Source organism: Mytilus californianus, unplaced genomic scaffold (genome assembly GCF_021869535.1).
Source record: "Mytilus californianus isolate M0D057914Y unplaced genomic scaffold, xbMytCali1.0.p SCAF_4, whole genome shotgun sequence".
Taxonomy (NCBI): Eukaryota; Metazoa; Mollusca; class Bivalvia; order Mytilida; family Mytilidae; genus Mytilus; species Mytilus californianus.
Genome location: NW_026262690.1, coordinates 5,340,212 through 5,563,548, shown reverse-complemented (window position 1 = coordinate 5,563,548; position 223,337 = coordinate 5,340,212). Strand labels below are relative to the sequence as shown.

The following is a 223,337-nucleotide window of genomic DNA, read 5'->3' as shown; positions in this document are numbered from 1 at the left end:
AAAAAAATCACATCAAAGTCCAGGTAAGTTTTTCAATTTTCTGAAACATGAAATTCATATAACTTTTATATATCTAGGTCCAGCCATGCCTTTAAACTTTTCTAGATGCACCTGTTTGTCTGTACTCGGGAGTAGATTTTGTGATGTAAACATGGGCCATATTTGTCAATTCCTTTTGATGAACATTAATTGTCGAAATGTGCATCTGGTGCAATAAAATTGGTACCGTTAATATTGATATTATGCATAGATGCCAAGTGAATGAGTCATACTTCGTGAGTTTTCATTGTATTTTTGTTGGTACAGTAAATCTTGTTTACTGCTGTATGTTTTTTGAATATCTGGAGTGATTCATTTCCTGGTGTAATGGGTTCTGTATTAGATCGCTTCTACTGATACTTTCCTACTATGCATATTCAAAAGGCTTTGTCCTATCACAAAACCAATTGGGCATAATGTTTTCCCAAGTTGCAGTTTGAACTCATCTCATCAAACTGAACAACTAGTGAAAACTATTTGCCCATGGCAAGTGCAGTGTCTATCTTTGTGGGTGTTTAAATAATGTCCTACACAGGAACTCAAGACGGACCCCAGGTGCAGTGTGAAAACTTTTTCTTCCTCAGTCCAAATCTAAGTAATTTACGTAAGTGGAAGGGAAAAAAAATTCTATAACAATGAATTAACCATTTGACCAAATATGTTATTTAAGAAAGTACTGCATGTGAACCTGAATGATAATCATTATAATGGTGTGGTTCCAAATTTCTGATAATTGCTTGTTTAATGGTTTTTGAAGAGAGCCTTTGTGTAGCACTATACAGACATTTCTGCATCCGGTGCAGAAAAAATGCATTGTTAATGTTATTAAAGACTAAAGATCATCTTTGTCAACTTATGGATCATTATGAAAAAAAGGAGATGTTGTATGATTGCCAATCAGACAACTGTTCATCAGAGACCAAATGACAGACTATTAGATGTTCACAACTAAATGTCGCTGTACATTGCAATTTTCATATTTTATAGAAATCTATATCATTGGTATACACATTGGCATATTGATACCAATTATACTTTCTAATGTTATATGTTATCAAAAGGGAAAGTAAGTAAGACATTTCCAAATAAGTGAAATATACCACTGAAAGTTATGAAGGCAGATGAAAAAGAAAGCTTATCTTGTTTTTTTTTTTTTATTTTTAGTATTTCCACTTTTTTTAAATTCAGGAGAATTAAGTTATAAAATTTCCAAGTAAATTAAAAGGGTTCCAAGGCTTTAACATTGAATAATTTCGAAGAACATCGGAATTTGAAAACATTTTAACCTCATGAGAACAATTTAGGATCTGGAAAACTTAAAAACGGAATTTTGAAAACATTTAAGCCCCATGAAAACAATTTCAGGATATGGAAAACTCAAAACGTGGAACAGGGTACTTTAAGCACTTCCGTGGTATATTTATTGGTCTATGATCAACAGAAACATTAGAAACATTTTAGTACCAAAAAAAAGCAAATCAACAAAACAAACATTGTTTTCGCATTTGATATTTTTTGTTTTGTTTTGAACACTTAATCAATCATTGAACTATACAGTTAATGTTACTGTTTCTGTAATGCTACTAAAAGGTGACAAATCTCTGTGTTTATATTTATTTCTAATATCAATCACATTTGATTTTTATCAACGATTAGAAATTACGATGAGAGATCATAAGTTATTCTGTTCTTCGTTCCAAATTGTCCCTGTCAATTTTGTTACCATGATGTAAAAAATATTTCGAAAGTTAAATTTTCGGCCTTTAGATAAAATATAATCATTAAATTCAATGGGAACCAACAGTGCTCCTCCTCTAGCTGATGTGTTCCTATATGCGTATGAGGCTGTCTTCGTGGCACAGATGGACTACTTCAAACTATGACAATCTTGATTTTGTCAACTTTCCATTTATCAACTTCCCATTTTTTAGCATTAACATACCTTCTGCCCATCTTATGGCGTGAGCATTGATAGAACACGGTCGTACATGTTCACACTACACGGACTTCATTAACAGGGGTGTTCTCCTTACACAAAAACTGTTATAACAGAGAAATTGAAAAGAAAGACTGAAATCGACAGTACATATGTTTTACGGTTTCTATCATGAATTAGTTGATCGATACGAAGTTTATTGGTCTCAACAGACAAGCGACATTTTTCCCGCGGTCTTCTATCTTTAGTTATCACAACTTTTTTTTGGTTTGTAAAATTACCGATTGTGCCCTTCCCCATTATGACACTTGTAACAAGTGTGGATACGCAAGCATAGCAGGAGACGCTTACCCTGTTAACACACCTGGTCTTGATTCTTTTAGAGTTCATGTGATTTCTTCAGTTTTTGTTTTTTACCTTGATTTGTAACTTTTTAATTGATTTATCATATTTTACCTTAGTAAACTGCTGTTGTCTCGAGTTCAAACAGAAGAATGATAAGCTAGCATTATCCCCAAACTTCACGTTCCCCTTTGTATAAGATATCGTCTCACTGAATATTTCAATTTGAAAATGGAAAAAAAAAACACGTCATGTTTATTTGTTTTGACCTGCCAGTGTCAGCGCTTATATTATCCCCCTCCCCATACAAAAAAAAAAAAAACTAAAAAAAACCAAAAAAATCATTAACTTATATTCATATATGATTCATATATGATTAAAATGATATTAAAAGATTGTTATTATTATTGATGCAACATAGTTATTCTATTCGTACATGTACTCATAAAGTTGGTGTGTCTGAAGTGCTTTTCTGGATCATCTTCACCAGGAACGCTCAAGCACACAAATCTGAAAGCCAAAGGTGTATCAATACTTGAATAATTTATGATCGTTTTGACTAAAATGCACCTTAATAGGTAAGAGGCAACAGTACTATACCGATGTTTAAAACTCGTAAACCCAGTTGTAGAATACAAACAAGATTAAAAAAATTGAGGGAATCTAACGAACTCCAAACGGACCGAGATAGGAGGGGTATGTTCAGCATCTCCTGCCATGCATGCAGGGCCCGTAATGCGAATCTAGATTCAGTCAAATAGTCACAAATGGAAATAGAACACACAAACGGCAACTTAGGGAATCGCATAAACTCCATAAGGATTGAGACGAGGTGCATCGTGAGGGTACGCGTCTCTTGCTATATGCATGCAACACCCGTCATGAGAATTCACACTCAGGAATTGGACACAATCGGTACAATTACAGATCAGATGACTATACTGGTATCTAGAGAAAAAAGATCATGAAAACATGTCTCAGTGAGTTAAGACACCGGAAGGGTTTATTATATTGGTCAACAAATTCGTTGTAAAACTTATGTAGTGTCGATTTCAGTCTTTCGTCCTCATAAATCTGTTGGAACACTTTTTATGTAAGGTGTATATCCGTGTAAGGAAGTCCAAACACAAGTCCGCCAGTAGGGTTGCACAACCTTTAGAATATCGAATGTTTATTAAAATATCAATCCACCAACCTCAATAAATACAGTTGAAATCAGTTCTTACCACTCTTTAGAAAACTGCCAGAATGATCTTTCATACCCGCGGGTATCACCAGCCCAGTAGATGGCACTTCTGTGTTGACATGAAATATCATTGATATGTTCATTTTCTGTAAATTTACTTTACAAAACACTAAGGGCATAGATTGTTTAAACCATATTTGGCACAATTTTTAGGGATTTGCGGTTTTAATGCTCTTCAACTTCGCATTTGATTTGACCTCTCAACTGTCTGATTTGAGCGCTACAGATGAGTTTTATAGAACTGTTCTATACATCTATAGGACATTTCTAGGGTAAAACTGTCTAAATCTGTTTTAAAGTAATACTGTCTGAAACTATTCCATGGTAGAACTGTCATGGTCAGTTGAAGATTAGTACTGTCAAAATTTATTTGAGGGTGGATCAGATCTAACTGGCATAAATAAGAGCAGCTTTTTGGTCGTGATTAAGGTTAAGGCGACAGTAATTTACCTATGTTCAAATCTCGCAAATCTATAAGGAAAAGACAAATCAAGGTAACAAACGACAACTTAGGGAATTGCATAAACTCCAAAAGGACCGTGGCTGGGTGCATCGTGAGGGTACGCTTCCCCTGCTATATGCATGCAACACCCGTCATGAGAATTCACACTTAATCAAAATGTCGCAATCGGGAATTAGACGCAATCGGTACAAATACAGATCAGACAACTATACTGGTATCAAGAGAAAAAAGATCATGAAAACATCTCTAAATGAGTTAAGACACCGGTACATTATACCAGTCAATAAATTCCTGATGGTGACCGTGAAACTTATCTAGTGCGATTTCAGTCTTTCTTCCTCTAAACTCAGTTGAAGCAGTTTTTATATAAAAGAGGGACGGTCAAACTCATAGATCGAAAACAAACTGACAACGCCATGGCCAAAAATAAAAAGATAAACAGACAAATAATAGTACAGATGACACAACATAGAAAACTAAAGACTAAGCAACACGAACCCCTCCAAAAACTGGGGGTGATCTCAAGTGCTCCGGAAGGGTAAGCAGATCCTGCTTCACATGTGGCACCCGTCGTGTCGCCCGTCGGTAGGTCACATTCGTGAAAAGGGAAGGGTATTGTAGTTACGACATAAGGAACATATCCTATATCATCTGTGAAACGGTTATTCCAACTCGTGATGGCGTCCGTAAAATTTACGAAGGGATGATTTCAATTTCACCATTTGGAACATATAAGGTGCACATCCGTGTTAATGAAGTCCGTGTAGTGAGAAAATGCACGAACGTAATGTTCTAAGTGAAATATGTTTTGCAGGCTTTGCTTCCTCTGTTTCATCAACATAGAATATTCAAATTTATTTTAAACATGTAAGATTTGTTTCTTTTGACACATGCACATTGAAAATATTATGTTCAGTGAACTAACTATCTTACCTTAGGGACGCATCTTCAAAATTAACAATTATTTTGTGTCCCTTATCAAGATTCTAATTGCAACTTAAATATAAAATAACTTTTTCTAAATTGTTGTAATGAACATAAATTCATGGATTACTAGATCTGAAGTAAACGTACTGTTTTTAAATGAAGAGAAAACTTTCAAAAGTAATTGGGCTATACCTGAGTCATAAATAAAGCTTGATCAGGTTGTGCATCCGACCATGCTGACTTTGATTCTGGTTTATCATCTGGCTCCTTCTGTTGTGGCATTGCTCCTGCTGAGTATGGTCGTTTATAATCAGAAGAAGATGGAATAGTTTACCCCTTGAGAATAAAATTGTCTTTTGTAGTCAGATTCACCAGGAATATTTTGAGGGGTTACAGAATGAGCTCTCCTGTAGTTAGAAGATTCAGGAATTCCTGCAAATTCTTCAGATACTCTTCTCTTGTTCACTTTCTCCTGGTATTGAGTGAGGTGTTTCTGAGTGAGCTCGTCTATATGCAGCAGAATCAGGAATTCCTCCAGATTCCACTGAAAACTGTCTTTTGTAAGCAGCTGCATTAGGCAAGTCTTCAGACTTTTCTGATTGTTCTGAGAACTGTCTTTTATACACAGGTGAACTAGGAACTTCCTCAGATTTTTCTGAAAATGCACGCTGATAGACAGGAGTAGATGGAATATTATTTTCTTCTGTCATGCAATGTTGTCATTTTAGTGTTATATTTAACATTGCCATAAAAGCGCGAGGTTTGGCTAGCCACAAAACCAGGTTCAACCCACCATTTTTTCTTAAAATGTCCTGTACTAAGCCAGGAAAATGGCAGTTGTTATCCGATAGTTCGTTTCTGTGTGTGTTGCACTGTCTTTTGTTTTTTGTTACACTTCAGTGTTTATGTCGTTTCGTTGTTTTCCTCTTGTAGTTGATGTGTTTCCCTCGGTTTTAGTTTGTAACCCGGATTTGTTTTCTCTCAATCGATTTATGACTTTCGGACAGCGGTATACTACTGTTGCCTTTATTGGAATGATGATCATTTTTATTTTTAGCAGACGGTATTGGTGGAAGGGCTTTCATATGTGATGGTTTTTTGGAACTGATGGAGGTCTAGGTGGAGCTTCAAGCATGAGTTTCTCTTCTACTGAAATTTAAGGAATCTTTGGAACTCTACTTGAAACCTGTAAATTACAATATTAAGTTGAATTATTTCAGAAAAATATTTGAACTGACACACCAATATGTGTTGACATGAGAAAAAGATCAAAAAGTCAATTTAAAACTGATTAGGCCTTTTTTTTTTTAAGATTTAATAGTACAACATAGTGGAAATCTTTTAATTTTCTGTAAGGAATTATAAATTTCTCATTAGTGAAACCATGCATATAACGATTTTCAAGTGATGAGAAGTTTTAGTTTGACCTAAGATATTTTCCTTGCATGTAATGTTTTGAGACATGATAATATATCCCATTTTTTATTCTCTCAACACAGGTTATAAGAACTTCCAAACAGAAAGGATATAACAACCCAATATAAACGGGGCTTTTTAAAATCAGAAAGCCAGATATTTTCCAATCTATTTCTAATTTTTTTTCATGTGTATCTAAAGGCAGTCAAGTCAATCAAGTTACAAACAAGATATCAAGAGCAAAATTTCTTTTTTAACAAGTACATGTGTAGTACCCTCTATGAAGTGTGGAAGGTCAGCAGACAAAAGTTTGTGCTATTATCATAATTATTGCAATAAAAACACTGATCAGAAAGTTTTCTTTTCTTTAAACAAGAGTACACATGCTGAAATGTTTTGCCTGCCCTACTGATCATGATTGAATAATATGTCAAAAATCTTTGATATACAGGTTTAACTACAGGTATCGTATAAACTTAACATTATAAATGATTCATAAAAATGAGGTGAAGTTCAGATGAACAACAAGTACATCTTACAATCATTCCCGTCACCAAATATACTCTACCTTTTATTTATAGTACGATAACTATCTGAGAAACAACCTAATAACGAAAAATGATTGTGGACCAAAGACCAAAGAGGTTTAAGGTCAGATAGACCCTGCCAGACAGACAAGTACACATAACAATCATTCCATATACCAAATATAGTTGACCTATTGCTTACAGTAAAAAACAGACCTTACCCCTTCTGAAATAAAAGGCATTATACAAATAGTTCAGGCAGTTGTTGCAGTCACAGCAAGATTAAAATGCTAATGTCTGGCACATGTGACATTCCTCGCAGGCAAGACAAAAAAAACCCCTAGTTTTTAATATCAGATGTTAAACTTTACAGACTCTCAGAACAAAGAGGGGGTACATCAAGTCTATGTTTAAATACTTTCTTCAATTGTTTAGTTGTAAGACAATTCAACATGTGATATAATTTCAGAAAGCAGTTGGTACTAGTTAATCTGTACAGATCAGATTAACATGTATATCTAAGTTGTCTTGTAACTGCTTTGATGGTAATGTATTGAATAAGGGCTTGTTCTTTCAGTAATTACCCATAATGTCATTCTTATGATTGGAAGGTGTGTCTGTGCTAGGGAAATTTTACTAGGAAGTAAAACTAATTATCTAAATCCCACTTTCCTTTCTTATTCATATGAATTATTGTGCAAGATCTGTTTCAATTATATTGTACTCTACATTTATAATGAACAAATCCAAAAAATTAGACTGTATAAGTAACCCCGGCATATACTTCTGTTGTGAAATGGAACTTCAAATAAAGACATTCAGAAGTGTGTGCTTTCAGAATGTACATATAGGATGGACCAGAATATGAAAAACAGTAATGTTATGTATAAAAGCACAATAAAATAATTTCCACTGTCAACTAGACAGGTGCTTTTGTAACTATAGATAGTTATAGGAAGATGTGGTATGAGTGCCAATGAGACAACTCTCCATCCAAGTCAACATTTATAAAAGTAAACCATTATAGGTCAAAGTACGGTCTTCAACACGATGCCTTGGCTCACACCGAACAGCAAGCTATAAAGGGCCCCAAAAAATACTAGTGTAAAACCATTCAAACGGGAAAACCAACGGTCTAATTTATATAAAAAAAACGAGAAACGAGAAACACTTATGAACCACATCAACAAACGACAACTACTGAACATCAGATTCCTGACTTAGGACAGGTGCAAACAATTGCAGCGGTTTTAAACGTTTTATTGGTACCAAACCTTCACCATTATGCGAAACAATAGTGTAACATCACAACATAGAAAGACACACTATAAAATTTCAATTCAAATGGCTTAACTCAATCAAAAGACATATTAAAACCAGTGAATATACACTGAACAAATAAATTTGATCTATGATACAATGTAAATACAAAATAAATAAACTAAGGGAAGAATAATTAAAGTAACATGTTATACCGCTGTGAAATGTTAAACAATTCAAGAAAAAAAATATGCTTGAACAAAAATATCAGCCATTTGCAATTACATTAAACACAGGTAAATGAATATATTCTCTTGTTTTATCTAATTTCCTACTTTTCTTGCCTTTCTGGCAGGAACTTCAATAGTTGCTTTTCCTGTTTCGGTCTCCTTTTTCCTGCCAAGATATATTCCCAGTCTATCTTGTAAGAATCTCTTCAGTAATGGTGGATCACCACTTTTCTCTGTTGTCAGAGAATTATTTGCTATAAGCAGTTCTGACAACATTGGCAAAGCTGCTATAAATAATAATGCCTCCTCCTCTGCAATTTAAAATATACAGACTATGTTTCTTCTAATATGTAGAGGTAATAATCAACATTTATTACATGGAAAAAGATCAAGCTAAACAGACAATTTCCTTCCAGAAATTAAATCTGGCAAATTTTGAGATTTGGTATCGCTTTGAAAAGACAAAATAAACCAACTCACAGATGTCTGTTTTGATTTCCTAATATCAAAATTTTAAACTACTTTTTTGGATATGTGTATAATTCTAAATAAATAATAGATTACCAAATTATAAGACAAATTAAGATATCTTAGTTCTGGAAAAAGAGGTAGTGGTGGTCCTTTAGGCTCCTGTCCAAATTTATCCACGATTGGATTTTTGGATCCATCAGCTGAAAATTCAGTCTCAGTTCTGTGGACACTATATCCACTGTATCTATATCCAAGTCTGCTAAAGATTTGGAGAAGTCTGCAAACTCTTCATTTAAATCTTATTTCTGGCTCCTCTGAAAAAAGTTAAAATAAAATTACTATCGATATTTAATCATGCCATAGTTAAAAAGTGATGAATTTGTGATTTAAAAATGTATAGAACATATGTAAAAAGCAGCTAAAACATTTTTTTCACTATAAATTGCTATTTCTCAAAAATTTTTCCACATAATTTTGTTAAACAATTATATGTTATTGCTGTAAACATTTCCAATTTAATATGAAAATATATAAGTGGGTTAACAGATTTGTGTTTGATGTCTTAATCCTTTAAAAGAGGGACGAAAGATACCAGAGGGACATTCAAACTCATATATCGAAAATAAACTGACAATACCATGGCTAATAAAGAAAAAAGACAAACAGACAAACAATAGTACACAAATACAACATAGAAAACTAAACACTAAGTAACACGAACCCCACCAAAAACTCGGGGTGATCTCAGGTGCTCCGGAAGGGTAAGCAGATCATGCTCCACAAGTGGCACCCGTTGTGTTGCTCATTTTAGTACAAACCCGGTAAATAGTCTGATTCGTTAGGTCACATTCGTGAAAAGGGAACGGGATTGTAGTTACGACATTAGGAACATATCCGCTATCATCTGTGAAACGGTTATTTCATAACGGCCAACCAACTCGTGATGGCGTCCGTAAAATTAACGAAGGGATGATTTCAACTTCACCATTTGGAACTCGTGGTTTAAAAGCTTCCTTGTGAGCAGCAACCCTCATCAAGGGAAACATGATAGGAAATACAAACCCGGGAATATCGTATCAATTTGGAGATATATACTCCGTATGCAGGCGCTGCGGGAATGTTGCTACATAGAAATAGTGGTGATTCACGCCACCTCTAGAATAGGCAGTTTCACAAAAACTTTCAAGCCCGGCTTTAATTGCTAATAAAATTGATGTTAATAATTTAGAAAGAGGTTTCGTGGAGCACTTGGAAGACCCAGCAATATACCGTTGTTTGTAAGGACACTTATGTAGTTTAGGTATCCAATACAGTGATGGAAGATCCAGTTCTGCATCTTTGGTTGAAATTCCAAAGGAACAGAGAACAGACCTATGATTATCAAGGATTTCTTCTTTAGTAAGTGTCGTAGGGGTATATGTTGGATTTCCAAGTGAATTGTCAATAACTTATTCATTTATCAAGCAGTTTATGTAATGTGATTTACACACAAAAACGATGTTGTTTGGGGCTTTATCTGCGGGGACAACAGCATATTTGTCATGGAGGTAGGACAAGTGTTTTGCAACATTTTGGTCTTTAAAGATTGACGTAACATGGGTATTGATAGACCCATTCAGTTTCTTAATTCTGATTTGTGTCAACGACCTCACAGCCTAAATCCATTCGGAAAGAGTATATACGCCTCTTTCTCGCGTTTAACCCATTGCCTGGCATAATCCTCGACTGAATCCATCAGTATTTTGAAGTTGTGTTTCCAATTGATGGCTTTAGGCTCACGATATTTCGGACCTTTGGATAACACTTTTCGCAGGGAAGTGTTATTGACAATGTTGAGGTCAGCGGTAATAACGTGGCCAGCCGGATTATATATGAATAAACAGGTGCAATCAGTCGTCAATATTGAGATCCTGCAACACTGGTTTGTAATTGAACATTTTAGTTGCAATTGGTTTGGTATAGGTATTAGAAATGATTGGTACAGACTGATCTTTAAAATAGGGAGGTATTTTCGATTGAATTAATTTATGATGAAGGATATTGCCCAAGTTGACGGCATCGAGACCTTTGTTGGCAAAAGAAAGTTTAAGAAAGGATCTTTTCCTTTTTTATCTTTTCCAATGCGAACTGGTTTGAAAAGTCTGTGACTTGGAATATCCGAAATGATAGCTGTAAGTTTGTATTGGTCTGAATGAGGTTTTGTAACAGTGGTTTCCAACCATAAATTGAACCGATAATGAAGTTTTGAAAGGGGTAATGAATACAGCTTCGTGCGAATGTGACGAATACCTAACGGCTTTTGTATAAATGGCAGCAAGTCATTAATAGAGACACCATGGAGAGTTGACGATGTATAATGACGATGACCATGACTGCGTCTGCGTCGAGGAGTTGAGTTGAAAATATTCATCACATTCACCGAGCTGCAGGAAGGACTAGATAGAATATCTATACCATAAAATTTTGTCATTGTACCCATATGGTGTCGCAGTTCCCAATTGTCGAATCCAGTAGTCTTCTTTTTGTCTACGGAGAGGCGTTGCAGGATGAAGATTGTTAGTTCTGTGGTATATTTTTTCGATAATGCGAACTTGAATGATCAGGCTGGATAAAATGCTGGTAAAGAATGTCGCTTGCATTGTGGTTGATGTCTGATCTATGGCCGCACATACGTTTGTTTAGCCTTCCTTTCGTTTCACGGAAGTAATCCAATCCGCAAAGGTTACACTCTAATCCGTAGACAACATTTATGATTTACAATTCAGATCATCGTAACTTCTGGTATTAAAAATAAGACTTTTTAAGTTTGAGGGATGTATGAAAAACATGAGAATTCTGATTTTGCAAGGTGAGGATGTTAAGAAGTTTTGCTTAAATTGTACTTTTAACACTTTTTAAAACTATATATATCTAGATTATTTGAATTCTTCTGAAAAAATAATAATTATGTAGCCCCATATCATTTAAAAACAAAAATTGTGGATGGAAATTCAAGAACCCACAATTTAAAGTGACAAACTTGAATTTATTCACTGCTTCTAATATACAGTCTATACATTTTTAGTATAAAAATAAGGAGATGTGGTATCATTGCCAATGATACAACTATCCATCCAAGTTCAAATGAAGTGGGTGTAAGCAATTATAGACAACCGTACAGCCTTCAACAATGAGAAAAACCCATACCGTAGGTTTAGCTGACTTCAAAGAATTGTACTCTATTACAGATAAGATTAAAACAAAAATGTCTTTAAATAACTAAGATATGTTTTATGTTTTATGTGATGTATGGTTGCTGTCTGTTTAACATAAACCCAATAAAGCAACATCTCCTTTATTTGTAAATAACCACTCCAAAGATTGATAATATTGTCCGATAAATATTTTTCTGCCAACCTGATCAAGAATTTAACAGCAACAATAAAAGTGGCATTTAAACCTAAATAGTTTTATCACTTAATACATAAACAGAAATATAAAAGAGTAATAACATAGATATAAAGCTTAGTAACATCAAACACTATTACATGTACTGTGAGCGTTACCTTTTTTAACTTCTTTCTCTTCAATGTCAACCTTAACCTCTGTATCTGGGTTGTCATTGGAATTTGAGACGACCTCTGAATTAGCAGGAACAGGAATTGAAGCCTCCGTATTCACTGGTACCCCAGGTTCTGATAAAACAGTAGGTAAAGTTTCTGATGTATGGTCAGACTTCCTACGATTGTGTCGATTTGACCTGTATCGTCTTCGCTCACAACCATACTTCCCTCTACTGATTTCAGTTGTGGAACATAAAATATTTCATTTTTCTCTAAATTAAGATGTCTAATCCTAAAAATACATAAAAATATATATTGTTGTTGTTACATTGCCCAAGTATACAAATGACCAGAATTCAGTTAAAAGCTGCTTAATTGTTAAGCATTTTCAAGTTTAAGATCAACAATAAACTTCACTCTCAGAATGTTACTTAGTTCCAACCTTTCACACTATATACATTTAAAAATCTATAACTTGAACCCATGAAATAAGTTTGGTAATAAATATGCTCTTGAAAAGGTAATGGTATCAAGTAAGTATATTAATGGTGCAATTACTATTTCTTCTCGTGGAGTATCTGTGTTTCTTTCACAGTGAAATGTCATGTTCCCTAATACTGTAAACCGGGAAATTTTCGCGCCGTCTTTTTTTCGCGATTTATTAACACAATCTAAATTCACGTTATCCCGGTGGTTTATATAGATATTTTCATTAATGATTTAGAAAGTGAGCAGCTTTATATATTTTGTAAATCAGGTGATAAAATCAATCATAAGTCTTTTTTGTCGGTTCATAAATGACAAAGTAGATTAAAAGTTAGGTCATGTTTGATTGTAAAATCACATACACAATAACCAGAAAAGAAGACCTACTTAAGAGTGAATTAAATGCTGCGAGGATTAATACTAATGAATCGATCTTTTGATCTGATTTATCTGTGTAGCAGATGCAATGAGGTAATAATTTTAAAATTGGTTGACAGTTGTCATTAACATTTTTGTAACGAGTGTTGTTTACATAACAATATCCGTAATGTCCGATTGCTTGAGATGTCTTCCATGTTAATAAGATAAACTTCAATTGCATTAAAGTTATGATTTCTAACATATCTTTTCATTTAGAAATACAGTTATGATTTGAGGTATAGATCTGTCGTCTGTTAAATCGATTGGTCCCCTTGGTCCCCTACATATTCTATTCACATAAGCATATTGTATCTTTTCATCTTATCATTCTTATGAATACATAGTTTACTTGAAATTTTCGCGGTCGTTTTATTTTTTGCGTTTCAATTCTTACCGCAAAAATAGCAAAAATAAAACTGCCGAGAAAAATTTCCCTGTTTATAGTATACAATATATACACTATACATAAACAGAATGATAATGAAACCTACAATTGAATTTATAACATAACTATTGAGATTCAAAACATGAAAAAAGAAGAAAAAAAAGAGAGAACTAAACAGCTCTGAATTTCAGAAATAGTGAATCAGCTTACCTTCTTAGACCAGCTAAAGCAGCAAATAAGGCAACATAACACAACTTGTTATCATCCAGCATCAGTATCTCTAAGTTACGGAAGCGTGGAATCTTTCTTTTACTGTAAAATGAGAAAATTGTTGTTTTTTTTTTTTTAGAATCGAGTGTTTATGGCAGATCTTTGTCTCTGCTTAATTCATTAACAGCTTTTTAGACTTGGGGCAACATATTGATGTTGATCTCTAGATGTTTTTACTCGTTTTTGTCTTTCTGTTCCAGTCTCATGACATATACACAACATCTCTTTTTATATATTGACTCATTTGTATTTAAAGTTAATGGTACACTACATCTTTGTGCTTGGTAAATAATTAAAAAGAATGTGGGTGTCCTTGTGTTTTTATGTTGTTTCAAACGTTTCTTCCTTTTGGTGTTTGAGGGGACCGCCAATTTTGTACTTCTTTTTTGGTGGCAAGTAAATTTGTCACATGTGAGCATTGATCACTCCTTTTCTTATTGTTTCCAATTATTTTCCCTTAATTAATATTTTCTAGCATGAAATCATGAAGCCGTTCAATTTCAAAAAGTTTCTTGTTAATGAAAATACACGACAAATTATTTAAAGATATCCTTTTATCGTCCATATCTGTGAAGTGATAAGCAGGTGACTTTGTGCGCATTTTCATGTTTAGAATTGTAATGATGGTAATAATAAACAGTGCCCTAAGTAAATTATTGACAAGTACAACCAACAGATCATTGAATTAATTTGATCTCATACAATCCATCACATAATAACAGAAGTACTTGTAATCTGTAACTAGAGTGGTTAAAGTTTTTGAAATTTTAATAACTTTCTTAAACTATCCTGGATTTCTACCAAACTTGGACAGAAGCTTGTTTATGATCATAAGATAATATTCAAAAGTAAATTTTGTAAAAAAAAAATTCCATTTTTTCCATATTTTACTTATAATTGGACTTAGTTTTTCCGCCAGGAAACATTACATTCACTCTGTGGTTAAAGTTTTTGAAATTTTAATAACTTTCTTAAACTATCCTGGATTTCTACCAAACTTGGACAGAAGCTTGTTTATGATCATAAGATAATATTCAAAAGTAAATTTTGTAAAAAAAAAATCCATTTTTTCCATATTTTACTTATAATTGGACTTAGTTTTTCCGCCAGGAAACATTACATTCACTCTGTGGTTAAAGTTTTTGAAATTTTAATAACTTTCTTAAACTATCCTGGATTTCTACCAAACTTGGAAAGAAGCTTGTTTATGATCATAAGATAGTATCCAGAAGTAAATTTTGGAAAAAAAAATTCCATTTTTTCCGTATTTTACTTATAAATGGACTTAGTTTTTCTGCCAGTTAAAATAACATTCACTCTGTGGTTAAAATTTTTAAAATTTTAACAACTTTCTTAAACTATCCTGGATTTTTACCAAACTTGGACAGAAGCTTGTTTATGATGAAAAGGTAGTATCTAGAAGGAAATTTTGGGAAAAAAAAATTCCAAATTTTCCGTATTTTACTTATAAATGGACTTAGTTTTTCTTCCAGTTAACATTACATACAGTCTGCAGTTCAAGTTTTTAAAACATTTATAAGATTCATAAACTATCCTGGATTTTTACCAAACTTGGACAGATGCTACTTACAATCAAAAGATAGTATAGAGAGGAATATTTTTATTAATTTTTTTCCTCATTTTTGTTGAGACTGCTATTAACAGCAAAAGTAGGCGAGACACTGGGTTCCGCGGAACCCTTACGAATTTTTTATTAGTTTTCTTAAAACTGATATTATGTGTACATTGGGTATGTCCATCTTAACTATGGTAATCCCCTGGATATAATTTTATATTCTTGGGTCCATTTAGTTGACACTGAATAGAGTTTTACCTCTAAGGTAGGGTAATCCCCTGAAGATAATCTTATAATCCTGAGGCCATTCAGTGGAATGTTCAGTTCTCTGATTATTGGAAAACCTCTAAAAGCCTCTGAAAGTATACAGTCTCATCTGAGTACAAATAACAGAATGACGATACTGACAAATCATCATTAAAATTTAACAACTCTTAGAATCATTGAGTTCCTGTGTAAGTTTACAAAAGAAACCTTTAATGATTTGTGTAATTGTAAAAACATAATATTTGAATAATCTTGAAAGAGAAAATAAACATAAGTCATCTACTTTTATCAACATGAAGATTTTTTTTAAATTTCATAAAGATAACTGACATGAAACTTGAGTTATCAAGAGGCATGCCCCTGATTGTCAAATGTTTATTGTTGATTAAAGCTCCTTAATTCTAACACAAGAAATCTGATTGTTGTCAAAATTAGAAGAAGCTTTTTCTAATTATGGACACAAATATTGTGTAAAAAGTTTGTTCCAAATGGTGGAACTTTCAACAATTGAAGTCCTATTACTATAAAAATCAGTTCCTAAAAATCATCATATTATCAAGAAGTATGCAATGGAATCCAAATTCCTGTAATAATTTTGTCAACATTGAGATATTGAAGGATGTGCTAGGACATACAGACAAATGAACTATAGTATATCATTTAAAAAATTAAGGACCAATAATGACGAAAGTAATTTACATCTAAATTGTTACAGTCCTAAAAGTAAATAAATACAAAAAGGGAGATAATTTTCAGAAGCATTCACATATGCAACATTATCAAAAAGTAAAAATCTTAATTCTTCTTTAAATTCTGACAATTCTTTTCTAGCTATGTTGACTGAATATAAATCTGTAAGGTCTTCTACACAGCAGTGTCTCATCTATAAGAAATAAAATTATTTATTAGCATATAAACATATAAAGCAGGTACTAACTGATTTTTAATATCAAAATATCTTTTTATAATTTGGCTGTTTGTCTCTTGTGGTTCAAACAATGGTATTATATGAAAAAAGAGAATATACATTTATAATTAACTCATCATAGATACCAGAATGAAATTTTGCATTTGCGCCAGACGCGCGTTTCGTCTACAAAAAAACTCATCAGTGACGCTCGAATCAAAAAAAGGAAAAAAGGCCAAATAAAGTATGACGTTAAAATATACTGGAACACCTCCATCAACAAGAACATGAGTTTTTAAAATATTAATCTTATAGTATATAAAAAAACATCAATTTTTTAAGTGTCAGAAATTTTACCTTACAAGTTACAACATCATAAACATGTTTTACCCAACCACATTATTTATGTGCCTGGAGCCTGCACGTCAGTGGTTGGCGTTGGTTTCAAACTCCGTACAGTGATCGTTTCCGTTCCGGAACTTTTTTCCTTTACTCCATCAATCACTGCCACCGGCTTTCGAAATTCGTTCCAAAATTTGGAACGAATATCTACGCAAATATATTTTCTCAGAACCATTAGTTACCGGCTTGAAAAACGTCAATTTTATAATGTCTTTCTAAAATTTAAACAACTTTTCCTAGATATAAAAAATGAGAATTAAATTTACGCACAACGACAGGACTTTTTTTATGCATGTATCCTTATCTACGTTATCCTCCCCAACCCTTTCGAAAGTAAATATGGAGGGAAAAGTGAATGATTGTGAATCAGATATAGATTTAATGTATGTTAGGCGTAAGTCCAAAGGAAAAACAAGCCCAAACGCTGCAACATTTACTTGACCAGGAACAAATGATTTAAATTTGATTTTGCGGTTGTCAACGGAGAAAGCTTAGAGTTAGAGTGACATAAACTTCAACGTGTTGAAGGCGGTCATTACAAAGTAGAAGTACCAATTAAGTTCTGCAAGCCTTTCCTTTTCTCACACAACATTATGAACATAAATGGAAATCTTTAACCCATTCATAGGCGGATCCAGCCCCCGGGCAAATTTTGGTTTATGTAGGGAATCGCTGAAGCATGCCTGGAGCAGCCCTCCTCCCCCTTTTTTTCGGTCAGTCAGTGCCCCCCTTTATAAAAAGTTCTGGATCCGCCACTGCCATTGTTACATTACTCCAGTAAATTGACCCTATATAATTTTTTGACATTCCAAAAAAAGCAGCCCAGACCTGTGTTTACCTTGATCAGAATGAGAAAACAAGGGATCATATTTCTCTTGAGGGATTGTCTTTCAGACAAATGGGTTATTTTCCTGTGCATGCGGTAGAAAAGAAAAAAAAACTTAGCATTTTAACTTAAAAGGGGGTTAGGGAATTCCTTACATTTTTCTGTGGGAAAAGTTTTTGCAAATAATATAAATATGTTCCCTTTTCACTCTTTTGTACTTTCACTATGATAAGACATTTCAGTATGAAATCTCAGTATGAATTAAGAGGTTGTCAGTTAGATTGCAACCCTACAATTTTACATATATAAACTTAGACTCTTAGTATGCATCATGAACATATAATAGTGTATCACTATTATATGTTCATGATGCATATAATAGTGTATCACTATTATATGCATCATGAACATATAATAGTGATACACTTAGAGACCAATATGCAGTCTTTTAACTTCACACATTTGTGACTAATTACCAAATGGCAATGTTAACCTTCTCTTCAATATGTTAATACATGGTGAGATTCAGCATATCAAAGAACCAGAAGAATTTAATTTTTGATGAAAACCAACTAAGTTTAGTTTTGTTTTCATCACCTAATTCCTAAATACAAATGTACTAGTAGATAAGACAATAACCCCCAAAATCTATCTCAACCTTCATTTTGTGGTATGGAACCTTGTGGTATTATTTCATACAGATCCTTCACTTATACTTTAGTTATTGTCTGGAAACTAAATGTTTTCTGATGATGACATTTGTCGATGATCACCATACCATTATACAGCCACAAAATTTTTTAGCAGTTGTATAAAAAAATGATATATGCAGTTTAAATTTATGTTACTTCTGAGAAGGAAAACAAACCTGCCCCCCCCCCCCCCTTTTAATCGATGAATGGTAGGTGTAATAGTGACAGTCCCAATAATTATGAAACCTATTCTCGTTCAAGAATTTTACCTAGACACCTATGAAATAATAAGGGGCCCCGCTGAATGGGGGTCGCCATATAGTAGTCTGTCCATCCGTCTGTAACAAATTGTGTCCGCTCTATATCTAGAGAACCCTTATAATTTCATACTTTATACATGACATGTGTATTAACCAACACCAGAGGGTGTGTCATAATGTTTGTATAACTTCCTAGGTCAAAGGTCAAGGTCAAAAACTTTGGTCTTAAATGACAACCCCATGTCCTATGGTAAAGATCGTGTCCACTCTATATCTTGAGAACCGTTATGATTTCAAAGTTTATACTTGACATGTATATTAGCCAACACAAAAGGGTGTGTCGTAATGAATGTACAACTTCCTAGGTCAAAGGTCAAGGTCAAAAACTTTGGTTTCAGTTGAAAACTCTATGTCCTATATTAAAGATACAAATTTTTTACCACACGTTATTTACAGCGGGGCCCACAGAGCTGGCTCCCATCTCAATGATATCTAGTTCTTTCAAGTTCTGAACCTTGCTGCATTAGTTTTTATTATTCTATTTTTATTTCTGGTCATCAAAAAAATTATCTTGACCCCTTCTCTCTTACATGTACTCTTTACTTTAACTGCACATTAACCAATATCAATTATTTAATATACACGATTGGGGACTGGGTTTTAAGCTAACAGATACCTTGGTAGCTGTTACATCCAAATTATGTCCTGATACTCTTGGCATTAACAATAATTGTTATTGTAGTTGTGTGCATTAAACCAGTGATGAATATATGTACTGTAAATCAATTGCTACTATTTCAAGTTGAAAAGGACTGTGGTCCAATGTCCTGTTTGTCACTGCTAAATTATTGTCCCACTAGCAACTAAATCATCTCATAATTTTTATTCAGTAGGCAAACAAAAACTGGAAGCTACATGGAGCCTGAATTTCACATCTGGTAAAATATGCCATATTGATTTTAACATCAAATTTAGGACATAAAATAATTGTCATTGTAGTAATAAAGGTAATCTTATGCATAAAATCTACCATTTAATCAAAAGCGAACATGATGTACCCATTTTCATGATTTTGAGATCCAGTTAATCCTGTTTGCACAATAATAATTCATTTGCAAGATAACTTTTATTACTGTTTTCTTTTTGTTGATAGCAGATCTTTATTTTTTGAGCTAATTTTAATATATTCACACTTTTCGAAGAATGGACAATTGAAAGTTAAAACTTGTCTGTTTTGGAAAACTGTATGTAACTTAAGTCTTGATTCTTGTGTTGTTGGAATGCTGTCCAATGGACCTTTACCCAACATCTCCTTGTATTCATATGCTTAAATCTTGCTTGGCAAAAACTGAGAAAAAAATATTCTTTATTTCTTTTTTAATTATTAACAACAATATGTTCATGATAAAATTATATATGAAGACATACAATTTTTTCAAAACAATTAATAAAATGGAAATTAATATTAAAAAATGCACACAAAGTTTCATGTGCAACTGGTATGCACTCCAATTCACTCATTGAAACATGAATGATCCTTGTTTGAGATTGCATTAGTCACTGTCTTGTCTGAAAGTTTTTTGAAAGTGTGAGTCTATTCCATTTGTGTATTTAATCTACAGGCTTTCAATGCTTCTCATGTAACTTGATAATCTTCCAAAGATCAGGTTGACATCATTGTGATCTGAAAATATAATAACACATTTTTTTTTACTTTGTAACTTCTGGTTTTGATGTATGTATGGGATGTTATATGGTATGCCATTGTTTTCCCATCCATCCATTCAAATGTCAACATTTTGTTCAATATCTCAAAGGAGAAGTGGTTAAAAGGTTATCATTTGGCCCAAATATTACTTCAAATTAAAAAGTTACCCTAAATATTTTAAAATTTGTCCAAACTAGACTAAGGTACAAGGTATTCAGAAAATATTGACTTTTTTTAGCTCACCTGGCCCAAAGGGCCAAGTGAGCTTTTCTCATCATTTGGCGTCCATCGTCGTTAACTTTTACAAAAATGTGTTCAATGACCCCGCCTGCCAACCAACATGGCCGACATGGCTAAAAATAGAACATAGGGGTAAAATGCAGTTTTTGTCTTATATCTCTGAAACTAAAGCATTTAGAGCAAATCTAACAAGGGTAAAAATATTCATCAGGTTAAGATCTATCTGCCCTAAAATATTTAGTCGAATCAGACAACCGGTTGTTGGGTTGCTGCCCCTGAATTGGTAATTTAAAGGAAATTTTGCAGTTTTTGGTTATTATCTTGAATATTATTATAGATAGATATAAAACTGTAAACAGCAATTATGTTCAGCAAAGTAAGATCTACAAATAAGTCAACATGACCAAAATTTTCAAATTGACCCCTTAAGGAGTTATTGCCCTTTATAGTCAATTTTTAACAATTTTTTAGTGTAGAGTAGTATGCGGATCGGAGCTGGAACTGCCGGGGAGTTTGCGTTGGTTTGTGTCTGAAATATTTGTTTTTCGTGAATTGTTTTGTAAAAAATTAGACCGTTAGTTTCCTCGTTTGAATTGTTTCACATTTTTTATGTCGGCCGACTATACAATATGGATTTTCTCATTGTTGGAGTCCAAACGGTTGCCTATAATTGCTAACATCCACTTCATTTGAACTCTAGTGGAAAGTTGTCTCATGGGCAATCATACCACTTCTCTTTTTTTTTATGTATCAGTTGTGTTTGTTATGCATTTTCCTAACTATTCAGGCTTTAATGGTAATACAATGAGTATCCTAAAAATTTAATAAGTAAACATAAAATACTTTTTAACAATTGTCAGCTTCATCACACAATCAACTATAAAAAGAATATCAACAATTTCATATTAAATTAATCATAATAATCAGAGTTTTAAACAAATACTCTTGAACAGGTTACAAAAACAATAAGAATCTTTTTTGATTATGAATATATTGTGATAATAAAATGTGAAATGTATACCAAGAAGAAACCATCCAATGCGGGTGCCTCCTGCTGTTCTTCTTCATCTTCATCCAAGTTTGGAATTTCAGCAGGATTAAAGGATGTGCCTTCACGGTCTGATCGTTTTCTTTCTTCTTTTATCTGTGCATATGTTTTTGGCTTTGTACATAGCACAGCCTTAAATCTTCTTCTTTGCTTTGCTCTGCTTTTTGTTCAAACAGCCATGCACCACTGACTGTAAAGTAATATTATAGCATATAATGGTGTTCACGAAATATTGGGCCCTTTACATGAGGTGGTTTTATTCAGAGGGAGATCTAGAATGAACAATTAAATCAAGCCTCATTGATATGACTACTGGTAATTAGAATCATTAGAATTTGTTTCATTCCATTCAATGAAGCTTTAACAATGACAAGATTTATAGGCATGCAGTCATTCCCAATGGACCAAATGACCAGTAAATTTTTTATTTTGTCCAAATCATATGTGTGAATGTCCTTTAAAAAAGAGTCTGGTCCAGTTAAAAGAAGTCAGATATATTAAAAGCAACATAATACATTTTTGTTGATATTGTTTAACCCTTGTAAGTAAGAAAGGACATCAGTATTATTGTACAAATTGATGAAATTTCTTGAAATATGACATTCACTATAGTTTGCAACAGACTTCCATAGAAAGAAGTATTTTTTGAAATATTAAAACTTCTTATTTTAACTTTCCTTTTGTCTTGCTGTTAAATTCAGCAACATTGATGTCCCTAAATTAATTAACATATGATATTGGCCAGTGTTTAAAATTTTCTGGAAACTGATTGGCTGCATTGCAACTATTTTGGTCTAAAAAACAAACGGTTTTCAAGGATTCTCTGTTCCCAAAATATCACATCAGCAGATGATAATGTTGTCCTGTAGTCTTTTATTTTTTATTTTATAAAAATATGATACCACTAGACTCAAACAGTTGATATTTTTTCAAAGAATTTTTTTATTTTTATTAATTGACGTGTTATGATCTTTCGTATAATTTAATAAATACTTTCAGTTCGGAATCATTACTTGGATGTTAAGTTCCAAGGAAATCAACATTTAGTGAAGAAATATTGAAAAATGTAGCTCTTTGATGAAAACAGTAGTACTACAGAACATAAAAGTCTGATCCTAAACATGCTTTGTATAAAAAGTAAAACCCATAAGATGTAAGAGGTATGCCCGAAAATTAATTGCATTATTTAAAATTAGATATTATAATTTCTACTCTTTCACCATGAAGAGATGTCTAATGTTTACTTTGCATATTGCCAGATTAATGTTCATATTTTTCATAGGATAAAAATTGTGACATTTTGTATTGTTGTGCATGTGCAATTTTGTGATATACAGGCTGTGATAGATGATACAAATTAATTTAAAGTGTATTCTGTATGTATGAAAAGTTGTTCAAGGTGCACAGATGTGAGTGCTTTTTGTTATTTAATAAATGTTTACAAACCTATAGCAGTTTTCTCATGAAAATTATTTAAAGCATAATAGCTGAAGAAGTAAGATTTCACAATAATTCTTTTTCCAGTATGTTTGTTTTCATCCCCTCGTTACATCTTATCCTTCCCATTAACACAAATGACACCTGCACCATGAAATAGTCTGATTGCTTCTATTTCAATTATTGGTTGCACACACGAGAAAACAAGAAAAAACAGTGAGTTTTCCACTTTCAATAGTCTTTGATTCATGTCAAGTATTACAACTTTCTTTGCTGTCAAGAAGTTATTAAATCAAGTCTACATATTAACTTGATTTGTTTCATTGGACAGTAAAAAAAATAAAATAGTAAATATCCCAAGGTTGATGAATTAAATGAACTTAGTGTCTCACAAGTGTTTGAAGTCGTGTTTATGTAAATTTTTCGATTCTTGAATGAATTGGAGTGATCACTGTTTTTTCTTGAGAGTAATATGACAAATAATCCATGCCAAAAACTCAGAGGCTTCTAATTTTGTATGCCAGACACATTATTTTGTCTCCAAAAGTTTCAGCAGTAAAATGTAATGAGCTGTATTGCATGCTATGGATAATAGATTGACAATAGGTGATTTAAATTGTGTAACTGAATGGACTATATCAAGCGATACTCAGGTGTTTATCTATTTTGCCTTCTTCTGCAGACTATAAAAAATTTCAATTTTCTGAAACATGAAATTCACATAACTTTTATATATCTAGGTCCAGCCATGCCTTAAAACTTTTCTAGATGCACCTGTTTGTCTGTACTCATGAGTAGATTTTGTGATGTAAACATGAACCATATTTGTCAATTCCTTTTGATGAACATTAATTGTCGAAATGTGCATCTGTTGCAATAAAATTGGCACCGTTAATGTTTTATATTATGCATAGATGCCAAGTGAATGATTCAAATTTCGTGAGTTTTCATTGTATTTTTGTTGGTACAGTAAATCTTGTTTACCTCTATATGTTTTTTGAATATCTGGAGTGATTCATTTTCTGGTGTAATGGGTTCTGTATTAGATGGCTTTTACTGATACTTTAATGAATATTCAAAAGGCTTTGTCCTTTCACAAAACCAATTGGGCACAATGTTTTTCCCAAGTTGCAGTTTAAACTCATCTCATCAAACTGATCAACTGGTGCAAAATATTTGCCCATGGCAAGTGCAGTGTCTATCTTTGTGGGTGTTTAAATAATGTCCTATACAGGAACTTAAGACGGACGTCAGGTGCAGTGTGAAAACATTCTCTTCCTCAGTCCAAATCGAAGTAATTAACGTAAGTGGAAGGGAAAATAAATTCTATAACAATGAATTAATCATTTGACCAAATATGTTATTTAAGAAAGTACTGCATGTGAACCTGAAGGATAATCATTGTGTTGCTTGTCAAATGGTTTTTGAAGAGAGCCTTTGTAAAGCACTATAGAGAAATTTATTGTTGAAATGTGCATATGGTGCAGAAATAAGGCATTGTTAATGTTATTAAAGACTAACGATCTGCTTTGTCGACTTATGGATCATTATGAAAAAGAGGAGATGTCGTACGATTGCCAATCAGACAATAATTCATCAGAGACCAATTGACATGCTATTAGATGTTCACAACTAAAGGTCGGCGTACATTGCAATTTTCATATTCTAAAAAAATATATATCATTGGTATACACATTGGCAAATTGATACCATTTGTACTTTCTAATGTTGTATGTTATCAAAAGGGAAAGTGAGTAAACCATTAATTCCAAATAAGTGAAATATACCACTGAAAGTTATGAAGGCAGATGAAAAAGAGAGCTGATTTTGTTTTGTTTTTTATTTCAGTATTGTCAATTTTTAAATATGGAGAATTCAGTTATAAAATTTCCAAGTAAATAAAAAGGGTTCCATTACCTTAACATTGTATTTTGCGAAGAACATCGGAATTTTGAAAACATTTTTTCCTCATGAGAACAATTTAAGATCTGAAAAACTTAAAAACGAAATTTTGAAAACATTTGAGCCCCATGAGAACAATTCAGGATATGGAAAACTCAAAACGTGGAACAGGGTAATTTAAGGACTTCCATGGTCTAGTTACTAGTATTGCTCCGTGATCAACAGAAACATTAGGCTTATCTGAAAGTGCCCCAAGAAAGCATATCAACAAACCAAACATTGTTTTTGAATTTCATGATAAGATCAGCCCTTGATACTTTTGTTTGTTTTGTTATCTGACTGTATCTATGAACACTTAATCAATAATTGAACTATACAGTTAATGTTACTGTTTCTGGTTATGCTACTAGAAGGTGACAAATTTCTGTGTTTATATTTATTTCTAATATCAATCAAATTTGATTTTTATCAACGATTAGAATTTACGATGGGAGGTCATAACTTATTCTGTTCTTCGTTCCAAATTGTTCTTGTCAATTTTGTTACCATGATGTAAAAAATATTTCGTAAGTAAAATTACCGTCCTTTAAAAAAATAGAATAATTAAATTCAAAGGGAACCAACAGTGCTCCTCCTCTAGCTGGTGTGTTCCTATATTTGTATGAGGCTGTCTTCGTGGCACAGATGGACTACTTCATACTATGACAGTCCTCATTTTGTCAACTTTCCATTTATCAACTTCCCATTTCTTAGTATTAACATACCTTCTGTCCCATCTTATGGCGCGAGCATTGATAGAACACGGTCTTACATGTTCACACTACACGTACTTCATTAGCAGGGGTGTTCTCCTTACACAAAAACTGTTCCAACAGAGAAATTAAAAAGAACGACTGCAATCGACACTACATATGTGTTACGGTCTCCTTCACGAGTTGGTTGACCGATACGATGTTTCTTGATCTCAATTGACAAGCGATATTTTTCCCACCATCTTCTATCTTTAGTTACCACAACTTTTGTTTGATTTGTAAAATTACCGATTGTGCCTTTCCCCATTGTGACATTTGTAATAAGTGTGGAATCGCAAGCATAGCAGGAGACGCTTACCATGTTAACACACCTGGTCTTGATTCTTTTCGAGTTCATGTGATTTCTTCAGTTTTTGTTTTTTACCTTGATTTGTAACTTTTTAATTGATTTATGATATTTAGCATTAGTTAACTACTGTTGTCTCGAGTTCAAACAGAAGAATGATAAGCTAGCATTATCCCTTAACTTCACATTCCCCTTTGTATAAGATGTCGTCTCACTGAATATTTCAAAATGGAAAAAAACGCTTCATAAAGTTGGTGTGTCTGAAGTGCTTTTCTGGATCATCTTCACCAGGAACGCACAAGCACACAAATCTGAAAGCCAAAGGTGTATCAATACTTGAATATTTTAGGATCGTTATGACTAAAATGCACCTTAATAGGTAAGAGGCAACAGTACTATACCGATGTTTAAAACTCGTAAACCCAGTTGTAGAATACAAACAAGATTAAAAAAAATGAGGGAATTTAACGAACTCCAAACGGACCGAGATAGGAGGGGTATGTTAAGCATCTCCTGCCATGCATGCATCGACCGTAATGCGAATCTAGAATCAGTCAAATAGTCACAAATGGAAATAGAACACACAAACGGCAACTTAGGGAATCGCATAAACTCTATAAGGATTGAGACAATGTGCTCCGTGAGGATACGCGTCATGCATATATGCATGCAACACCCATCATGAGAATTCACACTTAGGAATTGGACACAATCTGTACAATTACAGATCAGATGACTATACTGGTATCTAGAGAAAAAAGATCATGAAAACATGTCTCAATGAGTTAAGACACAGGACAGGTATATTATATCGGTCAACAAATTCGTGATGATGACCGTAAAACTTATGTAGTGTCGATTTCAGTCTTTCTTCCTCATAACTCTGTTGGAGCAGTTTTCATGTAAGGTGCACATCCGTGTTAATAAAGTCCGTGTAGTGTGAACATGCACGAGCGTAATGTTTTAAATGAAATATGTTAGTATCATAAGGTATGTAAATGCTGAGAAATAGGAAGTTGACAATTGGAAAGTTGAATAAAAATCAGGTTTGTCATAGATACTAGTTTGAAGTCGTCTCTCTGAGCCACGAAAACTGCGTCACAGGACAAAGGAACAAATCGGCTAGAAGAGGATAGAAGAGGAACACAATTGGTTTCCATTGAATTTTATGATTCTAAATATTTTTGAAAAAAATGAAGGGAAATTTAAATTGAAAAATATTTAAGTCAATCCCTGTTAATGAAGTTTGAATAGTGTGAAAATGCACGAGCGTTACGTACTCACTGCATGGATATGTAAAACGCTATACGATGGAGCAGAGGGTATGTTACTGCTGAGAAATGGAAAGTTAACAATTGGAAAGTTGAAATCATCACTTTTGTTATAGATCATACTTTGAAGTAATCCATCTGAGTGTGTCAATATGGAAGAAAAGATCAAGATAATTAGACCTTCTACTTTCGGTAGTATCCTTAATCTCGAGTTCACTAGGATATATGAGATGTAAGCACTCATTGAAATGTGGAAAATGGAGTGACAGCACATCATCGATATATCTGAAAGTGAAATTAAAGAACTTTGCACGATGCTTTTTCTTTTGTCTTTGAGAGGGCTCTGTATACATTCTGCTTCATATGAGTACAATAACAAGTCGGTCAGTAGCAGTGCACTATAAGTACACATTGGAATACCGACTATCTGCTGAATACCGGTATTAATCCACCAAACTCAACAAGAAAGTTTCTTGAACCCATCCATGCAGTCATAGGGGTACGCAGCCTTTCGCAGAATCAAGCTGATGTCCGCGACCCGCGTTGGCGTGTCCAGGGGGTATATGATAACCCTCATCCATGACCTTGTTGGTGAAGGTGTTATCACATCCCATGATCTCTTTGACTTTCCGAGAACTTCCCTCGAGTATCTGTGGGAGTCTCTCTTGTGACACGTTATCTTTGTAGATCATGATCCCGTCGAACACCAGTGATCCAACTTCAATGTTCTGGCCAGTCAACGACGTCATTGCCAAATTTACACCTTTTTTGTTGGCGTCTTTGTTAGATTTGAATTTGTATGTTTGTTTGGAATTTTTAGTCAGTTTTGTAGTATGTCTGTGATGTATGTTTACACAATTTTGGCTGCTGGATCCCAATTATTGTCACATATACCTATACGTCTGTTTGGGTTGTCACACAATTGTTGTCAATATAACGGAACTATACACAACTGTTATACAAAAGGGAAGTTTAGCTAGCTATAAAACCAGGTTAAACCCACCATTTTCCTCGGAAAATGCCTGTACCAAGTCAGGAATATGGCAGGTATTTTTCACTTGTTCCGTTGATTGATAGCGTTTGATTTTGTCAGTTATTATGGACTTCCCTTTTTTAATTTGCCTTGAAGTTTTTGAGGTATTTTTGTTTTAATATTTTTGTAATCGTTACTTTTCTTCTCCTTTGACTTCTTTGCCAGATTGAGCAAGTTTGGTCTCAATTATATCGCGGAAGTCATGATGTGACGCATCCCAATTCAATACTCCTTAATCATTCAGGGTTCTCGGGTGATCGCTTTCCCGTTAAAAATGACCAGGAAGGGTTTCTTGGCATCGTCTCTGCTCATCTCGCAGCGCGTCAGAAGATCCACAAGGTTCTCATTTCTGTGTTCGATGTACCTGTCTAGTCCTCTGCTCTCTATTCCATTCTCAAGACAATACAAGGGCAGCAATCACGGGTGCGTGTTCTTTATATCGATGTCGTACATACTGTACTGGCACAATGTGTGTCTAGTGCGCCAGCTCATGTTTCTCCGCGGTCCAGTATCTTCCAAAACCGTTTCTCTGGTAGTATATCATCTTTCTCTCTCCTCACCCGTTCAGCCGCGAAAGGTAGTCATTTATGAGTGTCAGTTACGCGTTCTTGGAATATACGTGATCGATCATAGCTTCTAATGAAGATGTGGCTGTCATACCCGGCCAGCTTGTGGAAGAACACAGGGATAAACTTCTGCACTTTAAAGTTCATGTTGCTCTCGTTGTGGGCCGCACCCTTGTACTTCCCTGTGAAGTGACAGCGATTCCTAACCTTGTTTTTCTTACCTCTCCGTATTAACGCTAGCAATGGTTTTCCGTCTGATGGATCTCTTGTCCTCTGCTGTCATTACCATTGACTTGTTAAAGTCATTTTCGGTGAAGTGGGACATGAAGTCCTTCTCCAACTTTTCAACAAAGATCTGCGCCACATCCCCTTCCCTCAGCATGTTGTTGAGCACCGTCACATTGGTGAAGACATTGTCGTCAAACCACTTGATGTAACAACTAAACCCCGACGGTGTGTGATTCTGAAAGGCTGTGGTGTGTGGTTTGGAGGCCTCACCGTTTCAAATTTTCCAAGATCTCGCGCTCTTTGTCGACTCTTTGTGGGAAGTCTTTCAGTTTTCCTTCTACCACCTTTAAATGAAGGCAACAGTAGTATACCGCTGTTCAAAAGTCATAAATCGATCAAGAGAAAACAAATCCGGGTTACAAACTAAAACCGAGGGAAACACATCAACTATAAGAGGAAAACAACGGAACAACAGAAACACTGAACTGCAACAAAAACAAACGCCAACATACATAAAAACGGACTATTTGATAACAACTGCCATATTCCTGACTTGGTACAGGACATTTTAAGACAAAATGGTGGGTTGAACCTGGTTTTATGGATAGCCAAACATCTCGCTTATATGGCAATGCTAAAAAATACCGCTAAATTGACAACACTACGTGACAGGAATACAGTACAAACAAACGCAAGAACACTCAGCACAGGGAAATACATAAATGAATAAAATAACAGTACATTACAACATGTAAACCGCAGAATAACAACGGACATCTCCCATGAATTAACGACAGCACAGGACGCCACAAAAAGTGGCGTATTTTTGTGACGTATATATTATCACAGGTAATCTTGAAATTCATACAATTATATGGAATGAGATCCAAAAATTCACAATTATTTTCACAATACTAGTCCAAATAATTATCATGATTATCAACGGTTTTGAAAGGCTATTTTAAATGAATGCTGTGACGACGTCATAATTATTTGGACTAACACAATACTTTATCCATGGAAAATGGAAATTAACTCGACTATACTGACAAATAAGACATATATAAAATGTACCGAAAATACAGAATTCAAACCACAAACGATCAGACATAACACAATATCTAAGCGTACTTACAATAAAAACAACAAACTAAATACATAGATGTTGGATGTATAAATACCGAGACACGTCGTATAGCAGTGCGAATTCACACTCGGCAAAACAGTCATATTTGGGAATAGGTCACGTTCGGTGCTTAGCAGACAGACGACGTAGATGGTAAACCACAATCTAAGACGTGGTAAAAATGTCGTTAGTTAGTTTAGACACAGACACATCGTATAGATCAACCAAATCGTGAAGGTGTCCATAAAATTTACGCGGAGTGTCATTTTTAATCTTTCCTCCTCATAACTCTGTTGGAGCAGTTTCTGCGTAAGGAGCACATTCCTGTATATGGAGTCCGTATAGTGTGATCATGCATGAGCATAACGCATCAGTTGAGATATGTTAACACCATACGATGGAGCAGAGGGTATGTTACTGCTGAGAAATGGGAAATTGATAATTGGGAAGTTGAAACCATCCCGTTTGTCATAGATTTTAGTGTGAAGTCGTCCATCAGTGTCAATATTGAGGAAAAGATCAAGGTATGAAGCAGTCCTTCTAGTATCAGTAGTATCCTTAATTTCAAGTTCACTGGGATATATGAGAGGCATGTACTGACTGAAATATGGGTTATTCAGTGATAGGACATCATCAATATATCTAAATTAAAATTAAAGAATTTAGCAAGGTACTTTTTCTTTTTGTCTTTTAGAAGGTTCTGAATGAATTCTGCTTCATACGAGTACAAAAACAAATCGGCCAGAAGGGGTGCACAATTAGTACCCATTGGAATACCGACTGTCTGTTGGAATATCAATCCTCCAAACTTAACAAATATATTGTCGATTAAAAAGTCCAGCATTTTGATAATATCATCTTCAGTGTATTTTCTGATAGAATCAGTGTGGTTCTTCACAAAATAAGAATTATCATAACCCAAAACAAGAATTTTGTATCTACGATTAACACCTCATCTGCAAAAGCCTCCTCTGGTTTTGGTTTTACTTTCTCAGTGAAGAAGAACGTGTAGACCACGAACGAGAATCTCATCGACATCGGGATGTTTTCGAAGCTCTGATAGGTTCCTTCGCCAGGCATCTCGACCTTGTCGGTTTTGTAGTTGACGCAATTCTCCTTGTGGTTTTCAAGACCTTCTTTGCTGTGGAAGTGATTCAAATACCTGAAGCACAAATGGATCTCATCGTCGTGGTTAAATGTCTGGCTCGAGACTAATTGCGACATGTTTTTGATCCAGCTGTAGTGCTTTCTTTTCCCGCATTCAAACAACAAATTATGTCTCTTTCCCTTTCCTCTGCAAAGTCTGAAATGCGTAGCGGGTTCTATTCCAAACACATTGACCGCCTGCCTTGAGTTGGATCTTTCGAACTTACCGATGTCTTTAAAACTCACTGGGAATGTCATTCCCTCCAGGTTTCAGTTTGTCTTTCCATTGGTAATACTTTTTGCCCTATCCATGTGCTTTTGGTCTACCTGCTCGTGATGCACGGCCGAAAGTGTGGTCCACTCAAAACACTTGACATCGGCGTTCTTCACGTTAATCACTGCTTTCTTTTCTTTGGTCCACTTCAGTAGGGATATGTATTGCGACCAAGCCAGCGGCTTGTGTTTGTTTAAAATATTACCTCCCCTGTTAACACTGGACCAATTATCTAGTTCAGTTTCAACAAGGATGATATTAATTATAAATGTACAAGAAAACATTCTGGTAAATAGTAACAATAAAAATGAATTAAAATAAAAACAAAATTTCCATATAATGTTATCATTTCCCTCCTCAGATAGCAAACGACGAATACAGCAGGCTATAGGGGCTTTGTGTAAAATTTGTTTAAAATGTTGCTATTCGAATAATTTCTGGAGTACCAATTTCAAATGATTTTTCTACTGGCTGTATACATACCTCTCTGGAACATGCCAAATATCCATATATGTATTCAGCTATTTCAGAGAAGTTCAGGGAAAAATTCCAAAGGAATCGATTGATATGCAGCAAAGATTAACACTTTTGAAATTATAGATTACTACGCAAATTCAAACGGACCTAATCCTGATGTAAACATTGAATATGAATATATAGAGAAGGCCGCAAATACATGTATATAAATCGAGATGACTTTTGCTTAAAATTGTACAGATAAGCTACGTTGTAAAAATATCTATCTTAAATTTTTCAACCTGCGCAGACACAACTTTTAAATTGTTATATTCATGAAAAGACAAAATTGGCGTCCATCTATTAAAGTTGTATAGGATTTTACGGATTTTCGCGTATGTCTCATCAAGGGGATATAGGTAGCGCCTTTCATGAATTTATAAGTCAACTGCGATTGTCGGTTCCCTTTAAGGAAACTTGTCTCCCCCCAAATTTGTGTATTGATATTGCTTTAATGGTACCGATACATTACTTTTGTTGTTATGTAGTTATTGTGTAAAGTATGGATAATTATGCTTTCAGTTGTTGCTGAATTTACCTTTATTTTGCATGCTCATGTGTGAAAATCCCAGTTCAAACATGGTTAACTGTTAAACTTTTATTATTCTTGCCTTTGTTTTTTATATTCGGAACACCTCTCTTTTGTTCATTTCAATTGAAGTACACAAACGTTTTACCAAACACCCCGAACATAATTTTGGTAATCACCAGTTCCGGTTTTGGTAATTTAGGTATTTTCCTAAATGGTAAATGGTAAACCAAAATGGTAAATGGTAAACCAATTCGGTAATTGGTTTACCTAAGTATAAATACAGCGGAACATTCACTAAGTCTTCAGCTCATATTTTACCCTGGGCAAGTAACTTTCGCTAATTCCAAGCGTTATAATAAAATTAAGTACCAGTTACCAGACCAAGTCGGTAGAACCAGTTACCAAGCAGACGACAGATAACCATGTCTGAGGAGAATAGGTCCGTACATATTTTGGTTTGTTAATTCCTTTACGAGTTACACACGGAAATAACTTATTAAGTTAAACTTTATCTTTTTGGCATTGAATTTGATTTACCATTTGCCGATTACCCAACTATAATTAGTAAACTTTCTGGGTATATTTTTCCGCTATCCATTTTCTTTATTTCACGATAGAAGGTTAATAATATATTTATCTATAAGATTATGATATAGTTAATTTATTTAATATTTATCCGTATTGTTGATAATTAATGCATCTTAAAGTTAATATAAGTTGATTTTTATTTAACGAGTCTGTTATTCCTACAAACACAAATACGGAGAGTTACATACAAAACACACAAACACTTCCACAGGCCAAAAACATATTTCCAACACCCCTTTTTTTTTTATCCAAGTCTTCACCTTACCAGAGTAACCAACCTAACCAGGGTGTGGAAAGAAACCAGAGTACCACGAAACCAGGGTACCACGCTACCAAAGAAGGGTCTCCCGTCATAACTTTTATTTCATATATATAATTATGCATTCTTACAAGAACATACTTATAGCAACACACTAAGGGATAAACATTTATAGTTTAACACTAAGGCCCGACCGCTCGGTTTTCGTTACAGTGGTGGCAGCGGAGGCACGTACCTACATTTTTATATTCTTTAAATAAGTGTAATTATATTTAAGATAAGACATAAATAAATATAAATAAAATGGATAGCACGGAAAATCAATTTGAAACACCTAGGTTAACTGCCCAGGGTAGACCAGTGCTCCCCCGATCTCGGTCCTGTGAAATTTTCCATGATCTGACGCCGACCGGAGAGATAGGCATAAGAGTGAACCAAGATCAATGGCCCTCACAAGAGAATACGAATAGATACGAAAAGGATGGTATACATCATGCTGACAATAGGCCATTGTCAGGGGATCTATCACCATCAAGGAAAGTGGCCATTGACCAAGCGAAAAACCCGGAAGTTTCAAATAGGGCAACGGTTGTGCATTTGAAAAAAAATGCAGCGCGTACGGTAAAACAGAATTTTGGTGAAGAGTCAAGGACTCTTTTGGACCATGCTGCCAGAGGGTCTAGGTATGGGTTTTGGAGTCAGAAAGCAGGGGGTACTGCTGAGGGAGACTCCGGGAATACAAGACGAGTCGCGACGTCTTGTGAATCCGATGCCCGACGGGGTAGATGGGATTCGGGAGATTTACCTAGGACTTTGGACCGGGGCGTACCCCATAATCAGGGGGCAACGTACCAAGCATTACCTTTGACGTCCCGCGGACGATTCAGAGTGGGGGTTAACGGGACCGACCACGAACACCGAACTGATGAAATGACCAGTAATATAAATTATGCTGGCGTTAGCAATGAACCAAATTATGAGCGTGATTATGATATAAACTTACAAAATACAAAATACTACAAAAAGAAACCAGCACTTTATGATGGGGAGGGTAATTGGGAAGACTATTTAGTTCAGTTTGAATTAATTGCAGCAATTAACAAATGGTCTGACATAGAGAAAGCTTTAGAACTAGCTACTAGCTTAAGAGGTACCGCCCATAGTATTTTAACTGATTTAAGACCAGAGATGCGGACCAATTTTATCCAACTGACAGCCGCCTTAGCTTCTCGTTTTCAACCAGAAAACCAAGCAGAAATGTACAGGGCGCAAATGAAAAGTAAAATACGCGGACGCACGGAACAAATACCTGTGTTAGGCCAAGACATAAAACGTCTAGTAAGATTGGCGTATCCATCAGCTCCAATGGAGGTTAAGGAACATTTAGCACGAGATTGTTTTATTGATTCCTTAAATGATGCTGACATGGAATGGGCTATCTTCCAGGCCAAAGCAAAAAATATTGATAACGCCATTCAAGTAGCTCTTGAATATGAAGCATTCCAAAATGGCAGACGTAAACACGGCACTAAGCCAGTACGTGCTGTAAATGATAATTTTGATTTAAATAGGGAAATTTATTTGTCTGAACAAGTTGATGACATTTCAGGTCGTCTTGCAAAAATAGAAAATGATGAAAAAAATAAAACTTTTTCTTGTTACCATTGTGGGGTTTCCGGTCATTTTAAAAGGGAATGTCCCCTATTGAATAACCGATCCCAACGGTTTGAAGGTAACAGACCTAACTCATTTCCAAGAAAAGTGGCAGACCAAATGACTGGTCGGGGAAACAATTAGTGGCTGAAACTGAGGACCAAGTTTTAGCTGAGCCTAAATATAATTTTGAAGAGTCCAAAAATTTTGAGAAATTGAGTCAGATAAAATCAACCAGTTCTGATAGCTTATATGTAATTGCCAGTGTTTTTGACATGAAATTAAATTGTTTGATTGATACCGGGTCCACTGTAAGTGTCCTTAACTCATCCATGTATAATACCATGTCCAAGAGTGTAAAGCCAGAGCTATCCAATGCATGTACTGGTTTACGCATGGCTAATGGAAGTGTAGTTATGCCGATGGGGACTGCTGTATTTCCAGTACAGCTGAATAAAAAAAAATTGTTTATCACCGTCTCATTGTTGCAGACATAGATATACCAATGATAATTGGATTTGCTTTTTATATAAAAATAGTTGTATATTAGATACGGGTAGGAGAACCGTAGAAATTGACGGACAATTTATTACCTGTCAAAGAGAACATTGTTTAAATTCTATTTTTAAAATTTCGTCTGTTGAAGATGTAGAAATTCCACCCACTTGTGAAATGATTGTCCAGGGAACAATATTACAGGGTACACCACATAAAGTAACTGGGTTAATTGAACCAGCAGGCCCTTTTCTCACCGAAAATGGCTGTCTTATTGCCAAGGCAGTGGTAAATCCTAGTCAGCAGTACTTACCTGTCCGCATTATCAATCTTAGTGAACAACCAGTTCAGTTATATAGGGAAGCAATTATTGGTCAATGTGAATTAATCAACAGTGATACAATAGAAATAAATGTACTGTCTAAACAATTAAATGCTAGGGATACACTGTATCAAATAAGCAACCAAGAAGATGTTCTTCCTGAATATTTACAAAACTTATATGAGAGGTCCATTTCACACTTAGAAAAAGAACAACAAGTCAAGGTTTTTAAACTTTTATCAAAATACAAAACTGCCTTTTCCAGGTGTAAATCAGATTTAGGTAGAACTGATATTGTTAAACACAAGATTGATACTGGGGATACACCACCTTTTAAGATGCAACCCAGGCGTCTACCTATGACCAAACGAGAAGTTGCATCCAAAGAAATAAAACGCTTACTTGATGACGGGATCATTGAACCATCTAATGGACCATATGCCTCACCTATTGTGTTGGTCACCAAGCCTGACCAGTCCACGAGACTGTGCATTGATTACAGAAAAATTAATCAAGTAACAAAACGGGATTGTTACCCACTACCGTTAATAAATGACTCCCTTGACGCCCTGGGGCTCCTCTTGGTTCAGTAGTATGGACCTAAGCTCTGGATATTATCAGGTCGAGATGGACCCCATTGACAAGGAAAAACTGCCTTTACCAGCCACGAAGGATTATACCAGTTTAAAGTTATGAGTTTTGGCTAATGTAATGCCGTTGCAACTTTCGAAAGGTTAATGGAAACTGTTTTAAGAGGTTTACATTGGAAAACCTGTATCTTGTATATTGATGATATAATCGTGTTTGCTAAAGATTTTGATTCCCATATCCAAAGACTGGATACAGTCTTGAAAAGAATATTCAATGCTGGTCTCAAAATATCACCAAACAAATGTAACCTTTTTCAGAAAAAGGTTAAGTTCTTAGGACACATAGTTTCTGAGGAGGGAGTTTCTACCGACCCACGGAAAATTGAATGTGTTAAAAATTGGCCAGACCTTTGAATAAATTAACTGAAAAAAACGCCAAATTCCTTTGGACAGAGGACTGTGAAACCTCTTTTCAAACGTTAAAAGAAAAGTTAACACAAACTCCCATATTAGTTTACCCCTGTATGAACAGACCTTTTATCTTGGACACCGATGCCAGTGGATATGGTATAGGAGACGTTCTTTCCCAAGTATATGATGGCATTGAAAAACCTGTTGCATATTATAGTCGTTCTCTCAATAAACAAGAACGTAACTATTGTGTTACTAGACGAGAACTGCTTGCAGTTGTAGAAAGTGTCAAACACTTCCATCATTATTTGTATGGTACTTGTTTCAAAGTCCGTACAGACCATGGAGCCCTTAATTGGCTCTGTAAATTTAAAAATCCAGAGGGTCAAATGGCTAGGTGGATAGAAGTGCTTGAAACTTATAACTACAAAATTGAACATCGCCCAGGGAAACAGCATGGAAACGCTGACGGACTTTCACGCCAATGTTTCCCATGCAATCATTGTTTTCGCCAAGAAACCAAAGATACGGAATATCAAGAACAATACATCAGAGCTATCCAGTGTAATGAAGTACCAAGTACCAGTTTCCAGGAACCAGTAGATTACTGGTTGTCTCCCAGATCTGAAAAAGAAATCAGAGAGGCACAATTAGCAGACAAAGATTTAAATATTATAATGAAATGGTTGGAAACAAATTCTGGCCAACCTGAGTGGTCCGAAGTTTTAGTTCATAACACAAGTGTAAAAATTTTAAGGACAAAATGGAAACAGTTATTAATAAACAACGCTGTTCTTTACATAAATTACCTTGATGCAGATTGAAATAAGATAATAAAACGGTTACTTATACCTAAAATATGGAAAGATGAAGTGCTCCAAATGTTGCACAATGATCCAGGATCTGGTCACCTCGGAGTCAGTAGGACTCTGGCTCGCACCAAAAGCAGAGTGTATTGGCCTGATATTTCTAGAGATGTTAATCTGTGGTGTCAAAATTGTTTGGTTTGCCAATCCCGCAAACGACCTGTAGGAACGCTAGAGGTGGCCTTGGTCAATATGCTGTTGGTGCACCTATGGAACGCATAGGTATGGACCTACTTAGTCCCTTATCCCAGTCTCGACAAGGAAATAAATTTATACTTATAGTGTCGGATTATTTTACGCGCTGGATAGAAGCGTACCCCATACCTGATATCCAGGCCCATACCATATGTAGAGTATTCATTGCTGAATTTATTTCTTGGTACGGAATTCCAAGACAAATTCACACTGACCGTGGTGCTCAGTTCACCTCACAACTGTTTAAAGAAATCTGTGATGCTTTTCGCATTGACAAGACTTTCACTACTGCTTTACACCCCCAAAGTGATGGTCTTGTTGAGCGATTTAATCGTACTGTAGAAGATATGCTAAGTAAAGTTGTTTCTCGTGACCAGAAAAACTGGGACGAAGTATTGCCAATGGTGATGCTAGCATACCGCACGTCTGAACATGACAGTACTGGTCAAACTCCGAGCATGATGATGTTCGGTCGTGAAGCAGAATTACCAATTGATCTACTTTTAGGTCTACCACCCCATGTGACACCAAGCACACATTCAGATTATGTAGCCAACCTGATAAACAGACTCGATCGAATCCATACGGTAGCCTCCAAGAAAATGGAGGGTGCCCGTGACCGACAGAAAAGGAACTATAACATTAAAATAAATAAAACACAATATTCGGTGGGTGCACTGGTTTGGTTACACGATACCACACGGAAAAAGGGACTGTGTCAAAAATTACAAAACCCATGGGTTGGGCCCTACCAAATAGTAGAAATCATTTCGGACCTCGTATATGTAATAAAGCAATCACCACAATCCAAACCTAAAGTTATTCACCATGACAGACTCAAACCATATATTTGTTAATGAAGGTTGAATGATATTATATTTTATCCCAAATTTATTATTGCTTTTCGCTTTTCAGTGAGAAAAAGAAAACCTATGACTGCCCATAGTGTGACCAAAGCTACGACCTTATCAGTCAGCTGAAAAGACACCATTCTGATCGCCATGGGCCCAGATTGAAATGTAATACTGATGGGTGTATTTTCACATGTCCAGAAAGTAGAAGGTACATGCTGAGAAATCACATGTCAGAACAGCATGCCCAATACATCACAGCACCCATGGTAAATTCAGAAAAATATCCGTTGTCACCATTGAGATCACCAACTCCGATTTCCTTATATGAACCAACTGATATAAATGGTAATGAGTTTGATTTCCTTTATAATGCTTGCCAGGAAAGTGGTCTTAACCTAGATTTCCCACCTCCCCGTAAGGTTTTAATACAGGAACAGCCGAATGAAAAGGGAGATACTAATAATAACACCATTCTTACACCTGTCAGTCTCAAACCAAGAGATTTGACCTCCGAATATTTGATGTGTCCGATATCACCGGAAATACCAACTTATTTTACCTGTTCATCATCAACCCGACCTAAGAATTCCGAGTCCAATCCACCAACCACCACATCGGCTCTACCAGTTACCGCACCTATTTCTCCAACACCTACCTTTTCAGCCAGTTTTCAGTTACCAGATGGAAGTAAATATACCTGTACTACTTCCTTGGTACCTGATCCCAGCAACCCGAAAGAAACGGAAAAAAAGGACGCCGAAACACAGTGTGAGATTATGGATTTGGCAAATTACCAGAAGTATCTAAAATTTGTAGAAATTATGAACTTGTTTAAAAATTAATTTGGTGCCTTTGTCATTAATGGGGGTTGGATTTAGATTATAGTGTTATTGTGTATATATTTAATGGATGTAGGGGGTGGACTTTAACTTTATATTGATATTGTGTTCATTTCATGATTGTTTAACCTGTTTAAATATGTAACTTGTTTTTAGGAACATTCGTCTGGCGAAGAAGATATGTTGGTGTTAAATAAACATTCGTTAAAATACACGGAAAACAATGTATTAAAGAACATTCGTCTTGCGAAGAGGATATGTTGGTGTTATATAAACATTCGTTAAAATACACAGAATTAGTTGCGATTAAGGAACATTCGTCTTGCAAAGAAGATATATTGGTGCTCTATGAACTTTTAGCGGTAATAAAAGATCTGAAAAGACTGGGATATCAGGCTTCGCTTGAAGCCCCGTAAATTATGAACAATGAACATTTCAAAGACTGTAATATATATAGATATTGTTATATATTGTTGTATATGTATGTTACAAAAATATTTCATATTATTGATGTTGAACCTTTTTAATATTCAATGAATACTTATGTAAACTATGTTTGAGGACAAACATTATTTTTCAAAGGTGGGGAAAGTGTAACAAAATTGGCGTCCATCTATTAAAGTTGTATAGGATTTTACGGATTTTTCGCGTATGTCTCATCAAGGGGATATAGGTAGCGCCTTTCATGAATTTATAAGTCAACTGCGATTGTCGGTTCCCTTTAAGGAAACTTGTCTCCCCCCCAAATTGGTGTATTGATATTGCTTTAATGGTACCGATACATTACTTTTGTTGTTATGTAGTTATTGTGTAAAGTATGGATAATTATGCTTTCAGTTGTTGCTGAATTTACCTTTATTTTGCATGCTCATGTGTGAAAATCCCAGTTCAAACATGGTTAACTGTTAAACTTTTATTATTCTTGCCTTTGTTTTTTATATTCGGAACACCTCTCTTTTGTTCATTTCAATTGAAGTACACAAACGTTTTACCAAACACCCCGAACATAATTTTGGTAATCACCAGTTCCGGTTTTGGTAATTTAGGTATTTTCCTAAATGGTAAATGGTAAACCAAAATGGTAAATGGTAAACCAATTCGGTAATTGGTTTACCTAAGTATAAATACAGCGGAACATTCACTAAGTCTTCAGCTCATATTTTACCCTGGGCAAGATACTTTCGCTAATTCCAAGCGTTATAATAAAATTAAGTACCAGTTACCAGACCAAGTCGGTAGAACCAGTTACCAAGCAGACGACAGATAACCATGTCTGAGGAGAATAGGTCCGTACATATTTTGGTTTGTTAATTCCTTTACGAGTTACACACGGAAATAACTTATTAAGTTAAACTTTATCTTTTGGCATTGAATTTAATTTACCATTTGCCGATTACCCAACTATAATTAGTAAACTTTCTGGGTATATTTTTCCGCTATCCATTTTCTTTATTTCACGATAGAAGGTTAATAATATATTTATCTATAAGATTATGATATAGTTAAGTTATTTAATATTTATCCGTATTGTTGATAATTAATTCATCTTAAAGTTAATATAAGTTGATTTTTATTTAACGAGTCTGTTATTCCTACAAACACAAATACGGAGAGTTACATACAAAACACACAAACACTTCCACAGGCCAAAAACATATTTCCAACACCCCTTTTTTTTTTATCCAAGTCTTCACCTTACCAGAGTAACCAACCTAACCAGGGTGTGGAAAGAAACCAGAGTACCACGAAACCAGGGTACCACGCTACCAAAGAAGGGTCTCCCGTCATAACTTTTATTTCATATATATAATTATGCATTCTTACAAGAACATACTTATAGCAACACACTAAGGGATAAACATTTATAGTTTAACACTAAGGCCCGACCGCTCGGTTTTTGTTACAATATATCTGGTACCCATACCGGAGTTTAAACTAGAATGGGTACTTTAATGGCCTCGGTTAGTCGAAGTGGCTCTCGACTTTGACCAGGAGATCAATCTTCAGATATCTCTTCGGTTTGTCTGTTCCCGCCGAGTTGCCTGGTGGTTCTCTCCGAGTCATGACTTCGGCTTCCTCCACCATAATAACAGACTTCCCGGTGTCCAAGCACTCCCGTGGTGTTAGGTTGGGAATTTGTCCTTGGTGGTGGGTTGTACATCTACATTAATCCTGTTAGAGAGTGTTCATGGATACCACTGTACCCTCACAGCTTTCGAGGGGAGCTCCGAATAACGGAGGTATCAACCCGAACATATAATAATTCTATATTGAAAATTGACATGACAAGAGCAGACCGGTGTACTCGAAAGTTTAGATGTGAAAAATAGATATATTTTGAGAAGTTGTAACATGGTAAGGTCTATGTGGAACACTTCGAAAATTGGTGAACTAAAAGATTTTTAGATTTTGTAAACACATGATTTTTTTCCATTTTTTTATCAATATGCAGCAAAGATTATGATTTCTTAAATTTCAGTTTCACAAGCTTCTAGAACAGTTATCTCCATAAGTAGTGAACATAAAACATTGTGTTTTTTTTATGTATATTACTAATAACACAGTTTAACAAATATTTTTTTTATATGTACGATTGTTGTTTAGAAATATCTTTTGATCCGTATCGTCACCGCTAAGCGTCACCGGCATTGTTTAAGTATTGATTTTCTTAATAAGAGTGACTTTTCTATTGCTCTCGCATCATCGGTTTTGACACTATTGAGTTGTATCTTCACGATATCATTCAAGTCCAACCGCTCTTCTCTGCTGTTTATTGGGGTTTCCTCTCTCCAATCATCTGATCCATCTCTTCGAGGATTTTAATTAGCTCGGTGGCCTCAGTGATGATATGATTCCCTGAATGGAAGTGCCCTTTGTTTTCATCGCTCGTCTCGCCAACCCACTTGATCTTTACAAAGTTGCAGTGCAACACTGCATTTAACTTTGATCCCTTCAATCCCACATCTTCATTGATCTTCTTCCTCGGCTGCCTTGCTGTCTCAAGGAAGGTTTGAACATTCATAACGGGTGTTATCTTCCAGGTGGTAAAGATCCCCCTCAAGACTTTCACCGGCGGGTGTACCTAAGTCATGTCTCCGGCAGCCCCCTGTCTTTCCTGATCTTCTCAATCACTTTTTCAAATAGAAGTTAATTGTGCAACCTGCTGACTCTTTTCAGCCCATGTAGTTTCGCCTGGGCCATGATCTCCTTCCTTGTCTGTGATTTTTCAACGCACGCAAACCTGCAATCAGTTTTTTTGTTTCGATCAACTCCACATCTGTGTTTTTCTTCATCCGGGAGTAGCCATTGAGGCTGTGCTCTCAGGACTTTAATAATTTCAACAACCATTCTCATTTTAGTTATTTAGATCATCTCCTTATTATACACATCAAAACTTTAATTAATTAAGACACTGTTCATTTGCATCTGACAGTTTCAACGATCATGCTTGTTTTAGCTATTGAGATCATCCCTGTTAATATTCCCACCTCTAATACAAAATCTTGTGGTGGTCATAAGATGCACAGTGGCGGGTAAGTGTAGGAAGCCTCTACCGATTCTGATGAATTCTGATCCTGTTTTGGGTCGGAAGTCTTCATAGTCGTAAAACTTATATAGTTCTTTCATTGAATACTGCGTTCCATAGCTGGCAACCTTAAACTGCAAGTGTGGATTATGTTCTCCATTCGCCCGATCTCTTTACTCAGCCGTCAACACGTCCAAACCTTTATTGTCTTTCCTCCTCTTTCTAAAAAACAAACGTTTGCTCTCCCCAAACTTTCCCTAGTTCACCTGCATCTCCTCGACCTCGTATATACTTCCAACCAGCAGCTCTTTCCAGTTCAATGCAGGGGTCTTTTCTTCTTCTCTACATCTCCTGCTGTGTTTTCTTCTTCTCTCCATCTCACGCTTTTCTTCTCCTGTAAGTCCTTCCATGTACATTATGTACTTATGTGTTTCGTTCTCTTTATAGTATTCTAACCCTAACTCTAACCCTTACCCTAACTGTAACCCCAAATTCTCCGTTTTCTAAATATCACCCCCCCCCCCCCCCCCCCCCGGCTAAAATCTCTCTGTTTTCCTCGAATTCCCCCGAATTCTAAAGTTGGCCAGAACTGTCATTTCTACTTTACTTCCGTTTACTTGCATGAACGTCATCCCGCTGTCTCTAAAACGTTTAATGCTACAAACGTTTATGTCTCTGAAGGCTATTATCAAAATATTTGTAACTTAACTTGGTCGAAATTCAATTTATGTTAAGAATACAATAGAAGGATATGATATTAACTGTTTATACATTCTAATATTTACAAATATTGACTTTATCTAAATTTAATATACGATATTCCTACAATTCACCCGATGCAACTGGGGTTATCTTTTTCAATCGATATTAGGTTTAGTGGGATTATGCTGCACATTTTTACATGAAACAAAAAGTTATAATACCGTAATAAAGTTGGTATTATATAAGACATTTAAGCATCTTTAATTACACTAAAAGGGCTATGATTGTTGACCCCTGAGCCAGAACCAGTGTTTTATATCTCACGGTATATAAACTTTCATTAAATTCTAAAAACTTTAGTCGTTCAGTCAGGCATAGATGCCAAGATCTATATACAGTATACAAATGTTTTCAAACGAGATAAGTAACTTGCTAAGTTAATGTATAAGTGCCATTGGAGCGTATTCTAGTTACGGCCGCTGACGTGTAAAGTTTAGGAAAATTGTGTTTCGTTTGATATATAGTTGTGAAAATATGACAATATAAAATGGCAGAGGATAACTTTTTGACCGTTGGAGACAAAATATTTTTATATACTGAACATTGCTCCGGTTTTGTTCATGCATTTCAATCAAGGTAAGCGTGTAACATCTCAAATTATTGCATCTAAGGCTGGTAAACATTATCTCATCTGCAAACACTGATTATTGGGACTCCTTTCAATGTTATGCATGTTCTCCGCGAGGACGCTAAATTTTTTATTACTTCACAAAAAAACGTTCCGGTAAAAAGAAATAGTAAGAAAAAAATAAAATAAAACCAAAATTACCATATATAATGTTATCATTTTCCTCTTAAAACAGTAATTGTTTAGGACAGCAGGCAATGGGAGTTTTTTGTAAAATTGATTTGAAATATTGCTACGGGAATAAACTCCTCGCTCGTTTACCTCAATTTGTTTTTCAAATTTTTTTTTTAGAGACGACCTGTTCTTAAAATTCTTTGAAAAAAGCAAGGATTTGTATAGCATACAAATCCTTGAAAAAAGCTTAACTCTTTTTAATGGATAGTCATTCTTGTAACGATATCTTCCTTTAGATTTTTAAACAGAGCAGACATAACCTTTTAATCGTTATATTCACACAAACACAAAATTTTATATTTCAGTTCCCGTGATAATTACGTGCTCGTAAACTTTTTTGGTAGAAAAGAGGTAGATTTCAAACAATTGTACCATGTTCAGGGCTTTGTAGAACACTCTGATAATTGGTGTATGGAAAGAACTTTAGTGTTCGTGTCTACATGAATATTTCCAAATATTTTGAATCAATATGCAGCAGAGGTTAACATCTTTTAAAATGTCAGTGGAACACGCTTGTTATGTAATTATCTCAATAAATAATTAAAAAAAAAAGACAATATGCTTTTCTATTTATATTTCAAATAACATAGTTTTAAAGATACTACTTTAAAAATGTACGAGTGTGGTTTCGAAATAACTTAATAAGTTTGGTTACCTACGCAAAGTTACAAACTATTGATTTTGTTACCTTTATCAAATAAAAAAGAGTTACACGTTCCCGCTTCATCAGTTTACATACTAGTACTGAACAGCAGAGATAAATCTAAGGTTTAATCATGTCAGTCCAACTGTACATTTCACATTTCTTATAAGAGAACACTCCTTCGAAAGCTGATATCGCCTTGTGTAGTGCCAACAAATAACTATTTTGCTTTCCCTATTGTCAATTTTCCTTTTTTGGACGGTGATGTTCCTTTGGTACCGTCTTACGGTGTTTATATATCCCAACTCGTTCGCTATGCCCATGGCTGTAGTGACGTTTTGGATTTCAATGAGCGTAATCTATGTATTACTGGTAAATTATTAAGTCAGGGATTTCGTTACCACAAATTACTTAAGACCTTTACTAAATTCTTCCATAGATACAAAGATTTGGTTTGCAACTTTGGCTGTACCTGTAGAAAACTAATTTCAACGAACTAGCACATCCTAAATTCTAATGTTATGTTGTTTACCGAACCCGGAAATTTAGATACGATCCCGGTAAACTTATCAATCCTTTAAATAAACTTAAAAAAGGTTACCAATTCAACACTGTAATTAGATCTTTGAATATTGTTTTTATTGGTATCAATATTGATTTTGTTATCAGTAAATTAAAACAAAACCATACTAAATATTAGTTTTATACACATATGAACTTTCACGGTACTACAATATGTCGATACCTATATTTTGGCATTGCACAAGGTCATGTTTTCTGTGTTAATGACGTCTTTACACTAAATCCATTCCAATTTTTAAATGTGTACTGATTGGTATTTTGTCTTAGATACATGATTGTTTTTGATAAGTTGTTATTGAATTTGCACTAGCTGTCAGTAACTGCAGGTACTCTCAGATCTGTACTTTGTGTCTTTTTTATGTTAGGGATGTATAAATACCCTGCCACGTCCGGTCTGTGCTTTTGTTTGATAGTTTTCTGCTTGGTATCAATCTGATGAGTTTAGCCTTTTTCGACTGATTTTAATAGTTTGTTCATATGTTGTGCTGTAACACCACTGTCCCAGGTTAGGGGAGGGATGAGCGCTCACAAACATATATAACCCCGACACATTCTGTATGTGCCTGTTCTTAGTCAGGAGCCTGTAGTTCAGTGGTTGTCGTTGGTTCATGTCTGTTTTTCGTAAATTGTTTTGTTAAAAGTTAGGCCGTTTGTTTTCTCAATTGAATAGTTTCATATGTTTCATGCCGGGACCTTTTATAGCCGACTATACGGTATGGGTTTTTTTCTTATTGTTGAAGGCCGTATGGCTGCCTATAATTGCTTACATTCACTTCATTTGAACTTTGGTGGATATTTGTCTCATTGGCAATCATACCACATCTCCTTTTTTTATACACATATATAGATGCGTTATCAATGACTTGGGTGTTTTTTTGCTAATAAGCTAATAAGCTCCACACATATATTTTTTATGTCAAAAGGTCAGATGTCAAAATGACCATCAACTTTGGTCAAACGTTTTCTGTATTCCTGTCCCAATCCAGGAGTCTGTAATGCAGTGGTTGCCGTTGGTTGCTGTCTGCCATTTTTGCTTTACGTTTATTATATATAGCATCAATCATGCCATTGGTTTTCTCTTGTGAATCATTCACTGGACCTTTAATTGCTTATTTCGGTTTTGCTCATTGTTGAAGGCCGTACGGTGACCTATAGTGATTTTACATTCTCCTCAGTAGGACTCTGGTGGATATTTGTCTCATTGGCAATCATACCAAATCTCTTTATTTCTAAATTCAAACAATAAAACTGGAAACTGCTAAAATTCAGAAACCGTTAAAGTTGCAGAATAAGTACTGCCTGTCCACTTTAAGCCTACTAGATTAACTTTTTCGTCGTTTTCACGACTATAAGTAATGTACGATTAAAGTTTAAGTTACGTGAAAAAGGCGGATTGACCTTTTTCCACATGTGTTTTTCTTATAAATAGATTTGATCAGCTTGAAAAAAATAAGTATCCACGTGGAAGAGTTATAGTGATCCACAACGAATTTGTTTTATGGCAAAATGCCAGACAATGTGGAACACGTTTGTGACTGTGTCAAACAAGGCAGCAATATTTAGCGGATATATATAGTTTATTTGTTTTTCTCCCAGTATATGGAAACGGATAGTATAGTGCACATTTCTAGTAGACATACAAATCTTGTTACCGACGTTGATAATTTAATACAAAAAGACAGGAAATACGAAATACAACTTGATTACAATGGTGAAAAAAATACTAGCATATCCTCTAACCCGCGGAGTCCCTGTGGTCCCAAGTTGATTTTTTTGTAAAGGTTTTTCTTGACTTTTAATAGATTATAAACCGTTGAAACGACCTTAAAATAAAAAAGATATATTCATATCTCAAGAGATACAATAAATTCAATATCTGTGAAACAGATTAAATGTGAAGGATTTACGAATAAAGTGGCGAATTTTTTTTTTCTCTTTCAACTCATTTTTTTTTAAAACCTGTCCTCAAAATTTTTATTTCAAATGAAATGATACAAAATGTATATATGGGGTATTTGAATTCTTTATTTTCCAGTTGAAATCAATTCAATATGTCTCGATATGTTTAAAAAAGAATTGATGAACAGGTTTTCAAGAGATGGCACTCAAGTACACAAAAGCTCACATTTTTATACGAATGTCACAAGGCTAGAATCTTGTATGTGATTGCCGTTTTCTAACTGTTTTGTCAATTTAGTAATTTCGCGTTCATTTTTCTTTGTTTAAATTTGACCTTACAACATGTTGAGGTGATTTAGACATTTACCCTTCATATGAGTGTCAGGTCACTGCAACTTACCGTAAAGATATTAGACAAAGATGTCTAGGCTAGTTTAACCAGAGAAGCTTATAACCTCTCTAGTTTAATCTTGTTGTTGAGTTGTTGCCTCATCATGTGATGTACACCCACAGCCTCTTGCAATGTTAACTTACATATGGATAGAGATGACCACGTATATGTTTAAGAACTTACCTTACTTAATACTGGAAAGGTTATAAAGGCAAATTATTTCAAATATGTTTATTTACCAGTTAACGCCTTTTGCGTATTATAGTGACTAAAATTATAAAACAAGCATCAGTGACTTGTGAATAAGTCTATAAAATAAGATACTTTTTGATTGGATTGTTCTATTGCAAATTTAACGTCAATAATTGTGATGGTTTGGTGCTGAAAAGACATTTATTTATTTACTTTAAATCAATTTACGATCTTTATTCTATAAATCTTATTGTGGAAGTACAAGTGTGGACACAGATGAATGTGGATAGTATGTTTGGATGTTTGACAGTGTTTTATATGACAAAAGGAGTTCTATGTTTTTCCTACATGTTGTTATTAACTGTTTGGCACGATGACAACCAACCTGAGCATGAGGAGTGTTGTTTATTTAATATTTAGATTTTATGTTCAATACGGGCATGGAAGAGACACTGCATTAATTACCAAATGATTATGATAGAATATTTTCCACATCTTTGATTTTGGATACATTTTGTAGCTAGGAGAGCAACACATAATAGGTTCTTTTTTTCATGTGATTTTTTTTTAAATGGGAGATGATATCCGAGAACATGATATCAGGAGGCTGTAATTCAGTGGTTGTCGTTTGTCTATGTGTTACATAATATTTGTTTTTCGTTTATTTTGTGTACATAAATAACATAAATGACTATGTGTTATGGGCTTTGCTCATTGTTGAAGGCTGTACGGTGACCTGTAGTTGTTAATTTCTGTGTCATTTTGGTCTGTTGTGGAGAATTGTCTCATTGGCAATCATACCACATCTTTTTTATATGTATTTGCTCAATATTTGTATGGTTCTATTTATATTACTTTGTGGTGGATTTTAAGTATCATTAGTAAAATATTTTGTTAAAATGTCGAAATTGTTTCTCAGATTAGAAGACATTTATTGGTTTTTAGTAATGACAATGCCTGACATGATGCTTGGGGCTAGAATAGCTAGAAAGTAAACTTCTGTGTTGTTTTTTTATCAATTCTTTGATAACATCTCCTCCAAAGCTGGCAGAAGCAAAAAAAAGTTTTGACCAATATGAAAATGATATCAACAAAAAAACCTTTGTGAGCATGCTTCAAAGACTCATAACTGCTCCAAAAGTAATCTGATAGAATTTCAAGCATGTCAAGTGGGTATTATGAAAATCTACTTAATATGTCTAAATATCAAAAAAGTTATAGTATTCAATATGAAAAAGGTATTGCAAAATTATTCTCTTTTCAATTTTTTTTGTTATATGGATACAAATATAAATGATACCAATACAGTATTTGTTGTGGTATGAAAGTGTAGTAATTAACATTTACTGTAACAATGTTAATTCACACAAATTAAGAAATAAACAAATGAATGAAAAATGTTGAACATGTACAATGAAATATAGTTTTAGAAATCAATTAGGCCAGATAGGCCTTATAAATTTTGCCCTTTTTTTTCAACATACTGAATGACCATTTACACTCAGGACCGAGTCATCAGTAGGCAGTACAGATGTATTAAAACAACCTAGCATCATATTGCTAGTAGCGAGTGTAGCATTGTCGGGTAAATTTGTTCTTTTTTTTAAATTTGGTTAATGGACAAAAAATGTTTGGTTCAAATCATAATAAAATGCTTTTATCTCCTTATTACTTACATTGTACATAGAATGGATACTACCCTGACAAATCCTTGTACATGAGAGTTGTCTGTCAAATCTTTATTTCACAAAGAATGAATTGCATAACAATGAACTGAGCTCAAAGCAAAGCACTTTAATAATACACTTAGACAAAGAGCTCAATCCAGTGATATACTTTGTACTACAGGTCCTTCATGAACATCCTATCCACCAAAACCATATCTCACAAACATGCCATACTACATTTACATGGTTGGATCAGAGGTCCTGAAAAAGACATGAATTTTATTATCGTATATTAATTATATATACACAGGTTAAAAGTTATATACTCCAATGGCAGTCTTTCCTGCTAAAATGTCATGTGTAGAATGTGATATACCATTTTTGGGTCTATATGGGTACTGTTCTTTATATTTATTAGGTCATTTTGACACAGCAAAATATATAGAAAATGTTAACTTTGATCTGGAAATTGAGTTCTTTTTCGCAAAATAAACCCACTAAAACTAAACTTCGAATGCAAAAGACCCCTAAATGGCTAACAGATATTGCTATAAAGAATAGTCCATGATGATTCTTGTTATTAAAGAGTTCATGAAATGTACACCGATTCTGTCAGTTGAATGGACTAGAATGAGATAAGTTATATAAACATAAAGGTTTTTTCAACAGTTGTGGTGTAAATTAAATCAGTTTTATTTTATGGTTGACATATTTAAGTATATATGTAGATCATTGGCTTTTCAACACATTTTTACAATATCGATTATCTATTTATTGTTATGTTGTTGGTATTTTTCACCTTCCTAAAACAGTTTTAACGCAACATGAACACAAGCTTGATAGGGTGTCCTCACATATTTTGACGTTGCTGAAAAATTTTGGTTGACATATGTATCCTCTTCTCATCATTTTTCGTGCTATTAAGAATGCATACTGTCGTCACGATTTCCATTGAAAAGGCATGCATAGTACAAATTCATATGACGTACAAAAACATATGATCTGACCATATACATGTACATGTATGTATAGGTTATCAGCTTTTCTACACATATTAGCCAGTAAGCCGCAATGAACCTATTATGGCAAGTGAGCGCAGGTAATGAGTTAAAATGAATCAAATTGTGTCCTCAGTGGGGGATATTTTAAGGGATCTATATGAAGAAAACCTGATCATCTGTTTATCGTTCTTTTACTGGCTTTTTCACCTCCCTAACTTGGCCTGAGACAGTTTTTACAGACGAAAGGAAGCTTGATAACTACTCCTCACACACATGTATAGATTATCGGCTTTTCTACAGGAGTCATGAATATCGTAAAATGTTAGCCAGTGAGCAGGCCCGCAATGAACCTTTTTAGCGAGTGAGCCCAGCTAATGAGCTAAAATGAATCAAATTGTGTACTCAGTCACAGTTGGTGATATTTTAAGGTATCTACACAAAGAAAACCTGCTTATATAAATCTCAGTGGCGGATCCACAACTTTTCATAAAAGGGGGGTGGCCGCTGACTGACCTAAGGGTTGCCCACTCCCGTCATGCTTCCCCAGTGGCGGATCCGGGGAGGGTTCCGAGGGTTGGAACCCCCCTTTTTTTGGACGATCAATGCATTTGAATGGGGACACATAGTTGGAACACAACCCCCACACCCATTGTCCTGAGTTGGGAACCCCCCTTTTATTAAATGGCTGGATCCGCCCCTGCTTCCCTATAAAATCAACCAAATTTTCCCCACCCCCTGGATCCGTCTATGTAACTGTTTATCGTTCTGCGTAATACTGGCTTTTTCACCTCCCTTACTTGGCCCTAGACAGTTGCTTATCTCAATATCTGTTTATCGTTCTGTCACTGGCTTTTTTTAGACCAGAGACTCCATGTGTACAAACCTGACGTCAAACTCGTGTACTTACTTATAGTTACTTATAGTTGATTTCCAGTACAGGACCCCTCAAGGTTCCTCTTCACCAGACTCATAATTTAATGTTTTTCTATTACTGTTTTGTCCGTGACTTCCGGATATTTCTGCTCTGTAGTCATTATAGTATATCTATAGATTAGTGCTATATAGGATTCTTACATATTTTCATATATTTACATTTTTCCGGGTGAAATTTGAGTAGCCATTTGTCACTCCAGGATTCCATCTTGTTAAGGTCTTCTTGTAGAATTTGTCTGTCTTTCTGGGTTTTTATTATTCTAAAGATCTTGATATCATCCGCAAATAGGTATGCATCAGAATCCACTTGGTCTGGAAGATCATTTATATATAGAACAAATAGTAATGGTCCTAGTACTGATCCTTGGGGTATCCCAGATGTAACGTTAGCCCAGTCTGATTCTTCACCATTCACTATGACCTTTTGTTTCCTATCTTTTAAGAAGCTTGTTATCCACCCTACTATATCTTTACTGACAACTAGATTTTTGATTTTGGCTATTAATCTTTTATGAGGTACCTTATCAGAGGCCTTCATAAAATCAGTATATATGCAGTCTATGTCTAAACCTTGATCTAATGCCTCTGTCCACTTATCAATCACTTCTAATAATTGAAGACCAGTTGACCTCCCTGCAATAAATCCGTATTGCTTTTTAGAGAATAAGTTGTTCTTTTTCATATGCTCTATAATAAATTCACGCAATATCTTCTCCATTATTTTGCATACTACAGATGTCAAACTGACTGATCTATAATTTTTGGCTAGTGACTTATTACCCTTTTTAAATATAGCACTTATCATAGCATTTTTCCAATCGTTAGGTACTGTCTTACTTTCAAGTGATTGATTATATATTATACATAAAGGATTTGCCAATGATTCAGCGATCTCTTTTAGCAGCCTAGGGTGTAGTTTGTCCATACCTGGAGATTTATCTATTTTCAATGCATTTAAGTGTTTCAGCACTACTTCTTCCTTTATTTTCTGATTTGACATTACATTAGTTACTAATACCGGCGTTGGTGATGGCACTACTCCGTCAGGTTCCTTGGTGAATACGCTGGAAAAGTATTCTACTAGTAATTTGGCCTTCTTGCTATTATCCTCCGTTTTATCTGATTTTGTGTCTTCTGGATCCAGGTGTAAATCCCCAATTCCTTCTTTGGTTTTAGTTTTTGACTTGATATAACTCCAGATAGCTTTTGGGTTTTCTTTAGCTTTTTCAGACAGATTTTTCTCATATTCCCTCTTCAACTTATTTACTCTACTTTTTACTTGATTCCTTATCTTATTGTATTCTTTCCTCACATCTGGGTCGTTATTATGCGTTATCTTTTTTGAGAGGATGTTTTTCCTTTTAATTTTATCTATGGTGTTTTTATCCATTGGAAAATTGTTTTTCCCTCTACCGATTTGTTTCCTTTCTTTTGTTGGTATATATTTTTTGTCCATATCTTGAATTATACTTAAAACTGATCTCCAATTTTCGTTTACATCATTTTCTTTCTGTAGTAATTCTGACCATTTAATGTTATCTAGTTCTTCTTTTATTTTTATGTAGTTTCCTCTATTAAATAATTTAATTATTTTTGGTTTACTTTTAATATTTGTATAGCAACTAAAGTCAAATTTCATAGTGCAGTGATCGCTTTTTCCCAGTGGACTTTGGTATTCTAAATTTGAGATCATAATTTCCTCATTTGTTAAAATCAGGTCTAGGGTATGGGTGTATTTGTACCCCTCCATCGTGTTGGTCTTGTAACATGTTGAAATAAGAAGTTTTCTTGTAGATTCTCTAAAAATTTGTATTCATTACTTTCTGTACTTTCACCTGGTGAATTCCAACTGTCCCAGTTTATTTCAGGAAAATTATAATCTCCCATTAATAGGATATGTGAGTAGCCTTTACTACAAGCTTCAGTGGTAAGCGTATTTAATTGTTTAGTGTGTTCCTGTGATCTGTTTGATGGTGTTCTGTATATTAGGCCTAATAATAGCTGGTCTGACTGGTTTAAATTAATCTTAATAAATAAGTTTTCTTGGAATTCTGTATTCATTTGGACCTGTGATGCGTCCAGTTGTTTATCTATGTACAATAAAAGACCTCTGCCTGTGTCAACGTCTAGGTTTTTACCAAACATGTTGTAATCGGATACATCGGCTAAAGAATATTCTGAAATTCCTGGTTTGTACCGATTATTTTTAGGTTTAACCTCTGTAATACCAATTATTTTTGGTTTATCGTCTCTTGTTCTTACTGTTAATTCAGGCAGCTTGTTGAATAACTGATCTGCATTTGTGTATATACAGCTTAATTTGGGTAAAACTGTAAAATTATCTGTTTTTACATTTTTAAAAACCTTTTTACCATTAAAATTATTTACATTCTCTTTTCCTCTTTTATCTTTTAGGAGTCTAGCTTCCTTAATTTCACAACCTTCCTTGCCCAAGGTGGGCCCCTTACTTTGAAATGGTAGTCCCCCGAAATCTCTTCTTCGGTTTGTCTTCTCGCTTGATCCCACAATCTTTTCTCTTGCTCTCTTTCTGCTTGGGTTAGGTCGTTACTGACTCCCACTTTTTCGTATTTTGGGTTTGTTTTTATATAATGGATGTTTCTAAATAGGGTGATCTTAGGTTCTGCACTAGGTAATTTTACTAGGATTGGTCTATTTAGCTTTTCTTTGTTAAATTTCCCAAGTCTTTTAACCATTTTCAAATTTTCCTTATCCAGTTTTATTTTGCAGTCTGTAAAGACCTCGTTTAGTTTTTCTTTGTCAGTATTATCTCTTACTTCTTTGCTCTCGTCATCTATTTCTATGTACTATAAAAGAAGAGACAAATGATTTCACATTAAATCCTGTAACATTACATCTAAAGATAATTATAATCCAAAGTAAATTATATTACGATGTCAATGGACTAAATTCCCGCGCAAATGTCATCACTGGGATAGACCAAAACGAATTTTAGGTTTATGTATCATTCACATTCCGATCAATTTACTCAGTTACATAAAATATATTTGTTACGCAGATAGCCCTCAATACTATACACCAACTCGACACTGAAGCTAAAAAACCCTAAAACATAATGTATATGGAATCGTCCAAACGGATTACCTAATATTGATATAGGTGAAATATGTAGATTCAGAATTGTGTACACAGAAATAAGATCAGAAAACAATAACACAACTGTATAAAATCATTGTTTATTACATTTGCTTGCATAAGAACCATGAAGTTAAAATTTATAACGATTACGTTTATCCTGTCAACCCCTTTTCTTCATTGCATCAAGGCTTCCGTTGCTTTACATCGAGCAGCAATTCAACCAATCGGGGAATGTTAAGTTGGGACATACCTCTATTTTTGGAAGCGTGATCTTTACATCGAGGCTTGCGTTGCTTTACACCGAGGCCACAGTAGTTCGACCAATCGGGGAATGTTTATTTGGGGCATGTGACCTATTGAACTGCAGGTTTTATAATATTTTAATCGAAATTGTAGAAAAATGAAATGTTGTTAGTACATACAAAACAGAAAATGATGAATACTTTTAGTAAAAGATAATTTGGATCCGGGTTCTGTGTATTCACATCATTTGTACAACTCTCCTTACTGATGCCATTTTTTGGAATTTCTGTGACCTAAATGGTTCGTGAAAATTAAATATAGTATATTAATAAGTCTTTGTTCATCATTTGAAATTTGAATTGTCTCTCTTTTGGCGAATAGTTCTTGGTACTAAATCTCATTTTTTAATTCTTTTCTACAAAAATAAATAATTTCAAACTGGTAGAATTGTGGCCGAATGTGGCCAGTTTAGGTTTTGCCTTTTATGATTTTAGGAGTTTTTGTTTGTGTATGATTCATTTGAGGATTTACCCCTGGTACTACTTTTTTGTCTGAAACATTCCCACTGTCAACGTATATTTGTTCCGCCTAACAGATGTTCCACTAGAAACTTTGTTATAAACAATGCCGTAATATCTGTTCCTGTTGGAACAAATATTCTATATCATTTATTCCGTTAGGAACATATACTGTAATATTTATTCCGCTGGAAATAAAATTCCAGAATACTTTTTCCATTTGGAACTTATATTATGAAGGAACTTCTATTTCGTGACACCACTGACATTGTTCGAATTAAGTGCAAATTGTATTAAACATGTCGAATAATCATAATACAAAACGGTATTTCAATAAATCAATGACAAATAATACTAGTAGTATACAGTCTTCTTTTTTTAATTCTTTGTGCATTTCATCCACCTTCTGACCTTTGATAAATAACGGTTTTGTGTAATTTCCCGTCCTTTTTCATTTGTAGTATCAGAGACATATTTTATTATATGTCTCTGGTAGTATTGACATCGGTATATTTTCGAGCCTTCAAATCATTAGCGAAATAGATTCTAGACTGAATACCAACGCGTTGACTACTGAAAAATTGTCACTTTCGATAAGTAAAATTTTCGAATTTAATAATGCTCGGTAAACATTGCATTTTAAAGTTTGAAAATCTAACTATCTCTAGTGGATAAATATCGTAATCAACGGACGGTGTAGAACGACTATGACCATTCACGAGAAGACAAGTTGATGGAAAAGTAATTGTATATAATACAAATCCTTGTTTCATCCACTTGATCATCCTCTTGTGCCATGCCTCTATATTCTATATCAATTTTTATTTCAGAGGCATATATATAAAACAATGTATTGTATTACATGTCTTGTCTTCTCGTGAATGGTCATAGTCATTACAAACTCGCCACAATTCACTGGTTTATATAGATTTAAAGTTTCTAAATATATACATGACATAACACTTTAATTCTTTATTAAAATACAACTAATTGCATAAGGAATAAAACTAAATTTCATATTTAAATCCCACAGATAATAATTTCAGCCATAAGCATAAGTGTCGGAACATGTTACCTGGCGACAGGTAAACAAATTAACGTACCCGAATTGTAAGACGAGTCCTTTGTTACCAAATCAAGCATGATTTAAAGATAATACGGTTCACCCGATAGATATACCCGACAAATCGATCTATTTCGGTTATTTCCGTGAGAACAAAATTAGAACGTTGAACACATTTATCGGTTCTTTCCAAAAGGAATATAGTACTTAATGTGAAATACAAAATATATTGTTACAGGAATTTACATAACATTGTGATGATATGATGGTTTCATAATTAGGAGATATTTATAAGTGTAATAATGTCAGAGGACACATTATGTGTTGGCGATTCTGTTTGTCTTTATGCCACAGAGAGCTATGGATTTGTTATGTCCACACAATCAAGGTGGGTGTTTTAAAAGGTTGAAATCGATTTTGAAGTAAATCTTAGCATGATTGTCTTGATTTTGAAAATGAAAGTTTCTTATTGCCTATATAATAACCTAAAGAAGTAAGTGCCTCATTTACTTATGGATATATACGGCTGAAGAAACGAAGAATAGTATAAAGAACGAGTGATTAAATAAAGAAAAGAAAGCATTAAATAAATCCCTTCATGATGTTATTTTGAGCGTCTAAACTTATGCATAAACAACTAAACATTTGAGCTGGTATAGGGATTGTTGTCATCTTTCTAGTTTCATCGTCAGTTTTCATCATGTAAAGCATCTTCATTTTATTGGGTATAATCGTCTAACATACTCCACGAGATTTTCCGAAATACTTTAATTTCAAATAATGAATGGTAGTACATATCAGTTGAACATCTGCTTTTTGGAATAGCCCCAAACCGAAAAGTTGTGAATTCACTGAGGCTGTGTTTGGATATACGCCAGAGGTGGCCTATGGTTATCCATAGGTACCTTTGGTTTGATATTCTATATATCAAAATATCAAACCATGGGTACCCAAAGATACCTATGGGTAACCATAGGCTGCCTTAGGCGTATATCCAAACACAGCCTGAATCGCCTTTCTGGAGTAACCACCAAGTCCGTATGTATATCTATTAACCACTAGGAATGATTTGATTTGATTTGATTTTTGGTGTTTTAACGCCACTTTTAAGCAACGCTTTTGGGCTATTCCGTGGCGGCCAGTTTTTATTGGTGGAGGAAGCCGGAGTGCCCGGGGAAAACCACCGACCTTCGATAGGAAAACTGACAATCCTAGGCTGTGTTTGGATATACGCCAGAGGTGGCCTATGGTTATCCATAGGTACCTTTGGTTTGATATTCTATATATCAAAATATCAAACCATGGGTACCCAAAGATACCTATAGGTAACCATAGGCTGCCTTAGGCGTATATCCAAACACAGCCCTAGTCAAGTAAGATTGGAGTCGAGTGCACCCGCACGAGAGCGGGGTTCGAACTCACAACCTCAGTGTTGACTGGCTAGTGATTACAGTAGTAACTACTTAGACCACTCGGCCACCGAGGCCCCACACTAGGAATGAAGGCAATAGCATAAACAAATATAATAAGGTTACCTATTTTCAAAAGAATACATTTATTGGTCATTTTACTTATAAACAAAAAATCAGTTTACATTCAGGTATCAAATTCGTAGCAAACTCTCTTAAGTGGGGAACTGACAATTTCTATTTCTATATGAAAACACCTTATGATATAAAGGTATGTGATTTGTTGTAAAAGAAGTAAAAGTAGTCAAAAGATTATAAGATAGAACACACAGTTCTTGCTTAAAACATACCTATAGCTCAGCCCTTCACGTAATTAGACCAAGTTAAAGTAGGATTTATTAACATGGTAAAATATATATACCCACATACATTAAAACAACCGATGGAATAAATGCACACTAGCGATCACAATTTCCATTGCTTTTATTGGATCTGATACCAATTGTGATAAGTGTTGTCGCAGTTTATGCTACAGTTTCATTTATTAGTGTTTATTTGGCAAATAACACGGTTGACCTTCGTTTTAAAACAGTTTAATGAAGATTTAAATGCAGTAGAGTTCTAAAAATGGTACTAGTAGGCCTTTATTTGGCAAGTGGCTGGAAGAGCAGAGGGATCAAACAAAAGAGAACATCAATACCAATTATATCTACTGGTTGCTTTGATAAAGTTATTTTAAACCATAGCAGAAAATTTAAGTCGTTGGTCTTATCTCCGTGTAAATCCCACTGGCGAACATCATGTTCAAATATACTCTTACTTACTATAGTATCGAAATCATATATTATTGGATTTTGACTTAACAGATTCTATAAAGTACTATTTTTGCAATGTAATGACTATTGATCTTACGAGTCGACACACATGCAGTTTACCTTTGACTATATATACTATACACTATGTATTAACTCAAAGGTAAATAAGTCGGTCATGTTCACGTAAATCGATGATTTGCTTTGTATATTGAATTTCGAATATGGATTTCCAACATTTTCTCTTTTACAGCTTCTCATGACACTTTTTTTGTGAAAATAAACCTGAGACACAAATATGCGCAAAATATATAGGATAAGGAGAAAATTAATGACTTGGACGATTCTAAGGGAATATTGCGTGTACTGCCCTTTTTGGCCATTAAACAATACTGTTTGGTTATAAACCGTCATTAAAGCAGTAGTTTTTATACCACTTCATCCAGAAACAGTTTGTTAATTTTTAAACTTCATGAAAGACAACAAAACTATAAAATCTTAAAAAATGAAATTAGAATTCGAAGAAACCTTCAAAATCTTGATTTTCAATCTTCTATTAGTTTTGCAATTTAGAACCACAACTACAACCTGGTAGGTGGCAAAATATAGAAAGGGACAACTGACTATAATATATACGCCTAAAAAGTGTACACAACAACACCAATATTGAAAAAAGGAAACAATGAATATAAGTATCTATAAATATTTCGGATAACAGATATCCTTCATCAGTATTATCATGATCATGTAAAATAGATCACACCAATCTATTCTGATTTAACTAAAACAATCTTTAACGATATACAAATTTAAACCCGAACCAAGCTTGTATTATTCTACTATTTCAAAGTTGACGCAGGTTAAGTATTTACAACAGAGACTGCATAGATATGCATCCAAAAAGAATAGTTATGTGCGATATGAGCTGGTACAATTCTAAAATCTCACAGGGGACGAAAGTTAAGTAATTACAGCAGAGACTGCGTAGATATACATCCCCAATAAATAGCACTGTTCGATTCGAACTGGTATAGTTCTACAATTTCAAAGTTGATGAAGGTTAAGTAATTACAACAGAGGTTGCGTATTCATACATGCAAAATGAATAGCACTGTTCGATTTGAACTGGTATAATTCTTAAATTTCAAAGTCGACGAAGCTCAAGTAACTACAACAGAGGCTGCGTATTTATACATCCCAAATGATTAGGACTCTGCGATTTGAACTGATATAATTCTAGAATTTCAGAGTTGACGAAGGTCAAGTCGGAATTACAACAGAGACTGCGTAGTTATACAACCCAAATGAATAGCACTGTGCGATTAGAACTTCACCTTTTTATTGATCATATTTGTGACCAACGTTTTTAATTTCTTGTCCAAAATCTTTCCCGAGTGATTTTCTCCTCCCTAGACAAAGCAGTGTTGTGGTCTATGATGGTAAAAGTCATTCGATTGACATATGCCTTAGTTGTGGCTAGAGGATCTCAAATGTCGGCTGAGAGAAAGGTCTGGATTGCATTCATAGTCACTATACGATGGACGTTCATACGTTTGTGAAATGACTGTTCTGACTCACCAACATACTGTTTACCATGCATATACAGTGTAGAAGAATATTACAATAATAATAACTAAAAACGTGTCTAGATAAATAGATTTCCAAGATTGAAGGACCTTCAGGAGCCTAAATTTTTGAAAAGTAAAAGTATATATGTATCTGTAATGCTTAATGCATCCGCCCTGGAAATATATGTGTTAGCGGAAATAAGTGAAATTAGGCATTAAGCTTAAATCCTAGGCAATAAGCTGACGCCAAGGCAGCAGGTCTATTGCCTAAATAATGTTAGGTAAATAATGTTCTAGTATTTGCTTGCAAGTCCGACATCGTTTGTTTCCACAACCATGCAAGAACCCACAGATCAAGAGCCTGATTTAGGGGGATTTTGGACCTAAGAAACGCCAGGATAGTTTAGAATGTTTTTCGATTTTTTCCAATTTTCGCGGATAAAGTGTGATAACTTGTCAAATTTCAGCACGAACGGAACTCTTTTGTTGACACTTTTCTATAGATATAATTTATAAAAGACAAGATCACTACATATTAAGATTTCCAAGAACAAAAGAATATTCATTTCATACTTATTTTACCAACAGACACAACCCAGTTAAATTTCTAAAACTGATGTCATGTGATGGTAAATAAGTTCCGTAAAAAAAACTTTGAATTGAACATTCTCGAGATTGAATGCCATATATAACTTAAGCTGATTTAATATAACATATTACCCAACATCAAAATGTCCCATATTTAGTAAAGGGAGTTCAAATATCAAATATTCCTTAAGGGCCTAAACAAGCCCAATATCAAAGTACGACATCTGTACATCATTTTTGGTGTCATGATACCTGCATGTATATTTTACATTTTAGGACAATAACCTAACTTTGATATGAGTGAAAGGTGCTGCCGTGAGACTAGCCACGTCTGATTGTTCTGGACTCCAGGGGGCTTATTCACAAAGCATCCGTTAACTTACAGACCCGTTAATATCTCCGTTAAATTTCCGTTAATTTTAATTCGTATTCACGAAGCCCCCTGTATTCAACGCACCTTTTTAGGTATGTTCCGTTAAAACCGAAAAATAACGGGTACGTTAACGTACCCGGTAAATGGTCACTTGACAGTATTTGCTATACAAATAACTAAAGTGATTCGAAATCAGCAATTTTTATAATATTCGGTACAAAAAACATTTGTATCAAAATTTTGGTATACAGTTATGACAGTCCTACATCCTGTCGATACTGCACTGATATTTTGGCCTTGCACAAGATAATGCTTTGCTGAGACTGTCTATGACGTTTTTTTTACCAAATCCGTTGGATGTGTCCTGATTGATACTTTAATCTGGGAGAACATGATTTATTTATTAGTTGTGATTGTCTTTGAACTAGATTTTAGTAACTGAAAGTACTCTTTGGTCGTTACTTTATGTCTACTGTCTGTACATGTTAGTTGGACAAGTCTGGTGAATCCAGTAATTTCAAACTGTACTTTTTCACAGTTTGATCATATGTTGTGCTATTACACCTCTGTCCCAGGTTAGTGGAGGATTGAAATCTCACAAACATTTTACCCCGCCACATTCTTTATGTGTCTGTCCAAGCCTTTGACATGTAATTCAGTGGTTGTTGTTGCAGGCTGTCTTTCATTCTTGTTTTTCTTTTAGTGTTTTATCATAAATCATACCGTTGATTTTCTCGTTTTGATTGCTTCACATTTTGTCATGCCTTACAAGCTGAGTATACGGTATGTGCTTTGCTCATTGTCGAGGGTCCGCGTATGGTGATCTATTGTTGCTTACATCCACGTCATTTTGCACTCTGGTGGATAGTTGTCTCGTTGGCAGTCATACCAAGTATCCATATGTTTATGTACATTCTCATTAATAATCTGAGAGTGGCCGGATTATCTTATATATGAATCTACCAGATACATGTACAATCTGAGTAATAGCCAAACATATACAGTTTCAAGTACATGACGTAATTTGTATCAACAATCCTTTCTTCCTCCTAATTTTCTGAATAGCTATACGAAATGTAAGTTCTATCCATACGTTTAAAAAGTCTTGGCAACAGATGCTTCGACAGAATCATAATGTACAATTTATTTACTTTCCAAGTTTTAGATGATTTTTTTATAGGGAGCTTTTGACTAAGATATATATCATAAGTATTGTTTGTTGTGAGAGATGTTGAATATTTCATTTTATTCAGTATATATTTTGTAAAAAAATTGATAATCTTAATTTGCATAACATTCGACAAATTTTCCAGTTTCCTGTTTTCGGAGATTTCATGATAAAATATCTTAGTTTTTGACCCAAAATGATAATTTCTTGTAGTAAAATTTTGTCAGTTTCCGTAAACATTCGTGTATGTGAAGTTTAAAATAGAGTTACACTTGACAAATTTTCCGGTTTCCTATTTTTGATAAATTTATGATAAAATCTTAGTTTTTACCTCAAAATACTAATTTCTGGTCATGAAATTTTGTCAATTTCTTTACACAATCATGTTTGTGATGTTTCGAATAGAGTTTTAATTGTAATAAAAGTTGTTGCTTCATCAAAAACATAGATAACAAAATTTCCCAGTTCTCATCGTCTTTTTATTAAAAAAAACTGACGATTTTAATCCAAACTCATCTATTTCCACCACCATTATCTTGGTAGACTTATATCAAATATGATTACATCCTTGACACAAAAACACTTTGTTGTAGTTGACCTTAGATGAGTTTGGTTACTTTTTTTATCCTTTAGTAATGTCATATAGCTCTTTAACTGTTTAGGTTCTTATACATCCTTGGCTTTCAAATATTCGGCTTTGAGCGTTTCTGATGCAGATATATCCAGAAAAGCGCTTCAGACGCATGGAATTTATAAAGTGTTTTTTTTTCTTTTTTTTTGTTGCAATTTTGCTAATGCTTTAAATATAAGCCTTTTCAGCATAAATTGACTGGACTAAAAGCCACCAGCAATCGATTAAAAATGTTATTCCAAGGCATCGACGACTTTACCCAGGGAGATCAAAAATGAATATAAAGAAGTCAGATTTTACTATCGGTATGCCTAACAATAAATGCACCATACATATATGCCGCCAATGATAGTTTTTGTCATATGTTATTCATCAATCTTTACATTTTCATATGCCTATAGCTGTAGATACAAAGTCTTCTTTAATCGAACCTTCAGTTCAAAGGTATTCTAATCTTCTGTCAATATGATTTTAAGTCGTAATTGATTGTTCAAATGGGGTATTTAAAAAAACTCTTTTCACATATGCAAGTACTGGCGGCTTGTTCGGTGAACCATTGAGTCGTAATATTAATGTCTGTACTACTAAAAGTGTGAATTGGTGTTCGAATCTGAGAGTTACCATTTAATTTTTTAGCTCCAAGGCTTGACTTGGGTATAGAAATATGGTCACCTGGACTTCTCCCGCCCCCACTGCCCCTGTGATCTCGTCGCAATATGCTCGCCTCCAGTGCGAGAGGTCGTCGGGTCAATCCAAAGACTTAGAAATCAGTGATAATTTATATATAGCAAGCAGCATTTAGGAGTAAGAGCAAAGACTGGTCGGCTAGACGTCAGAATAATATGTCTTGGTAGCGTGACATGTTTTATCGCTGACCGTTTTAATGCATTGTGAACAAACACTAGGGCATGTTGAGGAAAAGGGAGGTTTAATATTCATATCTCAGTAACACGATCTCGTCCTGATTTGCATTTAATTTGCCACTGGACGTTAAACGCCTATCTCATCATCATCATCATCATCATCTCTCGTTCCAAGTAAGACATATTCTTAAAAAAGGGGTAGGGTCAGTGCGGGATGATTACATACACAGCCACTCGCGTTCGCCATTTTGGTCCGAGCTTAACTTTGATTCCTCGTGTTGTGAGAAATCCTTGCTATATATGTAGGACTCGGAGGTGCGATGATGACGCTGAAAGGCGATGGTCACGCTGAAGTGCGATGGTCTACGCTGAAGTGCGATGGTCTACGCTGAAGTGCGATGGTCCGTTTGCTGGTGTGCGATGGTCTATTTGACGCATGTAAAATCTACAGATGTGCAATTATTATGACAAGTACATGTAGATTTCTTTAATAGTTAGCAAATGAATTTGCATTCATTATTGTATATGTCTGTCCTTAATTACAGTTGCATACTAAATGAGAGATCGTCCTCTTTGATTTTCTACATGTTGACACAATTCTGCATTAACTTTTTATCTTTACTTTGTTCCTCTCATGAGTTCCAGGGGCGTAGCTAGGTATCCAATAAACTGTAGGGACAAATTGAGGCGGGGGTCTAGGGGCCGCTAAAGGCCCCCAGCAGGTCCAGGGCAGAGCCCTGGAAGGGGGGTTCAGGGGGGGGGGCGAAGCCCCCCGAAGGAAAACGGTTTTCAGCATTTATAAAAGCAAATTTTGTGTAGGGAGACGGATTTATATAAGTTATTCTTGTTTCCGAATCCCAGTATTTATATTGTATAATTGTATTTTGTGCACTTTTGAAAATAAAATATTGTTTAAACTAAATTTTGTGTACAAAAAACATAATATTTACTGGTGATTTTATCATGATGATATACATGAAGAAAAGTTCGAAGAATTATAAATAATTTTACAATAACATCTGACTGCTGAATTAACTCAGTACAGTCGGAATTCTATTTTTGTCCCCCGTTTACAATATGAATTGCCCAGCGTAGATCGGCATAGCCCTTTAATTAAGCAGTACATCCTGTTTATTATTTTCAAATCTATTCCTTTCTGACAGAGGATAATTGATATATACGTCAATTAATAGTACATATTTACAATCCTTCATTAAAAAATAGGTACGTAATTAAACACTAAGAATACCGTATAATAGAGATTTCCAATAAAATGACTTTACTCGACATAACCGACCTAACTCAACGTATTTCGTCCTATTGCATTGAAGCATGACGGAGGGGAGCATACACTGCATGCATGTTTTGCTCTTTGAACACGCATGTTTTGCTGATATAGACTTAATGTAAAAATCAACACCAACTACTTTTTAAAATTTTTTAAATATTTTGTTATCAAATTTTGAATGATTTTATTGACAAAATATTTTAATGGAATAAGTATGCTAGCAACTTGTAATCAAATACACCCATCATTTCTTGTCATTTCACTTGACCCATATTTCAGTTCTTCTCAAAATATGAATTTTAAAAACTACCAAGTAAAAATCTAGCATGAAAATATTAAAATAATGAAATCCGAAGCGAGAAGGTTATCTCTTTTTTTATTTTTATAAGTTTTAACGTTAAAAAATAGATTCCAACACACCCGAATGTAAAAGGTGTACGCGACTAACTTTAAAAAAAATATTTTTCTATAATTTAATTCAAGATAATTTGACGTGGGCAGAAATTCATATCATTGATACATTTATCGAATAGTACTTTTTCGTCTTTAACTATAATAATGATTGGGACGAGGTTTTTGTCCATGTATACCTAAACGTGCATTCGCGGATACAGGGGTAGAGGGCGTACTCCCCCCTTTCGATCGCCAAATAATTTTGAAAATCTCGCGTTTTCCACGTTATCTATACAATTTTTTAGTGTAAAATCGTCCAAATTTTTTCGCATTGCTCAGCTCGGCAGTATAAATTCAATTATCGGGAACTACGCACTCTTTCAAATATCTTGGATCCGGCCATAATCACAAATTGTATAGCACCCAAAAAAAAAATTAAATGATTGTCGTTTGACTTTGATAAATACGTTTTAAAACAACAATGTTTGAACATTAGACATCTCGCATGAGATTTAAAAGTTTAGACTACATACTGAATTGGATTTTTCCTGGATTTAGAGCTCACTTAACACGGAAATGTGATACTGACGTGTGATCTAATGGACACATATTCTTGTTTCTTTTGATATAAATATTTATTTATTTAGTTATATATAATTCCACTAACAAATCATCATGTATCTTTTGCCGATAAATTATCGTTACAATTTATAGAAACTACATATAATCTGCTATACAGTTATGAACACTAATGGTCCAACAGACACTCTGTGCTTTTGACATGACAAAAGGTCTTGCTTTTCTAGACTGTTTATGTACTTTTTATACTTAATTTGTGAAGTGTACAAAAAAGAAGATGTAGTATGATTGCCAATGAGACAACTCTTCACAAGAGACCAAATGACACAGAAATTAACAACTTTAGGCCACCGTACGTCCTTCGACAATGAGCAAAGCCCATACCGCATAGTCAGCTATACATGTAAGAGGCCACAAAATGACAAATGTAAAACAACTAAAACGATAAAACTAACGGCCTAATCAATGTACAAAAAAATGAACGAAAGCACAGCAACAAACGATAACCTCTGAATTACAGGCTCCTGACTTGGGACAGGCACATCCATACATAATGTGGCGGGGTTAAACATGTTAGCGGGCCCACTGACCTGGGACAGTGGTGTAACAGTACGAAATAATTGATTAATATTCTAGACTGGATAATTATTCTGTATTTATTAGTTGTAGTTGTTTTAAAGATAGTGTTCAGTAGATGTGAATACTCTAAGATTGGTACATGGAGTTTATTTGGAAATACTAGTAATTGCTGTTTTTGTGCTTCGTTTTAGTCGAACGAGTCAATCCCTTTCTTACTGTTTTAATTGTGAGTAGACATGATCATTTGATAAACATACTTCTATGATCTCTATTGGCTTTAACATGGACATTTATAAAAACTATGTAGCAAAGAGATGCATGCGTAAAATAAGTTCTCGACATAAATTGGCTTAAATATCAGATAAGAATTTAGCCTCAAACTAAAATACTTACAACGAAGAAGCCTCAAGCTATAATACTTATAAAGATGATGATACTGATGTATGTCTTATATCCGCGACAAATATTACATATATTAAGGATGATGAAATGATAGTGATAAATGAATATACATTTTTGTACATGACCAACACTTAGAGTCGCATTTTTATATGCTAGGTAACAAAATAGCGTACCCGAAACAAAGACACACTTGTCTTTCTTCGATTAAACCAACACCTGCTCTTACTCGTGAATGCATCATGCTTGGTGGAGAAGCCGAAAAATCCAGTCTTAAAATCATTCGATCAGGGGGTCCAACAAAATAATTAAACCCGTAATCGAGGCTAGCCAGCTACCAGTCAACCCCATATTTAATAAAAACCTGGTTATATATTTAATGCTTTATGTGCATATATTATTATTCTAGCAACACTTGTTTTGTTTTGATAACACTTTTTGTTACTACATAATTTATTTGATTTTTCTCCTTGTTTCTTTGTATCAAAAAGTTTTTATTGTAAAATGGTGTTTCACAGCTTCCATTATCCTTGTGACTTGCTATTGTAGTAATATCCAGTAGGCTTGCAATTATTATTCTAAATAGTATAAAATATTTTTAAGTAAAGATCACCCCGTTTTGATGCAGACTTCCTTACCACTAGCATCTAAGATACATACACTGACAAAATATTATACCCGCACTCATATTACCATGATCACCCTGTCTGTCCGTCCGCCAGTCTGTCCGTTCAACAAATATTTTCAATTTTCTGTTCAAAAGCATTAGTATGCTTAGCATGCATTCTTTTTTCGATTTATTTCTTACACTTCGACATGTATATACCTGGATCCGTGTGGAGCGTCAAACTATCAAACAGAGTCCAAATGGCGTGAATAACGACTACAGTGGCTCGTGCTGTCGTCAACAATAAGCAAATACTCATACCGTATTATCAGATACTAGTATATATAAGGCATTGACTTTAAAAAATGTAAACAGTTCAAACGAAAATAAATATTTTTACAAGAGTAAAAATAACCCCAAAATTACAGAAAGTAATCAACGACATCCACTGAATTGAAGGCTCCCGACTTGGGGAAAGCCAATATAGAATTTGGCTTGATAAAAGGGGTTTATCAGCGCTCAACACTCTGGTGTAACAGCACAACTTAAGAAAAAAAACCTGTAAAATGTAGTTGGAAATAGCTCAACTAATCAAATTTGAATTAAGTCCAAAACAATTACATTTTTATGATGAAAGACACAGAGTAGCGATCTTAAAGTACCCCCCAGGTACTGAAAGCTGATTCTTGCATGTTAAATTACCTGAGAATATTCAACGTATTTAGTTAAAAAAAAAATTTTAAATAAGGAGATGTGGTATGATTGCCATTAAGAAATGAAGTGGATCTAAGCAATGATAGGCAACCGTACGGCCTTCACCAATAAGAAAAATCCATACCGTATCGCCGACTATAAAAGGGGCCAACTTGAAAAATATGAAACAATTCAATTGAGAAAACTACCGGCCTGATTTAAAACAAAACAATTTACACAAAAAAAATATAACAGATATGAACCAAGGACAACAAGTGAACCACAGGCTCCTGACACTGGACAGGCACATAAAGAATGTGGCCGGGTTAAACATGTTTGTGAGTGCTCAACCCCCTCCCCATAAGCCTGGGACAGTGGTGCAACAGCACGACATAAGAACAACCTGGAAAAACCTTTCTTCAGAGATAATACTTATTTAAAGTAATTATGAATATAAAATGTGTTTTCAGCAGTGTATCACCTTCATTGGTGATCCTATGCATGGATATGTCGTAGATTTTAATTTTTATATATAAATATATACCTCTAAGGCGAGACAAAAATTGAAACTCAAAATTTTTGCTTTACTCAATCAATAGAATCCAAGCCTAATCTGATTAGTAAGAGTTGTCTTAACGGTTACTGTAACAATGAAGTAATTATCTACATAGGCGACAATGGTAGCCTTTTTGGGTGCTGCGTTTTCACTATAAAAGATCCATTGAAAAAAATGTCGAATTCTGAATTATCAACACATTTGGGTGTAAATAAAACTGCAAAACACATATGGTGCCGCAGCTTTTTTGATAGAAAAATGGCATTTTTTAAGGGTACTCAACGGTTCCGGAATTTTCGAAATAGTATAAATGATGAACACCCTTGCTTAATTTGGCACAGAAAATATTGCTCGTCACAGAGAGTTTCCTCCAAATTTCTCGCTATTTCTACACTAATGACCAACACTCATTTCTCACTATTTCAATTTTGATTTATAATTACCAGGGCAGCAGAAAATAAATTTACTTCTACCTATTATCTTGGGTGTGAAATCTAGGTGGCGCCAGTCATCTTTAATTACTTCCTTTTAACCTAACTCAAAAATTGGCATTTTCATCCTATTTTAATCAGAGATACTTGGAGACAGGATATTTTTTAGCCAATTATTATTTACTATTAATTGATACTTTACTATCCAGAGGTCAATGTTTATATATTATTGGCAATATCCATCCACTTTTAAACTTATACAGTTGTGATCAGTTCACAATGTGAAAGAACTTAATAATTCAGGTAAATTTTTGTTTAATATCGAAAAAATTCGTAATATGTAGTTGTATATCTATCATATAAATTTATTGTCATTCTCCGCCATACGTGTATTGTGTATAATTATTGTTATTTATATTACACCTTCCATTTAAAAATTATTGTAAAAATGTATATTCTATAAGCTGTATTGTTTCTGAATAAAGTATTATTATTTATATGCAGATTAGTCATCAATTGCTAATCAAGTACACCTTCCAAATTACAATCTATATAACGAATTGGTGTACACATGTATTTTCATATATCATTATTAATTACAAAATTCTTTTTTTTTTAATGTAAGTTGACTTTCATTTGAAAGAAAAGTGTATGTCAACTATTAAAATTTAAAGAACTACAAAACTTGTATTAATTATTTTTTTTAAATATACACATCCCTTTGTCGTAAGTTTTCCCTGGGGAAAAAAATCAAAGATTGTAAATAAACAAGATTAACTACAGAAGAAGAGAACGTTTGAAATGATGCTTAATAAAGTATGATGCAATCCCAGTTATCAACTTTAACAGAGACAAATTCTGACTAACACTTTGTTCGATATTTCTGAAGTTGCTAGAAAAATCAGTCTAATAATAAATACCCACGGAAATTAAATATTATAAAACATTAAGAGAAGAAAGGAAAAAGGGACAACAATCTGACAAGATCTGACAAAGGCAAATAAAAGCATGTCAAGTATTAAATAATAAAAGGTTCATTTGCAAAGTATATCGAAAATCAAAGTCATGGTCAAAACCATGAAAGACAACTCAAATCAATCGTATGATAGGTAAAGATACGTGTATATACGTGGTCTTATGACAGTGAAATTTTGGCGGGAATCTCAATAATCACGTGATATATAAAAATCATGATTTCTTTCGTTTTTCATCATCTTAGAAATACTTGATATTGATAAAATTTATCATGAATGGGTTTAATAGTTTAGGAATACTTAGTTAAAACTTGAGTGACCCATTTAACAAAACTAATAGGTTAGCAATAACCGGTCCCGTTACGTGCGTACGTCGAGTTAGGTACGTATGTCATTTTATTGGAAATCTCTATTAATACTACTCTTTGGTATTTGTTAAAAAATTATGTGTAGGCACGTGCCTAAAGTGCCTAACGGCAGCTACGCCCCTGAGTTACTCGTTTACTGTAATATAATAATACAGAGAGTCTGTCTGCGGACCCGTATGTATTTACAGAATGTCACGCTCTATCGTACGTAAAGAGGAACCTTTTGTAGATTTCGAGAAAAAAAAAATCGCTACAAAAGGTTAACTTTCCCCTATCCACCAATCCTCCCCGTTTCTCGTAGTATTTAAGTTTATAAGCCCATTTTCAACTTAAAAACCTGGAAAACTGCTCTTAACATACAAATTGACTTCTACATCGACATGAAAAGTATTGCAAATATAGTTTGTGTTGACCATCGCACTTAGCGTTACCACCATCGCACTTCGGCGTAGCTATCAACAAGATAGCGTCACAATGCCACCATCGCACTTCAGCGTGATCAAAAACGCACTTCAGCGTCAACCCATCGTACCTCAGCGTGACCATCGCGGTTCGGAGTACCTTCGCGGTTCAGAGTCCTACATATATATCCCTGTATATTAAAATATAGTAAACCGAAATTTTTTACCCTTCCTCGCACTATCTTATAAACCCCTTTTTCCAGTAGCAATAAATCTCACGCCTTTCATCCGATATTCCCTGTTTGCAGAACCATTCTAATGGGTTTCGTGTTAAATTTTACATGACTATTACATGGACCATTTACCGCTTGAAGTTGAACCAAACAACAATCGATCAATTATTTTATAATTTGAAATCGTTCTTTTTTTTTAAATTTGCTTTTTGTCTGACCATCGATGAAAGTCCACAGTAGTGGGAGCTGAAGTTGGCATTAACAACTACAGATTCTATTATACTTATTTCCCATTTGAAACGTTTGTGATGACTATTTCAGGGGCGGATCAAGGCATTTTTTAAAAGGGGGGTTTCAACCCAGCCGGGATAAAAGGGGGAGGGGTTTCCAACCATATGCCCCCATTCAAAAGCATTGATCGTCAAAAAAGGGGGTTTCCAACCCCCGGACCCCCCCCCCCCCCCCCCCCACCTGGATCCGCCACTGTTTTTGTCACCTGACTTATACCCTCAATTTTAATGCCTCAGCACTGAGTTAATACTATCAATTTGCAGAATGAGGCACGGTCTGTACCCAGATTAAAGGACATGGGTTGATTCAGCAACACATAAAAAAAATATTACTAGTATACAAAAACAAGCCTGTATGTTGTTTTTGCTACTTCTCTAGTCCAAATAATTATGACGTCTTGCAAGGCTATTTTAATTTTTTTCAGGAAGGCGTCACAGAAAAAAATTAAAATAGCCTTGCAAGACGTCATAATTATTTGGACTACTACTTCTCCGATAAGTACGCAACATTTCGGAACTGAGAGACATGTATGGCATATGACCTTGGTCTTATTTGTATGCACAAGTGGTTAATTGTAATGCAGTCACTGTTAAAAAGAGTATATAAACCTTAAACTGGGACCAGAATTATGTCTTAGTCACTGCTCTAAAGCTTTTTAAAACAAAATACATGAAAATAATCGCAAATGACCGAGGGATCGGTGCACTTTTATGGCGCGGAAATGTAGTGGTCGGACGGACTTTATTTCAGTGTGTTACTTTCAAGATTTCCGGTTGCATATTGTTTCTGTTACTGAACAAATTTCCACAGAACTGATCAAGATACAAATAGAGAGCGTTAGGTAGCAATATACAGTTAGAAAACAATATTAAAATTTACTCTCATAAATTTTACCATGCCCCTTTCCTTGATTTCTTGCATATTAAGCTTACTGTTTGTGTCATGTATGTGCATATGTAAGTAATCAGTGTCTTCCATAGATTTGATATTCAGTAGTTAAAATGGTAAAATATAATTTCATTTTGGTGTATCCATGGCAACAATCTGCATTTTTTTGCTATAAAATATTGCAAAAAGGGGGTAAAGATGTCACATATTTCCCAAAAAGTAGAATTTCAATCCCTTGGAGCATGTGGAGTGATACCTTTTCTGAAACTGTTTACATATATCTATCAAGAAATCAAATAAAAATCATATGTCTTCTGTCTCATTTTTTTGTAAAATTGCGTCGATTCTGAAGACCATCTTTTTTGAAGTTTTAATCTGACATGAAAGTTTGTTTTGTACTTGTACATATCATGTAGCTAGGTCATGTAGGTGTTAAATGAATAATTCCATGTTATAATATATTGTGTTTGTAATTGTGACATGTACTCGTAATGTTCTTTTTCATTGAAGGTTTACTATCAAGCACCTTACCCTTTTTAAAACATCACTAGAACACTTCGAAGTTGACTTTTAAAGTAAAGAAGAGATTTTTTTTACCCTTCTCATGTTTATACATTTCAATACTGGAAAAAGAAGCTTCCAACAACTACGTGGAATAAAACATTTGCAAAGAGTTTGTAATGTATACATATGCTGCTTTTTGTGATAAATTTATATAGACTGTCTCACAGCATTGTTTTTGTGTTTATTCCATTTGATTGTGAGCTTGTGAAGAATTTTTGATATATCTGTTTCAGCTCTGTGCACAATGAAGTTGCTGTTGGATGTAGACAAGACAGAGTCAAACCAGATATTAAAGACCAGCACAGTAAGTTATTCTATATTACTATAGTACACACACTTAAGTAAAACATTGTGTGTTATATGTTTTACAGCATACATGTTCTTTCTCAAGATAAAGCTATTTTGATCAGAAAGAACATGAAAAACAATTGCAGGTTATTTAATGGTAAAGATTGCACCTGGAAAGCAAGTATTTCTTCAATACATGTATCAGGATAGCATGTTATGAAATAAGAAATTGTAATAAATAGTAACAAATCTGCAGATCTAATGACATGAATGGAAGCTGAAATAATTTTTGTCCAGTTGAATTGGTCCTTTTGGTAGTGTGAATATTTGCCAAAAATATTGAAACTAAACTTTTTTTTGGAACCCATGTCAACATTTTTGTAATATTTTGTAACCCGTTTGGCATTTTTATCAGGTAAAACATTTGTCTAGAAACCCTATAGGAGTAATACTACCATTGTTTTTCCCCTATTTGTCTTTGTTAAAATGACATTTAAAAAAAATGTGCACAATTTATCTTTATTTCAAATAAAGAAATACTTGGGCATGAGTAAAGTTTTATCCTGTCCAGTACTACAGTGAACATTTCACATAACATTTCATTGCATATAACAGTATCAGATAATCACCATCAACAGAAATAAACCAATCAAATTTTGACCCTTTTTTTCCTTTTTACAAGCTTTAGTAATCATGTCACCTCAAGTTTCCAGAATATTTTATGGAAACACCAAATAAAAAAAAAAAAGAATGGTGCTTCGAAATACCCAAGATATATGTTTATGATTCAGAATTTTTTTTCTGCAATGAAATGCAGGGTTAACTTCCTGCAACTGTCAAATTCAAGGGAACATTTTTTGTCCACCCTTTTTCATATGAAACCAGATATGACTTACTTTGATTTAGGGGTATTACACCTAAAGAAGACTTTTTTGTTGAATAAACTGAATGTGATTATTTTTCTGGGAAATGCTGGTTATTTCAAGCATTACTGTCAAGTTTTGTCATAATCAGTTCAATAGGTTGAGAGAAATCTAGTATAATGTAAGATGACATCTACAGCGATTTGAGCAAAATTTCTTAAAAAAATCCAACTCATGCCGCATCATGATAGAATATAGTGTGGACCAATAAATTCACCAATAAATGATCAAATATTCATCTCATCTGCATAAAACAGTTGAATATGATACAAAACATGACTCCAAGATTATAAACACCACTAATGTACCTCTTTCTCTTCAGTATAAGGTCCCTTTTGGTCCATTTATACCTCTCATTCCCTCTAAATTTTAACTTGAAGGCTACTTAAAGTTTTGGGGTAACTATCACACATTTATGTAAGAAGGAAATGTGATATTAATTTAGTAATTGAAGTGTTCAAGTTGAATGAACTATCCATATAAAAGTTTACTGACTCCATGGAGGTTTCAAGAAGTCCTTACGTAAAACTATGTTTATGCCGGGTTCCAGAGAGGGACATATAATATGGTTCCCTTTTAGTAAATTATTTGTTGTTACGGCTTCAAAAACATTTCATTTACTTATTACTTTATATTTCTGAAAGAATTGCTTAGGAAAAAGCTTTATGTTATAGCCCAGTATAGGGAATAAAGAGAAAAAGTCAGAAAAAGCTCCTCAAAACACTTGATTGTGGCTTGCTCTGCCTACTAATATTCATGGTATAGTCCTATTTCAAGGTAATTTTCCCTCAAATATGTTTTTGAGACTCAATCCACTCAGAATATTTCATGTTTGCAATATTTCAGTGAAATAGCATGAAATAATAAAAAATAAGAGTACACACAAGGTCAAAGGTGCATGTGCAGCTTCCCTATTAGGAGTAATACCACTATTGTTACAAATAAAGAAATACTTGGCTTGAGTAAAGTTTTATCCTGTCCAGTTGCATGGAATGTGTTGGTCAATAGATTTTTCAGATAGCAATATGAATATAAGGAGATGTGGAATGATTGCCAATGAAACAACTATCCACCAAAGTTCAAATGAAGTGGATGTAATCAATTATAGGCAACCTCACAGCCTTCAACAATGAGAAAAACGTAAACTGTATAGTCAGCTATAAAAGGCCTGGACATGAAAAATATGAAACAATTCAATTGAGAAAAATAACTGCCTAATTTATAGCAAAATAATTTATGAAAAACAAAATATGGCAGACAATAACCAATGACAACCACTTTCAGAACTACAGAATGCTGACTTTTTCTCAGCCTAAAGGTTAGGACCCCCCTCCTTCAAACATGTGGATCAGTGCTGTCTTTCATGCTCAGCCTAAAGGTTAGGACCCCCTCCTTCAAACATTTGGATCAGTGCTGTCTTCCATGATGTGCCTTAAGGTTAGGACCTCCCTCCTTCAAACATTTGGATCAGTGCTGTCTTCCGTGATGTGCCTAAAGGTTAGGACCTCCCTCCTTCAAACATTTGGATCAGTGCTGTCTTCCATGATGTGCCTAAAGGTTAGGACCTCCCTCCTTCAAACATTTGGATCAGTGCTGTCTTCCATGATGTGCCTAAAGGTTAGGACCTCCCTCCTTCAAACATTTGGATCAGTGCTGTCTTCCATGATGTGCCTAAAGGTTAGGACCTCCCTCCTTCAAACATTTGGATCAGTGCTGTCTTCCATGATGTGCCTAAAGGTTAGGACCCCCCTCCTTCAAATATTTGGATCAGTGCTGTCTTCCATGATGTGCCTAAAGGTTAGGACCTCCCTCCTTCAAACATTTGGATCAGTGCTGTCTTCCATGATGTGCCTAAAGGTTAGGACCTCCCTCCTTCAAACATTTGGATCAGTGCTGTCTTCCATGATGTGCCTAAAGGTTAGGACCTCCCTCCTTCAAACATTTGGATCAGTGCTGTCTTCCATGATGTGCCTAAAGGTTAGGACCCCCCTCCTTCAAACATTTGGATCAGTGCTGTCTTCCATGATGTGCCTAAAGGTTAGGACCTCCCTCCTTCAAACATTTGGATCAGTGCTGTCTTCCATGATGTGCCTAAAGGTTAGGACCTCCCTCCTTCAAACATTTGGATCAGTGCTGTCTTCCATGATGTGCCTAAAGGTTAGGACCTCCCTCCTTCAAACATTTGGATCAGTGCTGTCTTCCATGATGTGCCTAAAGGTTAGGACCTCCCTCCTTCAAATATTTGGTCAGTGCTGTCTTCCATGATGTGCCTAAAGGTTAGGACCTCCCTCCTTCAAACATTTGGATCAGTGCTGTCTTCCATGATGTGCCTAAAGGTTAGGACCTCCCTCCTTCAAACATTTGGATCAGTGCTGTCTTCCATGATGTGCCTAAAGGTTAGGACCCCCCTCCTTCAAACCTTTGGATCAGTGCTGTCTTCCATGATGTGCCTAAAGGTTAGGACCTCCCTCCTTCAAACCTTTGGATCAGTGCTGTCTTCCATGATGTGCCTAAAGGTTAGGACCCCCCTCCTTCAAATATTTGGATCAGTGCTGTCTTCCATGATGTGCCTAAAGGTTAGGACCTCCCTCCTTCAAACATTTGGATCAGTGCTGTCTTCCATGATGTGCCTAAAGGTTAGGACCTCCCTCCTTCAAACATTTGGATCAGTGCTGTCTTCCATGATGTGCCTAAAGGTTAGGACCTCCCTCCTTCAAACATTTGGATCAGTGCTGTCTTCCATGATGTGCCTAAAGGTTAGGACCCCCCTCCTTCAAACATTTGGATCAGTGCTGTCTTCCATGATGTGCCTAAAGGTTAGGACCTCCCTCCTTCAAACATTTGGATCAGTGCTGTCTTCCATGATGTGCCTAAAGGTTAGGACCTCCCTCCTTCAAACATTTGGATCAGTGCTGTCTTCCATGATGTGCCTAAAGGTTAGGACCTCCCTCCTTCAAACATTTGGATCAGTGCTGTCTTCCATGATGTGCCTAAAGGTTAGGACCTCCCTCCTTCAAACATTTGGATCAGTGCTGTCTTCCATGATGTGCCTAAAGGTTAGGACCTCCCTCCTTCAAATATTTGGATCAGTGCTGTCTTCCATGATGTGCCTAAAGGTTAGGACCTCCCTCCTTCAAACATTTGGATCAGTGCTGTCTTCCATGATGTGCCTAAAGGTTAGGACCTCCCTCCTTCAAACATTTGGATCAGTGCTGTCTTCCATGATGTGCCTAAAGGTTAGGACCCCCCTCCTTCAAACCTTTGGATCAGTGCTGTCTTCCATGATGTGCCTAAAGGTTAGGACCTCCCTCCTTCAAACATTTGGATCAGTGCTGTCTTCCATGATGTGCCTAAAGGTTAGGACCTCCCTCCTTCAAACATTTGGATCAGTGCTGTCTTCCATGATGTGCCTAAAGGTTAGGACCTCCCTCCTTCAAACCTTTGGATCAGTGCTGTCTTCCATGATGTGCCTAAAGGTTAGGACCTCCCTCCTTCAAACCTTTGGATCAGTGCTGTCTTCCATGATGTGCCTAAAGGTTAGGACCTCCCTCCTTCAAACCTTTGGATCAGTGCTGTCTTCCATGATGTGCCATTTCAATTCTTGTTCAGCATTATTTGTTTTCCATTATCATATTGCATTGTTGATTCTTGTTGAATAATTGTATTGTTATATTCTTTTCAATAACTGATCTGTTGTTGATAAATAGAAAAGTTTCCATTATGGTTTGTTAACATGATTAACCAAAAAGATTTTAAATTTCCGTACTTGAAAAAACATTGACTTAATATTTTAATAGTAGCGGTTTAAAAGGGCATTTACTCTACACTGGAATAAAAACAGGTCATTGTTTACAATGGCAACCAGAAAATGAAGGACAAATATCATTGGTAAACACACATAAACAGGTGAAATTCAAAGTATACCATCAAATTGAAAATGTTTATTTGTAGGACTTTATAGGGCTTGAAGGAAAATTAAAGAAAAGGAATAGTGGTTCCTTGATTAGTATTCTGTTGTGTCCTTTTTTTTTCATTTTTTTTTTCATTAAATAAATTTAGAAGAGTATCCTTTGCAACCTTTGTATTGTATTTTTGTACAATTTAAAGAATAGAAAAAATCAATTAAGCAGGAATATAAAATGTTGCCAGGAAAACTATGAAAATCAATGTCCCATAAATATTAGTCAAAATGTGTAATTTTAAGGTTTGTATTAAGCATTTTTGCATTGGTATTGACCAGTTTTAAAAGAAAAGTTTTAACAGGAACTGAAAAATAAATATGCATGATTAAAGTCAAATTCTGGGTAAAAATGTATTGCATATTGACAAAAATGCATCTATGTCAGAGTCCCCTTGCATGTGCAGGTCCCCTATCATGGTTCATTGACTTTGAAATCTTTAAATTGTTTACAAGGTAAAGTTTGTGTTTAGGTTAGTGTTAAGATACTTATGATAAGTCAATGGTATTTGGTATTCAGTTTTATAAGCATTGACATTTCTAATTTCCATGGAGGTTATTTGAGTCATGGTTCATTGACTTTGAATGTTTTGCATAGTTTACATGTTTAAATATTGCCATTTGGATTCAATATTTGCATTATATTATCAAAATTCTAAAAAGGTGACACATATCTCTGTGTCAACAGTTTATTTAGCTTCATTGAATTACTTTTATTCTGAAAATAAAGGAGATGTTAGGATAACATCCATGAGACAGGAACCCAACAACACTAATAGACAAAAGACATCTTGAAGCAAACATACTGCCTTCAACAATAGACAGGGTTATATTCAATGTCAAGCTATTTAATCACCCATGGGCCAAAATAAAAGTGTTGTTTGTTTCCCCTCGCCCGACCAACTCAGAGAAAGTCCCGCCGACCCAAAAGTTTTTATTCTGTTTTTTTTTGAGACATTTTTTTTATTTGTATTATACTTGTAGTATTAGGCTTTGTATGTGGTCATGGAAATTTACAATATACATTGAATACTGCTGGAGAAAAAAAAAACTTTTGACCTACCTACCTACCTTCCTGTGAAATCCAGGGTTGGGAGAGGGGAAACAGACATATATTTAAATCACCCTCAGTTTTAATATTAGTCAATACATTAAACAGAGACTATCGGCCATAAACACCAAATTCGTTAAATAACAATATATTAGATATGTCATAAAACAACCACAGACAAGGTTCCTTACATTTAAAATTTGACTTGATGGAATGTATTAAGTTTTACATGGGTAAATGGTGTGTGAATTCATCTTGGGGAGTACACTTGTTGATAACTCTGACCAAAACATTTATACCGCATTGACTTAATTTATGCTTTACATTTTAGTTTGGCACTGATAAATGCTTAACTTGCAATCCGACCGGTTCCATTTAAGCTTTGAGTTCATCTTCTTGTAAGATACTGTAATAAATCAGGATATTTTGGCAGTTTTTACAAGAAAGTAGAAGTAAATTTTGGTGTGTCAAATTTTGGCGCTGTGTGTCAATATAGTGTTATGGTTTAGCATATTCTGAATTAATTCATTGTTCAATTAGCTGTCTATTACAAGCTATTTAGTTATGATAATGATAATGATAATTAATAATAATAACACATATTTGTTATGACAAACAGTCTTATGATTAGAAAAAAGAAAAGAATTAATAAATTATATTAAATCAGATCATATTTGGTTGCAATAATTAAATGAGAGTAGATTATTTGAAGTTTACCTTTTATTAATTGAAGTGTTGCTATAGTGATATTGATCTGAGAATCAAGGAGGAGTCATTAACTAGAGCTATTTCTGACTTTGATAATGTGATCTATTATTTAATTAATGCAATTATTATATTTTCTCATCAAATTAAATGTTATAAAATATTACACATTTGTTGATAGGTTATGAGGGGAATAGCATCTTTATTGTCCCTGAGATGCCAACTATTGCTTGTGGCCAAGCCGAAGCGACAACAAACTTGTTATATCCCTCATAACCAGTCATTAAGTGTTGTATTACATTGAACAAGACAACTTTACAAGAAATCTACATACACCATTTAGCAAATGATAATAGAAAACGTTTTATTTATCTTTATGGAATGTTTTAGTTTGGTGGATTTAATTTTGGCAATTTCATCTTAGGCACCAAATAAACCAAAATAGGACTACAGTTTAAATATCCCAATATACATGATATATGGTACATCAAATAAACCAAAATAGGACTACAGTTTGAATATCCCAATATATGGTACATCAAATATTGGTTGCCAAATAGTTTTCATGGAATGCTTAGTTTGTCTAAGCAAACATACATATGACTATCTTAATGAGTGTGGATAAATTTCCTTCCTAAATTTTTTTTTCTTCTATTTCAGTTATATCATTCACACTACGTGTAGCAAATCGATACAAATTAAATAAGAAGTTCAATAAACAGCAGACAAAGTTGGAAGCAGAACCGGAAAATATTTTATTACGTACCCAAGTGGCACATGCTAAGGTAAAGTCAGCTTATTTAGAACCACAATTTTTGGTATCCAAGAAGTAATGTTGGAACCAAAATGAATGTACTTATTTCATGACAAAATATGTTTGGATTTTGAAATTTTTATTCAGGCATTTTTTTTATCAGAAGTCATATTTAAAATATACCCAGTATTGTAAAAAAATCTGTACATAGTCTTTTGACCAAGCAATATAATAGACTATTTTGACCAAGCAATATAATAGACTATTTTGACCAAGCAATATAATAGACTATTTTGACCAAGCAATATAATAGACTATTTTCATATTACCGACTTTTGACTCAGGAGTTTTAAATTTTTGACAGGTAACCTACACTGTGGTAGGACATTCTGGTACTTGGTCAAGGAAGAGCAACTAAAAGAATTGAAATCAAGCTTACAATTGGTGCAATTGTGGATTAAAATTACTGTTTTATGTTTTCTATGCACAACAAAATCATCGGAAAACAGTTAATTTTTTCCCCAAATTGTACCAATTGTAAGCTGTATTTTACTTCTTTTAGTAGCTCTTACTTGACTGAGTACCAGAATGTCCTACCAATGAGAATGGGTTGATAAATCCATTGACAGGTGTTAAATGAAAGCTTTGGCAGCTCAGTTGCACATTTAAAATGCCTAACAACAATTTTTCCAATAGGTCTATAGGTGGTCTGTTTGAAGAAAAGATGTCTTCTTTAGTTGTTGGACTGTCCATGCATATATTCTACTCTATTTACATTTATTGAAGCTTAAAAAGTCAGTCATACAATTGTTAGGTTGGCTACCATTTATAACTTTTTAATCAAACTCTTTCCCATAGAAATTCCAAGAAAGAAGCCTTACTATTTTCCAATCAGTTGATTTCTCTGTTGTTTTTTGTTTGACTAACAGTTTTTGTTCCACCTTTGAGAGTTCCTGATATCCATATGTCATTTCTAATTCATCCAACAATTATACAAGATGGTCAGATGTTATTTTAAATACTTTATATGTGATAAACAAAGCTAATAATGTTTAAATATCAAATCTTAAATACTTGAAAAGTAGCATAAAGAGGAAATTTCTATTTCTTAGGTTTTAGAAATTTTCTAGTTGAATTTTGATGACATTGTGTAATAAGTTTTAAACTTTTCAAACAATCAACATTTATTAGTGGGGATCTTTGATATCCAGTTGAATGCATTGTTAAATTATTAAAATAATAAAATATTTTATATTCTTTGCCTTTCCTTGCATTTATTTTTTTGATCAAACATGTTAGCTAAGCCTCCTGAGTTTAAACTTATTTACAAACCTAAATTAGTATGATAATTAATGTCATGATTGTATCACTACTATTTATGATGGGATCTAGCCTTGTTTACTATAGTTATAGTCCACCTATTGGCTTTGTTTTCTATATTTTATGGTATCCTTTACCAGTATAACAGCATAACCAAAAAGAGTATGAATAAATGTTCGATCCCCTCAAAATACCCAGATTGCAAACTAGGGAACCTTATACAAATATTTATATGTTTTCTTTTCAGTAAAAACCATTCAGTCATCTCTATATATAACAAGGTTGTTTAAATGGTTTTTACAAAGTTTACTATATTAAATTCAAATCCATAATAATTATGAGGTCTTCTTTAGTAGATCAAATTTACTTTTAACATTGATGAAGGGGTAATAATCATTATAACATGATTAAAGCATGTATGATGAATCAAAGGGATCATATAAATTTTTTGTCTATGATTATGTAATAATTTTCTCTCAAGTTGAATTCACACAACAATCGAACAATATTGCTTTCATATTAATGGGTTTTTTATGATATTCTCTTTATACTTTTATTCCTTGTAAATTCCATGTAAATTTCTTATACTGGTTTATTTAATGTTTTAAAGTTCACCTTGATAAAGAAATATCAGTTTTTAATATATTGTATGCTTCGATAACAAATCTTTTTTTTTGCTTGTGACCAACTGCACAATGATTACATGAAGCTTCATTGTTTTTTCTCATTTGACTTCTAATATGAAATTGGTGTAATAAACATGATGAACAACATTTTATCAAAAGAGATTTAGTCAAATTTTGAAAAAGAATGATGTATACAGTTCTTGTTAATATATTTCCTATATATGAGCCTGTTCATGTTCATCTTCTCAGAAAACACTGTATGTAATTAAATTTTTTTTAATAATATGGAAATTTTTGTTTTTTTCATTTAAAATCTATAATTCTGACAAATGACTTCATAACTAATAAGACATAGACAATCACAAGATATTAGTTAATCACAGGGCTTGATCAAGATATTAGTTCCCAGCAAAGAAATGGACAGTGAAGTCTGATGCACTGTATTATAATTTTGAAACAACAACTTTAACTTAGAATATCTCATGAACAAACAAACACTTAGTAATTAGAAAATAATGAGGAGCATACAGCTCAAACTTAGAGACACATTTTTATCATCCACTCAGAAATTTGGAAAGAAGGATATTGGTTAGTTGTACATGAGACCCAAGGATACCAGTAAATAACTAATATTTCAAAGAAACAGTGCTCATATTTAAGCTTATCAATTTTTAAATAAGATAATAAAATAATTGAAAATTTTTGTGCTGAAATTTAATAAATGAAGATAGGTCAGTGTCAGACATACTTAAATTGTTAGATTAAACTTCATCAGAAACATCCACAGTCAAATTTTTGAAAAAAGATGTATAGATGTATAGATATATGAGAGAGCAATAAATTCAAACTAAGTCATCAAACAGAAACCAAAATTGTCCCAAGTAAACTTTGCCCGAGAAACAAGAACACCTTTTATTGTAAAGAAAGTGATAGACTATTTTCATGTTACTGACTTTTGACTTCGGTATTTATATTTTATCGACAGGTTACCTACCCTGTGGTAGGACATAAGGGTTCTCACTAAGGCAAGTCCATGAGTCCTGGACTCATGAAAATCTGTCTGGACTCATTATTTTCAAAACTGGAGAGTCCAAAGATGCATCAAGATTGAAACATTTGGATAAACTGAACACACATATCATCATTTTTGTCGAGCCTTCGACTTTAGTCGAAAAAGCGAGACATAGCGATCCTACATTCCGTCGGCGGCGGCGGTGTCAACAAATATTCACTCTGTGGTTAAAGTTTTTGAAATTTTAATAACTTTCTTAAACTATCCTGGATTTCAACCAAACTTGGACAGAAGCTTGTTTATGATCATAAGATAGTATCCAGAAGTAAATTTTGTAAAAATAAAATTCCATTTTTTCCGTATTTTACTTATAAATGGACTTAGTTTTTCTGCCGGGAAATATTACATTCACTCTGTGGTTAAAGTTTTTAGAATTTTAATAACTTTCTTAAACTATCCTGGGTTTGTACCAAACTTGGACAGAAGCTTGTTTATGATCATAAGATAGTGTCCAGAAGTAAATTTTGTAAAAAAATAAATCCATTTTTTCCTTATTTTACTTTTAAATGGACTTAGATTTTCTGCCAGGAAACAACACATTCACTCTGTGGTTAAAGTTTTTAAAATTTTAATAACTTTCTTATACTATTTTGGATTTGTACCAAACTTGGACAGAAGCTTGTTTATGATCAAATGCTAGTACATGTATCTAGAAGGAAATTTTGTTTTCTTCCAGTTAACATTACATTCAGTCTGCAGTTAAAGTTTTTAAACATTTATTAGATTCATAAACTATCCTGGATTTTTACCAAACTTGGACAGAAGCTTCTTTTAATCAAAAGATAGTATCAAGAGGAATATTTTTATTGATATACTTCCCTCATTTTTGTTGAGCCTGTGATTAACAGAAAAAGTAGGCAAGACACTGGGTTCCGCGGAACCCTTACGAATTTTATAGCAAACCTATAAATAGTAATCTTAATTTAATGTCATTTCATTGCTCTATTAGGTCATAAAGACTAAAATGATAAATTATATTGCAATAAAATATCTTTTTCTTACTGTTGGACTCACCAGTGCCAAAAATGATGAGTCCCTGGACTCGCCTTCAAAAATCCTTAGTGAGAACCCTGGGACATCCTGGTACTCGGTCAAGTAAGAGCAATGTAAAGAAATAAAATCAAGCTTTCAATCTGTACAATTTTGGGGGAAAATAAACTGTTTTATGTTTTCTATACACGTCAAAACCATCGGAAAATAGTAAACATTCCACCCAAATTGCACCGATTATATATTTGATATTACTTCTTTTGGTTGCTCTTAGCTGACCGAGTACCAGGATGTCCTACCACAAAGAAGGTAACCTGTAGAAAAATTATATTATCCGGAGTCAAGACTCGGTAATATGAAAATAGTCTATTAACTATTGACAAACAATTTGTAAAAAGTGTTTAAAAAATCATTTGGAGTACTAAAGCACTAACTGATATAATACGTCCTGATTTTTCACTTTGAAAGTATTACTTATAGAATTATTACTTAAGAGGATTATTTATAAATGACTTCTGTCCAGGAATTTTTTCAGTGGTTTTCTTATGGTTACAGTTGTTTGCTTAGTGTCCAGTGGCAACTATTTCATTGTTCTTCTTATGCAATAAGTTACTACTGTTTTTTGTTTCCTTTTGAGAATTTGGTGTTGATGGCTAAACTTTGATAGCTTCTTTTTATGGTATAGACACCTATCTATTGTTGAAGACTGCTACTGTTGAGGAATTAGTTTGACGGTGTGGAAAGTACAAATAATGAAGCAATTCCAGTCTGGTTCAAAACATTATACCAATACTTATGTAAGCAGAGCAACTATTTTGCTTGGTAAATTACAAGAGCACAGTAATACTTAGGTGATATGTTTTGAGGCCAAATTTCTTATCCTTCCAAATTTCAAAAAGTATTTCACTCTATTCTTTCCTTTTCCTTGTTTGGACACTACCAACTGCTCTATTGTTCTCTTCAATTTTCATGATATATTCAATACTGATATAAGGAAATTAATAATTGATTAATAAACTATTTATTTTTGTTGGAACTTTTAGATCTATAGTTCAATAGTTAAATTACTCATTCAATATTTAAATCATCAGTATACAACCATTGTAATAAAAGTACACAATAAACGGTCAACCAAATAGAATGATGCTTAATTTGTCATGGCTTTAATTTATTACAAAACAAACTTGATTCTCTCAGTTTTTATAAGCTAGATAAACTATTGTTTCATAGTTTTTAATCAAAACTGTGTCTATTGCAACAGACTGTTTCAACATGTAATAGTAACCATGTAGTAAATATGTCTATGTCATTTAAGAAAAATATCAAATGAAAATGGAAAGTGATAGTAGAAATTGTGATGGTCATATATGATCTCAAAAGATTGATAAAGATTTTAATAAAAACTAGTAAACTTTATATGGAGATGTATTTTATATTATTTGCATTAATTTTCAATAAATTGTTCATTTGTATTGTTTAACCTTGAATGGCAATAAGTTATTTCAACAAATACAGAAAAAACCTTTTTGAATTATTAAGTTTGATTATTTAGGGGAGATAATTCAGATACTTTAATCTTAAGTATTTCACAACAGCTTTCTTCTATATTTTATATCTTTGTCATTTACCTTGTTTTCTTAATTATTACATTGTAAAAGAAGATATAAGGTTTACATCAAGAAAACCGCAACCCATCAACACAAAAAAACTGTTGCTTTTTCAGTACACCTAACAAACAGCAACCCAACTAGATAAAACTGTGCTTTTTCTTTTCTACCTTTCAAACAGCAACCCAACAAACAAAAACTGCTTTTCCCTTTATACCTTTCAAAGAGTAGCCCAACACAAAAGCTGTGCTTTTCCCTATATACATTTCAAAAAGCAACTCCACAACACAAAAGCTGTGCTTTTTCGTTCCCTACCGACGAAGTCGAGGGGACTTTAGGTTTGCACACAGTCCATCTGTCTGCCTGTCTGTCCATGCGTCAGTCCGGCAAATCAGTTTTCCACACTTTTTTTCTTCATGCTTGAAGATATTAATTTGATATTTGGTGTATTGTTTTATCATGACAAGTTACAGATCAACATCTAATTTTGTTCCGGTCTGACGATTTTGTGCAGAGTTATGGTCCTTGAACTTAGAAAATTCACTCAAATAATCAGTTTTCCGCACTTTTTTTTGTCATGCTTCAAGATATTGATTTGATAATTGGTATATTGTTTTATCATGACAACAGATCAAGCCCGAATTTTGGTCTGGTCTAATGATTTTGTGCAGAGTTATAGTCCTTGAACTTAGAAAATTCACTCAAATAATCCCTATATACCTTACAAACAGCTGAAAAACAACACAAAAATATGCATTTCTCTACATACCTTTCAAACAGCAACCCAACAACACAAAAGCTGTGCTTTTCCCTATATACTTTTCAAACAATAATGTTCCAAGAATTTTACACAACCTGTAACATTGTCTTAACAATTCTTATTTGAATTTGAGAAAAGCTGGATAAAATCTTCATATTAGGGAAGTTTTTTAATGCCCCAGTTGCAGAAGCGGGGGCATTTAATGTTACCCTTGTCTGTCTGTACATATGTCAGTACGTACGTTTGTGTGTACGTCCCAAAATTAGTTTCCTTTCTCTAAATTTAGTTTGCCTCAACTAAATGTTATGAAACGTATACACAATGCTTATTATCACAAAAAACGGATCACTTTTGAATTTGGGTGGCGTCATTTTTACCGTTCTAGAGTTATACCCCTTTAAAAATGGAAAAATTGCTGAATTTTTCGTTTCCGTTCTCTAACTGTATACAATGCTTATTACCATAAAACACAGATCAAGTTCGAATTTGGGTGGCATCACTTTTACAGTTCTCTAGTTCTTTCCCTTTATAACGTTATATACAAGCGGAGGCATCAAATGTGTCCCATGGACACATTCACCATTTATTTATCATTATTTTCTGTTACAGTTCCTATTGAACTAATGGCTAGTACTAGACATGTCAGCTATAAAAGTGAATCTTTACTTTCCATTTATTAAGAATAAATTACCTCCATTAAATGGGAAGGGCCATATTGATTTCTACGGTGCTTCTTTCTACACTTTATATTCGGAAAGTTCAATTAGTGAAATAGTTTTATAAGAAGACTTTCAGAATAAAAACACAAAGAGCAATTGACCTAGGTTAATATTACATAAAGAATTGAAGGCATTTAAAAGTATAATACAAGACATGCTACACAGCTACAGGATACAATCATTTACTGCATATATGCCGTTTTTCCTTTAGTTAGTTGTTCAAGCAGGCAAGACAAATCTCTATCTTGACAAGTCAAATTGAATTCAGTATCTTGTATTTCCTATTCTCTAAATATGAATGATACCAGTTATGACCAGTTGGATAAGTTGATTGAATTTGTCTGTGTAATTTCCCACCTTAACCATTCCATACATTGCACTTCACAGAGTTTTAGTACAAAAATGAGGATTTCAAATTTTTGTCATATTTATTGCTTCGTTATTCACATTATAAAAAAATCACATTAATTTCAGATGTTTCTATGGTATTGGTCCATTTGATCTATATTCCAATTATTTTATATTTAGTGAATACTATTTAAAAATTTCAAGGTTGTTTACAAGATTTAAATGCAATTCATAATGCATAGATTATTAGATTAGTAATATCAGTAATATATAATTAGGTTAAGTTACCATTGTTAGGTTTAAACAGTTAGGATAAAAAAATATATCTACATACCAAAGTTGGTTTTTTAATGTTTTAAAGTTATTTTGTGTAAACAGTGTTTGGTATTGCCATAAGTTTCCGATAACTTATCACATTTTCTTTTTCTACTAGAAGACTGCTGAATCATTTGAATCAAAAATTCAGAAAGTACTGTTTGGAAAGTACTTTTATGAAAAAAAAGTCAGCTTTCACCAACCATAGAAACATTGACTTCAATTTCAATTTGACACAGTATTGAATACCCATGTGATATTTTAGTTATCTCTCTTGCCAGAAAAAAAAAAAACACCAAAAATTTGGCAACCATACAATTATTCAAAAAACTAAAAATACATTAGGAAAAATATTTTTGAAAACTATGAAGTCTTTAACTACAAGGATGTTGTATAAATTTGTCACCAACCAGGGGGATTTAACCTAAAAGTTGATGTATTACAAAATCAGAATATTTTTGTATAAAGATAATTGATTAGTATGTGCAAAATATGATCAGGAAGATTTTTCAGATATTATGAATATTCACAGAGATTTTACAGTAAAAAAATAGCATAAATTTAAATTTTCTACCAAAATGACAAACATTGCACATTTTGATGTATATTTGTTAGTGGGACATACTGAGCAAGTATCACTAAAATATTTCATGATTCATGAAAAGTGCTGTTCATATAGACCAGCACTTATTTCATTGGTACTTGAATGTGCTCTATATTTGCTATTTGTCTAAGTCGCTGTCGTCATCGACATCAGAGTTTCAAAATTATATCAAATGGTCCTGCTGATTAGCTTCTATAATCACAATACCTAGAACAAAGGCTTATCGCAGCAGCACATTTAGGTAGGAACCAGATGTGGCACACAATATAACCACATTTGAAAGACATATGGTAATGCTTTCGTTTACTGAAGTTCTATGTGTCTGATTTTTAGGCCAACATTAATAAGTTGACACCTTGCTAGGGGATGGAATCATCTAACTGGCACTATTTCGTCTAGAAATTTCATGGTGCAGCATGTTAGACATTCAAAGTTTGACATCAATTGATGAACTCCTGTCTGTTTATACCTATGACCATACTAATGATAACCATCATTTGATTATTTCATATAGATTATTTCACAAGTGTTATAATGCATTGTGTTAAATTTGTCAGATTTAAAAAGAATAAATCATCATATGGTTGATTACATGTGGCCAACTGCTTTAGTTGACAAAAGAGTCGTCCTATTAGATTATCCTTATCTTATTAAATGCTTAAAATTACTGTTTTACACGAAGTTCACTTTTGTCTCCTACCAATATTGTGGCTTATATTGTGCGATCTTCATAATGCAGTTTATGTATTACAAAATATTTAGTTCATATTTGATAAATCGGATTAAAGGTCTTATAGGGTTAGGATTAATCAGATTAATAATATTTTACAATTTAGTCTATAACTTGAAGAGGTCACCGCGGCTATTTTGTTGTAGGTGTATATGTAATACTTCTTCAGTTCATTTAAGAGCATATCGTGACAAAAGTTAAAGTCAATTGAACAAAACTTGGCTATAACTTGATATCTTGTAAAGTTCATTTAATATACTGTCTGTAAATAGACAATTTAGACTACCACTACATCCTAAAGAAGAATAAACTTGGCTGTAAGTTAAACCCTTGACAGATCATTTAATATACTGTCTGTAAATAGACAATTTAGACTACCACTACATCCAAAAGAAGAATAAACTTGGCTGTAAGTTAAACCCTTGACAGATCATTTAATATACTGTCTGTAAATAGACAATTTAGACTACCACTACATCCAAAAGAAGAATAAACTTGGCTGTAAGTTAAACCCTTGACAGATCATTTAATATACTGTCTGTAAATAGACAATTTAGACTACCACTACATCCAAAAGAAGAATAAACTTGGCTGTAAGCTAAACCCTTGACAGATCATTTAATATACTGTCTGTTGATATACAATTTAGACTACCACTACATCCAAAAGAAGAATAAACTTGGCTGTAAGTTAAACCCTTGACAGATCATTTAATATACTGTCTGTTGATATACAATTTAGACTACCACTACATCCAAAAGAAGAATAAACTTGGCTGTAAGCTAAACCCTTGACAGATCATTTAATATACTGTCTGTTGATATACAATTTAGACTACCACTACATCCAAAAGAAGAATAAACTTGGCTGTAAGCTAAACCCTTGACAGATCATTTAATATACTGTCTGTTGATATACAATTTAGACTACCACTACATCCAAAAGAAGAATAAACTTGGCTGTAAGCTAAACCCTTGACAGATCATTTAATATACTGTCTGTTGATATACAATTTAGACTACCACTACATCCAAAAGAAGAATAAACTTGACTGTAAGTTAAACCCTTGACAGATCATTTAATATACTGTCTGTTGATATACAATTTAGACTACCACTACATCCAAAAGAAGAATAAACTTGACTGTAAGTTAAACCCTTGACAGATCATTTAATATACTGTCTGTTGATATACAATTTAGACTACCACTACATCCAAAAGAAGAATAAACTTGGCTGTAAGTTAAACCCTTGACAGATCATTTAATTTACTGTCTGTTGATATACAATTTAGACTACCACTACATCTAAAAGAAGAATAAACTTGGCTGTAAGTTAAACCCTTGACAGATCATTTAATATACTGTCTGTTGATATACAATTTAGACTACCACTACATCCAAAAGAAGAATAAACTTGGCTGTAAGTTAAACCCTTGACAGATCATTTAATATATTGTCTGTTGATATACAATTTAGACTACCACTACATCCAAAAGAAGAATAAACTTGGCTGTAAGTTAAACCCTTGACAGATCATTTAATTTACTGTCTGTTGATATACAATTTAGACTACCACTACATCCAAAAGAAGAATAAACTTGGCTGTAAGTTAAACCCTTGACCGATCATTTAATATACTGTCTGTTGATATACAATTTAGACTACCACTACATCCAAAAGAAGAATAAACTTGGCTGTAAGTTAAACCCTTAGCAGATCATTTCATATATTGTCTGTAAATAGACAATTTAGACTACCACTACATCCAAAAGAAGAATAAACTTGGCTGTAAGTTAAACCCTTGACAGATCATTTAATATACTGTCTGTTGATATACAATTTAGACTACAACTACATCCAAAAGAAGAATAAACTTGGCTGTAAGTTAAACCCTTGACAGATCATTTAATATACTGTCTGTTGATATACAATTTAGACTACAACTACATCCAAAAGAAGAATAAACTTGGCTGTAAGTTAAACCCTTAGCAGATCATTTCATATATTGTCTGTAAATAGACAATGTAGACTACAACTACATCCAAAAGAAGTGTTGATATACAATTTAGACTACCACTACACCCAAAGAAGAATAAAATTGCCTGTAACTTAAACCCTTGACAGATCATTCCATATTCTGTCCGAAAGTGGACAATATAAACTACCACTGCATTCAAAGTAACTCAAAACTATGCTACTAATGGATATCTTGTAAACCCTGAATAATTTAGGTCTTTCCACTTTTCCCTGGAAAGACCTATTGGTTTTGTTCTGATTATTTTTTTTTTTTCTTCTGCCAAATTTTTTTCTCGCGCTGTATTTTTGTTTCAAAAGATGTCGCTTAGTTTTTTTATACAACCGCAAAATAATTTTTGTGGTCGTATATTGGTATGACGTTGGCGTCGTCGTCGTCGTCGTCGTCCGAAGACGCATTAGTTTTCGCACTCTAACTTTAGTTTAAGTGAATGGATCTCTATGAAATTTTACCATAAGGTTCAATACCACAAAAGGAAGGTGGGGATTGATTTTGGGGGTTATGGTACCAACAGTTAAGGAATTAGGGGCCAAAAAGGGGCCAAAAATAAGCATTTTCTAGTTTCCAGACAATAACTGTGGAATGGTGTATGGATCTCTCTGAAATTATACTACAAGTTTCCATACCACAAAGGGATGGTTAGGATTTGCTTTGGGGGGTTATTGCTCAAACCGTTTAAGAATTAGGGGCAAAAAAGGGGGAAAAACAAGGTTGTCCTCATTAATGGACAAATACTTTAGTACAAAACATAATTTAAAGCAGTGTAAGGGAGATAAATCAAATACATCATTGAAATTATCTCCCTTACACTGCTTTTAAATTATGTATAAAGTAATGGTTAATGAACAATTAAGATAATTTAAAACAGTGTAAGGGAGGTAATCCAAATACAACGTTTTGGTTACTTCCCTTACACTGCTTTTAAATTATGTTTTAAGAAATGCATATTTATAAAGGAAGACCAGTATGGCGCATTAGATTTGTAAAATCTTTGACCACATTTATTTATTTGTTATGCCGAATCTAACCGTGTATTTAGATTTTTAATTTTGGGTCCAGTTTTCAAATTGGTCTACATTAAGGTCCAAAGGGTCCAAAATTAAACTTTGTTTGATTTTAACAAAAATTAAATATATGGGGTTCTTTGATATGCTGAATCTAAACATGTGTTTAGATTTTTGATTATGGGCCCAGTTTTCAAGTTGGTCCAAGTTGGGGTCCAAAATTAAACTTTGTTTGATTTCAACAAAAATTAAATATATGAGGTTCTTTGATATGCTGAATCTAAACATGTATTTAGATTTTAGATTTTTGGCCCAGTTTTCAAGTTGGTCCAAATTGGGGTTCAAAATTAAACTTTGTTTGATTTCAACAAAAATTGAATATATGGGGTTCTTTGATATGCTGAATCTTACCATGTATTTAGATTTTTTATTTGTGGGCCCGCTATCAAATTGGTTCATATTAAGGTCAAAAGGGTCCAAAATTAAACTTTGTTTGATTTCATCAAAAATTGAATTATTGGGGTTCTTTGATATGCCAAATCTAACCGTGTTTTTAGATTTTTAATTTTGGGTCCCGTTTTTTAAATTGGTTTACATTAAGGTCCAAAGGGTCCAAAATTAAACTTAGTTTGATTTTAACAAAAATTGAATTCTTGGGGTTCTTTGATATGCTGAATCTAAACATGTGTTTAGATTTTTGATTATGGGACCAGTTTTCAAGTTTGTCCAAGTTGGGATCCAAAATTAAACTTTGTTTGATTTCAACAAAAATTGAATATATGGGGTTCTTTGATATGCTGAATCTAACCATGTATTTTGATTTTGGACATTGGACCATAATAGGTAAATTAAAAAAATTGAAGTTCTTAGACCACTTTCTCTCTGTGTCAGAAACCTATGCTGTGTCAAATATTTAATCACAATCCAAATTCAGAGCTGTATCAAGCTTGAATGTTGTGTCCATACTTGCCCCAACTGTTCAGGGTTCGACCTCTGCGGTCGTATCAAGCTGCGCCCAGCGAAGCATTTTATTGTATATAATATCATACAGTCTATACGCTTTTGAAACTGACCCTGTTTAACCGAACAATTTTCTGTGTAAGAGTTATCTCCCTGTCAAGCACTTCTCTTTCAAATCTCACCACTTCTCCCTCTCAATTTCAAAAAGAGAAGTCACTTCTCCTTATGATTCTGAAGTAGTGTGAGCCCTGATCTCCCAGAACACATTTTTTCTTGTTATGAGATCTCCTTCACAACTGTAAAAGAAAGCGACAAAGTTATTTTTCCAAAATGCTCATTATATCCTCAGGAGGTTACGTTTTATTTTGACCGAGGCTATCCGGAGACTCCATATGAGAGTTATTCCCCCTTATGCTTTTGATATAAGTGATATGCATTTCTAACTGGTAAACTATAAGTGATAGAGACCTAAGGTCTTTTGATTTGAGGTCCTTGGTCCAAAAGAAAGAAAATTAGGTCAAGGTCAGAGGTCAAGGTCATATTCTAAATTTAGATTTTGGCTTAATTTCACTTCTTTTCAAAAACCGTATAATATATCGACAACATATTTTTACAAAATTGTTAGTTGCGACATGTCGTAACACATACATTTTGGTTGAAAAGGTACGCTAACATTAAATTAGAGTTTTCTCCCCTCTTAGATTTAAAATTACGTGTATGGTGATATAACTTATTTACCATATATAATAAAGACCTAGTGTCTTTTGATTTTAGGTCCTTGATTTATGACCTTCAAATTGAGCTCAAGGTCATTGGTAAGTTTGACAATCTAGATTTTGACCTTTGCTTTTACTTCTTATGTATACATGATAAAGCCATGGGACTTTATGCATTAGGTTGCAAGCCATATGACCTTGGAAAAGCCAACCGGAAGTGACCTTGTGTAAACCGGAAGTAGCTATTTTTTGTACCTGTGTAATGTACAAGTATATAGAACCATATATTTTTGGAATCAGTGTTAGGTAAACTATCAAATAATACCGGAAGTGACATTTTTCAAACCAGAAGTAACAAATTATCTTCCTTATTTAAGAAAAAAATGTCTAGAAACCATATATTTTTTTAAACCAGCGTACAATAAGCTATCATTTGACGCTGGAAATAACATTTTAAACCGAAATTTAATATTTTTGTATCAAAATAGATCTTTTCGGGTGGAAAGACTTTCAATTGTTCTCTGTTCTCTGAACAATTGGTTTTCAATTTATTTTGTAATCTTTCAGAGATTTCCACTACACCTAAAGTAGAACAAAACTTGGCTTTAAATTGATGCAAACTAGAAAAAAACTTTTTATGTACTGTCTGACAATGGACCAGATATATAGACTACCATAACATTCTGCAAGATACAACATTGTAGTAAACAAATGTTTTCAGCCACAGGTCTTCTACAGTTTCTCTGTTATCTTTCTGCCCTACATGTAAGATATTAGTTACTTTTCATAAAAAGTTAGTTTAATCATTCTACAAATACAAGTTTCCAGAAGTAAAAATTGATTTTTGAAATGACTTTCTTTGTCTTTCTGCGATGCATCCATTTGAAAACATTGTCTATAGAAATCAGTTTAAAAATTACATTTTGAATAATTTATCTTTTTCAAATTTAAAATGGTTTTATATCGATCTTTGGAATTGACATTTAAATTTTTTTATACAGCCATGTAAATAGTTACATAGCATCAAGTCACCATAACAACATGAAAATAACTTTTGGAAATAATGTACACTTTACTTAATAGACTGACAACTTCTTTCATGAATGTTAGTTTAGATATTCAGAGAAACATCACATCCCATTGAACAGAAAATGAAATATAACCAGTTGTATAGGCTTATGATAATAAACTGAAATGAATATTACAGATAACACAAGCTTTTTGAGACAAGGAAATGAAAATTAAAAAAAATGACAAAAGAAGCAAAAGCCAGTTTTGTATAACTGACTCAGCAATAATAATAACAGATCTTCAACAATTAACAAAAATAGAAATATTAATTAAGTAATCCAATTGTAACTTAAAATTGTTTGAGTTTATCCAGATAAACTGTAATCATTTATTAAGAAGCTTAATTTTATCTGCATAGAATTGATCCTCTTCCCAACCAAACAGAGGATTTTATCTACTCAATATTCACTTAAGAATTCAAAGAAAATTTAAATCACAGATTTCCCAACTTATAGACAAAATCAATGAATTTTATTTCATTTTGATGATTATATAAAGTTTGATATATTGACACAATAAGTATATTCATGTTAATATTTGTACAATTGTATTTACATGAATGTGAAGTACTAGGGCACCTGTTGTTAATGAAAAAGTTATGGCTGAAAGATTGTTATTTGATCTGTGGCTTCACCTTTTTGTCAAGAAGAAAAAATAGGTTTAAGTACAGAAATTCAATAACTACATTTTTTGTCAAGAAGAAAAAATAGGTTTAAGTACAGAAGTTCAATGATTATTTTAATTTGATTCTTCATCGACAAAGGAGGTTTTAAAATATTGATAAAATACTTAAAACTCTGCTTTTAGTCGTAACTTTTGTGAAGGTGATCGCTTGGTGATATTTTTATGTTAAATAATGGAGTAAGGTGTTGGATTTTGTAACTGCTAGTTTCAACATTACATCACTCAATTAAAATTCATTTTTTCTAAGCTTTGAGTTCTGATAAAATAAATTGAAACAGTTTCTTCTGTTATTAGGAATAATTGTTACAAAATAGCAAGCATGAGCTAGACAGGTGTTCTGAGAAGGAACATACCTGACAGTGTAACCATACCTACCTGTCTGACAGGTCTCACTACAACTAAGGTTTTTAGAACTTTTTTACAAAACAATTTATGCTCATCATATGAATAAAGAGAGATGTTGGGTAAATGGCAATAAGACAGCAACTAAACACAAAAAAGAACAAAAAACATATGGTCTTCCTGTGCCTCTTCAATACGTCAAGCCTTAAATCCTTCCCTGATTAAAAAATTTGTGAATAAATTTTACAGAGACTATCAAAGAGTGGCCATCAAAATGAGGGAGAAATTTAAAGATTTTACAGGAAAAGACAACCTCTGACAAGATTTCAGACGAGACAGAAATGTGAACATATGACATGCACACCATATTCAATGCTAATTACATCTTTTTTCAATAAATATTTCATATGTAACATTTAAATCTAATTGATAGCCTACCTAGTTTCCATCTTGTCCTTCTGTATTTATACTTTAATGTAACGTTATGGTTTATTGGTCAATAGTTTCTTCATTTATTTTCACAGCTTGCTGCAGACTCTGAAAATGATGACAATAACCTGGAACAAAAAAGACAGCAAGGCAAAAAAGTGGTTTATGGACAAGTTATACAGGTACGGTAAAATCACATAACATTGGATCATTGTATCTGCTTTGTTCAAGGCTAGGATGTGTCAGTACTTGTGTTAATGTAAATGTACTGAGACCCATCCCTTATTCACATTTAATGAAACGGAAACAGGATATTGATAACTTTTTCATCTGTTAAATACTTAAGATTGTGCAAAGCATATTTTTAACCATTAAAAGATGTTGATTACATAATTTATTGTCCTCAAAACACTACAAAATTAGTAACAGTCATCTTTAGCACACCTTGGCATCTGTAGTCTCATGTCCATCATTGTCCGTCATTCATCCTTTTACTTTTACAAAAATCTTCTTCCCTTTCATATTTGGTAGAATTTTTAGTCGTCATATTTTCTTGACCATGTTATATCGTCAGTTTAATTTGACAATTTTTATGTGAAATATGGGACCATTTTTAGCTCACCTGGCCCGAAGGGCCAAGTGAGCTTTTCTCATCACTTGGCGTCCGTCGTCCGTTGTCCGGCGTCGTCCGTCGTCGTCCGGCGTCGTCCGTCGTCGTCCGTCGTCGGCGTTAACTTTTTACATTTTGAACTTCTTCTAGAGAACCACTGAATGGAATGAAACCAAACATGGCATGAATGTTCCTTATGAGGTGCTGACCAAGTGTTGTTACTTTGTAGCCGATCCATCATCCAAGATGGCCGCCAGTGGGGGACTTAGTTTAACATAGGACCCTATGGGAAATGCATACAAATGACTTCTTTTAGAGAACCACTGAATGGAATGAAACCAAACATGGCATGAATGTTCCTTATGAGGTGCTCACCAAGTGTTGTTACTTTGTAGCCGATCCATCATCCAAGATGGCTGCCAGCGGGGGACTTAGTTTAACATAGGACCCTATGGGAAATGCATACAAATGACTTCTTTTAGAGAACCACTGAATGGAATAAAACCAAACATGGCATGAATGTTCCTTATGAGGTGCTGACCATGTGTTGTTACTTTGTAGCCGATCCATCATCCAAGATGGCCGCCATCGGGGAACTTAGTTTAACATAGGACCCTATGGGAAATACATACAAATGTCTTCTTTTAGAGAACCACTGAATGGAATGAAACCAAACATGGCATGAATGTTCCTTATGAGGTGCTGACCAAGTGTTGTTACTTTGTAGCTGATCCATCATCCAAGATGGCCGCCAGCGGGGGACTTAGTTTAACATAGGACCCTATGGGAAATACATAAAAATGTCTTCTTTTAGAGAACCACTGACTGGAATGGAACCAAACATGGCATGAATGTTCCTTCTGAGATGCTGACCAAGTGTTGTTACTTTGCAGTCGGTCCATCATCCAAGATGGCCGCCAGCAGGGGACTCAGTTTAACATAGGACCCTATGGGAAATACATACAAATGTCTTCTTTTAGAGAACCACTGAATGGAATGAAACCAAACATGGCATGAATGTCCCTTATGAGGTTCTGACCAAGTGTTGTTACTTTGTAGCCGATCCATCATCCAAGATGGCCGCCAGCGGGGGACTTAGTTTAACATAGGACCCTATGGGAAATACATACAAATGTCTTCTTTTAGAGAACCACTGAATGGAAAGAAACCAAACATGGCATGAATGTTCCTTATGAGGTGCTGACCAAGTGTTGTTACTTTGCAGTCGGTCCATCATCAAAGATGGCTGACAGCAGGGGACTTAGTTTAACAAAGGACCTATGGGAAATACATACAAATGTCTTCTTTTAGAGAACCACTGAATGGAATGAAACCAAACATGGCATGAATGCTCCTTATGAGGTACTGACCAAGTGTTGTTACTTTGCAGTCAGTCCATCATCCAAGATGGCCGACAGCAGGGGACTTAGTTTAACAAAGGACCTATGGGAAATACATACAAATGTCATCTTTTAGAGAACCACTGAATGGAATGAAACCAAACATGGCATGAATCTTCCTTATGAGATGCTGACCAAGTGTTGTTACTTTGTAGCCGATCCATCATCCAAGATGGCTGACAGCGGGGGACTTAGTTTAACATAGGACCCTATGGGAAATACATACAATTGTCTTCTTTTAGAGAACCACTGAATGGAATTGAACCAAACATTGCATGAATGTTCCTTATGAGTTGCTGACCAAGTGTTGTTACTTTGCAGTCGATCCATCATCCAAGATGGCCGCTAGGGGGGGGGGGCTTAGTTTAACATAGGACCCTATGGGAAATACATACAAATGTCTTCTTTTAGAGTACCACTGAATGGAATGAAACCAAACATGGCATGAATGTTCCTTATGAAGTGCTGACCAAGTGTTGTTACTTTGTTGTCGATTTACTGTTCAAGATGGCCACCAGGATATTTTATTAAATAACGGGACCAATATTAATCAAAATTTGGCCTCAATCATTATTTGGGTATCTGTTATGATTTTTATCTATCTTTACATGATTTCTAAAACCAAAGTAGAGTCAGGTGAGCGACACAGGCTCTTGAGAGCCTCTAGTTTAAGTAATGACACCTTGTGAATGCAACTCCTCTGAGCCTGTTTTACAGAAAGCTCTCATAATTGTTTGGTTTATTGTCATTCATGTGCATTTGCCCATATTTTCTGTAATTTTGTTTCGACAATTTTTACAGGACTTTGGGACACTGATGTTGAGAAAGCAACTTGTCTGTGACCATTTTACAGAAAGCTTTCATACTTGGTTGGATTTTTTGCCATCATGTGTAGCTGACTATATTATACTGTTATTTTGATCAAACCATTTTTACAGAATTTATGGGACTTCGACCATTTTTTTAGTATCTTAAAAACACCTTGTGAATGCAATTTCTCAGAGACAGTTTTACAGAAAACTCTAATACTTGGTAGGATTGTTTGCCTTCATGTGTAGTTGACCATATTGTACCACCATTTGGGAGTAATGGGACTTTGACCATTTGCTGAAGTATTGTTGACCATATCATGCTGTCATTTTGATTCTACCATTTTTACAGGAGTTATGGAACTTTGACTCTTTTTTTTAGTATTGTGACAAAACCCTGTGATTGCAACTTCTCTGTGACCTTTAAACAGAAAGCTATCATGCTTTAACCATATTTTACTGTCATTTTGTTCCAACTATTTTATTGGGAGTTGTAGGACTTTTCCCATATTTTGACTATCATACCACAATGACACTTTGTGACTGCAATTTAATTTCTCATTTTGGCATAGCAATCTATTTGATTGTTATATTTAAAACCATAATTGATAAATAGAAACTTGGTCTGGCAAAAATAATCAGAAAGAGCATATATACTGTATCCTCCAGTTTCCATTCAAGACAAATAGTCAGTTTTATGCAAAAATGCCAGCTGAGCAATACAGGCTCTCTAGTTTTTAGATGTTTTCTCTTACAAATATGCTTATTGTAAATATCTGTTTTTTTCACACAAATTTGTATATTTAGTTTTGGTGGAACAAATTCCTTTAGTCACACTTTTTCTAAATGAATATATAATTTTCTGTCTTGCAGAACTCAAATCCATGCGATATCTTACTCAAACCTGTGTGAACTTTTAATTACTGAATCTGTTTTTTACAGATAGTTGTGAAATTGTATAAAATCAGATAAGATGTATACTAAAAGTTTACAAAAGCATTAGAAATAATTTATGGAGATTAAGAAAATCCGATAACTGTTTAAATGTAGAGGTAAACAAGTTATGTATATGTAAATATGTTTTACATATATTTGATGGCAGCTTAAAAAAATACTATGCTTAGTATTTAAATGAATAACTGCCAACATATAACCTTTTTCTTATCATATACTATCCAACCTTAAATGCAAAATCAATTAATTCAACTTGTAGAAGGGTCATTATACATCAAGATATTTAATAGACAATTAAGTTCAACAAAAAGAATCGTGACTCTATGGAATAAAGGATTTAAATGTTTGTTTTGGTGATATCTGGTTACCTGATAATCAGCTGACTATCAAAGTACTTGTATGAAATGAGCAATTTTTTATTCAGGTCAATTGTTTATTCTAAAATATTTTTTTTTTGTTTCCACTCTTTTCTGTTAGTTTCTCAGTTTTGTTCATGGGTATTAGTAATCGTCAAATAAAACAGTAAAAAAACATTTCATTGAAGAGTAAAAATTTCTCATTCCTCTCACTTAATCATGACAGCACATCTTTGAATTATAACCAAACCCAATATTTACAACTGTTCATGTTAAAAAATGTTACATATTGAAATCAATGTTGCTTAGTTGAAATAGCTTGCTTGAATAGATTGACAAGTTTCATCTGAAAAAAGTAGGATTTCGGTTGATTCAGATCTTTTTAAAATTAAAATAGATTTGACCATTTTTTGCAAGAAAATAAGTTTCTGCTTTGGTGTTAAGTTCCTTTTGCCCTGGGACTCCGATGATGTGATGCATTACTTTAAAAAGAAAAGATAAAAGGTGAACCATATGGAATATTTTATGACAATTTTACGCATAAAGATTAAATATAATATTATTCAAAATTTTGAAAGATAAAAAAGCACAAGTATTAACAAAAGATAATTTCAAAACACATGTATATGTTAAGCCTGTCTGAAATCTGAACAGTATGACAAAAACAGTGAGAAAGGAAGAGTTCTTTTTTGCGAAATCTTCAGCAAGGAATGAAATATGAATATGTAAAATTGAGAATGGAAATGGGGAATGTGTCAAAGAGACAACGACCCGACCATAGAGCAGACAACAGCCGAAGGCCATATGTATATATGTATATATGCAATAATATAAAACAATGCTTTATTTTTATATGAAAATTGGTTTTAATATTATACATCAACATTCTTATAAATATTCAAAAGATTGATAACTGCATTGCTTTTTATGTGTTGATTGTAAAGATTTGTATGATATATTTTACAGTTACAACACACATTTACACAGAAATATATCCATGTTAGCACCACAAAAACATCATCAACAGAGAGTAACAACATGGCTGTAAGTATTTGATTAACAAAAGTTAGTTGAAGTCCTTTAGAATAATGCTCTTTATCTGAACATCGATGAAATTCAAATGGGTGACCTTAGTCTAAACATTAGCTTTACAGAAAGACAAAACCACATCAAACCAATTGGTCTTGTAAACTGTGTTACTTATAATTTAAAAACTATTTCCATTAAACAAAAAATCTCTCAAATCTCTGTTGTTAAACCAACTGTTAACTCCAACTTTCAACATATTACTGTTGGTGTTCTTTATTGTTAACTAAAGTTCATAACACTTTGTTGAATGTTGAATATGAATAAATTATATAGCCTCACAGGATCAGTTTGATGAAAGGAATATGACATTTTGTCTGTTTGTTCCTACTTCCTGGTCAACTTTTAAAAGAGTTTTTACATTCCAACATAACGGATGCATCATGGGTAGTAATAAAGGTCTGGAAAAAATTGTTCATTTATAAACAACTGACCCTTGTAAAGTTAAAATAAGTTCCAAAGTTCCAATATCATGATACCTGTAAACTTATACCATAATGTGATCAAATAACAGTTTTAATATTCATAAAAATGATAATGACTGTTTAAATAATTAAGATTGTTTAGGCATTGGTAATATTTTAGAGCACATTATATATCAATAACTACCATATGATAATATTAGAATATGGATCCTGATTTTTTATTGATATTTGTATTTTGATACGGTGAGCATCAATATTAATGCTTTTCTGTGTCAAAGAATGTACTATCAGCTTTGTTTATATTGAATATGAATCAATGATTTAAATCATTAAACTGTCATCCGATATCAAAGTAACTGACAAATATATTGAGTTCATAGTTGTTGATTTTTAAAAAGGTTAAGAGGTTGTTTTGGTATTTGATAATCTCACCTTTAATTTTTACTTCATAAATTTTAACATAGAAACTTATTTGGTTTTAAAGTTTCATTATTTTTGAATAATATTTATGCCCCTATCACTCAGTCTTCTGTCTGTCTGTTTATTACCTAAAAATTAAATTGAAGTCAATAATGTATAGGTAATTACAGATCAAGTTTTGGCTTTCTTTATGGACGTTTGAATTAAAAACAAATATCATAGTTGTCTCATTGGCACTCATACCACATCTTCATATATCTAAATAATCAAAACTGTACTTCTCTGTTGATTAAAAAAAATAAAATTAAGTTGAATCTTGATATGTAGATTTATAATTGTGAGCTACAGATCAAGTTGATGTTTCCTTCCATAACATGAAAAAAAACCTATGCATTAATTGTATATGTACCTCAATTAGGGGGGGGGGGGGGGGGGGCGGCTGTAGACCATAAAATACTGGTCAAATATAGAATCCTGGGATACTTGCACAGTGACCTCAAACATGTGACTGCCTGTAAAATGCTTGTAACTGAAATGTTATGGTGGACAGAGTGATAATGAAAATAATACAGTGTAAATTTAATGCACTAAATAATTAGTGTCAATCTACCCCAGCAGTGATCATGATGGCCTTACGCAATCCTCATAAAAAATTAAGTAGACATTATAGACTCATTGTAAAACTAAATCAAGTTTAAGTTGGTAAAGGAATGAAATAACTAGTTTGTATGGACAATGAATTCAAATATTCCATATAAACCTGAATGTCATGAATAAATAAACTGTAGTCAATAGACTCAATAAATATATACATACATATTGTTTAAATAAGAAGTTTTAGCTAACCTGAAGTTTGAAATTGAAATAATATAATTTTAACATCTACAAAATGTTTTTCTTTAGCTTTCACACGACTTTCATCTATATGATATATATATTTGACTGGCTGTACAGTAACCTATAGTTGCTTTCATCCATTTCATTTGGTTTCTGGTGGATAGTTGTTGACAATCATACCACATCTACTTATTTTTATTGTAAATAATACTAATTATTTATTTCAAACAACATGTACATCACTAAGGAAAATGTGATTCCATACCACTGGAAAATTTGATTCCCATACCACTTAAAAATGTGATTCTCACACCACTGGCACTCATACCACATCTTCATATATCTAAATAATCAAAACTGTACTTCTCTGTTGTTTAAAAAAAATAAAATTAAGTTGAATCTTGATATGTAGATTTATAATTGTGAGCTACAGATCAAGTTGATGTTTCCTTCCATAACATGAAAAAAAACCTATGCATTAATTATATATGTACCTCAATTAGGGGGGGGCGGCTGTAGACCATAAAATACTGGTCAAATATAGAATCCTGGGATACTTGCACAGTGACCTCAAACATGTGACTGCCTGTAAAATGCTTGTAACTGAAATGTTATGGTGGACAGAGTGATAATGAAAATAATACAGTGTAAATTTAATGCATTTGAGGCGCTTTTCTGGAATTACCTTCATCAGGAACACTCATAGCCAAAAAGTTTAAACTCAAGTAGGTATAAGAACCAAAAAAGTTTTACTTGCAATCACATATGTTACAATTAACAGCTTTGGCCGACTTTTGAAAAGACAGATGCATATTTTGGCAAGTTATAAAATTAGACCACCTAAATATTGTATGCCAAAACTTCACAGTTTGGCTTAAAAACCAAATGATAAAATCAGATAAGTTATATGATAGATTTAGATATGTTTTATTCTAAAAGGATTTAGATAAGAGAAATGCCATTAGCTATATATGGATGAGTTTAGATAATAGTGCTGTTTGAGGTATTTAAATAATCAGTTAGGATTGTTGCCATGAAGGTCCTCATAATCAAGAGATAGAAGTAAAAGGTGACAAAATTAAATAATTAGTGTCAATCTACCCCAGCAGTGATCGGCTTTGTAGATCAACAGATGATGGCCTTACGCAATCCTCATAAAAAATTAAGTAGACATTATCGACTCATTGTAAAACTAAATCAAGTTTAAGTTGGTAAAGGAATGAAATAACTAGTTTGTATGGACAATGAATTCAAATATTCCATATAAACCTGAATGTCATGAATAAATAAACTGTAGTCAATAGACTCAATAAATATATACATACATATTGTTTAAATAAGAAGTTTTAGCTAACCTGAAGTTTGAAATTGAAATAATATAATTTTAACATCTACAAAATGTTTTTCTTTAGCTTTCACACGACTTTCATCTATATGATATATATATTTGACTGGCTGTACAGTAACCTATAGTTGCTTTCATCCATTTCATTTGGTTTCTGGTGGATAGTTGTTGACAATCATACCACATCTACTTATTTTTATTGTAAATAATACTAATTATTTATTTCAAACAACATGTACATCACTAAGGAAAATGTGATTCCATACCACTGGAAAATTTGATTCCCATACCACTTAAAAATGTGATTCTCACACCACTGGAAAATGGGATTCCCATACCACTCAAAAATGTGATTCCCATGACACTAGAAAATGGGATTCCCATACAACTGGAAATGTGATTCCCATATCACTGGAAAATTATTTAGAACTCATGATAAATAAAAGATGTGGCTATATGTTAATGAGGCAGCAACCCAAGGACACATAAAGATAGTAATAGGTTTATCTATGGCCTTGAACAATATATAAGTGTCTGTACAATGTGTCAATCTTTAGATATCTAGCATCCAGACAGGTTAACAGTGACAACACAAAGTCTGCAATCAATACCAAGGCTGGCCTTTTTTGAGTGATGTTGATGGAGTCATCAATAATTGTTGAAGTTTGCAATAAGGTCAGTTTAAGGGGAATTTGTAATGATAGGTCAATGACATTTGGTAGGAATTTGTATCAGCATTGGCACATCTCATTCAATGATATTTGGTAGGAAGTTGTATCAGCATTGGCACATCTCATTCAATGACATTTGGTAGGAAGTTGTATCAGCATTGGCACATCTCATTCAATGACATTTGGTAGGAAGTTATATCAGCATTGGCACATCTCATTCAATGACATTTGGTAGGAAGTTGTATCAGCAATGGCACATCTCATTCAATGACATTTGGTAGGAAGTTGTATCAGCATTGGCAAATCTCATTCAATGACATTTGGTAGGAAGTTGTATCAGCATTGTCAAATCTCATTCAATGACATTTGGTAGGAAGTTGTATCAGCAATGGCACATCTCATTCAATGACATTTGGTAGGAAGTTGTATCAGCATTGGCACATCTCTTTCAATGACATTTGGTAGGAAGTTGTATCAGCATTGGCACATCTCATTCAATGACATTTGGTAGGAAGTTATATCAGCATTGGCAAATCTCATTCAATGACATTTGGTAGGAAGTTGTAACAGCATTGTCAAATCTCATTCAATGACATTTGGTAGGAAGTTGTATCAGCATTGGCAAATCTCATTCAATGACATTTGGTAGGAAGTTGTATCAGCATTGTCAAATCTCATTCAATGACATTTGGTAGGAAGTTGTATCAGCAATGGCACATCTCATTCAATGACATTTGGTAGGAAGTTGTATCAGCATTGGCAAATCTCATTCAATGACATTTGGTAGGAAGTTGTATCAGCATTGGCACATCTCATTCAATGACATTTGGTAGGAAGTTGTATCAGCATTGGCACATCTCATTTTCATTGTGATTATTTTGCTCCTTCCCCTCAGTCATTTCCAAAGTTTTCACACTGGCAGGACATATCTCTGTGTCAACAGTTAATTATTTAATTTACAATATTTTCAGAATTTATAAATATTACAGAATGTCCTGAATTACCCCCTACCTGTGCCAGAATAGGGTTATTAAACTGTTGCTTAGTAAAGGGATACAACATATAGACTTCAAATTGGAAAATATTAGATTTATGAAGTAGATTCTTAGTTAGATCTTAACTATGCCCTATTCTTCTTAATTATTCTAAAACTTCAAAAATTGTGTGAAAAATAATGAAATGTTTTAGGATCTACATAATTTTGATAATCATCACCACTTCATTGTTAAAATTAGCTTGTAACAAGCAGACTAATAGAATATGACAGATGAAATATTTTGAACAATGAATCTATTCACTTAGATATTGATTTGTAAGACTGGTAACAGGAAAAGAAATATAGATTATCATACATCTCATGTTTTATTCTAATAGGTTTACATCTGTATTTATATGTTACATCTGACAGCAGTCATTACAAAAAGTGTTGTATATAGTACATAATAATATAAACTGAGTTCATGGCATGTTAGCATGCTATGTATAGTGTCTTGACTTTAAAGATTGACTGTGTTGAAGACCTTCTATAGAATGACAGGATGAAGAACAGCAATAAAAACACTTTCCCATGACTTTCTTCAATATGTACTTTTATCCTTTTGAAAAAATTCTTTTGATCTGATACCACCTGAAAAAAGATTTTTTTTATGTAATGTAAGATATTTATGTCTGATGAAAAAAAAACTACTGGTAAATTGTATTGAACAGGTATTCGCAGGAATAAGTTATTTTCTGCTAAATATTTTTATTTGGTGACCTAATCTCCTACTGTTCATATTTTTTACTACTAAAATATTGGTTAACAAGATTCGTTGGACATTTGAAAACAATAATAAGGTTTGTAAGGTTGACTTAAAAAAAACTCAAAAATAAGACTAACTATAAGAGATGTAAAATATTGATTAATGCTTATACAGAATTTTATTTGTTGTCTCTTTTTTGTTTCACCTGCCATAAAAGTTGGTTATGAAGGTGAGACATAGCCATAGCCATCCTATATTCCATTGTCTGCTTTGTCATCATCAAAGCTCTCTGTGATTAAAGAATTTTAGACATCAATAACTTTGTCAAATCTTCAAGGAATTTTATGAAACTTGGGACAGAAGCTTTTTTTTAGATCAAGAGATAGCATCTGGAGCAACTTTACAGTTCCATGGATTTTTCAGATGTAATTTGATATATTAGATAACAGAAGTGGTTTGACTTCAATTAAACACTAACCATTCAAAACAAAAAGGGATCTAAAGGTGGCAATGTTTTTTTTACTAGAAAGAACTATTTTCTATTTATTAGGTTGTGGCAATGGAATGAAGTGCAAAACATTTTCATTTTAATAGGTTGAGTAGATAGAAAGTAATGCCAAATATTTTCTTTTAATTAGGTTGAGTTGTTGGAAAGTAATGCCAAACATTGCCAGTTTAAAATCATGCCCAGGTACAAGGTCAAAGCTGAAGGAGATGTGGTAGGTATTGTTAACTAATTTGTGATCTGATGTGTTCTGAATACTATAGTCAAATGTATATGCAGAAGTGTTCTGCTTGTTTTGAAAGATTAAAAAGATTGAAGGAATACCATTCAGGTACATGTATACTCAAAATACAAAAATAATCATTAAAAAAAAAAAAAAAAAAGTACCACTAAAGGAAATGTTAACATAAATGATACAGTAATACGGTTAGGGTAACATAAATGATACAGCAATACAGTTAGGGTAACATAAATGATACAGCAATACAGTTAGGGTAACATAAATGATACAGCAATACAGTTTGGGTAACATAAATGATACAGCAATACGGATAGGGTGACATAAATGATAAGCAATACGGTTAGGGTGACATAAATGATACAGCAATAAGGTTAGGGTTACATAAATGATACAGCAATACGGTTAGGGTAACATAAATGATACAGCAATACGGTTAGGGTTACATAAATGATACAGCAATACGACAACACCTGTTCAACAAAAATGGACATTTTGAGCATTCAATATGGTATTTAACAAGGTATAAGTGCCTACAGACAAGGACTGCTGAAATTTTAATGACTCCTTGAAATAGTGGCATTACCAACAGCAGAATTCTTGATGCTATATTTGCAGTGAGAACATTTTTCTTATAGATTGTTTGACAGAAAAAAATTAAAAAAGATGAACCCCTAATTGTTCCTTTCTACTGAAAAATGTAGATTTGGTATTGAATTAAATTTCAAACTATGAAAAGAAATACAAATCAATTTTTACTGAAATAATTAGCAAAAGAAACATTTTTTTTTTAATTAACTGAAATGTATATGTATCTAATGACAATGCATATAGATATAAGGAATTTGTAGGTACAAGTGGATGATCAGATTGTGTTGGAAAGTATGAAATCTCCCGGGTCATTCCTCCATGTCAGTAAAGCATTCCTAGGACCTATGTCTGTGTACTCAAAAAGGTAAGTAAGGAAATGTAAAAGAACTTATAAAATTAAAGAAAACAGTTTTGATAAATGAAACTTAAACTCCCAACTAGATTGAAGAAGCTTTTAATTAATATGGTAAAATTAAATAAGAGAATTTTTAGTTATGTGTAAAAATTATTTCATGATGCATTGGTTTAGGGTATTACAAAATATTTGAAGATAATATTGTGTGAAATTTGAAGTCATTTTGTGACAAAGTTGTAAATCTAAAATAATATGATAGAGTTATAATTATATATTGACTGTTTTATGAATCACTAGATAGTGAATAAAATATTTCCTAGGAAGATATAAAATTCCTTGTACATTGAATTTGTAAAACTATCTTTTGCTTATGTAACTTTTTTAATGAAATAAGTCTGATGGATTTGGCTGAGAAAAATAAAACTTTATGTTTCAGTTTTGAGTTGAATTTATCAGTACAGCAGACAGGATTTACAGTATATAGGAAGTACAAACCCCATATAGAAGACGACAATAAAGTCAGGGTAAGTAAACAAAAATAAAACTCACTGTTTCCATTTTATTCATAATTTTTGGCTAGGTAATGAGTGTTTTCATAAATCATGTCTTACACCTTGACATTAAAATGTTATGATAGTATTTAATTCATTTCTTGTAGTTATATAAAATTGTGTTTGACTGTTGACAAATTTTAAGTATGAAGCACTTTCCTACTTCATGCAAAATATGCTTATTTTCATCTCTTTTTACATACCAATAAATCTAAAGACACATTTATTTCTTAATTGAGTTCAGAATGTCAAACAAATTCTTTTATATGCAAAGTTCTTATTCCTTTATTGTATAATTTGGAAGAAATTTGACAATTTTATATTTCGTATTTTAAAGGTGGGTGATATCATAAGATTTTACCATAAAGAAATGGAGGCCTACCTCGTGGCTGAAGGACTGTTCGATGATGAACTCTTGGAGGATGGTTAGATTTATTTTTTTTAAGTACAAAGAGATGCAAAATATTTAACTATGTATACACAACACATATTTAAGAAATACTTTTTTTTTCTTAAATATACTAAATCTAAGCATTTTATCCACAATAAAATGTAAAATAACAATACATATCTTACTATAATGGATGACTAACAATATAATACATTATTGGCTTTCTTGGTGCTACTCATTCATTTAAAAAGAAAATTTAACTTTATAAATATTTAAAACTATCAAACTCTGTGATATCTTGTACCAAAAAGTCATACATAAATTACCTTACAATACTGGGGAGATCCCTGCTGAGCTAACTTTATACTGTATGAAATGTTCACCTGGTATGTTCCTGGCAGGTGTAAAGCTTTATAGACTGAAGAGAATAAATGACCTGGGGAGATCCCTGCTGAGCTAACTTTATACTGTATGAATTGTTCACCTGGTATGTTCCTGGCAGGTGTAAAGCTTTATAGACTGAAGAGAATAAATGACCTGGGGAGATCCCTGCAGCTAACTTTATACTGTATGAATTGTTCACCTGGTATGTTCCTGGCAAGTGTAAAGCTTTATAGACTGAAGAGAATAAATGACCTGGGGAGATCCCTGCAGCTAACTTTATACTGTATGAATTGTTCACCTGGTATGTTCCTGGCAGGTGTAAAGCTTTATAGACTGAAGAGAATAAATGACCTGGGGAGATCCCTGCAGCTAACTTTATACTGTATGAATTGTTCACCTGGTATGTTCCTGGCAAGTGTAAAGCTTTATAGACTAAAGAGAATAAATGACCTGGGGAGATACCAGCGGAATAAGAATTATACATTAAAATACATAATTTTTCCTGGGGAGATCCCAGCGGAATAAGAATAATACATTAAAATACATAATTGTTCCTGGGGAGATCTTGGCAGAAATTAACCTATCTGATGTATTATTGAATTGGGGGAGTATGATTCCCCTCGAATTATAAAGGCCAAATTGAATGAGTTCTTAAAACTGAATGAGTGAAAGCCCCCAAGAAATAATATAAATGCTATCCAATACAAAAATTGAAAAAAAAAATGTATTGGTTACATGCAAAATATAATAGAATTTAAAAACACATTTTCTTCTGTGCTTTACAAATAACCCTTTTATCAGTTCTAATATATCTAACATAACAGTAAGAGAACCATCGACTAAGTATTTGTATGATCTGATCTTCAACTCCAGCAGCTGCAGCTGAAGTAGTGGCACCAATTCTGAACAAGTGACCACAGAACTTACTTTCACTATAAACTAGACGGATTAAAAGCAGTCTTAAGTAGTTAATGAAAGTTTCCCTAGATAATGGCCTTGTGTCAAAATCACTGTCAACAGATAAAGGAAAACTTTGTAAGGCTCATTATTTCTAAGCAATACTTCAAGTACTTATTCATAGTACCAACTGGGTCGAATATATCATTCTCATTTATGGTTATATCTACTCCTACTCGAGAAGGGTCAGTCTTAGATGTTTTTAGTTTTAGCACAAATTGATCATGTGTTAAACTAATCTCAATAGCATCAATTAATAAGCAGTTCAGATAATCATCCTTACTTCTGCAAGTGAACTCTCCGCATCGAAGAAAGCTGAAGAAAGCTGTCAAAAATGCACATTGCTGCAATAGATCAATGAAAGGTGAAAAACGCCTCTTGATAACAAATTGCATAATCATTTTAAAACATCTGAAGTAATGTGCAATCTGTTCCTAGAATCATTGAGTTGAGATTTCTTAATATCCCACATGATATAAGGAAGTCGTTATGTCCCTGCTGTAGGGTAATTACGACCTGCATGCAAGTAATGGTAGCATATACCATCTATTACATTTTCATCGTATCATGCTGCAACTTTTTACTATTCTTACAGAGTGGTGCAATGTAAATCAAATGGTTGTCTGTGATGGTAGGTAAACAATTCAGGGAGCACTGTATACTGCTCATATTCATGAATGTTACAAAAATTTGTAAGGCTTATAAGTTTGTTTCCTTCTTCGACTCTATGATAAGTCCCATAAATTACGTGCTTGTTGTTCTAGAACATCGTTATTTGGGATGGCAAAAGGCAAGGCACTGGCTTTTCTTCTGCTTTTGGTGCTAGTATTCTGAATTTCTGCATCTGGTAACGAACAAGAGAGTCCGCAATGTTATTATTAATACCAGGAATATGTTGAGCATGAATAATAAAATGGTGTGTAGCAGCATGAAAAGTCAACTTTCTCATAAGCTTCATGATACTCTTAACTTTAGATCTGCCTTTGGAAATAATATCAACTGTAGTCATATTGTCACAATGGAACAAAATACGCTTTCTGTTCCAGTTATGACCACCACAATACACAAGCCATGACTATGGGGTAAAGTTCAAAAAACGCCATTGATGTTTTTTCATCCATAACTTCTATGGGAAAATCCCCCTGAAACCACTGATTTTTGTAAAAACCTGCAAATGAAGTTAATGTAGCATCAGTATATAGTTCCATATCAGCGGCTTCCAATATATTGTCATTAATGAAAAAAGATACACCATTCCAGTTTTTCAAAAATGTCAACCACATGTCCAAATCTAATCTACAGTCAAGATTTAATTGTATGCGATGGTGAAATTTCTTTACCTTGGTTTATAAAGCTATAAGGTGTGACACAAAGGATCTTCCATGCAGAATAACTTGAGAAGCGAAATTCACATGCCTTAAAATACTTAGGATTTCTGTTTTTATACGACCGCAAAAAAATTTTGCGGTCGTATATTGGTATGACGTTGGCGTCGTCGTCGTCTGAAGACACATTAGTTTTCGCACTCTAACTTTAGTTTAAGTGAATGGATCTCTATGAAATTTTACCACAAGGTTCAATACCACAAAAGGAAGGTTGGGATTGATTTTGGGGGTTATGGTACCAACATTAAAGGAATTAGGGGCCAAAAAGGGGCCAAAAATAAGCATTTTTGTAACTTCCAGACATAACTTGTGTGTTAGTGTATGGATCTCTCTGACATTGTACCACAAGGTTCCATATCACAAAAGGAATGCTGGGATTGATTTTGGGGGTAATTGCCTCAAAATTTTAGGAATTAGGGGCCGAAAAAGGGGCAAAAAACAAGCATTTTTCTAGTTTTATGACAATAACTTGCGTGTAAGTGTATGGATCTTTCTGAAATTGTACTAGAAGGTTCCATATCACAAAGGGAAAGCTGGAATTGAGTTTGGGGGTAATTGCCGAAACGTTTAGGAATTGGGGGCCAAAAAGGGGCCAAAAAACTCATTTTTCTAGTTTCCAGACAATAACTTGTGTTCAAGTGTATGGATCTCTCTGAAATTGTACTGCAAGGTACCATACCACAAAGGGAAGGCTGGGATTGATGATGGGGGTAATTGCCTCAATATTTTAGGAATTAGGGGCCAAAAAGGGGCAAAAACAAGCATTTTTCTAGTTTCAGGACAATAACTTGTGTGTAAGTGTATGGATCTTTCTGAAATTGTACTACAAGGTTCCATATCACAAAGGGAAAGCTGGGTTTGAGTTTGGGGTAATTGCCCTAAACATTTAGGAATTTGGGGCCAAAAAGGGGCCAAAAAACAAGCATTTTTCTAGTTTCCAGACAATAACTTGTGTTCAAGTGTATGGATCTCTCTGAAATTGTGCTGCAAGGTACCATACCACAAAGGGAAGGCTGGGATTGAGTTTGGGGGTAATGAATCATAAGGGGGTTCAGAAAATTTGGGGGGGGGGGGGGGATTTTTTTTTTTTCCTTTTTTTTCTTTTTTTTCCTTTTTTTTTCTTTTAAAATTTTCCATTTTAAGTTGGTTATTTCTGATTTATATTTAAAAGCAAATAATAATGATATGGTAGGAGATACACACCAAACAGGATGTGTAAATTATTATATAATAAGTATTGTGCAAAAGCAAGAAATTTTCAATTGCACAGTATTGCACAATAGCAAGAAATCTTCAATTGCACAGTATTGCGCAATAGCAAGAAATCTTCAATTGCACAGTATTGCGCAATAGCAAGAAATATCTAACAGCACAATATTGCACAATAGCAAGAAATTGTTAATTGTACAGTATTGCGCAATAGCAAGAAATATTTAATTGCACAGTATTGTGCAAAAGAAGATACTTCGTATAAATTGCTTATTTCTTGACCAATTTCAATGGGGTTTTATTCTTGAATTCTTGGGGTTCTTTAATATGCTGAATCTAACCGTGTATTTAGTTTTTGGATTTTGGGCCCCATTTTTAAATTGGTCCACATTGAGGTCCAAAGGGTCCAAAATTAAACTTTGTTTGATTTCATCAAAAATTGAATTATTGGGGTTCTTTGATATGCCGAATCTAACCGTGTATTTAGATTCTTAATTTTTGGTTCCGTTTTCAAATTGGTCTACATTAAGGTCCAAAGGGTCCAAAATTAAACTTAGTTTGATTTTAACAAGAATTGAATTCTTAGGGTTCTTTGATATGCTGAATCTAAACATGTATTTAGATTTTTGATTTTTGGGCCCCGTTATCAACTTTGTCCACATTGAGGTCAAAAGGGTCCAAAATTAAACTTTGTTTGATTTCATCAAAAATTGAATATTGGGGTTCTTTGATATGCTGAATCTAACCATGTATTTAGATTTTGGATATTGGACCATAATAGGTGAATGTCCAATTTAGAATTTTTAAGTTCTTAGACCACATTCATCCTGTGTCAGAAACCTATGCTGTGTCAAATATTTAATCACAATCCAAATGCAAAGCTGTATCAAGCTTGAATGTTGTGTCCATACTTGCCCCAACTGTTCAGTGTTCGACCTCTGCGGTCGTATCAAGCTGCGCCCTGCGGAGCATTTTATTGTACAATGTTTGTGGTTGCGAAACATCCCAAATTTTTCACAAATCCTGTTAACTTTTAAAAGGTAGTCAGGCTTCCATCAGTTCTGAGTCTAAAAATATACCTAGATATTCAATAACTTTACAAGGCCCTCTGTCTTCTTAGCTGATAGAGGTACTCCTAATGAATCAAATATAGACAACAAAGTTTCCTTGGTTTGAAATGCATCAACGCCATTTGGCTCTATTACTAAGAAATCATCTAATAAATGATGAATGTTCCTTATATTGTATTTGTCCTCCCAGAGAAGCTGGAATTGTCTGTTATGTCGGTTGTTGTAGACACTTGTCCCCTAGTGTGACAAGGTGTCAAGAGCAGAACTGGTCTTCATGTTTTATATACAGTATATTGAACCTGGGTTAGTTTGGTTATTTCGTGGCTTCACTGACATTAAGTAAAAAGGTATCCAGATAACATTACTTTTACTTGAATGTTAGATCAGTCTGTTCACAATACTATGACAATGTTCACAGGTGCTTGGTCTAAGATAAGCAAAAATGTTACAAAATAACGAATTGTTTCGCACAGACCAATCAACCATGATTTTGTTGTAAAATAAAAGAGCCGCAGCTTGTAAAGAAAACTGCCTGTGGTACTCATAAAATCCCCTGCCTGCTTACCTGGTGGTCATATCCACTATATCCCTTTCATAAAGGTCAAGCTCATTTCTCCTCTGGGGATATGCTGAACACATTACATTTTTTTGTAAATGCCAAAAGCTTGAACAAATTCTCCTGTTGTCAAGGATCTATTCAATCTGGGATCAGGTTTATTGGGATACGGTATGTGTTCAATATTGTCACTGCACAGACCAGTGTAATAGGGTATTAACAGGGATGCAAGATTAACGTCCCTATCTGCTGTTATATTTTGTTTAAGCTATGGCGAAATTGTTTCCACCAAAGGCAGGGATTCTGCAGAATAACCGTAACATGTTCATATGTAGACTCTTGTGTCACGATCATTGACCTCCTAAGCCTGCACTTCACTGACTGCAGCAGTCGTAGGAACATGCCTCCTATTTAAAGATGATGCTTGAAAGCATTGGAGAGCTGACTCAATCGAAAAGTTGCTTGTAGAACTAGGAGTTGTGATTAATACTGATGTAGCAGGGGTTGTGTTTGGAATTATTTGACTGCCGTTGACAAAAGTTGTTAAAACTGCTAAAATAGCCGTTCTATCCTCATTGTTTACATTTTGAGGTGCATTGTGGGATCGGGCACTTGTATCTGAAGGCGTGTCTTGTGATGTAACAGTACCGTATTCATCATTCTGTCATGGCAGACGCTTACGTCATCGACACTTGAAAGTCTTATTAAACGAACTAAAGCCATCCTCCGAGCGTTAGTTGGAACTTGAATATTCCTACTTCTCAGCTCTGCATATAGCCTTATGAAAGTCCAGTTTTCCAAAAATTCTGGATCATATGGAGCAGGTCTCTGATTCCATGGGCGTTTAGGACCCATTGTAAACACTCGAATATTAGATGATCAATACTTCCCAATCAAATAAACAATATGTCCAATCACTGTTTCAAGAAAAAGTTTCTATCCATGTTCAAAATTGTCAAAGTAACGATATTATATAGATATTTAGAATAAAGTTCGATTACAGTAAATAATAGCTCATTATAAATGCTTCTGATATGTCAGTTTTTCACTATCAATTTCATCAGCAATACTATTACCCCCCTCTAGGGGAGTATTTCTAAAACAATTTTTTGGCATGATGCAGGTTATGTTCTTCTTGTATAATCTATGATGGCATGATACTAAAGTATAGTGTGGCGTCTTATTGCTGAACTAGTATGCATTATTGTTTAGGGGCCAGCTGAAGCCTGCCTCTGGGTGCAGGATTGTCTTGCTGCGTTGAAGACCCATTGGTGGCTTTGGCCTGTTTTCTGCTCTTTTGTGGGGTTGGTGTCTCTTTGACAAATATCCTGTTTCCATTCCCAATTCTATAATACTATAACTTCAGAATTTCGGTGTGCATTATCAACAAACATAGATATGAGATTACTTATTGCAATCAGAATTGCATACATAAAAACTTAAAAAAGTGATAAGAATTTACATTTGAAATTCTGATTAATAAGATACTATGCCTGGCAAATTTTTGCAATAATAAAAACATCATAAAAATTATATAGTGTGTTTCACATTAATTCAATACTGTGGATTCATTTATTTCCGTGGGTATCAATTTTCGTGGATTGCTGAAAACTTGCATATTCGTGGATATTTGATTTCGTGGTTTTGCCAATCTCTGTATACAGAGCCTATTGAAAATATGTAATTCGTTGAACATTTGAATTCGTGGTTCACCTGTACCCACGAAACCCACGAAAATTGGTATCCAACGAATAATAATGAATCCACAGTAATAGCAATATGATAAAAAGAATTACACTTAGATTAGGTAAACTTTTGGAAAAATACAAAGGAATTTGTATGTTTTTACTTTGTTATGGTTTATTACAGCAATGTTGACATTTTCACAATATAAAGCAATAATTTGAATTAACAGTACATCTCAGAATGAGACCAATGGATCAGAATAATCCAAAGACGTTATTCCCAAGTACATCAGCCGTAACTTACTGGCAGATAGAGCTTCAGACTGGTCCTATCGATGGTGGAGTGCTCAAGTGGGAACAGCAATGCAGAATTATTCATATGTGTTCACGGAAGTATCTGACAGTAGACAAAGCATTACAGAAGGTGACCTTAACAGGTGACCATATGGACCCAAATACAGTATTCAGGATTCATCCAGTTATCAGGGTAATAAATACATTTGTTTTATTTAGATGCAGAAAATTGTTCTTTGAACTTTTTAAGCTGTCATATTTTATGTGCAGAGAGAGCTTATCAAGTTTTAAGTATTTGTATCATATAAAACTATATCTGATAAATCTAGTAATTTACCGTTGCTTAATTCAGTAATCAATACTAACTTCAATTCTTCATAACAGTCATGCAAATTTCAACACAGCTGGTCATCATGTTATAATTTTGTAGTCAATTTAAAAGAGATTTTATATAATTTCAGGAATATGATGAAGTACCTTTGGATAGTTATTGTAGAATTGAACATGTAGTATCAAAGAGATGGCTGCATGCTTTAACAGGTAATACAGAGAAGAGTTAATAAAAATATTATTATGAGTAATGTATAAACCTGTATAAATACATCTCTCACAAGTTGTTCTATTTGTTATTAAACATGTGAAAGCTGAACAAAAGGATAGTTTCAGATTAACTTCTGGACAGATTTGTTGAAATTGACAGATATGCGTGTACTTGTATGTCTTGTCCTTGGTTCAACTTTTGTAGTTTCATCTTGCAGCATTGAAGATGTTGGATCACTGGTAGTACTTAGGATTTTTTTATCTAAGAAAACTAACTCATTTAATTTTTACAAAATCTTATTGGAATAGATAATTCATATTTAAATTATTTATAATGATGATACCCAAGTTTATATATATATATGAATTGAACAATAGAAGTGTGCATATCTAGAGGTCATTAAAGAGTATGAAAAAAAAATTTCTAGCTGTCACTACATGTGTCATGCCCTATATACTAAACATGTGTAAAGACTATTAAACATGTATCAAGCCCTAAAGACTACATGTGTCAAGTCTTGTAGAAAAAAAAATGTGTTAAGCCTTGTAGACTAAATGTGTAAAGCCATATGAACTAAACATGTATAAAGCCCTCTAGACTAAACTTGTGTTAAGCCCTATGAACTAAAAATGTGTCAAACCTTGTAAACTAAACATGAATCAAGCCATATTGATTGAACATGTGTCAAGTCTGGTAGAATTAACATGTGTCAAGTCTTTAGACAAAACATGTGTCAAGCCCTGTATATTCAACATGTGTCAAGCCTGAGTACTTAGCATATGTCAAGCCATATACACTAAACATGTGTCAAGCCCTCTATACTAAATATGTGTCCAGCCCTATAAACCAAATAATGTGTCAAGCCCTGTAGACTAAGAGTGTGTCAAGTCCTATAGACTAAACATGTGTAAAACAATATATATTTAACACAACTAATAAGTGTAAGATACTGATTTAAGATTTTTACAGTTGAATCAAAACTCAAATTCTAGAGCACAGTGTTTTAAGAGAGAATTCAAAGGCAAAGAATCAGGTGTAGAGATACCAAGAAAAATGTAGACAATCAGCAAACACAAAACTAATGCTTTGGGTCATTCCTTCTTCAATTAAAACTGGTAGTGATATCAGATACTCTGGAAGGGTAAATATATCCTGCCTCAAACCAGGGAGGACAGGTGATCTGACATTAAAACACAAGACATATATCTTGCCTCCACCAGAGAAGACAGGTGATCCGACATTAAAACACAAGACATATATTCGATCTGACATTTGAGCACAAGACTGAAATGGACAAAAACGCTTTACAGACAACAGCAACCCTTAACAAAGATCCTGACTTGAGACAGCCGCATATAGGGCTAGGTTAAAATCAATTCTCACCTGATATCTTGATAACTAGGGGAAAATATGGATGAAGATATAAAAGATAAAGAAATGATTAAGATAAGTTTTTGGTTTTGTTTTTACAGTTGATTATGTTAGAAGATTTGCACAGCAAGAAGAGGATAGCTCTATGGGATCATTAAAATGGAGTACTGCTACTTTGAAACAAGTGAGTTCATCTGTCTGTTGTTTAAAGACACATTAATCCCAAGTAACTTATATTTTAGATAGGCTAGTGATAATTGAATTGTATAATTTGACCAAATGTGTGTTAAAGTTATAATTAAAAATTTATCTTTCATTTCTGTCAATGCTAACTTTTTTTGGTGGATGAAGAAGACTTGGCTCTTTTTAAAGAGAAAGTCTAAAGCAGCTATTTTTACCATGTTTTTTAGAGGGTTTAGAAGATAAGAGCTACATCAGCTTATTGAAAAGCAACTGTTTTTAATCTAGTTGTAAGGCTCAGTTGTCATAGATTTTATAGATATTATTACATTTGTCAGTCAGATTGGAGTTTATTATAGTATATTACAAACCTACAGATATACAGTTTATATGATCATTCTATTTCTATATACTTTCTATGTATGGAGCAATAATTCAGGTCATTCTAATACTATATACTTTCTATGTATGGAGCAATAATTCAGGTCATTCTAATACTATATACTTTCTATGTATGGAGCAATAATTCAGGTCATTCTAATATTATATACTTTCTATGTATGGAGCAATAATTCAGAATATTCTTTTGTGCTTTTTTACAAACATATAGTCAAATGTTTAACTATAGGCACATTTACCTCTTTTACTTAACTTGTTTATCATATCATGAATTAACCAGCACATCCTACTTTCCTTAGAATTCTAAATCTTAGAAGTTGATCATTGAATTAAAAGTATGCAGGACATATTACAAGTTTACAAAAAAAAATTGTATTCAAAAGAGTTTACATTAACTTAAATATCTTTTGTAAAAATTTTATGTTTGGAGATATTTTATAGTTTTTAGTAATGCTACTGTAAAAGAAAACCATATAGTCCTACACATGGCCTGCCATGGCATTGTTTTATATCCTAGATATTAGATAAATGCTGTATAAATGTAAATTTCTGTAGGGGTTACAACAGGTATGTATGTGAGTAGGGAACCTTAAATATTACTGTTACCACTATTATATAAAATTAATAGAACATTGAATAAACAGTCCTTTTGTACTCTGTATTTTGGACAAGTTTGTCAAAAGCTACTTGTGTTTGACTAAATCTGCAATAATAGGTTACTAACAGTAACATTTTTCTTAAAACCAATATTTATTTAATTTCTTTTGTGATCCTAATGTTCATTGTATAAATGAAATCTAATTTAAACCACACACTAACATTTACCATAAATTCTCACTGTTCGAGTCATCCCTTTCTGCAATCCATATTGTTATCCAAAACCTGTTGTATGGACAGTTGTTCAGTAAAAATTTTATTGGGAGAGGGGCAGGTTCAGAGGATAAAATAAAAAAACACAATGTGTAAATAGAGGATACAAAAAAACAATTTGTTAAAAGAGAAAACAAAAAACACAATGTGTTAATAGGAAAGCAAAAAAAAAAAAAATGCAAAAAGAAAGAATACAAAAAACACAATGTGTAAAAAGAAAGAATACAATAAACACAATGTGTAAATAAAGTATCAGTTGTTCATACACCATGATGAACTCTGTTTATGTCATATTTGAGAATCCCCATAAAAATTATAAAGGAGTAAATGACATTAAATTTGAAAGTTTATTCAGTTTTTGGAAAATGAAGTAATACATAAGATTAAGCATAAAAGATACTCTCTAGATATGATATGAACAGGAAGTGATGTCATCAGATATTGTAATATGATCTTGTTTCCTACCAGCATGCTAAAACCTACAGTGGATTTGTAAGTCTATGTGTCTCTAAATTTATCTGTTAAATGCAGGAAGTATTCTTTTTTTCTCTGTATGCATGATATCTCTGTTTTATTTTTACTATATTTGCAAGATTGTTTTTTTCTGTACAATAAAATATTTTATTTGCCTTTTTTCATCATTATGATAGATATGCATTATACAAAACAATTTATTCAACTTTATTTCAGATCTAAATTCTTATATGTCTTTGTAGATAGAGAGTAAAACTATCATTTTGTTGGCTTTTACAATTATTTAGTTGGTTTGAATAAAAAAATATTTTTTGCAGCTTGTTTTATTTACGTTTTTAATTCATTACACTTTAAAGCAACTCAATTTTAAGCTCACCTGGCCTGAAAGGCCAAGTGAGCTATTCTCATCACTTGTCTATCAACTTTTACAAAAATCTTCTCCTCTGAAACTGCTTGGCCAAATTTAACCAAACTTGGCCAAAATCATATGTGTCCGATGATCCCGGCCACCAACCAACATGGTGGACATGGCTAAGAATAGAACATAGGGGTGAAATGCCAGTTTTGCTATTATCTTGGAAACAATTATAAAGAGATAGAAACTTTAAGTAGCAAATATGATCAGCAAGACAAGATTTACAAATCAGTGAATATATTTGGAATCTTTATAGGAGTTATTGCCCTTAAAAGATAATTATTTTTTTTACCATTTTTTCCATTTTTGCTTATTATCTAGAAAACTTTAATAGATAGATAGAAACTGCAAAAATGATCAGCAAGACAAGATCTACTGTAAGTCAAAATAGTGGAAATTGTTGATTGACTCCTTAAATGAGTAATTGCCCCAAATTAGGATTATTACCATTTTTTTGTGTATTTGCTCAGCAGACTGAAAACCATAATAGATAAAGAGACACTAAAAAAAGGAAAATGATCAGCAGAACAAGATATAAAAATTTGTCAAAAAAGATGAAATCGTCAGTCGACTCCCTATAGTAGTTATTGCCCCTAAACAACAATTTATACCGTTTTTTTGCCTTTTTGACAAGAAATTCAGTATTTAAAGAAAAATTATAATGAGCAAAATTGATCAGCAAGACAAGATAAACAAAAAAGATATCTTAATCATGAATTATATTCTAGTCTTCAATGTTGAAAAGACACATATGTCAAAGTGAGCAACACAGGCTCTTAAGAGCCTCTAATTTATTAAGACTTTAAAAGAAATCATAAATTTAATAATTTTGGTGAAAAGATATCAAATAATTACAGCATTTAAGTGAAAAAAATCATAATTCATATTTCTTATATTTCACATAAAAAATTCTGTCAGGTTAGACTCTAACTGCATTACAAAGTACAACATAATCCATTGATGTGTTAACCAATTTACTTTATCTATATACAGTTTTATTCATTTAAATTCTTGTTGAAAGTAAACTTCCAAGGTAGAACTTCAGGTAAATCTCTGGTTTAATTACCTGAATCCAGCTGTTTAACATTAGCAATTTCAATTTTAACTGCTAGCCTCATAAAAAAACAACTTGCAGTCTTAATACAACTGAAATTGGTTAACACATGTATAGTTTATGTTATAATTTGATACAAGTTTTTAAAGAAGGATTTTCAATTATTCTGAAATAAAGGAATCAGAGTAAAGCACATGTAAAACTCAACTTAAACTAGAATATGATATAGCAATAATAATATACAACAATATCTCTTAAGTTGTTTACAATACATTGAAGGATTAACAATAGTAAACAAAGTAATGTATAAAAACACTGCAGTCTAAACATATATATAATACCATATTCAGAATGTTTATTTTTCAATAATTTCTGTTTCCAGATAAGTACAATAGAAGAAAAACAGTATGATGATGCTTTTACAATCCAAGGAGTGTCCTCAGATCTAGTAGAAATATTTGACTACATGGCAGGCATGGTACCATTTATACAAAAGCTAATAAGAGATGTGAGTAGCTAGGAAATAACCATATTTTATCAAGCAATTTTCAATTGTTCAAAAGTTTTCTAACAAGAACTCAATTCTATTTTGATTTTTTCTGAAGCTTTTAAAAAACTTAGCTGTTGTTTAAAAGAGAATTGCTCAGGTAAATCTAAGGTATAGTAAACTGTTTCCCCTGAGAAGTATTGATTCAATACATAGCAATTGTATTAATTGCGCTATCTTAAATTCAAATCAGATCAGTGGCAAATATGAGTTGACAGTGATTATGTTTTATGTTGTCAGAACATAAAAGTCTAACCTTCTTACAAAGTTTTTTATCAACATCCTCACTTCTTTTCTTTTTCTTACCAATTGACATTGATGAAATTGGTTGGTGTTTGTCATCTTTGTTTACAGGGGGCCTTTGTGCCAAAGTGGTCAAAGTAGTTCCTCTACAGTGAACACTAGCTGGTCAACACTTATGTTTGGGATATTTTTTGTGAAACTCAATGGTCTTCTTTTGATTTTTTTTCATATTTAAATCTTTATCATTTCTATGTACTCACATCCGATTATTATTTTTTCTTTTCAGAAAAAAGATGGTGTCCAGCTAAATGCTAAAATGACCCATGATGCTGTTGTGGTAAGTGACAGTAATAAAACTGTCAAAAAGCAATGCAGGAATATTTTATAAAAATTTATGATCAGGATATTTTTTACTTTAATTAGACAAAGTATACATAGTTTTACAGTATTTTGGATTTTAATGAAATTTTGTATGCACAAGAAATTATGCTGCATCTGAATATACAAACATGCCGTACGGTTGCCTATAATTGCTTACATCCACTTTATTTGAACTTTGGTGGATAGTTGTCTCATTGGCAATCATACCACATCTCCTTATTTTTACAAAGACTAACACAACTTTTCCTGAAATTTTCATGTTATGAGATTTTTTAAACAAAAATTATGAATGAAATGGAATGTTTTGCTCATTTTGCATTAGAATTGAAACAAAGGCCAATTGTATAATACAGAACAGTTATCTCCTAATTGTGTTAATCTTTGTCATATGTTTTTGAATTTTCAACATCAGAACAAGCAGAAGATTGAGTTTCATTTGCTTAAAAAAGCTGCTATACTTTAGAATAACACAACAATGAATACTTCAACAAGAATCAAATAAGTGATTTGGCTTTGGGTGATTACTTTTTGTATAACTGTGTTCAATTCAAACAAAAATAGAATGTATATATATGATATAATGTATTTAAAATCTAACACTTTTTTGTTAAGAAAGCAAAAACCATTGTCCTGTTAATAGGTTAACTATATTTGGTCTGTAGAATCATTGTTATGTGTATATGTCTGTCTGATGGGGACCTGAAGGCCTTAACCTCATTTTCGTGATACATTCCGTCATAATAATTTAAGGAGATGAGACATTTCAGTGTGGTCACACTTGATGTTTTTTCTAGAAGTATAGGATCTAATTAATCTCATTAAATCATGAGGGAGATTTCAATTTGATATAAAAAAAAACAAAAAGATTTTTCAGATTTATTACAAAATAAGTAAATGAATTATTTTTCAGGCATTGTCAGAACTGAAAGACTTTATGATTGTTGATAGTTTACCCAACAAAAACCGACAGAAACTAATGAGAAATCTCAGGGTAAGTACTGACTTTACGACTGTTGATAGTTGAACCAACAAAAACTGATTCCATAATAGAACTTTGATTATTTGTGAAAATATATCCCTGCCAAAAAAAGAGGCGAAACAACACATGGATGTGAAGACAAAAATAAACTCAATTTGCGACAATAAAACCTAAGCTTTACATAGGCCAAGCTTCAAATACAATACAGTTATCTCTAAATTTGTTTTTGTATTGACAGATAGTGGAGTTACTAGTCTACCTGTTACAGATCCCATTCAGAGGAACACCTGATCAACAGTAAGTTTTTATAAACATTTGCAATTCTTGGTTTATTTTTTTCTTTTGTTTAATCTGAAGAAATTCTCTCAATTAGACGAGTTTTCCCGATACCTTAAGTAATAGTTCTGCTATATTTTTAAGCTTCTCAGAATTATTTGAACCTGACAAGGGTCACCATGTCTTGACGTTATTTTCATGGTTTGTTTTTCTAGGTTGAATTTTCATAAACTCAAACGTACACTGTCCTCATGTTCAAGGTTATTGAACATGGTTTGAAAATAGGAAATACTTTTGAGAGTTGTCTGGAATATATATGTCCAATAAAAATCATTTATATCAATAATAGTAGGGGGCATTTATATGTTTGTTCCTTGTGTTTCTGTCCTGTATGAAAGTTTTGGGTTATCGTAGTTTACCATGAAGTTGCGGTCTAATTAACTTGAAAATTAGTACACATGTACATTATTGTATAAAACATATGCCAAGTTAGGATTTTGACCTACATTTCTTGGTTCACTGAACATTGAAATATTACAGTGCAAGTAGGGCATGCATGGGGTTCAATGGACACATTTTCTTGTTTTTTTTATGTTGATACATTAGACAGAAAGGTGATTGGAAGTTGAAAAATTCCTTGAAAGTTATTGTACTTTGCTTATTTGTCAATTCAAAATATTTGCTATTAAGATATTTACAATATTTTTTTTAATGTGGTTCTTTTTGTCAAACAGAAAACTAAAAGAATGAAATAAATAGGCTTAACATCAAGATCTAACTGATTTTTCTTAAAGTTTTTTTTATACACATACCTCATTGGGAGAAGCTGTTGATTTTATAGACTATTTCCCGTTATAACACATCTTTAATCATTACACAAATGTATACTGTATTTTGACTATATCTGTAGTTGCATTTGAAGGACTATATATCAAGTATTTTTGGATAATAAATAAGGATATTTCTGTATGTATGATAAATGTTGTTCTATTTTATCGTTTTAGTCATTTAACAAGGATATTTGTGGAAGCATACGATGTATTGTATACATATTTGAAGGGAGACAGTAGAAAGAATGAACTGTATATTGCCAAGTACATTGACTTCTTCTTATCTCAGTTTGAGTACAAAGAGGTAAGCTTTGTTTGTGATATCTTGTACATGCTGTTCAGACACCCATTCTTGTAAAAATCCCTTGTTTAATTTTCAAAAGTTTAAAAATTAAATGTGTTATACTGATTTCCTTGTTCCCATGTTTCTTGAATAACCATCATCAGATATGCTTGATATCAAAAGTTTTTATAGCAACAAATAAATGTTTGAGAACATTAAATCAAAAAGGATCTAAACAGAACAGCAGAACCTCTGTAATGTCAGCTCTGCCTGAGGTGAGGTGCAATCTTTTACTTTTAGTACAAGTTATCATGGATATCTGAGTTAATTGTCATGTTATTATTCCATTCTAAAGAAATCTAAAACATGCAAGAGTTTGTCTCTAGTGCTGTGTGGAGGCAGTAGAACGTTTCCCCGTGCTTGAGGTGTATGCTCTTATAATATTTACAGTTACGGTGTGCTTGTTCATTTGAGAACTTCTCATATTAATACACCGTAAAAATTTCATGTTTGGTTAAATTTCTTCAAAATACTGGTCTGTTTTCTATGTATTGTGTGCAATTTTGTCCCATGTACATTTACTCCATATCCTTTCATTTTTATTTACAACTTTGTATCATGCTGTTCAATAAAAAGACATGTATGAAATATTAATCAACAGCAATCCGACAATGAGCATCAACCTAAAATAAACATCTGTAGGTCACAATAATCTTGCTCTCACTGTAATAATTTCTAGATGACTCAAAGAAGAACTAGAGGAATGTTTAGTAACAACACAACAAGACTTTATAAGAAATGTTGAGGCTGCAAATAATTTGCAGACAAAGACCTTATGTTATATTGAATAATTAATTTTTTGTAGGGAATGATTGGATTAAACTCAGCACACATGGTGATGGAGTTAATTAAAGACAACAGAAAAATTGTTGACAGAATCACAACAGAACATATTGACAAGTTTGTGGAATTGTTACGGAGAGACAAGGTATTTAAGATAGTTTAGGAAGAATTGCAATGCAACCTATATAAAGAAGATTTTATATATGTCATGTAAATAATGATTTGATTGAAAATTAACTGATATTTATTTCAAGTATTTGTGAATTTCCTCAATTTTTTTATTTTTTTTTTCACCATATGAATGATTTTATAACAATTGAATGATAATTAAACGTAACTTTTAAAATATTACCCCAGACCTACGTTTTCACATATTTCATATTGAGAGAACTGTCAATTACTGATATAACCCAGCTGTCTTGTTAAATATCATCTTTGTACCAAAGGATTGCAATCTTTTTTTCTTCGTAAACCTGAAGGATGATAGCTTTTTTCACCTTCTCTTTTTGACAATCATTGAAATTAAAATTTTCATGAGTTGTTTGATTTCTTTTTCAGAATTACAGATATTTAGATTTACTGAAGGTTTTATGTGTTTGTGATGGTGTTTCTATAGCAGACAATCAAAAATACATCACAGAAGTTTGGCTGATGAAAGGCAACAGGGTAAGAAGGAAGAAAAATGTTTTTTTGTTAACTCTGTTGTGTTAGTTAAAAATGTAAACATTCCATTACTTTAAAAGTCTGGAACTTATGTAACTTTTTTGTGGATGTTTGAATTCTGAGTTTGTAACAATGGACCCAATAATTTAAACTTTATATTTGTTTAGTTTTTTAATTAATGATCTGCAAAATTTACCAAAATTGGTACTTACCTGTAGGATATTCCATGAAAAATAATATTGATTTCAAATTGTTTTTGTTTGTAGAACTGTGTGTTTTACACAGATTTAGGACAGAAAATTGGTAAAGAGAAAGGAGTAGTCTATGTGTCTACTACTACTGGACGTACCTGGATGGAGCTTTCTAAATTTGCACAGGTATGTTGTTCATTAATTTGGCTCAACTTGATGAAAGAATGATATGAATTATTGCCATCAATTACAATAATGATCATTCCTTTCATTTTAGATATTTTACATTTTCATACTCTATAAATAGGCATATCTTAACCCAACTTAATAATATTATATTGCAGATTTGTATGAAGATTTCAGCTTTGCACACACACAAAAGTTACTAAAATCAACTACTTTTTTTCAAATTTTGACTAATTTCTGTTATTGTTACATAGATAATCTTCAACATCAAAGAATGAAGCATTATTAGTAGGGGATCAAACCAAAAAAACAAGATATAGTAAAAAAAATAGCAGTACGGGAACATTTGTTGACATAACAAGAACTTGCTATGAAAAATTCTCATTGCAATAAAGAAAACGTTAGAATAATTCAGATTGTATGTTAATATACATGTGTTTTATATGTTAATATCTATATGTAAGTATGTTGTTGTTGTCGCTTGTCATTTTAAAGACCTGATAATTAAGTGGTATTGAGAAATATACTTTATATAATAGACATAATACATGAATGGAGGTTATGCTGTATTTAATGTACAAATGTACAATGATCAACAATTCAACTGAATGAGGAAATTTTCTTTTAATGTGTATTTTCAGTGTTTTGCTGCCAAGATAAAAGCAAAATTAAACACATGAAAAATCATATATGTGGTAGTCGTTTATACTTTCCACAATTTGTTCAAACTCATATCAGTATTATTTTCTTGTATAATGTTTTGTTTGTTTTTAAAGTTTTTTTGGAAAGAAATATTTACATTTTGTGACTTTTTTTTCAGAAGTCAAGTAGCGATGATGAGTTGTATCTATTTTTAGAACACCAGTTGGAGCTGTTTGGATATCTTTGTAATGTATGTATTGCTATGAGAATTCTGTTGGTCCATGCTTCAATGAAAAATATTATGTAAAAACTTGAAATGCATGTATTCAGGCGTATGATATTTACTGACAAACACATACTAAAGCTAAGTATTAGTTTGAACTTGAAAAGTTAATGAAAAAAGATAGGACAAAATCACTTGATCTACACTGAAAGTATTGAAAAGTAAATATCAATGCCTTTATTGCTTTTGTCTTGCCTCGGCCAAGTCAGGAAGGCGATGACTATGTGCGGGTGTCATCAATAGACCTTATCATTATTTTTGAATCTGAGACACTGGACCTGAAATTTTGTAACTTCATACAATAATCACTTTTGCAATTCTAGGTAAGGCATTTTCTCTTATGACGTTAAATTTCACAGGAACGTCTGTCAGGGCCAGTAATTGCACATAAATAGTGATAAGATATATTGTTAGTTTACATGTTGAAGTTTGTGATTAGGTCAGTTTTAAAGGGAACAAGTAAATCAATATGTTATTTGGCATGCAGTTGTATTAGCATTTGCACATCTCATATCCATTATAATTATCTGCCCCCCCCTGTTTCCTTCCATCAGTCATGGTGACTTTTTTTGACTCATTGAAATTTTGCATAGATCACATGCTAAAGCTTGTATTTTGGTCAGGTTAATGGGAATCATTTATGATGTCAATGGTATTTGGTATGCATTTGTATAAGCATAGGCATTTCTCATTTTCATGGAGACTAAATTGTCCCTGCAGGGCATGCACCTTCAGTCATGATTTAATTTTGAATGTTATGCATAATTTACATTTTTTCAAGTATTCCCATTTTATTTCAACCTTTGCATTATACTATCAAAATTACATACAGGTGAGACATATCTCTGTGTCAACAGTTTTATTTTAAACACACACTTTGAAAATAAAAGCAATACTAGTATATAGTAATGTTCTCTAATTATGTAAAACTCAGGTCTAACTTGGAGGCATTACTAAAGATAACAGCTACATCTCAAGCCTAAATGTGTTAAGCAAACATCAATCAATCAAGTCTAAACATTGTATGAACTCAAGTGATAAATGAAATAATGCCAATTAATAAGTCAATTCATCCTTAGTGCACATTGTTATCAGGTATTTGTTTCTAACTTTAGGGCCAGAATGACTTTTCCGTCAAAGTTATAACACAGGAGCTGAATTATTTGACATGGGATGAAGCTTTTACATGTCTGAGTGATGAACGTCTTCCTGATGAACTGAGGGCACAGTATTGTGATCTTATTATCAGTAAGTCCTTTATAGCTTCTAACTCTAACAGGTCCCAACCTATATAGAGGACACATAACCTATCACTAACTAACAATGAACCCTGACCTAGACAAAATTCTAACCATAAATGGACCATAACCCATAAGTACAGGGACTCCAAAAGTAAAGGTAGGCCCAAATTTAAAGTAAATGCTATGGTGATTTAATGATGTAAATATATAATGTATTGATAGATAATTAAAAAAATATTAGATATCAAGTGGGCCATCAGTATACAAACCCAAAAGAAAAAGATCTTGAAAAACAGAACGGAAAAATATAGATTCAGGATTATAATCACAATACCTATTAAACACTGGTAGTTAATCAAAAATTAACCTTTAAAGATAATAATGCAAAAAATAAATAGTTTTCAAGATAGATAAATAAAAAATGTACCATAAAATTGTTTTTACTTTCAGCCATGTTTGTTAATGTTGGTGACAATCATTCTGTGATAGACAGGGTAAAATTGACGTACAATTACGATGAAATTGATGACATAGAGGTGAGTTATTACTTTTTGTAGGATATATCATTGCTGATTCTTGTATGGCTTCTCATTTCACTAAAAAATTGTGATTTGTATTTCTAGGTTATTGTTTGCTTAATGATTGCAAAGATTAACTTGAGTTTTGTGGGCATTTAAAACTTATTCAATCCCACCATATTTAATTTTAAGTCTGTACCAAGTCCGGATATATTGACTATGTGTTGATCTTTGTTGTTAGTTTTTCTCTGAGTGACTGTTTTTTAATGGAGGAGTTGGGTGTTGGAGGTTGATATGGTATTTGTATTTTCTAGTAATTTTATGCTATATTGCATTCACCTTGTCCATATGTCTGTCCATCCAACAAATATTTCCGTCACTTTTTTCTAAGGAATTACTTAACAGAATGACTTTATATTTGGTCAGCAGCTTGTCAGTGACGAGTTGTAATAGATGAGCACTTTTCGGATCTGTTGGACACCCTCTTCCTGTTTGCAAATACTTTGAATTTCAGTATGTTATATGAACTTTAATTTTGTGTCACTCTTTTCTAAAGTACTACTGAACATAAAGACTTCATACTTGGTCAGCAGCTTGACAGTGAATCAGAAATTCCCTTACACCTATTTCTCATTTGCTGATACTATGAATTTTGTGATATGTTGAATTCTTGTTGGTGATAACTGTTGTCCCTTTTATTTATTGTTTTTGGCTTATCATTCCTGACAATGATGTTGATTGTTATTCTGGTTTCTTGTTTAGATTTTCATTCTGGTAATTGATGATGTTTGGCAATATTTTGTTCTCGGTTTGGGCTTCACATTCCAGTTTATGATGCTTATTTGTAAATTGCAGTATAAAACTATGATATGTGTATTGGAATTTTATTTGTCTTCACATTGTATTACTTTTTGGGCTTCACATTCCAGTATACAATGATGATGTGTATAAGGATTTTATTTGTCTTCACATTTTACTACTTGTTTGGCTTCACATTGCAGTAAACAATGATGATGTGTATTGGGATTTCATTTGTCTTCACATTGTACTACTTGTTTGGCTTCACATTGCAGTTAACAATGATGATGTGTATTGGAATTTAATTTGTCTTCACATTGTACTACTTCTTTGTCTTCACATTCTAGTTATTGATGCTCTTTCATATCCCATGATTCTAATTTGTGTCTTTAAAAAGTGATGAATGGTATGATGCTTTATAGGTCAAATTTAATTAATATGCGTTTTCATTAGTGTAATCCGGAAATGGAGTAAGATAGAACAGGAAGTAATATTATTATCGAGGATTAAAACAATATTATAAAAATGAGTATCCTGAATTTCAGGGTAAACAGAAAGAAGTCAAGTCTGATTTCACGTTGCCGTTAGTGAAAGTTGTGTTTGATGAATATCCAGAGAAAAATCCTGAAGCTTTTGAACGAATGATAAATGGAAACTACTCGCCTGATACTTTTATACAAGGCAGTTCTGCATCTTGTAGAGGTTCTAGACTTTCAAATACTGAAATGTCTAGGTGTCATTCACGTACTAGAAAGGTGATATGTTATCCATTGTCATGATTGGCACATAGTTTGGAAATAATGCACCACTACTCCACAATTTACAGTGCATTATTTTGTTTAATATCCTTTGACAGTTGCATGTTTTTTTACAGTTTCATAACCCACTGTTCTAGATTCTGGAATCATTGAAGCCAGTTTTAGATTGTATTTATGAAAAGACATTTATATAATGATGAAAATTGGGTTTAATCTGTCTGTTTTAACATGAATGCTTAATGTTATTATTGAATGACCTACATTTTGGTTTGTAACCTTTCAGAACTATATTAACTTTAATGATAATTGAACAGGTTGACATAATTTGGACACTTTAGTGCTGAAAGGTCAGTGATGGTGTCATAAACATGTGAAAATTGACATATTTGACTAAAAACGGCCATTTAACACAGTTTTTGGACAGAATGAGTATGAGATCTCGGCTTTACCCAAAAATGATATTTTATACACATTAACATCTTTGTTTAAAATGCCTTGTAGCAAAATATCTTTTTGAGTAAAGCCTTTTCTCATATCTAAATATCAATGACAAGATCTCTTACTGAGTTTTGCACTAAATGCATTCAGTTTGAAGCTCTAATACAAATATAGAAGACAAAGTTCAAATCTATTGAAACAGATGTCTGACAGTTATACTAACGTCTTACAAACATCTGAAGGATGTTGTTTGGCAGTTTTATAATACTTTTTAATATTCGAATTGAAGGAGCGATAAAGTGGCCTATCATATACATACTCCCTTTGGGGCCTTAAGTGAGACACCTCTTAAATATCAGAAAAGGGGGGGGGGGAGTAATTATCCCCAATGAAATATTTTTTTGTATTGTATGTATGAATCAAATTGCATGTGTGTTTAACAATATAAAGTAATATTTTTAAAATTGTCTTCCTATAATAACAGATTCCCATAAATTGTCTTTTCCTTTAAGTTCCAAAAACTTAAAGAACATTTTTGTACTTCTAAAACTCAAACAAAAATTGTTTGAAGTCATGATTAAGGAAAGTAATGTTAAATTTCTGGTTAAGGAGTTTTCTCACTGATCTGTAGCCTTGCTATATAAGTCATGTTCTGGGTCTTTCATTCTATTTGAAAATAAGACGATGTGGTATGATTGCCAATGAGAAAACTCTCCATCAGAGACCAAAAGATGTAGAAGTTCATAATTTCTATTTTGGAAATGTTAGATATCTGTATAAATATTGAAAGAGGAATAATTGTTGACAGATTTATTAATTTGTATATGTGATGTAACTGATTAGTATTGTAATAAACACAGCTGAATTAACAGATGTTTTATCAGATGCAGTTTTCGACTCGATGGGTTGAAATTCTCTCGAAAAAGGTCAAAAAAGTTTTTAAACAGAAAGTAATTTGCGTCATGAAATATTTTTTTCAAAAAGGCCATTTTTGCAGTCTCGATAAAACCAGCAAGATCATGACATTATCTTTAAACAGGACAGACACATTTTTAAATGGGTCATTCTATGGTAACATGAGGTGAACATTTTGTGACTAATTCTTATAATATTTATTATGTTGATTTGTTTGTTACTAATTCCTTTAATATGTTTTATGTTGATTTTATTAACAGTTTAAGCCAAGAAAACAGGTAAGACGGCTGTTGTAATATAGACCTATCATGTATAAAAATGGAGATCTTTAATTAAAACAAAGATGACTAATGTACATTTGCACTTGCATGAAATCTGTCTTTTAACCTCTTGACAATAAATTACTCTAATAACCCTTCAAAATAATTACATGTATTAATTTTCTTGACAATTTTTATGAATGTATTTCCATTAAATAAAGAGTTTCTAAAATGGCAATGTACTATTCTTATTTTTAGAACTGTCCAGCCGTTGATTATCCTTATTTTAATGACAATATACTATTCATATTATTAGAATTGTCCAGCTGTTTAATTATCCTTATTTGTTTCCCAATTCTGTACATTCTTTGTATCTCACTGTTAACGAATGTTCTGAAAAACTGTTTATATTGCTGTAGTGTCTATATATTATCGTGTGAGGAGTCTGATTTAAAGAGCTTTGTTACACAGTTGCATTGTTTTATTTTATTTATATGAAAGCATTTCAGTTGATAGAATTATGAATTTTTTTTTTACTTTTATTCAGTAAACATACCTGAATATTTTATTTACAACAATAATGTGTTTCAGAGACATTTTTCTGTCAGTGGTTCATCTAATTTGTAGAAAAATTTGGTTTTGATATTAAATTTCAAGAAAACTTAAAACCTCATAGTAGCAGAAATATATGTTTCAATAATTAAACAATGCAATTTAAATAGTTATAATTTTTCACATGAATGTTTTTGTAAACTATTGAGTGTTGTTATTCAGGCACCACAACTCCAACGTCAAAAAACCACTTTGGATGGAAAGGTAGACGGTTCAGCTTAAAGGCTTAATTACTTCCCAAGACTAACAAAATACCTAGATACTAAATTCTATTTAGCTTAATTTTCAGGTTATGATTAGATACTGGTTGAACTATCTGCATGAATATTTTTCTTTTCAATTAGCAATGTCATTGCTTCTATATAATTTTTACGGATTTCTATATACACTTAAGTTTTACTAACAAGAATTATAGACATACCATGACAGATTCTGCAACTAAAACTTCCACTTGCTTATAAACATTAAAAGTAAATGAAGTTATCAACATTTAACTAAACATTAAGACATAATCTTTATCAACCCAAGGAGGGCTACTGTTCCTTACTACTGTGAAAACTTTTCTGTATAACTGAAGATTAAATGAAAGAGGTAGGGGCAGTAAGGACTGTGTTTGGCTCCCAATATTTAGTCAAATATTTCAAAATGAAAAGGTTTTTTTTGCAAACTTTTGTAATGAATTGTTGACATTAACACCTCAAAAAAGGCCAAAAATAGAGAAATTTGAGAAATTTTCTGGATTTTAAATAAATTTTAGCATAGAAAGCATTAAACGGAGGGTTTCAACAAACTTAATATTCAAGTTAGATATGTTATTTATTATAAAAAACAAAATTTTACAAGAGCTTTTTCCAACACATACACTTGTTTCTGGACATAAAGCCCAATCAAAATATGCCTGTTTTCATTGAATTTGATGAAAAATTTAATTTTATGCTCATTGTGACGTCTAACATAAAAAACTGTGATACGTAAATTTTTACAAATAGACATATTTTCTATCTAGTCTATGTTTTAACTATGATCATAGTGTAAATAGCCATTAAGGGGAATCGATACAGTTTCAAGGGAGATAATTGTTAAGGTGATATTGAACATTCAACATGTTTTGTTAAAAAGAAACTTTAGTTGTTCTTAAACAAATATTTTTAACTTGCCTAAATTGTCTGTTTTATTATTAGCTTTGAATTTATACTTTTGCAGGAAGACTTTGTTAAACTTATTAAAAAGCTGAAAAATGTGTTTCCCCAAAATATGCGGCCACAATTTGGGAAACACACTTTTCAGAAAAATCACAAAGAAACCCAACTCAAATCAGAAGAAAAAGAAAAAATTGCAAATTAAGAAACTTATAAAATTTAACTTATTTTGGTGTGCCATACAAAATTTGACTCAAGTTTTGAAAGGAAACAATACTTTTGACAAGTAATTTAATTTTTGCTAATGCACATTTATCATAGCTTTGAAATAAAAAACAATCTGGCAATTTTATTGCTAAAAATACAAGTTTAAGATAATCTTAAAAGTGTAAGAAAACTTCAACAAATTCCTCTAATTTTGAACCTCATTTTTCTCAACAAGCACAGTAACATATGTTTTATTTGGTGATTTTTCAAATGACTTATCTCAATCTACAACATATCTCAAAATCACAAAAATGACTCTAAATTGAAATTGTTTCGACTCCTCTTCAATACTACTTTGAATTTAAGTTAGAAATAGGGGCCATGATATGGCCTTATCGAACCTATTCATTTATTTTTTACTTCTGTTGTTAAAGTTCACTAAGAAATAGTCTGTCTTCCTTGGGTAAAAGTTTTTGAAAATAATACTTTCTAATTTTTATTTATTCCTTTGTCAAATCAAGACTTGGAAAATATATACTAGTATTGTGTGTGCAATGTATGAAATTAAATGAAAACAAACATATGTATTACTCATGCATATGTATGAAAAGTTATAGAATGCAAGTATATTACTCAGGTCAAATTATGTATTACAATTGACAAAATGCATATGCATAAAGTATGATACCACAAGTTTGTTAAAAATTATAAGACAGACAGATAATACATAGACCTAAAGAAAAAGTACACGACGACAAACAGTGGTACAATCAGCACTATAATATTATAAAGTTTAACTCACAAGAGAAAAATATTTAATGTTGCATATTAAACACATTTTTGATTTTTTATGTTTGTGTAAGATTGACAAATGCTGCAGTATTTCTATATTTATTTGCAACTATTTTTATATAAAATTATTTCCTTTAAAAAAGTATACCTTTAAATCTAAGTATATTTTTAATTTAGATTTTTCTTTCTATTCAACATTTTGTTATGAACATGGATTGCTTCATTGCCATAATATATAATTCTTTATAACTTTATTATTACCATGACTTTACAGGATCTGGCTGATCTGAGCAACTCCATTACATCTAAATATTTCCCAACATTGAGTGAATGGATTGCAAAATTCCTTGGACAAAACAGTGATATGACAGCTTCAGAGATTGGTAACAACAAACTTGTCAAACAGGTAAGCATTGCTAAAACTTTGAAGAGTAGAAACATTGACAGCTTCAGGGATCGGTAACAACAAACTTGTCAAACAGGTAAGCATTGCTAAAACTTTGAAGAGTAGAAACATTGACAGCTTCGGGGATCGGTAACAACAAACTTGTCAAACAGGTAAGCATTGCTAAAACTTTGAAGAGTAGAAACATTGACAGCTTCAGGGATCGGTAACAACAAACTTGTCAAACAGGTAGGCATTACCAAAACTTTGACCAGAAGAAGCATTGGACATAGTACAAATAAGACACATTAATTTGTCTGCCTTTTTTTTGTTGGAGATATATCTAAATGGGATAATCCTCATATAAACTCAAAGTTATACAAATATTATATGTAAATCATTTCAAGAAGACAAATAAAAGTTTTTTTGGAAAAAAAATTGGTATAAACATATGACATTAAACAAAGGACATCTATTCATTTGTTTTGTTTACAGGTATTGAGACTGGTACACTTTTTAGTGGCTTTTGGATTTTACCAGTCTACAGAAGATATAATGACCTTGTTAGAGCCAATGATGGGTTTGATTGATGGCAGAAATGACAAACCATATCCAGTAATACCTCCAGGTAAAAACTTTATGTAGGGTAACTACAAACCTCTCAGTAAAACCTCCAGGTTAAAACTTAAAGTGAGGAACTGACGATATGGTAGCTACAAACCTGTCTTAACCAACCCAGGAGTAAACAGGAACTAAACTCTGAACTATATCCAAATTAAAAACTTGTTTAATCAGAACAAACCACATAACCCCAAAATGGCAGCTTAGTTTAGACAGGTTTTATTCTTTGACTGAAATTTAACCTTAAAGAAATTTCCTTCCAAATACATATGAAGTTATACTGTATTTTACAGTCAAAGAAAATCCAAGGAGGATAAATGAAAGTTATGGAATTTTCTTTTTTTATTTAGGCAAAGAAGGAGATGAGGTGTTGAAAAACTTCAGACAGCATGAGAGATACCATCCAAGTCAAGAAACACAGGCTGTTGTAGATGCCAAATGCCAGTAAGTAGAAGATAATGGACCATCATCCAAACATCTGTGATGTGATGGATGAAGGTCATTATATGAGGAAGCCAAGGGCTTCCGAGGGTTAATAGTGAACCTTTTATTATGTGCCAGCCACACGCCTATTTTACAGTTGAGTGATTTTTTGTATGTCCAGGTAGTATATAAGGCCAGGTGACCTGAGTAGTATCCTCTTTCATTTTGAGGCAAACAGTAAAATCTCCAGTGTAAATGGGTAGTAACACGACCAGTATTTGCATTTATATCAAACCTTATCGGGAATGGGTATTCACTAGGGAGGGTACTATTAACCCTCGGAAGCCCTTGGCTTCCTCATATAATGACCTTCATCCATCACATCACAGATGTTTGGATGATGGTCCATTATATATCATAACCCGGGCTTGACTCGGGTTAATAGTGAACTCTTTACAGCCAAAAATGCAAATACCAACAAGAACAACAAGAACATCAATCACCATAACCAAACAATTGGTCTCTCATACTTTAACAAGAATCTATGTATGAGCCTAAATAATATCAAAGTATTTAACTGCAGATAAAAAGAAAACTCATCTGTCTCCATACATGTATATCACTTGTACGAAAGAGAATACACAATCACCAATATGTCTATCTACTATCTTTTTATTCCATGTGTTAGATGTTTCTGTTTTCATACCAAAATCATAAACAGTCTCTATTATCTATTAATACCAAATATAAAACATCCTCTAGTAGAAAACCTAACTACCACTCTACATAATATGTACATGTAGTAGATCATAAATTATCACATTTTGTCTCAATTACATTACTCCAAAACTACCCAGAATTGCAATGACTATCATGAAATAATAGAATATTTCTTTGTTTTGTGGAATAAAGACATAAGCTTCATAATAACTTTTATTATGTTCAAAAACAAAAATCTGTTACAATCTTCAGAAAACAATTAATACTCTAAAGTTCACTTTTAAATGTCTCTCACATGTAACAAATATAACAAAATAACACTGTTGTTTTCTCATTGTTCTTAAATTATCACATTTTCTCTATGCTTCATCTCAAACGTTCTTGAAATTTAATGCTATTGACTAAAACTGTTCGATTCAACTCCAAATGTCAGCAAACTCCTGTTGCAAAAAACCAAATGGAATGTCCAAAAACCATTCATCTTGCAGAAATGCTAGATACATCATAACATGTACGTAGAAAAACCATAGCTGATCCTCCTGGTCCACCATACAGTTCCTGTAAACCACTAGCTATAAATAAGAATTAAATACTGTTTCAGTATATGATGGCAATGGAGTTTCAATATCTTTAAAATAAAACTTATGAAAAGTGTAAGCTGACCTCCAGTTAGCAGTTTTTAATATATCATTCAGTGAAATTCCAGCTTGTTTAGCAGCTGAAGTTGAAGCACTACGATATGAGTGTGCTTTAAATTTGTTTATATCAATCCCTGCATTACCTAACACTATTTTCAACCAACGAGCAATAGTTGAAGTTGTAACATGTTTGAATGTTGTAAAAGAAATGAATAAATTTTTACTTTTTGAACATCCTTTGTCCGTAAAATATAATGTTTAATACATCTAACAGGACAAATTTCCTGTTTTTGATATTTATGTATGATAACATCCAAATTAGATTTGTTTGGTTTAGTTGTTTTTTGTAAAACTGGTATCTTAAAAATTAAAGAATTGTCTGTTACAGATACAAATCTCAGATCTAAATTAACAAGTGTTTGTGATCTTTGAGCTGATGACAATGCAAATAAAGCAATGCATTTCAGAGTTAACATTTTTAGAGATAAATTCTCATTTGGATATAATTGTGATAAGTACTTCAAAACTGTACCAACATTCCATGTAAATGTATATCTAGGTAAAGACGGCCTTAAATTAAAAATGCCTTTCATAAATCTAGTTATGTGTTTATCTTTTGCCAATTCAGCCATACCCATTAATGTCAGAGTCTGACAAATAGCTGATTTATGAGAATTAATACAGCTGTAAGATTTTTTGTTTTCATACAAAAAAGATAGATAATTCAAAATTTGTATCACAGATGGAGAAGTGGAATTAATTTGTTCTTTACTACACCACAACATCCACTTCCTCCAAGCATATTCATACTGTTTATTGGTTGATTCTCTCCATGATTCGGAGAGAATTCTAACAGCTCTTTTTGAAAAGCCTTTATCAATGAGATATCGCCGGATACAATACAAGCGATAAGGAATAATCTTCGTTTGTTCATTGAATGTCTTTGACCATTGTGAGCCAAAGTTAATAGATCTGACCAATTTGGTAATTTTAGTGGAGTAGAAATTAATAATTCTAATAATTTTGGAAACCATGTTTGTGTGGTCCAAACAGGAGCTATAATTAATGCCTTCCTTACCTTGTCCTCTTCTATTTTCTGTAGGACTCTTGGCAACTGACTGAAAGGAGCAAAAATATATGGTAATAAATTACTCCAAGAGAGAGAAAATGCATCTGAAGCATAAGCTTCTGGATCAGGAAACCAACTAACATACTTTGGCAGTTGTTTGTTTAAACGAGACGCAAACAAATCAATCTCTGGGTTAAATAAACTTAAAGTCACTTTTTCAAAAACTGAACTGTTTAGTTTCCACTCTGAAGAATCATTAAATTGTCTAGATAAATTATCAGGTTGTATATTTTGTTTTCCTGGGATATGTACCGCAGATATAAATACTTTTCTTTCAGTACTCCAAAACCAAATTTCTTTTGCCAGTTTTAAAAGCGATAATATTGATCCCCTTTGATTATTGATGTATGCAACCGCTACTGCGCTGTCTGTTCTAACACAAATATGACAATCTTTAACAGATCTACAAAGAGCCTGCAATGCCAAAATTATTGCTTTTAATTCTAACACATTAATGTGATTCTGACATTCATCTATATTCCATCTACCTTGGGTACAATCTTTCTCAAATACTGCACCCCAACCTATCAACGACGCATCAGTTTGTAAATAATCTTTTGGAGGCTCTTGTCGAATTGGACAACCATTTTCTTTTTTAATATTTTGAATCCACCATAAAATCTCATTTTTACTCTCCACCGACAAAGACATATGAGCATTAAAATTTTTAAAAGATTTTTGTAAAGCTTTTGTTTTGTCAATGTCCAAATATCTATGCTGTAAATGTGCAAGTGTAATTGCATGATAAGATGAAGAATATAACCCAATTAATTGGGCAACCGTACGAATTTGTGTAATCTTCCGTTCAAACACTTTGTATGAAATTTCTATAATTTTTTGTATTTTATCTTCTGGTAAAAATACCTTGAACAAAACTGAATCAATAATGAATCCCAGAAAACATTGTTCTTTGTGAAGGTATAAAATTTGATTTCTCTATATTTATTGAAAAACCTAGTGATTCTATTAAATCATTTACAAAATGTGTGTTTCTTTTTGCTTGTTCGAAACAAAGTGCTTGTAATAGGGAATCATCAATATAAAAGAAAGAACTAATTCCTAACTGTCTCACATGTGAAAATACCACTTTCATGATTTTTGTAAACATTCTCGGAGCTGAAGCTATTCCGAATGGGAGACATTCAAAATTATATAATTTGTTATTCCACATAAATTTCAAATACTTTTTACTGTATTCGTGTATTGCTACGGACCAATATGCCTCGGACAAATCCAGGCTTGTAAAAAATGCATTTCTAGAGATGCTTTTCAAAATAACTTCCAGAGTTTCTTGTTTAAAATGATAATACTGAATATAACTGTTTAATTTTTTCAGGTTAATAACTGGTCTAAATGTTCCATTTTTCTTTTTTACAAGAAAGAGATTTGAAATAAATTCACCTTTCTCATGGTGTTAAATTTTAATTGCTCCCTTTTTTAACATATCAGATACCTCTGTATCAACTAATCTTTCCTCATTTTTATTAAATTTTATAGGTCTTGGAATTATTTTCTGAACTGGTATTTCATCAAATTCTATTTTGTAACCAGTAATTGTTTCTAATACCCAACTATCTGATGTTAATTTTTTCCAATTTCTAATATGATATTTTAATTTACCAATGTTTAAGCCAACTTTTTCAACATGTTTACATGTAATACCAACCTTCAATTTTTTCTTCTGTATTGAGAATTCATCATGGGTTGCCTGTATGACCCTCTTGGGTAGCGGCTCTGCCCTCTGAAATTGCCTCTTGGGTTTGACATACCAAACCGGTACCCTCGCCGATAGGATCGGCCTCTGTAGTTTTTTGAACTGAAAGTTTTGTTAATCTTTTGTGCATCATTAATCTCCCGAAGTCTTTTACTAATATCATCTCCAAAGAGTTTTTTCACCCACGACCTCATTTCTGTTACACAGTTGATGGAATTTACGTTCAAAATGAGGCTTCAAATTCATTCTCCTTTTAATAGATAACTCAAAATGCAAATTACACTGTATAGAAATAGCTCTTGAAATTAACTCTCTCATTGTCTTAATACAAGGATTTTTCCCTCGTAATAATTCTGCCACCTTAATCAAAGGGACCATGCCTGCCCCTGTTAGCTTTTGAATATTTTGAGAAATCAAATCCTCAGTCTTAGCTCTACGGGCTAAAAATTGCCAAATTTCTGGGTTGACAGGTGGTGGTACTAAAGCTTTACAATTGCTAGGTATCTTGCTATCCTTAGTCAAAGATGTAACATCCGACTTTTTCTTACAAATTTTTTCTATGACTGATGCTATGGAAGGGCTGACCTCAGAATCAAACCGTTCATCGTCCTCAAAAATTTTTGGCATTTCATAATCAAACTCCTCGTCTTCACTTTCAACGACAAGTTGTGTGGGATCAACATTACTCTCATGTTCAGACAAATCATCAGTTTCAAACAAATTGAAAACATTTTGGTCATTTTCGACCTCATTAATGTCATTATCTTCAAGTTCCTGTATAAAACTATGGGGTCACTACTTGGACCTGCAGTACCACTACTATTGACATTTATTGCAGACACAATATTACTAGATAAGTCAGCAAATAATTGTTTCAGTAACTCATTTTGCTCGGCTTGAGCTTGTTTACTTTTAGAAGTTTTTCTGGGAGCCTTTGGCTTACTACAGCTAGCGGACGGTTCGTCCTGCGTAATTTGAATACTTCTTTTCAAAGGTGCTTTGCCTTTCTTATTTTTGCCTGGACCTTTTCCAGGTCCTTTTTCTGTAGGCACAACCACTGTTTTCTTATTAGTGTTTACGTTTGTACTCACAGTTTGTGAAATAGAATCTATATCCGGTTTAAGATAAACCCTGAATGCACTCCGGTGTATTTGAAGCGTGATTCACACTTATATTTTCAGAAAACCCGGAGAAACTTGCGTCAAACTCATCCTCGGAAGCAAAAAGCTTCATAATCTCCTCATAGTTTCTTTCATCTTCAGATTCTGAAGAAGATGGTCTATGAGACCTTGCCATTTGAAAATCTATAGTATAGACACGTGTATCGATCAAACAGGGTCTGCTTGATACGTACTTAAATGCGTGCGGCCTTGAAATAAAAGAGGATACTACTCAGGTCACCTGGCCTTATATACTACCTGGACATACAAAAAATCACTCAACTGTAAAATAGGCGTGTGGCTGGCACATAATAAAAGGTTCACTATTAACCCGAGTCAAGCCCGGGTTATGATATATAATGGTTTTGTGTGTGATCTAGTTTTTTGAATTTTTGCTGGTCAGTAATTCTAAAATTCTAAAATTTTCTTCAACAACAAAGGTTATTGCATTTTCATGAATTATACTGCAGTGTTTGTTACATGTTTTTGAAAACTAATTTTTACATATTTAAAAATTATATTTTCAGGGCTCTTGAAGTATTGGACCTTTTCTTCAATTTCATCTTCAATGTCAGATTAGAGGTCAGTTTCTATAGTTTCTTGTGCCATAAAACACATACAATTACATTAGCAAATAAACTTAAGTGTTAAAAATTCAAGAAGCAGTCGTGTTTAAACCAACAAAAAAAAACTTGTATATAATCTCCCAATTGTGAAATATTCTGGTGTTATTTAGATTACAATTTAATTATTCATTGTGTTTATCTGTTTATTAGTTATGTTATTAATGGGGCATTAACTACGAGATATAAAAATAAATTAATATATGATTTGTTTTGTTCAATCATTAATAAAAGTGAAATAGTGAAATAATAATTCGCTTTTAGCAGCCAGTTTGGTTCAATTTTGTCAAAATAAGCTAAGAAACATTGCTGATGAATTATTCACTTGCAAGTGAATAATTCGACCTCATTGAATCCGTATTCATGTGACCTTCAATTTAACCCCTAAGCTAGAGATGGGTTATGCATGAATAAGGCGTGTTCAGTTATTAAAAGAAAAAGAATTGTCTACATTGAAAGTGAAACAAGGGTAAACCATTTGATTCAATCGACAAAACTCATTCTTATACAGGTCAAAATAATGATTAACATATATTTTTAACCTATAATATGAAATCAAACAGACCTAGAAAAATCCAATTGCAAGAGTTCGCTATCTATTTATCTCTATATTTATGTTTATATCGGGTTATATGACCGTTGGCAGTCTTCGGTGGTCACCTTGATGGTTAATTAGATGGCGTCTAGACTAAATGATGAAATGCTGATACATATTATCGAGCCCATGCATTGTAAATTGTTTATTTTAGACTTTTTATAATTTGGATATACGTTTTAGTATGTTATAAATCAAATATGACAATTTGAGTCAAATCGGTGAACATGAATTTGACAGCTAATGCCCCTTTAAGAATATATCATAGAAAGGAGAAATTGAGAAATCTCAAATTTAATTTACCGTTTTAGTTACCAGATCAACATAAACTTTCTATATTCATTTTCTTGAAATCTTTGTGGCATATAACTTTACCATTATGTATTTTTTACAGAAATTCATGAATTGCTTCAAGTTGACACATACAGCAGCCAACAGGCCAAATCTTCCTCATCCAGAGTTAGCACCAATGCTTTATGAAACTTATGATCTGTCAAACCAGCATGGGTAAGGAAGAAACCTTTGAGGGTTTAGTTAAAAAAAGACAATTTTAGAATTCTAGGATACCCTTAAATTTGTAAACTATATTAACAGTAGTTATGATTGGTTGACGATATTATTAACTGTAGTTATAATTTATTTACAATGTCATTAATATTAGTTATGATTTATTGACAATGTCATTAATATTAGTTATGATTTATTGACAATGTCCTTAATATAAGTTTTGATTTATTGACAATATCATTAATATTAGTTATGATTTTGTTGACAATGTCATTAATATTAGTTATGATTTGTTGACAATGTCATTAACAGTTGTTTTGATTGGTTGACAATGCCATAAGCAGCTGTTATGATTGGTTGACAATGTCATTAATAGTTGTTATGATTGGTTGAGCTAGTTATTATAGTAGTTACTAATTATTGATAAAATCATTAAAAGTTGTTTCAATTGGTTAGCAATATCATTAAATGTTGGTTTGGTTAGTTGGTTGACAATATCATGAAAAGTAGAAAGTTACATGACCTTGCTTGATATTTTTATTTTGTTCAAATTACATAGAGTTCTTTGTATTTTTAAATTGATAATTGTCTAATGATTTTACTAAAGATTTGGACAAAATAAATCATGCTTCACATAATGCTTTTAACTAACATATTCAGGCTTTTACTAATTATAGACCTGTGTATGATGTGATTGAAAGGTATACAATTTTAACAATATTTCTGCACCTTACAAATGCTTTTTGTTCTTTCTAGATTTGTAATCCATTAATGAACACTGTACAATGTTTAAGTGATCTTGGTCCATTGTGATCATCTTATATCAGTATATCATTAGTACATCAATGGACTCTTATGGTAGAGTTCTTCTATAAATAACTGCTCTTTTTCAAGTTATGTAAAAAAAAATTTATTCTAAAATTAACCTGTATGCTAGGTTTATGCTAGATGTGTTAGATGTTTTGTTACAATAATAGTTCAGGATTTTAAAAAAAAAGTTGTGCCAGCCAGAGATTTTTTCCAATCTCATTTTTAGCATCTTCTGTATCTTAAGCTGTAGACATTCAAGCCAAATGAGGTAAATTCCAGGGGATCAGACCAAGTGCATGGACTTTGGTCAGGAGATGCCAGATATTGACTTTCCTAAAATTAAAACTAGATTATAATTTAGGATAAACATGTATATTTATTTATTTGATTTTTTATGTCCAAAGCTTTTGCATATGTTAGGAATATGATTCTCTTGATTTTTAGCTGGAAACTTTTAAATCAGATTTCATAAGAATCCACTTAAAAATAAAAGTTAAATCAGTGTCTTGTAACTGTTAACCTGTACATTTTCAGAACAGGTATACCTCATCTTTCTGCAATCCAATTATTCAATGTTAGCAACAGATATCTAATTTGGGGCTTTTATTACCTTCATGTCTTTTCATATCACTTATATAACCAGAAAATTTCTGTCTGTGCTAGTGAAATAGTCCAAAGATTATGAAAACTTTTAAACTTTGTCTCTAAAGCGATAAAACAGCTTAATTCTGGATGGACAATTTTAAAAACTACCTTACAATTTTGGAAAATTTAATAATTGTGGAAACTCTTTAATGGCTTTTTATAGCTAACAAGAATAATCCATTTGCACAGCATATCACCATATGGAGAAATACAGAAAAAAAGGAAATAGGGTAAATGATAGCCAGACTGGCAGACAGTAAATAAAAAAATGAAGTGTGTCAGGGGTATAGAGATACTTCTCCGATCTAGAAGTAAGACTTATCCTGGATGGCAACTTTGGCTATGCGGAATGTGGGGAAATTAAATCAACTATTCCATACTTAACCCTTATTCAAGATAACCTATTTTATGTAGGCCAGTCCATATTTCTGGCGTTTCATCATCTACCCACTTTACAGAACTTACTTATTTGATCTTATAGTTTGTTCTTGTCCTGAATATGCATAAGATTTTTGCTACTGATATTATTTATATATATATATATTTGTCTCAGTGATTGCTGTTAGTCAAACAAGCATCACTAACTGATTACTTTGAATAAATTTAGAATGAATTTGGAAATTAAAAAGAGGTAAGAGACAGCACCAGAAACCCTAAACAACATTTCATCAATAAGTTTTAAATGTTAGATTGTATGAGAACAGAGTACCATTTCAATGATTTTGAACTTTTTTGTCTCTTAGAAGTGCACACTTTTTTTCATGTTTATATGTATTGTCACAAATTTGTTTTTATTTTGATGATTTTTAAAGTGATGATCATACTTTAGTTATAATTATACTAAAAATGCTGGTCGGAAAATGTAATGGATTAGTCTTACAGAATATAAAAGAATTTTGTAATTTTAATGTTTTTGCACACATTTTATCCTCATTTGATTTGCCATCAGAAAGTGATACACTAATGAATGATACTGTTCTTTTGAATGGAAGAGAAAAAAAATATAGTTTATTCAATGTCTTTGCTTGAGTTGTGAAGAAATTGCACATTTTGCTTCTTTATCACCATGTATTGAATCAATGAATTAATAGTGATACCTGTAAATTACATCAAAGAATTGATTGTAAGTTTTCTTTAGATCCCCACTGGTGGGGGATTATATTGCAATCCCCTTGTCTGTTCCACCATTCCTCCATCAGTCCCTGTATGATTGTAAGTTTTCTTTAGATCCCCACTGGTGGGGGATTATATTGCAATCCCTTAGTCTGTTCATCAGTCCCTGTGTGATTGTAAGTTTCCTTTAGATCCCCACTGGTGGGGGATTATATTGCAATCCCTTTGTCCGTTCCAACATTCCTCCATCAGTCCCTGTGTGGTTGTAAGTTTTCTTTAGATCCCCACTAGTGGGGGATTATATTGCAATCCCTTTGTCTGTTCCACCATTCCTCCATCAGTCCCTGTGTTCAACAGATATTTCTCTCACTTTTCTCAGGTTCCACTTAACAGAATGTCCTTATTTTAATTCAACAGCAAGTCTGTAATGAGTTGAACTTTATTGGATCCGTCAGACACATACTTCCAGTGTTCTGATACTTTGATTTTTTTAATATGTTAAATAAACTTATTATTTTCATCACACTTTTCTCCAGTACATGGGAACAGAAGTTATTTCATATGTGGTCTACAGCTTTACAGTGATGAGCTGTAAGGTGTAGAAACTTTATGAATCTGTCAGAATACTTCTTCCTGTTGTCTGATACTTTGAATTACGAGTTTGGGTATGCTTAGCCTGCCAATACGTGCAATTTCTTGTTTATTCATGTTACTCTTGTATACTAACATTGTTGTCCTGCTGCAGTCTGTATAACAAACATGCATTTCTTGCCATGTGGTCATTTTAGATGGAAGATACAAATAGCAATCTGGTTAAAGTTTAATCTGTCTGTAAACACAAGACTGCACAACCTGTAGTAAAGTCATACTAATTGCCTTCTTTGGATTCTTAGTTAAAGACCTTCTTGTTATATTTTCATTCAAAAGAGTACGAATCCTAGGTTTTACATGAAGTTATATATATTTCATTTTCCCTACCATCACTCATTTTCCTATCATCACTTGTTTTCTTTAACTCAGGCTTCCGTACAATACTCTTACAGTTTTAAGGAATTTATTCCTCCTCCGAAACATCAATATTAAAAAAAAATTTACCAGCGTATTGATTTGTGATAATTTGTTTAACGATCAAGATTATTATTTCAGTGATAAGATTCATTTGACATCTTACTGATGCAGGATATTAGTTATCCGAAATATTTAACATTTGTTCATGATTTTATTTTTTGTGGTGATGTTGTACCCTTTTAGACTTGTTATATATTATATTTTGTAGTGTACTGTATCATAATTATATGATCCATTGCCCTGTAAGATTTATTGTTGGCTATTATTCAGACATTTTATATATATATAAAGCAGTTGTGAAGTAAAGGACAATGAAACAGCAACCCAACAACACAAAACCAAAAGACTTTACCTATACTCTGAGAAACAGTTTTAAACATGTGGTAGATTTATCAATCTTTTTATTCCACTACATCACTGCTTCATTACTAGTTACATTATAGTATTTCACTGAAGATGGTAAAATATTTTCATCTCATTCATCTTTGAAATGATTACAACAATAAAAACATTGATTGTAGGCAAAATAAATATCCATTAATCCTTTTTTTTTATTCACCTTCTTTTTAAACTGCAAATGTTGATGATCATATTATGGTCTAGTGTGTCATGGTTGTCATAACTGTCTATAGACAAAAAATATTGCAGTTACTTTGGAAATAGTTTACCAATCCATATGAAATTTCAATTACTTGGCACAAACACAGACTGATATAGATTGGGGATTGTAACCTGTTTTTGATTTGGGTCAAAGGATCTGTGCTTAGCATGACCTTTTCATATTAAATGTAATATTTCATCACCAACATAATATTAATGCTTGAATTTTTTAACAATATATGTATAAAATTAAACTGTCTATATTTTTCAGAGTGTCCAAAGCTGCAGTAAAGAGAACAAAAGATATATTTTATCAGACAGATTACATCAAAACTTATGATCTGGTGTCAATATTGAGGGTAAATAAATACAATAAAACACTATGTCTATATTGAAATGAACGTTTTTTTTCTTACTGTACCAAGAGTATATCTTGCTTACATCTTTTGGCCATTTTATAGGATTAACCCATGATAACAGTTTTGAAACGTTAAATTTTCAAAAAAGTGTTGTTTTATATTTTTTTGTCATGCAAGCTATATGTTGAATTGATTTCATTTGCTATATATGTTTTAATGTTAATGTTGTAAAAGCTTTAAAAACCATATTAAATTTAAGAAATTTATGGTAAAGAAATTGATATGATTAATAGTTTTTCTAATACTTCTAAAACATTGAGGATATATATAGAGTATTGTTTGTTTTGCAGGATTTGTCATTTTACCAGTATGATGAGATGGTCAGAATGTCTATGGCATTATTAAACAGATATTATTCATCCTATAACCAGTTGTTTACTAGAGCAGTACAAGCACAGGTATGTGTATGTAATTATTACATGTGAAGCAGGATATCTGTATGTAATTATTACATGTGAAGCAGGATATGTGTTTGTTATTATAACGTGAAACAGGATATGTGTATTTAATTATAACATGTGAAACAGGGTATGTGTATGTAGTTATGATATGTGAAGCAGAATATGTGTATGTTATTATAACGTGAAACAGGATATGTGTGTATTTAATTATAACATGTGAAACAGGGTATGTGTATGTAGTTATGACATGTGAAGTGGGATATGTGTATGTTATTATAACATGTGAAACAGGATAGCTGAATGTTTTTACATGTAAAGCAGCAGGATATATGTATGTAATAATGACATGTGAAGCAACAGGATATATGTATGTAATAATGACATGTGAAGCAGCAGGATATATGTATGTAATAATGACATGTGAAGCAACAGGATATATGTATTTAATAATGATATGTGAAGCAGCAGGATATACATATGTAATAATGACATATGAAGCAGCAAGATATATGTATTTTAATATGACATGTGAATTAGCAGGATATATGTATGTAATAATGACATGTGAAGCAGCAGGATATATGTATGTAATAATGACATGTGAAGCAGCAGGATATATGTATGTAATAATGACATGTGAAGCAGCAGGATATATGTATTTAATAATGACATGTGAAGCAGCAGGATATACATATGTAATAATGACATATGAAGCAGCAAGATATATGTATTTTAATATGACATGTAAATTAGCAGGATATATGTATGTAATAATGACATGTGAAGCAGCAGGATATATGTATGTAATAATGACATGTGAAGCAGCAGGATATATGTATTTAATAATGACATATGAAGCAGCAAGATATGTGTATGCAATAATGACATGTGAAGCAGCAGGATATATGTATGCAATAATGACATGTGAAGCAGCAGGATATATGTATGTAATAATGTTATGTGAAGCAGTAGGATATATGTATGTAATAATGATGTGAAACACAAAAAAAAAGTAAATTCTGACCTTTATTGACAGGTGCCCCTTTTGCATTTGATATATTTACACATCTTTTATACATAGGTGAAGCATGTCAATTCCACTCTATATCACAAAATGTTGACATAGTTTGTCCTGTCATTGATCTGTTTATATATTAATATTTACATTTCAGGTCTTAATCACTGACAAATCAATAGAAGTGTTTGAAACTCTAGAGAAGATATTACCAAAACTAAGAAGATTTGCCACTGCTAAACTAAATGAGACACAAACAAAAGAGTTGTGTGATATACTCGCTAAATTGATTGAGTAAGCAATGTAGTTTTAAAGATTTTTTTCTCATTTGCATACCCACTATATATTGTGTCAAATCCACAAAAAATCACTTCATATTATGTTTTAACCAAGTGGAAAGAAAAAATTGTATTGCTAAAGATAAAAAAAACAGGAAACTATAGAATAATCCAGTAAATTATGATGAAATTGAACAATTTTGTAGTAAATTTATGGTAATCTATACCTAACTTGTTATGCCTACTGCAAATAACTGAAAAAAATGTCATTTAACAGTTGTATAATGATTATTTAGTACATAAGCCTGTTCAGATAAATGACCAATAATCCTTAGGTTGGAGTAAATAAGATTTCCTTTAATATGATTGGTTGCAAGTGCTTCCAGTAGTGCTTTTGTTTTTGGCATGTTCTTTTTATTTTATAGAAACTTCTAACCAATATTTACCATCAATGTTTGTAGAAAACAGCAAATAGTTAACAGAATTTCAAAGATTAAATGAGATTTTTCATGTCAATAAACTCCCTACAAATGTGTTGAATCCTATAATATTACAGGATGTGTCATTTGGAAGGTGAGATTGAAGAACAACATGGTATGAACCAGAGTATCTTGTACAACCATGGTATATTGGAGGATTGCTTTACTATTTTGTCACAGGAGATAGATGTTAAACTTCTGGTAGGTACTCATATCCAATATGTTGACAATAACTATGGTGTACAGGGTCTTGCTGTTAATTATCATCATGAGCATTGGGTGTTTGGAGAGGTTTCATAATTATCTCAAATATGTTTTATTTTTCACTGGGTGAATCTTTAAGATTATAGTATATAAAGTTATTTGGCCAAACATCAATTGGTTACCATCATCCATCACATGTCCATAGTTTTTCCACATTTTTGTTCTTTTGTGAATTTGCACAAAATGGAACTGAACTGGGCCATGTTATCATTGAGGGTTTTACTTAAATATTATTATTTATTGCTGTGCTTACCATCAACATGGTCAAAATAACTAAAGATGAATAAAGTTGCAAAATCAACAATATAATGGGAAAATTGTGTATAAGAACATTTGCTTCCTAACTTAAAATGATACACGAATGACAATATTTGTGAAGTATCTAATTCACCATAAAGCATGTCTGCTACTATTACTATGGATTCATTATTTTTCGTTGGATACCAAAATACAAGTGAACCACAAATTCAAATATTCAATAAGTTACCAATTTTCTATAGATTTTGTATGCAGAGATTGGCAAAACCACGAAATCAAATATCCACGAAATGCAAGTTTTCCTAAATCCACAAAAATTGATACCCACGAAAAAAAATGAATCCACAGTACTAGAAATAAAAGACTTGGATGAAAAATAAAAACTAGGAAATTCTGCAAAGGGGCATGTGCTATGAAGCTGTGAAGAATTGCTTCATATTGTATTCCTCTTTAATAATTGAGGTTTTCAATCCAAAATACTGTCAATTATTTCTATTACCAAAACTAAAACTATAACTTTGAAGAAAAAAATTGTGAAAATATAAGAACTAGATGCTACCAAGCTTTGAAGAAATTATTTATTTTACTGGGAAGGAAATAAAACTTTTCCCCAGAATCAATACCTGTTTATTTGGGTGTTAAAACTTTTTTACAACATGAACTGTCCCATTGAATAAATACAATAATGTAATTCAGAGAACAATAGCTATTGTATTTATTCAGAGAACAATAGCTATTGTATTTATTCAGAGAACAATAGCTATTGTATTTATTCAGAGAACAATAGCTATTGTATTTATTCAGAGAACAATAGGTATTGTATTTATTCAATGGAACAATTCAAGCTTCAAAAATGAAAGTATTCAAATAAACATGTACTGATTCTGGGGAAAGGTTTTATTGTCTCGCCTGCAAAGAAAGTTGCAGAATGCGAGACATAGGGATAACAATCTGGCGGCAGCATACCTTGTATGAAGATACCTAATGTTATGAAGTTTCCGCTTGTCATATGTTCATTGTCCTTGACCTCATTACAGTTTTTTGTTAAGTGAAATACTCACTTATTTTGAGTAATAGGATAACTATATTTGGTAAATAGGTTCCTTGCAACGTCTACATATCCGTCAGGTAGGGTTCACCTGACTTCGTCCTCATTTTATTGATCTGTGATCAGTGGTAAAGTCTGTATTTCAGATACTATAAGCAATAGGTCAACTATATTTGGTGTATGGAATGATTGTAAGGTGTACATGTCCCACTGGCAGGTTTCATCTGACCTTGACCTCAATTTCATGGTTCATTGGAAAATGTTTAGTTTTTGTGGTTTGGTCTATTTCTCGGATACTATAAGCAATAGGTCAATTATATTTGGTGTATGGAATTACTGTAAGGTGTACATGTCTGGATGGCAGGTTTCATATGACAGTGACCTCTTTGTCATGATTCATTGATCGATGACAAATTTTCATGGTTTTGTCAGTTTCTCAGATACTATAAGCAATAGGTTAATTATATTTGGTGTAGAGCATTATTGTAAGGTGAAAATGTCTGTCTGTATTGTGTATTGAAATTGAAAATCACATAATTTCTTTGTCTCTCTTGGCAACCCTCTATTTATATTACACCTCCTCTAAACAAAAATCCAGGATCAACTAAACAGATTATTCATGAAAAGATGGACCTATTTCTTTTGTAAAAGGTATATGAATTACATGGTCAACATCAATTCTTCCTGTGAAGATGCATACTGTTGTAAAATTATAACAATAATAATAAAAATTACGATTAATTAAACATCTGTCTGTTTGTGACAACTCTGTCATTAAAATTTAAAGTTGGCATTTAAGCTTGATATTTTTTCCCACTACTATATTCCAATTTAGGAAATTGTTTTTATTAAGCAAAACACCTATTTTGTTATCTACAATAAACAAAAATGCATTATTCCATGTTCATATCTGTGACTTTTAATTTGTATCACTGCTGTTAGTATTCCCAAGTAAGTATAATTGAAAGATTTGAGCACTGTGTGATAATTGTTTATATACAGCAGTAACTTGTATCAATTGTTTCATCGTCAGAATAAACAAAGTGTTTTTTACTGTATTATGCACGTCTTTTATAGATAGCACCTCTGTTGTGAAAGTATGTGATTGATCACTTCTTAATTTATTTCAACAATGTCAGTAATATTTGAGAACATTTTGTTAACACATTTTGATGATTTACACACAACAAGACTTTTTTTTTATTTTATTCTGCGATCGACCATTTAACTATACTTATATATTCTCCTGGTATCCTGCTTCTGTGAACAGTTACATTCAAATCACTTTTTATGTCACAGTTTACTTTTGGGTTCTCTTCGCGGTCTTGTTTAAAATAATGTGGATTTCATAAAAAATGAAATTCAATGTTTGGGAAGTAAAAAACTATACGTTTTAGCATAATTTTCAAACTGCAGGATAAAACATGTTCATACATTGTAGCTTATTATTTGGAGAAGACAGGCAACACACAACTTCAAGTTGCAGAGACAAATAGGAATCACTTTTATTTTCTTATGTCATTGTCATCCATGTCGTACCTTTCACAAATTGTCAATCCTTTACTCATTGAAAATGGCTAGACAGAGTTCAACTAAAGCACAGTTTCTTCTAAATGACATGAAGTTGTGCACCTGCTATTATAATTTTTTATCCGAGTGATTTTTGCCCATAAAAAACAAGGACTTACTACTTATATCAGTTTTGTAATCTGCAACTCCCTGAAAACTGCTTGACATCTGCAACTCCTTGAAAAATGCTTGACAGAATTCCACCAAACTTACACTGATTTTTCTAAAGGACACTAACTTTTGGCCTGCTATTTCAGTTTTTAATAAAAATGATATTTTTTTACTTTTCATGGTTCACTTAAAGTTTTATCCTGATACTGTAATATATAAGATCATAGAATCAATAATGGATGTGCGCCTTAGTTCAAAGGTCTTCGTTCAGGTAATAGAAGATTGATTTGGTTTTTGAATGCCACAAGCATGGTGTATTTCAAGTAAAATTGTGCCCAAAAGGTCATATGAGCTATTGCAATCACATAGCGTGTGTTATTCAGTCAAAACATTTTCAGATTTTTCTTGTCTGAAATGACCTTTACAAACAAGAACCATAACTTTAGTTGAATGGTTTTTGCATTGAATGTATTCAAAAACATATCCAGCAGGTTGTTAATTATTGGAGATAGCTGGTACAGCCTTGGATTAGCTGAGACAAATATTCCTTTGCCAACTATGGCATAATTATGGTGGAATGTTCTTCACAAATCATTTACAAAATTATATCTCACAGCCCACATGGCATCAAAGATGACTTCTGTAGCTTATAATCAAAATCTTAAATGATATCACCAATAATGTCTCCCAGAGCAGCTGATGGCTGAAACAACTTCATCTTTGAAACAACTTCATCTTTTTCAAAAATTGAAAGACAGAGCTGAATACATTTTGGTATATATAGATGTACAATTCAGGCAACTTATTAAAAAAAAAAGATTTAGAGAAAGTGACACAAGTATCGAAGTAAATCTCTGATGTTTCCACAAGTACTTCAATCATGATTCCTGGTGTTTCCACAAGTACTTCAATCATGATTCCTGATGTTTCCTCAAGTTCTTCAATCATTTTTCCTGATGTTTCCACAAGTACTTCAATCATGATTCCTGATGTTTCCACAAGTACTTCAATCATGATTCCTGATGTTTCCACAAGTACTTCAAGTACTTCAATCATGATTCCTGATAGAATGTTTCAATTAGACTATTAATAAAATAACTAATCTTAAAATTCACATTTAGAAAAATATTGAACAAGTGACTGAACAACACATTCACGAATACTTGTAGGGTATGAGTTAATTATCAGTGTTGTTTGGTAATGAGTTTGATATTTTTCAATATTTAATTATTTATTCTTTTTATTACATTTCTTATGGAAATAAAGTAGAAAATACAAGGAACTATAACTATTTCTATGCATTTCCAATTCGTTTTGATGCAACGTCATCCACAAAGTCTTGACAACAACCATTGTTGTATGACGTCAGAGGAGTGAAATTTTTGTATTTATTTCACATGTGAAATTATTAGTTTTAATCTTACTGAGAAATCACCGTATTTCATCACAACCAATGTAAAAATGGTTTATATTTATTTTTCAGGACCAGTATACAGGACAAAGAAGGGTCTATCAATTGACCTTCACCTTATTAAAGATGATGGCTAGACAGAACAAAACAGTTCAAGGTCGTTTGTTTGACCGTTTAGACATGTTATTGTCTAAAGAAGGGGCTGGGACAGAGTTAGCTGAGTGTTTGACAGAGGTAATTATTGAAAATATTCTTGTAAAAAGATTCACCTTTTTATATTTTAAAATGAGATTGCTACTCATAAGAGTGAGCCAAAAATATTCTTCTGGAGAATAATTTTATATGAACGTATAGTATGTGTTCTAATTGCCTTTAAGACTACAATCTGCCAACATCAAAAGCTGAAAAAATGAATTTGATAGGTGTTCTAAAGTCAATAGTGCAGGAAAGTTCTTATAGATGTAGTAAGGACATAGTTATCTATCATAAAAACTTAATAGTAGAAACTTTATTCAATTCTTCCAAACTGCTTTGCATGAACAGGGATTTATCCTTTGTTCTTCCATATTTTTTGTCAATTTTTTCAAGTGCCTGTCAACACTTAAGGTTGTGAGTTCAAACCCAGTATGTGGTAGGTGAGTTCTACTCCAATCTTAATTGACTAAGATTGCCAGTTTTCCTGTCAAAGGTTGGTGGCTCTCTCCGGCTTCCACCACCGATCATATAATATATACTTCTGTAAATGAAACTGTTGATGATTTCCCTCATGTAAGTTGATAATTCAGTTCCATTAATTATGGGTTTATTTTTTTAGGTTTTTACTGGAAATTCAAATACATGTATGAAAGTGACTGGTAACCAGATTCAGAAAATTATGGAACTTGTTTCTAAAAATCGTGAATCAGTGCCACAGTTCTTGGACTTATTGAATGCCATAGTGAAAGTGGAAGAGTTAGATTTACCACTGAAAAGAAATCAAGGATTCGTGATGAACTATTTTATGCAGTATCGAGCTGAGGTAGCTTTTGTTATTGACCAAGATGAAGCAGCAAGGTATGTAGACAAATTATATAATTGAATTGCCTGCATCAATTATTTGATTGGTGAAGTTTTCTGTCAATACCAGTAGGTCTTTACATTTCATTAATAAAAGGATTCATTTGGTTTCATACATGAAAAATTTTATATCCTGGAAGAGTTTTGTATGTGCTCGGATCTTATGTAGTTGGAAAATTATGATTTGGAAAAATGATTAGATGAGGATCTCGTGAGATAATTTTTTTTTAATGACTAATAGATAAGTTGGTAAAAGGAACTTCTGATATAACATTGAGATGTGGAGGTTATAAACATCTTAAAAAGCAAATATTTAAATTTTTCTTAAAACCATTGTTAAAGGTCTTTTGAAGAGATGTAAGTATTTAATCTTAATCGCCCACATATTTCGGACATGTCACTCTTTAGTAAGGGTTCATTGGTACATGTAATTGTTTCCAATTGTTATAGAATAATTGGAAGACTGAATTGTGATGCTTAGGTTATTTTTGTTCCTTCCAATACATTAATTCAATTGATAGTAATGGATATAGTTTAAACATACTTTATTTGCTAAATCTAAGCAAAATGGATGAGACACAAGTAAGTCATACTTATGAAGTCTTCTCCATATTACAATATAAGTATATATACAATAGTAATATTATGAGCATGCATGTAAAACGAACAAATTCATTAGATATTATACAAACTATTAAAAAAAAAGAAAAAAAAAGAGAAGTAAATCCTATTTTTCTGTGACGATGACTTAGGTTTTGATGACGATGACCATTGGTGCCAGTATCAATAACACTTTATGAAGGTACTAGAAATCTGTTTGACCTTTTAACAATCTTAATTGAAATACAGTATGTCTTAAGAGTTTTGGTCTACATGTCGGGAATCCTCTTTCTTCCAGGTTACTTTGTGTTATATGGAATTTTTGTACCCGCAACCTTACTACGTGGAATTATTTATTTATTTTAGAAGAGACAAATCAATTCAATCAACTTTATGTCTCTTATTTTACAAGAAAGACTCTTACTGATACTACTGATATCCTGGTCCCTGTGTCAACAACTTGTATTTCATTTCTATTTTTATGCCCATCCCATGTCTGGTTTAAGTTTTGGTTTAAGGTAGGTTTAAGTTTTGGTTGATGGTAGTTTGTTGTCACATCAACTTGAAACTTAGTACACATGTTCATTATGAAGGTAGCTGTTTAATATTTATATATATATGTAAAATTAGGGTTTTGACACAGATTTCATGATTCACTGAACATGGAAATGTGATAATGTGAGTGGGGCATGGTGTCCTATGATCACATAGTCTTGTTAAATGTGAAAATTTGTAACATAAACAATACAATACAAATTGGGAGGCAATTGGTAACTTTTTATGCTTCTATATTATACTATTCAAATTCATTATTAATTAGTTTCATTATTTCGTAGGTTTCAGATTCTAACAGATCCAAATCACAAGCATTTACAGTATCTGATAGCTATGGTTGATATGCTTGCCACCTGTGCTGAAGTAAGTCATTATAACACAAGCATTTATAGTATCTGATATCTATGGTTGATATGCTTGCTACTTGTGCTGAAGTAAGTCATTATAACACAAGCATTTATAGTATCTGATAGCTATGGTTGATATGCTTGCTACTTGTGCTGAAGTAAGTCATTATAACACAAGCATTTACAGTATCTGATAGCTATGGTTGATATGCTTGCCACCTGTGCTGAAGTAAGTCATTATAACACAAACATTTACAGTATCTGATAGCAATGGTTGATATGCTTGCCACCTGTGCTGAAGTAAGTAATTATAACACAAGCATTTACAGTATCTGATAGCTATGGTTGATATGCTTGCCACCTGTGCTGAAGTAAGTCATTATAACACAAACATTTACAGTATCTGATAGCTATGGTTGATATGCTTGCCACCTGTGCTGAAGTAAGTAATATTAACACAAACATTTACAGTATCTGATAGCTATGGTTGATATGCTTGCTACTTGTGCTGAAGTAAGTCATTATAACACAAACATTTATAGTATCTGATAGCTATGGTTGATATGCTTGCCACCTGTGCTGAAGTAAGTAATATTAACACAAGCATTTACAGTATCTGATAGCTATGGTTGATATGCTTGCCACCTGTGCTGAAGTAAGTCATTATAACACAAACATTTACAGTATCTGATAGCAATGGTTGATATGCTTGCCACCTGTGCTGAAGTAAGTCATTATAACACAAGCATTTACAGTATCTGATAGCTATGGTTGATATGCTTGCCACCTGTGCTGAAGTAAGTAATATTAACACAAACATTTACAGTATCTGATAGCTATGGTTGATATGCTTGCCACCTGTGCTGAAGTAAGTCATTATAACACAAACATTTACAGTATCTGATAGCTATGGTTGATATGCTTGCCACCTGTGCTGAAGTAAGTAATTATAACACAAACATTTACAGTATCTGATAGCTATGGTTGATATGCTTGCCACCTGTGCTGAAGTAAGTAATTATAACATAAGCATTTACAGTATCTGATAGCAATGGTTGATATGCTAGCTACTTGTGCAAAACTAAGTAATTATAACTCTCCTTTAAACAAAAACAAATAATATTTTGGTTAAAAATGTTTCTTTATTATGAAAGTTATTGTTCTTTTTCTGTTTAGATGCAGTTTGCTCTTCATATCAGTAATTTCAAATAACTGCCATTTTATATTGTAACTATTTTTATGTTGTTTTTAATTACAGGGTGAAAACAGGTTTATAGAATCAATTTGTCAAACAATTTTCAAAATACCAGAACTTCTGAAAATTTTAAGTTCTCCATCTATAAATAACAACTTGAAGAAGCCGTTCCTGAGATTTTTCCTTTGGGTGTACCTGAATACAGCTGGTGGCATGATAGAAAGTGGTGCTGGTGATCTTCCACATGAAAAGTAAGCTGTCTTCTGTTGTGAACACATTATTATAGGAAATAAAGTTTATAATGGTTTAAATTCACAAGGATTAAATTAATTTATGTTTTTTTTATTTATTTAAAACCAGAATTTATCAGCTGCAAGTTATCAGTTTGAAAACAATTATCTATAGATAAATACAAAATGTATCAGTTTTGGAGGCAATACCTTCTGAATAGTATTTTACATATGGATTCAGTTACCAGTTCATTACAGTCAACAAAAAAACTTTATAGGAAGAAATGATATATGTAATACTTCCATCATAAAGGTAACATTTATTTGCTTACATTCAATCTTTTCTAACACGTAAGTAAAAAAAGTACTGAAGTTGAGAGTTGATGCTGTTAATTATGGATTAGACGGTCGCAAATGCAGTTTTAGTGGCAATGTGTAGTGGAGCCAAAAAAAATGGATATTTGCGACTGTCAAATCCCACTTGACGGCGACAACTCTTCAACTTCAGTACTGTTATTCCTCTTCTATTGCATTACAAAAAGAAATAATATGTTAGAGCTTGCAAAAAATGTATAAATTTGAAATAAAATATGATTCCACAAAAATTCACGAATGATTTTGGCTTATAATCGTCATGGCTAAACGTGACGTCATGCAACTGAAAACTCTCAAACAGAAGGTTATTACATTACTTCTACGATTCAAATTGATAAAATCAAATCAAAAGAGGTGTTTTTGAGGTAGATGTTATTTTATTTTCAATTATATTGTAGTAATTTAACATTTGTCGATCTAAGCAAATTAATATGGGGGCTCACTCTTTAGTAACGACATATCAACTGAGCATTTGTAACTAAATTTTAGCCAATGAACAAAATTGTTACAAAAAAATTGCATTAGAATTATTTGTTAACATTCTATCCTGAAAAAAACACTTATTTGTTTACAGATCTATGTGGGCATACATAAATGGAATGAATCCTTTGCTTAAAGAGATTGCTGATTTTGCTAGGAAGGATCCAAAGACTATAAAAACATTCTTGAAAAGGCCACCTGCAAAGGGGTATGTATAATTATTATGGATCCAAGGGGACATAATTTATCAAGTTGCACATTGATTTCAAGAAGGAAGTCTTAGAAATTACATCTTTGAGCAAAAGAACTTACTTGAAATTAGCTGAAAGAAATTGTCATGGTAATTTTTTATAATAAATGTTAAAAAACCAAGAATTTTATAGATTAATAGATAATAATTCAAATTTCAGTATTGTATAGAAGATGACTTTAAAGTCTAAGACTTCTTTTTTACTTCTTTAACCTCTTTTCCATTGGCATTTTTTACAATGTAATAGATAGTCATAGCTGTATATTTCCCAAATTAGTTTCTTATTTTTCATTTTTCAATTTTGATACTTATTGTTAACTTTAAACAAAGATATAATCTTTGTAATAATAATATATGAAATAACTTCGTTTTATGTGAATATATTATAAATCTACATAAAATTAATGTTCTCTTTTAAAAAAAATTATCAAATTAATATTCGTCTGGTTCAATTCAATTTGGAAAAATAATTTCTTTTGTTATATGGTCAAGACGTAGTAACTTTGTTATGTCCTTTAGATTATAATATGGTCTTGTTTTAGAAAAAATGTAAATTAAATCAGCAATTTAAGTAAGAAAAACAATTTTTTAAAGAAAGAAAAAAGTTGTCAGTAGTTATCAATGTTTACGAATTAAATAAAGACTGATTTTACAAGAAGGTTTCAAAATGTGTTAACACTTTGTAGAACTGAAAGTTTATTTTTAATGCAAGCTAAAATCTTCTACATAGGGTTTAAAAAAAATAATATTGATAAACTGACGACCTTGAATACTGCATGTTTGAAATGTGTAGTGTATTAATAGCTGCTTTTCCCAATTAGATGTTCAATGCCTGCTTACCCATCTGTATAATGATTGACTTTTATTTTACAGAGATCTCAGGTTTGTAGATTGCTTTGCTATATACTTGCATGTAGTTGTTCTGTACACACACATGTGTGTAATATGTTTCCTAATTGGTAATTCACTGTTTGCCGAATCTGTAAAAACAGCTGGGAAATTTCTCAACTTATGAATAACTATTGATATATGAAATGAATAGAATATGATATTTACTAGTAATACTAGTAAATGCCTTGGTCAGATAATATGTTGACATAGTGTACCCTATTAAATCATTGGGTCGGATAATATGATGACATAGTTTACCCTCTTAAATGCTTGAGTCAGATAATATTATGGCATAGTTTCAATCAGAAATACCTGGGTCAGATGATATGTAACATAGTTTACCATCAAATATACAATCAACAGCTACAAGCCACTTTTTAACTTCTATTTATTTGGAAATAAAACTCTCTATGTGCTGTAATTATTTTATCTTGTAAAAACTATGCTATAACTAATCAAGTTCTTACTAAACAGACAGATAGGAATAATTGAAATAAGAACCATTAAAAATTAAATATGAATATGATTGCTTTTAGCCTTATGTTTCATGGTGATGGTGTCACAGTGGTTTGAATTTATTGTAAACTCACGTTATTTCACCAAATTTTCTTGGTATGTTTTCATGTCTTATTCATTTTTTGTGGGTCTATGGAAGGTCCTTGATTTGTAGAAGTCATATAAAGTTGATTTAAACGTCATAGCTGATTGGGGTTTTTATTAGAGAAAAATCAGGGATTTAGTATGCTTTGAAATTTATTTTATTTTGTTTACAATTACAGTGATAGGGAAAAAGTATATGAATGGTAAAAGATAAATACAGATACAAGAATTTGCTTGCTTACACTAACAAAACTCGATATTCACTGAGACATATTGAATGGAAATATTAAAGAATATCTACCTACTTGAGTGCATGAAAATTTAATAGGATAACAGTTTTCAGTAATGTCCAATATAATTGCTTATGCTTTAGGCTGATACAATACAATCTAGCATAATGCCATTAAAACACTTAAGTACCTGGCCCTTGGAGTTTTTGTCACATAGGCTACTGTAGGTAAATAAAAGGACAGGTTTCTAAAGTTTGAACTTTTGGTATATAAAATATGTAAGATGAAGGAAACAACGACACGTTTATTGTAGAAAAACTCTTTTCACAAAATTATCGGGAAATTCAGTATTAAAATACCACTTTAATTTGCTGAAACTTGCATTCTACCCAAGATATAAATGTAATAGATACTGAGACTAAGAGAAATGGATAATTTTAAATGGATAAAATAGATTTTTTGGTGCGACAAATTTATATAATGTATATTATAGGAAGTTTGTTAAGTCTTTGAAATATATTTTACACAACGACCTTGAATCACCCTTTATTTTTCCCAAATATACCTTGCATGATTATTCTTTGTTTGGGTGTATGTAAATCCTGGATGCTTTATTACTTGGAGACATCTTGTTTAAACTGTTTGGTAATCCCAATCAATTCACCATTATTGAAAATTCCCTGGTTGTTGTGGAACCTAATATCTGATTTTTACTTAGTCTGAAAAAGATATTATACAACAGTGCTGTTAAACTCTAGACTGTAGAAATTAATTGGTTATAGACTAGTATGTTATTTATATATATATGCAAACATGACAAGCTTTTGTATAGAATCTAATCTGTCTTATAGAAAATTTTCGTGATAGTTTATTAAAGGTTACACAATTATTGAAAAGATTAAATTATGCAATATATCTGCAGTCATGTGTTTTTGACTTAGAGAGAAACCTCATGGAATAAGATAGCTCTTATTAAGATAATATAATTTTTTTATTAACGATAGGATTTAAGTATTTTTATTAAAGATAGGATTCTAATATTTTTATTTAAATTTAACTAAAACATAAGAGATTCAAAAGTAAAATTTAACTTTATTGAAATATTTCGTAAAAATATTGCAGAGATCTTTACATTGATTTATATGATTTCCCTTACATTTGTACCAGAAAAATTCTTCTGTGTAGCCTCATTCAAACATTTTAAGGTCAAACTTGATCCAAACATCCTTGAACTTACAAGGTCATTGTGCCAGTTTGACATTTTTCAAGCATCAGTGTGTATTCTTATGTATATTAATCAACCCTACCTTCATAAATATATTTAATTTATCACATTTATCTCAGCCGGGATATGAAAATGATCTTCAAGATTTTATATATTCTGTTTCACTTAGATAAGTAAAACTCGTATCAGGACTTGATATTTTCCAACCTATAACTATAATTTGAAGTTGATTACTGCCCCAAATTAATAACTTATATTCTTTTGTAGTGACACAGGAACAAGTGCCAATGAAGCTATCAATGGATCCATTCATTACCTTTTTGACAGCGTCATGCCTTTCTTACAGGTAAAACATAAAAACATGCAATATTTAAATTATATGTGGCAGGGTTTAACTGGGTTTTTTTTGGATCCATTCTCTCCATCTGTTATTTTTAATCATAAGAATATTAAAAGAGCACATAAAAGAACATACAAAAACTGTCAGTACTGCAAAAACACTTCATTCAACTGAAGCTTTAGCATTCAAGCATCTTAGTTACAAGCAAAGTATGAGACCATGCCCCTCTGTTCCATCTCAGACTCATTTTGTCTTGCCTCGATGAAGTCCCTTAAGCGAGACTTGCTGTTTCAGATGGTGGGGGTGGTGTCAACAATGTTTACTATTAGGTCAGTGTAAAGAGAACCACTAGTGGTAGGTCAAGGATATTAGGTTTGCAGTTGTCTTAGCATTGGCACACCTCATTTCCATGGAGATTATTTGGCACCAACCCCTCAGTCATTGTCTATTGACATTGAAACTTTGAAAGAAGTTTGGGATTAGGTGAATTAAAGATGAACCACGAATGGTTGGCCAATGATATTTGGTATGCGTTTGTATTAGCATTTGCAAGTCTCTTTTCCATAGGGATTTTAATTGCCCTGCCCTCAGTCATAGTTTATTGACTTTGAAACTTTTGAATAGTAAAACATGTTTAAGTTTGTGCTTAGGTAAGTTTATGGGGATACACTTATGATAAGTCAATGATATTTGGTATGCAGTTGTATTGAGCATGGGCAGTTCTCATTTCCATGGAGATTAGTTTCCCCTGCACATTCAGTCATGGTTCTTTAACTTTGATTATATGCACAGTTTACAAGTTAAAGTAATGCCATTTTATTTTCAACATTTACGTTATACTATCAAAATTACATATATACAAGACATATTTCTGTGTCAACAGTTAATTAGAAAGAATGTGAGGCATCATTCATACTGTCATATTTATCCATAATATTTATTTAGTACAATATTTTGTTCTCTCATTGACATTTTGGAGTTTTCCATTGAGGCTTAATTTTTTTTTCTTTTTATATTTGTTTCATAGATATTTTGTCGAAACTACTATCAGCCAGACCCTTCAGTATTCCCAGATGAACCACAGCATCTTGATGACCTTACTAGGAATTTCAAGGTAATTTGTTCATAAACAAGGAATAATCAAATCAATGAAAAGTTGGTCATTAATTCTTATTTTTGGATATGATAATTGAAATAAAAATATGAAATAATTCTCAAAGATTTAACAGTATTAGTAAAATAGGAAAAGACCATGCTGTAAATGTTAATTCATAAGAATATAATTTTTACTTGAAGGACTTCAGTCTTTGCTATTGTAGATTTTTATTGAATTGTGTTTCATCAAACAAAGTAATTTGGTATCAGGTCATCAAAGGATCAAAAATCAATTTAATGTGTGGTCTGTACTTTAGATATAATGCACCTTATAATTTAAGTAGCATTTAGGTTATCTTTTTTACAGGATTTTATGGAAGAAATAGCCCCATTGGTCAGTATAGAGAGACAGATGAAATCCATTGTAGCCTGTACCATGAGTCTGTTGTCAGCTTCTACATTACCAGTTGATGTGAGTTTACTTATTTTTATAGCTTTCACTTAAGACAAAGATTAACATTTGAAACAATTTGTAAGAAAAAATTAAAAAAATATTTTGTCTTAACTAGGTGAAAATTCATACTAAGAAATTCTTTAAAACCTACAAGTGTGGACTCAGATCAGTGTGGATAGTGATTGTTTTATTATTGTTTGTATTTTGACAGTGTTTTTCTGATCTATTTCTATGTTTCCCTCATAGAGCCCTATATCAAACTGTGTTCCACAGTGACAGCCATCTTGGATTTTTAGATAAGTAGCAAAAGCTCAAAATTAGCAAAGTGCAGGGTTACACTATAAACTTTTTGAACATATGATAGATTACTTGTTCTAAAGAGACAACCACTTGCCCAAATGTTGTACTTGTTAAAACCCACAACGAATTTTTACATAATTCAACCCATATGTTGATAATTGAGGATGTTAAAAAGGTTCTCTGATATTTTCAGCTTGTTATCAGATACTATGGCATACACTCAAGAGTAATACTTCCTACAATGAGGATTTCTTAACATTGGACAAACTTTATTACGACTGAACTATTACTCCATTTAAAACAACATCTACATTCTTTTTGACTATTTTATTGACAGGAAATGAGAGAATTTGAAGATAAATATGCTAAAGGTGTCCAAGGACAGGATGTGAAAAGTGATGCTAGAAGGGTAGGTAACTGGATAATGTATAATTTTCTAAAATCAGAGACCATTTATATTTACTTTGATATGGGTTGTCAACATTTATTCATATGCTAGACTGATTGATGAAAGAAGAAATCAGAATGATAAGTTATATATGTTAATTGATATGATTTGTCAGAATTAAAATAATATCTCAAATAAAGTGAAGCAAGCAACAATCAATCAACGGCTTCAATATATTGTGCATTCAGTACCTAATGGTATTGTGCATTAAGTACCTAATGGTATTGTGCATTAAGTACCTAATGGTATTGTGCATTAAGTACCTAATGGTATTGTGCATTGCTTGTTTCAATTTTAAATCTTAATGATTTTGGGGTTTCTCATTTTTAAATTTCTATGTCAAATCTATGTAAATTTGTTAGGAGCCGGTGTATGAATTTGTGAGCTTTATGCACATTTTTCATCATTTTATTTTTACAATAAATAGTTGTATGATGTTAAATTGATATTTCATGCTCAAGGCCAAACATGCAGCAAGTTTGAAGAACTTGATATACCTTCCTGTGCATATCTCTCTTTACATAAACCTTATATTATGTGCCATGTTTATTAGTTTGGTTTGTTATATTTTTAGTCTTATGAAGAATATTATCAATATGAAGAGGAAATAAACAGACAGTTGAATGTTTTTGCAGTCAATATGAAAACAGCATATGGAGGATTGAATACAGTACATGCTCAGATTGGGTATAATTCAGATGCAGGTTAGTCTGTAGAATGAATGTCATATAAAAAAGGCTGATTTTAAAAAATGCAATAAGATTATACTCATAAAAGAAAGTTTTAATGAGAACAATGGATCTTTTTCGTCTGTTGTTAAAGAAATTGTGCATAAAAAAATTCTGGATTTCCAAATGGGAGCTTCTCTAGGTAAGAGACAGGTAAATTTGAGAATTTTACATTGTCATTACCCAATCAGATTAATTGATACACAATAATTACATAAGAATATTAAGATGAACCATTCAGATTCCCCTGTCATCCATCTCCTTAAATTGTAAGCATTTTTGTTTTTTATTGCTTTAAGATTTATTGTAACATTACAGATTATTCTGAGCTGGGTGGTGATGAAGAATTACCATTAGGACAGGAGTTCCAAGATCACATCACATTTTTTATTGACACTGGACATAAAGATGCAAGAATGAGATATGCTCAAGCAGAAAAATTAGTCAAACAACTATCGTAAGTAGTTCTTTACTGATATGGTTGATAGTAAAATAATCTGGCTGTAGAGAGAATAGCATCATTGATTGAATCTATATTGGTTTTATCAGTAGATCAATGCTCATGAAGCATCATGTCAATAAATATAAGGATTTTCAGAAATAACTCTGATTTTTACAGGGAAAAAATCTAATTGATAAATTTATATAGTCAAGTTTGAACATTTTATAAATATCATATCATACCCTGGATTCATTTTTATTTGTGGGATAGCAATATTGGTGGGTCACAGCAAACCATGAATTCAAGAATTCAAGAACCATGAACATATAACAGTTTCCTGCTTGATGATTTACTGTGCTTTTACAAGAGTGTTTGTTGTTAAGTGCCTTAGACAAGTTTTGAGAAAACCATTGTTGAACAATATGAAAACCTTTTGAACGTAGTATTTAATTTTGTATTGAGAAAGGTGTATTATAATAGATCTGTTTTTGTTGTGGAATTCTAGTTCATTTTTTCATGTATGACAAGCATGACAACATAACACACTTTTTCGCAAATGGAACAAAAATGTAAATATTTACATTTATACATATCTTTCAACTTTCATTCAGGCATTTTGATAAACATTACATCACTGAAGTCACGCTGATGTTTACCAACAACAAAATACAATGTGTCACATGATTTCAAAATGACAGAAAATTGATAATGACTTTACAAAATGTAAGCTTGAAATTACAAATCCCGTATTTTGATTGGTTGATCTCTGAGTCTGAATACGATAATCGTGTTCGAAAATTTTATGACCTCAAGAACAAATAAATATTAGTAGCAGCAGTACTCACAAAAATTGAGAACAAGAAATTAAAAATCGTAGATTTTATGTGCAATGAAGACACAATAGATCTATATTTTATGAACATAGTTAAGTAGGTTTCTTTGAAATCTGAGTACTTTGTATTGTTTCAGTGTAAGACTAGATTCATTTTCTATCAAAATTTGTGTTTTCTTACAAAATTTTGTTTTGGCATAAAAAATAATTTGATCACTGACTGGTATCTTGAGATATATTGCTCTTAGAATTACAGATTTATTCTTGTTGATAGATTTAACATTTGTCAAGAGAGTCTTACTGTTTTCATTTTTTTGTATTAGTTTTCACAATATTGATAGGTGAGGTTCATAGTGTAAAATGTGTGATAACACTTAAAAGATTAAACAGACTATTCAAGTTTAAGAAAATGCAGTGAAAAAATACTGTTACACTTTTATTTGAGTGTATCTTTTCTTTGATCTTTGCTCTAAAGCATTCATTGCCACCCCATATTTTTCTTAAACTTGAATTGTGTATAAGATGTGTATTAGATGTGTATAAGATGTGTATTAGCTGTAACTTTCTAAGGTTGTAGGAATGATTACCTTCAACATCTCAAATATATTGTAGTGCTGGAAAAAAGAGAAGCGGGCATCGAAAGTAAATTTACCCAGTAGTTTAATTTGACTTTTTTTTTTAATTAATAACAGTAGCGACAGAGTTTAATTGTCTTGCAATAGAATATAAGATTAACACCAAATTCTTATTGATAAATTCTTTTTTATAAAATGCCTAGAACTTCCATTTTCAATTTCCACAGCATGTATTAGATTTTATGTTTAGCTAGATGTGGCACAGTTTGTTCATGTAAGATTTATTCTGTCTGCCATTTATTGTTGTTTTGTAGCACTTTTGTATCTTAAACTTTTCCAGTTTATGACAGGTTTTTCTCTTATTCAGGATTAAAGAAAAACCGGTCTTTTATTTCATATGTGTGACCTGTTTCCATGGACCTTCCATACAATTTTTAAAACTTTAAAGTCTAGTATTTGATTTTGGGGGTTTTCTGAAGCAAAACATATATATTTCCATACTTGAAAAATGGAGATTTAGGAGGGTGGGGGAGATGGTGCAAGGTATGATTTTGTAACCTCTGCTCACAGTTTTTGTTTCGCCTGTGACGAAAGTCACCGTATGCGAGACATTGGGATTACTATCAGGCAGCTGCAGCGTAAACTATTTGTATAAAGCTTTATATTTCAGAAGATAGAAGACCTGGATCCTTCATACCTTGTATGCAGATACCTTATGTTACGAAGTTTCCGTCTGTCATATGTCCACTGTCCTTGATCTCATTTTCATGGTTCAGCGACTGTTTGAAAAAAAATTATAATTCTTTTCGTCATGTGAATTTCTCACTTATTATGAGTACAAATGTGATAGGATTACTATATTTTGTATATGGGTTCTTTGCAATGTCTTCATGTTTGTCAGACAGGGTTCTCTTGACCTTGACCTCATTTCATGGATCAGTGATCAAGGTTAATATTACGTGATAAGGTCTGTTTTTCAGATACTATAAGTAGTAGGTCGACTATATGTGGTGTATGGAATTATTGTAAGGGGTACATGTCAGTCTGGCAGGTATGATCTGACCTTGACCTCATTTTCATGGTTCATTGGTCAATGTTAAGTTTTTGTGATTTGGTCTGTTTTTCAATTACCATAATCAAAAGGTCAACTATATTTTGTGTATGAAATAATTGTAAAGTGTACATTGACCTCATTGTCATGGATCTTTAAAGGTATTAATTTATGTGATACTTGTTGTCAAATCTTTATCTTTAAGACTTTCTAGTTATATATGTAATTGTTAAATGTATGTTGTATTTAAGTGATGAATTGATTAAGTGCGGTTTTTATATTTTCCATTATTTCTTCATTTTCAGCTATTCCGTAAGGTAAAAAATTGCAATTTCCCCCAGTTTTATAAATGTTGTGATTTTTCGTGATCACATTTATATAGAATTGATCATTTCACAGAACTTTGAAGGCTACATAAATTTTTATTGTCTACAAATATTTTTTGTTTAAAATGGGCATGCTTTTTACTTTTGAAGAATTTTCTTATTATTGTGTATAATTATCCTTATCATAGAAGTGAGTATTCTGCATGTTTTAATGTTATAATGAATATAATTTTAAAATTACAGTTTTATTGATGTATTCTGATACTATTTAATTAACATCATTTGCAAGTAACTTATAAAAAAAATGAATTAGTTGTCAGTATTTGACCAAAGATTTAAATAGGAAGAAATTTGAAACTGGAGGACATATTTACATCCAATAATATACATGATATAGCAAGATATAGGGAAATCCAACCCTCTTTACTATAAAGATCCTTGTTTGACATGTGTTTAATTTCTTGTAACATCAATATCATATCAGTAAAAATGTACAACTAAATGATTAAGTACTTATAAATTCTATGAACTTGAAGTTTGAAACGTGTTATTTATTTTTTAATTTATTTTGCATGGGTCGGATTATTCATTTTACATATGTCATCAAAAGTAATAAATAAATGAATGCATGAGAGGATTCTTATTAAACACTGCATGCTTTGACCTACTTATACATGAACACATTGTGGTACAGGAACACATTGATATGAAACAACAGAATGTGATTGGTTAATCAGGACACGTGTGATGCTATATACTCTACCATGGAACTTATGAGTATATTGACTATTTATTCAGGAACATACACAGAACAGACGACTTCTGGATGTGATGTGCTTAATAATTACATATTTATCCCAATATTTTCCCATTTTTATTTAGATCAGGAAGATGTGTTTTTATGATTCTGCATACTTCACTGAGCTTTGAGTTTGCTACACTTAAATAGCAGAGTATTTGGATACATGCAGATGTGTATTATATGATTTACTAACTTAGTAAACACTGTTGTTTTGATAAGATAAACTAATACTATCTATATTCTGATCTAATGTTTGTAAATCACCTTAAATTTCAAGTAAACAGGAGATAGAATGTTTTACTACATTCTTCTTGGGTTTGTTTTGATGATACATGTAAAATACATGAACTAAAGAAGCACAATACATAGATACATATATACACTTCATGTTTACATTTTTCTTCTCTCTGATAGAATTTCTGCTAAGAGGACACATCTGAATGAGAAGGAGAAACTGGAGCAGATAGATTTGGATGTTAAATGTCTTCAGTTACTGAGAGGTCTAATATATAATGAGATTGTCAAGTTACCTGATGATTGGGAATCTGAGGCTGCTAGTCACAGGGTGTAAGTACAGTTTCTGAGAGGTTTAATATATAATGAGATTGTCAAGTTACCTGAAGATTGGGAATCTGAGGCTGCTAGTCACAGGGTGTAAATACAGTTACTGAGAGGTCTAATATATAATTAGATTGTCAAGTTACCTGAGGATTGGGAATCTGAGGCTGCTAGTCACAGGGTGTAAGTACAGTTACTGAGAGGTCTAATATATAATTAGATTGTCAAGTTACCTGAGGATTGGGAATCTGAGGCTGCTAGTCACAGGGTGTAAGTACAGTTACTGAGAGGTCTAATATATAATTAGATTGTCAAGTTACCTGAGGATTGGGAATCTGAGACTGCTAGTCACAGGGTGTAAGTACAGTTACTGAGAGGTTTAATATATAATGAAATTGTCAAGTTACCAGAGGATTGGGAATCTGAGACTGCTAATCACAGGGTGTAAGAACTGAGCACATCTCGATAATAGGACTCAAAGGTTGTAAGATCTTTGAAATATTTATCTTTATATGTTATACTTCCTATTAGTCACAGGGTTTAAGAACTGAGGTAAACTTGCCTGCTCAGTGCTGTCTGAGTGAAAATTAGTAAAGATGTAAATTGAAAAAGTTAATTGGAAAACAAAATTTGGTTTACAAAGAAATTTTAGTTTTGTTAGACTTGTAATTTTTTTGTGATTGCATATAAAGTTTAAAAAGCCCTCAAACTGTTTTAAGACAAGTAACAGCTGTAGGAATATAAAGACATTTTTTTGTCTTGTAACTCGGACACACAAAACGATTGTAGAGTATGCATTATAGATATATATTATATAATCATCTTTTTATATATTTTTTACTTACAGACAACTTCATGCAGTCAGTGATGTCCAGGATGCATTGAATTCTTATGAAGTAGTGACCAGTGTCCTAGACCATCTGTCCAGACCTCAGGACAATGTGGTCAGGGAGGTTCTTGCATTCATGGCTACACTTCTCTTTAATGGAAATGAGTGTGTTCAGGTACTTACCTTAGTGTTAGAAATATCTTATATTATACTGGTTGGACTTTAGACATAAATTAAAAACAATGCTAAAGCCTTTTTATGTAAAGAACCCATGCTCTATAAGCAATCTGTATTGTAAAGGTTAAAAATTAGTTTGTATCCAATTCAACATATTTCCCCATAAACAAAAGTTTTTAGACACATGGCAATTATGAGCTTGACATATTGTCTAGAGACTTAATGATTGATGAAGACCATCAGTTTTGTCTTTTGTTGAAGACTGTAATTTTTTAAACTGAACTCTTTGTGTTCAGAGGTGTTCTTACTGGCGGAGGCTTATACACAGTAGAAGTGAATATAAAATGGCGTCGTTTTAAATCAGAACTGGACAGAAACACGTCTGATTTCAAATATTTTAACGGATTTCAAGATAAACGCTGTTTTCTATCGTCTTTCAGTTAATTACGATTTTGTTATGAAACTACGGTAAACGTTGCAAATTGTGATCGTATGATAAATTGATTAAAATTGAAATGCTGACTGACCGATTCTGTTAACAAATTAATTAATTTTGAGGATTGTTATGACCCATCAGATAAGCAGATTACATGTAACAACAAATTTTGACACCTGTTGTGACTGTGATTAGTGTAGGGTCATAAACTTGTCATAAATTTGTCGCCAGGTAAAATTATAGGTTTATAGAAATTGATCAGAAAAACTTCAAAATCGGTAACCAATATTTTTTTCGGGTATATTTTGTGAAAATCAGGATTTTGACTTGTTTTACGATCCCGATATCAGGATTCCGGTTGAGGCATGAAAATCGGGATGATACCGCCAAAATCGGGATATTTGGCTGGTCTGAACCTCTAGAATAGTATTTCTTCTTATTTTCTGGTTCTTCAAGTTCTTCTGGTTTTTGTTTTCATACACCCTTGTCTAGGCAGTTTTTTTGTTAGACATTGACATATATTTGACATAAAGGTGTATAAACATAAGATGGTGTGTCATGTATCATCATAACCTTCATGTGACCTTAAGGTCAAAGTAATTAATTTGTAGACATTTTTTTGTTCAGGTAATAAGTTTTAGTTGAGTTGCTACAAAGTCAAATGAATTTATAGATTGTTTTTGTCTTTGTTTTACTGCTGTGGCATATTTGTATAAACCACATCTTATTTCATTCCCAAACATTTCTGTGGAATACTGATTCCTTTTGTAAATGGTTGTTCTCTAAATACCAGTACCGGTACCATTTTATATATAGAGGATTTTTTTTCAAGTTGACCACTTTGAATTTATTTCTTAATATGATTTTATTGTAATTTTAGGACAATCTTATTACTTATTTTACTGGTACAAGAGAGGAAACATTCTTCTTTTCCATCAAAAGCAGAATGCAGTTGTCAGCCATAGCAACCAGAGAAAAGTAAGTTATTTTCAAGGGTAACTATTTATTCCTGTTCAGTAAACCCTTTGCCCATAATTTTAGGTGGCAGAGGGGTCTAAGTAGTTCATCTTCAGCAGTCACTAACCTGTCAACACTGAGGTTGTGAGTTCCAACAGCTTGTGACTGGTATTTTTCGACACCCATCTTAATAAAATGATAGAATTTGTTAAAATTTAATGAGAGAACTGCTTTTCATAAATACTTTAGAAATATCAAAAACAAAAAGGTCACATGACGGTCCTTTTTTTCTGGAAAAATAAAAAAAAAACACAAATTGTCCTATCAAATTCAATATATTTATCTGCCCTTGATTTTAAAAGAATTTTTTCTGAAAACTTTAAATACACTTAAAGACACTAAATTTTTTGATAGTTTAATCTTTAAATTTCAGGTTTTAGACATTTCTGTTGTATATTTAAGGATACTTGGTAACATATTTCTAACCAAAAAAGTATTTTCGCAACATGCCAAGAAGGGATGCTCAGAAAAAGACACATGATCTACCTTAACTACGTTTTTCTGCCAAAAGTCTTGGCTCTGGCTTTCTCAATAAAAAAAAAAAAATAACTACAACAAGATTGCCAAGAGTGCTGAAAGTGGATTAAACAACATCAATCAATCAAACATATAATTTTAGATTTCAGTATTTTATATAGTTAATGGTGATAATTTTACATTGGAGAGATGATGTCCTTTAAAGAAAAGAAGTAATCTTGTTTTATAGCTAAATAATTACAATCTAAATACTGGTATGTTTCAGACGTCTGCTTCATGCAATGCACCAAGCTAAGATGGAGGAAGCTATGCAACAAGCCAAAGCATTACAGAAAGCCATGCAGACAGGACAGATGGCTACAATCGTAAGTAGCAAACAAAACATAAATAAACTTTTATAAACCCTTTATACTAATAGACTATGTCAGTTGCATTTGAACATGTATTTATCAATTGTTAATCTTGATTTAACCCTTCCGTTAATGGAAACATTATGTTTGAGTAGTATTTCTTCAAGTTTTTTTTGGTTCTTGTTACACTTTCTCCTCGGGGACAGGTTTTTTTGTTGGACATTGACATGAAATTGTATTAGCAAAAGATGGTATATGTCATGTATCATCGTGGCCTTCATGTGATCTTAAGGTCAAAGTAATTAATTTTTAGAAATTATTTTGTCCAGGTTATATAAGTTTGAGCTGAGTTACTACAAAGTGGAACTCATTTATCCTTCTATATATTTAGTTTTAGATATTTGACACATGAGTCCATCACCTTAAGACAATTTGTTGTGTACCATTAAAGAGGACTTTTCCATTTGACATTGTGGTTATGGTCAGAGAAGTGAATGTTTTGGAACATTCTCAATTCCACCTATAACTGTTTGCCATGGCAAGACCTTTTTTGTGCATTTAATACTTTTGACCCTTTCGGGTCATGCCCACTACCTCAGGTAATAAAATGTTAAATGTCTAAATAATGGTTCAGATCTCCAATCCTGCACAATTTATATTCTTAATTGTTTGAACAAGATCTTTTCATTGTACTATAGGTTTTATTCCTCAAAGTTGTGCTGGGTCTCTTATGTGTCACAAAATATTGAATTTATAGAAAATTGTTCAGATCCTATCTCCTAAACAATACATACCTGCCAACCCTCCCGTTTTGAGTGGGAGACTCCCGCTCAAATGGAGAAATTCTGGAAATCTCCTGCTTGCCAGTCCGCTCCCGCGCGGGAGTATAAAATCTCCCGCTTTCGGATATTTTAACCCTGACAACATTAATTACGTTTTTGTGTCACTGATGAGGGTAGTTGTTACCTGTAAATCACAGACCTTGAGATATTAAATGGCTTCACTTAACAGCTTGGGTGTCAAACATAATACTAATTAACGATCATTAACGACTTTTACCCCAAGCTTTGTCAAGTTTGTGTATTTTGAAAACACTTCCAAAGAAATTTCGGGTTACTTCCCCTGTTTAATCATGTTTTAATTTACCATCCTTAAAATAATGTGAATTGATAAAAGAATATAAATTAAATACAAATTGAACAAAGAATCATAAAAGGATTGTAATTAAATGATTTTGAATGTCTTAGGATATATAAAAAAATTATATTTTGAAAATCATTTAAAAGATCTATACTTCTATTAAATGTTTCATTTGGAATTTATAAGAAATGTATTGAACCACATTTGAATGCTGGCCTAAAGAAACACATATATCAGCTGTTGAAAGATATAATAAAGATAAAAAAAAAAAAAGCTGTTGAAAGATAATTCACTTCAGCTGAAAATTACAAACCTCTAGTTGTGGTTTGACAACTCTGTCACATGTATGCTCAGAGGTGTTGAAAAAGGCAAAAAAAGACCAACAACACACCTTGTATAGGATATAGCCATGATTGAAGAAATAAAGGATATTTGGTGTTTTGTAGATGAATAAATAAACAGGTCATATATTTCACTTGAAAATTTCATTCACGCAAAATCCCCCCCTCAGGGGGAGATCTCCCTCTTTGAAGGTTTCAGAGGTTGGCAGGTATGACAATATTAAATCGGATTGCATTGGTTAGATTTACCAAGTGCGTTATATTGTATATTGTCCCTGTGGGAGTCATGCTATGACCCTTTCATATTACGAATTTTTTAAATTAATCAAAAATATATTCTTGTTTGCCTTGACAATGCCTTTACAGTAGTAGAATATGCTTGTTCTGTTTTTTTTTACAAGAGTATATTCTATGAACAAAAGGAAGACATATGTTATAGTTGATTTGAACAGTTACAGATATCAATTATTTTATGCTTACTTGAGCTTTTGCCATCACGGGGTTTGTCATCCTTCGTCTGTTGTTAGTCTTCGTCATAACTTTTAAAAAAATCATCTTCTCCTACAGGGCCAAAAAGAACATGAGGGTAAATTGCAAATATTGTCTGTTATCTTGTAAACTGTTAAAGATGGGGGAAAATTGACAAGGTAACAAATGTTCAAAATGTCTAGATCCACTTTCTGTCCATTTCACAAGATCTGTCAGAGGACTCCTTATTTACCCTTAAATGACAGGTGAGCAATACAGGCTCATTGGAGCCTCTGGTTTGATTTTGAAATCCATATTGGGGGAGATGGAATTGAATATTTTTTCCAAAAAAAATTACCTCATTAGGGGAAAGTACACTATTTGCTTGGTAATGAGAAGCTCATTCACACGATCTGAATACACCATCTTTAAATGTTAAATGTAATATGGTAAGTTTTTATATTTACCTGAACACATCTTCTGATTGAAAGATTTGTACGTTATTTGAATCTCTAAGTAATACAGTTCTGGAATGTTTAAAGATCTTGGAAGTTTGAAAAATATCATTTAATGTCAATTTGCTAACTCCTGTTTCATGATTCAAAACAACAAAATATGCCAGTCTAACTTAAATGGCGAAAAAAAAAAACAACATCTTTATTTTTCATTATTTTTTTAAATATTTTTTCAGAGTAGAGGAGTGAGTACTAGCATGATTCATTTAAGAGTTTATATATAGTATCAGAAGCTAAAGGAATGTTGTAGTACTCTGTTATCACCAAAACTGTTGTGGCAATACTATATGTCTAATTGTTACCCCAGTTTTTGTCTCACCTGCGACATAGGGATTGCTATTCTGGCGACGATGACGATGGCGTCAACAAAGTTTTCTGCTTTTGATAGGAACTATTTGTGATAGATCAATGATCTTTTGTATGAAGTTGCATTACTATCAGTACATATCAGTTTGACGACTGTTTTGAGACCCTGTCCCCTAGGTCATGGTCCAGTGACTTTCAATTAATTACCAATTTTCAATGTCAAGTTTTCTGCTTAAGTTAGTTTGATAGGAACTACTTACAATTGTGCAATAGACAATGATTTTTTCTTTAAAGTTACATTACTGTCAGTACATCTCACTTTGTCCACCATTTTGAGGCCCTGCCTACTATTTCATGGTCAAGCAACTTTGAAATGATTAGCAATGTTGCTGTCCATCAGATTGTCTTTTTGTGAATTTATGCTGACAGGCAAGACATATCTCTGTGTCAACAGTTTATTGTATTCTTGTTAATATTGAGCTGATAAATATTTTCTTGTTATTGCTATCAATTATAGTTAGGCTACTTTTTACCAATACAATTAAAAAAGTCTAAGGGTAATAAATCTACCAATTATGTATCATAGATACAATGCATAAGCATTGATTCTTGAAAAGAAACCATGGGCCCGTTGGGCGAATGGTTTGTTTTTCATTAATCAACACTTATCCATGGTATCTCTAACTTAAAGTGTTGATGTCTTTTCAAAATTAAAGCCTTTTCTTAATTAGAAGGTATTGTAAGTGATTTTGAATAACCATGTTATCATGTTCAACGATGCATTAATAGATCTAAGTTCACAATTAATTAGTTAGAGAAATACAAATATAACATAACACGTCTGTCTTTTAATTATCAGGCATCTGAATATCATCCATAGTTTACAAAATAAGACATATTCAAACTTATTTCTAAGTATATATAATAAGTATGTTACCAAAATTTCTAGCAAGAAGCCTCATTCTAGGCACATCAGGATGTACTCGCATATGGATTTGCAAATAAACATTTTTAAAAATATGTAGTAAAACAGATGAAATCATACTATATTTATAAAACAAAAATGGAAAAATTGAATGTAATCATTCTCTTTTCAAATATCTGAAATAGCAAATAATAATCCAAAAATAAACACGAAAACCTGCTATTATTACATTAAAATAAGAAAAATGAAAAAACATAACAGATTTAAAGGAGGGGTTCGATTCCCAGTGAAGGCATATAAAAATAACAAAAATATAAAGGTAAATTTTAAAATTAATTAGGGCCCCGCCGAATGGCAGCACCCTATAGTGATCAGTCTGTCCGTCCATCTGTCTGTCCGTCCGTCCGTAACAAATTGTGTCCGCTCTATATCTAGAGAACCGTTATGATTTCAAAGTTTATACTTGACATGTATATTAACCAACACCAGAGGGTGTGTCATAATGTATGTACAACTTCCTAGGTCAAAGGTCAAGCTCAAAAACTTTGGTTTTAGTTGACAACCCCATGTCCTATGGTAAAGATCGTGTCCGCTCTATATCTTGAGAACCATTATGATTTCAAAGTTTATACTTGACATGTGTATAAACCAACACCAGAGGGTGTGTCATAATTTATGTACAACTTCCTAGGTGAAAGGTCTAGGTCAAAAACTTTGGTTTCAGTTGACAACCCCTTGTCCAATGATAAAGATACAAATTTTTTACCACACATTATTCACAGTGGGGCCCACAGAGATGGCTCCCATCTCAATGATATCTAGTTCCATTAGTGAACAGAAAACAGTAAATAAGTCAATTCAAACTTAATGAAATTAGGCACACAAAGGAAACAATTGAATATAATTTGGTGAGTCCATATAAGCGACAGATTTAGGAAGCGTTGATTCTAGAAAAAGATGTCACGGCAATTGTTTAATGTCAGTCATAAAACAATTGTAAGAATTGGCTGTCAGATGTTCATACCAATATTTTTTTTTAGAATTCTTCCATTCTCATTGTATATATTTTTGTTTATCTTTAAGAGGGATGGAGCCATGTAGACTTTAATTGTATAGCAATGTGCATTTCTTCCTTTATTTTCCAGAATGTGATTTGAATTTTAATAAATAAATTATGAGATATAAACAATTTTTTTCAACTCAAAAACATTGGCCTAAACAAAAATTTTAAATTCTTTAAGTCTGTAAAGAGAAATTTTTATCATTTCCAAGTAAGAATCTGGAAGTTCTTGTCTTTGCAACTTTTTTTTACAAAAGTTTGTTTATAAATGATGCAAACTAATTGCTCAGTACATTACTGTAATGAAATGAAAAGCAAGTGTTACCAAACAAAATGTAATCTTACAAAATGTCTTAAACACAATCAGTTGATTCAAGCTGGTTTTGACAATCTATGTATGATTTATATGTTTCAATTGACATCTTGCAATAAAGTGGCCAAGATTAGACAAGTTTGAATTTTTTTTTTTAGAATTTTAGATTTTTTTTTTAATTAAAAGGACTAAATTATGGTTGTTTTCATCCTTAAAATTGTGATGAATAAAATATTTATTTTGTGATACAAACTATATAATAACCGGTGTGTTACATTTGCGCAAATTCATCCTATTTTCGCACGAAAAAAATCCATGTTCGTCATTTTTAAAGTCGTGCAAATGTAGGTCAAACATAATGACTAGTGAAGTTTACAAAATTGTTCATCTGGTCTTGTTTTAGGTTTCATGATTCTTGCCATTTGTATAACCTGTATGTTTTCATTTTATGCCAGCCTGAATGGGTAAGATTGGGCAAAAATGTTCAGTGTTGTCATTTAAAATAACTTTTTTTAAAATATGTTTAAGCTTTTGCATTTTATTTTTTTTAGATGAATATATTTTTGTTTATGCATTTTTGTCTAGGTTGCATCTGCTTGTTATTCTGTCACAATCTACTTTTTAATAAAATGCAAACCTTAAATGACACATCATTTAAGACACATTTCTTGTCTTGTAATAACCAGGAATTATTTGAACCTGGAATAATTCTGGAAAATTGATAACAAATATTTGATGAAAACTAACCCAACTGAATAGGGGTAGCCATGCATGCATGGCTAAGGGGGATTAGTTAGTTCATACTGAAATATCAATGAAAGTAACTTGAACATAAGCCTTGCACTTATCAATTTTCAAGAATTCAAAACTATTCCGGATTCAAATAATTCCTTGAATAATGTTTATGTAGCAAGAAATTCATCCAAAGTTGTTCTTCATTTCACCTAATTTTTAGCTCACCGTTCCTTCGGAACGGTGAGCTTTTGCCATCACTTGGCGTCCGTCGTCGTCTGTCGTCGTCCGTCTGGTGTAAACTATTTCAAACATCTTCTCCTCTAAAACTGCTGAACCAATTCCAACCAAACTTAAGCTGAATGATGCTTAGGGTATCTAGAATAAAGTTTTTGTTTTATTTACTGTTTCGTCTAATAACATGGCCGCCATGGCTAAAAATAGAACATAGGGGTAAAATGCAGTTTTTGGCTTATATCTCAAAAACCAAAGCATTTAGAGCAAATCTGACATGGGGTAAAAGTGTTCATTAGGTGAAGTTCTATCAATTGAATCTGATAACCCATTGTTTGATTGCTGCCACTAAATTGGTAATTTTAAGGAAATTTTGCAGTTTTTGGCTATTATCTTGAATATTATTAATGATAAAGATAAACTTAAGGAGTTATTGCCCTTTAAGGACAATTTTACACAATTTGTTTATCATGTTTTATAACTTTAAAAAATCTTCTTCTCTGAAACTACTGAACCAATTCCAACCAAACTTAAGCTGAATGATTCTAAGGGTATCTAAAATAAAGTTTGTGTTTTATTGTCTGTTTCGTAAAAAAACATGGCCGCCATGGCTAAAAATAGAAAGTAGGGGTAAAATGCAATTTTTGATTTATATCTCAATAATCAAAGCATTTAGAGCTATTCTGATGAGGGTTAAAAATGTTTATTAGGCCAAGCTCTGTTAGCCCTGAAATTTTCAGATGAATCTAAACCCATTGTTGGATTGCTGCCTCTTAATTGGTAATTTTAAGGAAATTTTGCAGATTTTGGTTATTATCTTGAATATTATTAATGATAAAGATAAACTGTAAACAGCAAAAATGTTCAGCAAAGTAAGATCTACATATAAGTTTGATGACCAAAATTGTCAATTGTCCCCTTAAGGAGTTATTGCCCTTTAAAATCAATTTTTCACAATTTGTTCATTTAGTTTGCTTACTTTAAAAAATCTTCTCCATTGAAACTGCAGAATCAATTTCAGCCAAACTTGGGCTGAATGAGTTTCAGAGTATCTAGTATAAATTTTGTATTTTATTTTCTTGTACGTCAAGAAAAATAGCCACGATGGCTAAAATGAAACATAGGAGTAAAATGCATTTCTTTGATTTTGAAGAAAATATGACAGATACAAAGAACATTTCAATGGAAGATTTAAGCCATTCATTAATATATATTGAAAAGCAAAAATAATCATCGATGAAAGATTTAAGCAAAGAATTACAGGTGAGCGATTCAGGCTCTTGAGAGCCTCTTGTTTTTAATTTAGTGGTCTAATTTGAAAATTTTGTTGATCATGGTAATTTGTAGATGCATGTGGTTTTCATTTCTTTTCTTTGTTTTTTTGAAATGGGTGGGATAAGTAATTCTTAATCATATCCTTGTAGCCCATTAGAAATGCACATGGTTCTGTTAATTTTCAGGTTTTATTCATACTGTTATTTCTACATTTTGTTAGAATATATGATCAGTTTTTTAGCTTTTTTTGTTTTAAATCTTTTTTACTTCAAAGATTAAATAAAATAAGCCTAATTTTGTTTTGATTTATAAAAGTCAGATAGGAAGAATAATACTTGAAACTAGAAGTTACAACTTTTTAAAAGCACATATCTTAGTAAGAAGATTGTTGATTATATAACATACATGAAACTTGAAAGATCATTTATTTATTTCATTTTTTTATTTGCATCTTTTTTACATAGCATATTTGAAAGTATGTTATACATTTAATTCAAATAGAAAATTTCTAATATCTTAATCGGTTAAAACAACATGACAATATTTCTTTGCAGGAAATTATGAAGGCTAACAAAATTGGTTCTATGTTATCAATGGCAAAGAAATCCATGGCTAATCTTAGAACATCAGGTTTCTTGGTAGGTATTACAGTCTTTCTTTTTTACCTACTTTTATTTGAATTTTTTATATTAAAGGAATATAACTATGAAACACTTTCAGTAAATTTTTGGATTTTGTATGTTACTTGATTAAAATTTGATCAAAGATTATTATAACCTAAATGGCCTGCTTCATATGTTATGGTTTTGGATTGGTATTAGAAACCTTTGTATTATAAAGTTTGAATAGTTTCACATGTATTGGTTCTTTGAAATGTATAGAAAGAAAGGAAGGTTCTTTACTCACTTAATATGGAAGATAATATGGTTAGTCTGTTAAATTATTGATTTATTGATTGATTGATTGGTTGGTGTTCAACGCCACTTTCAGGACTATAGGCTATTTCCTGGTGGTAAGTTTTTGTTTGTGGAGGAAGGATATCCCGAGGAAAACTGAACAACCTTCAGTAGGAAAAATGACAATCCTCGTCAATTAAGATTGAAGTCGATTTAAATAATAAAAATATGTGTTGTAAATGTTCAAATGCTCCTGTTCCTTAATGATTTATGCTATGCATTTTTCAATTTTATCAAATGTTTCTAAAATAATGTTTGTAGAGACCAGCTTCAAGGTTAGGAATAGGTGGATCAAAAAACAGTATGGGAAAGAAACAGAATTTCGGAAGCAGTCGTCTTTTGAAACCTTCAAAACCTGCACTGAATGGACAAGCAGGGAAAAAACTTGGTAGTACAGTCAATCAAGTAGCTCCTGCTACAGATATACCAGATGTCCAAATAGAGGTAACAAACTTGGTAGTATATCGAATTAAAAAAGGGAAGATATTAATGGGGACATACAAATAAACATTTAACATTTTCATATAAAAGCAATAAAGATGGCACCGTATATTGAATTAGGTACTCATAAACTTTGAGGTAGATATATAGAAATAAAGATGCAGAGACAATTTAACTGAGTTATTATATATAATTACATGTATGTATACTTATTTTTGTTGTGTAGAACATAGATTAATGGTTGACTGTAATAAGTTTGGATTAAATACATACAATACTTATTTTTGTTGTGTAGAACATAGATGAGGAAGAATTACAGGAGCTGATGCAGCATGCTATGGAGATGTCGTCAGAGTTTGATTTTAGAGATGATGGGTATATAGAATTAGTTCTGAGAATTTTGGGTTTGATGTGTGATAATCAGCATAGTGATTTACAGGTAATTATTTTGACAATACTATGTAAACCTAAAGAATACAGATTATGGGTTAGATTAATCATTTTTTTCTTATTGTAAAGGTTAGTGTGAAATTTATGGGATGACTCAATGGATTTCAAGACATCAGATATAAATTAATGGCAGCCTCCTGTATTTTTTTTCACTTTGAAATCTCCCCCTTAAGAATAGTCTCCTGAGATATAGAATACCAATGCTATCTAAAAAATTTGAAGAACTTGGAATTATATGTCAAGTTAGACTCAAGCATGACCAATACAAATAGCATTGCAGACATTTATGTGGAGTATTGTGTTCCTTAACATGGTACAATTATCCTTAATATTACCACAGAAACGTACATGGAGTATAAAATTATGTTCCTTATTATAACCATATTTTCCAATATAACATTGACAAAAACTAGAGAAACAAAATTTAATGTCTTATATCTTTGATATTATTGTTTTTGTCTCGCCTGCGACGAATATGCGAGACCAAGGTATTACTATCCAGTGGCGGCTGCGGCGTAATTTATTTGTATAAAGCTTTATATTTCAGAAGGTAGAAGACCTGGATGCTTCATATCTTGTATGAAGATACCTTATGTTACGAAGTTTCCGTCAATTCCGTCCATTGTCCTTGACCTCATTTTCATGGTTCAGCGACTGCTTGAAAAAAAATTTGAGTTTTTTTGTCATGTGAATTTCTCACTTATTATAAGCAATAGGATAACAATATGTTTACATGTCCGTCAGACAGGGTTCACATGACCTTGACCTCATTTCATGGATCAGTGATCAAGGTTAAAGTTAAGAGATTAGGTCCGTTTCTCAAATACTATAAGCAGTAGGTCAACTATATTTGGTGTATGGAATGATTGTAATGGGTACATGTCAGTCTGGCAGGTTTCAATCGACCTTGACCTCATTTTCATGGTTCATTGGTCAATGTTAAGTGTTTGTGATGGTGTATAAAAAATTGTAACGTGTATATAGATATAGGAAGATGTGGTATGAGTGCCAATGAGACAACTCTCCATCCAAGTTACAATTTATAAAAGTAAACCATTATAGGTCAAGGTACGGCCTTCAACACTGAGCATTGGCTCACACCGAACAGCAAGCTATATGTCTGTCTGACACAATTTATCTGACATTGACCTCATTGTCGTAGGTTTTTAAAAATGTTATGTTTCTGGAATGCTTTTAGTAAAACCTTTATCTTTAAGACTTTCAACATAAAATCAATGGTCAGTAAAGCAGGGGAGACATTTCAGCGTGTGCACTCTTGTGTTTAAATGGTTATGGAATATTATATTTGCAAAGACTGTTCTATTCTAAAAACTTTGCATTGCTTCTTGCAGAACTATTTAAGAGAACAACCAGACAATATAAAGTCAGTAAACCTTGTGGCAGAGACAACAAAGTTTCTACAGATTGTGTACTCTAACATCAATGACAAATCACTCCCTCTGGTGGTCCAGTTGTTTGATACTTTAGTGGAATTTACTTCAGTAAGTAAAAACTTAAATCAGCATATAATATTTCATTGTTATATTATTTTCATGTTCTGGTTTTCAGATTTCAATCCAAACAGTGCTTTTTCCATATTATTTGGGGAGGGGGTGCAATTTTTTTTCTTCATTTTTCTCAAGCTGTTTGCACACAGAATTTCAGAAATTTACTTTCGCAAAATGATTTTAATGAACTGTTTTAGTAAGAATAACTCTACTACAAAAATAAATGCTTACATGATGTATTTGTTACCCAGGGGTCCTGAGATAGTATTTTTATCAAACTGTGTGTAAATTATCTATCTGAATAAAACCACCTTCCTGATATCTAAAAATACTTGTTACTTTTTATGCCACTGCCATAGCAGAGGGGCATTAAGTTTTACTCTTTTCCGTCTGTATGTCCCGAAATTGGTTTCCGTTCTCTCACTTTAGTTTGCCTCAACCAAATGTTATGAAACTTATAAACAATGCTTATTACCACAAAACACAGATCATGTTTGAATTTTGGTGGCATCACTTTTACCATTCTAGAGTTATGTCCCTTTACAAATGGAAAAATTGTTGAATATTTCGTTTCTGTTCTCTAACTTAAGTTTGCCCCTACCAAATGTTATGAAACTTATACACAATGCTTATTACTACAAAACACATTTCAAGTTTGAATTTTGGTGGCGTCACTTTTACCATTCTAGAATTATGCCGCTTTACAAATGGAACAATTGCTGAATTTTTTGTTTCCGTTCTCTAACTTTACTTTGCCTCAACTAAACATTATGGATCTTATACACAATGTTTATTACCACAATACACAGATCAAGTTTGAATTAAGGTAGCATCATTTTTACCGTTCTTCAGTTATGTCCCTCTTTAATGTTGTATGCAAGCGGGGGCATCATCTCTGTCCCATGGACACATTCCCCATTTATTATTAATTGTGGGTTGTATGTTTTAGTGTTGATTAAATTTAAAGAATAATATGTACACCATAACAAAATATGTTTTATGAAAGCATGTTATTGTTAGAATATGTCTCATAAATCTTTAAAGAGGTCCTGTAGCCGCCATAGCCCTTGTATCTATATTGAGAAAAAAGAATTTCCAGTAATTTTTTGTTTTATTTTTCAGGGGAATCAACAGAATCAGGCTGTGATATTTGACCATAAGATTTGTGATTATATCAACCACATTCTTCGTGTTGGACAGTTCAAAGGTTGTGGAAAGAAAGAGGTAATAGTTAATCATAGCCACATATAAAAAGATTAAGATATGTATATATATAATGGTGATTTATATGAAAATTAGGAAGACATAAAGATGACACACAGTACATTTGCCCAGATATAAATGTCACTTAGTTTCACCTTGACAAATGTCAGGTGTAAATAATGAAAAGTATCCACATTAGAATTTTTTGAATATGAATCAATGCCAACCTATTTAGTATCAAATTTCTGCTGTCAGATCAAAGTTCTGAAATTTTTTTAGGCAAATTTCTTCTTTGCATGAATGGTCTGCCCTTTAACAGTTTTTTTCTAATCAAGAAAAGGGAAGCTAAAGATAAATCTTAAATTTTAAGGCTGCAAAAACCTTTAATGACCTTAGAAATAGATGTAAATAATTATAATATGCTATTCTTATGGAAGTTTGATGCAGCCAATGAGGTGTTTTATCATTGTCACCTTTGTATTTTCAAACATAATAAAAGCGAAATCACGAATACGTGAGAGCAAAAATACCAAATCAAGAAATGAATTTGATTTCTCATGTTCACCTTAAAGATTTCACGCTTTCTTTTTCACTTTTGTGATTTTGCTTTTTGCCCTTTGTATTGTTGACAATGTGAAATTGGCAGCATCTGGCTTTCATACATTTTGGTTGTTTTTTTTACCTTGTGTTATTGTGATTTGGATTTCTATTGTTTAATTTCAACTGAATATCCACCTGTTTTATTCTTCCAGATATATGTTTTAAAGAAATCAATAGCTACTCTGGTGAGATCTTTGACAGAGGAGAATCCTAAAGACTCAGATGAAGAGAATTCTCCTGCCCAAGGTGTACAAATTGCTACTTTGTCTAAGGTAAATCTTTGAATTAAATGTTTTCTCAATATTATTTAAACTGAAAATGACTGATTAAAATGTTGCTGTAACAAAAAAGTACTGTAAGTTCCTAAAGTTTTGTGATGTCTTTATCATGGGTGAATAATGCTAAATGGATGGTATTTCAAGCATTAAAACTTGAGTTTTGTGTTGGTTACCTCTCTAAATTTCTATTAATTGGTCTTGCATTTTTGTTATTTCTATGGTAGCAATAAATTCTGATTTTACGGTTATTTTAAATAAAAGAAAAAGTACTCCTCCGATGCTTGTCTTATGGTTCACTTGGAATGGTTCTAAAGTGTTGTTTTTTTTCATTTTCTCTTACTTTTTGGCGTTCTAATTTCTTACGAAGCATTTCATGAATGAGAATGTTCAAAAAAATATAAATGTTTAGAGTTTTATGCGATGTCCTTCCTATATCAAATAATGTTTAATATAAAGCAACATCATCTTTCCATTATGGTATAAACAGCTCAAAACAAACATGTTTTTATTGTAAACAAATCATTGTTTGAGAATGATGTATTATTAGGAAGGAGGTGATGAATTTCTCTGGAGAAAGATACGAGAGACTACATCTTGGGTAAAAAATATTTACCAAAGTGCACAAATGATTGTTGATTTACACTGTGGTTAGGCTAAAGTTGTTTATTTTTGTTGATTTACACCGTAGCTAGGCTAGGGTTGTTTACTTTTGTTGATTTACACCGTGGCTAGGCTAGGGTTGTTTATTTTTGTTGATTTACACTGTGGCTAGGCTAGGGTTGGTGTATTTTTGTTGATTTACACTGTGGCTAGGCTAGGGTTAATCATTTTGTTCCTGAAAATGGGTCAAATTTGTTTGTCAGAGTGATGTTTAAGAGCACATGATGATTGGTTTACAATATTATTAGGTGAATGTGAATGACATTGATTATTCTTGGAGGAAATTGAGAGAAACAACAGCTATGGTAAAATATGAGTGTCAGGATAAAATCATTCAGCACATGATTGTACACTCTTACACTGGATTTGTGCACATTCTCTAAGCTAACTATTTAACAATCTTTATTTTAGGCCAAAGTTTAAAATATTTTAGAATGGCCATAAGATTTTTGTATTTTATTGGCCTATATAAAAATCAACCATTGTAAAATGTAGGAAATTTCAATGGTTTCCAAATTTGTACAAATAGCCTTATATTAAATATATATGTTTTTTTTTGTTGGGGGAATCATATTTGTTCGTAGGGATTATTCAATGAGAAAACATTTGTGCTGTCCTTCATTGGATAATGTAAAATTTAGACATAATATATCAAAATTTACATGTATAATTTTCTAGTTTCTGAAACGAGGATCAGCGGTTTGTTAACTCTTTTAGTATCGTTGTTGTAAAACTTAATGTATTGTATTTTCCAAAATCTATTTTATGTGTATTAAATTCCACTTCAATGTCACATAGTTGTTGCATGTTTTATTTAATTTTTTTCTTCTAAAAACACAGCATTGATCTGTTGCAAAAAAATTGTTATTCATGTTTGGTTTTTTTAAGTATTGTTTCTGTTACTGTTTTTTAAAGTAGAATGTTTGAGTTATGTTGATGTGTATTGTAAGTTTTGTCAATTGTTGTATAGCATGGTCAAATAAAAGTTAGGTCCAAAAAGGTAAGTTAACTCCCCTTCTACTACTTCCTGTTAACATTAACATCTCTGAAGAGTATTTGCAGCTTTTTTCAGAATAAATTTATTTATTTGAGATGTTACTACATTTAATGTGATGAGACTTGAATTTTTTTTTCAAACTTTCTGTTTAAACAAATTAAATGTCCATATATGTGTTGGTGACTTACATTTTTCACTACATTTCATATAAAAAAAGTCCTTTCTTGTGGGGTTTTCATTACAATTTAAAAACAATTGATGATTACTTACTGTTCTTGTTATATCTCTCTCAGAAATTCTATAGAGAGTGACTCCTTCAACTGTGGTCATTTCTTTAAGCAATATAGTCCACTATAAGATTAATCGATGGCTTTTGAAATTAGATACATGTAGTAATTAAGAAATGATATCTGTATTAACATACATGGCAAGCTGCAAGCACTCTTTCAGAATACCAGGAATGTTCAATTATATCACTCACGTTATCTATTGCACTGCTTATCTTTACTTTTGCTTGATAGTTTTGTAAAGGGAACAAAAGCTTTATCCTTTTGACTGAGATTTATCAATCCCATACATGTTCATATTACATTTTGTGAACCGTTTGAGTATAATTCTGGAAGGCACCAGAGGGGTGAAGGCAAGAATAAAGAATTGCTATGTATCTAATACAGAATTTTATATAAAAATAAGATGATGTGGTATGATTTCCAATGATTAATAACTGTATATTAAATTATTTATCATTTGAGCTAGCTTAGGGGATTAGCAAGTTATTTATCATGTGAGCTAGCCATGGGGATTAGCAAGATATTTATCACGTGAGCTAGCTTACGGGCATCTTTGCTAGCCAAGGGTTACGATCCAACCCACTCCTCTTCACCCTTGACAGATTAAGTAAGAATTTGGGATCCAGGAGGTAATGTTTTCCATTGGTCATAGTTGTAACTAGCTACATCCAATCAAAAATGCCTTTAAGATGATCATGTGTAAATGTAGAAAATGTATTAAAAAAAAACAATTGCCACGTGCAACACGTCTTTACCCCAAAATATAGGATGACATTGAGTGACACTTTTGAAGTTCTGAATCAACAATCTTACACCTCCGAAATAAAGAGTGCAAGTGCTGTCATTGGTCAATTATGATGTAGTCAGAGTGGGTGTGACTTCTATATGTTTCTAGATGGCACTATGCTGTATACACAAATACTGCCTTAATCTGCTATGGGTGAAGAGGAGCAGGTTGGATTGTAACCCTTGGTTAGTGAATATGTCTTAGGGGATAAGCAAGTTATTTATCATGTGAGCTAGCTTAGGGGGTTAGCAAATTTTTTTTATCATGCGAGCTAGCTTAGGGGGTTAGTTTTAAAATTGATCTACTACATTATTTATTCTTGACGATTTTGAATGAACAGTTCAATTTGGGATCTCTTAGTCCTAAAAATAACTAACAAAAAATTGTATAAAATACATATGTCATTACTAATATGTTGCATGTAGAATGGTAGATAATTTGAAATATATTGGCTTTTTTACAAGAAATAAGTATATTCATCTTTTAGCTCCGTGTTAGAAACTACTACTTTCCAATGGCTTGTAATTCTCTGGGCTGTATCAAATACCCTAACTGCAGAACTTGTTATATCTCGCTTTACAATGTTTCTCCTATAGTAAGACAGCTGCTAGGTGAACTTATATATAACAATTTATCTAACATTGATCTAGATTCCAATAATGTTATGCTTTAAGATATTCATCACTTATCAACACCTTATTATATTTTGTCCTAACTACAAACACTTTTCAAAGTTCTCATTATTTTTATGAAAGTTATATTATAACTTACTTTTAAAATAATTTGGATTGCTATGAATTTCTAATGTGACATATTCTCTAACATAGTATTATATGTTACAAACATATTATTTTAAACTTAAAAAATCAATCATTGATTAATAATATTATGTTTTAATTATTTAGTTCCTTTCGTCATTAGATCAAAATGTTTACGTTTTCAAAACCTATTGATACAAACTTTAGTAATGCACAACCTTTTTATGAATGAATAGTTTCCTGTTTTTATAAGACCACTGTAACTCATCAATGCTCTTCCTATGATAGAGAGCTCCATTATAAAAAAAACAGTAAGCAAAACTCCAAAAATCTGCCTGTGATAATGAAAGCTGGCCTATACTTGGATGGAGAGTTGTCTCATTGGCACTCATACCACATCTTCCTATATATACTCTCTTAGGATAATTTGTAAAACATTTGTACAAGTTTTTAAGGAAAGTAATTTATCCTTGTTTAAATGGATAGCAATATCTAAAAAAAAAATCCATGAAACACACTTTTCCATCCATAGCAGTTTCTGAGCATGTTTTTATTTTCACCTGAAATATCTATATATTAGCCAAAAAAATGGTTGAAATGGCATCAGTGTTTTGTTAGACAATTATATATTTATCACAACAACTGAAAAACTAAAAAATGTCTTTGTTTTCGTTATTTCTTTGTTGATTTTATATTTTGAATATACCATATTGTTATACTTTGATATGTATCACCTATTCAGTAATATGTGTTTTGTATTTAGGAAGTAATGGAATACCTAGATACTCCACTTTTTATCAACACCATGACAGAAGCCTACCAAGATATACAGGTATTTTTTTTATTCAAATGAACAAATCATACTATATATATAGCTAGGACTTATAGTTAGAAATGTTAATTTTTATTTGATTATGTTTTGATATTGTCAAGTTATTTCGTCAATAGGATGAATTGTAAATTTTTTACTAGTAAACTATGAAAAGGTATATTTCATGAACCAATATGTAAAAATCTTTAAACAATTCTCTCTTTATAAAGCTATGTGTTTTATATATACATGTACTATTAAATACAGTAATAAGGCATTATGTTGCTAATCAAACAAAATGGCTGCCATAACTATAAATAAGCACCAACTTTAGATTTCCCTCTGCAGTTATGCAGTTGTTTAAGAGGACCCAATGTAGGGTGGTGAGGAATTAGTTCCCGAGTTGTCCATCAGAAGTATGTTTGATGACCCTAACTAGACTAGAGGCCCTATTTAGAAAAAAACTTTTCTGAAAGCAGTTTCCAAAAGTCAGATTAAATAATTGAGTTTGTCGCATTCAGTAAGTTGTAGTAGGAGTGTTTTTAAAGAGATTTAAAAAAGTTCTAACTAAACATATACATGAGTCAGTATTGGATGACTGGTGTTTAACGCCACTTTCAGCACTATTGTGCTATTTTGTGGCAGTCAGTTTTTATTGGTAGAGGAGTGCCAAGAGAGAACAACCGACCTTCACAATTCCGTAGTTATGAACATAGATGAAAAGTGAGTGAGACAGACTTTTGGCTGTCTTGAATTATGTCCCTTATTATCAGTGCAAGGATATTTGTTAAAAAATTGTAATCCAAAATACAGTAGTTTGATTCATTTTCAGCAGACATAAATCATCTAGCATCCAAGCAAATTACGTCATCTTCAAAATAAACTTGAAAATAGAATCATCTAAAAATCAAGGAACTAGTGTATGTGAAACGGACAGGGTTTATTTTATATCTCAACTGATCAAGCAAAATTAGACAATAAATACATAAGTAATAATGTCAGTATATTCCATATAATATATTAAATAGCATATAGAATTGAAAATGAAAGGGGTGAGTTTATTGATACTTTAATTGTTGTTCTTTTAATTTAATTTACCTCACCGTTTTAATTAAAATATGTTGAAGCAGAGAAATATATACTTGTTTACAGGCTGAATCCAAGTTTAGAGTCAGAAAAAAATCTTAAGGCATAGATAGATACAGTGATAAAAGATACTAAAGTGAATGAAATTGAATAATTCCGAAATTAAAAGACTGTTTTTATACATGTGATAATTGCAATTTGGTTCGGATCTTATTTGAAAATTGTTTTTTCATTCTAACAATTTACATTTCAATAAAAGATAAGTGGTGGTTGTATTGATAATTTGTTATTTCAATGGCATTTGATGACTGAGTTCTGTATACAGAAACCGGATATGGCTCTGTTGAGAAAAGAGATTCTTTGCTTCAGCATATATTGTATAATGCACCAAGTTTGTATTTTGCGACACTCCATTTATGCATCTGGTAAATGCATTATGAAACATCAAAATGAAATTTCAGCTTTAGTAAGGAAAAGTTGAAGCTTTTACTTTTATTATTTAAAACTAATTTTAGATCGGCGTAATTAACCTGGTTGTTTAATTTAGAAGCAATGAACTTGACTTTTTCTGAATTTATAAAACTAAGGATAGTTTAACCATGAAAAATGTATTAGATTCATTTCTTGATAAATTATGAATCAGCAATGCTTTTTATGAAATGTTACTGATAATTCTGAAAAAAATGTACAGTTGGAAATCTAGTGTCAAAATATTACCTCCCCTGTAAACACTGAAAAATTGATCTTTTTAATGTTTGTTCCTTTTTGACAAGGACATTATTAATTATAAATTTACAAAACAAGTTCTGGTAAATAGTAACAATAAAAAAATGAATTGAAATAAAATTAAAATTTCTGTATAATGTTATCATTTTTCTCTAAAAATAACAAAAGACAAGTACAGTAGGCTATAGAAGCTTTGTGTTAAATTGGTTTAAAAGGTTGCTATGCGAATAAATTTCTTGAGTACCCACTTGAATTTATTTTTCTACTGGCTGTATTCCTCTCTGAAATATGCCAATCAATTATTCTGTATATGTATGCAACTAGATCAGAGAAGTTCAGGGAAAAAATTCACAAGGAATCGATTTATATGCAGCAAAGATTAACTCTTTTGAAATTACGTTACTGAGCAAATTCAAACATACCTTATCCTTATGTAAACATTAAATGTGAATAAATCGAGAAGACCGCAAATATATGTACAGAATTGAGCAGACCTTTGCTTAAAATTGTATAAAAAAATAGTTAAAATCTTTTAATGTGGAACACTCCGAAAATTAGTAACCTGAAAGATCTTTAGAATTTGTATGTACATGATTTTTTTTATCAATATGCAGCAGTCTTACAAGCTTCTAATGCCATTACCGGTACATCGATAAATAATGAAATAAAACATCATGTATTTGCATGTATATTTTCTAATAACACAGTTTAACAAATAATTTCTTTATCATAGTTTAACAAATAATTTCTTTATCATAAGAAGAGTGAATTTACTATTATTCTCATGTTATCGGTTTTGCCACTGAACTAGTACAAATAAATAAATATTCAAGGTTTGAAATTCAAATGAATACTTTGTTATTTTAAGGTTATTTTTTACTGATTTTTCACTTATTGTCACCTACTGTTTACCATCATCATTAAATGTTATCTGACAGAATATTGTAAAAGTGGCCATATTTGAACTGAACTGATTTTTACTTCTTTGGCTTTACCTATAAAAGCATAAAAACACAATACCCTTGTATAAATTGCTCTCAGTGTTTTGCTCATATAGGAAATTATCTGACAATTAAACATTCATTTACATATATATATTAGCCTTTATCTACTGTGAGTATATGTTTTCTCCTAAAAAAACATACTATAAATGACTGTAAAAATTTACACACCCCAGTACAGCTGGTTTTTTATTTACAAAATCTGATGCTCCTGAATATTTTTTATTCTTTCATATAGGCCATATTTATATTCTATAGAGGTTAAAAGAATATATTCATTTTATATTGATTATTATTTCATAAACAGTATTCTTTCATTATTTGACAGATGACACTTATGTTTTGTCACTTTGTATTTCACGGTGTCTGTGATCTTACTCTTTGTGAATTATTTTATGCTGATTTTGGGTTACTTTAATCTTCACTTTAGCATGTGGAAGATGATCCTATCCTTCAGGTAATGGTCCCTCAACAGCTGTTTTAGAAATCGGTGAACAATAGAAAAAAAAATCTTTGTACAAAAAGTGATTTTTAGTCAGAATATTTTGATACTTTTAGATATATTACCATTACTTAAAAACACCTGGTTTGAATGGTGCTGGACTAGAACTTTTTGTACAAAAGAGGGTTGATTTCTTTAATGTTCTCATATTTTCTAAACAGTTGACTAACAAACAACTTTCTTACAGATATTATTTATGACAAAATGATGGAAAAACTTATAATTTTCACATAGAATTCACATTTCAACCACATTCTAATGTGAATAGTATTGATAGTTTTACTTAAGAAGGTTGTTTGTTTGGAATAATACTATTTTTGAGACACTTGTTTTGGCTGTGGCTTTAATTTTCCCAGAATTCCAATTAACAAATCTACTAATGACAACTAACCTAAAGCATTGTTCTTTCTGAGTGAAATTAGTATTTTATACGATGAATAATTTTCATTGGTAGATATGATTTTAAACAAGTAGTTCAACTAAAATGTTTTGAGTACATTTATAAGATTCATGGTTTTTTTTTCAACCTGTGAGATATGCTAAATATGGGTTTTTGATTTTGTGTGGTTTTTGTTGTCTTATTGAAGAAGCCTTGTTTAATAAAGGTCTTTGTTGTTTTAAATGGGGATAACTGGTAAAAATCTCAAGTAAATACTATTTTGACACCTGAAATAGGACAACTGCTAATGCAAATTTATATAATTACTGGTATGTGATTGTTTTTTCATTGAATTATGGTAAAATAGTTAAGGGCATTATTTTATTTTAAATATACGATAACAAATTGTACTTTTCGATTGATTATGTTGTGATCCCCAAAAAAAGGCATGCTGCAGTACATTTCATTGCAGAATGTAATACATGTACAATAACTCATTAGTGAACAGAAATAGCTTAAAATTGTTATTAAATTATGTTAAGTCAGTCCCTTCTAGCCCTAAAGTTTGTCTTGTAACAGTGCTTTGTTTCTTCTTTATTTCTGTGATATGCAAGGAGGACAAACATTTACTATTTACTGCCTAATTCTTACTGATTCATTTTCAACATTTAACAAATACTATCTTTTTCATCTTACTCACATATAATCATTATTAAGAGACAAGTCATTGTGACCTTTTTCATTAGTTATACTGTCATAATTTGATTTTAAGTGTTTGGAGTGTATCGTTTAAAATATTTTGATCGCCATATATTTCTTTTATTGCTGATTGACCTTTAGTTATAGATATAATGCAGTACAAATGCATTAACCATCTGATTTTTTATTAAGTTTAAAGAAAGTCCTGTTATGTGACTCATGTCCACTTTTGGGTGTATTGTATATAAGCAACTTCTGAAGTATGCTACTATTATTAAAAAGGGCCCAATTTAGGGTTTCAATCAAATTTTTGACTACTGTCCTGCCAAATATTTCCAACATTACATTAGGAACTACAAATATAGTTAACACAAGTATATTTTCGTTATGATGAACATGACAGATCCTGAGTTATGCCCATGATTAAGACATATTTTACAAATGGCTCATTTAACTGTACCAGCTTACTTTGTGTAGTCGTGGTGGGTATCCCTGTCCACGGACACATGTTGTTTTCATTTTACATGCATCATTTCAAAGCTGTGTGCCTTGTATAGTGATAATTGTTGTAGTCCATCAAATATTAACAATAATAATACTTAATGAATAATTATATGGTGAAAATGTTAGAAAAATTACATGTGATTTTCACTCTAAAAATAAGGCATCTTACTATCTTTTTGTATGTAATTATATCAGTTAATTTTTCAGAACACTATCTTTAAAAAAAACCAGCTTGGCAAGGTTTAGCTTTTAATAACCTTTATCTACCTTTATCATTATTAACAGTAGGATTCCTTAAACATGAACATGATACTGATTTATGTGATTTATGTGATTTATGTGATTTGCTGACTTATATTGATTTAATTAGAAATATGAACAGTTCTTGTTCTAAGCATATTCTCAGCTCTATAATATACAGTAATTATTTTATAGAAAAGTGATTGTGACTTTGAAGAATTAAAAGAGCTGATTAGTGAGGTTGGATTTGCCTACTACCATATTCTGAGTCGTATGAGTGATTTGGATGAAGCAGTCAACAAAGATAGTAAGATTAATGTCAAGGAAATAGGGCAATAATTTTAGATATATTTTGAATACATTTTGGATATTTTTGTTGTTGGAAGTTTATGTATGTGACAAATATGTAAAGACTGTCCTTTAACCTTTTTTCATGTAATCACTTTATTACCATTACATGCATTAAACTATTTCAATTTGTTTAACACTTAAGGTCCAGTTACAAGCTAAGTCACAGATTTGGAAAAATTTTGCATACAACTCGAGCTCGTTGAACTATAACTGAAAATCCAAAAAATAATTCATTTATCTCTTTTATTTTCTGAATTATTAAGTCTCCCAAACGAAGTTTGGGAAGACTTATTGTTTTTGCTCAGTTCTTATTATTATTATTATTCTTCTTCTTCTTCTTCTTCTTCTTCTTCCGCCGCTTTTAAATTTGAACTTGTCCGCCCCCGTTCTCCAAAACCGCTTGTCAGATTAACTTAGGGTTTCACAATATGTTAGACTAACATGTCTAGTGGTGCAATCAGGGTTTTGTTTGTGCAATGGGGTTTATAAAGGGGTACTTTGAGGGGCAAAAAGAAAAGAGGGTTTTACTATAGAACCCTATGGGATTTTATTTTTAAAAATTTTCAAATGATTATAAATTGAAAACCGTTTGTGATAGACACAATCTTTTTAATTGAAAATGTTCTAAATGATAAAGCCCATTAAATGAAATACAGGGTTAGTCCCCAGGGGTCACCCCCACCCCCTGCCATTTAAGAAAGTTCTAATACCTTGTAAGTGGTCAAGATCCCCACCCCTAAACCATATATATTCTGGTTTGTCATGCTAAGATGGTTTGAATGATATATAGGGTTAGTCCCCCGGGGTCATCCCGACCCCCTGCCATTTGAGAAAGTTCTAATATCTTGTAAATGGTCGAGATCCCCACCCCTAAACCATATATATTCTGGTTTGTCATGCTAAGATGGTTTGAATGATATACAGGGTTAGTCCCCAGGGGTCATCCCGACCCCCTGCCATTTGAGAAAGTTCTAATATCTTGTAAATGGTCGAGATCCCCACCCCTAAACCATATATATTCTGGTTTGTCATGATAAAGCACATCAAATGAAATACAGGGTTAGTCCCCAGGGGTCACCCCCACCCCCTGCCATTTAAGAAAGTTCTAATACCTTGTAAGTGGTCAAGATCCCCACCCCTAAACCATATATATTCTGGTTTGTCATGCTAAGATGGTTTGAATGATATACAGGGTTAGTCCCCCGGGGTCATCCCGACCCCCTGCCATTTGAGAAAGTTCTAATATCTTGTAAATGGTCGAGATCCCCACCCCTAAACCATATATATTCTGGTTTGTCATGCTAAGATGGTTTGAATGATATACAGGGTTAGTCCCCCGGGGTCATCCCGACCCCCTGCCATTTGAGAAAGTTCTAATATCTTGTAAATGGTCGAGATCCCCACCCCTAAACCTTATATATTCTGGTTTGTCATGATAAAGCACATCAAATGAAATACAGGGTTAGTCCCCAGGGGTCACCCCCACCCACTGCCATTTAAGAAAGTTCTAATACCTTGTAAGTGATCAAGATCCCCACCCCTAAACCATATATATTCTGGTTTGTCATGCTAAGATGGTTTGAATGATATACAGGGTTAGTCCCCCAGGGTCATCCCGACCCCCTGCCATTTGAGAAAGTTCTAATATCTTGTAAATGGTCGAGATCCCCACCCCTAAACCATATATATTCTGGTTTGTCATGATAAAGCACATCAAATGTTATACAGGGTTAGTCCCCAGGGGTCACCCCCACCCACTGCCATTTAAGAAAGTTCTAATACCTTGTAAGTGGTCAAGATCCCCACCCCTAAACCATATATATTCTGGTTTGTCATGCTAAGATGGTTTGAATGATATACAGGGTTAGTCCCCAGGGGTCATCCCGACCCCCTGCCATTTGAGAAAGTTCTAATATCTTGTAAATGGTCGAGATCCCCACCCCTAAACCATATATATTCTGGTTTGTCTTGATAAAGCACATCAAATGTTATACAGGGTTAGTCCCCAGGGGTCACCCCCACCCCCTGCCATTTAAGAAAGTTCTAATACCTTGTAAGTGGTCAAGATCCCCACCCCTAAACCATATATATTCTAGTTTGTCATGCTTAGATGGTTTGAATGATATACAGGGTTAGTCCCCAGGTGTCATCCCCACCCCCTGCCATTTGAGAAAGTTCTAATATCTTGTAAATGGTCGAGATCCCCACCCCTAAACCATATATATTCTGGTTTGTCATGCCAAGATGATTTGAATGATATACAAGGTTAGTCCCCAGGCATCACTAATGCATATAACTTTACTGGACCAAACCAATTTTCACTGGACGTTGCCCAATGTCAGGCGACCCTGGGAATACGAATTATGGGAGCTTCGTTTGGGAGACTTCGTAACAGCATCCTGTTACAATCATTTCTTGTTACTAATTGAATTCTTTCAATATATGTTAACATTTGTATAGAAAGCACATAAAATCATCAAAAAACGTTCATAAATTTGTCTTAAAATCATCAAATTTCAAATTTCAAGTACATAGACTTTTCTTAAAAAACTATGTGTTTTTGGTATATAAATTTCCATTTTAATGGTGTAAAATAATATTAGGGTCACCAACTTCGTTTTAGAGGTGTATAGCATTCAAAGTGGTGTTCTATGTGAATAAATACGACAATATGTCAAAATAATCGTGGAATACAAAAATCAAAAGTTAGATATTTTCTATTTATTAATAACTTTATAATTGTATAATTTTGATTATTTCAGCTTTAATTAAACCTGACACAGAACAAGAAATGGCATGGGATAGTTTCTGTGAAAATACTCTTTCAATAGAAATACTCAAAAATGATGTACTACAGAAAATTTATTTCCCAGTTGAGGATAAGGTAATTTAACAATTATAGCCAATCATGGATTTATCATTTGCAGTCAAATTGAAGTAGATAAAACTTATATATATGATTGATTTTTCTTACATTTTCTTAAAGAGATTTAAATGCATAAATAATTTTAAAAAGTTGGCATATGGAGGATAAGTGACTTGGCTGATACAAAATCAAGTCATTTTTGTTTTTATAATAATCTTAATTTGGAAGCTATTCTAACATTTAAAGAAACTATCATGCTGTAGGTTTTCTTTTCAATTCTTTCAAATTTTTTCTTGCCATGAGGCCTTTCTATGTCGTGGATTTTACTCATTGTTGAAGGCTATATGGTGATCAATAGTTGTTTAAATCTTCGTCCTATGGTTTCTGGTGGTTAGTTGTCTCAATGGCAATCATACCAATTCTTATTTTTTATCGATTGAATTATTCATAAAATACAGTTTTAACCTGTGTCACCAATGGCGGCAGCAGGTCTCATAACTGCTTCGCTTCACTCTGTCTGTTTGTTCGAAAGACCATTTTTCAAAGTTTTCTTAGCTTCTATTAAATAGAAATTATTTTAATCAATACAATTTTATTTACTTAGTTGTATGAATTGTATGAAATATGACTATAAAATTGGGATGTTGGGTAAAAAGTGGGACCATGTAATTAACCTGAAAATTCACAGAAAGATTGCACACATATTGAAGTTGTGAACTTGCTATATAAGAATTGTTTGTGGATTTTTTCCCAATTTTTCTATTTTGAACTTGCTGACCTTTGTCAAAGCAACTAATAAAAATAACCTCCTATTAATTTTGACAATTTTCAGTTGTTCAAGAGTTGTGTGACTTGAATAGTAAAAAACTGTGTAATTTTTCTGTTGAAAGAAAGAAACAGCATTGATATAACATTATGTTAGTTTTCATATGAGTGCATCACAAATAAAAGTTTCTTTAAGTTCTGGAGTTAAAGTTGATCCACAGTGATCCTCCAGCTTCCTATCCAAAACAATATTATAGTTATAGATACAACTCCTAATGAGATCTGTGTCGTCACCTGACCGTAATAAAGTTAAATTAGCAAGTTAAATAAACAAAATGATCTCTGGACATCCAAGACGAAATAAATATTGGTATGTGTATCTATGGTTTAAGCTAGAATATTTTGAGAATTTAATTGTATATTTCAGAATGTGCTAAGAGATGAAATAAAAGACAAGTTCAAGTATGAAGTTGATCGATCTTCACCAAGTAATAAGATTCGAGATTTTATGGACTGGGCTAGTGATATTATTCATGATATTCAATATCAAAGAAAAATTCATGCTAATCCATTGGCCAGACTGTTCATCAAATTATGGTAAAAAAAATGGTTATTTTTAAGTTAATAGAAGTTTTTTTTTTTACTTTTTCAATTAAGATGGAAAAAACATAGTAAATTCTATAACCATTTAGGAAACACTGATCACTTTGTTCTTTTAACAGGCTTATTATGCTGCTATTGTATAAAATTATGCATATCCTTTTTATCATATTTGCTGTATTGGTCCAAGTAGCTCCCCTAAAGATTTACAGATGTAGCATTAATGACATCTAATAAAGACTTCTGCATTAGGCCATCTTGAACTTGTAGTAAAGAGCTTTTACTTTGAGTTGAAGTCTCATTGTTTTTTAACTCTAATTTCATACAATAATAAAATAAGTTTACCATTTTTAACTTTTTTTATGATTAAGATCTTTTTAGATGATAAGTACTGGTATATTTAATGTCAAAGGTAGGCATTCAACCATTTTCTTATAGGATCATCTGACAACTGTTTAATAAAACAAAAATAAAGCTGATATCTTTGGTACTGAACTATGACTTAATTTTCCTATTGTAGGATACCTATGAATTACCTAACAGTGTTAATCAGTTTTATAATAGCAGTATTAGTAATGATTTTCTGGAGAGACCCTCTGACAGCCACTGGAGCTTCAGATTCATATAGGTAAATGATTGTAAAAGTGTGCATCAAATTTTGTGAGTGATAGAGAAACACTGGATATATGGCATATGTTGTTAAGACAGCATCAAAAGGAACATTAAAGTAAAGATCAGACATCTGTGGACCAATGTTGTTGTATAAGCTGTTCAAAAAATGGTTTGCTGTAACAGTTGGAAATTGAAATGGGATGGTTAAACAGCTCGATTTAAGTGACTTTATATTAACCGGACTCGATCTTTACCATTTTACTTTATTTAACCCTTTCGCCGATGAGTCCCGGTTTACCGGGATTCATGCTTCAGACAGCTGACGATGAGTCTTGTTTTACCAGGATCGGAATACCTCTTTTATATTTCCCGCTCAAAACAGTGCAAACACGAGTTATCTTTCTTTGTTGATGAAAGTGTAAACATGGCGCTTCCGTTTGTTGAAAACCGTGTCAAAATCAGAGGAAATTTACGGAATTTACGAGAATTTAAAATGAGGGAACATTTTTTTTGAAAGAATATGGAAGAATTAAAGCCAAACTAGTATACTTTTTTGACATAAAATGTCGTTTTATGTACAAAACACTTGGAATGGACATCGTTCATTGTAAGGAATTTGTACAGCCTCATTAAATTTTTCAAAATTTTGCCGTTTTGGGTTAAAAAATTACGATTTTGGGTCAAAAAGTAGAATTTTGAGAATTTCACCTAGATAATGCCGAAAATTTGAAAATTTGAATATTTTATGAAGAAAGATTATCAAAACATGAACAAAACTGTGAACATGGTGTTAGTGAATGAAATAAAGACACAAAATACTACAGACAAGTTTTTATTGACATTTATTATGAAGATCTCCCACTTGAGTAATAGTAGCCAGGGAAGCCGTCGTCTCAGAGTAGCTTCTGTCTGGGCAGCTATCGGTGAAAGGGTTAAAGTATTTAAAGACTATTGACCACTTTCAATAAAATTCAGCATCAAATTAATGATCTCTGGCTGTAAATGAAATAAATCTAAAAGGGAAATTTGACCAGGCACAAAACAACTCCTGCGATCATTAAAAGTTTTAACCGTAAGCAAAATACTCTCTACAACATCAACCCAAGATCACCATACTAAATACAGAAACAAATAGAAAATGGACCCAAAAAAGATCTTTTACTTAGTTAACTTCTGAATATAAGATAAAACCAAACTTGGCCTAAATCATCCATAGGGTATTTAGTTTAAAAAATGTATCCAATGACCCCACCCATCAACCAAGATGGCCACCATGGCTAAAAATAGAACATGGGAGTAAAATGCAGTTTTTGGCTTATATCTCTGAAATTAAAGCATTTAGAGCAAATAGGGTAAAAATGTTCATCAGGTCAAGATCTATCTGCCCTGAAATTTTCAGACGCATCAGACAACCCGTTGTTTGGTTGCTGCCCCTGAATTGGTAATTTTAAGGAAATTTTGCAGTTTTTGGTTATTATTTTGAATATTATAATAGATAGAGATAAACTGTAAACAGCAAAATTGTTCAGCAAAGTAAGATCTACATATGACCAAAATTGTCAATTGACCCCATAAGGAGTTATTGCCCGTGAAAGTCAATTTTTCAATATTTTTCTTAAATTTTTGTAATCTTTTACAAAAATCTTCTCTTCTGAAACTACTGGGCCAAATTGAACCAAACTTGGCCTAAATCATCCTTAGGATATCTAGTTTAAAAAATGTATCCGATGACCCTGCCCATCAACCAAGATGGCCACCATGACTAAAAATAGAACATAGAGGTTTACTATAGAAGTCTATGGGGAAATTGTAAAAAAAACAATTTCAAATGGTCACAACTTGAAAACTAATTTAAATAATGATAAGGGGTCTTCAGTAACTATTGAAAGACTAAAATGGGATGACCTGCTTTTAATTTAACTACTGGGCCAAATTAAACCAAACTTGGTCTCAATCATTATTGGGGTATCTAATACTATTTTTTATGATTTTAACCTTATTTTACATGATTTCCAAAACCACAGTAGATACAGGTGAGCGACACAGGCTCTTGAGAGCCTCTAGTTTACATGTTTAAGTTTATCCTAGAATTCTGCAAGATAAAGCAGGTACACTCAATATAGTGGTAATAGTTGTTTAGTTTTCGCAATTTAATTGGATTGCCTTGGAATAGAATATATAAATAAATATATATATGATAAAAGGAGATTTGTGGTATATTTCAATGAGACAACAACCTCACAACACAATAAAATGAACTAGACTTCAATGTTTAAATGTATAAAAGTGTCAATGAACCTCAAACAAAGAACAAATATTTTAATATATAATATTTTGATTAGGAATTTAAAGGTGAAGCTGTTTTTAGAATACCAATATGTAATCAATATAGCTTGTAAACTTAAACCCTTTTATTAGAACCAGGATTTGGTTTATATAAATATATTTTCAATTTCAGTGCTATTCCAAGATACACCCATGATGAAGTGAAGATTGTAATATATGTTCTAGGAGGAATACATAACTTTTTAAGTTTGTGTATATTAATAACATTTTATCTTTCTAACCATCCAACGTTCCCTGTGATAAAAGCAATCCAAGGGTAAGTTTCTACAGATATTTGCAGTCACTTGCAGCATCTATATTTTTTGTTCCATCAAATAAAACAAAGAGCAGTTATGTGAAATTTAGCCTTACAGTTCACCAATAGGCTATTTCTGGAATCATGTCTTTCACCAGAAAAGATCGTCAATTTTGCAAGCCTTTATGACGTCATTTACCAGATAGAAGTTGCACCATCCCTGCTCTATTAAAGTTTAAAGCACTTTCAGAATTGTCATTCTGCAGGGTAGTCTAGAATTAATTTATGTTCCGTAAGTACATAATCTTAATTCCCGTATGACTGAAGGGAGAGTGACCAACTTATTACATTTTAATTTCCCAAATAATTTGTGCAGTATAAGATCAAATTTTTCATCAGTTAGCTCGACATGTTGGAAGTGGGGATGCCTACATTTTGGTCATGTGGTGATGGAACATGACAGATTAAACTAACTACTGTAACCCCGGAACTGGCATATAATTAAATGCAGTCATACATCATTTCAAGGATCTGTAGTTAGATACATTTTATCACATGATAATACATAACACAATAAAAGGAAGCTAGTAGAGCTCACACATTACACATGAAAAAAACTTTTTTGTATATAGGGACAACCCACAGGGAAATAGATATCCAATTAAACAACAGAAAGTTGAAAACTGAAAGTCACAAAAACAATGATTCTTGTTTTTAGATAGAATCTGCCTTTTTGTGGTTGTGTATTGAATAAGTGCTATTTGCAAGAGTAAGATATTTTTGAGGGTAATGAAATAAGCATGAAGTGTTTATTTATAAGTTTGTTCTTTGACCTATGAAGAAATTTTCCTACATTTATCACTATAATATATCAAGCTGATAACTTAAAGATCTATAAGGATATTGATAATACTAGAGCCATTCCTGGTAGGTACAGCTATGGGAAAAACAGTGATGATCCAAAGGCAAACTATAAGTATTAGTGTAATTATGTATGTTCAAACATTATTCTTCTTGCTAACACACATAAATATGATATTTTTTCCTTGGTCTTAACCGATGAAATGTTTGTTCTTTAATCCATAAAATATCTAAATAAATTTCTCTTTTTTTCTGTTAGGTTGTTTAAAACAGATGATGATGATGATGATACTGATGATATGTCATGGTTAGAAAAGAAAAAAGATTACACCTACTTAGAGGTCAAAGCCTATGGTGTTAATTCAATCTACTATGTGGTAAGTTTTCATAATTCCAAAATGAAAGGTAAAACTTGTATGGTATAATTGAAAGGATATGAGTTTCATGGTTTTGTCCATTTCTCAGATACTTCAAGCAATATGTCAACTGTATAAGGTGTTTGGAATGATTGTTAGGTGTACATGTCTGTCTGGCAGAGTTGATATGACCTTGACCTCATGTTCATGGTTCATTAGTCAATGTTAAGTTTTCATGGTTCTCAGATAGGACAACTATATTTAGTGCATGGAATGATTGCAAGGTGAGGATGTCTGTCAAAAAGAATTCATCTTACCTTAGCCTTATTTACATGGAACATTAACAATCTAAAGTTTATAAGGAACTTTTACTTTAAACTCTTGGAAGTATGTTTGTCCAAATAAATATTTCCTGACACTTTCTACAGTTACTATTGAACAGAATGACTTCATACTTGGTCAGCATCTTGACAGTGATGAGTTGTAAACTATTAGCGCTTTTCATATCTGTCAGACACCTAATTCCTGTTTGCAGATACTTTGAACTTTTCAATATGTTGGAAAAACTTTTCCTCACATATTTCTCTAGTACTGCTTAACAGATTGACTATATATTTGTTCAGCAGCTGGATAATGATGAGTTTGAATTATGAAGGGAATGGGTATGGTTAGCACTATAACTTAGGCATTCTTTGAGTTGAAGATCACAGTATTTCATTGCAATCAATGTTGATTTATTACATTGTAGGTGTTTCTAGTATTCTCAGTTTTGGGAACAGCGTTTTATGGCTATTTCTTTGCTTTCCACCTGTTGCACATAGCTGTATTAAATCAGCTGCTAAAAAGAGTCATTCAAGCAGTTACAACAAATGGTATGTATACAAAAAATTGATAGTAGTAGGTAAGTGATAAGATCCTAAAATATATCAGAGATGTAGGATATAGATCAATGAGACAGCAATCTAACATCACACAAAACTAAAGACATCTAGAGGTAAACATACTGTCTTCAACAACAGACATATGTCCATACAGTCTGTCATTCTAAATCATCACAGTCTTGAAAGTTTTGAATAAATTTTAGAAATGCTTTTTGCCATCTACACAATATTTCCTAACAGACAAAAAACATGAAAATAATTAATATATAACTAAAGACAATGACTGATGAGTTTCCTGACTTGAGACAGGTAGATAAATCTGTGGTAGGGTTAAGCTCTCCTCATTGTAATATTCACCAGTGGAATTACAAAAAGTGGACAAAGGAGCATACCATAACTATAAGTTCAGAGAAACACTTAATTCTACAGTACTAGTATGATAGACAAATGCAGAAAATATAGGAAATGGAAATTTTTCATATGCCATTTATTGCAAATGAAAGATTTGGTAATTTTTCTATTTTTGTATTTTTTAGGTAGTATTTGGTTATTATAGGATTAAACACATTTTTTCTAGAAGTTATTGATGTGTAAACCGGGGCGCTTACTCACAAACTTAACATAAAAGTCTGAATTTTATTCAGTTTGTGAGTTAATCCCCCCGATTTACTCACAAACTTAACTCAGTTTGTGAGTTAATCGCCCTGGTTTACACATCAATAACCTCTTAGAAAAAATGTGTTTAATCCTTATAATTCTTAAGCCAAACATTCACGATTTTTGTCGAGCCTGCGACTTTTGTCGCAGAAAGCTCGACATAGGGATAGTGATCCGGCGGCGGCGACGGCGGCGTTAGCTAACTTCTTAAAAGCTTTATATTTTAGAAGGTGGAAGATCTGGATGCTTCATACTTTGTATATGGATGCCTCATGTTACGAAGTTTCCGTCAGTCACATGTCCAATGTCCTTGACCTCATTTTCATGGTTCAGTGACTACTTGAAAAAAAAGTTCAGATTTTTTGTAATGTTAAATTCTCTCTTATTATAAGTAATAGGATAACTATATTTGGTATGTGCGTACCTTGCAAGGTCCTCATGCCTGTCAGACAGTTTTCACTTGACCTCGACCTCATTTCATGGATCAGTGAACAAGGTTAAGTTTTGGTGGTCAAGTCCATATCTCAGATACTATAAGCAATAGGTCTAGTATATTCGGTGTATGGAAGGACTGTAAGGTGTACATGTCCAACTGGCAGGTGTCATCTGACCTTGACCTCATTTTCATGGTTCAGTGGTTATAGTTAAGTTTTTGTGTTTTGGTCTGTTTTTCTTATACTGTATGCAATAGGTCTACTATATTTGGTGTATTGAATGATTGTAAGGTGTACATGTCTAGCTGGCAGGTGTCATCTGACCTTGACCTCATTTTCTTGGTTCAGTGGTCAAAGTTAAGTTTTTGAGTTTTGGTCTTTTTTTCTAATACTATATGCAATAGTTCAACTATATTTGGTGTATGGAAATATTTTATGATGTATATGTCAGTCACGCAGGTTTTATTTGACCTTGACCTCATTTTCAAGGTTCATTGCTCAGTGTTAAGTTTTTGTGTTTTGGTCTGTTTTTCTTAAACTATAAGCAATAGGTCAACTATATTTGGTGTATGGAAATATTTTATGATCTATATGTCTGTCATGCAGGTTTTATTTGACCTTGACCTCATTTTCAAGGTTCATTGCTCAGTGTTAAGTTTTTGTGTTTTGGTCTGTTTTTCTTAAACTATAAGCAATAGGTCAACTATATTTGTTGTATGGAAGAATTGTCAGCTGTACATGCCTGCCTAGCATGGTTCATCTGACCTTGACCTCATTTTCATGGTTCATTGGTCAATGTTTAGTTCACTTGGTTAATGTTAAGTTTATGTGACAGTTGTAATAAAACTTTATATTTAGGACTATCAACATAATATCAATGATTAGTAAAGAAGGCGAGACATTTCAGTGTGTGCACTCTTGTTTGTTTAATGGCTACTATTTACCATCAAATGCACAATTGACATGTCGTTACTAAGGAGTTAGCGGCCATATTGACTTTCTAAAATTCGTAAATGTTCTATAAATGCAACAGAATCTAAAATGAAATAGCAACTACCTCAAAAACTTCATTTTATTGAGATATTATCCGAATTTGAAACGTACAAGTAATGGAGATTGGATCACTGCATGCATGTGTATCACGCATGAATAGATCACAGTGAATGTTATGAAAGTAGTTTCGGAAACATGGTTTATCGAAGTGTAAACCAAGGGAAAAAATTATAACTGTCCAATCCGTTTCAAGTATTTATAGATTTGCAAATCATATAAGAATTATATTTCTATGACATCTTATGCATATCATTTAATCATCAGTGAATACCCTTAACAGAAAAGTCTACAATGAAAATGTGTAATGTTATAGTAATTGGAACAACAGCTGTTTTTCTGATATCTTTTCAATTAAAGTAATGTGCTGTTAACACACATCTAGGGTTAACATGCACATCTGAGTCTTTTTATGTTGCTAAATGTCATGGCATTTATAGTTTCTTATTAGATGAAATGTTTGAAAAGTTCCTTGATGAGGTACATGACATTACCCAGAATATCTAACCTATTTATGGACCAATCAGCACCATTATTGTAGCACATGACATTACCCAGAATATCTAACCTATTTATGGACCAATCAGCACCATTATTGTAGCCCAGAATATCTAACCTATTTATGGACAATCAGCACCATTATTGTGAGGTACATGACACATCATTGCCCATTACAATTAAATGTTTGGCTTGTATATATTCAGACTTTGACAAAACCACAAAATAACTAGTTTTCCTCACTCCAAATAATTGGTACCCACAGAGAATCCACAGTATTTATATTAAATGCTTTAGCAATGCAGAAGCTGTTGTTGAAAGCTTTTGTTCCTATGTAAAGGATAGATAAGATTTATATGTTTTTATATGTTTTTATGTTAAATAGGTACATCCTTATTGTTGGTTGGCATGCTTGGAATGGTGATTATCTTTATTTATGCCCTGCTGTCATTTGCGGTGCTGAGAGAAAGGTTCCTAGAGGCCTCCAGAGGCAGAGATTGTACCACTGTGTACGAATGTTTTATTACTGTTTTACATCATGGTTTTGTGGACTCGCTGTACACTGTAAGTACTTATACAAATTTGATTAATAACTTTTTATTGAAATAAGCATGATTAGATAAAATGTGAGTTTTGGAAACTGCAATATGAAGTCACAATCACAAGCATTTAATTTCAGTAATATATTGCCATATTTTGGTTTTGCCATTTTTTTAAGGTAATATGGACAGTTAAGAACACAAGCTTCTAAGAACATCTGAGATGATTCATTTATATTTCAGTCATTTGAAGGCAATTTGGGGGACTGACACACAATCTTTAAGGAACATCTTGTATTGATCGATTCTATTATTCACAAAATTGGAAAATGAAAGCAATTTTTACCCTTCAGTGCTCACAAGCACTTTGCTCGATTGATTTATATTTAAGTCATTTGAACGTTACATGGGGATTGGAACACCAACTTTAAGGAACATCTGATATTGATTGATTCTTATTGTTTTAAATTTTAGTCATTTGAAGGTAACAAGGGGGAATAAGAACACCAACTTTAAGGACATCTGATATTGATTAATTTTAATTAATTTATATTTCAGTCATTTGAAGGTAACATGGAGGATTGGAACACCAACTTTAAGGAACATCTGATATTGATGTCAGTGGATCTTTCCTTCTTCATCATAGTGACCACCATTGGATTGAACATCATCTTTGGTATCATTGTTGATACTTTCTCCCAGCTCAGAGATTCCAAGGTATGAATAAAGATCTGGGTTTCAAACCCTATGAGGGGCATTGGTGGCAGAGTGGTCTTATTAGACAAATTAATGTGTCACTGGCCTCTAAACACTGAGGCTGTGAGTTCAAATCCAGCACGTGGCAGGTGCACTAGACTCCAATCTTAATTGACTAGGATTGTCAGTTTTCCTACCGAAGGTCAGTGGTTCTCTCTGGGCACTCCGGCTTCCTCCACCAAACAATCAATTGATCAATTAATCAAACCTTATGTAAGCCACTGCATTTTCCATCTGCTGTGCCTAGTTTTGCCTAGGAAATTCAATTGCATATTGTACAAGACTGGCACATATATACCATTTTTTATTAAAGATTAAATGGTTTTGTTAAAAGCTTGCATGACCAAAACATTACTTTTTTTTAAATCGTAAGTAGTGTTTACTAATAAAGCTAAGATAAGAATTTGACTTTAAATGAATGGTTAGAATAACTGAGGAAACAGACTTTGTTCTTTAGTCATTTCATTTAGGAGATAATGATATAGCTATGGTACTGATGAAAATATTAGTAATGTAAATTTGTTTATACAATTTAAAAATTGATGCATTGTATTTGTTGTTTTATAGTGGGAAATTGACAAAGATATGATGAACAACTGTTTTATCTGTAGTAGAGAGAGTTATGATTTTGAGAGACAGCTCAGTGGGGCAAGTATTTAATAAAATGTTGATAGTTGATTCAACTGAATAAAAGGATAATATTGGGGATATGTCAATATGACAGCAAACCAATAACACAAAAAAACATCTATTTTTATTACTTTGCAAATATTATACATATGCAAATTTTCCTCAAGAATTCTATTTAGCTTCTTACTAAAGAAAGATTTACATAAACATGTTTGAAAAGTGAACTCTTTTTGTAGCTTTTTTGTAATGTTATTCAAAACAAATAATGACATCTTCTTAAAAAATAGTTTGTAAACGATTAACAAGTCAATAGCAGTTGTTTGACCTGTAGATTCCCTGGTCTTCTGGAACTAATAAACAGGGATCTTCAAGGAGATAGCTGTACCAGTGAAGCAACACTGTTAACAGTGTGTGCAATATTGTTGTAAAAAAAAGTACCCCCAGTAAACTTGTGTAATAGTCACAAGCATCTAAATATACATTGATCAACCATTTTTATCTCACCTGGACTGAGAGTCAATGTGAGCTATTGTCATCACTTGGTGTTTTTTTTTTGTTTGTTAAGTTTTTTAAAAGATTCTTACCAGAAACCACTGAATGGATAGGGACACAAATTTAGGGTATTTAGTGTCAAAAGTTTTGTCAATAAAACCCCTGGTACTATAAATAGAACATTAGGGTAAAACTACAGTTGTTTGCCTATATCTTGATAATTAAAGTAGTCAGAGCAAATATAACTGGACAGAAAGGATATACAGTTTAAATTTAACTACCAGATTTTTTTTTTTAATCAAGCAATTCATTTTGGAGTTATTAAACAATTAGCAAAATTCATAGTTTTTGGTGATTTTCTTGAAAACTTTAGGAGTGGATGAAAAATGCAAATTGCAAACATGATATTCTATACAAGGTCTACAAATAAGTTGATATGGCACAAATTATCCGAAGACTCCTTATTGGAACTATTGCCCTTCAGTGCCAATTTTTCCCTAAATGTTTGGCAATTATCTTGAAAACTATAACAGACAAAGAGAGAAAATATCAACAGCAAAAATGATATAAAAAAAAAGGTTAATTGACACCTTATAGGAGTTTTTGCCATGACATTTTGACCCTTTTTAGGGGTTTCTGGCCATTACCCGAAAATTATAACATTTAAAGAGAAACTGTAAAGAGCTAAAATGATCAGCAAAATAAAATCTTCATATACATTGACATGACAATTCCATATTGAAGTTATTGCCCTACAATGAGGATTGTTTTGTGTTTTTGACTATTGTTGTTAAAACCGAAATAGATAGAGAGAAAATATGAACAACAGAAATGAACAGCAAGTCAAAATCTACTAGGAAGTCAACACAACCTATCTTGACAATTGACTTTTATAGGAGTTAATGGCCGTATATGATGATTTTTATCCATATCAATACTGGTCACAATCTCATTGCTATACTAGCATATTATAAAGCATATTTTCAGAAATGAATAATGTGAAGTGTTTATATTTACAGGGTTTTGAGAAACATGTGAAAGAAGAGCATAATCAGTGGGCCTATCTGTTTTTCTTCCTTCACTTGGACAATACCAGAGTCAATGACTACTCAGCCTTAGAATTATACGTGTACAAATTAGTAAGTAGACTTAACTTTAATGAACTATAAATTACAAACACACATGTGATTTCTATTCTGCCTTCATTTGAATGCAAAACAAAGTTTTGAAGTAAGACAAAGTTTTTAATGAAAGACAAAAGTAAAGTGCATATTTTCTGTCAGCATTAAAAAGTTATCAAAGGTACCAGGATTATAATTTAATACGCCAGACGCGCGTTTCGTCTACATAAGACTCATCAGTGACGCTCAGATCAAAACAGTTATAAAGCCATATATTAATATATGAGCTGCGTTGGATATAAATCGACCTTATGCAAGTGCAGGTATACATGTACATGTATAAGACTTTGATTGATTTTGGAACATTCAGATATAAAATAAAAGATGAATTATGGTCTGTTTTGTAGGGTTCTTATATCAACTCAATTTTCAAACAGTTAACTTGACGGTACCCAAATTGCACCTATTTTGACAGTTTTTTCACCTAAGTTTTTTTATGATAAAGACAAAAATTTCCATTCTGTGTTTATTTTGTAGCCGTATCCTTCTTTGTTATATAGGTACACCAATTTGATTTTTAATCCCTATTGAGACATAGAAAAATGGGTTTGAATCGACCTCCAAACTATCCATGATTCCGTAATGAGGAGTACCCAAATTGCATCCATGCTTAAATTTACATCATTAAAAATCAAATAACAGATGTTTTGTTTTATTTTTTCAAATATTTAGAACAATTTGACATTAGTTCATGCTCACTATTCATTTTTTCTAAAAATGGATGCTTGTAACATATTTTTTTTGTTCATTTTTAAAAGATGACTTTTTGTGAACGTCGCATGGCGGCGTTTTCATACATTTTTCTTTTCCAGTGAAAGCTTCATTTGTTGATATAAACTGTGAACGTTTAGTGTATATTTGAATATTTTCACTTATTTTGTAAGACGTGTATAATGTCAAATAACTAAAATACAAATTGTTTAGTCTCAAAGAAAACTTTTAAGAATTTCTCAGCTGTTTATGTTGAATAGGTGCAAATTGGGTACCGTGACGTTACAGACTTTGTATAGAGATTTTTTCAACCCGAAATAACTAAACAGATGTATTGATATTCATTTGCATAAGGTTGATTTCTATCTGACGCAGCTCAGGTCTTACTTCAGACTCTGAATGTACTTGCAAATATGAAAATGAGGTTTGATAAGATGAATGATGCTGTAGTAGGTAATAGATGATCTACTATTTTACTTGACAATGATAGGGAAATGTTTTTATTAGCCAATCCAATCAGATATTTGAAAAATAGGAAATACAAATTTCCTGAACAGGACATGATGAATGTTTTTTTATTATATTTTGTCAATTGCATGACAAAGTATTATAAAAGAATACTGTGAATTCGTTAATATTCACGAGTTCACGAGATATCAATTTTTGTGGATTTCAGTGAAGGCATAAACCATAAATTACAATTTTTTTATTGATCAAGGAAAATAATGAATCAACCAAAGAAACCCTTAAAAAAGCAACTACAAAAATTGATTTAAAGAAAAAAATGAATTCACAGTATTTATGTTTAAGCTTTTTTATTCTATGAGTCTTTGTAAAGAAAGCTGTTATCCTTGATATTTTGTTGAAGTGTTGGGAAATTCACTCTTAAAATTCAAGTGTAAAAATAGTTCTTCTTTTGAAATCACTTTTTTCTTCCTTTCACATATGCCCCTATGTAACCTCAGTTTACTTATCATTAAACAACTTTCTAGAATAAAAGAAAATATCATTTTTCAAGAACTACTATTTAAATTATTTACTTATAAAGCAAGACTTACTTGTGCATGTATAAAATTTGTCATATGACCAACAACAACAAAAAGTTGTTTTTCCATCATTCATGGTTTATTTTAAGATTAGGTATTAAAATGCTTTCTTGAATTTTCAGCTTCAAGAAGCTAATTTTGACTTCTTCCCACTAAACCAAGCTTTAAGTTTGCAGAACGAGGAGGATTCACAAGAAGTCAAACTGCAGGAACTGGTGAAAAATGTCGATTACATGGTCAATAAAATGAAAGAAGAGGTAAAAAAAATATTTTTTGACAGTTAAGCTTGCATTCAAAATCCTACTGTCAAGCTATAATTAGCTTTATTACAGGCCTCATCTCTGCAATACCTAAGGTAGCACAGAGAGGTGACCATGCTTCAGAACCTATCCATGTCCATGTTAAGCAATTTATAAACAATTTATACTCAGATTTTCAAATTTCAAAATAGTGTGTATGTGTATAATCATACTTGATCAAGAAAACCATTTATTCAAAATTACACAAGTTGCAGAAATCGTGCTTGTAGTATGAATATATCTGTTCTACATACAATTGGCCTCAGATCCCAATTATTTCTACCATTGTTGCTAAGGCTTTTTGTGAAGTCAAATTGAATTAAAAAATTGCACCAGTCCAAATGTGAAATAAAAATTCACCTGCTTATAGACCATTATTTTTCAAATAAAATATGCATGTCCCAGCAACATTCAATGCTGCTTTCTCTCTTGAGAGCTATATAATTACATTACATGTATGTTTCATTATGATCCGTTATTTTGATTGGCTAACAGCAATCTCGCATCCTTCTGAAATTAACATTCATTACACAATGAAATGTAACATTCATGATGACACAAGGTCCCACAATAAAGTGCACAGGTAAATTAAAGAAAAACTTAGAAATCCTAATTGCATGATCCTAGCTAAAAAAATGTAATTATAAATATTGATTGCTTCTTTTTGTAATTTCATAGAGTTGTAAAAGCGTTGACAGTGCGCACATTTTTAGAATGAAGCGCGAAAGCTTTTACACCCCAATGAATTTACAAAAAGAAGCATTCAATTCTTAAGTAAACATCCAAAGGGTAGAAGTTAAGTCTTGAATAAATGCTGATGGCTACTTTCTACCCTACTTTCATTTAGACAATCAATTTTTTCCACATGTTTTACTAATTTCAATATACATGTATATATAACTCTTAGTACTACTTAAAAAGTTAACTTTTCAAAGAAAACAGTAGCTAGAAAAATCAGGAAGAAAAATACCCCTTATAATACTTAGGAACTATATATGTAGACCATGTACAAAGGGAATTAATTGTGGTCTGAAGCCAATAATGGACAAACTCTAATTTAAAATATTGCCTAAACCTCATTTCAAATTATTGCCTAAATTTGTACCAATACAATGCTGTTCACATTGCAATCTTTACCCCTCAGTGTGACTGAGGAATTGTAATATGGTCACTCTTGGTCTTCTTGCGACCGGCAGTAAAATCCTTGCCAAAGTGGGGCGTCCGTTTGGCTGTGCGGGATGTACAAGTATGCAGCCATGTCTGGTCAGAATGGGGACGCTAAATCTATGCCTCGTGTAGAGAGTGTGCCATGCTCTCTACACATTAAGAACCCTTCCAACAACTCTTTCAGGGGTCTGTAGGTGGCCTATTGCAAGGCAAAATTTTGGTCCCTATCCAATATACCCTCATTTTCTAGTGGCAGTCCAAATTTCCTGACCTTTATCCCGGACAGCCTCTTTTACAGGACATACCTATTGTATTTATTGTCAATTTGGTCTCATCCTGGACATACATGAAATATTTGCCACTGGACATTAAGCAACCAACAATCAATCAACCCTCAGTGGTCATCACCACTTTGATTATTTTAATGGGAGAGTATAAAATATGAAGTAAATTGCCATGTTACAAATTTACATATAATTGTGAAATCAATGATTGTTAACTAAAAGTTAAAGTGAAAAATTGTAAATTCTGCAACCTACTGTGCAAATTTGTTAAATATGATTTTTATGGCCATTATTTTTGATTTTTTTATCCACAATGACTTTCACCTTGATTAAGAAATATAAAACCAGGAAATATTATGTGTTTAATCAAGTTTCTTGCCAACAGAAACATTTACAAAGTTTAGAGGATAATTTTGAAATTGATTTTTGTAAAACTAAAGCTTTCTTTTTCTTGTATTATAGGAAGCATCTAAAGAAAGAGACAGGGAAAGACAGAAACAGTTAGAATGGGAAAATCAGCATCGCAAGGCAAAATAAACAATAACCTAACTATCAATGCACTATTGATATGAGTATTTATTTCAATGAACTATTTGAAATGAGATTTTAAAACCTTGAAATGTTGAAATGTATTTTTTTTTTTTTTAAATCACATGAAATTTATCATGCTTTTAATATACCTTTTTAGTCAAATACAAAGAAATATACACAAAGCCTAGAAGTATCTAATTTCCTCTGTTTAAATTGGAGTATGTTACATTTGATTAGTGTTATTTTGTTTCATCTGAGCACCAATCCACCTTGTATAATCCTCATTTCAATTTCTTGTTCAACAATTTATTAACAAATATTTGTCATCAATCATTGCTTAAGAATTATTGATTTAATATGTTTATTGAAAATATCACTGATTTCCTGTTTTATATATTTTGAACTATTTTGAGTTGTAATAATTATATAAAAATCAGACAGGAACGTGGTAGAAAGTGAATATCAACTCATCAACATTAATAAAAAATCATGCTTTCCACATAATACAGAAAAAAAATTTTTTTATAAAAGATTATGTACACCGGAAACCATTTAAAAAATCCATTGTTTCTCAAAAATAACTGTGGCCAATATTTTGTAAAATTAGACTTTGACTCTCATTCATTGTATCTAAGATACAATTGTTGTCTTTTAATTTTGGGTCAGTCTATCTTAAATGCATTTAATATGTTCATTTAGTTTGATTGGAAGAATTTTTATCGTAATTTATTGTATTTACATTCATTCAATTTTTTTTTTCATTTTAAGGGTAAGGATCAGTAATTTCATGCAAAAATTAGGGTAGAGATAACTCCTTATATGGTATTCATTTCTCTTCCTTCAGAAAAAGTTCATAACATTGTAATAATCTTTTTAACTTATCACAGAAATATTGAGTTTGAATTGAGAAAATTGTGTTGCCCAAAAAAACTGGCACATTAAATTTCTAGGAAACACTACTTTATTATTACATTTTATATCAAATATTATTCGTTGTCTAGAAAAATGATTTTTAACCTTTGAACTGTAGTTTTAATTCTTGATTGTTACATTACATTTTGTACAAGTTGATATTTATGTAATTAATAGCTTTTATACTATAGCTTTTTGAAATACTTTTTGGAACTGCATTACTTTTTGTATTGGATTTACACTTTATAATACCAGTCAGTGTTAAGATGATGACAAGATATCAGTTTCATTTTTTTTATTAGATATTTCTGTGCTTACCAGTATTTATTTTTTTAACAAGACTGTTGAATATGTACATTTGCAGGACTCTTTTCCTTGAAGGTATTCTTTTGTATCTGGTTTAAGATTTTTCGAGTGGTATTGTTTAGAATTATTGAGACTGACCTTTTATTGTAATGTAGAATGTATGTGTTCAAATGAAATCTATTGGATATGATAGCTTACTTGATATGACAGTCTCATTTCTGTCAGATGTAAATGTGCTTATTTAAGTTATGATTTTATCTTTCAAGTGTTAATTGTGTGATATAACTTACTGTTTAGAAGTTTAAGTTTATTTTTACAGTTGAATCTGTGATATTTTATTGTGTTTGTATTTTTACATGTCTTTCCATCCACCTTGATGCATTATGTAGAATTTATTAGAACAAAATATTTGTCAGAGATTTTTTTCATCAATAAGTATTAGCTTATATCATTCTCTAGAGGAAATACTATTAAACAATTTTCAAGAAGAAATTACAACAATCTTATAAAAAAATCTACAATCACAGTGTTGTAAAGAATAGAACCTGTATCTTATTTAAAAGTGATTAGTAAAGACTGATTACAGTATTAATTTATCAATTAAGTATTGGTTCGGTAAACAATCTATAACACCCAATGACCAGGTACTCTTTTCACAAAAAATCTTTTGCCTAAAATGCTAACTGATATGTTCACCACTGATAATTAGTTTTCCTCATAACATTTTTGGGGAAATTGACCCAGCAGGACCTATTTTTAATCAAAAGTCTCTTATTCTATAACAGTCTTTTTCTTTGTAATGTTTTCTTTTTTATTTACTTGTTTCTGTATTTCCAAATGTCGTATTGATATGTCTTTTATATGGATTTGGAAGGCTTTGATAAACTACAGAATAATTTATTTTTCCATGTTGAAAACAGTTTATCTGGTTATGGGTTTTCAAGAAGAAAGTACCGCTTATCTTTTGAGACACTTTTTCAGACTCCCCACTTCTATTAGAATTCTTTACCTTACATATCATGTTCTAGGCCCAACCACTTATAAAAAGTTAATTCAAAGACCTCTAGATAAACAGCTCTTGATTATTGTTCCTTATTTACAATTTGAGAAAAATAATTTTTAGTGCAGATTTGTTGTATTAAAGATAAAATCAAAGTGTGCCAATTTTGTCAAAATGCTATTATATAAAACACAAATTTGGAATAAGGAATAAGTTACAGTACTTTTAGGAAGGTGTAAATGAATTTTTGATTTGCTATGAATATTTTTATGTATTTATAATAAGTGCTATGTAATTTTTTCTTCAAATAAATAAGAGCTTAGATTTAAAGCATTGAATCAGAAATACATTGAAAAGATGGATTTTGTTTTAAGTATTGGAAAAAAAACTAGCTTTTGATTAATTTTTCCAATAATTGTCAGTGAGGTTTATGTAGTTTTTTTACAGTGTGAATTTTAAACCTTCAGTTTATATTTTCATTATTGTCAGAATTATCAAAGATAAATATATATCTGCTATTTTACATTTGTTATTGAAAAAATCTTTTTGCTCAATCTTTGGGGTAAAAAAAGTTGTACTATGTTATTATAATAGATATGTCTGCGTTCAGTAATATTTTATTGTCCAAACACTTTATTTTACAATGAATGTGTATAATTGTTATTCTATATTTTCCAAATGATGTTTTATATTGCACCTTTATTATGTCAGTAACTTCTAGATCTAAATATCTTTTAGTTTTAGGAAAAAATGACTGTGAACTGAAAGTGAAATGAATTTAAAAAAGGAAGATGGATTTTTTTACGGATCTATTCCTGCAAAATAATTATGGTGCACTTTATAAAACCCTTAAATGACAATCAAATTTTGCATAGGCGGGCTGCCTATGTTTAAAAATTATCTTGTTTCAACTGCTGTATACATAGGAATTTTGAAATGCACAGAATATATTTTATTAATTTATTTTTTACTGGCTAACTATCTTGTTATTATTTACAGAAAATCTATTAAAGCATCTGAGAGTTAAAAGTGTTTGTTGTCAAAACTGCCTTCACTTTTTATTTCTGTTAATCTGTAAAACTAACTATTTTGCAAGCAGATTTATTTGGAAACATTTTACAATTAGATCTCGAACTTGGATTTTTTTCTTAAATGAATACACCTTTAAAATTAGAAAATTGCAAAATGAATTATGAAAAAATCTAAAGGAAAGGGCTAAACACATGAAAAAAGAATCTGCAAAAATAAGTTGGTTTTCATTA

The 223,337-nt window shown here is 32.5% G+C and overlaps 2 protein-coding genes and 1 long non-coding RNA gene across 17 annotated transcripts; 1 reads left to right on the top strand and 2 right to left on the bottom strand.

Moving 5' to 3' along the window:
- Positions 1–8,479: 8,479 nt before the first annotated feature.
- Positions 8,480–26,284, bottom strand: LOC127699068 (X-ray radiation resistance-associated protein 1-like). Its single transcript, XM_052202808.1, is given in 9 exon segments — positions 8,480–8,705; positions 8,952–9,113; positions 12,518–12,691; positions 13,901–13,996; positions 14,057–14,071; positions 15,727–15,892; positions 16,539–16,686; positions 21,860–22,041; positions 26,266–26,284. Coding segments are annotated over 9 exon segments (1,188 nt in total).
- Positions 26,285–44,792: 18,508 nt separating this feature from the next.
- Positions 44,793–223,104, top strand: LOC127737328 (inositol 1,4,5-trisphosphate receptor type 3-like). Of its 15 annotated transcripts, none has more exons than XM_052247921.1 (72): positions 44,793–44,951; positions 74,316–74,386; positions 81,668–81,792; positions 98,190–98,276; positions 103,190–103,267; positions 109,388–109,468; positions 110,344–110,447; positions 110,875–110,962; positions 111,327–111,414; positions 118,857–119,113; positions 119,382–119,460; positions 120,934–121,016; positions 124,607–124,732; positions 125,301–125,351; positions 126,306–126,386; positions 126,613–126,671; positions 127,655–127,784; positions 128,629–128,751; positions 129,165–129,272; positions 129,536–129,646; positions 130,467–130,538; positions 131,687–131,819; positions 132,263–132,348; positions 135,500–135,517; positions 136,274–136,315; positions 138,524–138,655; positions 139,130–139,262; positions 139,606–139,699; positions 145,567–145,621; positions 146,652–146,764; positions 151,272–151,359; positions 151,710–151,817; positions 152,993–153,129; positions 153,670–153,793; positions 158,326–158,487; positions 159,068–159,306; positions 160,746–160,827; positions 162,070–162,257; positions 163,186–163,299; positions 166,555–166,633; positions 167,655–167,741; positions 168,090–168,194; positions 168,814–168,885; positions 169,499–169,628; positions 169,971–170,109; positions 174,095–174,247; positions 175,086–175,242; positions 176,561–176,658; positions 177,440–177,539; positions 185,388–185,471; positions 186,051–186,233; positions 186,526–186,669; positions 188,033–188,182; positions 189,311–189,412; positions 190,144–190,263; positions 191,900–191,929; positions 194,525–194,593; positions 195,601–195,624; positions 197,816–197,842; positions 199,905–200,016; positions 202,823–202,944; positions 204,119–204,288; positions 204,812–204,919; positions 207,362–207,505; positions 208,605–208,722; positions 209,450–209,573; positions 212,607–212,785; positions 213,319–213,477; positions 214,084–214,164; positions 215,658–215,777; positions 217,699–217,833; positions 219,789–223,104. In XM_052247921.1, the coding sequence occupies exons 1-72, from the start codon at positions 44,863–44,865 to the stop codon at positions 219,861–219,863; spliced, it is 7,839 nt and encodes a 2,612-aa protein (XP_052103881.1). In that variant the 5' UTR covers positions 44,793–44,862; the 3' UTR covers positions 219,864–223,104. The 15 variants fall into 15 exon arrangements, with proteins under 15 accessions (XP_052103881.1, XP_052103884.1, XP_052103878.1 ...); XM_052247924.1 differs by lacking the exon at positions 191,900–191,929 and adding an exon at positions 191,608–191,628; XM_052247918.1 differs by lacking the exon at positions 191,900–191,929 and adding an exon at positions 190,817–190,867.
- On the bottom strand, positions 140,599–144,056 carry LOC127737330 (uncharacterized). Its single transcript, XR_007999393.1, has 3 exons — positions 143,832–144,056; positions 142,115–142,154; positions 140,599–140,970 (listed from the first exon to the last, which is right to left on the bottom strand). It is a non-coding gene; the product is annotated as an uncharacterized LOC127737330 (long non-coding RNA).
- Positions 223,105–223,337: the final 233 nt, after the last annotated feature.

Coding starts and splice junctions, on each gene's coding strand:
- LOC127737328 (XM_052247918.1), top strand. CDS start 44,863: ATGGCAGAGGATAACTTTTTGACCGTTGGAGACAAAATATTTTTATAT. Junction 128,752..129,164: donor AATTGTTACGGAGAGACAAG/GTATTTAAGATA, acceptor TTTCTTTTTCAG/AATTACAGATATTTAGATTT. Junction 168,886..169,498: donor TGAAAAGTGATGCTAGAAGG/GTAGGTAACTGG, acceptor TTATATTTTTAG/TCTTATGAAGAATATTATCA.